Source organism: Paramormyrops kingsleyae, chromosome 20 (genome assembly GCF_048594095.1).
Source record: "Paramormyrops kingsleyae isolate MSU_618 chromosome 20, PKINGS_0.4, whole genome shotgun sequence".
In the NCBI taxonomy this organism is placed as follows: domain Eukaryota; kingdom Metazoa; phylum Chordata; class Actinopteri; order Osteoglossiformes; family Mormyridae; genus Paramormyrops; species Paramormyrops kingsleyae.
Genome location: NC_132816.1, coordinates 19282981 through 19491019, shown reverse-complemented (window position 1 = coordinate 19491019; position 208039 = coordinate 19282981). Strand labels below are relative to the sequence as shown.

General features: G+C 47.1%; 16 protein-coding genes and 1 long non-coding RNA gene across 28 annotated transcripts in view; 8 read left to right on the top strand and 9 right to left on the bottom strand.

Moving 5' to 3' along the window:
- Positions 1-39278: 39278 nt before the first annotated feature.
- Positions 39279-43434, bottom strand: LOC111848357 (MARVEL domain-containing protein 1). 2 transcript variants are annotated; one of them, XM_023820267.2, is made up of 2 exons: positions 41682-43434; positions 39279-40127 (listed from the first exon to the last, which is right to left on the bottom strand). In XM_023820267.2, exons 1-2 carry the CDS (start codon positions 42148-42150, stop codon positions 39997-39999), a joined length of 600 nt encoding a protein of 199 aa, XP_023676035.2. In that variant the 5' UTR covers positions 42151-43434; the 3' UTR covers positions 39279-39996. The 2 variants fall into 2 exon arrangements, with proteins under 2 accessions (XP_023676035.2, XP_023676036.2); XM_023820268.2 differs by lacking the exon at positions 39279-40127 and having other exon boundaries at positions 41602-43430.
- Positions 43435-44775: 1341 nt separating this feature from the next.
- avpi1 (arginine vasopressin induced 1) lies at positions 44776-47805 on the top strand. The gene is made up of 3 exons (XM_023820219.2): positions 44776-45008; positions 45874-46209; positions 46317-47805. Exons 2-3 carry the CDS (start codon positions 45917-45919, stop codon positions 46609-46611), a joined length of 588 nt encoding a protein of 195 aa, XP_023675987.2. The 5' UTR covers positions 44776-45008; positions 45874-45916; the 3' UTR covers positions 46612-47805.
- Positions 47806-49102: 1297 nt separating this feature from the next.
- pi4k2a (phosphatidylinositol 4-kinase type 2 alpha) lies at positions 49103-55163 on the bottom strand. 2 transcript variants are annotated; one of them, XM_023820537.2, is made up of 9 exons: positions 54819-55163; positions 52914-53114; positions 52257-52388; positions 51935-52088; positions 51648-51709; positions 51307-51406; positions 50685-50818; positions 50419-50478; positions 49103-49886 (listed from the first exon to the last, which is right to left on the bottom strand). In XM_023820537.2, the coding sequence occupies exons 1-9, from the start codon at positions 55161-55163 to the stop codon at positions 49725-49727; spliced, it is 1350 nt and encodes a 449-aa protein (XP_023676305.2). In that variant the 3' UTR covers positions 49103-49724. The 2 variants fall into 2 exon arrangements, 1 of the variants encoding a protein (XP_023676305.2); XR_002839311.2 differs by having other exon boundaries at positions 49799-49886; positions 50419-50540.
- Positions 49830-64329, top strand: cdc25d (cell division cycle 25 homolog d). Of its 5 annotated transcripts, XM_023820539.2 has the most exons (14): positions 49830-49962; positions 52734-52824; positions 55691-55950; positions 56284-56421; positions 56606-56703; positions 59865-59886; positions 60133-60163; positions 60672-60815; positions 61216-61323; positions 61735-61797; positions 61920-62018; positions 63007-63275; positions 63803-63914; positions 64015-64329. In XM_023820539.2, the coding sequence occupies exons 4-14, from the start codon at positions 56288-56290 to the stop codon at positions 64147-64149; spliced, it is 1215 nt and encodes a 404-aa protein (XP_023676307.2). In that variant the 5' UTR covers positions 49830-49962; positions 52734-52824; positions 55691-55950; positions 56284-56287; the 3' UTR covers positions 64150-64329. The 5 variants fall into 5 exon arrangements, with proteins under 5 accessions (XP_023676307.2, XP_023676308.2, XP_023676309.2 ...); XM_023820540.2 differs by lacking the exon at positions 52734-52824; XM_023820541.2 differs by lacking the exon at positions 52734-52824 and having other exon boundaries at positions 49854-49962; positions 55686-55950.
- A 211-nt stretch (positions 64330-64540) lies between these two features.
- On the top strand, positions 64541-69074 carry LOC111848316 (phosphoglycerate mutase 1). Its single transcript, XM_023820207.2, has 4 exons — positions 64541-64848; positions 66107-66381; positions 67268-67448; positions 67886-69074. Exons 1-4 carry the CDS (start codon positions 64710-64712, stop codon positions 68053-68055), a joined length of 765 nt encoding a protein of 254 aa, XP_023675975.1. The 5' UTR covers positions 64541-64709; the 3' UTR covers positions 68056-69074.
- A 613-nt stretch (positions 69075-69687) lies between these two features.
- On the top strand, positions 69688-73621 carry exosc1 (exosome component 1). The gene is made up of 8 exons (XM_023820208.2): positions 69688-69786; positions 70647-70762; positions 70850-70924; positions 71019-71107; positions 72197-72230; positions 72361-72411; positions 72724-72808; positions 73146-73621. The coding sequence occupies exons 1-8, from the start codon at positions 69759-69761 to the stop codon at positions 73250-73252; spliced, it is 585 nt and encodes a 194-aa protein (XP_023675976.1). The 5' UTR covers positions 69688-69758; the 3' UTR covers positions 73253-73621.
- Positions 73519-74924, bottom strand: mettl18 (methyltransferase 18, RPL3 N3-histidine). Its single transcript, XM_023820206.2, has 2 exons — positions 74748-74924; positions 73519-74552 (listed from the first exon to the last, which is right to left on the bottom strand). The coding sequence occupies exons 1-2, from the start codon at positions 74856-74858 to the stop codon at positions 73686-73688; spliced, it is 978 nt and encodes a 325-aa protein (XP_023675974.1). The 5' UTR covers positions 74859-74924; the 3' UTR covers positions 73519-73685.
- Positions 74925-75129: 205 nt separating this feature from the next.
- zdhhc16b (zDHHC palmitoyltransferase 16b) lies at positions 75130-84032 on the top strand. Of its 3 annotated transcripts, XM_023820203.2 has the most exons (12): positions 75133-75289; positions 76356-76401; positions 76825-78867; positions 79099-79359; positions 80082-80276; positions 80794-80882; positions 81051-81079; positions 81529-81662; positions 82659-82744; positions 82874-82997; positions 83134-83204; positions 83409-84032. In XM_023820203.2, exons 4-12 carry the CDS (start codon positions 79108-79110, stop codon positions 83509-83511), a joined length of 1083 nt encoding a protein of 360 aa, XP_023675971.1. In that variant the 5' UTR covers positions 75133-75289; positions 76356-76401; positions 76825-78867; positions 79099-79107; the 3' UTR covers positions 83512-84032. The 3 variants fall into 3 exon arrangements, with proteins under 3 accessions (XP_023675970.1, XP_023675971.1, XP_023675972.1); XM_023820204.2 differs by lacking the exon at positions 76356-76401; XM_023820202.2 differs by lacking the exons at positions 76356-76401; positions 76825-78867 and having other exon boundaries at positions 75130-75289.
- Positions 84033-84093: 61 nt separating this feature from the next.
- On the bottom strand, positions 84094-98296 carry mms19 (MMS19 homolog, cytosolic iron-sulfur assembly component). Its single transcript, XM_072703502.1, has 31 exons — positions 98147-98296; positions 97282-97330; positions 96746-96846; positions 95861-95946; positions 95112-95186; positions 94532-94601; positions 94298-94426; positions 94148-94209; positions 93954-94040; positions 93773-93847; positions 92970-93047; positions 92538-92676; positions 92298-92452; positions 92137-92215; positions 91293-91418; positions 90699-90780; positions 90498-90595; positions 89934-90077; positions 89648-89803; positions 89428-89527; positions 89241-89343; positions 88828-88899; positions 88508-88634; positions 88195-88301; positions 87778-87834; positions 87491-87677; positions 86475-86557; positions 86066-86236; positions 85874-85933; positions 85189-85289; positions 84094-84675 (listed from the first exon to the last, which is right to left on the bottom strand). The coding sequence occupies exons 1-31, from the start codon at positions 98277-98279 to the stop codon at positions 84648-84650; spliced, it is 3120 nt and encodes a 1039-aa protein (XP_072559603.1). The 5' UTR covers positions 98280-98296; the 3' UTR covers positions 84094-84647.
- Positions 98297-99386: 1090 nt separating this feature from the next.
- Positions 99387-112934, top strand: ubtd1b (ubiquitin domain containing 1b). Of its 2 annotated transcripts, none has more exons than XM_023820269.2 (3): positions 99387-100359; positions 108033-108260; positions 109772-112934. In XM_023820269.2, exons 1-3 carry the CDS (start codon positions 100272-100274, stop codon positions 110152-110154), a joined length of 699 nt encoding a protein of 232 aa, XP_023676037.1. In that variant the 5' UTR covers positions 99387-100271; the 3' UTR covers positions 110155-112934. The 2 variants fall into 2 exon arrangements, with proteins under 2 accessions (XP_023676037.1, XP_023676038.1); XM_023820270.2 differs by lacking the exon at positions 99387-100359 and adding an exon at positions 101651-102025.
- Positions 112935-113226: 292 nt separating this feature from the next.
- On the top strand, positions 113227-126573 carry LOC111848361 (uncharacterized). The gene is made up of 3 exons (XR_002839284.2): positions 113227-113395; positions 126048-126154; positions 126288-126573. It is a non-coding gene; the product is annotated as an uncharacterized lncRNA (long non-coding RNA).
- On the bottom strand, positions 122983-148332 carry antxr1c (ANTXR cell adhesion molecule 1c). 2 transcript variants are annotated; one of them, XM_072703828.1, is made up of 19 exons: positions 148270-148332; positions 147330-147414; positions 138832-138903; positions 138434-138505; positions 138147-138228; positions 137971-138001; positions 137765-137842; positions 137614-137678; positions 137014-137094; positions 136745-136805; positions 134457-134555; positions 134285-134354; positions 131823-131901; positions 130775-130870; positions 130505-130543; positions 129451-129549; positions 129093-129260; positions 128924-129004; positions 122983-125226 (listed from the first exon to the last, which is right to left on the bottom strand). In XM_072703828.1, exons 3-19 carry the CDS (start codon positions 138876-138878, stop codon positions 124978-124980), a joined length of 1497 nt encoding a protein of 498 aa, XP_072559929.1. In that variant the 5' UTR covers positions 138879-138903; positions 147330-147414; positions 148270-148332; the 3' UTR covers positions 122983-124977. The 2 variants fall into 2 exon arrangements, with proteins under 2 accessions (XP_072559929.1, XP_072559928.1); XM_072703827.1 differs by lacking the exon at positions 148270-148332 and having other exon boundaries at positions 147330-148120.
- A 4345-nt stretch (positions 148333-152677) lies between these two features.
- Positions 152678-155683, bottom strand: rbp3 (retinol binding protein 3). Its single transcript, XM_023820222.2, has 4 exons — positions 154367-155683; positions 154020-154210; positions 153387-153529; positions 152678-153214 (listed from the first exon to the last, which is right to left on the bottom strand). The coding sequence occupies exons 1-4, from the start codon at positions 155549-155551 to the stop codon at positions 152889-152891; spliced, it is 1845 nt and encodes a 614-aa protein (XP_023675990.2). The 5' UTR covers positions 155552-155683; the 3' UTR covers positions 152678-152888.
- Positions 155684-157367: 1684 nt separating this feature from the next.
- irbpl (interphotoreceptor retinoid-binding protein like) lies at positions 157368-160017 on the bottom strand. The gene is given in 6 exon segments (XM_072703975.1): positions 157368-157427; positions 157429-158515; positions 158517-158598; positions 158601-159153; positions 159155-159804; positions 159807-160017. Coding segments are annotated over 6 exon segments (2640 nt in total). The 5' UTR covers positions 160015-160017.
- A 4123-nt stretch (positions 160018-164140) lies between these two features.
- On the bottom strand, positions 164141-166598 carry gdf2 (growth differentiation factor 2). The gene is made up of 2 exons (XM_023820582.2): positions 166117-166598; positions 164141-165133 (listed from the first exon to the last, which is right to left on the bottom strand). The coding sequence occupies exons 1-2, from the start codon at positions 166493-166495 to the stop codon at positions 164262-164264; spliced, it is 1251 nt and encodes a 416-aa protein (XP_023676350.1). The 5' UTR covers positions 166496-166598; the 3' UTR covers positions 164141-164261.
- A 1049-nt stretch (positions 166599-167647) lies between these two features.
- Positions 167648-179033, bottom strand: LOC111848353 (growth/differentiation factor 10-like). 2 transcript variants are annotated; one of them, XM_023820262.2, is made up of 3 exons: positions 178965-179033; positions 172141-173042; positions 167648-170682 (listed from the first exon to the last, which is right to left on the bottom strand). In XM_023820262.2, the coding sequence occupies exons 1-3, from the start codon at positions 179014-179016 to the stop codon at positions 170491-170493; spliced, it is 1146 nt and encodes a 381-aa protein (XP_023676030.1). In that variant the 5' UTR covers positions 179017-179033; the 3' UTR covers positions 167648-170490. The 2 variants fall into 2 exon arrangements, with proteins under 2 accessions (XP_023676030.1, XP_023676029.1); XM_023820261.2 differs by lacking the exon at positions 178965-179033 and adding an exon at positions 174533-175258.
- A 15909-nt stretch (positions 179034-194942) lies between these two features.
- LOC111848368 (mitogen-activated protein kinase 8) overlaps positions 194943-208039 on the top strand; it is a 38698-nt gene continuing 25601 nt past the window's right edge. The window contains exons 1-4 of the mRNA XM_023820284.2: positions 194943-195044; positions 196592-196700; positions 197124-197231; positions 204284-204364. The gene's annotated coding sequence lies outside the window, so the exon portion shown is untranslated. The remainder of the gene's footprint in view (positions 195045-196591; positions 196701-197123; positions 197232-204283; positions 204365-208039) is intronic.

Below are 208039 nucleotides of genomic sequence, written 5' to 3'. Positions count from 1 at the left end.
CTGTGACAGACACCTTCATATATGTATATATATATATATCTGAACGTTGACACATATTGGGTACAGAAACAGCTGGCTGAGGACGGAATCTGCTGTTAAGGTCCTCCAGAAAAACAGCAGAGATACGCGCGGTAAGGCTTCCTGTAAGTGTCATATTTAATAAAAACAGTTTTTATTCACCAGGGAGCTGAATCTGATGCTCAGTGACAGATTTAATTTTATATGTCACCGATGTATTTAGGCAGCTGTCTGGTGGACGCTTCAGTAATCTCTCCGAAATACGAATCAGCTTCCCATGAAGTATTTCAATCCCATGTTTTGACGACATATGACAACTATGAGAGTAACACTTCTCTTTAGCAATATGAACGCATCCCATTATAAAAATATAATTTTTTGGTTTCCTGGTCTGTGCTGTATAGGGAAAAGGACTTGAATGCAGGATGGAAAAATGGGGGAATCCATCCTGCCTCCTGGTCCCTGGCCGCCTGGGCCGACAGCGCCGAGCTCCGACGTTATAACCCGTGAAATGTCTCGTTTCACAATTAATTTCCCCCGCCTCCGTTTTCACCTATGAAATTGAAAACGTTCCCTTTTGATGCAAATCAAATTGAAACCAGGCGCGGGGAGCCGGTCCATCAAGTGTATTGTCCCCGGAGACGACACATCACCCCCCAGCTATGTGCGTGCGTGTTTTAATTAGGCAAACGCCTCCAGTCCCTGAGCAAATGCAGAGGTAAATCCAGCTGGGTCTTTGTAGGTATGTACATCCAGGGGCTAGTTTCTGGCGTTCCACTTGAAAAGACCCCCTTAGTGTAATGACAGTTTGTGGCCAATAGGGGGCCCCCATGCATGGTTTGAGTGATGTTAAACACCACTGCTCAGTACAATTATCCAGGCAACAAGGTCCCCATGTAACACCCCCCCCCCCAAGGGCCTCTTTATTGGAATTCTTCTGTTGTTTGATTGGAGAACCATGGAGATCAGCCAGCAAGTGGGCTATTCCCCTTGCTCATAGGAGTTTTACTTACACAAAAAATGTTCTGGGGGGCAGAACGAAAAAATTATCGGTTCAGTGAGATAACCAGTCAGATTGACTGTGGAGGAGGTGGAACCAACCAATCAGATGCCTTGGCTCCACCTCCTCTAGTTGCTTGGAAACAACTGCCCTACAATCTGATTGGTTATCTCTCTGAACATTTTTCATTCTGCCCTCAGAACATAGTAAAACTCCCACGGGCATTCTGGCCACTTGAGCCCTATTTCGAACCCAGAGCAGGGATTCTTTCAGAGTGAGTCTTGCTTCGACCTCTAGGGGGGTTTGCCTGATGGCTGTCCGTATGTCGTGAGCTGTTGTCGCCATAGCAATGAGAGAAAGGAGCTCTGCAATCCTGGGAGATGAAGACCACCGATCAGCTCCCTGGAACCACAGCCTGCTTCTCCTCCCAGCTGGCAATACGAGCGGCATCGCGGCCCGGGATCGGCAACAGGAAGCGCCGCAAACGATCCGGGGGGGTGCATCCCATTTCATACCCCCAATCCTTTTGACAGTGGGAGCGAAGGAAGCCGAAGGAGGGAGAAAGCATGCAGCTGGGGAGACAAATGCCTCTGTTTCGTTTCACCCCCGGCACACCAGACGTGTGAGCATAACCTAGTTACGCAAAAAAAAAAAACATACCAGCGACAGGATAAAATAGGTCTGCATGTGATTGTGCCAGTTAGATAAGTCTGCAGACAGCGAGGGTGTTTGTGTTAAAACTTAACAATGACCACTATCTCCTGTTTGTCTGAAAAGGAGGGTGATGAAAAGGACATGGCTGTAGGCTCGTCTGAAACTCCACCACTGGTCTCCTCAACAAAGAGGTCCTGTCTTCGGCGCTGAGCTTGAGCCGCTGCCAGCAATCCCAGCTTCGGCCAGCCAAGGCCGGTTCCACACAGTGTATTCAAGGGACACTATTTACCCAAAGTCATTATGGGTAATGTTATGGAATTCCAAAATTCAGTCCGAGAGTCTGCACCTCCAGGTCCTGGGGAACTGCTGTCCCGATTTATGGGTGTCATTACCTGCTTTTTGGTGGGAGGGGGGCTAGCTGGTTTACGGGTTGCGAGTAAGTGTGGAGTATACACGTTCTCCTCATGTTCTGAGTATTCCAGTTTCCTCTCACAGAGGTGGGGCACTTACGTCTAAATTCCATGTCGTGTGTGATCAGGGGCGTGTTTGGCGAGAGGGACACTTGCCCCAAAAGAAAGCTGATTGGTCTCCTGAGTGGCCCCTCCCCTGTCATTCAAAGACTCAAAACATTTCATTGCCTAATAGTAAGGTTGGCCCCTTGGTTTGAATTATGGCCTCTCTTCTGATAAAGATCCTAGAATTGCCCCTGTGTACCCCTGTGTATGACTACATGTAATGGACCAGAACCCCATGCGGGGTAGAGGCTCTGTCTCATACATAGGATTCCCGTGACCCAGCACAGAAATAGCATTTATGGTGAAATACACAGTTCTGCTTTAAGCACCGGGAGAGGAGATTTACTATTTCCATGCGGATAAATAGTTCAGTCAGGAAGTGAAGAGCTGAAGTTGAGCGAAAGCTTCCAAACCCCTCAGCTCCTCATCTCTGAAGTCTGCCTGGGGCCATATCCTGCGTGAAAGCCAACATCACATGCCCTTAATTCCAATCAGCGACGACATAATTGAGCATCAAATTCGCCCTCATAGAGGCCCCAGCTTTGCACACTAAGGGCACCTTGTGACTATTTTTTTTTGTTGAATTTTTATTTAATCGGTGGGCTGTTTCCCCGCTCAGAGCAGCCCCAGGATTCCAGTGATGTCACGCAGCGCCGGTGGTGGGTCCAACCCAATTTAGACCCGAGCCCAGGAACGCTTGACTTTCACACGGAGCGGCCCGTATGCGGACAGACGGGGTCGCGGGTCGCCGACGGGCAGCAGCTGGCGGTGGAAGTCGTCCAGAGGAGCGTACGGCCAGGGGGACAGAACAGAACCTCCTGAATATCTCTCTGTAAATAAGCAGTGAAAGAGAACGTTGTTTGGGGTAGATGTTCCCTCAGAAGGCAGCTTGGAGTCTGAACATAACCCAGAACCCCATGAGATCCTGGCATGCAGATTCCCAGCGTCTCAGATGGTCCAACCACAACTTCTCAGTTGCTGCGTAACGTCAGCGAGTCGAGCGTTTATGGCCAGATTCCCTCCTCAGTATCTCCTGGCAATCGCATAGCAGTGCTGCTTGGGAAAATCTGTCAGGCAACTCTCAGAAGTCTCACGATGTCCTTCCATCTGTGTGCTAAATTATGATTTAGGACAGGGCAGGAAAAGATGTGCTTTATTTGCTTTAATTTACCACTATGCAGGGTGCCCCCCCGTGCCCTGTGGTCCTCAGATAGGCTGTAATGTCACCACAACCCCGTGTTGGATGAGCTATTGGATGAATAGATGGTTTTATTCATTATTTATTTTCTCTACATTAAAGCAACATTCAGAATAAAAGACAGACAGGAAGTGAATGGAAACTATGTAAGTCTGTCTGAAATACTGTAGGGGGCGCCACAGCACACGCCACTCTGTTTGATCGCTCTGTTTTGTGTCGTGCTCTAATTAGTTTCAGTTTCAGTTTAAAATGCATTCTATTAATCCAGTGTTTCCCAACCCGGTCCGTAGGGACCCACAGACGGTCCACGTTTTTGCTCCCTCCCAGCTCCCTGCCAGACGGTCTACATACCAGGAGCTGGGAGGGAGCAAAAACGTGGACTGTCTGGGGTCCCGAGGATTGGATTGGGAAAAATGTATTAATTGATTGTGTCAATCAACCTTTCTCACTATTTGTTCATCTCGGTTTCAGGTCAAGTGAGCTTTATTGTCATACTAGCCCTATACTTGAGGTAATGTTGCCCCAGGACCACAGTGTGAAACAGGGGTTGGGTGCAAGGATATGTACATAATACAATGTGATTTGATATGTTATCTTCGTTCTACACTGCCCGGCCAAAACAAAAAGTCGCCTTTTGAATTTTTCATTGGACGCCTTTAGCTTTGATTATGGGGCACATTTGTCATGGCATTGTAATTTGTTTCCATAAGTCAATGCAACATCTCCCCCTTTATTTTCATCCAGATTTGCATTCATTTCTCACCGAGATCTTGTATTGACAAGTGAGTTGAACCACTCCGTAAAGCCTCCTTCAGCACATCCCAGAGACCTTCAATGAGGTTAAGGTCACAACTCTGTGGTGACCAAGTCACGCGTGAAAATGATTCCTCATGCTCACTGAACCACTCTTTGACAGTTCGAACCCAAAGAATCTTGGCATTCTTGTCCTGGAATATGCCCATGCCAACAGAACCACGCATTCTCTTGCCCTCTCTCTCGCCTGCTTCTTGCCTACACGAATCAGCTGCCCCCCTCCCCCCCAGGAGGATCACAAACCCTGCCCGGCATCACCATCGCTCTGGGTGTCAGCGGCACACCAGCTCGGGGGGGTGGATTTGCTTAAAGGTGGCTGCTGATTGCAGCATTTCCCCGAGCGAAGCTCCTCTCCGCTGCTCCCATCGAAAGGAAGCAGCTTTTTTTAATTCGTCAGGCAGCGATGACCTCGTCTCCCAGCCACATTCCCCGGCACAAACTGTCCATTTTGCACTCTGCTTTATTAATCTGCCACACTCAAAGATTTACCCTCTCAGCTTCAACCGACACCAGCATTACCGGCATATTTTCATACGAATCTGTTTTCGCCACTTTAAATTAAGTCGTACTTTTCAATCTGCAGCACTTTCTGGGCAGGAGCTGTTAGGGGACCAATTTAGCCATTGATACTGATGATATATTCACTGCATATAAGCTGCAATCTGCAGTGTGTGCAGTGTATCTGAGCACTGCTCTCTTAGCTGATGTTATCTGTTTTCTCAAAAGGCATCTTCATCTAAAGCAGGTTACGAGGCTTAGAAATGCTGCATTTCTTCCAGGGCAAACGGATATATTTGGTGAAACTGTCCCTTTCAGGAATCATGCTGGACCACAATGCCTGTGGCGTTCATACATGTCTCAGGTCCATATCTGCCACGTGCCTCGGGTCTGCAGAGATTAATATAAACTTTGCTGGCCACATTCTTGGCCTGAAAAAATATTAATGGTGGATTGCAAGCAAAATTCTGGAAGGTTCCATCGCTGCAGGTGCTGCTGGAGCCACCATGCCATTCTGCCCCAATTTCTTGCACTCGCTAGCCAGTTAATTGGTTGTGCAGGGGTCAAATGTTACCCGCAGATGATGGGATGTCATTTACTTCTGGCCTGTTTCTCATCCTCTGTCTCGACCTTTTCCCCCCCAAGTCTGCCTGACTACGCCCACGTCCCCCCCTGGCTTGGTGTTCTGTTACCGGGACAGCATCCCTGACTCTGGCCACTTACCTCACTGGCTCAGTGTTCTGTTACCGGGACGACGTACCTGACTCCGCCCACTTCCCTCCCTGGCTCGGTGGTCTGTTACCGGGACGACGTGCCTGACTCCCCTCACAGGCTGCGGGGGATGTATCCTGGGCTGTCCTTCATCTCATCCAGGATGTCAGTCCAGCGGCTGATCACCCCCACCCCCGCCTCCAAACACCATCACTGCTCCGGTCCTCAGGGTCCAGCTTTCTCAAACGACCTTTTCCAGGCATGAGTTTCTGGTGACAGCTTTTCACTGAGTGTAACCCCCGTGAAAAAATAATAATCACACAACAATCTTTTGCCCTTCTTCTAACATCCTTGTATGGTCTGGGCAAGGAGCATCAGTCACGGCATTTGCCTTGCTCTGTCCCAGAATCCCCCAGGCCTCCGCAGCTTACTGACTCACAGTAACCCTGAGACTCCATGCGCCTCTGTCCATCTCATGACCCCCTGGGCCACCACGGTTCAACGAACTTGCCTGAGCCTGACAACAATGATGCCAAATGACAGTGGAGAGTACACCCCCCCTGGCTCAGCAGCGCCTTCTGCTGGACCACCCTGCAGGCTGGTATCGCAGCCGGGTACGTGTCCGGTCTGCCAGCTATGCGTTTGGAGGTGTTGTCTTTGCTATGACTCATGACAAATTACACAGGGGACCATAACTAGTTTAGCCGTAATCGAATTGTTTGTTCCGTTGCATTGGGCGTGAATTAAACATGACTGATCGAATTAGCTGGGAATTTTGATTAATTATGTCTCAGCAGCGAGCCAAGCGTGGGGAGGGGTGTGGTGGGGGTATAGGTCTGTGCCCTCTGTAATTATATCCTCACAACTGTGACAGGAGGCCCGGGACGGGGACGGGGACGGGGGAATCTCTGCCGGACGCCTTGGGGGGACGCGACACTGCGCTTCTCCACCGTGCGGAATCCAATTTGAGGTGCGATGACTTTGGATAATTTGTGACAGTGTGGAAACGCCACAGCTGTCAATCAGTGAGGCTGCCAAGCCCCCCCCTCACCCCCCCCTCCCCAGCACCATTCCTCCATCTTATGAGGACAGCCGGGCTAAAATTGTCCCTTCAGCCGCTGGACGTCCTTCCACACTGAGCCGAGATGCTGAATGTGCAGCTGGATGTGCAGCCTTCAGAATGACTACAGTGAGCCCCTCAACCCAAAATAAATGCCCCCACCCCAAAAAAAAAAAAACACACGCATGGCATCTGCGAAAAAAACAAACTGCTCTACACTTCGTAAACACCCCCCCCCCCCACTCTGATTCTGTTGTAACCTCCCCCCACCGATTTTAGCCCATATCCCTGAGTCATCAGCCGTTAAGCGTGCTCATATTTTTCCAGAAAATCGAGACGAGTAAATTGAGTTTGCCCCTGAAAAGTGCGGCTGAAGCAGACGTGCCCGGCATCGCAGAAAATTGCACTTTCGAACAGGGTACAATTTATACTAAACCATGTCACGCGTAATGTTTTGATTGCGCTTAATTTATCAACGCTAAAAGGACCATTATCAACATAATCATTGGCCGTGACACGATCAGTGACCCTGACGTATCAGATTGCTGATGCCAGGGTGCGTGACTCAGCCACCAGTCATGATTACACGCTTTGACTCCCTGCATATGAACCACAAACGGTCTGTAACGCTCTAATCATGCTAATTCCTGGACTCCACCAATCCCTGTTTTTCCTCGACCCACAATGAATTTACCTAACTGGGGGGTGCAGGTGGAGGGGGGGGGGGGGTGTGACACACACATAAAAAGGCCTCATAACACAAAGACTGTTGATTTAGATCCCAGAGGGGCCGGCTGTAGTACCTTTCAGCGAGGCACTTAACCTGAATTACCCTGATAAAATATCCCCATGTCTATATGAGCAGAGATACGCTCCTTTGGATTTAATGACAAATAATTCAGATGTATCATCCTGCATAACACCACAGGAATGCAAATAGATAATACGATTTATTGTCGTTAGACTGCACCAAGGGCACCTCCTGGCACAAACCCACAACCCTCTGGCCAGAAATTGCATCGGGAGCTTAACAGTCACCCTATTGGCCAGCGGAAGACCCAGCATGGTTCGGGGGGGGGGGGGGGTAATTGAACTGTATTAGACCGACAGCATTGACGAAAACATGGGGCTGGCATCAGAATACAGGCACCTCAAGGGCAAACAGCGGGGTCCTCCTTCTTGCTCAGGGCAGACCCGCATTTCGCAGCTTTCCCATATACCCAGAGCCACAGCGCCTCCCATGGCTATCTGGGGAATTGCAATTTCACAGGAGCGTGTGAGGAAAGAAGGATAAATTTCAGGTGTGTATGTGGGGGGGGGGGGCAGATATGCATTTGGGGACCAAATAATGCGATAAAGACCTGTTAGAATCAGTCAGTGCAATAAAAAACCTAAAAATGACTAAAGTCTTGCATTTTGTTTGGCTGCTTATGGTTAAGGTTAGGGCTGGGTAGCGGTTAAGGTCGTCATTTGGTCACAGAAATGAATGGATGGTCCCCACAAAGACATGAGCACAGGCCTCTCCCTCTCTCACCCTCTCTGTGAGTGACTGGGCTCGGTGGATGCAGCCGCTGTGGACCCAGGTGATGCTGCAGCCGTGAGCCCAAGCATGGCCGTGTTGAGGCATGCAGCCTCCTTGCTGGATACGAGCCCTCGCCAGTTCACGGTCAGGTGACGCGGGAAAGGAGGTCGTCGCCATGGCGGCCGACCCCGCCCTCAAAGGTAGGATGGGGCCCTGCTCGCTTCAGTCCGACTGACTCACCACCGCTCCGTGTCAGCGTCCCGTCCGATGGCTGCTTATTCAGCGCCTCTCTGATTCACCAAAGCCCAGTTTGGGGTGATCGGCGTGACAATGCCTCACAGCCTCACAGCCCCCGCCTGCCAAACTCACAGGCACCCAGCTGCTCGCTGAAGCTGCTTTACGTCCCAACGCCCCCGTCTGGAACAACTGGGTAACGGTTTTCTTTTGGTTGCTCGCTAACAGGGCGCTCTGGGTTATGGTTTAGCAACGAAAACAGCTAGGATCCCCCCCCTACCCCGGACACAGCTGACCGGTGTAAAACCGGCCACTGGGACGCCATGGATAATTGGCCCCGTTGAGAGGTGGGGGGGGAAATGGGGGGGGGGGGGGCATCGGCTTTTAGCAGGTGCATTTTGCCAGCGGATGCAGCAGATCGAAGCTCAGCTGGGCGAGGAGGGGGGCACTGCTGAGGGGGGGGGGAGTTAGCAAACTGCAGCGTGGAGTGGAGAAAGCGCAGGCCGTCTGGCAGGACACGTCAAACCGCAGCGAAGCGCAGCCTGTATCAGGGCTCCGGGGCGGGGGGAAGCAGCGGCAGCGCAGGCCGTGAATTATTAAGCGGCGTAGGGGGAGGCTGCTCTGCCGCCGTGACAGCGCCTCCCACAGGTGACAAGCTCACGTCAAAGTGCGGAAACGCCCGGGCTCTCCAGAGCAAGCCGCCGTCACGCTGAACAGAATGCATTTCTTTATATACGGCCCTAGTACTTCTGGGGTCCATGTGACCCACGTTCCTGCTTATAATCACTGTAAATAAGGGACAGGGCTTTAGATTCGACACCATTTAATCTACAGCAGTGACATTCTCAACATTTTTCAGTGCTTCTGGTTTGGGGAGGCTCAGAGGTCAGGGGTCATAGGTCCAATAGGTCATCTGTCCCCCTCGACGTCTGGATGATGGAGCTATAGAAGAAGTGGAGTTTGTGACAGATTTTCCTGTATGTGTGTGCGTATCTGTGTGCATGTGTGTGTGTGTGTCTGTGTCTGTGAGTCTGTGTGTGTGTGTGTCTGTGTTTGTCAGTCTGTGTGTGTCTGTGTTTGTGAGTCTGTGTGTGTGTGTGTGTGTCTGTGCTTGTCAGTCTGTGTGTGTGTGTGTCTGTGTTTGTGAGTCTGTGTGTGTGTGTGTGTGTGTGTGTGTCTGTGTTTGTGAGTCTGTGTGCGTGTGTCTGTGTTTGTGAGTCTGTGTGTGTGTGTGTGTGTGTGTTTGTGAGTCTGTGTGCGTGTGTGTGTGTGTCTGTGTTTGTGAGTCTGTGTGCGTGTGTGTGTGTGTCTGTCAGTCTGTGTGCGTGTGTGTGTGTGTCTGTGTTTGTCAGTCTGTGTGTGTCTGTGTGTGTGTGTCTGTGTTTGTGAGTCTGTGTGTGTGTCCCTCTCTGTTACGCCAGGTCAACCAGAGGGTGCCGTTCAATAAAATCAAACCCGGCCGACCCGGGACGGCTGCGGGACGCGGGGTACCGGGGGAATCGCGGTGCTGAACCTGCGGATAACGAAGCCCATTAGCGGGGCCTGTCAGCACTCAGACTTACGAAAGTGGAAGAGTCTTCCTGCACATAATGAACTGGCGCCTGCTCTGCCTTACATTTTAAAAAGTCCATTCAGTGAAGAACTGGCTTTCTGCTAATGGGAACCATCAATGATACTTCATACTGAATCCTGTTTTATACGACCCCGAACCGTCCTTCTCCAGTCATGGGGACTGAATAACTTTCCCCTCTATGTTACTGAACTTTCCCCTCTATGTTACTGATGTCAGACCCAGAATTTTCGTTGCAGTCATATGTTGGCGCTGGACGCGGGCCGGAATGTTCCACGTCGCCACCAGTGCGAGCCGCCAGTTCGAGCCGCCAATCGGCACAGTCCGCCTCCTCACCTGACGTGAGTGAATTCCATTCAGAGGAAATTGCTTATCTGTCAAAGCAAAGTGCAATGACATCCGAGGCGGGAACGGCTCTGGTACAGAAACGTACCGTGTTTACATCAGCATAGCTACTCTTTGTCAGCGATCAGATGAAGGATAAGCCCCCCAGCCCCCCCTGAGCTGTGCTTGCTTTTTCCGTCATACGTTTGAAGTGAAACAGAGGTCAAAGGTCAAAGCGACTCAGCTTTCCTGAGGCTCCTTTGGAACCTCGTTAACACCGTTTTTACACCCTCGGGCCAATAGGGGGCTACGGAACTGGATGTACCGCATTCTCTGTTACACGTAACAAACTAGACAGTAGCACTGATCGTGAATCGGTGACATTCATAAGGCATAACGAAAGGACTAGTTAGCCTAATATATTATTATCTGAAGTGCTAATCGGTGCAGGTACGTGATTTTGTCGATATACAAAATTATCTCGGTTTTCTAAAACCTATTTGGTCACGTGACTAACGACACACTCCCTGGTACCAGTGGACTCGCACACTGAAGGTTTAGAGGGCGTTATCCAGGTCAGATGGCGGCCTGTAAACTTAACCTTATGTCCAAAAGATACACTGAGAAAACAACAACAAAAATGGCGGCATTCCGACAGCTCAGATCGGCAGAGCAGAATTGAGCAAAGAGCATCCGCTGCACTAAAGATGAGCAGTGCATCGTTAATCTGTTATGTAAACGGCCCTAACAAGCTGGCTGATTAGACTTGACTAAAGGCAAGTGCTGGTCATTCCGTTTTTAGCAGATTGGGGGTGTAATCACACAGGAATTTGTGGCAGCTACCAGGATTCAGATGCATGCCGGAATCTCGCGCATTCACGTCTCGAATTCCGGGGGGGGGCGGAGCCACGGAGGGTCGGGGAACGCAAACGGAGGCTCCGGTTCCATCGTTCCCTGGAATGGGTGCATGATGCAAGGGATGAGCAACCTTCCCCGCTCGCTGGTGCGGAGCCAGATGCCATCAGGCTGTCAGAGTCGGCCAGCAGGTGGCGTGGCAGTTAAGGAGCTCTAACATGACGGCTGCAGGTAGGGTTCTTCTGTTGCACCTTGGAGGAGGTTGTTAGCTTGGGCTTTTGCCGGACGGCTAAAACTCTTTGCTTAAAGAAAAGTACATTTTCAAACGAGAGCGGCAAGAACTCGACATCCTCCATGCAACCCTCGCTCCTGACAACCCGAGATGCCCTGGAAATAGCTTGACATGTTTTGCGGCATCCTGGTCGGCGGTCCCGTCCCCTTGCAGCTCAGTCCAAAGCCAATGCCAGGATGCTATTCCCACCCCGGTCTTATCTAACAAAGTCCCGCCTTTGACGCACACGCGGGCCGGTTGAGGACACCTCCATCTGGCAGATAAGGCTCTGCCGCCCCAGAGGACGCCGATTTTTGGGTCATGAACCCGTGCGCGTGTGACGAGGTCACGGGACTGTAGGCAGGGGACAGTTGAATCATTGCAGTGCTGATTACAGCCGTGCCAGAAATAGACGATTTTAAAACGCTGTGCTTCTCCTGTGCGATTTGGAGATGCCGAACGCGGAGGTCACAGAAAAGGTCCGTTTGTGTTACAGATTAATGGACGTGACCCGGTTCAGTCTCACGAGGGGGCATTGACCTTTGGCACTTTAAAAGTAAACAGGTAAAATGATAAGTTTCTTTGGCCAGAAAAGGTGACATCAGGGGCCTTAAAATCAAATCCCCTCGCATACTTCAGTGGCATCTTTGCTTAATGGGACTGTGGTGGTGAGTCAGGCAGCCATTAGTGTTCTAACACTTCATTAATTTTCTTGTCCCACCGGATCCCTGTTGTTCCATAGTGTGCATATACACCCAGTGGCCACTTTATTAGGCACACCTGCTCGTCAGCGCAAACAGCCTGCTCCTCCAAACAGCCAATCACGTGGCTGCAGCGATATAGCACACCGACAGGGTCGGGATGCCCAGCTCCTGGCTGGCTAAGCATTACAATCACTAAGACGTGTGATCTAAGTGATTTTAAACGCAGCATGATTGTTGGTGCCAGATATCCAACCTGGGATTTTCACACACTGGTGTGCTGTGTTTTACATAGAATGGTGCATTAAGCAGACTAAACACCGTCAATGACACAGGTCAGGTACAGGATGGGCAGATTCCTTAAAGCTATCAGGCCATAAGGAGAACCACAAACGCAAACAGCTCAGTACACAAAGTGCAGAAAGGCGTCTGCAAAGACAGGTCGTCAGTACTAGGTAGGTATCCCTAATAAAATGGCCACAGCTTGCATACACATTCATAGACCCAAATGCCTATTTTGACTTCCTGCTTGTCTGTTGTCTTCCTTCCTGATGCTGTTTCGCTACTTTTACTCAACCAGTCTTAGCGTTTTCTAGGCCCCTTCTAACATGGTCATAAACAGAGCATTACACCTCCGTCACGGCATGCACTGCACGCACGGCACACACTGCATAAACACAGCTGGCCACGTCCCTGACCGTATGAGCCTCCCCAGCCTGGGACGCAATACTCTGAAACTTTCTCCAATCCGAGCCGTCTTGCGTGTTATTTATGACGCTTTGTGCCAAACGCGCACGCGTGAGAGTATCAGCGGGAATCTCCGGGCTGTCAGGCTCCCAGCACTGCAGACGAATTGCTACGGTGGAGGCTCTTAAACTTCCCGTCCGTCTGCCACTTAAATCCATCGCAAGCCTTCAAAGCTGCTATAAGCCAGAAGCGACTCAACTTAAAGGAGCCGATGAAATGAATCACTTGCCTACAGGAAATGTTGTTTTTTTTTAGGTTAGGGCTAACGGCGGCGTACAGCTTCTAAAGTAGCTGAATGAATACATTAATGTCGGGATCTGCCGACACCAGGGGAACGAGGCAGAGATGGACAGGAGGCTCATCAGCGCCCCCAGCAGCGTGATCCGAGCGTGACGGTGCACCGCACACCTCAAGCTAATCGCCAGCTTAGCGTCTTTTATCTGTTGTTTTTTTCTGACTGCCGTGAAATTATGGGATTTATTATAGCTCTCCTGGTTTTTTTTTCTTTCAAATTGAACACTCTGGGGGGGGGGGGGGTCCCTAGGATATTTAAACACTTTTTTTTGTTATTGGTCATGTATTTAAAGAGTTGGGCTGGTGATTTTTGGTAGTTACGTGACGTTACTTGGCTTGGCCCCTGCTCAAGGCATCCACCCCCCCCCCCCACATCTTAAACATGTACATCAGTGTTCTTCTACTTTTGGTGTTAAAGTAGCTCATGGGATTTTTACTTACACAAAAAAATGTTCTGAGGGCAGAACGAAAAATGGTTGCTTCAGAGAGAGATGACCAATCAGATATTGGTCAGATGTCAGACCGACCAATCAGATGTCTTGGTCTCACCTCCTCCAGTTGCTTGGACCCGCCTCCTCTACAATGTGATTGGTTATCTCTTTGAACCAATCATTTTTCATTTTGCCCTCAGAACATTTTTGTGTAAGTAAAACTTCCACAAGCGTTATAATGGCCCTTCTTTCCGGAGGGTGAGCACAGATCAGGAAAGGGGAGTCCGCGGGAGCAGAGTGAAGGGACCATGCTATCCTAACAAAGGTGGAGAGCGTCTGTCAGACCCTTGAGCTGTTGTGTCTGGGCACTGGGGCCCGGCTGCAGGCGATCGCGGTGCACAGAGCCCCGCCCCTTGCTTCTCTTTTCACGTGGCTGGTTGCTCACCAACGCGACACAGATCCTGTTCCTGCTCGAGGGGCCGACAGCCGTTCTCCCTCTCTGCCTGAAAAGTGCCACTTTCCTTGGCACCGGGAGACTGTCGGATCACTGTCTCAGTACAAGCATGAAAAAGGGGAACGTTTTCACGAGTACGACGTACAGCTTTCATGCTGCATATTTCAGACCCCCGCCGCCTGCTGTAGGGCATGCTGGGTATAAAGTCTGCTGTTCCTTTCAGCGTTTATAGTGTTGCAAATTAAACGCCAGACGGGGTCTCTCTGTTTCGCTAGCGAGTTCCCATTCCCAGGGTAGCTAAGGTTCTCCATCATCCAGCATCCCCCCAAATACCCTGTACCCTGCTGTCACGCCCTCCCTTCTTTCCTTAAACCCTCACGCAGCCCGGCTCTGAGTACATGGTGGCGGGGAAGTACGAACATGCGCTTGACCCGCTGACCTTGGTCAGCGAAACCACCATGTTCTGGAACATGATCCGTCTGCGTTCGCCCTGTTAATTAATTGTTTCTACAACAATAATTCCCTCAACTCTGAGTAATTAGCAGCAGGAGCTCGATTTTCTTGATTTTAAAAAAAAAAGGTAAATGTTCATTCAAAGGGGATGAATTTCAGAGCATATTGTTCCTGTAATCACTGCTTTGCTGTCCCTGAGCCAACACACATTCCTTTATGAGGTTTCAAAAATGTTAACAAAACGATCTTTAATTAAAACTTACGATCGTTTGGTCTTTTGGCTGACCTGCAGCGCTGCGTCACGTAATGATTTTGCACCTTCAAACGGCCTCTTATTACACGGTCCGTAAGTGGACCGCCACACTTCTCAATGCGAGTCATAAATTAGCGTAATATCTCAGAAAAAGTGTAAAATGAGGCGCGGGACTTTATTAAATGCCAGTGCAGTTTAGTAAGTTCTTCTTGAAAAAGCAGCTGCTACAGTGTCATTGGGCTTCAGGCGTAGTGGGATTTGGGTGCAGGCGGGGGGGCGTGTACTGGGGCGGGGCCAGGGCAGGCCCGAGCTGAAAGCTGATTGGCCTCCAGAATGCCCCTCCCCCCATCACTCACCAATTCAAGACATGGGTGGAGTGTTTCATTGAGGGAGGTGGGAAGGGAGTGCCTCATGGAGGGGGGTGCTGAGAATCACATGTATTCAAAGTGGGGGCAAGGACAGCGATTGAAGCACAGGGGTTGGAGGGTGGGGGGGCAGACTCCCACCCTTCTCATTTCACACACACACACACACACACGCACACGCACACGCACACACACACACACACGCACACACACACACACTCACACACACACACACACAACAGACAGCGCTCTCAGTGTCATAAATATTTCATTTTGCACTTCTGAAGCTGGTTCCTCTGCATGTTAACTAGGATGTTCTGCCCCCTTTGAAAAATGGGCCCCTGTGAAGTTAATGGATTCTGCCTAAAAAAAAATTAAAAATAAGAAAAATAAGGAAAGGATGATCTAAGTTGGATGACTCCCTGGGAGACTGTGGGGAGAAGGGGGGGGGGGGGAGGGGGTTGCTGTGTTTTTCATGTTTACAATTCAGCTTCCATTTTTTAAGCCTCATCCGGACTTAGGGCGCCGCCCTGCTGTCCAGAAGGGGTAGCTGGCCGTTTTCCACACAGATGTGTGTTCCGTTACGCACCTAGCTGTCTAATTTGGGCCTTTGGTCTGTTTATGCATTTCGTTCAGGTGGTTTTCTCATGAGCTGCCTGTAGCACAGCTTCAGAAGTGCACAGTGACTGACCGTCAAGGTGCCGTGAGCACGAGGCACGGGAAATACCACCCGGTCAGTCGCTTCCACAAATTAACGCGATCTCTCACCCGCCATTCCGAATTCGTGTCACCGTGCCAGAGAAAGTTATTGCATTTCCCAAACCCACATTCCGCCCTGTCTTTGTGCGCCATCCTCCAACAACGTGGAGATGCTGCGGGTAAACACGCCCCCCCCCCCCCCCCCCCCACCAGCTACGCGGGTCGCTGCTAATTTTCTGTGGCTTCTTGCAGACACACCGCATAATCCGGAGAGCACATCTCGTCCCGTCCTGCCTGAAGGAGCCCCAGGCTACTGTGATATATTGCAATGGTTTCCTCCGGCACAAAACAGTTACAGCCAGGTGATGCAGCAAAACAAGCCCCTGATTGCCGGGATAAAAAATAAAATGAAACATTAATGGTAATACTTTGACAGGCTAAGATGGGTGCTGAGTGGATTGTTTGACAAACTAAGCCAAGAGCGTACGAGCATACAGCTAAGTGTCCAGGCACTTCTGAAACTTTTCTGCAAGCCTATTTATTCCAAGTCATTCCGGACTCTTCTGGACGAGCCCAGTCACACCACAGATGCTCCAGGATTCAGCTTGGTGACGGTGTTTACTGCCACTAAAAGCATGGATTTCTGCAGGCCCCTTATTTAGTAGATCCTGACGCAGCATGTTCTACTAACCAATTAGCTGGCTACGATATTCAGACCACTTGCTAGCTAGTTATTTAGTTTTGGAACATTTGAGGGGGTGGAGCCTCTCTGCCTCCCCCCGCATATATTAACTGACTAGGTCACATCCTGCCACATCTGGACCACATCTATCAGCTGGACCACACGCGACTGCAAACAGGAAAACAAGCAAACGCGTTTTTTCTTTAATACCTGTCTGCTAACACTTTACTAACTTTGGAGATATCAAAGTCTCTTTCCCTGTTGACGTGGTTGTGGGCGTTAAGGCACAAAGTAAAAAAATTTCATAATAGCAAACACCACAAAAAATACAAGTAAAAAAGCAGGTGAAGGATTTGTGCATGGTGCTTTCCAGAAGGTTCCAGTTTCAATTGGAATCCACAAGGGGCTGAACGGGGTGAAATGGCTGACAGAGGCGACCTGGCTCTGTGGGTTTTAACGGGCTGGTCCGCCCAGCGCGAGAGACGGTAAGCCGATACCTTTCTCGCGACACCTCATTTTGAAAAATAAATTGCTTTTTTTTTTGTCTGGAAGGGCAAGCTGGCCTGCTTTGGAGCGGAAAGCAAGCTCAGGCACGCCAGCACGGCCTACAGTCGCTCCGTCCGAATATGTGACCGGACGACTCGTCACTGACAGGTCTCTCACGGGAGGTGGCACACGGTTGTTTACCCACTTAATAGGATTGCTGGGCTTTATTAGGGCGGCCGTTAATCAAACGTCATCGCTAAAGGAGAAAATGAACGTAGTATCCTGCCATCTTGCTTTGCCCCTCCTTTAGGGAGACGCTACGGGGCAAACCTGAGGTCCAGCAAGCAAATAAATAACAGCAGTCGCTGTTTCTGTAACATGATGTCAGGGTCTCATTTGCAGTGCCCCCCCCCCCCCCCACACACACACACACACACACACACAATTTAACACCATTTGCTGATGCACAGCTGCAGATCTGTAAGTCATCAAAAATGACTCCGTGCTGTTGCTGTTGTCTCCGGAGCACCATGTAGATTGTAATTAAACCTGGGGAGTTTGTCAGCATGGGGCTGTAAGGGGGTCAGCAGGGAGGAAGATGGCGAGGCCTCCGGAGACTGTCATTGGTGGATCTGGGTCAGAGTCCCGCCCACACAGGAAGTGGCTGCCCCTTCATAGTCGTGGTGGTGCAGAACATGTGACGGGACTGTGGGTTTACATCCAAATCGTGGAACGAGGCTACCTTCGAGTTAGCATCTTCGGCACTGCCAAGGTTCGAGTAGCTGTCACGCATCACGTAGAAATGAGAGCTGTCGTTATGGGGGGGACGCATCACGTAGAAATGAGAAAATATTTGGCTGAGACAGCAAGGAGTGATGGGAATTTCGAGGGATTATACAGTGCGTATAAAGTCGGAAAGCAAGCTGGGATGCAGCCGCAAACATTTCGATCTTCTGTATGATCATTTCCACACCCCGGGAAATGAAGTGGGGGAAAAAAACTCCACAGGAAAATGTCTCAAGGTGTCAGTGTACTGGGCTGATCTTCATCTCATACCTGGCCCGTGAAAGACACTTTGAGAGTCAAGAAACGTTTTCCGACAAGCTGGCCGTCACACTGAGCGAGCTGGAAATAGGTCACAAAGCTCCCGAATGGCAGAGACACCTATACGTGCTCGTTCACCGTGGAAACACTGCTGAAAAAAAAAAAACAACAAAGAAGATAAAACAAAAGAGCGGCAGACCAGGATAGCCGCTGTCAGATCTCACAAACGTGACCGAGGGGCTGAATTTGTGTTATTACTACACTATGAACTGCGTAAATCCCACTGACAGGATCAAGAGGCCGACTTAACGCCCTGGAAACTCAGAAATCAAAGCTTAGTTCCTTTCATCATTTCTCTGTCTACCATTTGCTTAAAAGAAATGCAACCTTTTTTTCTATAAATATATAATCTTTTATGTTGATGCCAAGCATATCAGACAAAGGATTAATATCCCTGACATTCAATTTTATCAATGAAGCAAATGAGCGTTAGTTTTAAAATGAGTTTGACCTGCAGGGGTGGAGATCACACTCCTCATTTACATAGGTCGACGCCCCCTTCTGGTCAAGGACAAATCGGTTGGTTCATTATGCAGACATTCTGCCTGTCAAATGGCCCCAACATTAATGAAGAATCCTACTCGATAAAGGACTATGGTGAACTTACAGCATATCCCAGAAACCCGAGGGACAAGGGAACACCCTAGATGGGATGGCAGGCCATCACAGGGCTCATACTTCTGTGCCACTGGCAGTTTGGTTGGCACCAATTCACCTAACTGTATGTGTTTTGGACTGGTCCCTTCAGTATATTATTCCTAATAAAAACAATAATAATAATGCAGTAAATGAGCATTTTGCAGAAACTGCATGGGGGGATCATATATAAACATGAACAGAGAATCCGCAGCTCCCGAAATGAGCAATAAAACTGCAGTTATCATGCTTTTGAGCAATTCACCAGCAGCGGGCTCCTGAGGGCCATGAATGTCAAGCAGGAAGTAAGGGGGGGGGGGGGGGGGGGGCTGCAGGAGGAGCCGCACATAGAGTATGACCGATGTCGGCAGGGGGGAGGCCGGGGGCCAGCTGCAAACGAAACACCATCACTGCTCTGCTCCCGTAAAACACACTGCCGTCCCCGTTTGTCATCTCTGCTGCTGGAAGGGGGCGTGGGGGGGGGTTTACGCCTCACCTCTCCACTTAAGAAGTTCCCCTAGTGTCAGGAACTCGATTTATACCCTTCGACACCCCCTCCCACAAACGGAGAAGCTACGTACTGAAGAGATATAGGCACCTCGCTCACCCCATGGCGGATAATTGTTGCCATTGACCGGATACACTGGAAGTGTCTGACAGGTTTCTTGCGCCTCTATCTTCTGGCAAATGTCACGGAATGATAGGACAGCCCCCAGTGCCACCCCCCCCCCCCCAGAAAATTCACCCCTCCCCCATAAAAATACTCTTTTTTAACTCCACCCTCAAAAAACAGCAGCATTACCAAAGGAGTGGTTTAGCTCACTGTAAGCACAGGGCCCGTAGGGTGGCGTAACTTAATGAAGCCATTAACCTGACAAATGTATAAATTCTGCAGCTCAGTTTCTCAAAACAAATGTTAATTGCGAACCTGTAGCAGCAGAGGAGATTTTAATTAAAAAAAAAAAAAGAGGAAGAATACGAACGAAAAAAACAGCCACCCGTGCAAAGAAAGTCCAAAAATATCCCGGCCGCTTCTCAGTTCCTTGACATTTGAGTGCGTGAGGTGGCGCAGCGGGGAGACAGCAGGGAGTAATGAGGGTGACAGAAATTACCCAGCAGGCCTTGCTGTCATGGCGGAGTCGCCCACAAAGTGGCACAAAAAATGAGAGGAAGCCAGGAAGCCTAAAGCCGAGTGACGCTGTCCGGCGTGGAGATGAGATCCAGAGCGGAGAGGCGCTGCAGGCTCGACTTAATGACCAGAGGCCATGATTCCCGCGGAAGGGAAATTGTTTTAGTGAATTATTGCAGCTTGTTAGACCTGGAGCCCAAGATAAGACCCTAAGGGGAGACTCTGGTGCTGCAGCTGACGATATCGCCCCTCTTTCTGCTTGATTGTAATGTATGTGTCTGTCCAAGCCAATGCACGGCGATATCCCTCCTCAGCTGTCAGCGCCTCCCTGCCTCTGCCTCCGATCCGGACGGCCACCGCATCAAGGCTGTCGCGCCGGGGGCCGAGGGGGAGGCGAGGCGGGCCCCCGATTTGCGCTGTAGGGAAGGGGCCCTTGAGACTGGCTTCTCAGGTATTGTGCCAATCAGTCATGATTATGCCGTCCCAGTCCTGTTGTTCCTCAGTTCCAGCTCATTCAACCTGCAGGTATAATGGATGGTGCTTTGAAGCTGGAGCCAACGTATCTCCAGGAAGGTGCTTCTAACATCTGAACTTAACTCTCGCCCTCTCTGCTGGCATCTGGAACCACCCGGACTCTGTGACTCGGGTCTTCCACTCTTGTTCCAGTCTTAATTATTAATCCCTGGGCTACAATCTGACCACCAACTGGCCTCGGGGCCTCAGATGGGAACTGTCCTCCCAGGAGGGGGTGAGCCCTCACAGCCCTGGAAGGAGCCGCGTACCACCCTCTCGTTTAAGACTCTAACGAAGGACAGAATCCCCAAAAAACCCTGTGGCATTAAAAGGAAGATAGAAGCGACCAGTTACGTAACGCTTCTTCGGTTTGCCGAAGGTCGACAGCCGTTACCTCACATGCTTTGTCATTTTGAGGTTCCTTTACATCCACCACCCTCTGATTCTCTTCCATCCCCCAAACCCTGAGCTGATCACCCGTGTGTGAGACCGGCAAGCATTCACAGCCGGCCGAGCTCCACGGCCGGCCCCACTAACGTACTGCACCCCTACCAAACAGAAAGTTTCGGGTTATGAGGCTTCATACTTCCCAGAGAGGCTGGAGATATTTTTGCTTGTTCGTTCTAGCTTTTCTATCTCCTGTATCTCACGTTATATATATCTAGTTGACCTTTACAGTTGTACCGCATTATTGGTTTTGGTTTCTGTGATGTTATTACAAAGTTGAGATGTTTTAGGCCTATTTGTTAAGTTACAGCTTCAGCCCATGTTAAGAGCTTGAGGGTGGGATGAAGAAGCTGGACCTTCCTGTTCCAGAAGGGGCCTCTGCTGAATCTGGCACCTTTCTCCTCCACCTGTCCGCTCGTGGGCTTCAGCTTCTCTGAGATTGTGTCTTTACTTGTCATGACTTGGCGTTGCTGGCACAGTCACGTGGAAAGAATCCCGGCGCCTCACTACCTCGCGGCCCAGCGGTGCCACCCGACCAACGATCTGTACTTACACGTGCCAGCCGGTGTTTGGTGGCCTGCAGTCCGGAGGTGTCTGCAGTAATCTGACGGGGATTTGTGCTGCTGCTGCTGCTCATGAGCAGGCGATGAGACGGACGCGCCCAACGCTTAATGCGTCCGGAGAAGCTTTTCACGCTCTCCGTCATGAACTCCGGAATCAGCGCCCACGCGGCGCTCAAGGCCCCAATGACGGATCCTTCATAAATTCTTACAATGGGATTGCATCCTCATCTTTTGTCGGATCAGAAAGAATCCCTAAATTAGAACGGCTTTTACGGCTCAGCCCTCGCCTGAGCCCACTGCGTGGAAAGCAGATCAGCAAAATGTCAGGTAGCTCGAGGTGCCGTCCAATGAAAACACGGCATCTCATCTGCACCTCAGTGGCATGGCGTAAACACAAACAAATAGCATGGTACTCTCATGGTACTCTCATGGTACTCTCATGGTACTTTCCAGGAATCCATGCGATTGCATAAATTGATCTTGAGGTTTTCACCTCCCATCAGTCATACACATCCACTGAAGTGTCCCTGTACTCTCTCTCTCACTCTCTTTCTCCCTCTCTTTTTCACTCTCTCCTTACTTGTACGTGGAATATTCCCAGGGATGGACTCGAGCCAGGATAGATGCTGAGAGTCCCTGCCCCCGTGGATGCGTCACCTTCAGAAGGTCTTTTTGGCTAAAGGGGATTAATGGAGTCATAGACACATGCTGAGAGTCCACCACGTGCCCCCCCCCCCCCCCCCCAAAAAAAACCCCCCCACACCCTACTCAGATCTGCCTCCACTCCTCTGAGAGCAGACGCTGCTCTCAGCTCAGCCAACGCACTGAATTACACCATAGGATGGGGGCGAGGAGAGTTTCGACCTTCATGAATATTTACCAACAGCCCTCTTCTGCCCACATCATCGGGGCTCCACACCGACCTACTGCTCTATACCTGCCCAGGCATCATGAGGTTAAATTACGTGGCTTGAAGAAGAAGAAGGCCATGTTGTGTTGATGAGAGTCACATGATTCTTGGATTTTTGCACTAGAGGCAGAAAGCAGCAGTTACACACTTCCCAGTTATGTTTTTAACTCTTAAACAATGCGCAGTCACACAAAAGGCCCTGTGCGTGCAAGTCACAGAGAAAGAGCTGTTTTACAGTCGGCCTTGCAGAAATATGTGTGGTGGAAAGCTGAAGGTCGTTTGTCAACGTCTCACAGTTGCTGCGGTCAACTAATTTGCGGGCATTCAGCAAAATCGTTTCCCCACTGAGACGACTTATGCTTCCAACCAACACCGTCTGTTCACCAGCAGCCGTTCGGTTCACACTGAGCGCAGGCACCTGAAACTTCTCGCAAGTTAACTTTCTCCTTTCTCAACCTCCATGAAAACATCTCTTTATGCAATCCTGGTTGGGGAATCATACGATGTTCTCATCAAAAGTCCTAGACAAGCACAGCAGATGAGGAACCGAGAGTACTTAGTCCATCTCCATGGGAATTAATCATCAGTCTGTATATGCGTGGCCAAACTGTCCTGAAGGGTCATGGAAGATCTCTCCTGAAGGGGGCACCAAACTGTGGGATATCCACTCAAAGCCGGATTAGGGCTTCCCACCCATGGTCCGTGGTAGGCAATACACCGAGTTTTGCAGAGGGGTTGGGTATTAAACTGGAAGCAGTTAACCTAATAAAATTGCTGAGCTCTCAAGTTCTGGCTCCTTGAGGAACTTCAGTGTAGAGCTCTCAAGTTCTGGGTCCTTCAGGAACATCAGTGTAGAACTCTCAAATTCTGAGGCCTTTAGGAGCCTCAGTGCTGAGCTCTCAAGTTCTGGGTCCTTCAGGAACATCAGTGTAGAACTCTCAAATTCTGGCTCCTGCAGGAACTTCAGTTTAGGGATCTCAAGTTCTGGATAAGCCAAGTTAAATTAGTTTATCTATGCAGAATGGATTTTCAGACTCCTTTTACGATACTGTATGATGATACCAAATATGCTTTTTTACGAGGCTTTGGTCTGCCAGCTCTCTCTAATTGGCACGTTATCCCCAAGAGCGACGCTCACCCTAAAACTTCAACTAACAGGTGCGATTAAGCAGTGCGTAAACCCAACAAACTGTTAATCACTGTGCCAGGACGAGGCTAACGGGCTAATTAATTAAACAGGCTGCACGCGGTGCTCCGTTCCCCCGGGAGATGGGGCCGTTCGGTTGCCGTAGAGACACAGCTGGCACTGGGGAGCAGCACCGGCGCGTCACTGGGTCTCCAGCTGAAGGAACGGTGGGTCAAAACAAATCATTTAGAGGAGAATTCAATCAGACCATTTATTGATAATGAGAGGTAAAGGAGGATGTGTGTGGTCTTCCCTTTGCAGTCTCCCTTTACATTTGTCCGTTGTCCTTAAAGCTGTCCATCACTATCGACTGCGTGTTACACGCATGTCCCAGGATGGTGGAGGAGAACAATAACACAGTAATGAAACATATTCCTACGTGAGCTAATGTCCTTCTCACCGGCCCTTTGCCCCACCGTTAGACATCCAGCATCTTACACTTTTCAGTAATGAGATTAATATTGACTAGATATGAAACTGAAGTGAAAAAACAGCAACCTTTAGCGATTTGTTAGGCACAATCCAGTGGTTCTCAGTCCTGCTCCTGGTGCCCCACTACCAACCCTTGCCAGAATGTTGTCATTCCAACCCCCCCTTAATCAGGCTGATATGGTCCTTAATAGCCTAATAATGAATGTGGCAGGTTGGAAGCAGTGTGGGCTGGAATGAAAACATTCTGGCCGGGGGGGGGAAGAAACAGGATTGAGAATCACTGGCAAAGTCATTCTTGTGAAGTGTGCCTGACTGTCAGTTGAACTGAGCTGACTACGCTTGATCAATGTTAAATCATTTTTCTGCTGATAATGACCCACAACCTCCTGGGAAGAGAGGTTTGCTGATGTTCCTGGCATCCAGTCCCGCTCGGTGTGCCTAAAACACGATACACATTAAAGGGGGGGGTGCTGGTGGCCCACTATGACGCAACACTACGTCCTGTGGTCACAATTTGTCTTCAGTTCCCCTTTGGGGCGAAGAAGTAAGAATTCACACTACATCTACCGTTTAAACATCTGTTTACCCTACAGCGACACCTACAGGGCCACAGAGTAAATACACAGCAAGCAAATCAGGGAGGAATTATGCAAATCGGCATGGAAACTATACATCGGAAGGGGGTTAGCAAGAAATTGAATAAATGATTATTTATTCCACAGTGTCAGAAATAGGAGCTGAATAAACAGTGAGCATCACTGCCAGGGACAGCCCCCCCCCCCCCCCCCCAGCCAGCAGCCCCTGTTCTGAGCTATCAGAGCTCTGGGGCGCTTGACATAATGGCTGTGATTTATGGTGTTCAAAGATGGAGGCGAGGAACAAATCTCTTTGCTGGGGAGAGATATGGCGTAAAGGAGTCACCGCTGAAGAGGAGTGCCCAGGTTGAATCTCGTGACCTTTACGATTATTGATGGTCTTTTCGCAGCATCTCACCACCCCAGGAGAACAGCGGGGGGTGGAAGGGGGACCTTTCGCTGCAGGCGGAGAGGCACAAAGCTTTACTTCACGCATGGGGTGAAGATTTATATGGAGAAATACTATATGCTTCATTTTCACCGGTGACCTTTAAAGAGCTGGACTGCGCTGACTCTTATTCCTGTCCTTTGTGCATTCAAACAAGTTACCAAAATGGCAACACTAATTACTCTATGACAGCTTTATTTTTTTAAGGTTTCATATTAGTGTATAAAACGGAAAGGGCTAAATGATAAGTGGGGCTAAATGACAGACACCCAGAGGTCCCTGTAGGAATTAACAAAGCATTGTTTTGTCCGAGAAAGTGCTCTCCATATGTATGGGACTGATCATGTGTGAAGGAACAAGAAATCACCCAGTTCCTGAAATAAAACATATTATTTCACACAAATGCCTTCCCCATGGATGTGTGAATGAGTACGGACAAGTAGCAGGACACATGTAACCTGTGAAGGCTTTTTGAGCCCCAATGGTAATTACAGTATGAGCCAGTTAATAGAGAATGTAGCAGATATTCTAGATTTTATCCAAACAGGAAGAGGTCTTTAATTGTTGCTTTGGCAGCAAACCTCCCCAGCATATTTTTATTTTTTGTCTAATTGCTGAAAGACGTACGTTCCTCTAAACGTTGGTGCCAAATACAACACATCAACTTCTGTCCTTGAGCAGTGTATCTGCATCAACCCATGTGTGGACTTATGATCCTTGACATATATGTGGAGAGACACTGACCTCTGGCTGTTTTTGTAATGAGGACTTTGGACGGCTGAAATGGTCCATTTGGATACGGACACCATCGCATTAAAATAGACGCGATGTAATTAATACGAGACTGGGAGCGATTCTGAAACACGACGGCTTCTCCATTTTAACAGAAATAATAAAAAAAACGACTCATTCAGTGAATGCCTTGTAATAAAACATTATTTAGAGAGCAAATCAATAATCTCTTTTGTTCAATTAAACGGAAAAGTCATGGTCACTTTTGAAATCATAATGTAGTTCTAGCCCTTAAAGACCATAAATCGCCTTGGACATCAATGCATAAATGCACTTCTAAAGTACCTGACTGTCTCATATGTTTCAAATTAAGCTTGTTGTTGTTGTATTATTGCTACTTTTATGGTTATGGTTATTTGGGAATACTTGTCTTCTAATGAGAACCTTCCTAGCTTCCAAGACGGCGCCCATTTTAAAGTTCGTTTTTACCCATTTACTCGAGTTTACGATCCGAACAGCATACTCCGCATTTACTCCGACAAACTTTGCCGTATCTCTAAACAAGACGCAAGCTAGTTGACTAGTGAGAGTCATAACATCTGGACCAAATCGAGGTCGGTCCCACAGAATCTCCCGGCTGATCCTGAAACGTCTTCAGAAATCGTTTTCTGTGGTTGAACTTGAGACAGGTGTCATGTATTGGACAAAAAAAACCTGAAATGAATTCCTATCTTCCCCGCATGAGTAATGCATTTCTAAGTCAGTCTCTGCGCCCGAGGCTCCTTTTTTCATTAGGAGTTTTTCGCATGAGACGTACACGCGGAGCTCTCTGGTACATCAAAGCGGCTCTTTTAAGCGCGTGAGCGGGGGTCCTGAATCCGTGCGTCGCTCACGCATCACTCGCGAGCTCCGCGCCGCTCCGCCGCTTCCCCACACGCTCCATTCTACCGCCTGCATCTTCTCCAAATCCTGCGAGTGACTATAGACTAACTATACGCGTAGACTCAGGGAAATAGATTACGAAGAAAATGCAAAAATATAAAATAATACTACTCAGTGTTCATTTTTGGAATGTGGCTATGAAATGGTACTAATTGAAACTTCCAGTTTACTTCATCTTTGAGGTTATTTTTTTTAATATGTGCAGTTCTATACTGTTGCAAATCATATTCTGCTACTTTTCCTCACAACTCGTCCTGCATGAAATGGACCTTGGTAGCTGGCGATCAGGTGATATTTTTCAAACGTGAAAACAGCTCTCATCCATTTTAAATTACACCATGTCCACAGCTTGTCAATATTATTTTAGCTTTATAATCCAGTGTTTTCTTCTTTTATCCTTTTAGCACAGAATTCATATAAGCAGAAAAATGTACGGCCTTGAAGACTCTTCTCCTTCACAAACGAGAAGTTCAGTGCCAAGCGGCAACAGGAAATGATGTAACAAGGTATGCAGGATATAGAAATATAAAAACACACTGACAGCAAGACCTGACGGGCCGGTACCCAGCAGTCAGCCACCTGCAGTTTGCCTGTTACCGGTCTACATTCTGAATGACGTTTCACAGCTTCCAGAACCTCGGCCGTCTGGGTTAAAGGGCGGCTGTGTCATCGCCCACCTGGCCTGTAAAAAAGCCTCTTTGAACTACGTTAGAAACGGAAGCATTCGCCACTGATCATGGTGAAAGTCACCCGCCATCATTACAGAAGCCCTTTCCTGTAAAATCGGTGTGAAGGACATTAACAGGGCTCTTCATGTGTCACGTACCTCGACACACTCAGCCACGCTAACAAAAGCTATTCCATTAGCTCAGAATGGCGTCCAGCTCCTGCAGCCTTCCTCATAATTCCTGGTGCTTCTTTCTGCCGAATGTTTCCTTTTTTTTTGTTTTTTTGCACGCGCTCCCTCTGTTGAGAACCCCAGTGCCTAATTACTCTCATTCCCTTTCTCTTGTTTGTTTTCTGTCTGTTTTTGGAACATCTCTCCTGCGGGATTACAATCCCATCGGCAAAGCTCACTCGATTCTACACTCTTTCCATTTTTTTCTTCTCTCACAGCCGCAATAAGGTCATTCCTCTACCTGCGTGCAGCAGGCTGGGCTTGACGGTTCTGATATTTGCTTATTTTTTTTTGCTTGGTAAATAACATTTTTGTATTAGAGATTGACCTGCCTTCTATTACCTCTCACACAAACGCCACCCCACTCCTAGCTGACATCTAAAAGTCCATTATTTAGTGTCAGTTTTTTGACAGTGCCTAACCTCACCCTGTTTTAATTCGGCATTTCCATAATTATCTCTCATCACTTACTATTTTAGATTTATGTTATAATTCTTCTTATGCTGCTTTGCAGGTTGGATTTTCTAATTAAATCAGTTCAGCGCCTTTCATAATGACAGGACAAGGCTGCTCTTGTCTTTTGGGGGGGGGGGGGCAGCAGAGAAGGAGGGGGTGGTTCTGCGGATTTTCGGACTAATTTTCAATGTGTGACTGATTTACACCAGACTGTGTCTGGGAGGCGGCTCCTTGTCCAAAAGAGAATAATATAGAGCCTTCGCACCCGGGTCCTTGGGGTCAGGGACGGCCCACTCGTCCTCAGCTGACCTCTAAGCCACTTTCTGTAATGAATTAAATCTTTTCTCCTCTTCACGGTGACCTCCCTCACATCTGCGAGGCCCAGCCCCTTTCGCCATGCCGAATTACAGTGATCCACCTCTGCGGCACCTCTCAGTTACAGCGACGCCCCATAAAACGTACCTCTAAGCCGACAAGGGCCTGCTAACATCAAGTAGCCATGACTACATTTCACTGGGAAAGAGAGACTGACAAGCAGAGTCGGGGGCGGAGCTAAACGGCAGTGTGTGGGCTGTGGGCCAATCGGGCGACACAGTCAGGTGACGGCCGAACTCTCTGAAAACCAGCCTGCAGTTGAGAAGCAGCCGAAGGAGCTGGGCTTGCGTGCGGCTCTGTATCTCGGGAAAAGCACAGAGCCTCACTATCATTAGATTAATTACTTTTTTTTGCTTCATAATTATAGCGCAGTTACGACTGTGTGCCTCACGACCGGATGGTGATGGATCACCATTACTGCCAGTGTTTTTGCTCCAGTAATCTGGAGCCTTCCATAAGGAGCTGGAAGAAGAGGTGGGGGAAGGTAGAAGGTACGGTAAACCGTGGTGTGGGGCACTGGACGGACAGTCGTGTTGCAATCATCATTACCACACAGCGCTCAGGTAGAACCTTCTGAAGGAGAAAACATCACAGGGAGGATCACAGATCAGAACTTACACGTGTATTGATAGCAGTGGAATACACTGTCAGAAAGAAATGTTCATCCCTGGTATAGTTTTGTACTCAAGGAACAAACAGCATTAATGTACCTCAACGGTACAAAAATGTTCCTCAGGTTTCTGTACCGTTAAGGGTTCCGTTACCTACAGCTAGGGTACGATTCGCAGACCCTTGAGGGTACAGCCTCAGTGATCGTACCCACAAAGGTACAAACTGGTACTCTTTTTCTGACAGTATTTGGAGTCAGTTCAGTTCCAGGCAGCAACAGGAAATGATGTAACCAGAAGGCGTGTAAGATACAGGAACACATTGACGGCGTGACTCGATCAATGGGCCTGAACCCAGAAACCAGGGACCTGCAGTTTGCCTGTTACCGATGAGCGTCATCAGTGATGCTTCCAGGTCCTGTTCTGCGCTCAGGTACAGCTTAGCCTGCTGTTGGTGCAGCTCTAACATCACTGCACTGACACTGTGTCTCTCTGGGGGTACAGAACCGACGCACGCCTGAATCTAAGCCGAATCAGATTCGGGTCAGAACAGCACTGGGAACACATGCATGGAAAGCCGCCCAGTCTTGCACATTAACAGAGACGTGCTGGAAGCAGTTTGTGTAACTTCGTTGGGTCGCTGCAACATCTGTCCTCGATTACCAGCCACATCTGGGCGCAGTTCCCACTGCATCTGGCCAGGTGCCCCGTTGTATAGTTTGTGAATTAGCCGCATTTTTCATTCCGTCTCAAGCCGAACAATCCTTCAGCTTTTCTTTGTCGAATTGTCATTCCTTGTCTCTCTTGGTTTTCCGGGAAACCTTCGCAAATCCATCTCGGCATCGTACGGACATTCCCGTCAGCGGCATTAAACCCAGGAGCATGTCTCCTTGCCAATAAGTTGGCTCCGATGTCCTTGCAGGGATTACCAGCCGTTAAACGGATGGGAAAATATCGAGTCCGCACTGCCCCGTCCCGCGTGCGGCGATTTTCATTAAGCCTCACTGGCATCTCTGTCAGGGGGGAATGTAAAATGTCAGGCCAATCTGCCACACCGGAGGAATGAGCGATAAGGCGGTAATTAGGAAAGAGGCCGACCGTGAGAGGCATTAACGGCTCGTTCCGGCTCCGAGTCAGCGCCTCCAGTCAGAGGCAGAGTCCAGAGGGAGTCAGGGGTCCCGGAGCTTTGCCCGGCAGCCTTGCTGCTGTCGCAGTGGACGGTCACCAGGGGCACGGATATGACACGTGAGGAGCAGAAATGAGGGAGAAGCATAGCACTGGAGACCAGGACAGGTTTAAGGACCCCCCCCCCCCCCAAAAAAAAAAACTTGATCCCTGGCCCTTTTAGGAACAGCTGCCCCATCGGTTTCTGATTCAATCTGAAACGTTAGCTTGTCGGAAATGCCCATAGCCAAAAGCAGTGTTTGCTTAATTGCTACTGTGGCTAATAGCATAAGAGCAGATGTTACTGTTAACCAATCCTAGTGCAGTTATGCAAATTTTATTCATTTTGGGAAAACCACACATCACCCTCATTTGTGGGAAACTGTTAACACCTTCTGTTAATATTTTCCAGTTCATTATTAGCTGCCCATTGTTAAATATTTAGGTTGTTCTCCTGAGTTATCTGGAAGAATGCCAGTGTTCATCTAAAAAAATGATGGAATTTTCAATTCTATTTTGCAGCCAGGAGTTGGATCCCATTATGGGTTGCTTTCTGATTTATCATTGTGTTTTGCTACGGCACTGCAAAGCTCAGCTGCATACTGCAAACCTTGGTCGCTAAGCTCAAAGCATCCATGTCTCTGATAATGGCGAAGGTTACATGGAGGAACGAGATCATGTCAGACTAGGCTTTTATAGTCGGGTATAAAGTCTGATCCTGACTTAACACTGATAATGAAAATAGTTGAAATTTCATACAGAGAAAATCGGATTGTGATCTCGCTGTGCAGTGGATCTGTTTATTATTGAAAATGAGTTTAGGAGTAATTACAATCTAGAGATCCAGGGTAAGGAGTTATCGAATGCACAAGCCTTAGCCCACATAAAACAATGGACACAGATTTCCCTTTACAGCCACAGGGGGCCTTTTTTGGGACAATCCAGTGCTTCAGTGGCCTTTGAATGTCACCTCTGCCCTGCCTGGGTGCTACATGCTCTTCACTGTATTGCTGCCCTGCAAATTTACTCTTGCCGTCCAAAGATGGGATGAACTGGTTTCTCTGAATTGCCCGTAGCCTGTGTGTGTGTGTGTGTGTGTGTGTGTATGTGGTGGGTATGTGTTTGTGTGTGTCTGTATGTGTATGTGTGTGTATGTATATGTATGTGTGTCTGTATGTATATATATGTGTGTGTGTGAGCGGGTTTATCTATCACAATGTCCCCATAACGTGATAAATATCCGTTTTTTTTCCCTTATGGGGACCGGTTTCCTGGTCCCCATAAGGGAAAACTCTATTTTATAAAAACTGGTGACTGCTATGAAAAAACTAAAAATGCAGAAACTCTTGTATTTTGTTAGGTTACTTATGGTTATGGTTAGGGCAGGGTAGGGGTTAAGGTTGTCATAGTTAGCGTTAGCATTTTTCCCATTGAAATGAATGAGCGGTCCCCATAAGGATATGTTTACCCTACATGTGCGTACGTGTGTGTGTGTGTGTGTATGTGTATGTGTGTCTGTATGTATAAATATATGTGTGTGTGTGTGTGTGTACATCCCATCCTGTATGTACTTCTGAGGTGCTCATGGTGGCCAGCTCCCCCCAAACCCTTAGCAGAACAAGCAGTTAGAAGATGGATGGGTGCTTCTTGTATGTGGTGACTACAGTGCCTGGTGATACCAGACCTGGCCATTTTCTCACTGACAGTGAACCGCCCAAGCAGAGCTCACGGTGATCGATTAATGCGAAACCCCAGGCTTAGATGTACTGTTCCGGCACGTTCCTCACCTGGGAAAGTGATCGTGCTGACGGATGGCAGCTCCTGGGATTCTGCAGATAATACACATTTCTAACATGACATTAGATCTAATGATACGAGCAGGCGAGAGCTGCTACCTGGAGAAGAGACGCACGCGGGTTTTTGACAAACGGGAAGCACCATCACCTGGAGCAGACTTTATTAGAATTAATGTACCACGCTTTTACCTCATTCCTTTCTGTGGCATTTCAGTCGGAATAACGAAATTCAGGTGTCGGGGGTCTTAGTGTTTAAGCGATGGTGTTTGGTGCTCTTCACATTGCCTGTATCCTGCAGCAAGCATATGTAGTTCTATAAATGGATTTTGAAAAAACTGCACAGCAAAGTAGTGTGAAAATAATGAAACTAGTTTATTTGTTAATTGCTCCTGGAATGGGAGCAATTGCTGATGGCATTTTGGTTAGGGGTGGGTACAGGTTCCCATGAACTTTCCACGTGCTTTATTTTCCTTTTTTTTTAGAAAGGTAAGCCCAGTCAATGATTGCTAAAGAGGATCGGTTCAACACTGACTATACACATTTAAATGAAGTATTTTTAAACACCAGTTCTACACTGAGGTTCTAGGTTATGAATGTGCATGGCATGTGTGAGGTCAAAGTTGGTCAGGGATTCCATTCTAGGAGTCAATTCGGGAGCCTTCGAGAGTCAATACGGGGGTATTCGAGAGTCAATACGGGGGGTATTCAAGAGTCAATACGGGGGTATTCAAGAGTCAATATGGGGGTCTTCAAGAATCAATACAGAGCCCTTCAACAAGAATTAGGGACCCCTAAAGTTGTGACTGACCTTATGCTTACATTTCGTCCCATTGTCGTTTAGTGGGTCATCATGTGACAAATTTCGGGCTAAGTGGATGCTGAGAGCTGGTTCTGGGGAGGACAGCCTAAGGTTTAAGCAGGTATATAACTGTGGTTGACAGTGATGAAGAGCTAACCCATGTCTTTGAATAGACAAGAATAAGTACACAGTCATTATGATTTTAATATGGTCTCTAAATTATTCTTTATATAATATTTTTGAGGGAAATGTAGCAGTTTCTTACCATTTTTGTTTCATTATGTGGTTAACCTCCACAGACCATGATTTTCCAGTTCATTTTATTCACTTTGACATCTTAAGTTTTTCCGTGTGAGTAATCAGGTCTTTTCCATGAGACCATCTAGCATATTGTCACCATGCATTAAATACGTTACTGTATGTACCGCTATAGTCCATCACTTTTGAAGGCTGTACTTGGGCATCTTTTGTAATATTTCACCAGTTGTCTCCAAATGTCACGTCTGACGGAGAGCTGGTGAGGTGTGAAAGATGGGGCATCTCCTGGTACAATCTGCGGAGATAGACTGACACCTGGTGGACAGATAGTGGTATTGTTTTTTTGGGTGAGCATGTTCCCTGCAATGGACTGACATAGGGTCTGTGGTGACCCCTGCAGTCAAGGGCATGGGTTTAGTTTCAACAGCAGTAAGGACCAAATCAGATCCTGAGTGATTGAAAGGTTGCAGGTTCCCTTCCCTGACTGCCACTCGCACTTTTTTATGATTATCTTGAATGGATACATAGTGCATTGTCCTTGGCTGCACCATTATGTTAATCTCATGCATGACGCATGTCCAGAAACCTAGTAAATTGTCCTGCAAGCTTTTGTCCAATTCTGTTAGAGCAATTTAAACTTTCACAAATGACAGATTCAAAACCACACACATTTACAGGAGATCTTTTAGTGCCGCTACACTCTCAGAAAAATCTGTAAAAAACTGTACCTTTGCTTATTGCTAGGACTGTACCCTCAAGTGTCACGACCTGCTCGTCCGATCCTCCTGTGTGCCATGCCCCCCTCGTTACCTCGCGTTAATTCCGGATTGTGATCACCTGTTGCCTGTTATTTTTGGCTTGTCCTGTGTATTTAGCCCGCGTCTGAGTCCGTTTCCCCCAGATCCGTCATTAATGTTAGTCCATCGCTGTCCTGTGGATTCCCCAATAAACCCTCGTATCCCGCATCCTCGCCTACCCCATCCTTCCCCGCTTCCTGCCTGCCCGTCTACCGCGATCGTTACATCAAGTGTCTGCCCATTGTAACCTTGGGAGTATTTCTGTACCATTGATGGTACAATAATGCTGCTTATGCCTTTGTGATTCTCTTCAGAGACAATTTCTGTACCTTAAAAGGTTCAATTACCTACAGTTAGGGTAGAATTGGCAGACCCTTGAGGGTACAGCCCTAGTGTCAAGCAAAGGTACACATTTTCCCCTTTTTATGGGAGTGTACACCACCCACATTTGCCAAGAAAGAGAAAAAGGTCAATACAACATAGGATGTACATTCAGAAAATTAAGGAAGGACTCCCCTAATGTCACCATCTCCATGTAACATCTGGAGAAGGATGTTGCGACTGACCAATAGACTCGTAGCTACTATGAATGTAATATAAATACAGGTGTAAAGTTCAGGTCAGTAAAGTAAAATATACAGACCAAGTTTTTGTTTCAACCAATCAGTTGAGTACTCTGTGAACGTGACTCTTTATGTTCAGCTGGTTGGTTGAAACAAAATGTTGGACTGGATTGTTACTTTCTGGACCTGAACTTTCCGCTTCTGAATAGGCCTAATATTAAATGCATTACTGCATGTCCAAGTGCTGATTCACATTCAGACGGTCACTTCCCATCATTCCTGAAGCCCTGTCACATGAAGTCCACAAAACATTCCCAGCCACTGCAGTGTTTAATCCACATAAGTGATATTTTTAACGATCCATCAGAATAATGTGTACGAACTGGCTTTCGTAGGAGAAAATAAGTTACATTAAAGCACATTGATTTCTTCAGCGTTTTCCCTCTTTATAGGAATTTGACAGAGCTCTCAAATCTCTGTTAATCCCTCAACATAATTACGCGATGTCAGTGCTCAGACTAGAAAAAAAAACGCTTAGCGAGACAGATTTGCTGTCACTTTTAACTGAACCAGTTTCACAGCTGATTATAAATGATTGTAGGTTTTTTTTATTATTATTTTAGACAGTTTGACGGGTTTAAATGCATGTATTAAACAACTGGACGTTAGGCCTACACATTTACCCATGACAAGAAGAAGGATCTGTGGACTCACAGAGCTTTTAACTGGACCCGGACCTCGATTAAATATTTCGGTTAGAAATGTTTTTTTTTTTTTTGTCGTAGTGCTAATACTGAGATCTGTGCAGCTAATGCTGCAGCCAAGGACAATGGACCATGTATCCATTCAATTTGCAACTCCTTCCCAGTGCAGGACTACAGAGGTCTGTATCACAAAGTTGGATTTCTGGGTTATTGGATAACTTGTCGGGTTTAAGGTAGTCTGGGAAAAATGTAAGTCAACAAAGATAAAGTCCATTTAGGCCAGACTACCTTAAATCCGACAAGTTAGCCGGCTAAGTGAGAAATCCAGCTTCATGATACAGGCCCTTAGCCTCTGTTGCTTAAGTGTTGGTATTTTCAGTGTTGTCATCAGGAGTGTCACTAGAGCAGGGTTTCCAACTTTGGTCAGCTAGCTGGTGTGAGATTTTTGGTTCGAGACAAGTCTGCACACGCACTTACATGTATATAGCAGTTTTATTACCTTGTAAATAGACTATAGCCTTTGCAAACTACCCCAATGCTTTTGATGTAGCTAATTTTAGGTTTATAATGAAGGGGGTATGGTGTAGGGGGTACGCTTTGGGACAACTCTGTTGTGAAAGGCGCTATATAAAAATAAATTGAATTGAATTGTATTTTAATGAAAATGAATGAGAGCACACTATTTAAACTAATTAGTGTACATTTATTTTTTTTGGGGGGGGGGGGAGACTAAAGAACATTTAAGGTTGGGGGGAGTAATGCCCCCTCAACACAGCCCTAGTGACACCCCTGACCATCACAGCTTCTGTTATGATAGCTGAGCTGTGCACAGGCAGGACGATCACCTCCCAGGATCTTCGGTACTGGGCAAAGATTTCCATCCCCACATGCGAGCCGTGGTTTTACTGGCCTATCTACAAAGTCCTATAGTCCCGCAGGCAGCTGATTATCCACAGTGTATTAATGGGAAGCATAATTCTTCTCTAAAAATGACCTACATTGCACAAGATCTCCCCCATGTCTCCACTTACTGGAACGGTGCATGAACTTAAACAATAGCTGGAAGTTATGCAACTTGATGATGTATTTACATAATCTGAAAACTATAGGACTTCCAAATACCAGTAAAGCGAGCCTGTTCATACTGGTTAGAGTTATACAAACAGTTGTACTGACATATGCCCACACAATGGCTCTAATAGGACACACATGTATTCCTGTGTAATTTAGGGTTTAACGTCAATGGCCCAAGTGATGCAATGCCTGATCAGGAACAGGCTGCATGCCTATATGAACAGTCCCTGAATAAAGCAAGCAAGCTGGGATTGGATGCTTATGGAGAAGTAATGTAACGCTCCGGACCAAAGATAGAGGCGAACATCCTGGTCCGGATCTGCTGCTGATTAGGGTGATTGTGAAACTGGGGAGTTAGCAGCCATTCCCGGACACCAGTACCCGCCCCTCCCCCCACCCACTCCATCCTGCTCACATGGAACTGGGAGCTGACTGGGAGAAGGAGATGGAAGAACAGTGGAAACTTTATTCCGCTGAGCACCATAGCACCATGAGCTCTTCACCCAGAGAGCCCTGTTCCCTGCCTAGCTGCCCAAATATGTAGATACAGAGCCAGATTTTCTGCTGCTGGTCAGTTATCGTCTACAGCACAAACAGAGGGTGGTCTTTGTTTTAGTTCCCCATCTGGCAAATATATATGAGATCCAGGCTGGGTACATATATCCACCTAAATTGCAGAATATGTATATGTGTGTGTGTGTGTGTGTGTGGGGGGGGGGGGGGGGGTCTCCTGTAGTATTTTTCATTTATCCCTCCTTTTCTCCTTTTCTCCTTTTATCGACTTCCCTCGCACCACGACTGCGTACTTGGTGTCTGCACACTGGCTGTGGTTTCTGGGAGAATGACAGCCTTTGTTTCTGGATGCCAGTCCTTGGTTGGCTCGGTACGTTTGGTAGCTCTCCGGGTTCTCGGGTTCCGTAGGTTCCGTCGCGTGAGGTTATCTGCCTGCACGGCTGACGCACTGTTTCCCTCACCTCTCCCTAGGGGATTCTAGGGGTTTTTTTAAGATGGAAGGGCATAAGGCAGACCATAATTCAATAGCCAATGATATGTTATGAATCGGTGAGTGACAGGGCAGGCGGTATTCAGGAGGGCCAATCAGCTTTTAGCTGGGGTCAGTGCCCCTGTGGCCCCACCCATGTACACATTCCTGTCTCTCCATCTTTCTACCTATTTTGCTTCCACATTTCCATGTTTCTCTTTTATTCTCTCCTCTTTCTTTCTTTTTCCATTCTTAGTTTTTCTCTCTTCTCCCCTCTCCCACCTGTCCCATGTCACCTCCCTTATCCCTCCCTTTCCTTCACCCTTCCCTCTCCTTCTGCCCCCCCCCCCCCCAGGGAATGTACTCTTTGGCATGGGGAGTCAGTGGTCAGCACCCCATCTACAGGGCATGTGTGAAACAGCAGCCCAATCCATGCAAAATATCTGCCACAGGAAGACTCCTAACCTGGAAAAGGGAAATGGAAGATGGAATATGGGATTGGTCTTGTTCAGCGAGGATCCAACTGACTGATCCTTGATATTTGGAACGGGGCAAGACCAACATCTGCCAATTTTTACCATCCTCTGCTCTTCTGTTCTTAGTATTGGAACTGGTCTTCGGCAATAGAAGATGATGGAAAAACACAAGTACGGTCAAGCATGCATATTGGGAGACACCCATGGATACTTCTGAGCTCACCGTCGGGGCGGGGCTTACTCAGGTGAGTTATCTGGAGTTCTCCAGCTTTTGTGTACAAAAGAAATCACCATAGACACAGAGAGTTATGCTTGGTCGCCACCACATTTAGGGTTAATGCTGAGTGACCCCTCTGCTGCTTATATAAGCTGATATTCACTACAAAATAGAATTCAGAATGAGCTTTTACAACTCAGTTGAGCATATTCTATACAGAACCCTTATAAACAGCGCTTTGCAAAGCTTTTACTTCCTGGATTGACATAATAGCATAATAGCTAATGGATTATAAATCCAACTGAACTATGAATGAATATTCTTAACCCTTTCAACATCCCACGCCTATTGAGTTCTGTCATTGCTTCTGATAGATCGAAATTCAAAACGAGTTGCCAGAATTTACTGGTGTCTCTCTCAAATACCGTGATTTACGCTGCTCAGCGCTGGAATGGTCCCAAAGGTGGCGAGATACAGTGAAGTTATGTTGGACGTCGTACAAGGACTTGTGTAAAAGCAAAAAAACGCACAGTGATTGAATTGGGATTGAAATGTGGTTCACAGACTCTGAATACCATCGATTATGAGCCATTTTGTGCTTGGAAACACAAAACGCTAGATATATTGTACAAACATCATCTAGGGAATATTTTAACATGACATTTTCCAGAACTCTCTTGCTAACTGGACTGATTCCTGACTTTTATATTTACGCACAGTAGACAAAATATATATATAATTCTGACGCTTGGATTATGCTGCAGAGCTTTATTTATAGGAAAGAGATCGAATGCATTTACATTTACAAGTCCTGTTATTCAGGAGTTTTTGAGGTTTTAATGTTCTTTTTTTGTGCCCGATGCCATGGCATCCAGGACAGGTTTCCATGGCAACGGGCTCACTCAGGTGTCACATGGCACGAGCGTGGACCTGTCCCCTACTGCAATTCGCTTCTTTTGCATGGAGCTTAACCAGAATCGCTCCAGTAGAAAATGCAGCCATGTTACTGGCCAGGTTGATACCTCAAATAAAAGCATCATTCAAGCAATCGGGTGAAACTGTCTCTGCCGGCAGAAGTTTCCTCCCCTTAAAACACCAGCCTCACCCCCCAAAGTCATGTGTAAAGTGGAAAAAAAGGATAAAAGAGATTGTTGGCTGTAAATTTCAGACGATCTCTCATCAGATGGATGCCGTGGGGATTCAGACGCCAGATGGATCTCAGGGGAGGCTGCAAATTGCTGTGTGTGTCTGTAAAGCTGCTGATGATGTCACTGAGGAATCCCGAGACCTTAGAAATGTATCCACCAAGAGCACTGACCCCCAGCTCTTCCAGAGTGAGGCATTCCCTGAGGAAGGGCCCACAGTCACCAGTGGCGTTCCTCTAGGTGATACATACTCGTCTGGTCCCATTCCCTCTGAGCGAGGACCCTGCAATGCAGTGTATCTCTGAAGAAACTCACATGAGCAGTCGCACGCTGGAATGCTGCTGTACCCACTTTCCGCGGCTTTAACCCGTGTTCCGCTATGAGTTTTCACCGTTGGGCCCCTGAACGAGGCCCTCAACCCCAATCCCTCCAAGCACTGATTGACTAGGTAACGCCGCTATGGCCTGATTCAGCAGACAGGTGAGGGGTCTGTTTCCAACAGCGGGGGGGGGGGGGGGGGGGGCTACACTGCTACAGTAAACCTTGGAAAGGGGGGGGGGCAGCTTCTCTGGCACTTTAAAGGGAGCGGGGGGAGGGTCAGGGTCTGCGTTTACATGCCTCTTTCTCCACCATCTGCTTTCCATCACCTCTGTGATGTCGCTCTACCCTCCCACAGCTGGGTGTTGGTGTGTTCCTGTTGGCTTTCACTTCCACATGTGTGTCAGTGTGTATTTGAGTCACATGGGACTTTGCAGGACAGATGGGAGGGGTGGGGGGGGGGGAGATGGATAGGGCTCTGCCCCTGGGGTGCTCAGTCATTAAATAGAAATAACCGGTTCTCCTTCAGACCACTTCCTCCAGAGATCCAGCTCTCCCTATCCACCAATCACATCGCAAATGTTACCAGCAGATGACGGGTGCCAGAAAGCAATGTCGGCCGTGTTTCCGGGGGTTGTTCCATATTGATGGTGCTTATCTGACCGACAGGCACCTCTGTGAAAATGATCAAACAGCACATGCTCTTCAGCCTGTTTCTGAAATACTCATCCTCACTTTAAGTCAAAGCTGATTAACATCTTAGCAATTTCTAGTCATCAGAAGAAGCAAAGAATATTGTTAATAATTTAAAAAATTATCATTTTTATAAATTATGTTATAATTCACGATTCCTTCAGATAAATTTGCCCTGGGTTCTGTGTGTCTCTGTTTATGTCGACCCAAACACGCTCCAGATGTTACGGCGGTAGGCTTTCAGAACGTTACATAAATCTCACAACGGTGCTTCTTGCTGAATGCGTAGAAACCTCCACGGAAAATTCTTTACACGACGGTAGCAAAGCATTCCCGAAAGACTTTACTTGAAACGGGAGCTGTCTGGTACATTTTGTCCCTGGGGGAAAAAAAATGCTTTCAATACATGTATAAAACGTTCTGTTGTGACCTTAAGCAGAAAGCCAGCGGCGTCCTGTGAGTGAGGCACCTGAAAAGTCTGTAAAGATGCTATTAGCTTAAACATCTCTGACGTCAGCAGTTAGGCTACTGTGGTAGGCCTTAGTTCAAGTCTTGGGTAACGCTTGACATTAATTGCACCTTCATAATGCCTTCATAATGCATTCATAAGCAGCACACAAGTATACCTTAACATTCTAACACACCCCATCAGCTTTAATATACATTAATAACAAACAATGTATGATTATGCAACATTAATGATTGTTATTATTATATAGTGTTTGTTATTAATGTATATTAAAGCTGTTAAAGTATATTAGGGTGTACTTGTAATCATACAGTCGCCGGTTCAAACCCAGCCTCAGCACGTCTGTGGGTCCTTGAGCAAGGCCCTTAACCCCCAGCTCCCTGGGCGCTGCTACAAGTGGCTGCTCTTCACAGCCAGCTTACTCTACAGAGAGCAAGTTGAGGGAGGCATAAAGACAATTTCCCCAAGGGGATCAATAAAGTATCGATTATTGTTTATTATTACTACATACCGCAGTTGAATGTTCTACAAATGCATTTTGAAGGTGCAGTTATTGTAAAGCATTACCAGAGTATTTCCAGAGGAGTGTTCTGCAGCTCTCTCTGTGTTTGTTCTGCTCAAGGTTCAAGCAAAGTAAATTTCTGGTGCAGAATGGCAAGCTTTGCCTCAGCCTGACGCCTCAGTGTTCTCCACAGGACGGGACAGAATGCATCACTCTAGTACTTCCTTGCAGATCTGCATCTTTTTTTCTGGATCCACGACATTTGTTCATGTACATTGGGGAGGTACTCAATCCTTCCACATCCACACCAATTCATCTCGCAGAAAGTATGATGACAACAATGTTAAACATACAGAATGTCAGATATGAAGCACGGCCTGTCGGCTCTTACTGACACTGAGATTCATTTGGCATTCATATTTTTTGTAAGAAAAAGAGTTTGTTGTGACAAAATTACACTTGAAAAAGTATCTTCTGCCAGTGGTCCATCTGTACTGTCCATTCAGCTTCTCTGTTTCCACTTCATCAGATACCGTGATGTATTATTCAACATTTCAACAAGCGCACTGATCATTCTGTGCTATTAAGTTCTTTACGAAGTATTTTTATGAAGTTTTTTTTTTTTTTGCAATTTAGCTCAAACACCTGTTATTCATTCCAGGGGCGCATGTTGGACACACACAAACACAGAGACCAGCTACCAGAAACGTTCTTTCATGAACATTCTTAAATTACTGAAACAAACGGCAACCAGGACAAGCAATGAAGGTTCAGCGTGATGGAAAGAAGACGTCTATCTCCAGAGGCCAGGCATGCAGCCGTGCGTCACCAGCACCCCCCCCCCCCCCCCCACTCCCCAGAGCTTTCAACAACACACCATGTATCCCCCCCTCCCCTCCCCCCCTGATACCATGGTCTTCTGGGACTTGTCACCTCCACCCCTCAAAACAGAGTCTGCTCACCGCGACATTTCCTGCAGGAGCCGTAAACGGCAGAGGCAAAGTAGGCGCAGGTGGTGAAGCCGGAGAGGGCCGTGGCGGCGAGGTAGGCGCGGTACGGACACGGGGGACCGTAGTGCTCCAGGTTGCAGTAGGTGCTCTTCGCCGTCTTGTAGGCCAGGATGCCGATGGTGGGCAGGTAGAGTGCCACCGCTGCCGCGTCGTGCACCACGTTGCTTAGCAACCAGTGCTCGCCCCCTGCCACTGGCACCACATCCTGCTTGCCCAGCAGCGTGAGGAGAAACAGCGCCAGCGTGAGGAGCCAGAAGAGGACGGCCACCAGCAGCGCGAAGTGCACCGGCCCGTCGTACTTGTTAGCAGCGATGGTGGCCCACAGCCCGGCACCCATCAGCACCTGAAGGACCCTCGCTATTCCCATGAAGCTCTTCAGAAATTCCCGGTAGTTTGCGCCGGTCAGCCGCTGGGGGGGCATCCTCTCTGGGAGGGGGAGGCTGCAACCTTTCGCGGTGCTCCAGATGCAAGAAGTGGAGAAGAAGGTCCAATTAGGAGATGGCCGTCAGGGTCTGCCTTTTTTATCGTCTGTTCTGCACCCCCCCTCCGTTCCTTTTCCTAGAGCCTTCCGTGCCTCTGTGCTTTCTCTCCTTTTTTTCTGGAGGAGCAGGATTGGGTGGAGGAATTGGGGGAGACTTGAAATTCGAGTCCTTCAACTCCTTTGGAAGTGCAGCATCTGGAGAGAGAGCACCCCCCCAACGCTCGGAAGAGGGGCTGGAATGGAGGAATGTATGTTTGTGCGCATACTTGGTGATTTTGTTATCGTTTTTGGTTCTTTCCATTGGTTGCCTTTCAGCAAACTTCGGCTCCCCCCAAGAACTCTCTGCTTTTCCTAAAGTTACTTCATATTTAAAATATTATTTTGGGATGTACTTAAGCGCATTCCGTCACGCTGGCGTTTAGCAGCCCAGATGAGCTGTAAATAGCCGTTTCTGCTTCACACTTACCATGGGCCCTTTGCTAACACCGCTTCCCCTGCGAGGAGGTCCTCCCCAGAGCTCAGCTCCGGTGAAGACCACCCGGCCCACGCATCCAGCACCATGGTGCTGCTTTGTGATGACACGCACATGGGAAGCGTCCCCAAGGGGAATAAATCCGGACAGCAATTAAGCGTCCGTGTCGAGCGGGTTGTCTGATTCCGACAAAAAGAAGCAGGCGTCCTGCTTCTGTAAAATACCCAACTCTGTAACTGTGGAAACTAGGGTCATGTTTTATGTAAACTTTGTGACAACATAGCGTCCGCGGCCAGTCTCCATGTCCCCTACGGTCTGCATTACGGTCTGCATGCAGAAACACACAAACACGCGTCAGGGATCTTCTGTACCTCACTTTTGTACATATTCACGTCGCTTATGAATCACTTCTTTTCATTACCCTTAATTCTTGAGAATTCACAATATGCCTTTAAGTGGTTTTCTATCATTGCTATCCAAATTCACATTTTTCATTTTATAACGGAAGAATAATGTATTTTCCAAAGTATTAATAAGACACTGAAGTTGGACTTAAGTTTACACTGTAGCGGTGTATTAGTTACATTTGGTGGTAAATTACGACGATAGATGAATCATTATCCAGTACTTTTGTCTTCGACGCCTTGCAAGACGAGCTAAGCATTTTCATAGAGGGTAGTCTGCATCTGTTATATGGACCGCTGCATGTGAACAGACCTTTCAGTGTGCCAGGAAATGTTGTATTCTATGGCTCTAAGATGAATGAGGTAAGTCATGTTCTTACAAATTGCACGTATTTTGTCAGATTTAAGAAATCACAAGATACTTGGTAAAAAAATAAATAAAAAAGGTGCTGTAAAATGATATCTTTCTGGGTTCAGTATTAGTTTTTTTTATAATTATGACACTGCGTGTTAATATTAACATGTATTTAGGATACACCTTATTACATTCGGCACGAAGATTGACGCACGTACGTAATTGTTAGTGCGCAGTTATAGTTTACATAGCGTGAGCTGAACAATTAAGATGGCAAAATTACAGTAATCGGTATACGTATCCAGAAAAGCAGGCTTCAACGTGAAAGATAAACAGTGTCACTGCTTGCATTTCCTGTGACCCACGGCATAATAAATTAACTGCTTGAGTGCATTTGAGGTAGGCCTGACATGATCAACTAAGCAAACAGGAAACCCAGTTTAAATAAAGTCGGTTATACGCTGCGATAAGAACCACCACAATCCGACCAGTATAAAGCCGAACTGCTGATTTATCTTTATCATCAAAGCATATTCGTTGTTACATAGGCATTGAATAACCGAGGTCCTCATCGCAAACTGGAAATCATTATACAGCATTTGTATCAGTAATTAACAAGCTTGCATTAAAACTGTTTGCCACAGTAACCGGGATAAGCGGTTTGAATATAATGGACGAATATTGAATCTGTTTCCTGTCTGTTTTAATTGAAATTCTGTATAATTCATAAGTCAATTACTCTCTCAAATATACAGATTAAATATGCTTTAACGTTGTGTTTTAAATAGTAGGAATGGCGTTAGTTTCTGGTTTCTTCCGATTGTAAAGCACATCTCCTCTCAAAAAGAAACAGCACGTTTGTACACATTTGCGTGAATGTTATCATTTCAGATTTTTCTGTACAAACCCTGGCGCCCTTAGTTTGCTTTTCCACTCCAGGGTTTGGGATCGACGTTGCATTTCAGCTGCGACTTGAGGTCGCCACTGCAGCAAAAAGAACTCAAACACCCATATAAACATATTTTTCCTGGCATCCAAGGAATCTGAATGTCAGACTCCAGGCACGGTTGCCTACGGCTTTTGCCGTGTGCTCTGTGATCCCAGGACATTACATTCGAGGCTGGTTAGTCTAAGAGGTTTTAAATTATTATTAGCTTGATCTAAATCTTTCCCTACTGAGCTCAGAGACTGGGGCATTGACGTCAATGGAGGATTACACCTATAAAGTACGTAGCTGGGGTACGTAAACGCCGGGACCACGCCCTTTGCGGATACGATTGGTCAGATAAAAGCCCCGCTCAATCTCATAGGGTGCTCTGTTTTCAGATGGCTCCTCCCCCTGACCACGAAGGCACAGTATCGCAGCTTTTGTAAATTAAAATTTCAAGCGAAACGGTGGCGCTGGTCACTTTTGGGGGAGGAAAAACAGGCGGCGGGATTATGGCGTAGAGGTGTAATCTGGCGGCCGACGCGGGACCCGGCGTGAGTCGATGCACTTTGACACAGCGAAGCCGCTTTCTCGTTTACTAGCGTCTGAAGAGGCACCGTCACGCTGCAGCGAGCCTCGGTAAGTATAAGGACGTGCGGTTTGCTGGCGATCCGGTCGGGGGAAAATGGCTACAGCGTGACGGTGCCTCTTTTGGCTACTGCTGGTGCGGCACCTACCATGCAGCACGTCGCCTTACGGCTGGTCGCTTTGCTGTCCCCTGTAACTCAAACGTGGATAAAGCGGATAAGGATTATAGCTGGCGCGCCCCAGATGAGCCATAAACTGAATGACTTTCTGTTGCCTGCAGCGCCCGAAAGTGAGACATTTTTCTCTTTATATCTTAATATTTCGCCAGTCTTGTTAAAGGACATTAAGTCTAAACGATGCATCGTACATAGTTGTCTCGTTACGTCTGCAGCAGTACCCTACTTCCAAACCATCTGTCAGTCTGTTTTTTTTTTTACATAACAGCTGTCGCTATTGAGTTTCAGTATTAAACGTAAATACACGCTTTGCCTTTTTGTGCGTTGCAGCCCTTGTAGCTGGTGGTTAGTACGGTATCTGAGAACGACTGCGTTCCGCAATTTTGCACCTTTCATGTGGCGAGTGAGTAATGCGCTATGTGTTGCGGTGCCGAGGCGCGGCGTTGCGCGAAAGGTCACAGCAGTCATGCCGGGGACGGATGATGGCAGCGTTTCGGTTTCGGGTGGCACCGTCACGAAGCGGAGATGCTAGAGATGCAATCTGCGTGTAGGTTGCGGATTTCGTTGAGGGTCTTTTTTAGGTCGTGTTATTTGTGACCGAGCCGAGCGGCGCCCCCGTTTACTGCCCGGGACCGGCGTTACACGGACAGTTTTACACCTCATGTGAAACTTGCACGTGGTTTGAAATGCAGGAACCTCGTGTTTGCTTGCAGGGTGTTTCACAACCTTTTTGGTTTCAGGTGCCGCCAGTGAAGTGTGAAGCGTTTCTGTAGCAGGCGTGGCATGGAGGACCCCCCTCCCCCGTCCGCCGTGGTTGCGCCCCCCGAGCCCTGGCAGTTGCCCGAGTGCCGGCGTCGCAGGTGCGGCTCTGCTAATATCTTCCATGGCCTGGGGCTGCGGCAGCTGCAGCGTCTCTTCCGCCGATCTGGGGATCACAATGCCGAACACCGGGCACAGCTGGTCTGGCGGCGCAGCGATGGGGAGGAGTTGGCCCGGGCCCTGATCGGCCTCAGGACGGGCAGCCGACGAGGATGTCCCAGGGGGCCGCGGTGGCTCAGGGAGTTTCACCATCTCAGGTAAGGAAGACTGAATCACCATTCTCCTGTCAATGACCCGTCCCCCCACAACCCCATGCTTCCATCATGTGCCTGCTCTCATGGTCACATGTCCGCTGTTTTTCCAGCATCGGTGAGGTTTCCCCAGATAGCACCGAGGAGAACACAGAAGTCCATTTAGACTCCTCGGAGTCTGACGGGCCCGGAACCTCCGAATCAGCTGGAAACAGGTGGACGGATACAGAGCAGCCCCAGAGCACCCCCATCTGTGACGTCCGTGTTCGACACAGGATGCCGAGGGAAGGGGGGCAAGACAGGAACCCGGAGCGGTACCTTCACCGTGTCCTGCAGCGGCCGGGTCGAGCTGCACAGGGACGGGCAAGCGATGGGTCAGCCAAGGTTGACACATCTCAGATCAGCTGACTGAACCCACTGACTGACTCACTGCAATACTACTACATAAGCTTTAGGGGGCAGTGTGGAGAAGACAGATCTACCCATCCTTGAACCCACTGTGTGTGCCCTGCAGTGAACTGGCATCCCACACAGGGATTTTTTCTGTGCTGTTTGGCTCACTGGAACTCAGAACTGGATATTGAGTTGTGGCGTAACATGTGGAAGTACACTGTCAGATCACATGTCGCTCAGTCACATGAGACCTTTCCTGAGGAGAAGGACTGACCACCGCTGAAGCGGCATCGAGCCGTGCTGCTAGCATGATGCTGCGATATATACTCGCACTAAAAGTCGGGGTGGTCTGGAGTATGAGCTCAGAGCAGGGCTGTGGGTGAAGACTGGTTTTAGTGGTGGAGCAGTAGCCTTGTTTGGTCGCCATGGTGCTTGGAGGGTGAAGGTTAAATTTCTGTTGCGTAAAATGTTGGCGGAGTGATGAGATAGTGCCATAGGTTACAAAGGGTTATCTCCCATAATGCCTTAAGGTCATATTAGCATGCTAAGCATATGGTTTTGACCTTTAACCCTATGGTCACGAGTCCTACAGATCGATCGTGGCCAACTGCATGCCTTCCTTCCAGCAAACACTCTGACACGGGGAGTTTGTTTCTTGGTAGGACGCCTCAAAACTAATATCAGAAAATACACACTTGGATCAGAACTGCAAGACTGTGTTGGAGCTTGGGAAATGTGGCGTTCGTCCAGACACTGCTGGCCTGTAACCTTAGGCTACAAGCACATGAAGATCAGTCGGATAAATGGAACGTCCTCCGTGTCCATGTCACTGTTAGACAGCGTTGTGATGCACATTAGTTTGTTGATTTCCTTCTGTGAAATTTTCCATGATCCTCCTTTCAGTTTGAACCCAATATTTGTGTTACACTACACAGGAATGGCCTTTGTCTTAACGAAATCTTACTGTGAGCTAAATTTTGAGAGTGACATTGCCAATGCTTGACTGACACTATATGGGAAAATGTTTCTTCTCCCCACAGATAGTCATGGACACTACAGTTTTTTTTATATATAAACATTAAAAATGTTAAAGTACAACTTCCATGTTCTGTGAAGGTCTATGTCCACTAACTATGCATGATTAAAAAAAATGTTGAAATCCAGTGGAATTTTGGTTCACAGAGAATTAAAGCTGAGATGAATAATTTAGTCAGTTATGATTGTCTTCAACCTACAGGAAAATAATGAACTATTTTCAGCAGGATAGTGGTGAATCTCTCGCCATACTTTCCTGGCTTCTGTCAAGCAGGCAGGCATGATGAACTGAGCACAATAAGTGAGAAAGAGATTCATTCTCCCAAAACATATCCCCTATTTCAGTGTTTCCCAACCCAGTCCTCGGGGGATCCCCAGACAGTCCACGTTTTTGCTCCCTCCCAGCTCCCAGCCAATCAGGAACACCGAATACCTGGTACAGATGTGCTGGGAGCTGAGGAGAATCAAAGACGTGGGCTGTCCGGGGTTCCCCGAGGACTGGGTTGGGAAACACTGCCCTAATTGCAGCCCCTTTGCAGATTGATTTGTTTTGAAAAATGTGTTTAATACTTACTGCTAATTTAATTGCATTTTCATTTTTAGTTACTGAGCAGATGCTTATGTCCAAAGCAGCGTACATTTGCGAAAACAGGGTCAGCCCATGCTTGGAGCAGGTGGGGCTCTCAGGCCTTATCCAAAGGCCCGATGGTAAAATCACTGGCAACTTCCCAATCACAGGGACAACAGCCTGACCCTCTGAGGCACACGGACAGCCTGACCCTCTGAGGCACACGCTGAACCTCACTGCCTGGAACAAAGAATCCTCACAAAACTAGATTTATTATTGACTCACCATCATCAGGCGATCACAACTCCTACACGATGCTGGATAGTGTCTGCTAAGTGTCTTCAGGGCCCTGACCTTGAGTGAACTCTTTCCCCATTTCGCACAAGACAAAACTAAGGTATCTGGTCTCCCTCGCTTTACTGAGTTTAGTGAAGCCTAGCTAGACAAATGCAGGCTATGGAAATCAGGCTGGAGCAAGCTGTCATTGTGTTGAGTCTTTATAGTTTATATAAAAGCATACACAGGCACTTTTAAAATGATTAAAACATCCCGCTCATGCCGCACAAGGGCTCCACCTGGTGGACTGGCTGTGAATTTTGCCTAGTGGACACATTTCAGAACTCTGAGGTTTCTGCGGGACAGCTTCAGATAAAACAGAAACTGAAAGGGGAGCTTCTGTGGAGCAAGTAAACAACTAGCTGAAAAACAAGTCGGTTAGCTTCAGTCCTTCATAAACGTGATACGTGCATTTGGCAGGCCGACATGAGCGAGGGGGATTATGGGAAATCACTCGGTAGCAGGGGAATGTCATTATTTTATCCGTTAGTAGTCGACCATGTTTTTTACTCTCAAAAAGGTATGTAATAAAAGATGAGACAAAAATGAGATGATATCACAACTGAATTTTGTTAAACGCTTTTCTTTCATTAAATATATTATACAAATTTTACAGAATCAACATATCTGGTGACAGTGGAGGGAGGGGGAGGGTAAGAGCCCCTTCCACGCAGGTTACTATCGCAGATTAACGCAGCTCTGCGGGTAAACATACACAAGGCGGCATTACATAGCGAGAACCTCAAAATAGCGTCTCTCATATCTGCCCTCCTCGGGGGCCAACCAACAGCAGCGTTTGGCATTTAGAAATAGATTCCGGACATCTTTATATGCCACTAAAAAGGGGAATCGCCACAAGAGCAGCGTCACTGTCAGGCTCCTATAACCAGTGGGATTTAATCAAGCATCCAGCAATTTAGCCAACCAGTGCATGGCAGGATATGATATGCAAATCGGGGAGGTGGGTCACAAAGAGACCATGTCTGGACAGTGGACCACTGAAAAGGGTCAGAGGCGGAGCTAAACTGTTCATGGGAGTGGCTTATTCCTAGCTAGGGCACCATTTAAGGCAACATGAACGGGGCCTTCAGAAAAAAGCAGGTAGATACTGGAAGGGACCCACCCCCACCCCATGACCTGCTGCAGGCCATCACTGCCCCCCCCCTCCCCTCCCTGCCAGCCCCCAGCTCTACCACCAGGTGAAGAAGGGCCGGCGGCTCTGAAAGCTCTGCGTGTAGGACTCGCTGTTGGACCGCTGAGTGTTCCGCACCGTCTCCACCAGCACCGGGGGCATCTGGATCAGCTCCAGTGGCGTCTTCCTGTACTTCAGCGCCTGGCTGAGGTTGAGGATCTGAAACGCAGGGCACGGCGTTCGCTGCGAGACCCACAGCCGGCTCACATGCTCCAAGCGGAATACAGCATAGCAGGTAAACGCATGCTGTGAAAGTTAGCAGGGGTCCCTGCTGTTGTACCAATAAGAAAAGTACCAATTTAAAATTAATGTGTAAAACAGGGGTATTCAGGGCTATGGGGGCAGTTTGTGTTGCTCGGCAAGTCAGGATGCTGTGCCTATAACCAGAAGGTCACTGGTTCGAATCCCAGGCTTGGCAGAGTTATTATACTGTTAAGCAAGGCCTGATTGCTCCAGGGACTGTGACCCTGCCTTCTCCAGAAAAATAAAACACATGTTGCTTTAGATAAACAAAAGCACTAAATAAAATATATTCAATTTGTCCTGAGCTTTGCAGATATAGCCCTCCAACAGAATGGCTTTGATTTATAGAATGTATGTATGATAGTTATATTATATATAGTTACATATATAAATAAATTATATTATTCATATGATCTATAAATGGATTCAAGAGGACGAACTGGCTCACCTGTCCTCTCATCACTGCCCCCTGTCTGTGGAACTGCCCCCTGTCGAACCCAGGGTCCCGCTGGGAAAAAGACATCAATGCTATTTTCATAGCTCGCTTCCCAGAAGCCATCCCAAAGTGACCTTTAACGTATCAGACAAGCCAAGCTTTTTATAAACACCAGATCAATAGTAATCTAATTTTAAAAAGTAATTATAAATATTCGGCCAAACACCAACAATAAAAAAACTGGACTTCCCTTACAAAGAGCTTGTGGTCTCTCATACCTTAAACAATTCATACAAGTCCTCCTCGAGGTCTTTGACAAACTTTGGGTCAGAAAGCTTGGGCAAGACCAAGTCCTTAATCTCCTGCGAGAAGGAAACGTTGGCCTGTGGCAGCCAAGCCCAGTAAAATGGATCTGAGTGTGACAGACAGACAACGGAGAGAATGAGCTAGAAGCTGAGCAGGCGAGGAAAGCGCACACACAGCAAGATTAAAATGATGCAGGACTGAATCAAGCTGGGTCCTTAGCAAACACCGACTATCAGTTCTACAATAATCTCTTATCCAGATCCTCACAGCTCTTAGAGAACCACACCACCTAATATTAAATATGCAGCCTGCATACATAGGAGGAAAGTTCTGGTCCAGAAAGTAAAAATCCAGACCAAGATTTTGTTTCAACCAACCAGTTGAGTATAACAAACAAAATCTTGGTCTGGATTTTTACTTTCTGGAACTGAACCTTCCACCTATGTATGCGGCAAGTGAAACACAAATAACTGCCTATTTGTTCTGGCCATAGCCAGAAACCATGGAACGTTCTGGAAGCCCAGCCCATCCCCCCATAGTCTGTGCCTCCCAGTGCGGCCTGTGGGAATCCGCTCCGGTTTTTAGGGCACTCACAGGCTCTCCAGGAGTCTGGGTGTTTGAGGGGGAAAGCCAGGCCGTTGTCTATGGCGGCCAGCTTGATGATGGGTTCCTTCACCATCACCCAGTCTGCATCCTAAATGGAAAGAAGAGAATGCTATGAAAGGAAGGTGCCCTCAATGGGTAATGGCGTCCTGGAAAAGCTGAGAGGCTAAATAACCCTATCCCATCACCACACCCGGTTTTCACCACGGAAAATGTATTTTGCTTATAGAACAACGATAATAGATCTCAAACATTTGTGGTTTTATGGTGCGAGTTTCATACTTTTGGAACTGCAGATGTGCAAATCTGACAAATAAAATCAGTCCACTTACCCTGCTTGCTCCGGCGTCCGTAGGGCAGTCATATTTTATAAGCCAATTGTCGTTCCCTCGATCTATGAGCACAACCCAAGTCAGCAAAAATTCTCTTCCCGTAAGCCGTAAAATAATTCATGACTGCAGGATTTTGTCTACATCAGTCTATATTGTGTTATAGGGTTTACAGCTTTACCCACCCATGGAACATAGTACTGCAGATGTAGAAACAAGGAACTAGTCTGAGTTCTTCTTTAAAAGGTGCAAAGTTTCTGAATTCCACTAGAGGGTGATGTTGTGCATACCTGTATTTCTGATGATGTAATCCAAGACCACAAGCCTCTCAAACTGCATCTGCAGCTGTCGATTAGTGTTTTCTGGTAGTGGTTCTGCCTCGAATCGTCGAAGCCAAAAGTCTGCATCTTTGTAGCCTTCTACAAACAACTGGAATGATCCCACCTGTACAAAAACAATAACCATTATGTGCCCGTCAGTATACATCCATTCAAGTACCACGTTTCAACCCAACTGTCAGACTAGTACTTGAGTGGATGGTAGCCTGTGGAAAGTGAGACGGTCGCTGCCATTGGCTACATCGTCGTCATGGAGATCACAGCAGAGGCCCACCTTGGGAGGAAGCCCGATTCTGTGAAAACGCTGGCCCACTTTCGGCACTTTTTCCAGGGCGAGTTTCTTTCCGCGGGATTTGACCCGGTCAATGGCGCTGTAGTTGAAGGTTTCACTGGCCAAGTAGACAACCTGTCGGAGGCAAGGGTCAGTGAAGAGGGGAGGGGGCAGAATCAGTAGGGGGGTACGTTTCCCAAAAACATAGTTGCTAATTGTTAGTTAGTAATTATGTTAGCAACTTACGTAGTAGAAACCATGCGACTGAATGGGTACAACTATGTAGGCTGCTAACAAGATCATTTTGGGAAACGTGCCCAGGGTCAGATGGAGCACCACGGTGCCAGCAGATCATAAAAGCCTTAAATAACTGCACGACTCGTGGCTTCTGCAAGTCAGACGGTGCAGTGGTGTAAACATAACACCCATGTTTGAGGTTAGCTATAAGAGGTTGATGGGAACGATCTGAAATATCCACAGTTTCCCAATACCTTAAGGCAAGGGTGAAGAACCATCGGGAACTCAAGAACTTCAGACCAGTATGGATTGAGAGAATGCATGACTACCTCAGGTAAGGTGATTGACCTTCCTAATACTGCAAACATATCAGAGAAGAGAGTGAAGACGCCAGATACAGTCTTACTCCACCCAAGACCGTACCTTGGTCTTGGGAACAATGTTGAGCTCCAGCTTCTGGTCCACCAGGCCGGCTCCGGCCTCCGACAGGTAGCCCTGGTTCAGCACCAGGCAATCCCGGCCGAAACAGCAGGGACAGCACAGCTTCTGCAACCACTTGGTCCACTTGGGGTTCAGTTGGCCGTACGGCTCCTCGTTCTTGGGCTTGAACACCCCGACGATCCTCTGAGTAGTTACAGATGGAGGAATATTACTTTCAGAGGATAGAAAACACCCAGATGTGGCCCTCACACAAACCTCACATCACCTTGTGGCAGTTTTTCAGTCAGTCAGTCTCTCCCTAGATGTTTCTAAGGCAGCATTACTTTCTTCTCTCATCCCCCATGACTTCCACCTTACACACTATATATCCTAATTTGTTTGTAGCCAACCCAGGCATTTAAAACATTCATCAGGAAGAGCTCACAATATTTGAATTATGCAACATAACAGGTTTCATGGAAGAACCTGGATTTGTTTAGGCTACCACTATGCACAAGGGTAAAGAGTTTTCTTTTAGGACACAGGCCATGTTTAATGTGAGATAACAAGGTAATGTAAAGCGGCTGGCAGGTCATTAAGTGAATAAGATAAGCCCCATTTCCATCACATGACCAGGTATGACACGCCAGGAGAACAGTCTGCTACTGTGAATACGATAATCCGCCGTGGGTCTATCTGTTCCCCGCGTCCCACGTGACTGATAGCCGGCATCAAGGATCATCTGCATCTTCCTGAAAAAGTGTTGATTGTGACTCACTTACGGATTCTCCCTACGCATTGTTCGGAAATTGGGATTAGAGATGTAAAGAGAACAAGAAAAAGCGAAAGAAACAGAGTTTAGCAACGCGGTTTTAGAGCCCCATCTCCGATCCGGGCAGATAAGGATCCCGCCGCAAAGGAGCAGCTTCAGCTTCCCGCTCTGCCACCTGTCAGAACAACTGCATATGTTATATACACATTCAAAACAAAAAGCCCGTGTGCAAATATACCATATGCCTATAATAATGCGGGACTCCCAAACAGAGGAAAAACAACATCATTCATATATAAGTTTTCGTTTTCTCCAAAATGAAACTAGATTTACAAGCCGAGGTTTATTTATACAAATTAAAACCGAAAATGGCTCACATGCGCTTTTTAAACCTCAAAAACAAGGGGAAAGCGAAGACCTCAGCTCCGCAGTCTGATGCATTTCCTCTTTTTGGAGAAAAGCCCCGCTAATTGGAGTAAATTAAGACTTTTAAGTCCCCACATTTAAGATTCGGGTATCGCTCGATTTACGAGTTGTCGCGTATGAGATTTAAATTACTTAATGACATTTACAGAGGTGCGTCCAAGTATGAGGATTATTTAGATCTTACGTGCAAATTGAGCCCAGTGTGGGAGATTAGAGCCAGAATCCAGCCGTCTATCGCCAAGCATTTATTTCAACTTCTGCTCCATATGCTTGTCCTGTCCGAGCTTGTGATCTCGTCTCAGTTTATCCAGTGTTTCCCCCCCCACTTAAATTAACGGTAATTACTTTAATCTAATTAACTTAATATACTTTATGAACCGATTTCCATGAACGCGTTAGGGCGTATTAATATGCATAGTGAAAAAACCAAAGTCACATTCCGGGTGCGAGAAGCATCGTTTAAAGCTGCAGGTGACGGCGGTAACTTTTTATAAAAACAGAGACAATTATATGTCAATTCAAATAAATTATTCAATTTATAATTATTAAATATTATTAACGTAGAAAGATTTCTTAATACGTGATTGCTGTTATTTAAAAATTATTATAACAGACAGTTTAGTAGTCCATGTCACGGATCAGGGTCAAAGCAAGCGACACGTCACTGCCCTCTAACCAATGCACTTAAACGTCAAACATAAACTTCTCACCCCCTGTAAATCTTTAACGAAATAGCTGCCGCTGGATCCCTGGTAGATCCTTTCTGGGAAAACCCCTTCCTCGATTGCTCGTTCTGCCTTTCTAACGATCTCCCTGAACTCCGGATCGTCCAGGAACTCGTCGCTATTGAAGTCCCGCTGAGCGCTCCCCCTACCCCGCTCCAGCCCCGGCTGTCGCCCCTGGCTGCATCCCGGGCTCCCGGGAGGAATTCGTACCGCCGACCCTGGCAGTGGCAGTCCTCTCAGCGCGCCCTGGTGAATCGCAGGGTCGGCCGGGGGCTGGCTATAATTAGGCGAATCCTGATGGGGAGAGAGAAGGGGGCTCGTTTCATCCATGCCAAAACCAAACACAGTAAGTAGCAAGTAGGCCGGTCAGACACTGCAAGGCATCAACCACACATCATCCCGATGCTGATTCAGCTCGAACGCACCTTAAAACATGTGACGTTGCTGACTTACTTCCGGGGAAGGGGACGGGCCCATCCCACCCACCACGGAATCCACCAATCAGAGACGGAGCGGCGCTAAACTCCGCTGTTTGTAATGCAGCGTGGTCAATCTTGATGCGCTAGACCCTCTGCCAGCCGGGACTGCTTTTCTTGAGCACCGGCATCTGCTAAAAACGTATGGTATTTGAAGTAGTCGTTGAAAGTCACGTCCAAAACACGAAATTAAATGACAAAACGTTGTTTTTGCATCATGCCATGCGACTTGAAAGGCGTGGATATGCGGCTGGTGTATCATAAACAATATGAGCTCGGATAGTCTGGCTTGTTTATCACTAGTGGTCATTATGGCACCTGTGCTGATAATGTAATACATAAGGTTTTGTCATTTACAGTATAGACTATCGCCCAGTACAGGTCTCGGCCGATTTGGCGCCCTAGGCGAGCATCACCACCGGCGCCCCCTGGTCCGAGACAAAGTGAAACTGGCTGGCGAGCGCCTACAGGATTGACCGGCCCTAACATCGCCATATGAAGGTTTCTGTAGAATGACGTTTGAGCTGATTGGATCCTAGAGCTATAGCTTGTTGTAGCAACAGTGGTTTCCAAGGGGAGGAGGTACAGAGTCAGGCATGGGGTACCGAGTGGATGAAGGAGGAGAACATTATTTACTGAAGGTAAGACGACACCGCAATTTTCCTTTCTCACACCGTAATATTACTCATTATTCATGGGGTATACATATGCAGTTCGTGTTTTTTTTATTGTGTAATGCATTAATTGCTTATGTATAATAACGCTATGGCAAGGGGGAATACAGGTGCAATATTTTTGACATTTAAATATCTGAAATATATCATGTTTTAGGCTATTTATGCATCTTGTAAACAAGTCGCAATTTATATTGTGAAACATTGCATGTTTTTAATGTTTTTCCACAGTAAATAACATTTAATATGTTGTTTTGTAGTGCAAGTTTCCCCCTAAACTGATGTACGTTTTCGATAAAGTTGAATGGAGGCAGACTGGAAAGGTGCGCGTTCCGGGGAAGATGGTGTTTCCCCGCAGTGGATCCCGTCTCCAGACTGCCGTTCCTCACCCGTCGCCGAGCTGTCGTGCAATCTAAAGAAACTTCACTGCCATGACAGGTATGGGCGAAATCTGCGGTAGGCTATAAAAGGAAAAAATACATAAACAACCAGAAATCATAAACTATACATAAAAATTGCCTGAGAAATATATGTATCGAATATCAAAAAACATACGAAGTAAATCATGTTAATCAATTTGGTGAAGATTTAATGTTTTTTGTTTTGTTTTTTTACTCTACAGCGCCACCCCACGGAGAAAACTTCAACTGACGCCGGAGCTTAAAACACCCAGTCCTTTGTCAAGCCGAAGCGTTTCCCGAGAGATCAAGACGCCGGCAGGTTTGGGCTAGTCGCTTATGGCAAGCCGTTTTAACATTTAATCGCTAGACTGGATATGCATTGCAGATATCTCTAATTCAATTCTTCCTAGTCAAAAAGAGCATTTCAGATATCCACAATGACATTCTTCCTATCCACAATTGTCATTTCAGATATCCACAACGTCATTCTTCCTAGGAGAAACTACGTCACTTTTGCCATTCATGTCTATTGGGCTTTCAATTTCAGATATCCACAATTACATTTCAGATATCTAGAATTAACATTCTGGATATCCGAAATTGAATTCTTACTAGGAAAAACTCCCATTTCAGATATCTACAATCCAATTGTTACTAGTCATAATTTTAATTTCAGATATCCGAAAGGATACCACCATTTTAGATATCCAGAATGCAATTTCGAATATCCGAAATACATTGTGACTAGTAAAAATGTCTTTACGGATATCCAGAATTCATATTATGACTAGTAAAAATGCAATTTCAGATATCTACAATTAGAATTACGCCTAGGAACAATGCAATTGCAGATATCTACAATTGTATTGTGGATATCTGTTGAAGAGTAGATAAGACGCCGTTTTAACATAAAAACGATCCATTTACTATCCACAATTACATTTTAGATATACAGAATATCATTTCTCCTAGTCAAAATTATATTCTTACTGGTCAGAATGGCAGTTGCAGATATCCACAATTACATTCTTACTATTAGAAAATGTATTTCAAGATATCTAAAACTTTATTTCTCCTAGTCACAATTCCGTTTAAGATATCTTTAAACATTTAATCGCTAGACTGGATATGTATTGCAGATATCCGTAATTCAATTCTTCCTAGTCAAAAAGAACATTTCAGATATCCACAATGACATTCTTCCTATCCACAATTGTCATTTCAGATATCCACAACGTCATTCTTCCTAGGAGAAATAACGTCACTTTTGCCATTCATGTCTATTGGGCTTTCAATTTCAGATATCCGCAATTACATTTCAGATATCCAGAATGTTCATTCTGGATATCCGAAATTGAATTCCTGATAGTAAAAACTCCCATTTCAGATATCTACAATCCAATTGTTACTAGTCATAATTGTAATTTCAGACATCCGAAAGGAAAAAAACATTCCAGATATATATAATGTAATTTTGAATATCCAAAAATACATTGTGAATAGTAAAAATGTCATTACATATATCCACAATTCGCATTATGACTAGTAAAAATGCAATTGCAGATATCTACAATTAGAATTACGCCTAGGAACAATGCAATTGCAGATTTCTACAATTGTATTGTGGATATCTATTAACGAGTAGATAGGACGCCGTTTTAACATATAATGGGTCCATTGACTATCCACAATTAGCGTCACCTCGCTCCACTTTCGTATACCGGAACTGTCCCAGACCAGCTCACACGCTGTGTATGAAGCAGGACTGACCTAGAAATAAACCATTTCTACTTGAATGTGGATTTGACTGCTCATTTACTTTGATGACAGGCTAAAGTTAAGGCTAAAACGTTCGTTCTTGGAGACAGCGGTGAGCGATTTCCTTGGAGCGGGATTAAAATTGGCCCGAGAGGGGGGCGATAATGAGCGAAGTGGCTGTGAGTGGGGGGAGCTGGAAGAGCGTACAGGTCCGTGAGCGATAAGCTCCACTTACATGCTCTGGTCAAAATTATGCATTTTGTGAATGAATGACCTGGGACGGTCATTCATTCACAAAATGCATTATTTTGGTCTGCATGGGACTGCTCTGACTGCGAACAGCTGACAGCCCCTCAACACGCCACTTGTGCTATACTGTATATATCTGTGTCTATCAGCAGACCCTCTAGGTGACCAAATCAAAAATGAAACTGGAGCAAAACTAGTAAATCCAGCTAATACTGATTTAATTCCACTGGAGTCTGTATTTGTGCTGAACAGTGCAGATCAGCTAAACGTATCATGCTGATCACTTTCTGTTCTGCTGCATTAACAGCAAAAACTATATAGGCTATTCAGCAACGTGAAACAAAGAACGTTTTATATTTTACCGTGCAAGTTATTAGCTTTCTATTAAAACGTATGTAGTTATTAATTTATTTGTAATAAGGAGTTTTATAGAGAACTGTCATAGCGACAGTATGGATGACATCAATTATTTAGCTGGCTTATATTTTTATATATTTTTACCGGATGTACGTCGCACCGCCATTCTAGATATCTGAAATGACGACGACAGGGAAACATACTGGCGGAATACACGTCATTTTTCCTAGTAAGAATTCAATTTCGGATATCCAGAATGTTAATTCTAGATATCTAAAATGTAATTGTGGATATCTGAAATTGAAATTATGACTAGTAACAATTGGATTGTAGATATCTGAAATGGGAGTTTTTCCTAGTAAGAATTCAATTTCGGATATCCAGAATGTTAATTCTAGATATCTGAAATGTAATTGTGGATATCTGAAATTGAAAGCCCAATAGACATGAATGGCAAAAGTGACGTAATTTCTCCTAGGAAGAATGACGTTGTGGATATCTGAAATGACAATTGTGGATAGGAAAAATGTCATTGTGGATATCTGAAATGCTCTTTTTGACTAGGAAGAATTGAATTACGGATATCTGCAATGCGTATCCAGTCTAGCGATTAAATGTCAAAACGGCCACTTATACTTTGTAAAGATTTAAAGATATCTTAAATAGCATTATGACTAGGAGAAATAAAGTTTTAGATATCTTGAAATACATTTTCTACTAGTAAGAATGCAATTGTGGATATCTGTAATTGCCATTCTGACTAGTACGAATATAATTTTGACTAGGAGAAATTATATTATGTATATCTAAAATGTAATTACGGATAGGAGTGTGACTTGATTAAATGTTAAAACGGCTTGCCATAGTCGCTTAGCTTTTTCAAATTAACCACAGGCTTTTCTCTCAGCTTGATGACGCGCTGGGATAATTAAAATCTCACTAAAGTAACCATTCAATGTCGGCAATGAGACCAGTATTGCCAACAGGCCTATATTATGAATCCTTGTTAGACATTTCCACGTGTAATTATTATTTTTTTTTATTTATTAAACCTGATCATCTGAAATGTGTGTTGGGGGGGGGGCATTGATGTATTTTTCAACTTTTTTTCTACAGTCACAAAGAGGAAAGCGGAGAGGTAAGAGAAAATCATATAAGTCACTGGGCTTCATTAAAGCACAAATGAATTTGTTTATGAAAAATGTAAAACACACTTTATTTGCTATGAAACAGCTATGATTTGCCATGATTTAATCTGCACTGTTTTGAAGAAGCTCTGCTGCACAGTCGTCTGTAATGACTGTGACTGAGACATCATGCTGTATGAAGATATACAGAAAACTTAACATAATTTTACTCACTTTCCACATGTCATTTCTTTTAGATTCAGGTCTTCGTGCACACTTTCTAAGATGGTAAGGTTTACACCTGACTCTCCTCAGTGGATATTAATGCAGATTCATAATTAAAATTTCAAAAAGGCTTAAAATGATCTTAATATTTCTTTAGTAAACTGGCTTAGATATGATTAATCAAATTTTGAGTAGTGAGGACAGTCAGGACTGGTTAAGAGAAATAAAGACAAAATCTATCAAGCACATAAAGAAATGTAAAACTTATATGAACATAAAAATATGACACTGAATCCTATTTTATGACCTTGATAATTGCATTCACAAATATTAATTAATACAATCTGTTTATATTGATTTGCTTTCCTTTGCGAAACCCCAGTCATCACTGTGTGTTGATGTAACTGCCAAAGCATCTGTGCACTGCCATTACACTGCAGTGCTCTGTGTATACAGACAGCATTTCTTTTTGCTTATTGAGTAGGATTATTACAGTTGGAGGGTTATTGACTCCCCAGAGAATTATGGGATCTCTGACCCCGATGTTCATGCTCGCTGCTCCGTCATGTAGAGGCGACTGCGTGTCAAGCTTTCCAGTAGGTTTGTGGGCCCAGAACCAGAGCGAGAGTTGGCCCACCTGGAGGAGCCGCAGGGCGGGACATCCCAGAGAGAGGGCGTGGGTTGCCTTGGAGACGAAGACATCCGAGATGTAGTGGTAAGGCACGCGGGAATTCGCCATGCCGTTAATTACCGTACAGGGAGCAGACACAAGTTCAGGCACTCCAAGCTCCAAAGGAACAAAGATGGTGCTTTGCGTTTTTTTGAATGAAGAGTCATGACCAACTGGCATACAGTTAGAGATGTAATTCTCTATTATAATCATATAACAGCACTCAACTGCGTTTATTTGACGGCAACACTTAAACTGATTTAATTAGTCATTACGTGTTTAATTTAATAAACATTGTAGGCCTAACTGGCATTTTTAACTCTATTTCACTGGAACTTGTAAACTGGTTTAAGTAGTTATAAAGTGTTTAATCGTGTGTTCAGCATGACGTAAATGAAGAGCTATTTTGTTTATTGGTAACTCCGGTACCGTCGTTACTTCCCAGGATCACCGCCGCCAGCTTTGGGAGACGCGCTGTAGGCTCAGGCGCCCTCTACTGGACATCCCGCTCTCTGTCCTAGAGGACAGAAATCTGATTGGAGACTTCAGCAAGGTGTGGCTGTAATGAGCTGCCTCTGAACACAATACAGAGATGGAAAAACTGTATGGAACACTCCTTAGAAAATAATGATTTATAATACAAAACCTTTCCATTTAAATTAGTTTTTTTTTTCTTTGCAGTTCAGATTTTTAGTGTAACTTCATTCAGGCCACAACAACGTTTCTGTCTGTAAGGCTATTATGTAAAAGTTCAGTTATAACACCGTTGATTTTTGTCATCCTGACACATTTTAGAAATTGACACTTGCAATTACGTGTTAAATGCATTGACACATTGTGACTGTTTTATAAAAGTGTGTCCGACATCACCTGCAGCATCCGGACACGTTTGGGAATAAAAAGGCGGCTTTTCTGTGAAATGTGAGACAGATGGTGCTTATTAACAGTCTGCATGTTTCACCAGCCACATCTGTTCATGGAGGGGGGGGCAGACCACCAGGACCTCAGGGGTATATCGGCTCAGACGGTGAGCGGCCGCCCTGCCAGACCGACCGGGAAGCGTGGCAGGCAACACACCTCCTTCAAATCTTCTGAAAGCGCCTCAGAACCGCCTCAGACGTGCAGCTGCATCTAATGTTTGTCCTGCAGATGGCGTCTCTCCTGCTGGGACAGTACAGCGCCGTGGTGGGGGGCTACCTCATAATAGACTGCCGATACCCATACGAGTACCTCGGGGGTCACGTCACGGTAATGATCCTGAGCAGATGTGGTGTGACTGGTGTTAACTGAGCAAAGCCACATGGTGTGGCACCATACACCAAGCCAGACGGCGATTCTGGAAAGAAACGGGAAGAACAGCGAAGTATGATGGAGATTCCAGCAGGTCGTCATATTTATATCTTGTTAGTCTTACAATGATCTTGAATCCTTGCAGCCTCTACAAACTAAGTCAGAATATCCGCACCGCATCTCCACGATATTCCTACAAAGGCAGCTGATTAAAAAATGCGAGCATGTAATGCTTATGGTGAGTTCATGGGCCAGTGGGTCGCGAACCAAATTTGGGTTGCACTAAGTTCTGAAAGGGTCACGAGGCAGAGTTGGAAATGTAAGCATTTTAAAAGCAGCAAGCTCCTATGCTGATCCAGGATCAGATTTCCCATCCCCAGTCCTAGAATTAACTTATATAAGCGGGTCTTGGGTCAGCAACTGCTTAGAGCAAAACTAGTGAACATTCAAGCAATCCAAGAAGTCAAACCACAGATGCTTAATTTGAAATTCACTGGCACATCCAATCAGATTTGTGCGATAGGCTAAAGAACCTACAGACTCAGCCTTTCTCAGCATGTCAATAGAGGGATACCGTGGGTAAAACAGAAAGGGGGCGCTACTGAGTCCTGCAGATCAGGCAGGTTTAAACAGCATCGCTTGTGTCTCGTACTGAGCCATTATGCAGTGATGGCGGCGCTCAGCAGATAAGGGAAGTCTCCAGGGTGTCTCTGTGTCTTATATTCCGCACCTAAGAGACGGTGGTTGGTAGTTTGGTGCTGAGAAATACAACTAGTGTGACACTGTCCATGATGCCAAAAATGGGTTTTATTACATTGGTTTAGAACCCCCAGGTCAGGATTAAGATGGTGGACAAACTCCCTTAGGTCCAGAATGTTAAAATGAATGACATGGGTATTAAATGGAGCAGGAGATGCGTGTTGTTAAGCTCCGGGCGTCTACGCAGGGGGCTGTGAACCTCCACTCTGAGGATCAGCTGCAGGAGGCGCTGTTCCTGAACCCGGCACCGTTCCTGGGAAGGCAGGACTGCTGCCACACAGGCTGCGCGGTATCAGCTATTCCCCCAATCACCTGGAGTCCTGGCACCAGGGGAGGCCAATCAGAGAAGCCCTTGCGGGACCTCCCCCTGGATGGAGCGCAGCCTTCAGACGCCTCCTCCCCCCGGAAGCTTGTTATCTTCCATTGCGAGTTCTCTTCCCAGCGAGGGCCGCGGTTGTAAGTGTGACCACAATAAAAGCCCTCACACACTGACACGCACAAGGGCGCACAGAATTTTCAGCTACATCTCCTAAATATAAATGTAAACTTACATGTCAGTATGTTGTTTATTGTTTTTACACACATCAGCGCTCATAAGAAGTCTGTAATCAAGCATGAAAAGAAACAGCAGTCTTCTACACTAGCACAACAGCAAAAGGTGTGGTGAGAATACACAACAACGCAGAATAATGCAGGACTGAATGCTGCAAAAACAAAATACCACATAAAGGGCAGAATAGCATATACAACACGAAGGCTACAAAAAAGGAATGCGTGTTAAAATAACACATCAAAAAGGACGCCGTCTGAAGTATAAAGACTCTGTATGTCTGCTTTTAGTTGTCGTCACTTGGAGCCAAAGTACCAACCTGAAATATCTTAGCTGAGCACAATTTTAACAGAAATGTGAAGTTTGCTTTTATTAGAGGACTGGAACGCCTGTTTTCACAAGGCAGTATTTACTTCAGTCCCTCTTTCTCCAGGTGTCGGTACTTGCGAGAACTGGACAGGTGTATCAACGTTTACCCAGAGCTTTTTTATCCTGAACTCTACATCCTAGAAGGAGGCTACAAGGAATTCCATTCACACTTCACGGTAAAACACACCTGAAGTACTGATGGGATATGGAGGGCGGGAGCTTATACAAAATAAGGAACATGCAGACGATTGCCCAGAGCTGAGTGTCTCTTCACAGGGCCTGTGTGACCCCCCTGGATACGTGCCGATGCGCCACAGGGACTTCAAAGACCAACTGCGCAGATTCCAGAAGAAACGAAGGACAAAGACAGTTCTTGGACAAGAGGCTCTGATGTCCGTCCATACGCATTAAATCCCATCAGATGTATTCAAATGAATGATTTAGAAATGCAATATGCTAGTTGATTTTTTTTTATTTAAGTGTTTTATGTAAATGAAATAAAGGACACCGTATTTATGGACTGTAATGTCAGAATTGTGATGTAAATGTTTTACTTTGTGTTGTTTTAATAAAACACATACCTCATATGAATCTGTATTACAAATGGTCAATTTAAAACATGTAACTTTACCCGCAACAACATAGAATACAAGAAGTCAGTCACCACTCCTCAGGTGAAGGTCACATTACCAGCAGCCCGGGACGGACGTACCGGAAGCCGCTATACGCTTCCGGAGCCTCGTTCAACTCTGATTGGTTGCATTTTACCGGAAGTACCCAGACGTCACAATATAGCCGGGGATCAAAGACGTAGGGACTGCCCACAGTGCGGCGCAGTGGTGTTCCATTACGGTTAGGGGAGAAGCAGTGGATTGGTCGACCTTAGCAGGATTCTTTTTCCCTTATTATTTCAAAAGACGCGATTTTTCTTTTATTTCTGGGAATACCACAAATTAGGTTGAACAGTAGATATGGCTGCGTATAAATTGGTACTTATCCGTCACGGAGAGAGCTCCTGGAATCAGGAGAACCGCTTCTGTGGCTGGTTCGACGCCGATTTAAGCGAGACCGGGACAGAGGAGGCGAGGAGAGGCGGGGAGGCCCTCAAAGGTGATGCTGCGACGCTTCTTAAAACTCTACTAGCATCCCTTTCCCGTTAGGGGCTGTCTGATTCTTTTTTCCCCAGCGAGTATCCAGTGTTTGACGCGCTGGCTGTAATTTATTAGATAGCCAACTAGTAACTGGATACTGCTAGTTCGTAACTGGAAGGGAAATAGCTTAACAAGATACATATAATTGCTCTCATTTGAAACTCAAAGTTGTCCCTTTTAGCGTTAGGTACATCAGTTTTCAAGTGGCTGTCAGGGATTCATTTGAGACTGGATGAAATATGCACATATACGGATGTCATAAATAGTTTTGTATAAGTTGCCGGTTTAATATTTAGCAGTACTCTTAATAAAGTGGTTGCATGTCAAGGAAAATTAATTGTCTGCTAGTTGTAAATGGCGTAAAGCATTTCTTCCTATAGGAAAGCGCTTTGACTAAAGGTCAAGGCAGCTTGACACGCAGTAGTCGGTTTGCCCCTGTGGGATTTCCTTCGTTGCTCCCTCATTTAGTACCGTAGTACTGCAAGTATACGTTAAGGTAAGTCCGGGTGGTTCAGAGCCGCTCTTATAGCACATGGCCGATTGCCGGCCGCCGTATGACTCATGACGGCGCAGCCCGCGTGCCACTTCCTGCAGGGAGACGCCGAGTGCCGCACGTCCTCCGAACCGCGCGTGAGGCGCGTGGAAATCCGTAAGAGGAGTCTATAAATTTGTTTCCAGGTTTTGTTTTGTGTGTTCATCGTCATTTGTCTTTCTTTTCTTCTCCCCTTTTGTATGCTCAGGGTTTTGTGATGCTGCAACTAGTGTGTTGTTACCTTGATGTTTGCACATTTATAAATTAATTTATTTTATTTTTTTTAAGTTTGATTTGAGAAGTTAGGTGACATGTTCGGTTGTCTCCTTATGAAAATTTCTGGCAGTATGGCTGTATTCTCCATTTTTTGTTATATTAATCCTCTATATGGATTCTTTGTATGGAAATGTGTTTAATTCAATACAAATAAAGATTCTTAAAAAAAAAAAAAAGTTCATATCAATAATGGCGAGGAACCAAGAAATGTTTCCACGGTACTAAATGAGGGAGGAACGAAGGAAATCCCGCTGGGGCAAACCAACTACTGTGTGTCAAACTGCCTTGACCTTTTTGAACTCTCTTACATTTTCCTTAATGTATTGGAAATCAAAGTGGTGTGTTTCACTTGGTCAGATGTGCCTTTTCTTCATATGTAAACACGCTGCTCCCGCATGCCCCCTTTCAGAGGCAGGTTATGAGTTCGACATCTGCTACACGTCGGTGCTGAAGAGGGCCATCCGCACGCTGTGGGTCGTGCTGGGCTCCATCGACCAGATGTGGCTGCCGGTGCACCGGACGTGGCGGCTGAACGAGCGGCACTACGGCGGCCTGACGGGACTCAACAAGGCCGAGACGGCCGCCAAACACGGCGAGGCCCAGGTCAAGATTTGGAGGAGGTCATTTGACATCCCCCCTCCTCCCATGGACGAGGCACATGACTACTACAGCAGCATCAGCAAGGCAAGAGAGACGTGCATTCAAACTCTATACAGCTGTTAATCCCACGCTGACTGAATGGTGCATTCGAGATGTGTACTGTAATGTAGGTGGAGGGATTAGAGGAGATCACAGCCGTGCCATCTTCATTGTGGGGCAATTTCTGCACTGTGCCATTGGACAGGCATTAAGGTCATTGCCATAGCAACTGGTGAGTCAGCATATGGGCGGAGCCCCTGTGGCTTTGGATGCAGAATCATTATGGGATTCGCAGCTCAGAACTAGACCTGATGAAGATGGTGAAAGTCCTCAAATGTGCCTCAAGTAAAGGGAATGTTTGGGAATGTGCGGCACTGCAGCAGGATACTGTCACCAGAATGCCATGCATTTGGTGAAACGTGCTTTCCGTTAATCAGCATAATTTCAGTCCGTTCTTTTCAAATTGTAGCCAGACTGTAATTCCTTTACCTGTAGGCATTTTTGGTGGCGTATTTAGTTGTTCCAGATTTCAGCTCAGCATGGTTGTACATGCACTTAAGTCACCTGGGGTCCCCTTCTCTCTCTCTCACTACCTAATGACCCCCAGCCCTCACCATGAATATCCAGAATGTATTTGTTCTTGGTAAATGTGGATTTAAGGTCCCTCAGCATCACAGCCCTCGGTTAATGTGTTGCAGCCATAGTATGTCTTCTGTGTACAGAACGTGTCCAGTCCCAAAGGTCACCAGCCTTGACGATCACATCAGGCTTTGGTGGTATTTAGCGAAGCAGTGTGTTAACGGCTCTGTGTACCGAATTCCACAGCTTGTTCAGCGTGTTTCTGCGTGAATCGTGCCTAGTACGGCCACGTTGGGACCGGGCCCTTCGCAAACAGTCCGCAATCGTGAACGTGCTGCGATGCTCCCTGCAGGACCGCCGCTACGCCGACCTGACTGAAGACCAGCTGCCCACCTGCGAGAGCCTGAAGGACACCATCGCCCGCGCCCTGCCCTACTGGAACGAGGAGATCGTGCCGCAGATCAAGGAGGGCAAGCGGGTGCTGATCGCTGCCCACGGCAACAGCCTCAGGGGCATCGTCAAGCATCTGGAGGGTGTGTGTCCCTCCGCTCTGTAGTGTCGGTTGCTACCTCTCGGGAAATGGCTGTCCTGGGCATTATGCGCCATGCTGCATCTTAGTCCTGTTTTCTGGGGTGAAATGCATTGTTGCAGCAGCTGTATGATGCAATGAAATTCTGCCACATGCGGCCTTTCCGCGCCTTCACTTCCTTCCTGCTTTTGTGACACTTCCTTCAGTGAAACTGTTCCTGTTCTGTCTGAGCCCTGCTCCATGAATATGCGCCTGTGTAAAATGCCACATCGTTACATCCATCAGGAGGTTTGCAGTTGCAGTGCAGCTCTTTCCTGTCAGCTCTGCCTGCTGAGAAGCAGCCACATTATTGCGGTTTGATATAGACTGGAAGGTGACGGCTGTAGCCTCTCGCTCCTGCCCCGCCCTGACCCCCCCCCCGTGCTTCTGTCCCGTCAACAGGCATGTCGGAGGAGGCCATCATGGAGCTGAACCTGCCCACCGGGATCCCCATCCTCTACGAGCTGGACAAGAACCTGAAACCCGTGGGCCCCATGCAGTTCCTGGGTGACGAGGAGACCGTCCGCAAGGCCATGGAGGCCGTGGCCGCCCAGGGCAAGGCCAAGAAGTAGACTGCTGCTCTGGCTGAGCGACCACCGGAGCGAGGGCTTTGGGTGGGGAGGGCGGGGCTAATCAGAGCGACTGTAGACCACCGTGTGTAGACCACGGACGACAACGTCATGGCACATACTGCTACTTCATTAGGAACCACTTATCAGCACATGGAAGTCTATCAGTATTATGGGATGGGGATGAACTTCTACACTATAGATACTCTAGGGACCAGATGACTGAATCCACCTGACTGTCCACCTGTGTGAAGTGTGTTTAATGACCACTTATACTCCCATTTCAAATTTGCGTGTGTTTTACGGTTAAAAATCCCACTTTTGTTTATAGATCATTTCTTATTTATTTCAGTCATTGAGCAGATAGCCTATTCTGAGGATGCTTTGGATAAATGCATCTAGTGTTTATTTCCCCGCCCCACTGTTGTCATGGTAACTGTTGCCTAGCCTACAAAGCAACTTGCTTTTCCATGTTCGATTATGCAGGAGTAGAATTGCGCTGCACACGGTTGTCTCACTCTTGACTGGACGTTTGCTTCTCTGATCTTGCAACACACACGCCAATGTTAAAGTAAGCTGATAGAAAGTGCTGCTTCCTCCTCCCTTTCCTTATTGGCCGTGTCGGGGGAGAGGCAGGGGACCCGCTTCCCTGAGTAGTGTGGTGCATCAGTCTGTAAATGTGATGTATGTGTCTAGTCGTCTTCCTATGGTGTGGCTCTGTAATACTGTTTGTTCCTGTAAGCGCTGAAGGCTGCGAACCTGCATGAATCTACACCATGTTAAAATCGGCCGGGCACCCAGAAAATATATGAATATATGGAAATCTAGTGTAATTCGTGTATATGGTTTTTGCCCCAGCTTGTGTTCTCTAACCTGTGTCTGGGGTGTCCTGTTCCGGCACTTATGAAACCCGCGCTTCGCTTCACTTTGTTGATGTTTAGAGGAAAAGAAGAAAACTTCACTTTGGGCTTTTTAGATGTACACTGGATCTGTGCAACTAATAAATGTCTGGAATCATCTTGCATGTGTCTCTGTGTTTTTCAGATTGATTCCCCTTTTCTGTTTTGTTTTTGGCGCCTGCAAATTAAATGTAGCCTGAAAGCAAGAATTACACCAGTAAAGCATTTCTAGGGAGAAACAGGCAGGTCACTTTATAAGTTTAAAGCACAACATCTGTGACAAACACAAGGTTATTAGCTTGCGCCATTCCTGGTAATGTCTCGAAAGGTACAATAACGGTGACAGTCCAATCCCTAGCCTAAAGGCAACTTATTGCTCTTGGCTAGTGGTTTCCAGGCCATATTCTATTGAACACCTCAGCATTACAAACAATGGCTTTGAGGTGACTGGTATAATAAGGTATGAAAGTGGCTAAAAAATGTTAAAAACATGAACTGGTTAAGAACGGTTTACGTCTGGTTTCATAACCACAACCTATAACAATGAAATCTACACTTTCCAAGTGCTACCGCTACTAGTTAGTACATACATTTTATGACATACAACAACCCCTGCCTCGGAGTTTGATAATATTATTTTTTTTAAAAAGAGGGAAATTAGTTGAGTTTGAATGTTGTCGTAATTATATGCCACAATCAACATGGCGGTAGAGGGATACCGGCACGTGTGTATAAACTATCCAATCAGCGTCCACCATTTCTAAGCAGTAATACCCAATCAGCGCATGTTATTCCCTTCTTGGAAACATGTCGCCGAGAAAGCTATGTGTTCCAGGTAGGTCTGCGAAAGAGTTTCTTCGGTTTATGTGTGGCGATGTATGATTGTGTATTCTTGTTTAAAAATAAATCCAAGAAGGGCAGTAGATTGAATTTGCTTTGTTTAGTGCCTCCTCGGGTCCCGCACACGTGGGGACGCCGAGATGACCGGGGCGTGACGCTGGCCCTTGGCACTCAGTGTCCGTCACGTGCCTGCGTTTATACGAAATACTGAAATACAGTTATCTGAAGACTTCATACAAACAGTAATCGCACTGCGTGTTGTTTCTTATCTATGAGGCGCCATCGTAATCCTACAGGTTTAGGCGTTTAACGTGAAATTGGCTTGCCTGCAAGTAACGAGCAGTGCCGCTGATAGGCGTAAACAGCGAGCTCTGGCTGACAGATACCACCTCCCTCTGCCTGGGGCGCGTTACGTTCCAGTCATCCCTCTGTTTCGTGCTTTTTTATTCCGACTTGCACGTTGAGTTACATAATCAATGCAGCAGGGTGTGCCCACTTCAATAGCATATAACATTTACTGCTTTTGTCTGTGTTCTTTCGACTTGTTTATTTGTTTATTTATCAATAGCACCTTTTCTTTATTCTATTGTTTTGTGTATTTTTGTCTTGACAGTATGTTTGTTTTAAGATACAAACTGATTCCCTGTTCTTTTTCTATATGGACATTCTCATTTTAACATAATTTGTTCTTAAAGGCTTTTTCGTGCCTTTTCCCTTTAAACATAATTTGCTCTGAAAAGCTTTATCTTTATACGGTGAAATATTTGATCATGTTAATCATGTAATTAATCTGGGCGCAGTTAAGGTTTTAAAACATCTTTGGAGATCATTTTGAAGTAATTTTTTGGCCTACAGGTGAAAAGCTTTGCAGCACAGAAGACTGTATACCCGGGACAGGCACTTACTTGCGGCACGGATACATTTTCGCTGCCCTCGCCGGCTATGTCTTCAGGAAAAACGAGGGCGAAGAGGTGCGTGCAAAGGCGAGCTAAGAAAGATTAATTTCGCATAATTTTGTACGCATTGTGACCTGAAATAATGATTTCTCCCCCTTCCAGCTGCCTGTCATTTCGGTTGTTAAAGAAACAGAAGCTCAGCTGCTGCCGGATGTAGGCGCTATTGTTACGTGCAAGGTAACACAACAAAATCGCCTCCTGTAATACTGCATGTCGTGATACTGCAGTGGCTGGGTTGGTTGTACTAACTGTCAGAATTTCTCTTATGTAGGTCACTAGCATCAATCCAAGGTTTGCAAAAGTCCACATCCTTTACGTTGGTTCAACGCCACTAAAAGACAGATTCAGAGGAACAATCAGGTAAAATTTACACACAAACCCCCCTTTTTTAACTTTTCTTTAACTTTTTTAAGTTAGCCACAGTCTTCTCTCTGTTCTACTCTGGATTTTTAATGTAGATGTACATATTTGACACTGTGCAGTGTGTGTGTGTATATAAACACCAAAGGATATTTAACTCTGTGTGAGGTTCCTTCCTCCGTGTGTGTATTCAGGGCTCCTCGGTGCAAAGGGCATTTTTAGAAATCTTTGAACAAAATGCCACATGTCTGTTGGAGACTACCCCTGTGGTATTTCAGACACAGATGTGGTCATGACCTTTTATCACATTTATTGTACCTAGACAGCTGATATTTATAACTTATTTTGCATTTAAAACCTTACCGTAGTACTTCATTCCATCAAGGATATTCTAAGGTGGCTCTATACTTCAAACAAAGTCTGAACAAAACGAGATTGAACACATCGGTCGGAACAATCTGTCGCACGCTAAAAGCCATACTGCCACCTTGATTGTTCTGTGTCACGCCAAAACCCTAGAGAGCACAGAATGTTTTCCATGCAGCAGACCCACAAACAGACTGCAAAATAAATGTATTGCTGCAAGAGTGTGAGTCATTTTATAAGGGAGATGACAGTTCTGTTACAGTGGGAGTTGGTCTCTTTATTAACAGCCACTATTGGGTTAATTCTAGAAGCAGCACAGAGAGGGAAGCCAACAATTTACATAACTCTGATGGTTACACACTAAGGAAACACGCGTATTGCACAGCTATGATATTTGCTATTGGCAAATACACATTAATTTACAGTACTTCAACTGTGGTGTGGTGCAAAGCATGTTTGTAGTTGCATAATTAGTTTTGCTGACCAGCCACGCGGTTTCACATTTATGTCGGCCAATCATGGGCAGTGGGTGGGATCAGACCATGAGAAAAGTTCACCTCAAGGACCCGGCACAGGCGGTGTACCTACATGGCGATCGCCATGGTGATTACGGCTCATATAATGACGTATTGCTAAAGCGTCAATTCCGAAGATTTCGTTCAAAGTATGCTGCCACCTTATCATTAAAATAAATTTTAATTGTCTTCAAATATACTTCTACAGGAAAGAGGATGTAAGAGCAACAGAAAAAGACAAGGTATGTATGCAAGTGACATTCAGTACCTGAACTGCAGTTTCTAATGACAATATTAGCATTAGCTAGTCGTTTGTGTTTTGTTTTAAATTTAGTCTGCAGATTTGGTAAAGATTTTATTTCCTCATTGTAGGTAGAAATATACAAAAGCTTCCGGCCTGGAGATATCGTCCTTGCAAAAGTGGTATCCTTTTGAAAGGAGATTTGAAAATGCTGTGGGGGAAAAAAGGCAGAAATGTGTCATGCAGGTTGAATTCCAGCCCCCCGTCACCCAGCAAGGCGGCTCCGCAGTGGGTGTTTACTCTCCCCAGCTCACGGCCTCATGATTCCGCTGACGTTCTTCCTGGTAATCAGTGCTCTTGTGTTTCTTGCCTCACCTGGTCTGTATACCCAGCGGCAGGTTACACTTGGCCTGTATGAATTCCATAGACACAGCATGGTCAGTCTTGGCCTGCATGTTTACTGTTTGCTAGTACCATCCTTGACCGGGGCTCATATCTCTTTGGGCGACGTCCAATCAAACTACCTGCTGACCACGGCAGAGAACGAGCTGGGTGTGGTGGTGGCACACAGTGAAGCAGGTGGGGCCCGTCGAGTCAGGAGGAAGGTCACCTTTCCACTTAGACACTCTAAGAACTTTTGTTTTTAATTGCATATGCTGTCTGCTAATTTATTATGAGTATTATTACAATTACTTTAATTTCCTTAATATTCCAGAATTGATAATTTCTTTTGCACTATGTGGATTGTCGCTGCACTTTGATTTTGCACTACTGCATGCATCTTAGCCTGTGTGATGCACAAGAATTCTCCCCTGAGCTCAGCAACGTTTATCTTAATCTTATTTGATTCGGAGAGAAGTAGATCCAGTCTATGCATTTACTCCTAACTTTGCACTTGCCACCATCCCAACAATAGGAGTACAGATGATCCCCATCAGCTGGTGTGAGATGCAGTGCCCCAGGACTCATGGAAAGGAGTTCCGGAAGGTGGCCAGGGTGCAGCCAGAGTTCCTGCAGGCGTGACCTTCCAGCCACCGATGTGGCAGCCCCCCCCTCTCCGTCTTATACGATTAGCCAGTCTTCCAGGGGCACCCAGCTTCTTCCAGTGTGCAGTGAAACAGCACTAACCTGTTCACAGACGCCGGGGGCACAGAATCGGTGATGGCTACAGTGGGAAAAGTCAGGGGTGGTTTGGTCTTCAACTGCAGATGATTTTGCTGTTGCTTTTGAGAATGGAAGGAATGTGAGGTTTTGATGTAAAAGTGAGGAAATAACTCAAGAAATCGATGTTCTGTCAGAATCATTTATGCATATGGTCATTGGTCTTTGTACATATTTCAGAGGTTGTTTTACAAATATTTTACAAAAATAAACTGGTTACTGAAAATAAAATGTGTCCTGGTTATGTTGTGATATTAAAGCATTCCGCTAAAGATCTCAGATTCTCTGAAATCTCTCATTTCTTGAAGCTCAGGGCCACCACATGTCTCTGGAGGCCCTGCTCCACGTTCCTCACACACCTCATCCCGAAAACGGCCCTCTCTCCCACAAACTTCTGGAAGAGGAGAAGTCCACCCCCAACCCCGAAGTAGTGTGACTTTGTGGCTAGATAAATGACACCATCCGGGTCCAGGAGTCTGTGAAAGACCTGGTGGAGTGTAGCATAGTAAGCTGTGTTATAGATTGTCTCTGATGTCAGTATGATGTCATATTTAGGCGCCGTGTCGCTGTTAACCATCAGTGGGAGGAACGCTGCCCAGTCACCGGAAAAAAACCTGCACTTGACAAACTGAGGGTGCTGTGATAGATCTGTGGCTCTCTTCTTTGACGAAGGGCTACCGTCATCCTCCTCCACACTGCTGTCCTCACAGTTCAGAAGAACAGTGGGTATGGTCAGTCGGTCGACCACCGTGCTGTTGTAATCCTGGAAGTGCACATCACTGGCCCCCATCTTCAGCGCCGCGATGCCCAGCAATCCTGCCCCGCAGCCCAAGTCCAGCACCTTCTTCCCAACAAAGCTCACTCCTTCAGCCTCAATGTACTCCAAAAGGTCATAAGTGCACTCCCAAATTTTGAGTCCGCCCTCATATACACCAGAGATGAGGTCAGAATTCAGGGCTGCAGTCTGGGACAGGATCTTCTCGCTATCTGCCTCTACTGAGGTTGTTGTTTCAAACACAGTTTCATTTAGGTAGTGGAGGGGGGGCAGTGACCCCACGCAGAAGGTCTCAAACACGCTGTCTTCAAAGAGGGACGGATGACTCTTAGGATTGTGCTCTACGGCCTGTTTTACCCTTAATCCCGCGTCATTTACAGCATCCTCCTGAAATTATATTGAGAAGAACAAAACACCATTCACTTACAGAGCACGAACAGTCGACGCTTCAAAGTTTTACAACCGTATCGCTATGCGGCGTTGCAAATCATCAAAAAAACTCATAACATGAAAGCACGTGGCTGCACAGCCCGAGAGGTGAAGCGACATTTCAGCTGTTTAACAAACTAGTCGCATACATACGGCGTCAGTCGAACGATCCGGCTGTATTTGGATACGATTCTTCTCACGCGAGTCCGCATCGCTCGGTTCCTTGGTGTTTATCTGAACATCGAAATTAAAACTGAAGGCCATTTTAATGTACGCATATGCCTCGGAGTGTAGATAGAACTGTAGTTTTTACCGTATGCATGACGTCAACACGAGGTGACAAGCGGGAATGGACTACATCTCCCAGCATCCCTTGTAGAAAACAATTAATTTTTCTGTACTATTTTATTTAAAGCTTCTATATCACGATATTTCTACTTTATACATAATTTATACTTTATATACGATTGTGCAAAGTAGGCGATACTGCTGCAACTTGAGATTTTCATCACGTCCAAACGGGAACGTATCTCCACCCATCGCTACCTTGTCATCATTAACTTGCGCAATATGGTTAGAGTTGGGAGGGAAAAGGAGGCTCTGCAGTTTGAAATTCCGTATCGCTGCGTGTGGGTGCAAGACCTTGCGTTTCTTAGGCAGTAACATGACTTGAGAACCGCGGGAGGAAGTCAAAGGTAAGGAAAGCCCAGTGCAATTGGTGGTGATATGCGGGTTAGGGGGAACTCGGCTGCCTGCCTCATTCGTTAGCGTGGACTGCGTCTCTTATAATGATTTTTAAACACTGTTCCAATGAACTTCTGTATTGATAAGATGATGGTGACGAGACTGCGGTAGACAGTGGAGATTTTACACTATCGGGCAGCTGGAGGAGTTGATTCTGCAAGCCAGTCATATGTCACCGTCGCAGGGCACAGAGAATCTTTTCATATGATATGTGTAAAACTGGTAATGTCATTAGCGAAATAAAGCATATAAATTAATGGAAATTCAGCGTGAACCGCCTGAATATGTCACCGTTCTGTTACAATGTAAATTTGTTGTTAGACTCTCTGTAGCTTTGCAAACTGTTAACATTCACCTTGTTTATTGTCCTCCTTTGTTTCGGAAACATCGTTACAATTAACGATATTGCAACACGCCACTTGTCCATAAATGGGAAAGATGTGAACGTGAGAGAGCCGAGCACCGTCTGCCGTGAAGTGTCGGGTAGCTGTTTAGTAAAGCTGTAATTTAATTTTATTATGCTTGGTACAACAGTTGTACCGAAGTATGGCAAAATGCAGAAATTCTTTTGTAACCGAATGTATTTATTTATTTTTATTTATTTAAGTAGTTGCAGATATTTAAAAATGATCGAGTAGGAAAAATTGGCACTGACCGTGGCCTGCATTTCGCAGGATTTCCGTGCCAGGTGGATTAAACAAACTGAATTGTTGTTTTTAAACTGGTTGTACCGGACTGAATTGGATATGCAGATTACTGGACGGCTGCATCACGGTCGGACTGATATTTATTAAAAGATGTTTGTTAGATAACTGCAAGGGCTTCACCCTGTGTGCGTCTTCTGTGAGATCATATATGAGGGAGGCGATCAAACCATGTGATTATAACACGACACGCCATATAATCAGACGTGACTCATAGTCATAACCGCACAGTTTCCTTAACTTATTGCCCTGTTGAAAATGTCTATTCACTGCTACCTTCTTAAACGGCAGTTTTTGTTTTGTTTTTTTTTAGCAGAAGCAATATTTGGATAATCTATGCCGCATGTCAAGGATGTGAGGTCAGCGATCAATACGCATCTTGCAAAGTTAATCTAAAAGCTTTAAAGTTTCTTAATTAGATCACATGCTGTACTATCTTTCTCGCAATCGAATCGAATTGCAAGATCGAATTATCAAAACAAACAGCAATTTTAAAACCTGCAGTGATGAGCATGTAAATATGCGTTCCATATGACTTCCTGTACTTGTTTTTAATTTTCACTTTTAAGAGTTCTCGCAGCAAAGGTGATCATCCTCATTCACTTGTGGTGTTTATTTTATTTTATTTTATTTATAAAGACTACCCAGTCAGTATGTCCTAAAAAGCATGTGATGGATGTGAAGGAGATCACTCTGGTGCATTGTGTGAATGTGTGCGTGCATGTGCGTGCACACATGCATTAAGATTTCAGCATTGTTGTCTGTAATTTCATTCATTCTAGGCATCTTCCTGCTAAAGATCACCACAGAATCTGAAAGATGGAAAGAACACAACCCGAGCAATCAAACTTTATGGGTGTATAGGCCGTATGCAGAGTCAGCTTCGGGTTCTACACTGGACCAGAACCTCCCCATGAGGGGAATCGCTGATAGGACCATGAGAAAGTATTTAATCTCTCTTTCCTCAGTGAAAACTTGGAGGGCTGAGATTTATTTTTACATTTGATTTGTTCATTCCATTTTTGGCTGCTTCATATTCACACTGTGTTATGTAAACCCATCATATTAGTACGCCTTGTCCTTATGATAGGTCTTTTTTAATGGTGTGCTTGTTCTCCATGTGCTTCTGGTCTCTCGCCTGGGATACAGGCCCTGTTCCACGTGCTCCGATCCCTCATGGACACACTGATGCGTGCCTCAGTCCAGCACAACTTGAGTTTGTTTGTGGTTAAAGTAACACCAACCAGTACTTTTCTGTTACACAAATAAATGCTTTTATTTGCACAAACACATTGGAATGCTTCACTTCACCTACCCAATCTTGCTCTTCATAGCTTGGGGGGGTGGTCAAGGGTCAGGTCACGGTCACAGCACACGGTTAGCCAGTGTGCAGCACCCCTGGAGCTGGGGGTTAAGGGCCTTGCTCAAGGGCCCACAGAAATTTGACTGTTCTACCAAGGCTGGGACTCAAACCAGCGATCTTCTGATCATGGGCATAGGGACTTAGCCCACTGAGCCACTCGCCACCCGTAATGTTGAGTTGCAGTGACACCTAGGTGACTCTGAACAACGAGCATGGCTAAGAATTGGGGCAATCTGCACCAAAGCACTCTGGCATCCGCTCGCTCGCCTGGATTGACAGCTCTGCAGTGAGGCGTGGAAGGGGGCCCCGTTGGGCTGGTGGGGGAGCAGTCGAGTCATTAATTAAGATGATGAAAATGTGCCGGCTTGAATTACGGTAACACCAAGCTCACCATTCCTACCTGGAGGTTTAGCCAGACCTGGCGGAACACTGAATTCCCTGTGTGATGGAACGTCAGCCGGTCGCCATGGTGACAGCGCCATCTGCTCATTTTGAACATTGATCCGTCCCGCCGGGGGCTCCGGCAGCCATTAGTGGGCCTCATAAAAGGGTCACGATCAAGAGTAAGGAGACGTCTAACAAATGGCATCCGACAGGAGGCTGGGCGACGGCACAGGGCTCACGTTTAGGCCATGTTGTGTTGCCATGGTGACTGGTCACCAGCCCCATGCCCGAAAACATCTTGGTCATTGAAACCCAGCTGGTCCTGATTAGAATGAGTAGCTTGTTAAGGATAAACTGGGTCAGCCGGCTGGATTGAGTGGGAGCAGGCGGCAATCGGATACCTCCTGACCTCCGTCATCCTCCGCTGGTCATGCTTTGGTGATCTGGTGGTCCATCTCGTCCAACGTTGCATGGTGCATTATTGCATTCCTATCATTCCATCTAAATGAGGTGCAGTAGTGTTCTCCTGCAGCGGAGTCATCTTATACCCCTGTGATTAGTTGGGGAGGAGGGGGTCAATTATCTGCCAGCCGTCACATTAAAAATGAACCGCAAGAGTTTGGCAAAAGCAGATACGTAATTAATACCACGCAGGTTTTTTTTGTGTGTGTGGTGAGATGCCGGACAGCCCTGGGTCGTTACGGATGGGGCCCCCGCTGACCATGTGCCGGTCGGATTGGGGGTCCTCGGCATTCTTCTGTAACGGATACCCTCTTATCAGAAATATCGCTCGTCTCCGGTGTCCCAGCTCCGTCTCCGCAGGAGAAATTCACCCTCGGCTGCGTCTGTGCCGTCACCAGAGGCGCGGGCTGGCACATGGGGAAGTGTATTTCTCATGAAATTTTCACAAGCGTCAGGAATAGCAGTTGCGTTCCTGGTTTTTGGCCACGCCCCCTTTCCACACGCCGGTATAAATAGTGTTGCCCCGCGCTAGTGCAGGAAGGTGTTGGGGATAATCAGACGATAGAGGGTGGGGGCAACACAGTCACGGTACATCACAGCACAACCTCTTCCTGAGGTGCGAGGACTATTTATGACTTATTGCTAATTAATTTGCGATTTAGCCAATGTTAGACAAGGTGTATTGTGTCAGGGTACAACAGCCTTCTTTTGCTGAGTTTTTTTTTTTATATAAAGTCAGCGCTGGTGATGTGTACTGCCATTGCAGCTGGGAGGTGCAGGCGTGAAGGTCAGTGATCATGCGCCCTTTGGGCCAACGTCTCATGGTGTCCCTGTTGGTGCCCCGCAGGGTGGGGCGATGAGCCGCTGGAGGCGCCTGAGCCCCACAGCCGCCCGCCTCTTCCTGCGCTGCCTACACCTGCGCCCGTGTTCCGCGTGGGGGGGCCGCGGGGGGCGCATGACCGGCCGCCTGAAGGAGCTCTGGAGTTATGGCCGGCTCCTCCTCAAGTCGCTCTGCTTCAACGCCCTCTGCAACTTCGACGTGTTCCTGGACTCCATCTTCGAGCCTGTCTACTGGCTGGTGGACCACCTGACCCGGTGGTTTGGGGTGGTAAGTCCAGTTCGCGTCCTCCATCTGCACGTTATCCTAGCGGGACTGTGAGAGGGAGCTGGTCTCCATGATATGTGACATATAAAAATACTTCGAGGGTATGAGTGTGCGCAGTCCAGGCCGGGACTCGGGGCAGACTGGCGTTTAGTGCAAGAAACCTAGAGAAGCAAAAGGCGTTTCTCATGTGGTTCTCCAACAGTGGAATAAGTGATCATCAGATTGCTTCTCTGGCTCCAGACCCATCAGTTCCAGGAATTCCTTTACTAGCCTGATGCCCCTTTGTTCCTGGGATTTTCTCAGTGCCACACTTCTGGTTGTGTAATAGGTTCATTAGGTTCTTGCTCTGCTAAATGATCCTTCTTTTGCTCCAATGCTGCTCACACTTGTACTTGGCCTTTCATTGGAAGCTCAGCCTGGCCTCACTTGTGCTTATTCGCCTCCATCACAGCTGATTGTGTGTAACGTGCTATTTGCCTCACTTTCAACAATTTAGCCTCTACTAAATAAAAATAAGCACATATAAAGATGAACATGGTAGATCTGCATGATATCAGCGGGATTTAACACTTGGTAAAATATGATTAACTCCTTGTTATTATTATTATTTATTGTTGTTGTTGTTGTTGTTTCATGCTGCTTACCCGCTAACTTGTCTGCTCCTGACCTATATCATCATCTCGTCACCGGCTTGTCCCCGCCCCCTCCTCCCTGCCGCTACCCAGGTGTTTGTCTGCCTGGTCATCCTGCTCACCAGCTCGGTCCTGGTCATCGTCTACTACTTTGTCCTGCCACTGATCATCAGCACCTATCCGGCGCACTGGGTGACATGGCACCTCTGCTACGGCCACTGGAACCTGCTGATGATCGTCTTCCACTACTATAAGGCCATCAGGACGTCCCCGGGGCACCCTCTGCAGGTACGCGCCCCGCCCGAGGGGCACCGCGGGTTCCGGGAGGAGAGAGGAGGAGAGGGGGGGTTTGGGTGCAGAAAGGAATCATGGGGAAGGGCTGGGGTAGAGATGTGATGTTGTTGAGTGGTTTAAGCCACAATCCCCTGTCTCCCACGGCAAGAAACGCGGCATCAGAGGTGGAGAGTTCAGGTCCAGAAAGTACAAATCCAGACCAAGGTTTTGTTTCAACCAACCAGTTGAGTGCTCTGTGAATGTGACTCTTCGTAGTAAACAAACAAAACCTTGCTCAGGATTTATACTTTCCAGACCTGAACGTTCCGCCTCTGCCCGCCATGGTAATCGCAGTCACCCTGGCTTCTGCTCCTGATCTCCACTACCCAGAAGCCACTGCGGCTGTTTATGCAAGAAAAAGACTAACCTGTCAGTTTACTCCACATGGCATCATTTTCTGTTAAAAAGCTTCTCATTCATATTAGAATTTTATGTGCTTATTCTAAGCAAGTAATATTTATTTCCTTTGTAGATGAAGACTGACATACCATCAGTGTCCATTTGTAAGAAGTGTATATTCCCCAAACCGGCCAGAACTCACCACTGTAGCATCTGCAACCGGTAAGGAGACTGCAGATCTTGCTGGGTACTGCATTTCTGTGCTGTGGGCCATCTGTGATCCTGGGTTGATTTCAAAGCACTTAAAATCCCCTCTGGTTGCTCTCAGATGGGTGTCGTGATCTAGGATGAGCGTGATTGCGGTGCCCTTCTTAACTTTGTCTCTTACAGGTGTGTGCTGAAGATGGATCACCACTGCCGTATCCTTTGTGATTTAAACATGAAATTTGGTGCATTTGGCCTGTTTGTGGATCCAGGAGTCTGCATATACACCTCGACACATTTACATTTGAGAAGGTGGGACCAGTCAGTTCCTGGGGCGTTCACGGGCACAGAACCATTTGACCCCCACACCAACCCCACACAGCAGTGGGAGATGCTGGTCCTTACTGGGTGTGCTGGTTTTTAGTTGCACCTATGCTCTTAATGGCTTTTCAAAGCACAGTTGGACTCTGATGCCTCACCTGAGGTACCTTTGAAGATGCTGCTTCTTAAGGACGAGCAGGTCTGTGGTCCTTGGGGGCTGAATAGCTTGAAGAGGCTTGGTATCTTCTCCCTTTCTCACTGATATAAAAGTGTGGTATAACATGAAGGCCCCATCCCTGTGCTGATTGTCCTCCACATTGTCCTTGACTGGCTTCTCCCTCAGCCTGGCTGAATAACTGTGTGGGACACCTCAACCACCGCTACTTCTTCTCCTTTTGCCTCTTCATGACCATGGGCTGCATCTACTGCAGCGTGAGCTGCTGGGACATGTTCGTCGGGGCCTACAACGCCGTGGAGGTGAGTGTGGTGTTGACTGGTGTATCACGGGACCATAAGCTCTGAGTAGCTGTGCTGTTAATCTCTTTTGTTTGCCTCACATTGACGTCCCATAAGGCCAACAATACTGCCCGCCCGGGACTTGGTGTTAATGAATGTGTGGGGTGGGGCGGGACATGAGTAACCATGGCAGCCTGTGTTTATGTTACCATGGTAGCACCATAGGAATTGGGCCAAGGAGAAATTAAGTGGGTGGGGCTGTGGTAGGACACTATTGAAGGTCCAGTATTTAGGATCTTTGTTCCACCCACCCCAGAGGGTGCATGTGCATGTAGGAGTTCCCTGCATCCGTCTGTATTCCACCTGCTCACGCTGGTCACGCCCCAGGGGGTGTGGCATCTCTCCCAAGCAGAATAGGTACACCCTGGGGTGATGTCCTACAACAGCTTCTCTGAATTATTAATGCAAACCAAATGAAACATCTGAAGATTTTTCTATTGTTTTGCCATTCATCAGAGGTCTGGCCCTTTGCATTTTTGCAGTGACAAACCGACATAAGGTCTTTTCCTCTGTGCCCACCATAATAATCTCCACCATGGACCTTATCCTTCCCCGGAGACGTGCTGTGTGTCCCTCAGCCCTGCCTCCTTTCAGCTGCCGCCTCCGTCGCGGCTGTGCCGCTCTTCAGCATAATCACACACAGCTCCTGTCAGCTAGAGTGCCGCTGGACTTTTCCTTTTGTGTCGGCGAGAATGTAGAAGGGCTACCATCTTATGGGGGCTGCACTACACCCAGAAAACACAAAAAAGGGTCCATAGACCTGTAGGTTTTACATGTTAAATATGGAGAATGGTGACTTTGTCATTCCATGCCGCAACGTGGGTGCAAGTCTGGTTCATAGATATTTGCCTTGTGTGGATGCACGTCTAGTTTATAGATAAATGCTTTCCTCTGTGATGGATGAGTATTCGACTAATGGGATGCGAGTGTTTAAATCATTGTTCTGTGTCGTTCAAGAGCTACTATCAGACCCCTGAGCCTTTGTTCACCTTTACGGAGAAGCTGTTTCACAAGTGTATGATCTACTTATGGGTGCTTACCAGGTGAGGCCTCTCAGAATTTCAGCTTGATTCAATGTACAGCAGGCCTGCATGACATTCTTACAGTCCACTGCATTACACATGCAGAGCCCGACAGTCCGCTACAGTCGCTGTCATTCCTCCTCCCCGCAGCTCGGTGGCAGTAGCCCTGACAGGGCTGACGCTGTGGCATGCGGCTCTCATTACCCGGGGAGAGACGAGCGTGGAGAGGCACATCAACCGCAAGGAGGCTCGACGGCTGCGGGACAGCGGCAAGGTGAGCCTCCCCCCCCCTAGTGGTCCCTGTATGCACTGACCTTGTTCAGTCCAACGGCTTATTAACGCTGTGAAAATATTTGAAAGTATATTAGCATGGTGGCAATGGAGAGTGTCTGGCCATGATATTTATGCAGGTCTTCCGGAACCCGTACAACTACGGAAAGGTGGAGAACTGGAGAATATTCTTTGGTGTGAAGAAAAGAAGGTGAGACTGCAGCTTACTCAGCCGGACAAACCGTTCCACCGTAGCGTGAGAGGCCATGACTGAACTAAAGTAACACATATTTCCAGCACCCAAGTTATGAGCCATAAATGTACTGATGGGGGGGGAGGGGAAGTAATCTGTAAATGTCAGGATTAATATGCCTAAAGGCAGCCAGAGCATTTAATCTTACTCTTTCCTCCACAGCCATTGGCTGACTCATGTCCTCCTGCCCTCTGACCACGCCCCCTTTGGGGAGGGGCTAACATGGGACCGCTCTGTATACAGAAGAGATCCAACTGCTATATAACCACACGTGTCTTCTGGTGCTGGCCTGGAGACAGACATTTGGCCTGTGAAGGTTACCGATTCCCTGGGACTGGGGATGGAGGACCTGAAAGAGGACAGGACAGTCCAGCACAGCCCAGCCCAGCCCACCTAAGCAGTGCATCCCAGCAGGCTGCCCTGTTGCCCCTTCTGTACACGACGGGCCCATTTGTGTGTGTGTGTGTGTGTGTTTGAATGTGAAACGTCCTGGTGTTGTCGTGCCATAAACTAAAAGGGCTGATGGGCTTTTCCCAGAAAGACGTCGGCAAATGCGATTGGTCAGTCGGGCAGGAAGTGGAGGTGGGATGAGGTAATGACTGTGTCACCACGGCAACCTGAGGATGGCATGGAAGCAATACAAAGAGCCCAGACTGAACTCCATGCAGCGGTAACCAAAAGGAGCGGAGCTCCACTGCAGACTGTGCAAATTTGTACCTGTGAAATGGATTGGTTTTTTTTTTTTTTTTTTTGCTTAAATGTTTTTAATAAATGTTTGTCATAGTATAGTGTTCGAAACCCATCCCTTAAGGCACAGATGAATTACTTAGGAAATCTCAGACTCAAATGCATTTATAAAAATCTGACATTTATTTATAGAAACTTAAATCATGTCCACAATAGCCCTGACTTTCGTTGTGTGAGGTTTAATGTTAGTTGGCTAACAGGGACAGACAGCTGGTGACCAGTTCGCTGTCTGAAAGGATTAGCACACATTTTTACGAACTAAAAATAGGTGCCAGTACTAACTAATGTCAGTGAAACCCACGTGAAACCTATATCCCTGCATGTTCCATGTCAGCGGTTGTTGGTTCATTTTTTTGTTTCCTCCTTGTCTGGTTAGAGAGTGTAGGTGGGAATACTGTAGTTTTGTATTATAGTTTTGTCTCCCACCATTCGCTGGGTAAGAGTCCATTTGATCTAGGACACGTTTCCGGTGTGGTTTGGGTTCTAGGTCCCCACTTTCCCTTGCCTCACTTTGTGCGCTCTAGGGCCAGAAGCAGTGCGATAGAGTGTGTGCTACGCTGAGTATACAAGGCTGTGGCGGCAGGTTGGAGTCCGGGGCCGTCTGCTGTGGACACGCTCTCCCCTCCCCAGAGACACAGCGAGGTGGGGGAGGGCTCACCTTCCTGGGCTTCCCAGGAGGAACCTGCAAACCAGCAAAAACTCCTCGTTACCTGGAGTTTTAATTACCTTGTAGGGAATTATTATATTATCCTCATGTTGGGACTGATTATTTTGTTAGTTCCAACTAAAAAGCACTCAGTAGTTTTTACTAAAACTCAACTTAGGGGGTTAATATAAAGTGCAGTTAGTTTATTTGCTAATCATGCTCAAATCATACAATGTTCCAAATATTGATTGGATTCTAATCTGGACCTTTAGTAAATGAAAATCCTTTCCAGGATCTGCTGACTTGCGCTCTTAGGTTGATGTTTTCGGATTATCGTTTAGTAAGCATTGCTGCGTGAGCCTGCTGCCTGCGCAGCCACTTCCAAACCCGTGACACATCTGTTTGCTGAATTTTCCGTTTCGCTGCTGAACTGCTGCTTTGGCTCCTCAAACAGCTCACATTGTATCCCATGCTTTGTCTGTTCATGCACAACCAAGTGCTCCTAGGCGGGATGAAACAGGGTTGCCATATTGTTTAAGCGTGACTCACCACTCTCCCCGCGCTGCTACCGCCTCCTTCCTCACCAGCCTCTTCTTGTCATCCAGGGGAGGGGCCAGTGCTCGCAGAACCCTATCGCGGAACGGGAGGACCTATGGGGGGAGGGGGCAGCGCACACAAAATCTTATCATTGGGTAGAGGGGCAGGTACAAAACTGCTAACAAATACTTAATCCCAAAACCACCAATGCAACGGATTCTATTTATTGATTTAGCTTGATTGATTTAGCTTTGATGCTTTAAACCAAAATGATGTACAACCAGTTCCTAGAGCCATTGGGATTAAGGGCCTTGTTTAGGGCTGCAGCGGGATATGAACCAGCGACCTTCCGGTCACAGTCACAACGCCCTGACACACTACACACTAGCACAGATTATTTGAAAGGATGGGTATGGTGGTCACTCCTGGGGGGTGATGGTTAAAATGATGCCCCCTTTATTTCTGAATGAGCCAGACTGACCAGCGACTGAAACCACAGGCAGGACACCAGCAGTGTGTTAGACGGAGATTATTGACACAGTCTGAGGTCCGCGGTCAGATGCTGCGCATCAATGCCGTGGCGACCACAGTGGTATGCACCTGCCCCCCCCCCCCCCCGAGCGGTGCTTCAGCAGGCCGCTGGTCATGTGATCCACGTTTAGCAGGATACGACAGGGACGGCGGCGTGCATACGTACTCCGTGATCGGGGAAGTGGGACACGGCGTTAAGGCATTGCAGGGAAGTGATGCGTACTTTCTGGGGGGGGGACGACACAGAAATCAGTCAGACATATGCACTGTACAAGTACTCCTGTTATAGAAATAGCTGGGGTGATGGGGGTGGAGGAATGGAGCAATATGATGGGGGGGGGGGGAACGCGGTGAGTACCATGGCAGGGCTGCTGGTGAGGCCGAGCAGGCGTGATATGAGCCCTTCAAGCTGGGGGCAGAGGGTCGACACCGGCGAGGAGTCCATCAGCACGGGGTACAGGCAGGAGAGGGTGGACAGCTGCACCGCTTGGTCCGGGCACGAGAGCGCCTCCCGCAGGAGGGGGAGCAGCTGCACACACACAGAGAGACCCTCCAGCTCGCGGCTGACAGCCCGGCGTCTGAATCCCGAGCACCGCTAATTAAATACTGTTCTCTGCTTGCTTCTGTTGTGACCTCAGGGTCTTTAATTTCAGCACCTGGTGTAATTATCTCTGCACTATGTTCAAAGACATTTACAAAAAGTCTGGCATTCTTCTCGGTTCAAAATCTTCACTCCCCCCACCCACCCACCCAGGCAGGCAACTCACCGCTGGAAGCTCAGACAGCTGGACCTGCCTCGGAAGGTTGTTCACAATGTGTGAGAGCGCTTTGAGGTAGCTGGGCTTCATCTCTGTGCCGGAGGGAGGGGGAGAAGAGAGAGAGGGAGGCAGGTATCAAGGGCGAGGTCACTCCCCCCATAAGCCGCCGACGGAATCTCTGGGCCTCGGGAATTCCTTGACAGAATGCCTGATTGTTCCATCTCCATGGAAACCACCTTCTGAGCAAAAAAGCCTTCTGCTTATGCAGTGAACTGGGACAGTGAAGGCAAGACGATGTAAGGAAGTGTTCTGTGTGGTCAGAATAGCAATGAAGACCGTGCTGACTGTCTACAAGGGTGCAGACTTGAAAATCTCATATAATGAATTGCTACATGCACATGAACACCTTCATACGTCACTGGAATTACACTTTCATTTTAAATATCTCGATATGATACAGAGTGTTCTGCTCTTTCAGGACAGGACATTCATACTGGCTCTCAGGTTAATGAATATTCATTAGCTGAGTGGTTAGCAGGAACAGAATCTGGACCCCTGGTGATTAAATCCCCGGTGACGTTCCGAGCTGCTCCTGTGACTCGCAGTCTGACCTACTTTCTGCACGTCTGGTGCTTCCGGGGACGTATTGGGATGTGAGCCCGGTGACAGGTTCGAGGACAGTGCAGCCCATGTTCAGCAACGTGGAGCTGGGTTGCTGGTTCACACCCCGTATGCACGACCTCGTGGTGGGGGGGGGTGCTGCATCTCTAACTTCACACCAATAGGGACAGCAATGCTCTGCTGGCAACTGAACCGCACAGAGGCAGGTTGCCAGTTCACAGCCCAAAAATGCACCACTGATGGGGATCTTTCCAGTCTGATTAACAGCCACAAAAGTTTAAACTAGTTGTGAAATTGCTTGGTAATGTTCTGGTTTTCAGCCGAGCCTCGATGAAGTCCCTTCATAAGCCCCGCCCCCTCCCTCCCTAGCCCCGCCCCCTCACAGGCCCCACCCCTCTCAGTACCTTTCTCCGCTGAGTTGAACCCTTGCACCAGCTTGGCCGAGTTCTCCGTGAAGAAGCGTTGTCGGTACATGATGCGCACTTCAGCGTGGCCCGCCCGGGTCAGCACGTCCACCGGGTCGCTCATCAGCACGGAAAAGCCGTCAGCCACTAGGGGGCCCAGCTCATGGTCCGTCAAGAGAGAGAACATCTGAAGCGGAATAGCGGAGCGGGCAGCTTAAACACGCTGGTGTTGCAGGTTCGAGCCCCAGAAGGGCTCAGTTAACCCACTCATGACCCGAACGCGTTACCTTATCCGTCAGCACGGAGGCCCGGGGATGATATCGGATCAGAAGGGCCTTGGTCACCTGAAAAACAGGGGATCACGGTCCTGAGCAGAGTGCGGAGGCAGAGAGGGGCCATGCTGGCTATAAAACCTGACCTCGCAGATCAGAGCAGAGAGACGGGGCTTAACGCTGAACCACTCCAAAGAAAAACACCTCCAGCTGTCAGAATTTCTAACGTCAGAGTTGCCGAGAGGAATTATTGGAGAGGCTGTTGGCACCTTAGAGGTAAGAGTAGGGCTACGGGCTAAAGGTTCAGCAGCCAAACTAAATACAGCAATGCTATATAACAAGACACACCGCAAAGCGGTACCTGGAGGTCCAGTTTGAGGGCTGAGGGTGGTACATAACATGGACACGGTTCTGGTAGGCGGCCCATCTCACCCAGAGCAGCAGGGTGAAGGCCTGCAGGCGGAGGGAAGAGGAGGCGCGGTCCAGCTCCGAGCAGATCCTCCCCATCACTCTGTCCAGCAGCAAGTCCAGCGCCTCCCCTAAAAGCGGGAGATCCGCAGCTGAGCCTCTCCGTCGGGTCCGACCCCTGTTCACCCTAAAAGCTCCAGTACCTCATAACCCTCACTGGATGGACACAGACCTGCGTCGGGTCCACAGTCAAACGGGTTAACCTACTCAGGCAACCCCTCTTTTGTACGTGACTAGTTCTGTGACTCAGAGGGAGGGATTCTGGGTAAACTCCCACCTGCAGGCCTCTTGTTCACCAGGCCGGCGAAGCACTTGGAGGCACTGATGTAGGAGAAGGGGTGCGTGGACGTACAGGAGAGCTCCTCCAACTCCGCCATCAACCGCTCCACCTGGGGCAGCTCCACCTGCAGGGCAGAGCATCACATTACCTGCCTCTGTTCTGAGGATTGTTCTTTGAGACAGTGCCCCCTACAGGATACATGCCGTTACTACATGACATGAGCAGCATCATTTAAAAAAAAAAACAAAAAAAAAAAACCCACAAAAACAAAGGCCGAAGCAGGGTGAAGATGGGCCAGCGTGGTGGGCGGGGCTTACACTCTGCGGCACGGAGCACACGCAGGCCATGAGAAGGCATGTCAGCTGCGACAGGCTCCCGGAGTGCGGCACCTGGAAGATGGGCACTGTTAGCAGGGCCTACGGCCTTCCCAGCATGCACCTCTTCAGAAGCAGATACTGTGACCCGCTACACAGGGACTTGCATCTGTATTCTTGTACAAATGTCTCCACCGGTTCTCAAACTCCTGGAAATAGATGTTTTAGAGACACAAAGCACCTTTTCTTCACCCTCTACAGCGTCATATCGCTTATGTTATATTCATCATTTTTTTTGGATCTTCTCGCAGTGGCTTTTGAAATTAAGCAGCTTGAGATGCAGTGAGAAGTCCCCCTGCTGGACAGACATGGAAGCGCGCGTCTGTTGGACCATGTGTGTCTGTCGTCAGACTCACTCTCAGCAGCTGCAGTCCTGCGGGAAGCCCGTCTTCCTGCAGGAAACTCACGTCCCCGTCCAGGAAGAGGGACACCGCCCGCGCTGCAGTGACAGCAGACAGCCTGCCAGCAGAAATGCAGCTGTTACCACCACAGAGACGCATTTTGCCCCCGACAGGAAGCTCGACGTATTTGCAGTGGACTCACTGTGGCTGCAGCCGGGCACAGGCTGTACCCATCACCGGTACCAAGGCCAGCAACACCGGCTCCTCCGTCAGGGGGCTTTCCCGGGGTGGGGATACCCCACCTGGACACAGAGAGACGGTTCCTGAAACTCCCTCTAAAATCGACCCAATGGCAGCCCAGTGGAATACCCCAGTAAGACAGGCTCTATGCACCCCCTCCCCCACCACGCGTCTGTACTTACGCCACAGGCCAGCCTGCAACGCCAAGCCCAGAAGGCGCGGGATGATGATGTCATGGAAGAATCTCCCAGTGTCCTCCACGTCTGGGGCCTGCTCCACTATCCGCTGCAGACTGCGGCACGCTGCCAATGCATCATCCGCCGCGAACGATCCTGTTCCTGGTGGGGGAGGGGAATCGCCGTGACCCAGAATGCACCCCAGGAGGCACAGAGCAGAAGCCTGCCCCACCGCAGGGACCGTCTGTTGTACCCTTGAATGCAAACCCATATTCACACCCGGATTCATTACCTGTGTGAGAAGACGCCAGGACCTCCAGCAGCACGGGGGCGCTCTCCCGTATCACCGCGGGCTGAGTCGACACGGCGGCCAGCGCGGTCATGCACCGCTCCCGCAAAGCTTTCGGGGGGGGCCCGTCACCCTGGGTCATGGGCTCTATGGGGGTCACGCACAGCACCTCCTCAGTGACGTCCCCCCCCCCAATTCATCCATAACATCAACCAGCCAGTGGCCTTCACACTTTTACTCACGTTTCACAATATCTGATTTAGCTTTAACCAAAGAGGGGGCGCAATAATCTCACCCCCTGCTGCGTTTCCTGCCTATTTTTGACTAAGAGGAGTTTTTTGGTGACTCCTCTCGTCTCCTGGCTTTTCCCAGCATGACATCATCACTGTAAAGTCTGTTAACTTGCTGTAAAGCGTCCCGTTAGACGGCCGTGTCAGCGCTGCCATGCCAGCGAGCCTGCAGTGGCCATCGTGCACAGCAGGAGCAGCGTGTGGGTCCCAGCTGTCACGCACGGCCTCTCCCATGACCTCTGACCTCCCACCCGCCTTTCACCCCCATCCCAGGCACCTGTGAAGATCTCTTCTTTGAGCCGAGGGACAATGGTGGCAGCGAAGGTGCCGGGGTGCAGGAGGGACAGGCAGCGGGAACATTCCAGAACAGCCGTGCTGGAGGCAGAGAAATCACAATCGTGACGGGGGTGGCGGCTCGACGGGACTGATGTGACGCGTGTCAGGTCGCCTAGGGGACACTGAGGGGCGGCCTGCTCACCTGACTTGGAGCTCCTCGTCCTCCAAGACCAGCCGAGTCAGGTGACTGATGGCCAGCTCCACATCGGACGCCAACAAAAGGTCTGGGGGCCGAAACGGGTGTCACCCTTCCTGACGGTGATCATCACCACCACAACCACTACTGCTACTGCCCGACAAAGCGAGAGGCTTACAATAGTGGATTTTAATTTCAGTATCACTGGCTGAGTCCCAGCTTGAGGTCACATGTTCTCTGAAGCAGGAGAATCATCAGCTTACACAAGCGTGACCTTCACTCAAACCGCTGACCTTGCATCAGTGAACCACCACTGGGTGGCGCACTGATATTCCTTTACAATATTCAGCACGGAGGGGGTAACTATGGCATGGGGGGGGGGGGTGGTGCTATACTTTTTGGCAGGTTTTAATTGCAGGGGAGTTTGAATAAGGATGAGGGCTTGAGACCCATTGATCACCCTGAAGGATGTTGACGACTGCGGACTTGAAACTGGTGACTAACTGGGAAACGGTGCCACGGATCAAGACGGGAAGTAGTAAAGAGAGGGGTGCTATGGTGGAGCGGTGGGCGGAGCAAGGAGGAGACGGGACCACCCACCTGGCTGTTGGCCCAGTGAGACCAGGACTCTGCAGGCTGCCACCTGCAGTCCCGAGTTGGACTCCGAAAGGGCATCAAAGACGACGGTGCACAGGGACTCGCGGAATGTGCTGAACACATTCTCATCTGGTGGGGAGGAGGCCGAGTGTCATTACTATGCTCATAAGCAGCCGACCACCGTAATTCACAATAAGCACCTTCCTGATAGCAGAAAACATACGGCCAGAAGCACACGGGCACCCCTATTAATCAGAGTATTTGCCCATTGCTGACACAGGTGAATAATTAGGCACACAGTCACATGATCTCCTGCAGCGAACAGCAGCAGAGTGAGTGCTCGTACTGGAGACGTTAGTGACTTTCCACTTAGAACCATCGTAGGACGCCGTCATGGGACACCTCATCTTTCCAACAAGTCAGTTCTCCACATTTCTGTCCTGCTAGAGCTGCCCCGGTCAGCCGCAACTGATGTGAAGGTCAAAGTGACCGGGACCAGGATCAGCTGCACAGTGGTCAGCCACACAAGCTCCCAGGAAGGGACCTGATCACCCAACGTCAACACCCAACCTGAATGGCAGCAAATCCCACCAGCGATGTCCCAATATCTAATGGAAAGGCTTCCCAGAAGAGAAGAGGCTATTACAGCAACCGTGGGCTGATTAACTTTATATTAATACCCTTGGTTTCAGAATGAGATGGACAAGCTGGTGTCCATGTACATTCAGCCATATAGTGTATCTAATGCGTAACTAGTGAATTCTATTGCTTTACTTCTACATCCAAAAACAGAGGGCGAAAAACATCCGAACGTGGGGTTTGGGAGCATGTTAAGAGGAAGCCTTACCTCCCTCTAAGGGGACACTACACTGGACTGGCTGCAGGAATCCCTGGAGGACCTCCAGCAGGGTGCGCCGGTGAGCACACTGAAAGAGACAGCATATTGGACTTTGAGGCTCAACTGAAAAAGACAAACATATATGTGGAAAAAAATAAAGCCAGGCTTGCCTGTGTTTGGCTGATGTACTGCTGCATCAGTTTTGGCATGACCACGCTCGTAATTCTGTGGCTTGCCCTATAGGAGGCGCCACCGGCCGCCTGCAGCAGCTTGGCACTGGGCCACACGAGCTTGAGGTCGGGCTCACAGAGGTGATGCTGACAGTCTGCGGAGATGAGCACAAGTGAGCATTTTTAAAAGTAAATAAAAAAATGCCAGTGTGACACTCTCGAATGTTGGCATTTTAGTACCTTGGATAACAAGATCCAGGAAAACATGCAGACCGTCGTCACCCTGCGAGTCAAGGACAGAGCGGGACAGGCAGGCCGAGAGGGCACTCAGGGCAGAAAGGCCTGCAGCCTCGATCTTCTCGCTGGCCGTCTGGAAGACCTGGGGGGGGCAAAGCGGGGCAGGGTGGGGCAGTGCTCTTTAGGACTGTTTTTCCACTACATCATCTGCTACCTGACACTTATCTAAAGTTACCCAATTACATATTGTTTCCTGCAACAACTGACTGCGAGCATTTTGTTCAAAGGTACAACAGACACTCACTTCCAGCACTGAGATGGTAACTGATACAGCGCTGAGGGGCACGTCACTTAACCCTAACGGGGGCTTTAACCTGTAACCCGGCCCTGGAAGTAACGAGACAGCGGTGGACCAGGTTGTCCGTGGAGGCCTACCTCTCTGCGCAGCGAGGCCCAGAGGCCCGACAGGAACCCCTTCAGCTCACTGTAGGAGTACACGGAAGCGCAGGCCTCCTGCCAACAGGGGGAGCCATGCACAGCCGTCACATATGATGCATGAGTGCAGCAGTGTGGACAGAAGGAGGGAAAATAGGAAGTTATACTGTAGGACTTATCACTACAGGATCTGAGTTAATCGTGGGTGTGAGTCCACTTGCGCCAGCGTTGAAAGCAACTAAAAACTAACCCAAAACCTAAAAAAATTACTAAAACTGAATACTAAAAGCAAGTGTAAAAAATGTATATGTCCAGTTCTTGAGAGGGGCTTTGCCAGTGTCAATACAGACAATTTAAGATAATCAGCCATTTTATAAAAATTTATGCTAATATATGAGATGGGCCTTCACTTTCTAAGACTGGTCAGGGTGCAGCTTTGGCAGATGGTCTGAAGCGTTTTATTACTTGAATACTTTAATAGTTTAACATTGGGTGACTCAGACCGGCAGCTGACTCTGTTCTTGTAGTAACAGACAGGACTAATTACTGAATTAAGAAAGTGACAATAAAGAAGAACAATAATTAAGGGGAAATTAGACAGACCATAATTAAATATTAACATTAATACAAGGAATCGTGACCCTCCACTTCTGTAGCAGATGCTGGAGCCTGTTTGGACATTAGTAAACTGACAGGGTTATGTGGGACATGTTAAAATGAGAAGTGGAGCGAACACGGGTTCGAGCTGGAGGCGTCGGCTCTGAGCAGTGGGCCGACGCGGAGGGGCGTGGCCCATCCCTCACCAGTGTCTGCAGGCAGTCCAGCTTGGCGTTCTGGACGTCCGAGTCCAGCTTCTCGATGATCAGCGGCAGCAGGAACTGGGGGGGGGGGGGGCGGGATAGAGATGGGCCGTGGGTAATGTGCCTGTAGGGGGTGCCGATACCCCCACCACAAACCCCATCAGGTCTTTGCTCCCCTCCTCACCTGCGCAAAGCGGGCCGTCCCAGAGAGAACGCCTCTCAGAGCCACGATCAGATCCTCCTGCGTGATCCCATGGGGGTTGTTAGGGGGCTACAGAGGAAGAAGACAAGGAATTCAGACCCTGGGCATCACGGGATGCTACTAAATATGAATAAATAATAAACTGCCAGGCCTGGTTTACAGGGACAGTCACTTACGGGCGTGAAGTCTAAGGGGAAGTAGCCGGACGTCACTTCAAACAGCTCCTCTGTGAATTTACCTGCGACACGAGCAGAATGGCGTCATTTCCAGGGGCGAAACCTCACTCACGCCCGGCAAGCGAGCCCACCCTCAGGCACGGCCCTCACCCAGCTCATAGCCTCGGAGGAGAATATTCCGGGCGATCTGGAAGGCTAGCAGGAGATTCCGGGGGTCGCGTTCGCTGTCCATCGCCTGGACAAACCCGAAGACGAAGTCTGCGCCCAGCCCCTTCAGCTCTGACGGGGGGGGGGGGGGACGGGGGGTGGTTGGTGCATGTGAATATGACCCGAAGACATTCAGAAAAGCGAACATTTCCAACACTCTGCCAGGAGACATCTTACCCTCCTCCTTGAACTCCATCAGGTTGATGAGAATGCTGTAGACACATGACCGCTCCACCAACATTAAAGACTTGCAGTGGGGGTGGTGGGGAGGGGCGAGAGAGAGAGAGAGAGAGAGAGAGCAGTCATTCATCTGGGCACATCCATGGTGCAGAATCACAGTCGATATCCCTCAGAGCTAACGGATCTGCCTGAGACCCCATCCGTCTGTGTGCCTGAAGTGAAATTGCTTCCTAAATGAAAAAGTGCACTTGGATCCAATTATTCTAAAGGATAATCAGTGTAAGATTAAAAACCAGTCCTATTACTGTTAATTTAATACAATAAGACAGAACACGGCATAACTGTGAAGCTGGAGAAGCCCACGTTGGTGAAAATTCAACGTACGATAAATACAGGGTTTACTGAGCAAGACTCATGACTGCTCAAACAGGAATGCTCCTTACCTAAACTCTTATTGGACAATCACGACATCTAGCTTAAGTTACCCCAGCTAACTGAGAAATCCTGCTTCATGGAACATCTCCCCTGGTAGAAGCTGTTTAAAATCCCTGATCGCCTTCCCTGACCTCGGGTTTACCTGCACATGAATATCTCGGAAGAGTGACCTCAGGACTGAAACAGCCAATCCGGGGGGCCACAATGGAGTCTTGGTCTGACAGAGATACAAGGCGGGATATACAGCATAAGGAACACCACGCTCCCTCACTGGATTTTCAACATAAACACAGAAAAGCAACAGGGAACAAACTCTGGAGTTAATTTACAGACACGATATTTCTTAACAATAACTTAAATGTTTAAAATTACATGACTCATGTACAACTCTGATCACGAGGCTGGCCTGAGCGTGTCCCCCGCTGCAGGTTCGAGATGAAAGGGAGAATTCTGCCACAGGAAATCAGAGAGTGGAGCCACTGCGATACAAATCGCTTGTGGGGGCCCACAAGACGCTGCAGGGCTACAGCGGCGCTAATACGCTACGAGCAGGTGATGCAAAGTTTGTCTTAAACCATAAGAGACTTCAGGGTGTCTGGGCTTTAAAGTTTCCATGGTTACAGAGAAAGAACAGCAGCGCCGGAACAGAAAACCCACATGTGAAGAAAAGATGGCAGATGTGTGAAACTGATCGGCTGAGCATCATTTGGATGGGTCAATGGTATTAGGAAAATAATTTTTAAAAAAAATCACTTTCAGTCACACACACACACACAAAAACTCTGAGTATCTAAATCAAACACGCCAATATCATATAGCATTAAAATACGTCCCAGGTATATAAATCTCCAAATATGTTTTTTTTTTGTTAAAAAGCAAACAAAAACTCACCAAGGCCTTGATCCCCTGCAAAACATGGGGCAGGATGACATAGTGGTCCTTCAGTCTGTTTTCATAAAAAACTACAAGGACCTCGACTGCAATTAAAAAAAGAAAAAGAAAATAAACAGAGCAGTGAAAAGCAGGTGGTGAAACCAACAGCCAATCACATTTCTGACAGTTCCAAACACAGTAAGGCATGACGATTAAGAGCCACTGCTAAATAACTGATAACAGCTTTCCGAACAATAACAGTGACATGAGGACAATCAGAATTCCAAACGGGGGACTGCAGCCATGGTAACAGAGTTAAGGACTGTAATTTCTCTGTTCAGCTGACACAGAGCCGTGTATTCAACACCTCTCTTTCTATCATTATTAGATTTATTGTCGTGTGTATTTTTCTCTTGACATTGTGTATAAATTGCATACTCGTGCCATCACCGAAACAAAATTCATTGTTCTTTTTGCACACGGTGAATAAAAGGATTCTGATTGTAATCCTACAGTAAGACTTAGGGGGCTGGATAACATTCAATCAGACAAAAACCTTTAATGGTCTAATGCTGGACACAAGGACCGTGTCCAAAGGCTCCATAATCAATGTTCCAACAGCCCACACAGCACAATCACGTAAACACAGTTTACATATGTAAATATCACCTCATTCATCTGACTCTCTGCTCCACCATCTGTCACCTTACTGCTAACTGCACACCGTTTATGGATATTTATTAAGTTTGTCTAAAACTTCAGACTTACTTCTCTTGTCTCATAATCCCAATCAAGCCGATCACATTGTACCGGGTATAACTGTGTATGTGGCACATAAATCCTGAATGAACGTGATTAACAGCAGCCCCTGATGCGCTGTGCCGGGTCAGAGGAAGGCCTCACCTTCCTTCTCGGAGAGACTGCTGTTACACTCGTGTAGGACCTCAGACAGCAGCTGCACTCCACGTGCCCTAGTCTGCGGCTGGGAGCTCGTCAGGCTCAGGCTGCATAGAGAAACACAGGGCACTGAACAGCCAGTCCTGGGGGCGGCCATTATGTTTCTAACACACGCAGTTCGGGTCCCTAAGGCTGCCGTACCGCAGCCCCGAAAGCTGCATCTGTGGCCATTTTGTTTCAAACAGTTACACGTGAGCATTCAGCAGCCAGACCGTAGGCCTTTGCAAACACTGTGCCCCTTATAAAAACAGGCACGGTCTGGCACTCTGAAGTTAGCCAGCAAAGTCTCAATCTGACACTCTGATGAACAGATTTTTATACTTTCCACATCTTGCAAAAACTGTAAACCCATAAATAATGAGAACTCTTTGGTGAAATAACAGACACAGCAACTGGCTTATATTAACTTACATTACTCAATCATGATATAATTACATGATACATGAAAACATACATTTTACATATAAAAACTGATACTTTACCCCAAAGCTTCAACCAGTTCTAATATTTTAAACTGTCCAGTCTTCACACCTTGCAAAGAAAATAAAGGGTTTAATACAATGTCATTGAGGAACTAGTGGCCCATTTAAATAGAGGGCAGCATACAACACATAACCCTTGATTGTCAGAATTATCCAGGTAGTGTGGCCTACCACAACAGTCAACATCAGATTTTCATAATCAAAACCTCCAAAGGTCAGGCTCTGAAAAGAACCACGATGTTCCTTTCCAAACGGGAAATGTAAATCTTGTGTGGCACTATGCAACAGATAATACTGTGGAGGTGGTTATGTGTATCTCTGACGACATCTATGGTGTATCTAACCTATATCAGACAGCATTACGAACATTGCAACATTTAGGGTACTAACATTTAGGCTCATTCTTGCCATCTGTAAGTGTCAGACACGTGTTCTTTTTATTCTAAAAATGACGTGGCCCGAAACAAACTCCATCTCCACAGTTAACATTATTAATTTCAACTGGTCTGGCCCTGAAACCCCTCCCGGACAATTCAGTGAACTCTGGGTGCCAAATGGTCCCTCGGTGCACTTTGTGAACAAACTCAGCTGTAACATTCTTTTCAGATAGTAAACATTACGGAAGACTGCACTGATTTAGAGGCTCGTTTCTGTGAGTTGACTTAAATAAATCATACATTTGACACAATTTGTGTTGTTGCTAAGCATAGAAGAGCGAAAAACCAGCGAAGCTGGGAAGCCGAAACGCAACTCCGGGGGCATCGTGTACGCGCATGGCAGATCGCTGCTTCGCCCCCAGGCCCTTCAGCACGCCGGTGCCCCTTAAGCACGCGCCTTCAGCACCGATCAAAATCCCACTCGCTACCTCTTGCCGTGTCCGCGGCCTTGCTGTCCTGTTGTCCTGAGACGAACTCCTCCACCAAGCCCAGCAGTACAGCACCATCAGTAGCCATCGTGCGCGAAAGCAAACTGCGCGTGCGCAAATGTTGACAAATCATAGAAATAGGAGTGTAAATCATAGAAATAGAAATACTAGAGCTCACGCAACACAGGTTTTGCGGACTTATAAATATACGTATGTATGAAACATGAGCAGACAATTATATGGGGTAGAACGAAATCACAGACAGGGGAAGTGACAAATACTATACCGGTGGTGCTGTCAGTAAGGACTTTGGTGATTTAAGTTATTCAGAGATAATAAATGTGAGCATGTAAATATAGCATTTATTGATGTGAAACATGTTCACGTGTTTATACCATTAAGAGATTATGAAAAAGAACACTGATTTAACTTTTACTTAATGCTTAGCTTTTATAACGTATCCGTATGCCTTTACATTCAGTTTTTTTAGTTTAGCTTTGTTTCTTTTAGTTCTGTTTATGTGGACCGAATAAACAATATATATGTCTGTTTCTTTGTACGCATGCATATTTGGTTAATAAAACTGATTCTGACTTTAGAAACTCAAGCAAAGTGTCGTAAATATCAGCTGCCAAAATTTGATGATTGAATGATTTTTATGAACAATAAACTATGATGAAATTTGCAATGCAACATTATGAAATTGAGCTTAATTGTCACGGAAATGTGATTCGCCATGTCAGCGCACAGACTAGTAAACAATGACTTTTAACCAATGCATTTCAGAACTGGGAGTAATTGTACTGTACTCTCATCAAGATACTTTGACCGAACTGTTCCACTACATGTTCCGTCGCATACATCACGGAATGCAGGGTTCTAGAGATAAAGAATCATATATTGTAAATGTCAGGGATAAATATGTTTAACATTCCCTGTTAAGGGTCTTTTTGATTAAACTAGTGCGATAAGGTGCAAGAAATTCCTTGTACTTCTCTGTAATTGGCAAATAAAATATCTGATTCTGAAGAAGTAGTGGGTTCTTCTTCCACGGTATCGCTGACTTTTAGCTATAAGGCCGGAAACACCAGCGAGGAGCATAACAAAAGCAAGCCACACGCGCACACGTGCGTGTCTCACGGGCTGGACTTCTTCGGTACGTGACGCCACCTCGTGCAAGGGCACGCCTCCTCGCGAACGCGCCTGCGCGTCGAACCGCTTTTTAAACACCCCCCCCAGTCAAATACCCATCCGTCTCCCACCCCACCAGGAAGAGAGGGATTTAAACCTGTGAAGAAATGGAAGGAGGGGGGTAAAAAAAAAAAAAATCAACAAATAAAAGGCAGGAAAGGGGGGAACACTTAGCTGAAGGGTTAAACTGTATGGGAGATGACAACCTGGGAGTGGGGGATGCGCGTTTAAAATACCGCCTGAATGTGACCGGCTGGCTGGAAGAGGCGCCGGGCGCTTTGCAAACTTGTCTAGTTAGTAGTCCGGCTAACTAGCCTAGCCGCGGGCATGCTGTAGCCTGCCAGATAGATCGGGAAGCGGCCGACCGGGGTGTACGGCGGGCCCGCCGCCAGAAAGACGGTGTCAAAGTGCCGCGCTCGCCTCCAGCACCGTTTGATATACATAGTTTTGCCGAGACTGTGCGGGTATCCGCGCCGCTCGCCGGGGGGGCTGTGCCGGACTGCGCCGCGTCCTGCTTCTCAGAGGACAGTTGACACCCAAGTTTCTGTTTTAATTGAAATTATTATTATTTTCATTTTAAATCCTGCGGACGGCCAGCCTGCCTGAGTCCGGAGTCCCCCCCCCCCGGAGCGCCGGCACCTCCCCGGACGCGAAGCGGCCGCTTTGGGAAAAGTCGCCTGAAGTTTGCTGGCCGGCCGGGAGGGCGCCGCGACCGCTCGGTTACTAGCGGCTGACCCGTAATTAGCAAAGAGTTTAATCCGGGTTCCCCTTTTTATTTCTGTGCTTTATGCGGCACTGCTACTCGGAGGCTTTCCACGGCACGCTGACTGCTACATAATTATTTTTAAAATCTCAAGAATTTTTTTTTGGGCTTCTTGCACCGGCGGCACCCCGTCTCCGCCGCCTCATGGGGCTCTTTTCCTAACCGAGAGCCATGGGAGGATGCGTCGGACGGCAGCGTGGCGACACGCCGGCCCGGGGCTCGTCCAGGAGCGGCGGACGGAACCGTCGGAAACGCGGAGGTAGGGCTTCGTCCCGGAGCCGCAGGGGTTTGCGCACGGCGCTCACGTTTATCCGGCTGGATGATTTAACTGCGGGGATTGGGGTCAAGCGCGGGTGTAACGGGGGACTGAGCGCTAACGGGCCTGTATATGAAGCCGCACAAACGCAGGACGGCCGAATGTGTAGTTTAGTTTGTGTCCTGATTCTCACGTAGCCCGTTATCTGTAGGCGCCCAGGTGGTGCCACCCTTTATTATCGCTTATCTGGCTGCGGACCTCTGCGTCCCAAACTGCGGCCAGGAGTTTCCTCTTATGGGAGGCACTGCTGAATCGATCATGTTTATTCTGAATGTCACGGATGGAAAAGCAATATAACTTGTATGTTTCGTTTCCAAATTCTTTCCCTAGCCGAGACTTTATCTACAGTCTGCTTATGATAAAACCCTGCTCTGTTTCATTCTAGGTAAATTGTTTGGAATACTTATTTGGCTTATGACTTTCGAAAAAGGGTTTTTATATACATTGCGGGTGACAGAGGGCGGGGGAAGAAAAACTAAATCCGTATTACGTTTCGAGACTTCGTTTAATGTGTAGATGTCAGTTTGTTCTTTGGTTATATGTTGGTATGTCTTTCAGTTCGTAATCTGGCCTCTTAAGTTTTGTCTATCTTGCTTTTGTGGGGAGGACATCAGTCTTCTGCTTTGTCAGTGAACAGGATTTACGATCATTAATTTTAAAATCATGTTGTGATACTTTAGCTTACTTCACAGCTGGTGACCATGACACCGCATGCGTCATACTGGCACAGAGATTCCTTCCTGACAACATTTTTATGCACCTTTTCAATATCGGCACTCAGACTTTACTGCACAAATGTTCCTCCTTGTTTTATTTCACCCTTATTTAGATCACTGTGCTTTCCATGAATAGAAGGAAAGTACATCCAGCGCAGCCATTTTTAAAGTGTGCACTGGTACCTTCTGTTGTGATCACAACAAACTTCACTAAAAGTGAGCACATTTCAGTGTAATCTTAATCACTTTCAGTCTGCTTGCTGCTGTGTATTATCACTACGCAACACAACAACAGTACCTGTCAACTATTAACCAGACCCGAGTCTTAGACCTCTTTGGACCAGCTGCATAGAAATGGTTGCTGACATATTTCTGTTTGATGGTTCCTTTGCCATCTCCTGTTGTGGGAAGTGGCCTTTGGTGTAATTTTTTGTGTGAAATATCCCTGTCGTGTCAGTTTTTAACATGGGAGCTTAGACTTTTTGAGTTGGTGGAACGTCACTGCGATGGCTTCTCATCTCCTTGTTCAGAGAAACTGCAGATTGATGATAGGTTTCTTTTTCTTGATACTTTTCTGTGCAGTTGGAGTCGTAACCGTGTGAGTAATGTCTCGTTATTAGGAGAATGGAGGCTCGACTCGACACCGCTGCTCCGAGATAATCTGGCCCTGCCTCAGGCAAGCGGACAGTTACTGCTGAGGTTTATTTTTGACTCTTGGCTTTAAATGGGACTGATGGAATCAGGATTGCTGCTGAAGCACTTGGTAGTATTGCAAATATAGACATTGGCTGGGTAGTTGCAGATACAGTGGCTGCTTGCGACTGAACAGTGATGGTTTCAATTAATCTGACATGAAGTGTATGGGCCCTTACTGGGCAGGATGCATGTGCCAGGTGAGTCTGAGGTCATGACCTTGCAACCTGTAGTCTACTCTCATGAGTCCCAAGTGGAGTCCTACTGTTGTAGCCTTCAGTAAACTATCAATGTAGATGGATATGGTCACCATGCCTATTAAATACAGCCTCCCATCTTTGCCTGCTCTTTTGAGAGGCTGTCAGTATGGATGTCTCCTCCTTGCGCAAGTTTTTCCAGTTTTAATTTCTAAATTATTTGGCATAATTGTTCTCGCTGCTGCAGATTTTTTTTTTTTTTTTGGGGGGGGGGGTGGTTGGAATAATGTAGGTTTTTATTTTACCCATTTTATACAGTTCAATGTTTAACCAGTGTTTTAGGGATATGTGACCATTCACGTTGTCCTAGTTCCTCTTAGTGCCTCATCAGTTTGTCCATTCTATCTAGCTGTGTACTGGCTTGCGTTTCTCAGTGCTGTTTAAGTCCTGAAAATAGGATAGGGTTAGCTTGCTGGGATGTGACAACAGGCATGAAAAAGCTGCCTTAATATTAGCTTGGGTTCTCTTTTAAAGACATTTCTAAACTGACCTTCAGTCTTTGAGCTCTGACAAATGGGTTCACAGTCTGAATATTGATATTCTTGTTCGCTGCGTTTGAGTCGTCTGATCTGTCATCTGATTTGAGGATAAATTCAGAGTGTTTTTGTCCTTGCTATAAATATGGTAATTTCAGTGTAACTGTAAACCATTTGGCTTGGTGATATTCTTTACGATTTTAGCTCTTAACCAACTCTGGTGGATCTTGGCAGTTCCAGCCTGGTCTCATTCCAGGTGACTTCTTTAATGTGTCTTCATTGAGCAGTTGGCTGACTGAATCTGTAAATCACACTAAACAAGCCTTTTGTCAGAAAAAAGAAAGTGAAAACCTTTTTTCCCCCAGTTGATCAGCCAGTTTTAGGGAAAAGCCCATAATAGGATAGTTGGTTATGGGTGGTGAGTTATTGTTTGGTGCATGAATGAGATTTAATACCTTAAATAACCATTAAAGTTCGCTACTAATTTCTGTTTTTCTTCAGGTCTTTTAAAGAATCGTGATTCGCACATGAGCAAACGTACTTCAGCCGGTTCTCTGACCTGCATGATAACTAATTTGATTTAATGCTTCCTCATTGAGCGTATTCGTTTTATATGACTTGATGAGATGGCACAAAATCCAGTGTGTTCAGCGACCTTTAGGATTATGGTTCCCATGTGCTGCTCTGGCCCTGTTTCTCCTCATTTTGGCCTTTGAACTGCAGTGTTTACAGCTGCCAGGTCCTCATGGCCAGTAGGCCAACAACTGGGTTGACTGTTTAACTCACTGCCTCAGTACTCAGCGAGGCTATGGTTACAGCAGTGTTTCTCAGCCTGCTGTTTAGGGACCTGCAGGCGGTCCACGTTTTTGCCCCCATCCCAGTTGGGAGCTGGGAGGGACCAAAAGCATGGACCGTCTGGGGGGGGGGTCCCCGAGGACTGGGTTGAGAGACGCTGTGTTCGGTGATCAAACTGCCTGCATCAGCTGTCTGTTAGTGCTTGTTCTTCCTTTGTTCTTCCCTTGTCATCTGATACAAAAACCATATCCTGTGGGGGTTGATGCAGCTAGCGTCACGCCTGCGATATCCTGATTGCAGGCCTGCCCTGGAAATTATCTAAAAAGCTAATTTAGTCCCTTTTTTCTGACACTAATCCTCACTCATTTGTCACTTTTGTCTCCATTCAGAGACTTATTCGTAGAGAGATGCTGAACCTAGTGCGCTTACTCATCTGCAGTACAAATAACCTTTATGAAGGTGGCGCTTTCCTGCTCGTACTTTTCATACTTAGTGGATGGTAATCTTGGACAGTTTTTCAGGATGGGGTCTGTTTGGAAGGTGGGTCTTCCTGCCTTGCCTCTTATCTGTACAGAAACGCTATCAGGTCTGCCTTTACCATTTGCCTGTTCCTTAAGTTATATGTTGCATCATGGCATGTTTGATATTCTGCAGGGTTAGAAGGTATGTTTCAGCATATTTCCACTTGACTAGTCTTGTCCAAAGATAATTAGTACAAAATTGAGTAAGAAGTTCTCTCCTTCATTCATAACTTAGCTCTTTTTTTTTTTTGTCTGAATAAATGTGCTTGGAATCACATTACTGGTCGTCTTTTGTAATTTGAGGTTGTCTTGTAGGTCCGAGTTGTATTTAAGTGTATTTAGGCATTGAAAGTTAATTTAAGACTAATAGAGAACGAAAAAATTAAGCTGTCTCTGTTTTATGCCCTAAATGTCCCTGACCCTGTCATAACTGTGGAATTTGTTTATGAAATCCATTCTTTAATTTTTTTTATAGCATTTTTTGATTGTCACTTAAACAGGAATCAGCACGTTTAATTGCCCCATTCCCCCCCCCCTTTACGCTTGTTCTTTTTTTCGGAAGTTGTTGAAGAATGTGTGTAATTCTCCGTGGGCTTTCATTCAGCTTTATGAAAGTGACAGTTTTAGGTGGGCTTTTTCACGGCCTCCACCTCATGGTCTTCTCCCACCCAGGCTGGTGTTTGCTGTTGGACAGGTGACAGGTGACCGGTGTCCTTGCTCTGTACTCCTTCTGAGACTTTGCAGTGTGGGTCTGCAAGGCATACTATGTAGTCTTGTGAAGTGCCTTAAGCAAAGCCAGCTCTGGTTGGTCACTGTCCATCCAAATGTCCAGTAAGGTTAGCGATGATTGGCCCATGACACACCGATTTGCTTTCTCGTCTTGGAGCAAAAAGCCTGCGTTACTGCCCACACATGAACACAGGATGTGGGGGCACGGTACAAGATGGGGCTCATCTCCGCCTCACAACCACAGCGAACCCGCACTGGCCCCCTTCCCCTCTCTTGTGAGACTGCTTTCTGCCATGCCCCCCCCCCCCCCCCCCCAACTTCCCGGGACCATGTGCAGCCGTTTCTTACACCCACTACGCGCCCCCTCTCCGGATGCTCTTCCTGAATGGGGGCCCGCTTCTGCCACGACCCCCTTCCCCTCCCCCAGGAAAGCCACATGTACTCCGTGACTCGGCTGAGATGCCGTGGCACCGTGCCATCGGTCTCTGATGCCAAGTTAAATCTGCTGGCTGCGAAATTCAGAGCGAGAGCATCGCCAGGTTACTCAGGAGTGACACTAGCGTGCCGAAAGATGCCGGAGTGGATGGGGAAATATCTGAAAGGGTTTTTGAGAACCACGCTTTCAGGGGGAGCTTCCGCTTCCTTTCAAACCTCATTGCATTGTCCAGGAAATGGCACCCCCACCCCCGTCACATTGCTAGAGGTCATGCCTCTGCTTTTCATGTGACTTCCTTGAAGACAAGCACCCCCCCCCCCCCCCTGTTATGTGTGGGTGCATGACTTTCCACAGGAAGCAGAAGCACTTCACCACGCATCTCCAGCCTCGGCGAGACCACCGGCGCAGACGTCACGTGCCGTTATCTGGCAACCGGGAGGGACACTCTGGAGTTGTGCCCCCCCAACCCCCCTGGGTTATCTGCAGCTGCAGAAATGCGTGGTTGCAAAACTTTGTTGTGAAGCCACGGGCGGTATCTTTCTGTTGGGGGGTGGCGACATCAGCCCTCTTTGGCTCCTTTCTGACTGTTGACGTGGTTGCGATGGAATCCGCTTGTTGGGGGGGGGGGGGGCTGTAAGCTCACAGATGTTCAGACATGCTCCATTCTGTTGCCGCTCCGGGGTAAGAGCGTTTAATTTATGGGCAGGTGCTGGTTTTGGCGCCGTTTGGGATGTTCATAGTGGAAGAGTTCTTGCTGTTTCTTGGTGATTTGTGGAGTTTCGACGCTCCTAAGGCTCCCCCTCCCTCTCCAGTATATGATTGTCCCTGTTTTCTATGTTTAGCTTCAGGCTGTGTAGGATTGTTTTCGATCCTGAGATGCCTTTTAAAATTTTGTGTCTCGTATCTCTATCACCTGACAGTAGCACAGTGTCCCCAATCTGTACTCATCAGGGAATGATTGAACACGAGTACAGCTCAGCCTGCTGTTTTTTTTTTTTTGCTGCGCTTGTAAAGAATCAGCCTTTCAGGGGTTGATTCCTGCTTAAGCAGCTTTACGTGGCATCGCAGCTGCTGTGAGGCTCTCGTCGAGGTGCCTGTCCGAGACTGTTTTCCTACATCCTGAAGGTTGCCTGAATCGGCACGCTCACTCTCAGCCGGCAAGCTAATGTTTCCATTCGCCAGTCCTGCGCAAATGCGATTGCCATGCGAGGTTTTGAAATACAACAATTGCTTAATTTTTAATGCGTTTCAAAGTGCACGCCACTCTTGCTTTTCCAGTCTGCTGGCGCGTCTTGTTGGAGTGGGACATCTCTGGCACGGTCTGCTGTGTCAGGAAGCCCCAGACACAGAGGGGTGTCCAACACCTTTGTTTCTACTGTTAAGCAGTGACCTTGTATTCCTAACACAAACCCTGGCAAAAGCAAAACCGAGTCCCTGTGCAGATTTCAGATCCCAAAAAAGCTGTGTGTCTGCTTCGCAGCTGTGGTGGTGTTTTGGGGGAGGAGGTTTAACTCTAAATCCTGCTCTCTGCTCATTGATTAGAATGTAATCTTTTTATATATATTTATATCTCTCAAAGTCAGCATTGGGTGCTTGACAGATGGGAGTCGGGGTTATGATTGAATCAGGTTAGCACAGGATAGCGTGTACTGCCCCCTGCTGGTAGGCAGAGTAAGAATACACAGTATGTCCTTTTGACCGTAGGGGTAGCATTTTTCCAGGGACCATGTGGTACGTGTGATGTGCCACAAACCCCCCCCCCCCCCCCCCCCCAAGAGATGATGCTGAATAACGCAAACAAGGGTTTAGTGTGTGAGAACCTGTGTCAGTCAGGAGGTGTGAGATCGACCCTGAATGGCAGCTAGTAACATACAGGCCCAAACACACAATCACTGCAGCTGTAATCCTATGATGTCAAAAAGTCTGCTTTCTGTCTGTGGTTTTCATCCTGCGGCTGCTGTTGTGATTGCTGGGCCACATTTTCACTACAGGCCTAACAGCTTTCTGGGGGGGGGGGGGGGAGGTTTAGCATGTATACAGGCAGAAGCCAGAGAGCAGCATGTACAAACTAAACCCTTGACTGTGTGTCTTCACTTTCTTTGAATCTGCATGGTTTTTAATGGTTTCCAAAAAGCAGCTAATTTCATGAGTTATCTGTCCATTATTAAAAAAGAAAATAAATAAAAAAATCAGAATGGGAGTCTTGTGTTACCAAAAACCTTACCTGCCCATTATTATCATTTACTAATCACCGGTTTGTGAAACATCTCTTTCTGATCCACTGATTTTGCCTAAGTACGGCCTCACACTTTGTGTAAAGATCTCTGTGTAATCCTTGCGCTCTCTCATCAGGGCAGCCTGCTGCTTGTCAGACCCGTAAGTCCGCTTCGGCTGGGGAACTCCCAGCTTTGGTTTGCTGTCGGTGTAGTAGGTAACAATCGGATCCTCTATTCTGCTGGTCGTCACCCTATTCGCTGTTTGCCCTGGCTCGGGCCTGGCCCTTGCCCTTGACCGGTATGGTGAGCACACTGTTTCTCCATGCCTGTGACCCTTCTTAATAAAAAAGGAACTTTTATATCCTGCATTCATTGATGAACTTTGTCTTTATAAAGCACATTCTGAACCTGTCAGAGGTTACTCTGGTGCTCCACTGGCTGGGCTCCTGACCACAAAGTGTTGGATTTCCCCGGATGTGTCTGTTCGCGTTTGATGGTTGAGGAAGTGTTACTCGGTGTGGGATTTTGGGAGATTTAGGGTTTTAGATTTTCTTGCTGTTTTCAGGTAGTTTTGTGGCTCAGCAGGTTAGCATGCTGTGTCCATGATCAGAAGGTTGCCGGTTCAAGTCCAATCGTCAGCAGTTTGGTTTCACTGCTAAGCCCTTAACCCCCCAATTGTTCCAAGGAGTGTCTTGTACATTTCAGAAGGCGGGGTCATCACTTTGGATAAGACCGTCTGCTACATATGTAAAATGTAATTTGGTCTACTGTCCGCAGGCCGCAATGAGCCCCTGAAGAAGGACAAGCCCAAGTGGAAGAGCGACTACCCCATGACGGAGGGCCAACTGCGCAGCAAGCGTGACGAGTTCTGGGATACAGCGCCGGCCTTCGAGGGCCGCAAGGAGATCTGGGACGCGCTGAAGGCTGCAGCAGTGGCCATAGAGTGCAACGACCACGAGCTCGCCCAGGCCATCGTGGACGGGGCCAGCATCACTCTGCCCCACGGTACGCGCACGGCATGTGCACGGGCATCTGGCAGGGGGGGGTTTTATTTAAACGTCCAGTGTGGATTGGATGACGTGGGTGGGGATTCTAGGAGCTCCGTGATTGGCTACATCTGAGTAACATCATCACAGTGTAGCGGGTGTAGTTTTCACTAGGCAAGAAGTTGCAATGTCAAGCAGAACTGTCACCCGGCACCTACTAGGAAGGGGTGAGGATATGGAGGGATAAAGCCCGATTGTGTTTGGCACTTGCGTAAGCAGATCCTCCCATAAATTTTAGCTGACGTGGCTCCAGTTACAGTAGTATGGAAATCTGTGTTAGATTGTTACATTAATTATGCAATACTGTGCAAAAGTCAGAGGAAATGTTTAAAGCTATTTGTGCACATTTGCTCAGAACAAAAGCATGATTTAACATTGGAACACATGCAATTAAGATTAACATGATGAACACTGGGGAAAAAGGTGGGGATGTGTTACTACCTCCAGCGGAGGAGTTCAAGTATCTTGGGGTCTAGTTCACGAGTAAGGGGGGGGGGGGGGAGTGAGAGGTCTGCAGACAGATTGATGCAGCGTCTGCAGTAATGTGAACGCCGTACCGTTCTGTTTTGGTGAAGAGGGAGCTGAGCCAGACGGCAGAGCTCTGAATTTACTGGTCGATCTACCTTCGCCTAAGGTCATGAGCTCTGGGTAGTTACCGGAAGAATGAGATCGTGGATACAAGCGGCCGAAATGAGTTTCCTTCGCAGGGTGGCTGGGCTCAGCCTTAGAGGGTGAGGAGCTCAGACACTCGAGAGGGGCTCAAAGTAGAGCCGCTGCTCCTCCACATCAAAAGGAGCCAGTTAAGGTGGGTTGGGCATCTATCTAGGATGCCTCCAGGACGGCTCCCTGGGGAGGTGTTTCGGGCATGTCAAACCGGGAGGCTCCGGGGCAGATCCAGGACACGCCGGGGAGATTATATCTCTCAGCCGGCCTGGGAACGCCTTGGTATTCCCCTGGTGGAGCTGGAGGAGGTGGCTGGGGAGAGGGAGGTGTGGCTATCCCTTAGACTACTGCCCCAGCAACCCGACCCCAGATAAGTAGCAGAAAATGGATGGATTGGCAATAAAAACAATCGGGTATTTCTTCTGTTCTCCAAAAAGTTACTGGTATCTAGCTGGATGGCTAGATGAACAGCGCTTCAGTTCCCAAACCTCTCCTCAGGGGCACATTAGCCATTTTATCTATGTATTAAATGTCATTTCTGGCTTAAACTAAATTAGTATTATAATATCTCTCTGACACACTGTGACAGGCATACTAACGTAGTTTTACACCAATATGAAGATCAGTTAAACTTGATTATCTTTGGCTGCCTAAGAGTTCTGCACAGTACTGAATATGAGCAGTCGTTGGTATCCCTAAGCATCGTGCTGGGTGTGTGAGGCCTTTTGCTCCCACTGGGAACCAGTTGGGTGAGGGGGGTGGCATCATTTAGCACTCAAAGGTAAGAAGTCTTTGTGCCCGGCGCAGGCTCTCTGACGGAGTGTTATGACGAGTTGGGCAACCGATACCAGCTGCCAGTCTACTGCCTGGCCCCGCCCGTCAACCTGGTGTCGGAGCGCAGCGAGGAGGACGTGTCGGAGAACCCCGAGCCGCAGACCGCACCCAAGAAGGAGTTCCAGCTGAAGGTACGCCTCTCCACCGGCCGGGACCTGCGGCTCAGCGCCAGCATGACGGACTCCATCGGGCAGCTCAAGAAGCAGCTGCAAGTCCAGGAGGACATCGACGCTGCCCACCAGCGTTGGTTCTTCTCGGGGAAGCTCCTGACTGACAAGACGCGGCTGCAGGATACCAAGATCCAGAAGGATTTCGTCATCCAGGTCATCGTTAACCAGCCCACCATTCCTAACTAAGGCCCGGGACTCCCTCTGCGATCATCTCACCTAACATCTGAGCTATTAAACTGAGAAGATCTTGGTCGGTGGTCCTCTCTCATACCCACCCTTGTGTTTTTATTCCTGTCGCCTTCCCTGCTCCATCGAGCTGAACTTCCAAAGAGCCTGCTGGTCTTTGATAGCCTGTGAAAGTTTTTTGTTCTGACTTGGTCGTTGTTTAATAGACTGGTTGATACCAGGAACAAACCGAAGGTCTGGACAGGGTACTGCACTGTTGAAGGGTGTTTGGGCAGTCCATGGGGAGATCTTCCCATACTGCTCTTCATCTGCACTGTGGAGCCACCCAACATCTCGGACCCAAACGTCCCAGTGAACGTTGTGCTGGCCGAACCGCACCTCAATCCCGCTGCAAATGTGACTTGACACTTCTAATCTAAGTGGCAAGCTCCTTTTACTCACTTAATATGGTAGCTGTGTGCCTTTTTCTTTTTTTTTTTTTTTTTTTTGAGGATTTAAAAATACACTAGTGTTACTGGTAAGCCTAGCCGCGGTCTGTCAGATCAGCATTCAGGAGATGGGTTCATGCATTTCTGTAGTTGCCTTTAAGCAACCTTTTGATCCTGCAACCAGTGATACCAGGTCCTAAGTGGGTATCGATCCTGTGGTCTGGCCCAGTGCTGTAGGCCTTTACTTTAGTTAGGCTCTATAAGGTTAATAGGGCCTCTCGGACTTTTACCCCAGCATGAACTATTGAGCTGGGGACAGCACTTGCTAACAGTCCTTGATAAGAGTTGTTAAGGTCATACTTGAACACATTTCAACATCACTATGGTCTTTTAATGTAGATGAGGTGTTGTAAATATCCAGCGGAAGGTCAGTTTAATCTGATCGTACTCTGTCTTGCCTGGGTCTCTCTGTCTGGCAGGAGAGTGACTCCTATGGTACCCGCTACCTGGACTGGGCCTTGTGAGTGGGGGGGGGGTGCCTGGAGGTCTCCGGTAGTGTTCTTGACTCCCCCCCCCTACCCCCCCCCCCCCCCCCGGTGTTCCCTTGATGCTTTCAGCCTTTTAGACGCTTGGGCCGGATATGGCGGAGACGGAGCGCTCGATGGAACCGGTTGTTCTGGGAGACTTCCTGCTCTCCGCACGCTCTGTCCTTTTCGGCCGGCCTCGCGGCGGCTCAGGTATGCCGACGGGCTTGGATTTCTCAAGCCGAGGCTCTGAGAAACTGCATGTTGAACGGACGTGCCGTTTCACGTAACCCGAGGCGGGGGGGGGTTGGGGGAGGAGGAGGAGGATGGTTCCCTCGCCCTTGTGGAGCAGTGCCCGGATCTTTCCGACATTATGAAAATGTCAGAGGGGAGAAGTGTCCTGAATGCACATGCCGTCGTACATCCCAGGGCACAGTGAAAGTCTTAAATGACGACCTAAATATGACAAGTCTCGACACCCAATTAGATTTTTAGCACACTTTTATAGCTGTAGTGAGCGTATGGCACAAAACTGCATAGTTTGCATCGTTTTCCAAAGACTTTCCTTTCATTAAATGCAGTAAATTCTGATGCAGGACTTTTTCGTATTTAAAAATAATAATAATAATAATAATAATAATAATAATAATAAAAAAATAACTTGTAGAGTTGATGTAATGTGCGCAGGGGCTGCTCCTGGGGCATGCAACCCCCACATTCTGGGGTTAAATAATTATAGTGCAATATAGCTTAGTCCATATGCAGTTGCTAACTTGCTGAGATTTGAGACCGTGTGTCCAGTTGGGGTTGGGCCCTAAAGCCATACTTAAAGTACGCTGGCAAAGAAAGACATGGGCAGTCTGATATGTGTTCTCACAAGGTTTTTGGATCCGTTACTTTTATTAAAAAAAATAAATAAAAAAAAAGACGACTGGTAAATGCTGACAATCTTATTTTGTTGGTTCTAAAGCAGTTTGTGGAACGAATCAGTTAATCAACCTTCAAGTAGAAGTAAACGAACGGGCATGTGAGTTGTTTCCAGACAGTACGTGAGATGCAGGGGAGACTGTTCTCAACCTGCCAGGTCCTGATCCTCCTGGTGGCTTGATTTATTTAATTTTTTGATGATCTAAGGTATTTCTCACAGGTACTAACGTGAGGGATTAGTGTATCACTGCCAATATTCGGGAGATACTATCACAGAATTCCCATCCATGAGACTGTCCAGGTTTTCAGGTGATGACAGCAAGTTTCTCCCAACCGAAACCTGTCAGTCTGTTCTAATTTTGTTTCTCTGTGGAAATTTGTGATTTGACTTTGTGTGTGTGTGTGTGTGTGTGTGTGTGTGTGTGTGTGTGTGTGTGTGTTTGTCATCTGAAGTACGTTTTGTGTTGGGGAAACTTGACTGTGTGATAGTCTCTGTACCGCTCGCAGAGGGCAGGTGTGTATGTGCTCACAAACACTGTGAAAGCAGGTACTCTCAAGATAAAAGCCACGAATGACTCTCTCTGTCTGGGGATTTGCTCCACAGACCTGACAAATCAAGAAGCCATCCAGTAATGTCTAGTTTTGGGTGTATATCAATAAGATACCCCAAGTTCATATTAAAAGATGCAAGCATTCAAGTGTTATGTCCAAAAGGATGTAAATGTATAGAAATCTGTATATTTAGTCATTTGGAAATGTATGTGATTATAAAATACCATAGGATTCCACATAATTTAATATGCCCACAACTCATTGTACGAGTGATGTACATTTATAAGCTGATTTCTTTTCATTCTTGTTTTTTAAGCTGTCAATTAAAATTGTGATCTGTTTATTTTGACCCTTGCCCTTCCTGTCCATTTCTAACGTGCCCGCTATTCGCTGGTAATTGTCCCCGGATCGGGATGCCACTGTGTTTACTCTCGGTCCTTGGTGACCTACAGTAATCCCTGAAACATGAAACCTGTGTTTCTATGACTGCAAGCTTTTTGGTCCAGAGAAGCCGCTCGGAAGTTAAATATGTAAAAATGTTTATCAAAATCTTTGAGGGGATAAAGCAGCGTAACTATTTCTCGGCTGGGTAAACTTAGCTCTCCAGCTGGTTATCTCGCACAAAGCCGCCTGCCCTTGGACGCACACCAGACTCTCTGCATCACTGTTTTGTCCGCAGACTAAGGAATCCTATTTTCGGCCGATTCTGTGGTCCGTTTTGCAGTGAGGAGGGTTCCGATGGGCCCCCCGCTTCTCTCTCTCACTGGCCGGCATCACTGTCCCCTTGAATCACGTCACCATTTACTCCAGGTAACATTCTTTCGCCCGTCCTGCATGCATTACCTGCACTGCGGGGCAGATTACTCACTCCGACTGAACCTCACTTGTAGCCCCTTCTAACATCTTGTGTCTTGACTAATAAGCTGCCCTCTCCACCCATAAAGGTATATATGCGTGTTTGTAAAGCCACTCTATCTAGGGGTGGGACCACTGGGCACTGGGTCCAGCTGAAAGCTGATTGGCTCCTGGCATGCCGCCTCCTGTTACTCATTTCGAAACGTATCATAGGCTAATGATAATACTGGCCCTTTTTTAAGCCCCTCACCTTAAAGAAATAAAATCCTAGAATCACCCCTTCACTGTAGGTATGTGCCCCCTCCCTCAGTCTGTTTTAGGTAAATACTGCCTTAATTCTCTGCTGTGAAAATTGCCCAGGGCCATTTTTTGTTCTAGTAGTGCATGATCACATACTATGAGAATGCTGGTTGGGGCATCTCCTGGCAGTCTCAGATGGGCAATGGCAGTCCCTGCCTCTGCTTCATATGGCTATGATGTATCAGCCAGCACCCCCCATGCCTCACAGGTGGGGTGCTAACAGCGGTGGATGGTTGTGACATGGGCACACCGGAGTGGGGAAGGTGGAGGTAAACATGCGCCATGTGGCTGGCAGGTGGCTTTGATAGATGGCCTGGAACCTTCCATTAGCCTGAGATGCCGTCTTCGACTGTGTCCTGGCCTCGAGAGCCTTAAGTACGGGTGAATGCTAATCTCAGGCGTTCCCTGTGTGCGCTGCTCCTGCTTGGGGCGCCTGGTTTTTACTGAACACTATGTGCGATGTCGCGGCCCGCAGGCGGACGTCTGGGACCAGAGCCTCTTGTCGGTTTGCTAAGAAAATGCGTGTGAAACACCGGCGGTTTATTATGGCAGCAGGCCCTCAAAACCAAGGAGAGGCTCCTCAGGGGCAAGGAAGGGAAACCAGTGTGCAGTGCCCCCTTTTACAGGATTGTTGACTATGCATCAGTTATCTCCTTGGATATTAAGACAGTGTCTAAATCCTGTCTTTAGGACTCCTGCACCACAAATAGGTGTGTGAATGTTTTCATTTGAGTAAAAGTATACTTTAAATTATGTGTTGTATAATAGTTTGAGGTAAAACATATGACTTCTGGAAAGTAGACCAAAAAAAGTACTTGTGAAAGCAGCCTACGCTGCCCCCTATTGGTGTGGAAGAGTAAATGCATGATATTTTTCAAACTGGCCTTTCTGCACTTGGCCACCTGGCTCTTCTGGGTTTGTTTTGTGTGGTGGGTGTCTGTCACTGACAGCTTGGCTGAAGGCTCTGCGAGGCGTCCAGTTCTTCTGAAACACTCTCCACTCTCACCAAGATAAAACTTATTGTCATTATGCACAAAACAAAGTGTGACCAAAAACTGTAGTCTTTCACAGCTATGAGACTAAGCTACGTTTCAGGTTTGGTATTATGTAACGTCATTCCTTCAGCATGATGCACTGAATACCCCTGGCATTTATTGTGGAGAGTCAGTGCAATAGATTTTGCTGTCAGTCCAAGATCTGGAAGAAAGAATTAAATATGACCCATGTGCTGTAAGACAAGTTGCCCCCAGCAGCCACAGGGTAAGTTGCCCATAATGTGTCAGTGGGCCGCCCCCCCCCATCCCGTGATCCTGACCAGTGTAAGTTGTTAAAATATAGATGGATGGATCCTTAAGAGAGCTTGACTTCTGTCTGACTGACTTCCAGTTAATCCTGAGCTTCCTGGATTGACTGTAACCTGGCAACAGCACAAGCATGTGACATTTCATGGGTCAGAAGAGTCTCTGCGACTTTCCACAATCAGCAGATTATCATGAGTAAATAATCAGCAGTTTACATGGCTGAAATATGATTCACACCAGTCAAATGACATTTAAAGGAACCGCATTAAGATGTGCAGTGCCAGTCCTTAAACTGATCTCTAACAGATATAAGAAACAAACGGGTTGTGACACAGAGAAGACGCCCCCTGAGCTGGAGTCCCAAGTCCTGCTGTTTTAGAACATTCTCTCAGCTTGCTTACGGGCGAACTGAGCACTCTTCCGCAGACCGATGCCGACGTCTTGGCCATTGTGTCTGACTCATCCTGTGTCGCAGGGCAGCTGGCTTCCAGTTTAGACAAGTTCAGTGTTTTTTATTTTATTTTTTATGGGATATGCATGTCCCATCTCTCTCCACCAACCCATAATTCTAACTCATTTGCAGTTTGTTTGCTAAAAATGTCACAGGTAGTGGATCCCATTGAACTGGCCCAGAGGTACACCCCAGTATGGCTGCGCTGATTCAAAGTGGTAAATCAATCAAAGATGTGGTGGTTGAGGCTGGTGGATAAGAAGACCCCTAACACTTTCTGTTGGTAGTCCTTGGATCAGTGGAAATACTGCTCTTTTTCATGATTACGACTTCCGTAACTTCAAATATTGTCGATATCTGTTGGCACGAGCGACCCTTTTTTGTGTTCTGGAAAACATTTCCCACCTCTTACCTGCAGATGGCGACAAATACACAAACTTCAGCTTGTTCCGTGAAGACAACGCTGGATTTGCAAAAACAATCGTTCCCGATACGTTGTTTTATTGAGGACGTAAAAGCGGTTAAACACTAAGAGTTATAAATAATAAATGCTATGCCGCTATGCTGTTAACAAAAGGTTTACTTAGCCATATAAGATGGTGGAGTTTACAAAACAAAACAAAGGTCAAGGAACAAGCTTTATAAACACGTTTAGTCTTCCCTACCACAGGAACGCTTTACCAGAACTGTGAGTCGGCCTGCTGTTGTGATAAATGCACCACACGAAGGTGGGTGTCTCTCTTATCTTGGCTAATTAAACACGGCTGTTCCTTTTGATGTTCAATGTGTTTCCGGGGGGTCTGATGTGGAAGTAATCTTGAAAGGCTTCAAGAGCTGCAAAATGAGCACTTGGTGCGCCCACCCCCCCTCAAACTGAACAGGCTCACAATTATTTCGTCTCGTCTGCAGGAAACCATGTTCAACAGATAACCACTTATTTTCTGTTTGTTTATACCGTATATCGATTGAAAGGCGCCTTCAGGAATTCAGCGTCCTTGCGCCAACTACCTGTTGTTATGCAGTTGTTCGCTCCCCCCCCGAGTTTTTGACTGAGTCACTGGATGGTCTCCTCTTGACATTCATAAGAGCTCCGGAAATAGTGGAAAATCCCAAGTTTCCATGCCAACGCATTGAATGTGAATCTGGGATTGGGTTTAGGTTGTCCAGCTGTCTTCTGGAGGTACGTATTCCCGCTACTCGGTGAGAACCAGTGGTGGTTCTTGTGGGGGGGGGTCAGCACTAGTGACTTAGTGAACCATGCACTGGTGGTAAAGTGGCACAGCTATGCTTCCTACTGCATGTGGGGTGTGATGGGAAACAACTGGGTTTCTGTTACTGCATCTGCCCCCTACCCCCCGCCCCCCGGGCTGCCTCCTGTCTGCCCTGGGGCATAGGGCCACCTTATAGCACTTTGCTGGAATTGCACGGGTGAGGGGGGGGGGACTGCTGGCTTCTAGAAGCTTCCATGGAGCCTGAATGAGACATTCATGGGCCACCAGCGCTCGTCAAACATGAGCTTCAGGTCTACAGCCATATCGAAGGGGCAAAAAGGCCTCCATTTATGACTTTGTACAAGTAGCGGAGTGTTTCCCAGTGCCAGGGAGCAGATCTAATGAAAGCGGCCTGTTCTCCGGAGTTTTTTGGGGTTGGGGGATTTCCACTCCAAGGTCCGGTTTTGCCTTGTTTCTCCTTCATTTTGGGGTTTATCCCGAGAACTATCCTTTGCCGCAAATGTCATGCTCTCGATTCTACTCACCCATCTTCCATAACTACTTATCCAGGTCATGGTGAGTCTGGCTGGGGGCCCAGGAGGCAGAGGACACGGGGCCGCGGACACCCCAAACGCCATAACATTGTTTTCTCACAGACGACCTTGTTATGATCGCTGTTGAAACACTGCTGGCTTCTGTGTTTTGTGTTTAACATTGAGAGGATTGGCAACTGGAACAGTGCTGTAAACTCACAGCAAAGCTCATGGGTATTAAAAAAAAAAAAAACCCTGAAATATTTATTGCATATATAAAATGTTCAAGAGGTAATGAAACAGCATACCATAACAATCATATTTATTGTCCCCCCTGATCCCACATCAGGGTGTTTCCTCCTTTCAAGCCTGAATGCAGGCAGACTTGTGATGGACGTTGTCGTGGCGACAGGTAGAGGATTGGCCAGAAGGAGCTGTCAGCTGACGGCCCCCAGCCAATCATGAAGGCAGGACGCAGAAGCAGGGCAAGCAGGGTCCCTGGTAGCAGAGTGTCCGGCCAGGAATAGAAAGAGCAATCCCATAATGCCCGGACCTACTGTGGGACAGGGCTTTAACACTCAGCCGGTGTCCCAGCACAGTCTCTCTGGGGACAGGAAACCCCCCCCCCCCATACACACACACACAAAAAAAAGGGGGGGGTGTAGATGGATGGATGGATGGATGGATGATCTGGCTCCTTGAACATAGAGCAACACACGTGCTGCGGTCGTTAATTCGGAACGCAGTTTGAAGCTCTACCGCGCCGTCGTCCAAAACGCTAACAGCGCGAGACTTTTCGGCCGCCCGCCGATAATTTGTCTCTAAGCTATTAAACACGGCTTTCGAGTTCGGGCTTCGAGAAAAAGTGCTCTGCAGTTTTAAAGGGTAACATACACGAAGTGGTACATTAATATGTTTCCAGGACATCGTAAAACACATTCCATGTGGTGAGCGGGGGCTTTGCAGAGTGACGTGCTCTGAAAAGAGAAGACCAGCATAATTACATCTTCTAGAACGTTCCACCCAACCACATATCGGAGGTCCATGGAAAATATACATTTTCATCCTTTTTTTTTGTATCTTGCCCCACTTTCTTTTTGTGTCCAAGTTTGGGGGGGTGGATGAGGTCATTGCTTTTACCAGAAGTCGGGTCATGGGGTTGGTTATATCGTACTTCCGGCCTTTGAACAGCCACCCCTATCCGCACCTGGGACTGCTTAAAACTGGAAGCGAGGAATGGGCGTGTCGATCGAAACGCATGTTTTGTCCACACCGACCAGTAACGTGTTTCCCCGCGTCCTATTGTGGTGCTCCTGTGCAGTCTGGTAGATCCTTCCGGAAAAAGTCCTCGCTTTCAGGGCCTAAAAATTTTTTCCCACCGGAAATGAACTCAGACCCATCTCATCTTGCACTGGCCAGTAACCACAGCTGTGTGTGTGTGTGTGCGTGTGTGCGTGTGTGTGTGTGCGTGCGTGTGTGTGTGTGTGTGTCTGTGTGTGTTATGATCATACCAACCTAAATTCCTTTGGTCCCCATGCATTCTGCGGTCAGTTGCTTCACAGAAAAAGAGGGAAAAAAAGGAAGAAAAAAAAAGAACGACATGATTCATGGATGCTGTCGGCCCCAGAGAAGCTTCCGGAACCATGTTGAGGGGGTGTGTTTTTGGAGGCTGCTTCTCTCCTCTTTGTCTGGAATATGGACCCCCCCCTCCCGCCCCCAGCCTTTGCCCCACAGCCATTCTTCAGAAGGTTTGCCATCTCGCTGCGCATGCGTGTGTTCAGCTCGCTGAACCTCAGTACCTGCAGCTGTGGCTCAGCGCCGTTTGGCCCAGTGGTTTCTGAATCGTAGCATCACTCGGTTACATATGAAGGCGATGCCTGGCTTTTAGGATGCCGAAGTCCCATCCCTAACGAGGAAGCATTGTGACGGCTATTTTTGGTCGTCTGTTTACTGCCTCTGCAGCCACACAGAATATTTATCTTCCTGTGTATATATCCAGAAATGCTCTTCCTGCACCCCAAACACCAGCCCCCTCCTTTAAGATCTACGAGGCCGGTTCAGCCGAGGTGGCGTTTGTGAGGGTGGTTAAAGCCGTCCTGAGACACCGCCCCCCCCCCCCCCCTGCTTAGGGGCGGGTGGTACGACCCCGCAGGTTGCGCTGTGGCACATTGGACTGTGCTGGCCCTGCTAGTCCGAGGCCCAAAATTCTGTGTGCCCCTCCCAGCCGGTTTCCTGTACGTACCACATGGGATCGTTAAACCCTGGCATGATGTTGTGCCCTCTTTTATAGGAACGCTGGTACTCTCGCCGTGCTGCGTAACACCCAGTGCCATGTTATTGATTCACACTGTTGTCTGTGGGTGTTTTAAAATGAGCCGTGTTTCTAATTTATGACGTGCCAAGGTCAATAATCCAGGAAACCATTAAACAGATGCTGCCTGTGAGCGGTTTCTTGTGCATGACGTCTTCTGGCGACAATAGCCACCCTGCATTAGTAACTGACCCCGGAGTGCAGAAGGTGTGTGCTGTATATTTGCCTGCAGGGGGCACTGTAATCACCATCGTCCTTGGTTGCTGTATCCAGGTAGTGAAAGCAACGGGATGATGGGGGGGGGGGCGCGATTCTGTAAAATTTATATGATGGGCACAGCTGACCTCAGGGAACAGGCTGGTCCATCCCTCTGATTGGCTGTTTCAGTTTTTACCATGTGACCTCTTGTTGTTTCCTCTGGCTTGATGTCATGCCACATTCCAGTGGCAAGAGGAACATGGTGGCTTCCGTCCCTCCTGGGGGGGACCTTGGTGCCCCTGTCCATGGGGGATTGGCATCATGCCGGTGGGCTATAAGGTCCCGACTTGCACACATGCCTACCCGGGTGGCGCGCAGCTCCGCAGGGCTAAGCCTCTGTGCCTGTGGTCACAGCATGCTGCTGGTTCATGCCTGGTCTTAGGCAGACTAATGAAATGTCTGTGGCCCTTGACCAAGGCCCTTAACCCCCAGGGCGCCACTAGGTGGCGACACCTTCATTATGACCCCAAGCCTGTTTCCCTGCATTTGTGTTTTTGACAGAAATGTTATATATCACAGCATAAGCTGTTTTAATGGAGATCTGATTTGCTTTTTTGTCTCTTTTTATACTATTATCTAAGCATAATAATAATTAGACCTGCTGTCATCACATTCAGAATATAGTAAAGTTACATTATGTGAAAGTACAGTTAAGGTAAAGATTGAGATCAGTGCTCCAAGGCTGTAGTTTTGGTCGGATTGGAGGTGAGTTTCAGTCCAGCTTATAATCGTATAGGTGATGTTTTTTTTCCGAGGCAGCTTGTGCTTTTACAGCTGTGTACTCTCGCTGTCTCCAGTAAAACGTAAAATTGTCAGTGAATTTAGGCATCATTCTGTTATTTGTGTGCGTCATGTTGGGCTGATGTCCCATCCTGGACGTCCCCTGCCCTGTGCCCTGTGCTGCCTGAGATGTGCTCCAGTTTCTGGATGGCTGCTTATGAAGATGGATGGTCTTTACTGGCCAAGTATCTCACTCAGTTGTACTATAGCATGACTTAGTTTGGGATTTGAACCTACAACCTTCAGGTACTTATTTGACCACTTGGCTTGTAAAATGTTTCACATTGGTAGTTCACAGTTCTTACTACATACAGAGCTGGAGAGTAAGTAATCTGGTCAAAGGTACAATAGCACAAACCTTCCCAGGGATTTGCGTTAGAAATGGGCTCACTTCCCTTACCACTACGTTCCCACTGCCCTGAATATAAAGTGTCTGCGTTTCCATTTTGTACTTGAAGCAGTTAATCTCTTTGGTAATTACGCCGCTGTATAAATGGCATGTGAAATGTATAAACATTTGGTCAGGTGACGCATTAACGCGTGAACGTCTGTGCAAAAGGCCGTGAAGCATGATTAAGCTGCCCAGACTTGGGAGGGGGGGGGGGAATGCCAGGCTGTGGTAAAGAGGAAAAGCAGGGAAGTTGAGCCAAACTGAGCAGAAACATGAGTGGAGGGAATTCTGTGACCCGGTGAGAGCCGACCCATCTGATTGGTCGATTGGCACCGTTAACTAAGAGCAGTACGCAGATGCTGTTTTGTTCCATCCTCATGCTTTTAGATGCAGTGGAGAGCTGACAGGAAACGCCCACGCTCCGCTCCAACCTGAGGCCCAGTGCAGGGGTACTTAGGGTGAGAACTTCCTTGTTGTCATTCCAAAAAACGCCAGTCCTCTCCAGCCTGGATCTTTCTGAAATAGAGCTCTGAGGTTCTGCATTGGTGACGCTCATGACCAGTACTTCCAGTCAGTGTCACCCAGTATCATTAGTCCCAAAATTTGCCTAATTTCTTGCCGGTCAATTTGGGGCATCTCGACCCACGTTTCCCCTGCCAAGTTTTACCTGGGATGGGATCTAGATTACCCAGTACTTATTAAGCAGTTTTGAAAAGTGGATGAATAGTGATTATGGTTTTTATTTTTATTGTTTTTTTTTTACAGTGTGAAGATTTTTCAACACAACCAAACAAAGCTGAGCCTGCTTCATGCGGTTTGTGTTTTTTATGGTTCAGACCCCTGTGTGGTCACACTGTGGTTAACAGGAGACATGGTCATAAAGACTGAGTACGCAGGTTCCTGGCCGTGAGAGGTGGAGTCCAGCATTTGACTGAACTTTATTTAGACAACCACGACGGTAGTGGGGAGGTGAGAGTGTGCAGCTCAACTGTGCACTGGGGAGTGGGTTTAGCTGGCCCCCCCACACCCTGTCCCACCCCACCAGTGCAGTAGACTGACAGGAGGTCTGGGTCAGGGGTGGGGGAGAAGAAGCTCTTGCGTGCTGAGACAGAGCTGGGTGTGTGCAAGAAAATGGGGGGGAGGAAGGTGCGAGTCACTGCGCGATGCGAAGGGATGCCAGTGAACAAAAAAAAGACAAGACAGTGGAGGAAGGCGCGAGCCACTGCGCGATGCGAAGGGATGCCAGTGAACAAAAAAAAGACAAGACAGTGGAGGAAGGCGCGAGCCACTGCGCGATGCGAAGGGATGCCAGTGAACAAAAAAAAGACAAGACAGTGGAGGAAGGCGCGAGCCACTGCGCGATGCGAAGGGATGCCAGTGAACAAAAAAAAGACAAGACAGTGGAGGAAGGCGCGAGCCACTGCGCGATGCGAAGGGATGCCAGTGAACAAAAAAAAGACAAGACAGTGGAGGAAGGCGCGAGCCACTGCGCGATGCGAAGGGATGCCAGTGAACAAAAAAAAGACAAGACAGTGGAGGAAGGCGCGAGCCACTGCGCGATGCGAAGGGATGCCAGTGAACAAAAAAAAGACAAGACAGTGGAGGAAGGCGCGAGCCACTGCGCGATGCGAAGGGATGCCAGTGAACAAAAAAAAGACAAGACAGTGGAGGAAGGCGCGAGCCACTGCGCGATGCGAAGGGATGCCAGTGAAGGAAAAAAGTCAACATAGCTGTGAAAGGTGCGAGCAGCTGCCAGTGAATGAAAAAAGACAAGACAGCAGAGGAATGTGCAGACTGCTGTGTGTTGCGAAGGGATGCCAGTGAAGGAAAGAAGACAAGACAGTGGAGGAATGCGCGAGCCGCTGTACGATGTGAAGGGACGCCAGTGAATGAAAGAAGACAAGGTGGAGACTCTTGTTCCTGTGTCTACAGTACGGACAAACTCACGACCAAAAAGCAAGATGCTGCATTTTCCTGCCCACAAAAGAAATTAGAACATAGAAAAGGAAGCTTGGAAATTAAACTTTATTAGTACCGTGAAAGGAAATTCAATCATAAAGAGTATTTCTTGCAGTACTTAATATGTGTAGAATAATAGCTAACATTTACGTAGCCTTACACATCAGAGTCTGTTCCGGGATACAGATGCCTTGATTTCTTTGTAGTCATTCCGAAGCAATAGGAACTAAATTGGGTACAAAGGACTACTAAATACACAACGTTTAGATAAATTCACTGTGCCTGTAACTACACCGTCGCATTGCACTTTCAGCCTGGAAGCTGTATTTAACATGTCAACAAATTCACCACTGACACCAAGCAGAATTCATATATGGTTTAATATACCAATGAGTTCTAAGTGTGTGTGCATGTGTGTCTTGTACCAGTTAGGACAGCGTGTTAAAAAAAATAATGTATACATGCAAACCCTTTCCCACCTGACAGTGTAACATTTAAAAGATTTAAGAAAGTAATATCACAAAAAAGTAAACTGCATAATTGAAATCAGCCGCCAAATAAGGTGTAGAGGAAAAATGGAAACGTAGAAGGTAGTGATGGACAAACGAAGCTTCATGAACCATTTGCTGTACTTTCTGACCCCACCAGATGGTGCTCTTTGTTCATAAAAGGGCTCAAAGCATGCCCCAAAGCAAGCCAAGAGCACCATCTAGTGGGGTAAAAAAATACAGCAAATGGTTCATGAAGCTTCAATTGTCCATCACTAGTAGAAGGCACTTGTGTTAAATGAGGTTAACTGATTTATTTTTTTTACATTTATTTTAATCACATGCATAGTGCCCTGACTTAACACCGGACACCTTGTCGTATTCAAGTACCTTCCTATTAGATTCTGGGTTTTATAAATTAGAAGCTGAAAACTGCCCTGCAGTTGCAATGAGTCTGCTGAGAAAAACTGATAAAAACACATTAATATACAGTACAGTTATGGAATATATATACCATAGACTTTATACGACTGATTTGTGTTTGTGTGTTAGCAAAATGATCGTTTGTACAACGGGTGAATTTTAACAACGCATCAGATCTGTTTCGGCTCCCCAAATCTGCTTCAAAATCTCTTACTAAATCTCTTCCAAGGACAGGCTTCATATTCACTGTAAACCCGCTTTCCTATTTATGACAGAAAGCCACTTCCAGACGTACGAAAAGCTTTCCAGATTCTACCTGGCATTTGCACAGTCGCCGTAACGTAACTTCTCTGCATCCGCTTTACTCGCATGGACGTTTGTCCGCATATAACCAGCGATAACTAGTAAAGGCTTTGGTGCTTCTGCCCGATTAAGGCATGAAGGCAGATGCTAACCTGAGTGCGCATAAAAATAAAATCAACCAAACGTCTCTGAGTTATGTGTCCCTGCACATTGCGGTTGTCTGTCTGTGGGGAAAAGGCATTAGATTAGGACTGGCTGGCTGGCTGTAGGCTGTACGAAGCCAAATCACTGTCCCAGACACCTTTTATAGGCCTGTTTTTGGCTGCGATCAGGTAGTTGGTTGGACATCTCTTACATTTTAAACCTTTGGCATCTGATAATTCAGTTTTGCTGGAGAAAAGGGGTCTTGGCAATTTTTGGTTTTGCCCTCCTCCGGCTAACTGTGAAATACGGGGATCATAATTTTTAACGGGGTTCGATCATCCCACGGCCAAGTTCCGACTTCCCGTTCATCAATGTCATCACGCGGCACGAGCTACATCAAGAAAAATAACAATCGGATCGCGATCTGCGGTTATCTGGACTGGAACATTTTCCTGGATTCTCAGTAGTTAATATTTTTTCCTCAAATTACATTTTTATTCCTTATATATATTTTTTTGCTGTCCTGCAACAAACGACAACTCATACACGGATCCCCAGCCCCTGAACAGACACTGAATATTTTGCGGTCAAGAGAGATTTTTTTTTTTTTTATTATTATTATTATTATTATTATTTTTTTTAAAAAGCTTAGGCTGCATGGGGGGGCGGGGTCCTTTGCCGGTCTCATGGGCGGTCCAGAGAAGGGGGCGGCCGTGTGGGTGGGGGACCGTGGAGGCCTGGAGGTGCGCGGGAAGGTGGGGGCCTCGGTGGCAGCTGACTTTGGGGGGCGGGACTGTAGGTCGGGCAGCTGGAGGGAGGCGGAGTGCTGGGCTGGATCAGGGGCCGATAGTCAGGTGGGGGAGGCGTATGCTGCGTCCGGGGGGGTGCCCGGGCTGCCTCCTCCTTCACCCGGGTAAAGTTGATACATCGACCCTGAAAAAAGGGAAAAATAACCATTAAAAAAACATGATAAACTTCCAGCCATCCAGTTTAGGGTGGTGACCCCCCCGGCACTTCAGCCAGCTGCTGGATTGACAGTTAGTAGGTGCCGACACCCTCCCCTCACCCTAATACCCCCATGTGTCTTCCCCCCACCCCAGCATCAAAAGTATGGCTAATCTACCTTGTGTCCCCACTTCTACCAAAAAGCTGGTGAGGAATTTAAAGTGTTCTACTATGTTTGAATGACAGTCCCCCCCAGGCAAAAAGCAGCATGGCGACCGGTTTGTCGTCCCCGTTGTATGGTTGCTCTCGCAGTGTCTGCCAAATCCTCTCTGCCCGCTGGACCCGCTAGGATCTGGCCAGGCTCCCATAATGACGCGCCCATAGCCCCTGATGCTAAACAGCTTCAGATACCATTCAGAAAAGGCTCTCATTGCTACTGTCCTCACATTTCCCATAATTCAGAGTGGCTGGCATCAATGAAAACATTTGTGTTCTGCCTGTCTGGACTTTTTGGGGGAGAAGGAGACCACGCTTTGTGAGTGAGGGTGACATTTTTAAAAATGCTGCCCTATGTGTCTGTTCAAAAGTACAGAATTTAAGTCCTTATGTCTGTCCAAAACAGGGAGAAAAGTGCTTTTAAAAACCCTGTTAGTAGCTGCAGTTCGGTCTCCTGGCCACCCCAGCAGCAAAAGTTAAAAGCCCATCTAGTCAGCTGGGGTACCTTTAAGGGAGGAGAGATAGGGGCCCTAAAAAAAATGGAACGTAACTGGACTGGTTTGCGGCAGGAGTCCAATATGATGTTTTCCTAGGGCCCAACGGTGACATCACTCTGCCGACCAAGGGATTTGAACCTAAACACCTTACGATCACAGGCACATCAGCCTAATCCGCTGAGCCCCACCCCCGCAAACAACAGGTAAAATAAAAACGTAACGGGGAAAAAGACACAAATTCACATGGTGTCACAGTGAGTCAAAATGCTGATGTATATCTATTTTCGTTAAACGGTGGGGTGCGCCAAGGTGAATGCCATCTGTTTCCTTTGGCAGGTGACAGAAATGAGAACGGCAGCTCAGCAGATAGCGAAGTCCAGTGGGCACCCGCCCTTGACCACACGTTGGCTGGCATCTCCAAAAGCCAAGCGGGCTCTGGAAAAACATTGGCGAACTCGGGAGAGTTCATCACCGCCACTCTGCTGCTTGTTTGGGGCTTGTTTATTCGACGCTTCCTAACTGATCTCTGGTTTCCTGGCGTTTTCTGTGCCAGTGCACAGAGTTTTGGTAACACGGACGGCGAGAGGATGCCTGTTTCGGTGAATTTTGGGCGTGATGGAATGATGTGGCCATTGTTGGGGGGGGGGGGGAATTGTTTGGGAGAAAGATCTGCTTGAATAGACTCTGTTGTAAGAAGCGGGAAAAAGAAGCAGATTGACAGAGTGACAGAAATGGCGAGAGAGGGAGGGAGATAGAGGAGAGAACTTGGTGAAAACAACCAATCAACTGTATCTGGGGTCATGGTGTAATTTTAAGGTCTTAGAGGAGCCTGGAAGCAGGGTGGTTCTAGGGTGGGACAAGCCCATTCATGAACTGCACCAAGTCCTTCACCTAAGATACATTCTTCCCCTGCACAGGAACCCCCCCCAGACCCTGCTGCCGCAGCATCTCTCCCCCACCCAACAGCCATTCCCCTGAGCGCTGCCATTAGTCTTTGTTCCTCTCCTTCGTTCAGTTAAACCTGTCCCAGCATCCTCAAGCTGCCGTCTTCATGTCTCGTTCCCTTTCTATCCGCTGAGCTGCGTCGCCGTGGCTAACATACGGCCCAGCCCGGCAGCCCATCTTTCCATGTATGGAGATCGTCCTGGATTAGCTAACCTGCTGAATACTCCCTGTGTGCTGCTACGCCGTGCCCTGCCACTAGGGGCAGCCCTACTCCAGTCCCAGAAATGTGAGATTAGGTACTGCACTACTGTCCTGTATCGCAGTGCCGCTCGTCCTTTTAACCGGTGTCCTACACTGTAACTGTAGCATAAGAATCTAAGTGTCCCTTGGAACACTTGACAATGAAAACTTGAAATGAGACGACAGGCCAGCTGCTATGGTGGGTAAGGATCTCATTTATCTGTAGACTAAAGGTCGCATGTGGCCAGCCCCCCCCCCCCCCCCCAACTGTGAACAAAATCAAGAACTGTGTCAGTGCAGCAGCTTGTCCCCTTATGGAGTAACTCCCAATTCTAATGGGGGTGCAGCTGGGGCCACATGGTCTGGCTGAATAGCGGCATTGAGTGGCGGCAGATGAGTTGCCATGACGAACTGCCTGTTGGGTCAGTGATGCGGAGCTGTGGGGTCCATTCGGGTCACGCTGGTAGCGCCGTGAAAGCCCAAGCCAAGTCACCGCACACGGAATGCAGAATTACCACCAAAGTGCTCTGCAGTGTTATTTCTCACACTGTTCCATACCCCCCAGGCTTGCATTCATTAGTTATGGATTTCTGATGAAGGATCATCTTTAAACCCCCCCCCCCCCTGCCCCCCCAAATGGGGAGTCAGCCCTCATCGTCAGAGAGGAATGTCACAGACAGCAATTCTTTCACATTTACAGGATAATTGCACCCAGCTGAGGATTATCCTGTTACATATTCCGCGGCTAAATGTCCGGCTCCAAGACGGCGTCATCGCTGCACGTAGCCAAAGAGAAGGAAATGATTCCTGGGCAATAAAACGAGGGAATAAAGAGGGGGAGAAAATGTGACCTTTCGCATATGCGAAAGTTTTCTGGGATTAAAACTCGGATGGGACCCATACGGCCATGCGTGAGACTGAAGAAGCAGAAGACATGTTTTTCTCAGTTTGGGACCCTTTCGGTTGCATTCCCTCACTCCCCAACCGACCTGAGCCATTTATGGCAGACACCGCTACTTCTCGAGGAATTCCAGTAAAACATTATGCTGTCACAATGATATTAACAGGTCCCTGCAGACCATGGTGCCAAAGACTCAAGCAACCTGAGAAAAACTGGTTAGACATGGAAATATCTGTGGTGAAAAAATCAGGCGAAAGGTGTTGAACCTGCAACCAAAACATCCATCTGTTTTCCCCTTGTCCTAGTCAGGGATGCGGGGCCCTGGATCCCATAAGTACAAGGCAACCCTTCGCAGGGCACACTCACACACCATTCACTCACACTCACACACCATTCACTCACACTCACACACCATTCACTCACACTCACACACCATTCACTCACACTCACGCACCATTCACTCACATGCGCACACCTATGGGCAATTTGGTAACTGCAATTAGCCTCAGCATGTTTTTGGGCTGTGGAAGGAAACCAGAGTATCCAGAGGAAACCCAATGATGACACGGGAGAACATGCAAACTCCACACACATGGAGCCACGGCAGACACTCGAACATGGTCCCAGAGCTGTAAGTCAGCAGTTCCAACTGCTGCACCATCATGCCACCTCCCTCAACCAAAACAACCTTGTTTAAACTAGTTACCACGTGACCGCAGAATCTACTTACAGGTGGGTGACCTGTAAGCAAATTGACGTAGGAAACCTGTGACCAAACCAAGTTCAATATCCAAAGGAACCCAGGGAACAGGGTTGTACACATGAGTTTCAATCTCCAGGAGACTGTGACAGTGGCCACGGCGCGCAGCACGAGGCTGATACCCACCTGATCGCCAGGCTGGGGCCTCATGAGTGACACCTGGTCGTAACCTCGCCGGAACAGGGCCCACAGCGCATCCAGTTTACCCTGCAGAAGGGAGATACGGGGGAGGTGAGCCTGAGATGGAGAGCAGACGGCCGGAAGGGGGTGGGGCCAGAAAGTGATGGCTACTCACCCGGATTGGCGAGTACCACTTCCTGTCCTGGGCTGGCTTCCTGTTGTTTGCCTTCTTCGGTTTGGGCTCGAAGGGCTCATACTCCTGCTCCGGCATCTTGACCACGGCGTTCTTGGGTTTCTCCAGCTTGGCCCCCTCCTCGGTAGAACCCTTCCCCCCCCAGCGCACCTGCAGAGATACACGGAAACAATTCAACAATGTTTAAGGAAGTACCATCATTGATACCGATGTGTCGCTAATGGTTTTGTGTATCACTCCAATCTTCTGGTCTTCCAATCTGCCTTGATGAAAGCTTGGCCATATTTGACCAAATGGGGATTAGGGTTAGGGTTAGGATTAGGGTTAGGGTTAGGGTTACCTCCATCCTCTTGATGCCACCGACTCCCCGGCCCCCGTAGTACGAGGCGTCCACAGTGGGCCACTTCTTCTTGGGCAGCCCGTCTTCATCGTCTGACTCCTGGGTAAGACCACATGGACAGAGTCACCCTCCGCTAGCAGCTGAGGAGGTGCCTAGCCCGGTGATGGTTACACGGACTGGGAATGCTGCCGATGATTGGACCGTTATGGCAAGCAGGCATGAGTGTCTACGATTTACAGGAAGGAGTTTGTGGGAAGGTGGCTGGCTAAGAGTGGGGAGTCAAGGAGGAGGGGGCTGGCAATGGCTGTTCTGGGCTGTTAGCTACTGAGGAAACCAAAACATGTCAATGTTACAAGAAAGATCTTAGATCTTGAGCACGGCCAAAAGCATGACCAAGCAAGCTGGCTGTGTCACCACCATCTGATTGGTCAGAATGCACGGAGATACTGGTTTTCTGCTCTGATTATAGGAAAAAGCATTTTATATATTATTCATTATTAGTAGTATCACAAATTGTGATGAATTCATGAATTCCCAAACTCGGAACTTGGAAAATTTCATCTTAAAAAAGTACTATAGAACAAAAATGTATTTCTAATGCAAATTTACGCAAGCAAATGCTAATTCCGCTAGCCTTTGATGCTAACATAACACAACGATTCAAACAGATTATCGGAAATTAGCGCATAGTAAATCATGAACGGTAAGTAAGTGTTTTTACATCACTGTCGCTCTCCAAACCCAACAAAGCCAGTCCTCCTGCAGTGGAAAACCAAGGCGACCTGTAGCCATGCTGTAACTAGCCTCTATTTGTTGTACGGCTCAGTTACAGGTCAGTTCCTGTATGCCAGTGGAAATGCGCAACTAAAGGAGCTACTAACTGTCTTTGGACTTGCAGATCAAAACAACGGCTTTGAAAACAGCTGTTTCCTTACTGCCGGCATACATACAGGCAAGTATGTTGAGGTGAAAAAAGGGCCCTGTCTGTAATGACAGCCAGATGAGATATCAGAAAGGTTCTGGGAAATGGTGGGGGGGGGGGGGGGGCACTTACGGGCTCTGGAGGGGGGGGTGGTGGCGGCTCCTTGATGACCTATAGAAAAAGTAACAGGAGAAGAAAACTAAAAATGAATGCACCAAAACTTGATAAAAACCATCACCATTTGAGTGGAAGGTGAACAGTCCATGTTTCTTTCTATGATTTGATACATTAGCGATTACTACAGTCTTAGTAATGAGGCACATGGGTAAATTCAGGTTAGATCTATGATAATCTAAAGAAACCTTAATGGGAGCTCCAGGGACGTGGAGGGGAAGGACTCACCACGGTGCAGCAGAGAGGCCAGAACCACCACATGAAGAGAAGGGCCAGCAGCAGGAAGAGAACTAGCAGCGTGATGAGGAGGATGGTGCCGTCAAACTGCAGGGGCGCGGGGATGGAAACAGGGACATGAGTGAGGGCCTCGGAGCCCAAACCGTGTGGAGGAGGTGCACCCCCACAAGAGGGAGCTGGGGCAGAGCTCCTCAAATGTTATATTTAAGCTGTTTTCATATGCAGCCCCTTTTGAGGGGCTGCTATCCTGAATGTCCCTAAAAGGGCAGTTCACCCCAAAATAAAACAAGCATATGTTTCAGTGTGCAGTTTAATTTAAGAACTATTTTCCTTCCCCCGAACGCCACGCACCAACCGTATCACTGTGAAGCTCATGATCAAAGGCGTCTTCCTCAGCTGAGCTCTGACGTTAGCTAGCACTAGGTGAGCTTACAGTATCTGTTAGCATCAGCTACCAACACTATCAAATAGCAACAATACTTAGTTAATAATAGCTCGATACTGTTAGCTACTGTTAGTCAGTCTTCTCTCCTTTCTACGCCCGATATCTCCGTCGCTAGGCAACTCTCGCTACAATAATCTAGATGGATAAATAGCCAAACAGCATATCTAAAACATATATTTTTTTATTTTGGGGCGAACTGCCCTTTTGATGTGTTTTAAGATAAGATTATAATGATCATTATAAGAGCATCACAGGTCAGCAGTTAAACACCAGCAGCAAAGGTGACATTCTGGTGCAGCTAAAGCCATGATGGCGATTTCACAGCCGGGACCTCGACAGGGAACTTCAGAAAGCTGACCGCCTGTCAAGCAAAAATGCGGCGTGGAAAAAAAACGAAAGCGGAGGACGTCCTGAAAGCAGGGGGGCGGGAAGGAATGAGGAAAAGGTGGAAGAGTTAAACAGCATGATAGGAGGGAGCCAGAATATCCTCTAGATCTGATGTTTATGGAAAAAGGAAAGAAAGGATCGAAGCAGAGGTAAGATCAGAGAGATCGGAGACTGCGTAAGCGTGAGGTGCACGCGCACGATACTCACACACTCGGTGGTGGTGATGTGCACGGAGCTGGTGATGAACGACAAGCCGTTGTTCATGCTCACCTGCAGATAGACCACCCTGAAAACAGAACTTCAATTCATATGGAGAAAATGAACCACCAGCGTCTCCTTACTCTGCAAACAGTACGACTGACACGACACCTGGTAAGATGACCAAAGTGCTAGTCGATGACAACATCTGATTTCAGAGGCCTTGTCTGAGTTCTACTGACCTCAATCTTTCACACATCTTTCACAATATTTCACACATTTCACACTTGTCTCCTTGGATGGTCCCTACATAGAGGTATGTGTTCCATGTGTAAAACATTATTATTATGCTTGGGGCAGCTCTAATCATGCTGTATTTTGTGCAGAAGTTCTCATTTCTCAAACTGAATAAAGTAACGAATAAATAAACACCGATTTGGCCACATTCGTCCCCATCAGAGGCGAAGATTGCGGTCTGGGAGCAGCCTTCATGTGACGCATAAGTCTTATCTGCTTGGGGGAGATGCAAGAATTTGGGAAAAGTGGGTTAAGTTCGCGGCTGGGAGTCTGCTAGCTGGCAGCCCAGACTCCTAAAAATAATTCGTTCCAGAAAAAAAGCCCATGGACGGGAAACAGGAGCTGAGGGACACAGTGAGAGTAACAAAGCAGCCCGAGAGGAGGAGTCAGGCAGGATGCTGCTCCCCGACCTCCGAGCGCCGGGCTGAACCCGCGGTAAGTGAAACAAGCTGCACCAATTGCCCTGGTGGGGAACAATGGGCCGCTGGTTACTCGGTCAAATGCGGGGATGAACAGGTTATCGGAGAGGTGTCAGGCATGTGATGCAAGGAGATGAAGGGAGACGGCAGCTTTGATGGGGGGTGGGGGGGGGGCTGGCGCCTGGGAGGACCCTGCTGCGGTTTCCCCCGCTGTTGCACTGCTCTGAGAGTGGCTATTGTGCCAGATTGAGCTGGGGGGCCAGTTTGGGGGGGGGGGCAAGGGGTGGGGAGGAGTGAATTTCCTGTCTTCGGCCTCTCAAGCAGCAGCTCAGCCTAATGAGTTCACCAAGTGGACCCCCCCCCCCCAGCATACACACACACTCGTATACAAACACCCGCTTGCCATTGGGCCAATTGCTGTCGGCTTTTCTCCCCGCGGTCGTCTGCCAGCCGGCTTCTGTGCGAACCTCGTTGGGAGAGGAACACGCTTGGGTCAGCCGGGCTGTGACTGGAAACGCGTCCGACGGGGTGACAGGGGCGCAGAGGCCCCTCATCAGTGTGGGGACTCCGCCTCCTTCTACATCATAATTACAGGACTCCCAAAGTGGGATTCTGCTGGCTTCACGTTGCAGTTATCAAGCAGGCTGTACAGTAATATCCTGGGATGCACTATTCGCACAGGAAGTCTCTGTGGGGGGGGGGGTTGCTGTCCACACAGGAAGTCCCTGGGGTGGGCGCATTGCTGACAGCCTTGGGCCGCAGGTATTTTATTATTTTATCATTCCACATAAACCAAGCAGGAAAAATGCTGGGGCGGGGGGGGGGGGGCTTCTCTAGGTCTCAGTTTACACTGGGGCCATTTGTGGTGTTTGGTGAGAGGCTCTGAGTGGGGAAACAGACCAGTCAGTTCTTTACAGTCCCTGGAGACAGAGCGGGAAGCGATGGAGGGGGGAGTGACAGATGGGACATTGTGATAGGGCACTGTCTGTCACATGGCAATCTAACCCCGCCCTTTTTTCAGCCATGTTGTGTGACCGGCCCATCGCAGCGACAGAAGCCGCAGGAGCGCGAACCTTCGGGATGCATTTCTGGGATGCTCCGGATCTCTCTCCGCAGACGATGCTGGTTCCGCTTCGGTTTTGCGAAGGCTATAATTAGGAAAAGCTCAGCTATGTGCGCATTGTAGGGTTCTGTCACCCGATCTGTCCGTGACCCCCCCCCCCCCCCGCTTTCTGATGGTGGGGGAATGTGCCCTCATTTCACTGGAGAACTCAAGCCGTAACTCCCTTTTCCTCAATTTTCCCCCTTGTGCCCTAAACGTCACTGCAATCTCATACAGGATTTCGTCCCAGAAAACTGGATGTATGTCACAGAGACCTGAAGCCCAACCAGGACAGCCTGGGGTCTGACGCTCCACCTCGCACCCGTGTCGATGTGTTTCAGGCCTGATGCCCCCTGTCACACTGCCTGTTTGTTTTTTCTGACACCTCCCACCACGGAGACAATATGGCACTCAAATGGTTGACAATGCTTATTTTACCCAAAAATAACTAAAAATTCTGCTGACTAGCTAGTTAGTAATAATTTTTTTAATAGATCCTACACTTCTGCATTTTGTTTATAAAAAAACACACCATTTCCATGGAACGTAACCAGACGTTGTGATGATGTAACATCAGGGGACGTACGGGGAATTACAAGGGCTGCACACAACATAAAGACAAAAGTACCGCAGTGTGCAAACGTCTGACTTACTTCCCAACTTCATGGATCACTGGCGCAGGACATAGGAGATACGTGTCTTCGATTTTTGCCGGCTTTTCGTCTAGATGCAAAAGAAGACACTGAATCAGGTGCCATGGCTCCGCCCAGGCTGGAGCATTATGGGTAAAGCCCCCAGTTGCCCCCCCCCGCCGCCCCCACTTACTAAGGGTGATGGTGTCGTTAACCTTGAAGCTGCACAGCACCTGCTCCGTGTCCCTGGCGTGTGAGAATCCGTTGCCTCTGAGCACCACCTGGAAGGACTCTGAAAACAGCACGGGAAATGGCATCATTCTGCCTATAGGGGGCGCAGGATGCACACCAGGGGCAGAGTGTAATACGAGATCCATGCATCCGCTACACGGGCAGTCTGAGTCTGCAGACTCCTATCAGCAGCCGCAGATTAACTTATCTGGGGGCCCCGGGCTGACATCTGCATGGACACTCAGATGTTGCCGATTGAATTAATGTTCCATTTTTCCCAAAGCCGTCAGGGAGGGTCCTGGTGTCTTCCAGGCCCAAGCCTAAAGCTTAGCACAGCTATGCGTTAATTCGCCCCTGCTAATCGGGATTTTGGAAAGAGAACAGAAGAAAGAGGCTGGAGAGCGTATAAGGGGACCACGGCGACCGCAGATGCCGATGCGCTGATTTGGAACACGTTCACCCGTCTCTCTACATCGCCCTCTCTGGGGAAAGGGGAAACTGCACTGTGTCGTACGAATCCCACCACTGGTGCCGCTCCGCAAAAGTATTTTTATTGCTGTGATAAAACAAGTGGAGGGTCACATCTCATGCGAGTCGGGCAGAGCCGAGGGCAGCCCTGGGTTCTGGGGTCTGTGAGCTCATCGGCATTCGTATCGCCCCTCCCTTTGACCTCTTGCTAAATTAACCGCGAGTGGTCACTCCTTCGCAGACCTTCGCCTTAACTGGGCAGTTTTATGGATCTGTTGCGCGTTCATCAAAGGCAAAGGAGACCCGTGTGAGGTGTGACAGGGCCTTCTGGCTGCCGGGGGGGGGGGGGGGGGGGGGGGGGCGCATCAGCCCCCGCGAACCCGTGTGTTGTGCACATGCCGGAGGAGTCGGTGTGGACAGCCGGCAGGAAGGCATTTTACCCTGTGGAACACAGTGTGTGGTTTTTTAACGACTTCCTTTCGATCTACATCATCTTGTGGACCTTCGTACAGCCGTGGAGATTCACCTCGATATACTGTGAATTTTACCACATTAAAACCGTTTCTGCACAATGAGCGGAACCAGCCTCACCCTGTAGCAATCAGCAAACTGTAGGTCACTCCCCATAAGATCAGAGCAAAATTCACCTACAGGGCACTAACACTGAGTGATTTGCAGGGCGGGTAGATCTGGTTTTTATTGTCTGGTGAGTCGTGACAACTGGGATGGCAACTGAGGGGGGGAGGGGCATGACCACCCCTGTTCATTAGAAGGTATTTCAGTGAAAATGTATCAGCATTTTGGGCCCTAAGATACAGATTCTCGTATCACAATCAGCCCTGGTAAAGTCATTTTCCGCTGTGTAATCATATCGTCTGACTGTGTCTGGTAATGATGCTTAAAGCCAACAGCCCTCAGAGCATCACTGGTCCTTCCTCTTACTCTCCATCTGTTCCTCTCATGACCAAATGTGACCCCCCCCCCTCTAGGACCTGTCACAACCCTGTAATTGAATCTGCTCCATCAGGGCTTTGTGATCACCATGGCACCTGCTCCCCTCCCTGTTACCACCAAGAAGTGCAGAGAGGTCAATTTTGACATTGAAGCCAGCCTGATAGAGGTCAGCAGGGAAGGGTCAAAGGTCAACTTGAGATGGCAGCCCACTGGACCAAAGACCGGTGGCAATGTTTTATCTGAGACTCATCATCCCAGCCTGGCCCACACACACACACACACACACACACACACACACACACACACATGCACTCCCAGCCTGGCCATCACATACACAAACACATACACACACACACACACATACACACACACATACACACACACACATACACACACACATACACACACACACACATACACACACACACACACACACACGCACTCCCAGCCTGGCCATCACATACACAAACACATACACACACACACACACACACACACACACATACTCCCGGCCCGGCCCTTCGAGCTGCGTGTGCTGATTAAGCTCCGAGTTTCCGCTATCGGTCCATCTCACTAATAAGCTTGGCTTTTGGGTCCCAGGAAGGTCGTGACCTCTGGACCCTGCCTAACAGCACTGCACTCTCAGCATTACTGTCCTTCTGAAGGCTCTCTGCATCCAGCTGAGCCGCAGTGAGCACCCCCTACCCGCTTAACCACAATCCCTCAGAGAGCCGAGCAGAACGGCAGTACAACCCGGGCCTCTTTAGCTGTATTACAACATGATCCTGCTTTGTTTTTGCTCATCGGCTTGGGAGTCGGGCTCCTCACCTCCAGCACAAACACTCGAGGGCTCAGCTGCCAGGATCTCGATGCACGACTTCTTGATGATCTAGGAAAACGGCAGGGAAAGCCGAGATAAGCCGAGCTGCTGACACAGCGCGAGCTCAAAAACACGTCCCTGACACTGCGATGGTCGTGGATAAACCCCATGTGTGATGTCACTGCCTGGCATTAGCATAGCAGGCCGTGCAGCCATACGGGTCATACTATCCATTATAATCCATCCTTTGTGAGAAATGGTAGGAATGGCCGCTTACCGAGTCTATCATCCCCCTCAGGGCCTGGAAGCCGCCCACCACAGGAAATACGTGGTCCAGGGTGTCTGCTATGGTGGCCAACTGGAGCGACAGAAGCGAGGGAGAGGCGGGGCTTGTTAATGCAGAGAAAGCGTGCGACAGTTTCCAGACAACGTTCGGTCTCCCCAGCACAGGTCTGGGCCTTGGTTTACGGGGACAGCAGGTCAATTACAAAGAATCCGGAAATGTTTCGGTTGGAAATCTGATTCCGGGTCAGTCATGCACACGGCAAAGGGAAGCGGTGCATTTTTGTCATCGTGCACATTTCTCATTCAAGATTTTTTTAAAAAACAAATTCACAAATTTCTCATAATACCCACAATCCCCAGCTGTTACGAAAGGAAAAACTGGGGCATGAAACATGCATTAGATGGGATCATCGTCTCCTGTCAATCAATGCTGATTCCGGCCAATGGGAGTCAATTAACCATTACTGGCAAACTAACCAATGGGAGTCCAGGTTATTGACAGAACACATAAATCCTACCCACCACTGGACAATAGGCCTCATTTCTATTATCACTCCCTTGTAGCATGTGTGGTGTGATGTTTGCCTGGTACCTGTGTCTCATTGAAGTCCTTGACGCCCACACAGTAGACGATTGCCCCCAGGGATCGCGCCTTATCTGCCTGCAGGGGGCGGAAATAGCCTGGTCAGATCAAACCGCAAGCGAGCCCCAACATGGGGGGGGGGGGGTGCATGCAGTTGTACTGGCCTCCTGCTGGGCGCTGACTAGCTGCTGCTCGCTGAGTTCCCCGTCCGTCAGTGCGATGATGACACTCGCGGTCCCTAAACACAACACGGGGCAACGTGATGCCAATGTCTGCTGAACACACAAGATATTGCTCATCTAATGTTTAGTATAATGTTCACTGAACACACAATGCATCATTGATCAGGCTGACAGCCACACTTACCATAGTTTTGACGCTCTATCTGTTCATTAGCCTGTAATTGTGGGAAAAAACTGAGTTGAGAAACCAACAAGTCAGTGGTACTCATTACATCCATCCATCCATACATCCATCCATCCACCTATCTACCCATCCATCCATCCATAAGAAACCATAGTAGCTGGTTGAAAACGTCTTACCCTCTTCAGACCTAGATCCATGAGCGTGTCGCCACCTGGTATCTCGTTTTTCAAAATGTTCAGTCCTTTGCCTATTTTATTTCTTAGCGAAAATTAAAGAAAAAAAACATGCCAATATTATGTATGGCCAGCCTGAACGTTTAGAGGAAAACCAGGCCCAGCTGAGCATCACTGGGCACCACTTAGCATCACTGAGCACCACTTAGCATCACTGAGCACCACTTAGCATCACTGAGCACCACTGAGCATCACTTAGCATCACTGAGCACCACTGAGCATCACTGTACCTGTTTTCAGTCAGTTCCATCAAAGTGCTTCCCCGAGAGGAGAACACGATGAAGGACATCCTCAGCAGGGGGCTGCGGGGCGAGAATCAACCAGCCGCTCATTTCAATGTGTCAGGAGAGTAAACAGCTGCTGTCTCTGACTGCTGTTAAGTAACAGTGAGTGATTCATTATGAGCTCTGAATAAGTCTGTTTTGGGAAGCAGTGCGGGAAATCCCAGTTTCAGGCGAACCCAGAATCACTATTTTCCAAATACTGTGCAGTAATTTAATCTACAACTGGGCAAGACCACGGATTTCATCATATTCCCGCTTATTCATCTCACCAAAACAGTCCAGCAAAGTCACGCTCTGACCCCCCCATCCCCCCCCCCACCCCCCCCGTTCTAGGGATTGCTTGCCTCCTGAATTTTTCTGCCAGGTGCTCGACAAACGAGTAGATCTCCATCCAGTGGTTTTTGACACTTCCGGATCTGGAAGACAGAGAGACAGAAAACAACAATGTTCAGGCGCGTGTAAGGATTACATTTTACATTTGAAAAACATGATGCTGCCCGTTTCTTATGCGGCTGCGTCCGGCGACGCCCCCCCCCCGGGATCTTGGATGCCCCGGCCCCCTAATCAGATAATCAGATGCAGGCCCACAGGCTGCACTTCAGCTAATTGCTTTGATCCAGACGCATCCGTCTGATGCCAACGAGGCTGCAGCACCCCCCCCCCCCGAGGGTGGGCTGCCTGAACATTAGCAGATGGCAGCACTGGAATTTACAGGTCGGACAGCCTATAAATAACACGTGAGTTATTGGAGCCAGGAGCCACGGGTGACGGTGACGCCTCGGGGGAGGGGGACTGCTGACTGTTTACGGGCCACGACGTCTCATTTCACACCGAGTCGCGATCCTTCGGGGTGTATGGCAGGAGGAAGGTGCTTTCAACCAGGGCTCACACCCCCTTCCTGTTGGGGGGGGGGGTGCTAAATGACTCAGCGGGTGGTGGGTGGACACAGAGGAAATGAAGTAGCTTCCCTCCTCAAAAGAGACCAGTTTAAATAGCCAGTGTACTGGTAACGCTCAAGTATTTTAGCCTGAATATCGGCAATAATACCCACTAGAATATTATAGATCTAGAAATGATCACACTGTCGGTTCATGCTCTTGTCCTTATGTCCTTTGCTTTAACAGAAACAAATACAATTCGAATTTCAGGCACCTGCACAAAACTATGTCTTTTGGACTGTGTTTAGCTTTTGTTTGATTTTGTTAGTATTTTTATTCTTATCCATCCATCCATCCATCCATCCATCCACCCGTCTAATACATTACAGTGTTGCATTCTTATTATCGCTGTTGTTGTTATTGTCATTTGTCCTGATTTATGACACTTCCTGTGATTCTCTTGTCCCTTCCTGAGGAAGGTCACACGTTTGCCGCTGAGTCCTTAAAGTGAGAGCCCGGCCCGGCCCGGCCCGGCCCGCAGAGGCTGTGGTTCTGTCCGTGTGGACGGCTGACGTGCTGAGGCAGCCATTTCGGGCCGGAGAGGGGGCACAGCGCAGAGGCGGGGGGGGGGCTGGAAAGGCGAAGCTGGGTGTCTTCCATGACTAACCCAGACAGCTCCTTTGATGTGCTGCGCTGGCAGCTCTGCATCCCAGCTCCGCAGGTTAATTCAGGCACGGCGGCGCTTTTCAAACTTACAAGATCACAATGCATTATATTGCTTTTGGAAAATCATTCTTTTGAGGTTGCTCCTGCCCCTGCTTGTGGGATAAGAGCCACGGCTGCGCTTTCCTCACCTGTCCAAACAGCACCAAGAAGGATACGGGCTCATTTTTTGGTGAAATCCCCAATGAAAGTAGTAAAAATACACTTAGGGGATTTTTGTGGTGAGGTTTATTTGATGTATCTTTGATAGTCTGTGCTTAAGTGAACAATACTGCCCTACTTTCCTGTGCTAAAGACAAGAAGACCTGCGATGACCCGTTCAAATAGAGCGTTACATCGTAGTGAAATAAGATGCGTCACGCCAGTGTGGGATGGTGACAGCCTCATCCTTAAAGGGGATGTTTAAGAGGTGGTCAAACCAGCAGGCCGCACGTACAGAGACACAGGGAACTTGCTTTAGTGTGGTGCCTTGTGGCCCAGACTTCTGGGTTCGTTTCAGAAACATTCGGGAAGCACAAACGATTAGTTGAGCGTGCAGCTTCTTGCTGTGAATATCCTGTAGAAAGCAGCAGCTGTCTTGCATTACTCTGCCACAGAAGGGCTTCAAGGACCTTCCCCTGTGCCGTCTTCATTTAACCCTGACCCTTAAATTACAAACGGAATCTAACAGTGTCATTCCATTCAAGAGGGTATCCCCAGTAATGAGATTATCTAGCAAATCTGTATTTTATACGGCTGCACATAGCCTGAAAGGGGAGTACCTTTAATACAGCAAATTCACAGCATAAACTGATACCATCTGAGTCACCTCCCAGCCAAAGAGCCAAACAGCCATTAGCTGCAAGAACCGGAACCACTGGAAATTCAGAAATGATCTGCGTGAATACTGCCAGGTTCTGAACCACGCTACTGTCTCCAGTAAGGCCGAACCCTGAGTCACCGGTGATGAAGGCCGCAAATGTGTGCATCTGCTCTAGGCTTCGTCATTGATTCTGGGCCTAATCGGTCTGCAATACAACAATAAATGTTCCCTCTGTGGATTTACTCCGGAAAGCCGTGCCAGCTTAACACTTGCTGGGTGTTATTATCGTGTACGAGTTCATCTGTGCTTGCTGCTGTTTTTCATTTTTCTTACTAATACTGACATAGCACTTTGATAAATGACATCATGACAGTCATTCCCTGGGGCAGGCTTATTGTTTCCTGGAGGTCCAATCAAAAAGTGACTTTGGGGCTCAGTGTAGTAACTGTTTGTGGCCAACAGGGGGCCCCCAAAGCTCAGGGGCCCCACACAAATGTGTGGTTTGACTGGTGGTAAACACCTCTTCTGGGTACCCCACCCTGGACTTGCAAAGCCACGGTTCCCATATCCAGGGTTCATGGTCTTTTGTGGTTTTTTTGTTTTTTTTTGTGACTAACTCATTTCTGAGCTGGCGGGCTGGGGAGCTGATCCTCTGGTGCTGGGCAAACCGCTTGCTGCTTTTAAACATTTTGGGCGCCACGCAACAAGGGAGTTCAACTAAATAAATAAAAGGTTTTATGCTGAAGAGGACAGAATAAAGAAAACAAAGGGATATGTAAAAATAATGTGTGAAAACCAGGAGGAGTGCTACTAGGGGGCGATTCAGGACTGGAAACCCGCTTCCATGCCCTGGTACCACTGCAGCACTCAGTCCTTCCAGCAGAGCCTGGGAAGAATGACCCGAGTCAGCAACCTAGTACTGGCTTAGAGTCTGCAGATGCATGCTGGGACAGGCTCAGAAACCAGTGACCCACGTCACCCAGTCAGTCTGTGTGTTTTCCTGCCATGCACCACTGAAAACACTGCTTTTCACCATCTATCCAACCTGTGCCTTTAAAATCTGACGGGCATCCAGTGAGCAGAGCATTTTGAGCCTTTGGGAAAATTGTGGAAATAGGTCACATGGGGGGGGGGCTCTCCCTCATAACGACGTGTGTCCGCACAAGAGTGTGTTCCAGCTCTGGAGTGAACATCGGGACAGGAGGCTTGGAAAAAGAGATTCCATCGTGAGCCCGTTTCGGCACGTTCTGGCAGCTCGAGGCGAGGTGGTCTGTCCCGGCGGCTCGAGGCGAGGCGGTCTGTCCCGGCGGCTCGAGGCGAGGCGCTCTGTCCCGGCGGCTCCAGGCGAGGCACTCTGTCCCGGCGGCTCGTGGCGAGGCGCTCTGTCCCGGCGGCTCGAGGCGAGGCGCTCTGTCCCGGCGGCTCCATAGCGAGGCGCTCTGTCCCGGCGGCTCGCTGCGAGGCGCTCTGTCCCGGCGGCTCCATAGCGAGGCGCTCTGTCCCGGCGGCTCCATAGCGAGGCGCTCTGTCCCGGCGGCTCGCGGCGAAGCGCTCTGTCCCGGCGGCTCCAGGCGAGGCGCTCTGTCCCGGCGGCTCGAGGCGAAGCGCCCTGTCCCGGTGGCTCGAGGCGAAGCGCCCTGTCCCGGTGGCTCGAGGCGAGGCGCTCTATTACAGGCTCCTGCCCTCCTTAAAGATGATGACACGGCATCTTGTCCCCAGCTAGTCTTACAATGACTTCAGCATCTACGTCATTAACCTTCTTCTTCGGCTGGCTTCGTAAAACGGCCAGGCAGTTCATAAGAACACAAGAAATTTACAAACAAGAGGAGACCATTAGGCCCACCAAGCTTGTTTGGGGAGAACTCAACTAATAGCTCAGAGATGTTAAAATCTTATCTAGCTCTGATTTAAAGGAACCCAGGGTTTTAGCTTGCGCTACACTAACAGGGAGACTATTCCATACTCTAAGTACACGCTGTGCAAAGAAAAGAACATAAGAAAGAAGTGACTCTGAGAAGGTATCGATGGAAATCAACGTATTAGTCTTGTTTCAGTTTAGATTTTGGGCATTCTTGCTGATCAGACACCCTGCAGCAGATTGCCCCCCCCCCCCCCTTGTACGGGGTTCCCCAGACACAGTCCCTGGTCCCCTGGGGCACTTGCTACACTCACTGTTGCCCCGTCTTGGATAAAGTCCCATGTAAGGTGGATAGATGCTTTAACAGAGGAACCAAAAGGTCAAGCAGAGGGGAATTAGATGGTAGAGTTTCAATGTGATCAAGGCCCCCTGAGTGGGGGGGCCGCCCTGACTCAGGCAGCCGGTGTACAGAAGACTGGCCAGTGACCAGCACGTCTGCACAGACCATTATGAGCAGCTGCCTGTTTACTTCGGCCCACTATAATCACCTACACTTGTCCATGGCGGAGCACTTTGCCAGGAAGGAAAGAACGCCAAGGAATTTCACGTGACGGTATGAGGTTCTCCAAACAACATCTATCCTGCATTCATGTTAAATTACTGATACAAGAAGGCGTCTGCAGGCAGGGGGGCTACTGACAAGCAGACCAATATCATTCTAATACCGGCGGATTTCACTTTGCGAGGTTGGGGGGGGGGGCACTGCTGGAGGTAAACGACGGACAATCAAAGAGCCTTAATGGCAGACTGCTGGGCCTCCAGGTTCTGTCGACCAGTCGGTAGACAGACATACGCTCTATCTGGCTGAAATGCCCCCCCCTGGATTGCTTACCAAAGGTGCTCTCTCTCTCCTGGTAGGTGCCTTAAATATCTTCTCTTGGCTGATGGCCTGCCCCCTTGCTCACCTCTAGAAAACACATTCTGTGGAATTCTAGGAAATCATCCAAGAGATGTTTTGCTGATGCCTTAGAAATCTATTTACAATTTGAAAAGTGGAATTTTCCATGATTTTTTCCAGTGTTTTTTTTTTCTCTTTTTTTTCATTCCATTACCGCATGCCATTATTCTTAGACCATGTCTAAGCTTTTCTCTTGCTACCACGGTGGCTTTTCATGATTTATCAAAGGCCGTGCAGCTCCCAGAAAGCCCGACTGAGACCAAGCCCTATTGGTCGGCTGAGTGGTGACAGCGAATGGGTGAAGAGATTATCCCTCTGTTTAGCGAGGCTTGTTAAACAGCGGGGCTGGGATCACCAGCCTGAATCAGCTACTTTGGTCTGTCTAAGAATTCCTACACCGAATGGAGTGGCCCACCATTTAAAGGCACAGATCCCCAAAATTGTTTACAGATTGATATCTTCTTGGTTGTGAAGCTGGCTGCTTACTTGGTCGATTAGCACCAAAGCATGCTCACTTGGGTCATCCATTAAACAGCGATTATGATGGCTCCATTAGAAACTCACAGGGGACAGAGATCATTGTCAACACAGCCAGCTGGACAGAGAAGGTTCCAAGCGAGCATTTACTGTGGATTTACAGCTGCCTGGGGACACAAGGATAAAACTGTAATATTACATTATTGCCCTTTTACTGAGCTTTGAGCCAAGCGGACCCTTGCTTCGACGGATACAGTTTACAGCAGCCTTTAAAATATCGAGGCAGGAATGAATGGAACGGCAGTCAAATCACATCACCTTGCATGACACCAAAGCACAACATTTACTCCGCATATACATAACCCAGCGATGCTACCATCGCTCAGCTGCAGGGCAACATTTAGACATAACATCCCTTATCTGTTATTATGGGCACAGATCTTCCACATGTAAACAATCAAAACAAGCCATCGGCTACTGGGAAAAGAAACTGGTGAAATAAGCTTTTTTTTGCTGCATTCACTCTTTTGACAATGAGGACTGTTTTCCAAAAGGCTCATTTTCTGTAGACGGGACTTTCCAAGGAAATGCTAGAGTTAGATTGTGGCAATGAAAGGACAACAAAAACACAGCTAATCTATGGAAGCACAAATAATAATGAATAAACCAAGAATTTGGTGTTTCCTTAATCGAAGTTATAACAGATTGAACGTTTTGACTCAATTAGCCGCCTCTCAGTTAAGAACATATGACAAAAGCATAATGAGCTTTTAACATTTTTAATTATCGCCCCATGTTTTCACGCTATGCCTTATGAAGCAGTGTGTCTAGGAGATGCAGCAGACATAATGAGGTATTTTTCCTTGGACTTCGGCCTGCGTCACGTGTTTCCTGCCCTTAATGTGAACACCTCCATCGTCTGCCCTGCGGTGACATCATAGCACAGCAGCGCCTGGAGTCTGGCTCATGGACGAGAGCGGGAGCCACAGACGAGCCCATCACTCTGCACGCTCCTGCCCTGCAAAGTCTAGGCAGTGCTGCAGAGCAAACAATGCTGTCAGACTTAATACCAAAACACTAAAAACAGCAGCGCTCTACTAAAATGACTAGTCAAAGTATTAGAAAGCACTTTTAATAGCACCATGTCCCAGTACTACACAAGTGATGTGAAGATGGATGGATGGATGTTTTAACCAGTATCTATTTACTGACTGATTCATATGCATATGCATTCATACTTACTCAAATAACATTGGGACATAAAATATAACAGGCTGTTATTATAGGGAAATTGGTCAGTTTCTTTTAGTAATAAAACAAAACAATAGGCTTTTCTGCATCTCGTCAGCCAGATATGATTACGGCCCCCCGAAATGGTGTGTTTGCGTTGCGTGAGGCACTTAAATATGGGTGTAGCGCAGCAGGACTCAGTGTAATAAGCTCCTCGCTGCAGCTGTTTATTCGTCTCTAACAAGTCATAATTCATACAGGCACAAACAGGACTCATTTGGCTTCACTGGGACTTGTGGCCTCCTTGCATCTGATGTACTGGGAGGTCCACACCGGTCTTATTACTTAGTGTGCAAACCTATCCAATAAATAACCTTTTCTTTTTTTAAAACTATTAATTATTTATGAGGCAAACGTCCTGGAATGTCCCAAAAGGCATCTATATAGTATACTAAAGCATGCTATAATTTCAGTTAATTTATTTAATGAAATCCATTTCTGTCTTCTGGAAGTAATAAACAGCATTTTTTTTCTTACTACTGAAGAAGGGAGAGTTTTGAATTTATAAAATAAAGAAACCGATTGGACGGGAACTTTGACAGAACAGTAGCGGAGCCCCGCGCTGCGCTCGTGACAGCAGGCGAATCTCGCGAATTATTGCATTTCCCTTTCCGTTCCGTTGTATTGTATTTTTGGGATCCCCATACCCAAGTTAGGGCAACAAGTCCCGTCCACCGTGACTTTATACAGGTCGACCTGACAGCTGTTTTTCTTTGTAGACCTTCACTAATGATTGTGACAGCTGCCTCGAAAAAAATATGGAACTACAAATAACATTAATTTCTTAATAGTCGACTCCGTTGCTTAAAAGGGCAGAAAATTACAAACCGTAGGCCTAAAAGAAGCATGAATTAAACTGGAAAGTGATGATTTTGATTTCGCATATATCTACAGGCTAACAATAACAATAACAAAAATTATTATTATTGTTGTTGTTGTTACCGGGGGGTGGGTGTGGGGGGCTGCTTAACAGCATTGTGTCGTTTGTGAAAAGGTAAATAACTCGGAGCAGTTTGCTTCTAACTGGCTGTTTAACTGTGAGACAGGAAACGCTTCCTCTTCAGACGTGGTAACATGAATTCCCATTAGTCTCCAAGGGGGGACAAGCAAACCACAGAAGGAGCTGTGCAGCGATTTCTGAAAGGGCGAAGTCAGCTAACCGCGCTCAGAACCGCACACTTACGCCTATTATTATTATTATGCTTAAGATATCTCACTAAATAGCGATAATACCCGCGTTCAGCCGTCACCTCATCTCCATATCTTTACTGCCGCTCTGACAGTGATAAGTACAGTTTTCCAACTTGTTGCAAAGTTTACAAGTTTAATAAAACCGCAAACTGACGATAAGGATAACTAGTGCTTTTGCCCGATAGGTTAAAAACCATCGCAGCTATAGCCGGTAAAGTCTTTACATGCTCTTTTTGTTAAAGGCGGCGACACGTTTCTTTCCAGGGGAAAACATCTGGAATCGCCTAACCCAGATCTGCGCGCTCACCGCGGCTGCGCCGATCTCTTTGTTTTCGGGGACAGTGACTGGATGTGGCGATGAATCGAAAACACCTGGTTTGTCCACTTGCACAAAACATACACAAAGAACGGTTCGTTTTAGTTTTAAATATGAATCCAGCAATGAAGGAAAGTTTTCTTTGATAAAATAACGAATTTGTAATAGGCCCATAAAGCTTCGTAAATGTGTTATTTTCTACTTTCCTTAAGGTTTTTTTTTTTCAAGTTGCACAACTTAAACTGAAGTACAAAATGCGTAATGGTCCAAAACGACTAAACTACCCTTCTTGGCACCTTCCATCATATTTTAATTGGAAGCGATATTTTTCAATGTAAGGATGACTTACTTGTCGAGGACAAAGTACAAGTCGAAAACACCTTGACAAGAACTTTCATCTTCCTCTTCTTGTTCCCCCTGCTCTCCCGTGACAGCTGGAAAAGTGCAGAGAAATCCGAAGAAAACCAAGGCAAGAGACACGTTAATCAAAGAGCTCGCCATCTTTTTTTCCTACACGGATCCTCCAAAAAACACAGCAAAGAAACACAATCAGTGCTTCACATTATCATTTCAGTCCCCAGAAAGTATTCTCCTGGCAATGCAGGGAAGCTTAGTCCTAGCGAATAGTCCGGGTTACTGCTGACGTCGCTTTTCGGGCATCAGCTAAGAGGTGAAACGTACAAACATTAGTCAGACAATCTCTCAGCCATCCTAATGCTGCTGCGTTGGGTTAGATGACCATGTTAATGCCCGAAGAACTGAAAACTACTTCCCCTTTCCGGAGGATAAAAAACTCTTCACCTCCGTTAAAGAATTTTCCCAAATCAAATTTTTTCTGTTCCTTCATTCAAAAATATGTACTTTCGGTTTCCAGTTATTCTAAATATGAAATCCAAGACGGCGATGGAAAAGAATGGACTCGAAATGATTTATCCTTGAGCAGAGTGAGAAGTAGAGATCTTGCTTAAGAATCAGCTATCTGAATACTTTACAGCTGTAGTTTTACAAACTGTATGGCAACAAGCACAAAGAAAATGCAAAGATTTGCACTTTGCGAAAAGACATCAGACTCAAGCTGCTCATAAGCACGAAGGCAAATCGGGTTTCATATTTCTGCTTGGGGCAAAAAAAGACTCCAGTTCAGAAACTTCCTGTACTGCCCCAAATGCCCTTGCCAGCACTACAGTATGGGTGGATGTAACTTAACATATAATTGCTAACCATCGCAGTTAGAAATCCGCAAATTATACAAATTTGACGCACAGTCTTAATTACGCGTTCCTTCTCACCTAATAAAATATTTTATGTCCACTTCATCACTTCCTTCCTTGCTGACTCCACTTCAGATAAATTGCGTTTCATAATTTATTTTATGATTAATAATGTGTTGTTTGTGGAGATTCAGAATATCGTAGCAATCAACCAATCCGGTGCTGGCCTGAGTCGGGGGTTTGCCGAAGGCAGGAAGTCGAAGGTCTCTGCTCTCGACCAAGAGTATATGTGTATAGCGGGCCAGATTCTGCTACTCAGCGGGACATTATTTTGTTTTGGATTATGACACTAGCACCGCATTTTAAACTAACTACATGAGCCATTGTAAAGAGTATTTTATTTATATGCTTGTTTAGCCTTACTGACCAGCCCTGCAACTCACATTGCCCCCAGTTGAGGGCGCAGCTGTCCTCAGTGACCCCCAAGTCCAATACTAAATCCCGCAAGTGCTATGGAAGCCAGCGATGTTGCCGCGACTGGCATCACACAGTCTCCAGGGCCCCAGGTGTACCTTTATCTCCAGGTAACGTCAGGCCAGGGGGTGATACGGGGGTCAAATAATCCCTTTGCAGGTGTATGGCTGCAGGTGGTCTACGACAGCAGAGAGGTCCTTGAGGATCTTCCCCAGCCCTCTCCAATGGCTGTCCTGCTTCGACAGCCGGCCTGTCTTACGAGGAGGACAGTATACCCAAAGTGGGTCACCGATACTGAGGTGCTGTCGGTGGCTGCGTGTACTGTGGGCGTGTCCCAGCAGGACAGTCACTGTGCCTTGGGGCTGTCGCGCCAGCTTGTAGACGCCACTCAGACCCCTCAGAGATATCACAGGAACTCCAAACCTGGCTCTTTCAGTACCTCCAGCTCTGGGGGCGGCCTGAACACCAAGTACACTGTGCAGCTCCCACCCAAACACCCACGGAGGCAGCGTGCACCGAGTGCTCTCCTGACCCGACACTCGGTATGCCCCCAGGACCCGGGGCAGGTGGCTGTCCGATCGGGCTGCTGGTGGAGACTGCCAGGGCTGGTACAACTATCATATTATACCTCGTTAAGGGCTCCTCACTGTGTATAGAGGGCCTTGATACTCTTGGTCGAGAGCAGAGACCTTCGACTTCCTGCCTTCAGCAAACCCCCGACTCAGGCCAGCACCGGATTGGTTGATTGCTACACTGGCCACCGCTGGCGATCGATGGCTGCCAGTCCCTCGCCACCAATGTCGAGCTGGTGGACCTCGAAATCGTACCCCTGAAGGGCCCCCAGCCACCACTGCAGCTGTCCCTTGGGGTGGCAGAAAGTTAGCAACCAGCTGAAGGACGTATGGTCAGTGCACAGCTGGAAACACCATCTACAGAACTATGGGTGGAAATGACAACAGGAACGGATGGCTATTTATAGCATGAATAGATGAACACACACATGAAAAAACATGAACAGCTACATGCATGTCATGCAGGAAGTATGCGTGATCAGCCTTACTGGGCGGTCCCACGGCGGGGAATGCGTGTGATCAGCCTTACCGGGCAGCCCCACGGCGGGGAGTGTGCGTGATCAGCGTTACCGGGCGGCCCCACGGCGGGGAGTGTGCGTGATCAGCCTTACCGGGCGGCCCCACGCCAGGAAGCGTGCGTGATCAGCCTTACCGGGCGGCCCCACGGCGGGGAGTGTGAGTGATCAGCCTTGCCGGGTGGCGCCACGGTGGGGAGCGTGCGTGATCAGCCTTACTGGGCGGCCCCACGGCGGGAAGCACATGTGATCAGCCTTACCGGGCGGCCCCACGGTGGGGAGCATGCGTGATCAGCCTTACCGGGCGGCCCCACGGTGGGGAGCATGCGTGATCAGCCTTACCGGCTGGACCCATGGTGCCGCAATATTTTATTGGTGTATTGGCAAAATAGTTAAAGGCCTTAATCTTAAACAAAGAGAGTCTCATTACATTATGTGACACATTGCAATGGTTCATCTTTAATATTGTTTTTCTGCTGTTAGCTTATAAGAGTTTTCCAACCACTTGGAACTGTATACAGAATTCAAGGTCGTGGCTTTGAAGATGCTGGGTGGGACTGAATCCTATTGGCCCTAAGCAGGCTCCGCCCATCTCCTGTCTGCCAACCTAATACAGGCCATCAGTACTACCTCTACTCACGTAATATGCTTCAAACATCTTCAAACATTACATTTTCATAATGAAGTACAAACAATCGGAGCTGAAGCCTGGATTTTTTAAATATCGAGGTCATAAGAGTTAGCCCTTCTTAGGTGTGCCCTGTAATGGATTGTGGTTATTGGAGGTACAGGCATGCAAACAATACAGATTGTAATAATCAGGAATAATAAATTGATATAATAACTGAATAATAAAGAAGGAGGAAAACCAGCAAAATAAAGACCAACAGCCAAATTGCACATGATGTCAAATGCCTAAGAAAAACAACTTGAACACAATACGACACATTTCAGCTATTTTCATGAATTAAATGTTCTAACCATAGCCCTATAGCTGTAGCACAGAGCCTAATAGCGTCCTAACCCAAGCTCTAACACTAGTATTATCCTGCACTCTAACCCTATTGGCCACACAAATGATCCCATGTCTCCAGAACATCTGTCAATGGTGGTTTTCTGTGTCTGAATTGGGCCAGACAGATTTCTGAGCCTTGATGTCATGCCAGACGGCACGTCCGTCTCTCTCAGGACAGTCCTTTATGACTCAGTCCGCTGTGGCTCTGCGGTGAAAATCTGCTAGATCAGGTGCCACCTGACTTCCTGGATGACATTCAGACGTCTGGATTCTTCACTGCCGGAAGACAGAGGAATCTCTCCGGCTTCGTGTGCAGAGGACATTTCCAAGAAGGCCGTATTTTTTCATGATTTTAGCTGTAACTGTAGTGCAGTCTGTGTATTTTCCAGATGACTGTGAAATCACAGCTCTTCTCATCCATACCGATACCTCCGCAGTAATGTTTTCATTTGAACAGTGTTATCGTACAGTGCTACATATTGCCTGACAAAAACAAATGGGTTGACCTGGCACTGTGAAATCTAATTGGTGCCAATGTTCGTTATTGCTTTGTTTGTCCAATGTAATGTTAAATGTGCAAATACTTCTTCTGTAGCATAATGACAGAACAACTCATTTGCACCCCAGGAGATGCTTTGGTTTGTTTTCCTAGGTACTTTGTAACTTTCCTTGCCAACAGAGCCGAGGATATTGGCTTCCTTTTCATTCCAGTGAAAAAAGGAGTATACTGCCACCTACTGGATGGGAAATTAAACTGCACTTGGTTGCCCATATGCACATCTTACCATAGAGAGATTTATTTTGATTTTTCTCTGTGGCAGCATTTGGTTTCCTCATTTTTACTTAATTTTTAATCTGCACATGATGAAGGGATGGGCATTATTAAGAACCTCTGGCAATAGAAATGCAGTCTGAATAACCAAAACTAGCTAATGGGTTGGCTTGATAGTGTGTTCATGGAGGCCTGGAATACCGAATGAACTCATTTAGTTGGAAAATTTTCACATTTCCTTTTTGTTTGGGGAAAGGCCAATGCATAACGAAAATGCCCGAGGGTCCTTTACATTGTGTTGCGTCACGTTTCGGGTTTATACGCTCTGCTGGTTTGTGTCTTGGCAGCCATTTTGTTTTGATGTATGCCGGTGCGCGGCGCGTGTCAGTGACACCTTTGAATACAGTTACATAGCTACCCCAGTCCACAAGTCCAGAGCTTCTCAAGAGACTCCGCTGGATCAACTTTAGGTGTTGGAATTTTTAATTGGCGTCTCAAAAATACACCCCTTCCCCATTGGCTCAATTCGTCGCCATTACGTAGCTAAAGCAGGAATGTACCCTCAGTTCTTTGACCAGGGGTTATTTAAGGGGGTGCTGCTCTCCATTATCCTTTTGAAGCCTTAAAAAACAGCACACCACATTTCATAGTTCAGATCACTTTGAACTTACAGGGTCTAAACTGCTTACCTTAACAGAACCCTCGGGCAGAATGCTGGATAAACGTTCCGTCTGCAGAGTTTTTTTTTGTGCATATGGACACTTTCAGAACCGTTTCCTTTAATGATTGTGTGATGATAACACCGGAGGAACAGGAATGACCTCATTAAATGGATGCATGTGACAAAGTGTGTCATGATACAATAACGATATATGACAGTAGCTACAAGCTGTGATGAATAGCAGAGACCATGTGTTTTTTCTTTCTCTTCGGTGTTTTTAAAAGCATCTTTCCCTGCCTTGTGGCCACAGCCTCAGGGATAGGCTCCGGACCCCCCCCCCCCGACCTTGAATAGGATAATGCATGGATGGATGGATGGATGAATGTATGAAAAAAATACTCTAGAGAAAACCAAAATGTCTAATTTCATCATTGCTTAGCATCACCAAAACCCTGCTAATCATTATTTGCTCGCTGTCGCACACCCAAGCACAGGCTAAGAGAGTATAATCAGGCTCCGGTCTTTGCCGGATCTTTCCAGGTGACTACAAAGGGGCACCAGAAGATAGTGGGAAAGACATAAGTACCTGGATTCTATGCCCGAATGAACACACTGCCCTAATTTTGCTAAGTGGGGGCTTGTTTGGCTCCGTCGCCATCCCTCCCCCCTCCAGGCCCAATTCTGGGACTTATTTTTGACCACCGAAGTGCTCGTTCAGGAGCTCTTTAGCCGTGTCCAGTGCAGCGTCAGCAGACGCGGGGATATGAGGGCTGATGCCGACCCCCTCCCAGCCGTGGTCCTGCAGTGCGTCCGATCGGGTAACGGGAACACTCAGGTACACGTCACTGTCAGCCACGCGGAAGGTCTCGGGCGGATGGCAGCCACCGCGGGTGACCTCGCCGATGACGGTGGCCCGGCCCAGTTTCTTCATGATGTAGACAAACTCCTCAGCTGCGCCCATCGTCGCGGCACTTGTCAGGATGATCAGACCTTTCTTCTCGCCGTACCGTTCACCTGCGGAAGGCACACGCCCGTCAGACGGTGCTCTGTTGTGGCCAAGAAGCTGAACTATTCAGTGATGTGCGACGAATCAATTTATACTTTAAGTGAAATACATCAAGACAACGAACAACTGATCTAGCTGTCAGGCTTTCAAACTTGTGTGATTGTCGTTACGGTTCGTTACCGGTCAGCCGGGACAAGGTCCACATTTCCTTCAGAGTTTCACTGGGGCGGTTGTACAGGGTGTCCAAGAGAATTTGTTTATTTCCATCAAAGAAATAGGAGCAGAAGCCCGATATAGTGCTGGTATATCCGCCCACGTTATTCCTGTAAAACAAATCTGAGACGTCTATGATTTTGCTAGTATTTTTTCAACATTTTTTAATTAAAATGAAAGTTTTGTAATCTTAAGTTTTGTGTTATTTTAGGAAATCTAGACTAGTTTAGATGTTTCTGTTCTGTGGTTTTTAAAACGAGATCGATGCGAGATCGACTGAGACAAAAAATAAGTCAAAAGTAATGAATTTTCACGAGGTGCTGCTTTAGTAAATATTATGATGTCAGCAATGTTTCACTTAACCGATTAATGGACACCCCTAAAATATGACGTACTTAGTCGTTTGAGATATATCATTTCGCTTGAAATGTATATACAGCAATGTCTGGTTTCATGGGAGCAAATTAGCCAGAGACACTTAAGTGATAAGTGTATAATTCAGCCGATTGCATATACTCCTGCAAACTCTGAAGATTAAGCTGGAATATTCACATACAGAGCAGAAATTTAGATGTTGAGTTAATGAAGCTCAGGCCTCACCTTAGGTCAATGACCAGTGCTGTGGTGTTCACCACTTTGTTCCAGACGTTCTCCACAATGATCTTGGCGATGGGGGCGACTTGCTCGAAATCCCCGAACATGTCGAAGCGAAGGAGCCCAACGTTGTTTTCCAGGATGTCTGTTTGGAAGGAAGCCCTGACCATCTCAGCCAGCGCCTCCGGGGCGAGTTTCTGGGGGGTAAAAGAATCAGGCAGTTGTTTTCATGGGAGAAAAACGTCAAAGGATTTTGATTTAACACGTATTACCAGAAATATGAAAAGTATGACTGAATAAAATTTTAAAGTCAAATGCGAATGCAGTTGTGCAGAGAAGGAAAGAAATTTTACCGGCATGGGGTCCTGAGTGGTGATGTGTGTTGTCGTCAGGCATTTGTCTCCAGAAAGTTCCTTCAGATCAGCGGACAGCCGGGCTTCCAGCTCGGTCTCAGAATTGATCATGCTGTAGGTGCCATTCTCCAGGAGATCCAGCAGTTTCTGTGACACATCCTCGGCGATCTGAGTGAATGCGTACTTTTCAGCCACAAGGACACTAGCCTCCTGGACGATGACGGGGATTGTAGACCTCAGGTTAATGATTTTCACTGCGGTTTCCAGTGCGTCTCCTGCATCGACCTCAATGCAGGGGGTCACACCCTTTACTTCCCAGCTCTCTCCTGTGATGGGGCTTCTAACACTAGCAGTGGGCATTGTGAAGTAAAAGCCAGTCTCCCCCACCCTCAGCTTCTCAATCTTTAAGGATCCCCCTGCAGTTCTCTCCCCAACGATGGTGGCCCTTTTCATGTTTTTCATTGCGTAGGCCACATCCTCAGCGACACCTCTGGTGTTCTTGCTCGTCAGGATGATCAAGTCTTTGCTCACTCCGTACCTCTTCCCCAGAAGCTCTGGCAAGGACCTAAACTCCACGGTGGTGTTTGAGGGCCGATCGTACACGGTGCTGATGCAAGTCGGGGGCTCGGCGTTTGAGAAGTAGGACACGATATAAGGGACCCCCGACAGCTCCCCAGAAGCTGTGTGACGAAGGTCTAAAATCATCGCGGAGGTTAGGAGCACTTTGTTCCAGATGTTCTCCACGAGCAGGGGGCCGATTTTCTCTGCTATATCTTCCCCGATTATGTGGTCGATCCTGAAGTAGCCGATGTTGTTCTCCAGGACCTCAACCTGGACCGATTTCTTGATGATGCTGATCAGATATTCCGGGGGCACAGATGACAGCACGGGGGTCGCCTTGGGAATAAAATCGGGCTCGTAGGTGATGAGCAGCCGGGAATCCCCAATGGTGGACGCCATGCCGGCACTGAGCGCCATCGCCACGGCGTTTGGATCCGGGATGTTGAGGATGTCTGTGTTGCTTCTGGCCGCCTCTATGGCCTCTATGATGCCCTCCAAACGCTCGGGGTAGCAGTAATTCTGTGCAAGTATTTTAGCCATATCCATAACCAGAGTAGGAGGGTAGGAGGAGTGAACCAGACAAACACTGCCAACGATCACCAGCAAGGCCAGGGTGAGAATCATTTTCGCCTTCCCTGAAATGACTTGTAGCTCCTGTCTGACTCAGCTCCGTTCTGCAGAAAGGCTCCTCACTGAGACCGTTCCCCTGTCATGGGCCTGTTACCACACTCATAAGAAGCTTTTCCTCATTACAAACCTCTAATCCAGGGGTAGCCAATCTTATCCGCAAAGGGCCGGTGTGTATGCAGGTTTTTGGGATAACCTGTAGGTCAGCTGTTCAAACTCGGGTGTGAGGACTCTTCAGCCAATCAATCCTCTAATTAGTAATCTAATTAGGGAGTTGCAGCGAAAACCCGCATACAGACCGGCCCTTTGCGGATAAGATTGGCCACCCCTGTTCTAATCGTATTATCGCAACTGCAACAGTAAGACAGGTAATGCAGCCACACTGTGTCACCTCAAAACGTATATGACAGAAATGTGATATAATGAGTGTTAGTGATGATGGACCAGATTGTTATCAAGATTCTGTGTTTATCGGAAAGTTTTGGAAGTCTTCATGAAGATAAGGTGCTACTGCATTATCAAGGTGACATGACAGATAAACAGGAATGACCCTCTTGATACTTTCATGAATTCTGTTTTTGGAGTGTTATTATGGGCTTGTTATAAAGATATTAATGATGACATGGGACACATTTTTGGGAATATTTAAGTCACTGAAGGATAGTCTGAAGTCTGTGAGCAGATTTGTTGGTGACACATCCAGTCTCCTTCGGTCCTGTCGTGCACCCATTTGGCCAGCAGAGGTCTCCCCTGCTGTCCATCCCATACCACCAGTTATTCACACCTGTCCCTCATGTAGCCCTCATTAGTGGTAATTACGACCCTCACCTGTGTATAATTGTATCTAGTCCATCGTGACGTCTTACACCTGTCTGTCCTCAGTGTATACATAGTGCTCCCCAGCCCCGTCCTTGTATCCCAGTTCCTGTTTGTACTTCCTGTAGGTCTGTGTAAGGATAGGACCATCATCAAAGCTGCCTTTGGGGTTTCTTTACACCCCCCGGTGCCTCCCGACATGACAGCTGATCTCCTTAGTGGGCATCCTGTAACCTGCTAGATCTTCTGCTTCACTCCAGTTCATAGACGACAAAATCCTTTCTTAATATCTCCCTGAGATTAATTTATATTTAACAACTGCGCAAACAGAAAGCTTTTAGTACAGCTTTAATTATCGGAGCGGTGAAAGATTGTATGAGGAACACATACTTCGTGAATAAGTGGTGGACTGTGTTCAACGTAGAAGCAGCGAGAAGAGTCAGGTGCTTTGGAATCGTATTTGTATGATATAAAATAAGGAGTAAAACTTTATATCTCAGGTGACTAATTCAGCATGTGCTAAGGTGAAACACAACAGCTTTCGATCTTAGTATATGTCCTGACTGGAAGTAACTGTGTCAGGAGCTTAAGTTATTGCTCCCAGCAGGAAACATTAACAACAGCAAGATTATCTGTTTTCATATTTTTTATTATAGTGTACAAAAATCACCATGAAAAAAAAGAGGATTCAAAAGCTCAAACCAGGACACATTTTCATTAATCCGTAAATTTAATAAAAATCAGAAGGATTTATACAGCCATTAAATTATCTGTGAGGAAGAAGTTGATATTGAAAGCTGTCAGTTTGCTGGTGTTGTGTTCCATGTGTAAGAAGCTCCACCTCTGTCTTTATCTCATGTCTTCATAATGTTTGGCTTGAAGGTCAAAGACACTGACTGTAGATGATTTTGCAAAATCCCAAAACACCAACAATCACACACATATATGCTTTACTGTATCATCCCATCATGACCCATCATGATTCATAGGTATCTATCTATTTTCCAGGGTCTTGTTTGAGAATGGTTCTTTCAATGGATTTTTGGGCGACAGTCTGGTGCATCTTTTGCTTGAGTTAAAATGTGAGGCTCGACACCAGAGATACTCCAGACCTTGCCGGTGACTGCACTCAGGATGACCTGGTTGGGTATGGATGCATACAGGATGTTGCCCCCAATCTGGTAGGTGCCGCTGCACAGAGAGCCCCCAGTGGTTGGCTCGCCGATGACCGTGGCCCTCTTCAGCTCCTTCATTGTCCTTGTGAACGCTTCTGCTGCTGGCCCTGTAACGTGACTGGTGAGGATGTAAACATCTTTCTTCGATCCATACCTCTGGCCCAAAACTTCAGGCAAGGTCGTGACCTCTGTCATTGTTGTGGTGGAGCGTTCGAAAATGGTGTATAGGTGGCGAAGTGGCTCTACGTCAAAGAAGTATGTGCACAGCAATGGAATGGCTGTGGAAAATCCACCAGTGTTGAACCTCAGGTCGATGATCAAGGCGTCCGTGTTGACTAGTTGGTTCCATACTAGATTTAAGAGCTTGGTGGCGATGATCTTCACTATCTCAATGTCTAACATCATGTCGACCCTCAAGTGACCTACATTTCCAGGCAGGAAATCTACTTTAAACAGGGCTTGGATGAGATACTGCGCCTCCTCAGCTGTGGGGAATCATGGCACGTCTTGAATTGTCTCAGGTTCACCGTCACAGTAGAATATGTGTAGTCGGTGATCTCCTGAGGTCTCTTGAAGATCTGCTGTTAGCTGAGAGGCCAGAGATTCATAGTCAACCACTGATCGATATGATCCCTCTGTCCATTTGGACCTAAGGACTTTCTTGAACTTTATGGCAATCTCTGCAATGGCGTAGTGATCTTCCAGGAGATCCCCTGCCACCAATATCAAAGCTTGGACCTCCTGGTGGAATGCAATGATCTTGTGAGCCTGCTCTATCGCTTCCTCAGCTAGCACAATGGCATCTGGTACCACTCCACCCCCGAGCCAGGTTTCTCCAGTACAGTCTATGAAGTTTATGACTGGTACTGTGATGACAATGTTGGTGTCCTCCACTGGGAAAAACTTGGAGTGCATCAGAGTGCCAGAGGTGATCTCGCCAATGATGGTGGCCCTGTGTGGGGACTGCACACTCCTCACCAGCCTCAGCGGTGTGGTAGCTGGTCAGAACATAAACCCCTCATTTCGATCCGTACAGTGTGCCTAGAAGGCCGGGTAGGTGTGGAACTCAGTGGTGGTGTTGCCGATTCTACTGTAGATGGTGAAGATGTGCACCAGCGGCGATGTGTCGTGGAGGTACGAGAGCAGGATGGGCAGAGCTGATGTTGAACCCCCGGTGTTAAAACGAAGGTCGACGATGAGGTTGTCTGTGTCTTTCAAAAGGTCCCACACCTTTTTTGCAATCTGCTCACCTAATTTTATGAGCAGGCTGCCTTCACCAAACACATCAAACTGCAGGTACCCGGTGTTTCCTGGCAGTACACTCACATTGAAAAGAGTCTCCACCAAAGCCTCGAGAGCAGATGGGTCTTCTGGCACCTGGCCCAGCTCTCAGGTCGCTTGAGTTATTACCGGAGACTCCTGCATCGTTTTGACATTCAAGCGAGGGTCTTCGGCAACTGACTGGAGCTCATAGCTTAGCTTAGCGGCAAGGTCTTCCTCGGAAAAGACGGGGAAGAAATCCATAGATGACAGATGGTAGATCAAAGCTGGGACTTTTTCTGTGAATGAATAGGAGTTCTGTATAATATCAGAGACCCTCTGGACCTTCTGTTTTTGGAATAGCACTTCTGACTGCCAGAAGGGTCTTGGCTTCCACAAGAGCATCTTCAGCATCAACACTTAGGCAGGGTGACAGGCTACTGACTTCCCAGCTCTGCCCCGTAATGGGGCTTATAGCTCTGGCAACAGGCACTGTGATGAAGAAATCTGACTTGCCCAGACGTAGCTTCTTGATTTTCACCGACCCTCTGGCAGATCGCTCCCCTACAATGACAGCCCTCTTTAGGTGCTTCAGGGCTACTCCCTCAGCGGCACCTATGGTGCGTCCACTTGTTAAAACAACCAGGTCCTTTCTTTTTCCATACCTCAGTCCTGGAAGCCAGGGCTTAGTCCACGGTTCGCTCGTGGCGTTAGAGGGTCTGTCATACACAGAGTCAATGTGGAGTAGCATTCCTGGGTCAGAGAAATAGGACATAATGAAAGGGATTCCAGACATGTCCCCAGAGGTCGAATAACGAAGGTCAAAAATCAAACAGGAGGTGTGGGCCACCTTGCTCAAGACACTGTCTAAGAAAAATTGTCTGGCTCCCTCCGCCATTTCCTCCCCAATGATGTAGTCGACCCTCAGATAGCCCACGCTGTGATCTATGACTTCTGCCTTGATCAGACTCTGGAGCACCCTCATTAGCTGCTCCTGGTCGGAGTCATGGGAACGTGACCCGGCTCGTAGGAGACGACCAGCCGGGGGTCACTGAGCGCACCCTGCACGCCGGCACTCAGGACGGTCGCCAAAGTCCTCCGGTCAGAAATGTGGAGGATTTCTCCGCTGCTGATAGCCTGCTCTGTGGCTTCTTGCATTCCAACCAAGTTTTCAGGGAAGCAGTAGTTATCCAGAAGAATCTGAGCCATATCCAATAGCGGGGTGGGCTGGATGGAGGGGGCAGTGCCCAAAAGACGGCAGCAGGTGACCAACGATGCCAGCAGGAACCCAGCCTTTGCCATTTTCGTGGGTTGTCTTCCTCTCTCTCTTCCTTAAACAATTATCCCTTCGATTTACTCCTGTTTTCCTCTCACCTCAGTTTGTTTTTCACGAGTAGCCCCTGCTGTTGGCGACAAGCAAGGTTTTACATAATAACAACATAAGAAGCTTTTGCTCCAAGAACCCTTAAAGCGCATCTATCTTTGGTGCATCACTGACAAAATGGGAGATCATTGAAACACATCCTGCTGCTTGAAATATGACGCCTCCTGTTGGTAATGTCATGTAGGTGCTATGGATTTCTTATCTTCATTGAAAAAAATTCATTGAATTTATTCGTTGTGAAGATAATGTTTAAATGTTGCAAATATAAATTCATTCATCGGCATTAACCTTAATATTGCACAAGAAAAAAATCAGAGTGGCTGGCAAGCTGGCAGTCTGACGTCTGAGCCAGTCTGAGGCATGATTACGCAGTTTGGGCCCTGGTGTTAAGACCTCTCAACAAATTCACTTAAGGTACAAATCTGAATCAAAAAACTATATCTGCATCTTTGCTTCCGATGAAAAGTTTCGTGGACTTTATCCCTGAACAATCAAAGACGAAATTACAAATTACTAGGTAAGACTTAAAGCTGAAATTAGCCTACCAGTTCAATCCTTCTAAAATGGCTTGTGGTGCAATGCAATACAACGAAAGATCCAGCCCAGAATAAAAATAAAAGCCAATCCAACAAACTGAAATGAGTTAGGAATGAGTGAAGGCTTTCAAGGTGACGACACTGTGATATACGTCTGCATTGCGTAAGCATGTCTCCTGTATGCTAATCGTTGCAGTATAACATTAATCTGTGCTGTTAATGCCAAGCTTAGCTTTTAATGCCATCGGGCTTACATAAGGCTGTCTGCCCACAGCTTCCAGCCAATCGGGAACCATTCTCTGAGTGGCCATACATGGCTCACTGCGTCAGTCGGGCGGCCATTAGCACTGCCGGCTGAAACGGGATCACCAGGCGGAGTCCAGGAGCTGGTGCTCTAAGCTGGTTTACCAGAAGTAGGCCATTCCTCTCTGCTCCCCACCTGCCCCCTCCTGAACCATGCCCTTAAGACACCCCCCCTCACCCCCCAATTACAGACACTGGTTACAGACACAAATGTCACACTATTTCCTATACTAGCCTATGGATGCATCCAAAATTGCATACTTTACATACTGAAGCCTACTAATTGACCATTAATGTAGTACATACTTTTTGTATGCATGAGAACAGTTTGCATGGACTCCGACATACTCATGTTCGCTATCTTGCATACTGCCTGTCCAATAATGTAGCTTGGAAAAAAAACTATCAACAAAAAGAAACATACTTGAGTCAACATGTGTAACTAGGTAGTGTTTTCAACTTAAACTTGATGACACTTCTTCCACCATCCTGACAAAATGATCAAGGAAGAGTTCTTCGTCTGTGGCTGCAGTTCCAGTGGCCTTGTGGGACAGCATAGCGTTCATCGGATGCACGCTTTGCAATTTCTAAGTATGTACTATGTCATCTGGGTACCAGTCGCTTACTGTCTCATCCATACTGAGGATTCGGACATACTGCTCTCCTCGCATACTATATTCGCCTGCTACAGTACATAGCAAATAAGTACAAGTTTCAGATGCATCCTATTTCTTGGAGTGAGGTGCTATTTCTTCAGTCTTATAAATGTTTTTTCATTTAAATTCTACTTCCTGTTTACTGTTTCCCTTTCTGGGAAAATATTCAGTGCAAGTTTTCTCTCCATTGTGTAAAAGAGGAAGTGAGGTAAATTGCAATTGGTTAATACGAGTAACGTAAGCTAATTTGCAGTTAATACCCTGTGGGTCTGCGATTAAAGCGCCCTGATTTGTATAGTGCTTCTTTGTATGTTGCTAAAACAGCTTCGGTCATAACAAAAACAGGGCAGATCCGTACCCCCGATCACCTGAAGAGGGCGGTCTTTCCGCAGGATTTAACAACCATGTGTTAAAGCAACTGCTGGCATTTGTTGGGGAAATCTGAAGTCACGTATGTGAATGTTATTCGCATTCATGCTTAATATTTTGTACTTATAGATAACACAAAGTGCATACATCCCAAAATGGCGGCATTTGCAGAGAACGGAACACACATTGATCATCCTGTGTACCCATCCAGTAAAGGGGCGGTGATCCAGACATCCTACAATGCTATTATAAATGGTGGTTTAGAGAATAACGGCCATATATGGCTTTATATTACAAAGTTTACATATTACTGCTTTAGTCGCGGATGAAAAGAGGAAAATGAATGTATAGCGGTAATAAAAGACATGGTCTCATGAAGCTAAAAGCTGTTGATTCGAGTCCCAGATTGTCGGGGGGTTAACAGTGCTTTGCGTGATTATGTCACGCCGTTCGGATCCAATCTGCTCGTCACTCTGCTGTTCTGTTGCCGGGGTGTCGTTCTGGGTTGGGGGCCCTTGTTAGCACTAAGTAAAGAGACATTACGTGACTTGATATCCGGTGTGGGAAATAAATCCAGCGACAGAAGAATCTTGGACGGCGACACCTGGCTGGTTGGCTGGCAGCACTTCCAAAGTGCCGCTGGCAGAGGGAACCTGGCGTTCTGACGAGCTGAGCTACCTATCGAGACATGCTATCGAACCTTTCTTCACCTGTGCAGTTCCACCATCTTGGGATTAGGGTTAGGGTTTAGGGGTTAGGGTTAGGTTTTAGGGGTTAGGGTTAGGTTTTAGGTTTTTTTGGGGGGGGTTAGGGTTAGGGTTAGGGTGAGGGTTAGGGCTATCGATTACCACTACGGTAGCCTAACTTGACAAAGTAGCTCAACTCATCAGAAACCGGAAAAAAATTCAGATCTAGATCAGTGGGATTTATGATGGGAAATGCAGATGATTCCCTAACTGCCTGAGCAGAACTCAAGCCAGTAATTGCCCGTAATCAAGTGGTTATTTATTAATGTCATTCAATTAATCGTGTTCGTCGTACATATAAATATCACAAAGACAAAGCACAAATACTGATGTTGAGGCTTTAAGGTATTTAATGATCATTTACTGATTGTTACTTTTTAAATTTCAACCTATAAAATGTATCAATACAGGACATCTTAAACAAATATCGATAATCAATCCATTATATTCCATCCGATATTCCATATCGATTAAATAAATATTATGTACACAATTTATTCAATTTGAAAAATATGAAAACATTAACTTGTCACAGTTGTTTGCTAAGACTCAGCTTTGGTTTGCTTAGCTGATTTTAACCAGAGGTTTGTGCACCTTGTATTCTACAGCTTGCTGATGCGTCTCCACTTACAGCTTCCTTTCCATTGTCACACATTAATCAATCTCGCCGCTGTGGCTGACAAGAGTATTGAGAAAATGATGAGCACTTACTGTAAGAAAAGGTTATACAAATGATTTTTTTTTTTTTTGAGAAATTTGATGATATTTCAGTGTGTTGGGCTATAAATGTATATTAGAGTTATGCAGTGTTAGAAAAAACATATAATGCATTTAAATGTGATAATCAAACAAAAGACTGAATATTGAATACATGTTGTGGTTTGTGTTATTATGAGGTGGAATTAAGGGGATTTCTACCATCACTCAGTCATGATTGTTTTTATTTATTTTATCATTACTTATCTTTGGGAAAAGGACCCATCTGCTCCTCAATAACCGGGATATGGTTAAAGCCTTGTTTCTCAACCCAACCGTTGAGAACCGCAGACAGTCCACATTTTCGCTCCTTCCCCTCTCCCAACACACCTGTACCAGATACTTGGTGTTCCTGATTGGTTGGAAGCTGGGAGGGAGCAAAAATGTGGACTGTCAGGGGTTCCCTGAGGATCGGGTAGAGAAACACAAAGGAATGTTGGGAGAAACTGGGTCTTTGCGGCACTTTCTTACACTGCATGTTGCTGGCTGGTTTACCCCATCAGTGACTGCTAATCCCCCAGTACTGTAGGTTTTGAAATCCCATTGGCAGCAAAGGTCATGACATCATTATCATGACGGGGGTGATAGTGTCACTCCCAGTGTTTATTATGGATTAGACTGTAGTGAGGCAGCCTCTTGGGGGTGGAGTGGAAGCAGCATGAAGACCACCCCCCCCCCACCCCCGAGTATCCATGTTTTTCTTCTACTATCTGCATCCACACTCAGCGACTTTCATCTCCTCGTAGAAGTGTTTCATGGTAAGTATGCCGTTCTCCTTGTACAAGACTGTGATGGGGTCCAGTTTGGTTGGGACGCAACACGCCATGTTGGCCTTTTTGGGGTTTCCCAGGTTGACGAGTGTCTGAATCACAGCATGCTTGGACGGGGTGACATCGTCCGTCAGCGGGAAGTAGCACATGCCCCGACACTCAAAGGCATCGTATTCCGGTGGGGCGATGATCCAGGAATCCCAGCCGATCTCTTTGAAGTTCACCTTGAGGGAGGTTCTCCGGCAATAGTCGTGCTCAGCTCGCTTCCTCCTCCTTGGATGGATGTCAATAGGGATCTCGTTGTTGTCGATTAGCACCTTGGTCTTGGGTGGATGCCTATCCTCTACATGCACGACTGTAGGCTTCAGGTCGTTCCAGCCATCTTTCCTTCTGCTCCTGGGATCATTGGAGAAGACGATCAGGATGGCGGAGCTGTTGTCCTTCAGGCTGAGGCTGACGTCAAGGACAGCGCATTCTCCCTGCTGGATGTGGACCTTGAACTCTTTGGTGCTCTGGCCGGGTGTGATCCAGCCCAACTTCGGTCCAGTCACGTCAAACACCTCCCAGGCGCCGTGGCTGCCTTTCACTCTCCTGCTGGTGAGAAAGTGGAGCCCGTGTCCTTTCGAGCCGCGCTCCATGTTATACACGCTGATGGTCGCCTGGCAACCCGTGCACTCTGGCGGGGCACCGTTGGGCAGCGTGAAGAGCCGCAGCTCTGCGGCGGTGACCTCCTCATGGCAGGGGATGGAGACATTGAAGAGCAGCCGGTGCTCTGAGGTGTTGCCACGTTTTACAGACCGGATGACATCTGTGTCAGATGGAGACGTGTCGGTAACAGGTTACCGATAGAGTCAATGACAACAGGCAAGCTTAAGATAGGTGCATTCTCAGAATAAAGGGTACCAGTTTGTACCCTTGCTTGTCACTGGGGCTGTACCTTACAATTCTGTACCTTTTGAGGTACAGAAATGGACTCCCCAAGGTACAAACAACACTAATGTTCCCCAATGGTACAAAAATGTTCCTCAGAGTCCGTTTCTGTACCTTAAAAGGTACAATTACCTACAGCTAAGGGTACAATTGACAGACCCTTGAGGGTACAGCCCCAGTGACAAGCAAATGTACAAACTGGTACTCTTTTTTCTAGAGTGTAGAGCTCAGTGCTTTCGAGAAACACACAATGTGGTTATGATTTTATTTTTACAATTAGAGCCGTTATCCTCAAAATGCACACCACCATCTGCAGATGTAAAATCAAACACATGCCTGGCATTTATGAAGCAAACCAGCTGAATGTGTCCATAAACCGAACCAGCGTACCAGTCTAAAGCGCAGTGCTCAGGCAATCAAACAAGTACTTTCACATATTGGCATTTCCAGAGGACCAGCCACACGGCACCTGGTGGGTTTGCATCAGGGTACGATTACTTCCAGAGTTTAACACACCAGGTACGTGAAATCCAGCCAGTTTGCATTTCAGGTTCAGCAAGTAAAAATCCAGACCATGACTTAGTTTCAACCAACCAGTTGAGTATAAAGAGTCACATTCACACAGTACTCAACTGGTTGGCTGAGACAAAATCTTCTGGATCTTGTCTGGATTTTTCCCTTCTGAACCTGAACTTGCCACCTCTGCCTGAAATCCAAAGTCAGTGTAAGTTTATGACACTTTAAACATGTACTGAGTCTTTTTTTCCCCCAGAGTGTCTCAAACTGAACATCAAGATCCCTTCCCCAGCAGTTCAAACTATAGCCATGGCCCCCCCCCCCCACTGCACCCCCAGTACGCACCTAGCACTCCGAAGCTGCGGATCACGTCCGAGAGCGGGGCGGAGGACCCGTCAGCAGCGTGTCTGTTGTAGAGCTCCATCATAAATGGCGGCGGGTCGACCCTGCCCTGCTCCTGCGGCACGGAGGTCAGGTTCAGCTTGCGGAGGATCTTCTGCTTCATGTTGCCCAGGAAACTCTCCAGCCTCGCTCGGGCAGCCTGCTCCTCCTCCTCCTCGGCCAGGTCCCCCAGCGCCGGCCGGAGAAACCCCGCAGCTCCGTCGACCTGCGGGACGCTCAACGCCGGCTTGCACCGGCAAGACCCGATGGACATCATCAAGCTGAGGCACACCGATAAGAACGGGCTCATCCGGACCTGCATCTTCAGAATTCGCCGTCCCATGATTATTACCACTGCGTTCCCGTTCCGCGATCTGTGAGAAATGGGAGCTTCCTAGGCGATAGGACCTCCCAGGCTCCCATGGTCAACAGTAAACATCTCACTCGCATCCAGCACAAGCAGCAACGCACATGGCCTTATCGGGGCCGCTCGTGTCCGGTTTTAGTCGCTGTTATCACCGAAGACCTCCAACTAATGAGGATCATGTAAACATTAGGCTCACAGATGAGGATAATGAGGCGGGATAAGGAAATTCTGCCATGAGAGGTCATTCTGTTCTGCTCTCCTGCTTCCAGGGGGTCAGTGTCAATGAAGTTTGGAATTCAGTACCAGTGCTCGAAATTATGAATGGATTGTACTATCAGTTTTTGGACCATTTAGCACTTAAAAAGTGTGTGTAGCTCCTCTCTCAGAAAATCAATTCTTATTCAATGGCTTGGCAAGCATCTTCATTCATTTTATGATGATTTTGATAATTTTTCTGCACCCCCAATGCGTACTGGGGGTGCAGAAATGGGTTATTGCTAAAAAAAAAAAATCCATAAAACCCTATTATTATGGAATATCATCAGTGACCCAAAGACCATATATTAACAAAATAAGTGTCATTTCTTGTCAGTACACAACCACAAATTCCATCAGCGCTAAAAAAAAACCCTTCCATCTAGGAATTTCACTGTTTATAATGGCCTTTTGGACAGCTAACGCCGCCACAGTCAGAGGTCATCCAAAGATCCTTCAAGCCCCCGGTTCACGGAGAGGATGCCGCAGACGACAGCGCGCGAGATGGATGCAGCCGCCCATTATCTCAGCATGTGTTTCAAATTCGCACGAAAGCCAGAAGCCAGTGCTTCATATCGTTAATTTCCAAAGACGCGCCAGGCGAAAAAAACACGCGTCGACAGTCATTACAGCAGAGCTTTTCTGTTTAAAAGAGAAATTACTTCTGGGCATCTTTTTGCATGAACCATGCATTATTTTCCTCGAAAGGAACAGCATAACGACTTTAATAAACTGTTGGCGAACCAACGCAAGTAGGATAACCAGTAATGACCACAAACAGGCGTTTCCACAATGCATTGTTAAGAAAAAAAAAAACGAACAAAGAAAAGCAGAGCTCTTGAATTCATAACAATGAAAAACAATTTTGGGCCATTGGGGATTATTTACCAATTATCTTTGTTTATTTTGTTCTAACACTTACGAAGGCTACTGCTGTATAATTTACAAGAACATAAATGCAGAAAACAGCTACTAATTTTTCAGGAACGAAGATATTTAAACAAACACATAAAATATACAGAAATAATAAACATTTTATGGAGATAACAAAACACACAATTCACAGCCCGGGGGAATCTTCTGAATTATAGTCCTATGTCGGGTGATTTTATAAGTGGAACAAGACACTTTTGTAAACAAAAACACAAACCCAGCCAGTAATAAATAGACGTGTTGTACAATGCTGTGCAGTCTAACCCTTATAAAACGCACTAAATAACAAGAACCACCTACAAATGATAAAGACTACCACTGTGCCCTTCAGGAAGCAAAAGAAAAGCCTTGAATGACACAAAACCTTTTCAGAACATTGCTTTCAGGCTGCAGTATCTCCACAGTATTATTAATATTCATATTGAAACACTGTAGCAATATTGTGTGTTAAGTGTGCGTTTTTCTGCCTGTTGTTTCCTTACGTAGTGATTCACCAAGACATCTGGAATTACGTAATGGTAGGAGAAATGAGGCTTGAAAACACACGGTGGGCGGGATTATCATGCATCATCAATCACTGATTGGTGTAATCTACGTCTCAGTTGGTTAAATTGTTAGCAGCGATTTGCTGCGCAGGGCAATCCCACCCGCCACGCGTTATGTCCAATGAGTTTACCTCACATGTCACCCCCTCATGCCGATGGTTCAAAACACTCCCCTGTCCGCATTCTGTTAACAGACTGCGGAAGCCTCAAATACCAGATAAGCCCCTTATTAACGGTGGCCAGAATGTGCTGTCCGGAAAGGACCCGAACGGCTTGTTCGCGTTTTCGAACACTTTTTGGTGTATCATGCTTTATTTCATCTGTAACATTTGAAGGCACTCTGCTCTACATCTAATTCTGAGCTATGGATGAAAGATAAAACATACAGATATACTTTTTCCTTTTATGCTGGGTAGTAAGTTTGTATAATGCCATTATAATGTGATCTCTTTCTGTTTAAATATCGTTAGCCTGTTAATCTTTATTCTTACGTTTAGTTTGCTACCTAAATACTCATAGCTAACGTCATCTATGCATAGCGGCTGCAATTACATCAACACTGGGATTTCTTTTTTTTTTCAGTTACTTGAATAGAGAGAGACAGCTCGGGATGAATAAAAACGATCTTGAAAAATATTGAGTACTGTACATCAATGGATGATAGAAACAAAAATAACCAAAATGCTGTGTCACTGGTTATACATTGAGCTTTTGTAGATGTGGAGCCAGTTAAATATTGTCCACTGACATGTCCATATGCTGCTAGGACGTCACTGAAACAGGAAGTGAGTGACTGTATAGAACATGGCACAGGAAGTGAGTGACTGTATAGAACATGGCACAGGAAGTGAGTGACTGCATAGAACATGGCACAGGAAGTGAAGTTAGTTTGCGTACTTGACCATACTTGTTTTCTTGTGTGCCTCTTTTACGTCATCTTCCATTGCTGAAGACCAGTTCCGATACTAAGAATGTAAGTACATAGGATGGTAAAAATCCCGGGATGTTGTTCTTTTCCCACCCAAAATACCAATGACATATTATTTGCATCCTTGAAGAATGAAACCAATCCCCTAATTTATTGCGCCCCAAGTTCGTTCTTGGAAGGAAAGTTCATAAGACTGGTCTTGCCAAGACCACAAGTAGGGTGTTTGCGTTCTTGGTATTGAGATTCACCCATTGATTGTATAACACAAGACAGGAAGTGAGTGACTGTGTACAACACGGCACAGGAAGTGAGTGACTGTATAACACAAGAGAGGAAGTGAGTGACTGTGTACAACACGGCACAGGAAGTGAGTGACTGTATAACACAAGAGAGGAAGTGAGTGACTGTGTACAACACGGCACAGGAAGTGAGTGACTGTATAACACAAGAGAGGAAGTGAGTGACTGTGTACAACACGGCACAGGAAGTGAGTGACTGTATAACACAAGAGAGGAAGTGAGTGACTGTGTACAACAGGGCACAGGAAGTGAGTGACTGTATAACACAAGAGAGGAAGTGAGTGACTGTGTACAACACGGCACAGGAAGTGAGTGACTGTATAACACAAGAGAGGAAGTGAGTGACTGTGTACAACACGGCACAGGAAGTGACTGACTGTATAACACAAGAGAGGAAGTGAGTGACTGTGTACAACACGGCACAGGAAGTGAGTGACTGTATAACACAAGAGAGGAAGTGAGTGACTGTGTACAACACGGCACAGGAAGTGAGTGACTGTATAACACAAGAGAGGAAGTGAGTGACTGTGTACAACACGGCACAGGAAGTGAGTGACTGTGTACAGCACCAGATATAGTGTGACTGGGCACAATATGCACTGAGTAACTATATATAAGAAATGATAAAATGTGAGTGACTGTGTGGAACAGTGTGTAGGAAGTCAATGGCTGTGTACCAAATGGAATATCAAGTGAGATCCTACAAACAACACAAGACGGGAAGTGTGTGTGCATTATGCTGACGTGGGAGCAAAGAGCCACTGCAGCACTGCAATCACATGTGGCAGGGAAAGTTGTACAGTTTGATTTTAGAGAAGGTAACGGTGATGATCTGAGCATGTGAGAATAGTCACGACCCAGGATGCACTGGCTAATGTTCAGGGAGCCACCCCTGGTGCTGCCAGTGACAACACACTCTGTCTCTCTCATACCCACCTCCCCCCCCCCCCCCAGCTGTGGCCAGTGGTCCATGAGCCTGTCATCCTGGCTGCCCTGTCCCAGAGCCCCCGCCTATCGGCAGCTGCAGGTCTCCACAGACATGCTGGGGTAAACCTTCAGGATCATGTTCCTGCTCTCGTCCAGGAACAGGACACTCAGGGCGCCCATCTGCTCAGGGACACAGCAGGGCTCAGGCACCCCCGGGGTGATCCCCACTGCCCTCACGATGCTCTGGATGGTGGCGTGGTTGGAAGGACGAACAACCTGGGTGCAAGAGGGGTGAGAGGCTTTGTCAGTCGTCTACCTTCACATCAACCCACCGCATGCCTCCAGAGAAGGTTTATAACAGTGAATTCAGTTAGATATGTCCCCTTATAGAAAACTGAGTCTGACTGTCTGAGGGCCGCCCCTAAAGGGGGAGAAAAGGGCAGGCCTTCAAGGGCCCAGACACTAGGGGGAGCCGATGAGTATGGAAGCAAGGATAATTTGGCCAGTTATAATTTAGCTTTGGTTTTGGGGGAGGGGTTGCCAGCAGGTATCGCTATTGGTTTGTTGTTTAGCTTATATAATTCTGTATAGATTGTCACAGGGCAAACTCATCACATTGCTTATTATTATAATGCCCTTGCTTGTATTGGAACTGTTTTTGCACAGTACAAGGACCATGCTCGAGATCGAAATTATAGTCAGCTGCATTAAATAGGGTGTTAAGAACATTCAATGGGGTGTTAAGTAAGTGTTAAATAAGAACTGCGACCAGCAGTGAATTGCAGTAAATGCCAGCTTTAAATGATGCTCGTCTGAAATAGTGGAAAACTGAGTTTTACACTCAATCACCCTTGTTGAAGAAACAGCTAAAAACCACTTTATGCTGGTAACTGGTTATAGCTGGTTTTAGCTGGTCTAAAATGGTCTAAGACGGTCGTGTTTCAGGTTTTGTTGCTCTATGATGGTTTAGCTGGATGGCCCACCAGTTGGTCATTCTAGTGTGGCCAGCTAAACCAGCTAGAATGACCATTACAAGCTGGTATGACTGGCTAGGACATCAAACCATCATGTGAAAGCATACCTTCAGCTGGTCAACTTTCATAAGTTGGTCAACCAGCTTAAGGTGGTGATTTTTGCAGCAGGGATATTGGAACAAGGTCATGGGCATGCAGTGGTAAGCCCGGCAGTAAGCCCAGCGGTAAACCCAGCAGTAAGCCCAGTGGTAAGCCCAGCAGTAAACTCAGTAGTAACCCTGGTGGTAAGCTCAGCATTAAGTTCAGCGGTAAGCTCGGCGGTAAGCCCAGCAGTAAACTCAGTAGTAACCCTGGTGGTAAGCTCAGCATTAAGTTCAGCGGTAAGCTCGGCGGTAAGCCCAGCAGTAAATTCAGCGGTAAGCCCAGCAGTAAGCTCGGTAGTAACCCTGGTGGTAAACTCAGCATTAAGTTCAGCGGTAAGCTCGGCGGTAAGCCCAGCAGTAAATTCAGCGGTAAGCCCAGCAGTAAGCTCGGTAGTAACCCTGGTGGTAAACTCAGCATTAAGTTCAGTGGTAAGCCCGGTGGTAAGCCCAGCAGTAAGCCCGACAGTAAGTCCGGCGGTAAGCTCGGTGGTAAGCCCAGCAGTAAGCTCGGTAGTAACCCTGGCGGTAAGCTCAGCATTAAGTTCAGTGGTAAGCCCGGTGGTAAGCCCAGCAGTAAGCCCGACAGTAAGTCCGGCGGTAAGCTCGGCAGCTCAGACCTTGGGCATGGGGAACCCGCAGGTCCCAGCGCAGTAGTAGGCGTCGAAGGCCTTGGGGGCAAGAATCCATTCACTCCAGCCAATGTCAGTGAAGTCAACCCTCAGGTAGCGCCTGGCGCAGACCCGCGGCTCGCTCCACTGCCGCCGCCGGGCCTTCCGCATGGTTTCCTCGTCAAAGCTGAGCACCTGGGGTGCCCCCGGGTCCAGGCCACCTTCAGGATCCCTTCTCCTGTGCTCCTTCTGTGGGACCTTGGGCTTTGGAGCCAGGTAGGAGCTCTCCCACATCTTGTGATTCTTCCAGGTGCCGTGCTCCACTTCGGGGAGCTCGTTGTTGCGGATGGGGTCTGAGGACCGTGCATCCCTCCTGACTCGTGATTTGGGGTAGGCATTGGGGGAACGAGCCGGCTCCTCAGCACCTGGGAACGGGCCATAGCGCTGCAAGCTGGAGGCCACGCTGTTGGGCTCTGAAATGGATAGGTCTTCAGCAAAGACCAACAAGTAGGGAAGGGCCAATGAGGACAGCCGCTCAGTACGCCTCAGATACTTCCTACTGAAATCAAACTCCACCATGATTAATGGCTCCTCTGTGGCCTGGGCCTGCTTGACAATGTCCGATATGTCCCTTGTAAGCCACGCTCCCCTCCTGGGCGGCATGAAGGTGACATTTCCCAGAAGCATGCCGTCAGCACCATCTCGGGATTGGCTCCAGAAAAGGACTCGGACTGGCGCCATCTGCTGGAGGACTGGGACATGGCAGGCCGGGCTCTGGGAGCGCTTACAGAGCCAGGACCTCTGCCAGGGACGATAGTCGAAGAAGAAGTGGAAAGCAGCAGAGAGTATCACCTCTGAGTCTTGGACGAAGGTCATGTTAAAGTGGAACAAATCCTTCTCCTTCCCGCCGTCTGTGAACACAGAAAAGTAACATGATTCTGAACTTGAAAGCTGAATGATGAATACTCAGCCTTTGGCTCTGAGCAACAGTGATATTTTTTGTCTATGTTTGACTCCTGGGGAGTTATGAAGGGATATTGCAGAGATATATATTACCTCTGTCATATGGAAATGCTTACTCAAGCAGCCCTCAAAACACTTTTTTTCCCCCTCCTTCAGCCACTGGTGTCTAACTGCATTAACAGCCTAATCACGTCCTCTCACATACATCAAAACTACGGAGGAAACTCGATAGCATTGCCGCGCAGCCATCATTAATGAAAATTCAAGGCGCCGTTGCTAGGAGATACTTAGCGCGTAGTACAAGCTGGAGCGGAGGGTAAACGGCGGCCGATCTCAGCAGAGACGCCAGCTTGTGTGAACGGTATGAGTCACTTCCCCTGAGACGACCGAGTCCCTGCCGTGAGCAAGTGCTAATGAAGTTTATAACTGCCACCATGCTTTGATCAGTACATCGCACGTCAGCGTGAGATGGAAGAATGATCCACCTGCACATTGCTGCGTCGTATTTTCGTTACACTGATATCCTATAATTAATTTTTCTCTCGGACTTCGATTTCAATTGCAGTCTGTTCTCTAGTGGATTGGCAGCTTGATCGATTCAGTTCTACCCCAAAAGCAGAGATTATGTTTACCACATTTCACCTTATGTATTGTTTTATTGCGGAAACGTACACCATGCCGTGTAATGTTATCTACACATTTAGCAAAACTTAGCATTCCGAAAACGATGAAGGATAATCATTAAAATCACTGTATAGGGTTTTTGCCCCTATGCGCAGTGACTGGACGGACTATTTGCAAATAGTCCACACGCTGTTACGTACATCGTGCATGGGCTTCAGTAATATACACTAACAATTAATTTTCTAAAACTGCAATTTGCGAGTCAATTGTTTGGACATAAATTACATTTAAGACATAATATCCCTAGATGGCGCCAGAATTCTCGAACATTCCCCCGTAGAACCGTTGATGCTGAAGCCCCAGTATAGCTACAATTACGGTGATGTTGAGTCCAAGCATTTCATTATTATTACATTGGGAAATTTATATATGCAAATTTATATATTTAGGATATAAGTACACACACACATTTATATATTATGTATAATATACATTACACACACACACACACACACACACACACACTATATATATATATATATATATATATATATATATATATATATATATATATATATATATATATATATATATATAATGAGCTCGGCATATTGAAATATCAACACACATTAGAATGAATATTGATAGGCCGACGACATTTTACAAAAAATATATAGAAATATGCTACGTAAAATATTAATGTACAGCACGAAAGTCGCTAATTGATATCATTATTATCCATTCATTTATTTATTTCGTCATGGTTATTGACCATATCGGACCAGCAATGTATGATGGGTGGAAACGCGCTCACCTGGAGTCGCCCTGAAACTTCGCACTGTATTTCCGTCTCTCGGACGGTTAAGTTCTCGGCTGTATTTGTCGTACAGTTTGAACATACGGCTCGTCAGCGTGTCCCGGGTAAAGCTGTCCGGCGCCGGTACGTCATGTCCAGCCGCGGAACCGCTGTCCTGGGTACCTCGGGGGGGCTCCTCGGTTGCCACAATCCCAAAGTGATAACTCAAGCACACGGACAACTGCAGGACTAATACCAATTTAGCGGCCATTCTTTAAAAATGCAGCATGGATTGAAAACCGTACACAACTTATTGGGAAGACAAAAAGCACAGGCAAAGGTGCTCGGTAATCTGTTTCCTTTCTGCGTCGGTAGCACTCTGAGGTTCCCCTCGATAACTTTTCCCTCCTCGGATACCTAAGCGTCTAATGACATGATCTTTTCTCCCACGCGCTTATGCACTTGTTGCTCCTTGCAGCCGGAATCCAGCGAGCGATTCGTACAAACAGAAAGATCCTGGCTCTCCGGCAACAAGCCAGCGAGGGGTTTTGCTGGTGCTCCACATATCCGCTGGAATGAGGTGCCAGCTACGATTGCTGGGCTGCCGATGTGCGAAGCCAGCCCACAACGCGCATACATGGGATTATTAACTCTGGGTGTATCGCGGGTCACCATCGCTTTTAGCACGTATTCTTGAAGTGTATACATTCAGGAGTATCATTGTCAAATATCCGTCTGTTTTACTTCAAGTTGGTGCTTCTGTACGAGCAGCCTTGTGTTTTGTGAAAAGAATAGTTAGAATGTCCTTATATACAACTCGTTTAAATGTCGAATCTTATTTGGAATAGATGTGTAATCGTTGGTATTCGCGTACACGTGTATACGGCATTAATCATCTGGGTCTGTCACGTGCCCAAAAAAAATGTTTTATTGAAACTTTTAGTAAGATGGAAAACAGTAGCATATAAAAGTTATGACAAGTAGAAAACACATGTTCACAGCTACACAAAAACTTCCATCTGCTTATCCAATACAGGATAACACATAAAACACGGCGATGTTCCTACGTAATTAGATATTTAACAACGCAAGATAATTTTAGAGTAACTATTCCTGCGATTTGAAAATCATCCTCCTGACCATCACGTATTTTCTACTACATTTGTTACATTTTCGTATTCGTGAACCCGTTTAAACATTTTGGGAAATAAGTACAACAAAACGTTTTTTGTTTTATGATTGAATTATTCAGTGCATGAATGCTGGATTGGCACATAAAACAAGCCTTTTCAATTCTAGCCTATTAAACGCTGCCGACTATTCAGTGAGTTGACTGTTTTTGTCAGCGTCGGATTACCATGATCAATTCTGTTGACTTTCTGACCTACTTGATATGTATTGCGCCAGTCCGGTAAAACAAAACTCGGAGTATCACTTAATTTCTTTAGCGTAATTTATCATGGGTGGATGGATGCTTCTGCATGTTTATTTAGATAAACGACTGCGCTGATCCAAGTAATGAATGAAGAAGTGCTTATTTGCGAAGCCTTCACAAGCTTCATAGCATATACGAGTTAATGACATATTATGAGGTTATTAACACTGTAAACACAAGCAGTACCAAAGACAGAAATGAACAAAATCAACTCGACTTTTTCCATTTCCAGACATTTCCTGTAAATTCTCTTTTTGGGCTCTTTGCGGGAATGCCTGCAAACATGATTCTTATTTCATGTAGGGCATAATGTGCATTCAGCCGTTGGGCTGTTAGATCAATTGTCGGAGTTCTTTGATTTTTTTTCCTTAAGGCGCTCTGTACATGACCTCTGCGGGGGGTGAATCACCTTTGCTGTTGTGTGTTGCCGTCTAGAAACCGCTGCACAATGCCGCCCTATGAAAGCAGGCGGGTCCAACAAACAGGGCTGTTTGGATCAGTGTGCCATTAAAATACCTTCCCCCGAGCCCGCAGTGCTCATTGGGGACCTCTTTTCACTTCAAGATTGTAAGTGTTTTAAATCTACATTAAAACTCCCCAGACCTTTCCACCCTGACACTTACTACCTAATCAAAATATAAATCAGGCGCCTGGTGATGACCGTTTCCCGGTGAACTACCTATATTGTAAATCCGGTAACCTGGCGTAGCCATTGAAGGCGTTTTGCTCCGCATTGCGTTTAAATGGAAAAGTTTCAGGCCAAGGAATTCAAATTAACTCCGGGTCACATAATTCCCCTTATTGAATCTAATCAACGGCGAGTCAAAAGCACCGTGGAAAACTAGCGGCGCAGCTTCTGCGCATGCGCCGGAGCCGCCGTGGTGTGACAGTTTTGTTAATTAAGCTTCTTGCCAAGAGAAGATGTTACTGAAAGTCCCGACTTAGAGCCACGTCTCTGTGGGGACTCACTCAATGTTTTCGTCCCCGATTGCCAAACAGTCAGTGGTCCAAAGATCCCAAGCCAGACAGTTACTCGCATTCGGCGTCGCGCCCCACCCCCTCATTCCGGCAAGGGAGTCGGTAACAGCCAAGTAAAATGAAATATGCGATATTACATATTCCAACGCGTGAAATATAGATTTATATACTGCAGTAATCACAACGGTCAATACAGTTGTGATAAATGAAAACCACAAATGAAATCTAACCAGAACAAAAAAAAATACAGAGAAATATTAAAATTTCAATATCCAATTCGTGCACAGAGGTGAAATCCACGCTCTTTTTCAGACGTGTCGTTGTTGGTTGGTTCTCCGGTTTACTGAGCGTAAAGAAGAGAACGACAGAAGCAGCCTTTCACTGACTAAAGTGGTTGAGACTACATTACTGTATAAATCTGGCCTATTTTTGACTGCGATTAAAGCGCCCACCTGCAGAGCGACGGTAAACTTTGGATGAACAATCTCACACTGCGACTTTTTCACGTGAATAATTTCTAATTAATTTAAGTGTAAACGAGTCGCCATGTCCTATGACAACGGGAAGAAAAAGTAACACAAATCCACTTACCTACATGCTAAGTGCTTCCTCAATGTTACACTTATTTTTTATTTTTCGTTTAGGTATTATGAAGTTTATTATTAAATGCCAGCTTTGCTTCGGATTTACAGGCCAATTACAGAAATGGTAAATGATTCTCTCTAAGACTCGAAAAATGTGAAGAAAATTCATTTAAACCTAGTTAAAAGAACTCTTTACAAATCATGTGCCTTGATTCGTTCTTCATTCAAAATAAAACAGACTGCTTGTCCTAATTTTTGTATCCATTCACAGTTATTAACGTCTACATCGAATGAAACAACCCCTTTGGCCAAGTCCGTGGAAGTGATGAATTCATGTGTGAAATTGAGGAGCAGATAAGTGTCCAGATGTGAAATCCGTAACAAAGGCTGATCGCATCCGTCCCTGCTTTATGTCCTCAGTCGCAATAGAGTTATAATTCGCATGACTGAGCTTCTTTATCACACTGTGAAGCACCTTAAAGCTATATCCTCATGCCACTCCTTCCACCTGTAGCATCCCCAGGTGATTACGTGCCGAATGCGATTTACAAACAAATTTTAAAAAAACTTCCACAATAATTAATCACTACTATAGAATCATCCCAAAACTCCGCGTTTATTTTTAAATCTTCTTTTTGCTCGCACCTGGTAACCAATTACTCCTCCAAGACTAACTTAACTTTATACTTTTTAAAACAGTATAAAATGGTGAGTTTAAAATAAGCTCAATAAATGTACTCAACGTAGGAAGCTACCGGTAAGGATCCAGTCAGATATCGGTGCACTTTGGCCTCATTTGACCGGACTGGTTAATATGTTTTCCACAGGGGTGTGGAATATGCACAGAGAGAGCCCCGAATCTCTGGACAATGTGGTTTGTGTTTAATGCTATCAAGAACACACGTCATGCCTCCTCTAGTGATTCGACTATTTGCGGGCATACAGCAGAACAGTGAAGCAATTCTAAATTCGAACTAACAACCCATACATCAGGATACTATGGTACACTCAGTTAAAACTGCATCTGTTTTCCAGACAGTTCCAAAATCCGTTTTATTTTGCAAGTTATTTAACCTTTCAAGATCCCTGGAACAATTCAGGCGTAATTAAGATAAGTATCGGGTCGACAAAGTGGGATTTCAAAGATACAATTGAAATTAATGAGCTTCTTATATAGGCTTCATTAGTAAATCAAATTATGTGCTACTGACAAACGAGCTTATTGTAATTGTCACTTTCTGTTTATTATTATTATTATTATTATTATTATTATTATTATTATTATATAGCGATAATTTATAATGTTGATTTAAAAACCTACATCGGAACAAAAGGTTAGAGACAAAAAATGTCGACAAATGCGTCTGTCATCCACAGACTTTTTTCATTAACGGAAAAAAACCCTGGTTAAAATCTGTCTTCGGCTTCACTTCTGACATTCGTCAACACTTACGCGACGCCGTACTGGGTCCAGTATGCCGAAGCCTCAACCGTGAAATAACCATGATTTTTCTGCGTTTTCTATGCCTCCACATCGCGCGTCCAAGGAAAAACCAGTCCCTGAAAAATGTAGCCTATATAAATTACCTGTTAAAAAGAATTAGTTCTATCATAAAATATAAATGATAACATTTCAGTTAAAGCAGTTAATCGTATTTGCTTGTTTTTTCATTTAATGTTCGCCGAGTACAAGTTTCAGGGAAGAATGAGGAAATTTAGCTGTTTCACACACACTGTAAGAGAGTCGGTAATTTCAATGATTTAACTGCAAAAAGGCGAGATTTGGAAAAGGGTGTAACGACTGGCTGGCTTTTATGAGAATTTTTAACTTTATAACATAATGACACTGAATCTCTGCTTTTACTCTTTAACAAGCCACTAAAAACGTGGGGACAAGCATCACAGCACCCGAGGAACGGCAACATTCAGTGTTACCAGAAATCTCGTGGTTTTACATTAAATTGGTTCGTGTACTTTTGAGTTGATAAGTCCCAAAAGCAATACACCGCTAGTAAAAAGAACTTCATAGAACGTTTACCGGCAGATCATTACATAATAGCCGTAACAATGGCGATAACCCTAATGTGACCTTACAGACGGGCACAACAGCAGTGGCTCCCGCAGAGATGGGGGGAAGCGAGAGCGATCCGGCCCAGGAGCCGCTACCGGACAGCGACCGCTGCGAGACCGCCACTGCTCCTCTTATGAGGAGAATTTAAGCGAGGAGGTCTGCACACCGTAAGTCATCGATTTCACAGCTAACAGCCTTCTGCTCTCTGAGACTAATTTAAGGTGAAAGAAGTATAAAAAAAACGGCTGTAGTGGTTTCTTTACTCCTGTATCTTTGAGGGCTTGTTGTTATTGTTCACCAGAGTCTCCAAGATAAAATCACATTTAATCTGGGAAAATTTCAACCCACACTGAACTAGGAAATTCACATATCACGCAATCCGAAGGATACGTTTCCCCTTTTTCATTTTAACAATGTTTTCTAACATTTTTTTACCGCTGGCCTGCCTCTCAGCAGGCAGATTGCAAACCGGCTCTTTTCAGTTCAGAGAGACATCTCTGGCTTTACACATTCATTTTTCTTGGCTGCAGAAAGGCCGCAGCAAATATGAGCACTGTTTACCTTTATGGAAAGGTCTTAGCAGTGACACCTTGTTAAGTTCCGGCTTAAGGGACATTCATTTAGGCGTGATTTGGTGCAAAGCCAGAAGCCATTGAAAATATCGAGTGCCCAAAGGATTCGTCTCTGTCATTTGACGGATGCGTTCCTATAGGCCTACCTTATATTTAGACTATATCAAATTGCCGAATTGTTTTTAACAGATGTGCAGAAAAGCCATGGGAAAAGAGACGTATGCTGAAATTCGAGCAGGAGAACGATATCTGGTCTCCGGTGAGATCACCTAGGACGTCATGAGGAATTGAGGGCCCCGGTTGTGGTTAGTGTTAGGAGACGGGCCCTTTGACATGTTCGGACTGATCGGGAGAAATGCTGTTTCAGCGAATGAGCGCCTTGCAGTTGAAAACATATATTACATCATATAAGTAGCAGCACGTCCCGTACAAAGGACAGTCCGCCTCGCCCGCAGGTCCCGTACAAAGGACAGCCCGCCTCGCCCGCAGGTCCCCTACAAAGGACAGCCCGCCTCGCCCGCAGGTCCCGTACAAAGGACAGCCCGCCTCGGCCGCAGGTCCCGTACAAAGGACAGACCGCCTCGCCCGCAGGTCCCGTACAAAGGACAGCCCGCCTCGGCCGCAGGTCCCGTACAAAGGACAGCCCGCCTCGCCCGCAGGTCCCGTACAAAGGACAGCCCGCCTCGGCCGCAGGTCCCGTACAAAGGACAGCCCGCCTCGCCCGCAGGTCCCGTACAAAGGACAGCCCGCCTCGGCCGCAGGTCCCGTACAAAGGACAGTCCGCCTCGGCCGCAGGTCCCGTACAAAGGACAGCCCGCCTCGCCCGCAGGTCCCGTACAAAGGACAGTCCGCCTCGGCCGCAGGTCCCGTACAAAGGACAGCCCGCCTCGGCCGCAGGTCCCGTACAAAGGACAGACCGCCTCGCCCGCAGGTCCCGTACAAAGGACAGCCCGCCTCGCCCGCAGGTCCCGTACAAAGGACAGCCCACCTCGGCCGCAGGTCCCGTACAAAGGACAGTCCGCCTCGGCCGCAGGTCCCGTACAAAGGACAGCCCGCCTCGGCCGCAGGTCCCGTACAAAGGACAGCCCGCCTCGCCCGCAGGTCCCGTACAAAGGACAGCCCGCCTCGGCCGCAGGTCCCGTACAAAGGACAGACCGCCTCGCCCGCAGGTCCCGTACAAAGGACAGCCCGCCTCGGCCGCAGGTCCCCTACAAAGGACAGCCCGCCTCGCCCGCAGGTCCCGTACAAAGGACAGTCCGCCTCGGCCGCAGGTCCCGTACAAAGGACAGCCCGCCTCGCCCGCAGGTCCCGTACAAAGGACAGCCCGCCTCGGCCGCAGGTCCCCTACAAAGGACAGCCCGCCTCGGCCGCAGGTCCCGTACAAAGGACAGCCCGCCTCGCCCGCAGGTCCCGTACAAAGGACAGCCCGCCTCGCCCGCAGGTCCCCTACAAAGGACAGCCCGCCTCGCCCGCAGGTCCCGTACAAAGGACAGCCCGCCTCGCCCGCAGGTCCCCTACAAAGGACAGCCCGCCTCGCCCGCAGGTCCCCTACAAAGGACAGCCCGCCTCGCCCGCAGGTCCCCTACAAAGGACAGCCCGCCTCGGCCGCAGGTCCCGTACAAAGGACAGCCCGCCTCGCCCGCAGGTCCCCTACAAAGGACAGCCCGCCTCGGCCGCAGGTCCCGTACAAAAGACAGCCCGCCTCGCCCGCAGGTCCCGTACAAAGGACAGCCCGCCTCGGCCGCAGGTGCACTTTCCCCTCCGTAAAACTGACAATCTCTCTCGTATATGAAGGTCCTGTTTGTTCCTTAGCTGACTTTCCGGTAACAGAAGCGGATCAGGGGGGCCGTGGGAGTTTGGGGGGGGGGGATGTGTGGTGTGGGCTGATGATATAATTTGGTCGCGAAGGGGGACGCGGGGATGCTATTGTCCCGGCTCGGGGGGGCAGAACACACCCACGGCGATCGACTGGGTGGGCGGGGCCTTTATTACCGACGCGACTTTACCCCTCAGCCGGCCTCTGGGACCCGGCGCCTTTCATCTTTGGCTCCCTGTCACTCAAAATTAGTTACCCTCTGAAATGGAAGCTGCCTGGTACAGCAGACCGGTGCAGGTTCTGGGGAATATGCCTGCGGGTCTGTATGAGTGTTTATGTTTGTGGGCGGCGGGACATTCTGTCCAACGAAAGATATACATTTTGAGAAATATCTGCTGAAAAAGGCGTCTCCTCGTGAAATGGGTTCAAGTCAGGACTGATGTTTTTGTGGATGGGATTAGGATTTAGGTCTGTGTGTGTGTGTGTGTGTCTGTGTGTGTGTCTTGTATATATTACATTATGGGGACCAAAAAAACTCATTTTGACTCTGTGGAGACAATTTTTCTCCAGTTTTATAAAAATCTATGAATGCAATCAAAAAAAGTAAAAATGCCAAAAGTCTCATATTTTGTTTGGTTACTTATGGTTAAGGTCGTCATGTTGGGATTAGAGTTTTGCCCATAGAAATTAATGGAGAGTCCCCACAAAGATACAATTACAAACCTTCTGGATTATAGGGTATGAAAAAGTCACACTTTCTCCACATGTTCCCAGGTGCTGTAAACTCCAGGTTTACACCAGCTAGTAGGGGGAATGTAGCACCTGAGCCATGAGACAGGCACCGCGATAAACGATTCACCGCTATAAAGTTAGAAAGCGCAAAATGGAGCCACGCTAATGTGAATTGGAACGGACACATTTCAGCAATGCAGTCCACCCTTATATTGCTGTATGAGGTTTGATATAAAAAAAGATGTTGGTTATAGAGCCATATAATCCAAAGTATGTTGTGTGTTCCTTCCGATTGCACAGTACCCATCAGGAACAGATAAACTGAGTCACCCGCGACATGACCGAACCTTGTGATGTTTCTATGACATTTCATTTGCTCCCTTTCTAACGGATAACACAGAGCCCCATTTGGGTAGAATTACATCTATATCCTATCTGAGAGACTAATTTTTCAACATCCAGGTTCTTTTTTGTTTTGTTTGAAAATACTATTCCAACCTCAGCGGGTGCCTTTCATTATTTTTTTTCTGGAATTACGGCGGAAGACTGTTAAGTAACAGGCTCCGCGATCAGTTTGTGCTTCATGTATCCAGACATCATTTGATCAGAAACGTGCAAAAAGGAGAATGCTTCATTAGTCAAATATTACAGCAGGTCCTTCAGCAGACCACAGACATTATGAAGTTTCCTATCAAGTTGCCTTGGCTCTCAGTTGTTTTGAAGAGTGATAAATGACGGAGCCAGCCACACTCACTGAAATATTTGATACCGCTTCCCCCATGACTTGGGGGGAAATTAATTCATTTTAACATGGAACCCAACAGCAAGAAAAGCAAAGAAAGGAAGTTCAGGGTTCAAGAAGGTTGGCTTGTATCTTACGGTGCACAAATAGCACATTTAACAATCGATACATATATTATGAGCAGTCGAGCATCAGTGTAAATTGCGGATTGATAAATAGCGTTTATTAAAAGTGTTGGAATGTGTCTGGATGTGTACGGAGCGGAAATGGCGGTCACCTGAAAAAGGCCGCAGATATACTCTCCGTTGTTTCACGTGCCACACGGTTTGTCAGCCACCGTTCATGCACTTTGCCCTCATCGCTACATCCCCTTTGGTTTGCTTTGACGTTTCCGGATTACAGTGCATGTATTCTGTGTAACGGTAATATACCATGTAATTCGCCCAGGACTCAAAATTTAAACTCAGAGGCACCCTTCAGTCGAGACGCTAACCTGAGGCATTTCATGTGGCGGGTCATCACAGGACGCGGTCCTCTATAAAGGATCGGGTCTCCTTTACCGCGGCCAGATCAGCTGTCTGCATGTCTGTCACACTTGTGTTCACCTGTTGAAGGAAGCATTTTGATCAAGTGGCCAATAACAGTAGACAGACTGCCAGGTCACTGGACGGGGGGGGGGGGTCGTTGCTGCCTGCACTGATTTTGATGAGTCCAGCCTTTAAAATAAAGTTTGTCTCGGAGTGAGCGACCCAAATTGGTACATGAGGTAAAGCTCTCACGTCTATTTTAGGAGTTATCCCATTGATGGTCACGCGAAATGCATATTCATTTTAAGGTCTTACCTGAAACATTAACTGTCAAAATTATTGGAGTTCAGCTTCACCAAATCCATCATCTTTCAAATGAGCTACTAATAGCCCCCCTTAAATCCAATTTCTAAGCATTCATTTCAAGAACGAAAAGTAAAGGCCTTCAGATGGTATTAAGTAGGCTAAATGTTACGTTGCAATTTGGTGACTGTTACATAAAGAGGAAAGAATGAGAAATATTTGTCTTAGGTTTAGTATAATTGCTTGCTTATTATAAAACCGAATAATAATCTGAGTTCAGGGTGGTCAATAACATAGGCGACCGCCTAGGGCGCCAATCTCGCTTTGTCTCAGTCAGGGGGCGCCGGTGGTGATGCTCGCCTAGGGCGCCACACTAGTTGCATACAGTCGATCCTTTGTGAAGTTTTATTGCGCTCATTTTGAACCAATGGATTGATAAATTAGGTGCTAGTGCACTACGAGAAAATATCAGAATCTCCTTTCCGCAGTCTGTTCCTCCAGTTGAATTTCCGAATGAAAGCGACTTAATGACAAACTTCGTTCAGGGGTACTGACAGAAAACAACGCCTGGCGGCTCCGGGAAAAGTGCCGTATGAAGCCGAGCGGAGATTAGAAACAGGTTGCGTAACTGGAAGGAGGCTTTTAGCCTCGGATAAATGCCTTGCCGAGCTTGGTGTGACATGCCGATGACAGAGCTGTGATGGACCTCATATCGCCCCGGTGAAAAATGCAGCAGATCATTTTTACCAGAGACAGTTTCCCTCAGAAGCGCAGCACTCAAATGAACATGGTTACAGCTTTAAATCCTGGGTAATAGCAGGACAGGCCCACAGAGGCCGCCTGGCGCTGGCATTTTTAAGTTTATATGAGGCTATTGACTATGTACGTATTATTTCTGCACGGCTGCCTCGTATTAATGCTTTTATAGTGTCATTAGGCTACTATTCATTTGTAATAGATAACATGACCTCTTCTTAGCTGCGGTCTAACCCAGGAGTGCGGTACAATAATGGTAAATGAAGTAGAGCTGTTTGTAAACTTTTCCATTACAAAGTTGTTTTGCAAAAATTTGAGCCCCTTAGAAACTGCTAATAAAAGTAACACACACACACAGTTCGGGCTACACGTTTAATAAGATAACGAGGACACGGGTGAGAAAATTATACGGACTGGGCTGTCAGTCGGTGGCTAGAGCCTTTCACAACACTTCTTAGGAAGGAAACCAAACTGCCCGTTTTCCCACAGCCATGCAGACCTTCACAGACGAAATGCAAAATGGAACGATAATTGGTTGAAATGTTATTGAAATACGTAAAGTCACTTAAGGTAAACTCACAAGTAATTTAAGTTAAACTCACAAGCAATTTAAAATACAAATAACTAGTTGGCAGGTCTTAAATGGGAAATAAATGAACACTGAAATGATGTAAAAAGAATTCTTTCCCAGATCCGATCTTTCAGGTTGCATTAATTTAATGAGGTAGATTCGAAGGCAGTTTAAAATGATCCAGATTGCAAAAATCGCCAAATTTACTTCCAGCACATAAATGTTAAGAAAAAAATACTTATCCGATATACACACTTCCAGGCTAAACCTCGTAAGAATATGTACTTTTCTTTGAGAAATACAAAATAAGGAAAGCAATTTCGAACAAGGAAGCTGAACATGGGTTTTATGTGACCTGCCATCTGGAATTGTATAAAACTTTCTTTAAAAAAAGTAACGAGCTCTAATTTAGGTAAATATAAGCTATGCATATTTCCAAAAACCCTGACAGGATAATGTTACAGAGTAATGATTTTTTTAAAAACCGTTTTAAAAAACCTTTTTATGAGTGATTGGTTGCTGAACAGCGTTTTCTTTGTTTGCTTAAATATAAATTGTGCTGCGCAGAGCGGACTTCGACGCTGTAAAGTTAAAATAATTAAAGGAGTTGGCTATCAGCTTAAGAATGGAGTTTCCTCCCTGCTTGACATCTACAGAGGTCCGGAGGCCTCGCTCCGAAGGGGAAGGTCGCACACCTCGGGGCTCAGTCAGGAAACGCTTGTTTATATACAACTTCGCTTTAAATGAGCATAACTGTTTCCTTGTTAATGTGACAACGTGATGCCGTCAGTCTTATCCGATTTTGGAAAACCTAGAAGGTCCCCCCTCCAAGGGTGGTAACTTCACACGACCTGGGTAGCAAACGGCTCAGAAAACAGTAACTGCCCAGTGATTCGTAATATCGCGTGTGGAAGTAAAATCAGCTTTCACGCCGGGCCGTTTTTGCTTCGGGCGCTGTTCGTAGGCTAGATCATGACCACTCTCTAATTCCACTTTGAGCTTAAGGACATTATTCTTAAAACCTGGAAAATCAATCAACGGATTTTCCAAAGGATTCCTATTTTGTTAATTTTTTTGTGCAAGAAATCTCATAAACGGGAATACACCCAGATATTTAGGTTTCGTAAACACGCTGGTCAAATAATAGTTCTTGAATATGCTAATACAGAGGAAAACTGTATAAAAACAAGATGCTAATATTGGATAAACAATATGAACGATATGCATTTATGACGTTTTTATTAAGCTCTTAAATGCAATATGAAACTAATGAAGCAATGAGGAGAAGGTTTTCAGCACATTATAGACCACAAGGTCGGAGCTGAATCTCTGTAGGTCATTCCTCCCCATTGGCAGCATTGATAGTATCTTTTACTCTCGTTTCCCCCAGAATTGCCAAGGAGTTTTGTAAGGCAATTGCCTGAATTAGTCATGGTAGCCAGTTTGCCCGATGAGCCCAGCTTCTTCTGCGCCGCATGCTAATTGGTAATACTATACCTATAGCAGTGATTCCCAACCCGGTCCTCTGAGACCTGCAGACAGTCCACGTTTTTGCTCCCTCCCAGCTCCCAATGGCCAGCAAAAATGTGGTCTGTCTGGCAGGGAGCTGGGAGGGAGCAAAAACGTGGACCGTCTATGGGTCCCTAAGGACCGGGTTGGTAAACACTGGTCTATAATGATCCATTATATTATATAATATAATCTATATTCACTGTAAATATCAACATATTGTGTTACTTATCAAAGTAAAGCCTTGTTTTAGAGAATAGAAATGCTATAATTAGTATAGTTTGAATATACTTACTTATTGTCTTGCATAGACAAATTAGAATTCTATGGACAACTTCAGTACATACAGGTAAACGATCCCCTCTGTCTCCCAAAAGATCTCTGTCAGTTAGACAAGGCAGCGCACATGTTGGGAATTATTGTTGGCTTTGAGGATCATTTGCATGCACATTACAGTGCGCTCCTTTGGCTGCAAAAACAGGAAAAATGGAAAAAACATGGAGGCGTCCTGTCTGCTGACTGCCGGCGTCTAATTACAGATGGGCCTTACGCCTCAGACGTCAAGACGACACGGGAAGAAAAGGCCTCGCAGCTCACCAGCACCTTGTGCTGTTACTTCAGGTCCACATCCAAAGTCTTACCTCCCTATTACTAGACTCCATCCCGCAGTCGGGGTGAAAAGAGCAGATACCTTGTCTGTTTTGGGACATCAGTATGAGATACTCAGCAACCTCCTAACTTGGACTGGACTTCCGAGCACCAAGTCCAAAGCAAGCAGGAGGATCAGCCCACTTCAGCTGCCCCCGTGTCAGGGGAGCACATAACGATCTCTGACAGCGCTTGGGTTGCTTTTATAGCTTTTCTACATGCATGTTTTTATGCTGATCTACCTACAGCTGCGTGTTTGTCAGCCATACCTACCTTCAGCCGGATATCTATGGGCGAACTTTCGATACCGACCCACGTGAACGCTGTCGGTTCCCCTGTTAGCAGTCATGGTGATCTGAACAATGATACGGAGTTACGTACACAAGGGGGGGTCACTACAGTGAGCAGTGTTTTCTACTCATCAAAATCTTGTACGTCACTTCTACCCATTGAACAGAGTTGCATAGTTCAGGTCCAGTAAAAAGAAAAAAAACAGTCCATGAATTTGTTTCAACCAATCAGCTGTGTATAAAGAGTCACAGTCATAGAGTACTCGACTGGTTGGTTGAAACAAAATCTTGGTCTGGATTTTTTCTTCCTGGACCTGGACTATCCACCTCTGCCACCAACCTAACAGGAATAAGTCTAGACAGGATATGTACTGGTAGCTGCAAAGTGTGGAGGTCTGTGTCACTGATAAGGATGCTTCTCCATGCAGTGTGGTCGTCTGGACACTGCGATCTCTGTAGTGGAGACAAAGGCGTATCTCGCCTGCTGAGGAGTTGTCTAGGCAAGAGCAAGAATTCGTGCCGGATCACTGCCCCAAGCTGTCAGACATCGCCTGGGATCTGGCTAAAGACAACATGGCTACTGTACTCGCTTTGGGTGAAACAAGAAGTACTTTCTACCCATAGATCAGTCCCATTTTTGTTTTTGCCCCACAGAAAAACATACAGCGTACATACCTGCATAATTTGCATAAGTGTTTATAATATGCAAGAGAATCATTATTAGTTTTGCTGGAAGATATGGGATGTTTATAAGTCAGCATGTAGGATGAGTTACCCGTAAGAATGAAAATTTATGATGTCAGGCACTAATATGAAAGTCATTTAGGAGGGATTATAAAGAATAAGGTCATAAATTACTGCTGCTTAGTGGTACTTTCATGAGATTAAAGTTTAATGTTGTTGTAGTGGACTGCATGATGTATTTATGAAGTAACCTATGGAGACACTTTTTGTTTGTCTTCAGTATTAGATTGATACATTTATTAATGTCAAAGGAGATATTGGGAGACATTCCAATCCCAGGATCTTCTGTTCAGTAGTTAGCTACTTTAACCAAGTAAACCATAGCACCACTACAGCAGGCTGCCCCCCCCCCCCCCCCCCCCCCCGAAGGAAGCAGCTGAACTGCGCAGACTGCCTGCATAGGAAGGTCACAGCAAAGTCAAAATCATGGCGGCATGAAGGCGTTTTCATTTGAATGTTCAGAATATCATAAAACCAGACTATCCTGTTATAAACAGCAGCTCCTGTGCAGGTAGACGCCGGCTTAGGCACAAGTTAATCCTTCATTACTCTCCTGACGCTGTAACACGCATTTTAAAGCTCAAGTCATTTGGGGAATCTCTTTCACAGTTCCATTTCCTGGTTGTGTTTCGGTTTATAGATACTGTCAGTGATAGGGGGTCCCGCTGCTGTGTCCGGTAAGAGGACACCAAGTGGGGGGGGGGGGGGTGCGAGGACCGCAAATGGAGCCAAGGAGGATTACAGCTGGAGAGGCATGGTGGCAGAGAACAAGAATAATAAAAAAAGGCTTAAAATTCCTAAGAGTTTTCAAGCAAAACTTGAAAAAAAAGAAAAGCCGTGTGGTCTTCAGTTGCTCATTGCTCTCACTGACACAGCTGGCTCTTATATGTTTGTCGCTTTCATCACAGAGAACTGGATCAGCTGGGCAGGCGAAGCCAGTGTGAACTGGAGGCTGCCCCCCCCCCCATTTACAGTTACACTCCACCACCAAAAGACTTTTCAGCTAAAATGATAATGACAGTATCAAACGAGACAAAATTCCGGAAGAACCTGGATTTTCTTTGGCAAACTGAGGGCTGCCCCCCGCATGCCCCCCGCCCAGCATCTTGGCTCTCCATCCCCCACAATCCTCTGCTTCTACCGCCGCCCATTAGGACTGTGGCTTCCACACAGCAGTGGCACCCAGTCCATGGTCAGTGCTGGCAGTTAGGGCCTTTCTCAGCCTTTGTGGAAAGAAGGCATTGAGATTTCCCAGAAACCCACTGGGCTCGCATAAAGGATGCCCTTACATCAGTGCAGGCATATTTAAAAAAACAAACAAATAGACAAACAGGAAAAAGTCCAGAGCAGGCAAAAAGCACCATTAACACACAAGATGATGTCAAGAGCCTTAGTTTAGATTCACAGTTTGTTTTGGGCTATTTTCAACAAGTAGCTGTTTGGGTGGAATTGCCAGCATGCTTCCCTAGAGAGGAAAAAAACCCAAAAACCTTTTCATTACTCAAAGTCCCACAAAATCACAAATACTATAGTTTCGTCCGAGTTACTGTTTAGTTAACATTTTTAATTGTTAGAATCCTACTGAAAAAAATCCCATATTCAGGAGCATCATGTCAAGGAGAAACGAAGAAGGAGATGCTGACCAGCAGGTTGAGTACTAGTTAAGGGATTTCTGATCAGAAGACTAAAGGATTTAGTTGACTTTCATCAGTACATAACCAGTCACACATATTGGCAAAATAATAAGGTATGAGTATGGTGTGTCCCCTGGCCTGCCTTAGGGTAGACTCGGGTTTGATTCTTAAGAAAAGCATGTGCATTTGAGTTATGCCATAAAACAAAATCCCAGATGAAGACTAGTCTTTGAGCTCTTGAGTCAGGTTCAGTAGCGCAGGCTGGAACCTGTGGAGATACATGCTATAGGCTGTAGGCTGCGTAACGCAGTTATCAGAGCTGACCCAGGTGAACGGCGCTGCGGTCGACCCGCTGACGGTGGCTTTACGAGGTCATTAAACACCTCGGACATGTCTGGCAGTGAGCGGAGCTGGAAACGCGGTCACAGGAGAAACGGGAGTTTCCTATTCTTCAGAAAGCTTTCTGAAACAAATTCAGCATCAATATGCATTTGATTAACCCAAAGTGTGTGTGTGTGTGTGTGTGTGTATATATACACATATATACATAAAGGCATGATGGAGGACTTTTTAACTTGTTCAAACACAAATCCGAAGTTTCCCACCATCACACTTTTTCGCAGTGGAGGCACCTTCCCACAAAAAGGGGTAAAAATCAGAAGTTGAAACTCTGCCCCCCCGAGGAGCAGCGGCCTTTCGGGACCCTCCGAAATGGGGGCCGGGTCGTACCAGTCACTAGCATCAACAGCCCCTCTCTGCCCCGGGCAGCGTGTGGCCCGCAGGCCCAGGCTGGGCTACGTACCAGGGCCTCTCCGGGGTTTATCTTGGAGCGTGCCAGTATTTTTACACCTTTCATAACAGCCCCACGTCTCCCGTGTGCCTCCCACCCGCCCCCCCCATCCTGCGCCCGCGTCTCCCTCACCTGGATCGCGGCCTCACTTCTACCTGCACATCCCTGCTGGGGGCCCACGGCCCCGGGGAGCTGTCCAGTTTGTCGGGAACACATCACCATCGCCCCGCGGAGACGACCGGGGAGATGAACTGAGGTCACTTGACTCCCCAGGCTCCAGCTTTTACAATTCAGACAATTCATTTATAAAAACCACAGTACAGAAACTCTCAGAAAACCTGCAGCCGAGCCCCAGGACTGGAAAATAAGTTTTGCAAAATTTCTAAAGTTGAACGTGAAACAAACACGACCCCCATATCATTGATGAGCGTATGATCCGTGCACGGTGAATGAAAAAGAGCATCACAAGTCAGAGAGGAAGGGAAACAGACCGCGCTTTCTGTAAGGGCAAGACCTCAAACAAGACTGAAGTGTAACTCAACTAAGCCACTTAATATAAATATACTGGCCTTAAATGGACTGGGGTGATGCTTTACGCTCATAACCCATAAAGTACAGAATTTCCTAACGACACTTTATTGATGTCTTGGGCGTTCGCCTACCCCATCTTGCTGTCTATGACACACAGATACATATATAGGTGAGAGCGAGCTTGTCAGCTGGGCTAATGGCACTGGGGGGGGGGGGGGGGAGGTCAGTGTTTAGGGCCTCACTCAAGGGCCCACAGGTGTGACTGTTCTGCTGAAACCAAGCTGAAACCCACAACCTTCTGATCACAAACACAGGCTTGTGGGAGTTTTACTTAAAGAAAAATGTTCTGAGGGCAGAAGGAAAAATGATTGGTTCAGAAAGATTACCAATCACACTGTAGAGGAGGTGGGTCCTGGAAACTAGAGGAGGTGGGACCAATACATCTGATTGGTTGATCCCACCTCTATAAACTGATTGGTTAGCTTTCTGAAACAATCATTTTTCTTGCTGCCCTGAGCACATTTTTATGCAAGTAAAACTCCCATGAGCCAAGCACAAAGGCTAAGACTGCTGAGCCGCAAGCTGCCCCCCCCGCCAATGAATAATTAACACATATGAAGAGGTGCAATAAATGCAGTTTCATGTGGGGAGCAGAAGCTATAGAAAGTCTTTACTTGTCATAGAGCAGAGAGAATTATTTTCTCCATTAGTACAACACACAACCGACAGCTGAACAGTCCACTTTTATGTGTGATTTAATACTCTATACTAGAAAGTGCGACACTAAATTAGTGTGCAGAAGGACAAGTCACTCACACTTTAGCTGCCAGCAGAATGGACCTGAAACACATGCGCCAGAATGTCGCAGGCAGAAGTCAAAACACTTATTCTGAGTGCCTCTTTATTTTGTAGAATATCAGGAAGATGTCGTTCAATGACAGTAACGTTCCTTCGTGTGAATGACATGTTCCAGAAATAAGTCGAGACAAAGTGAAAACGGTTCGCTAAGTTTGCCAGAAGTTGGTGCCCTAGGCAGTCGCCTATGTCACCTAATTGGTTGACCGGCACTGGAAATAAATAATTCACATGTTGATTTTATAGAGAATAGAGAACCTTGTTGAGGCTCCTACTTTTCTTTTATCAGAGATCTTTTATAGAGAGTTATGGTAAATGGAAATTAAATCAATATTTATGGCAGGTTGGTAGGACTTGGCTTTTTGGGCATGTTGTACACAGGCTGAAATGGTGGAACTCTTTGGGGTGTCTCTGTAGTCAGAGTGGATGCCTTGCCGAGGTGCTGCATATAGCTGCTGGGGAGTGGAGGGTCCCTCCCATTCAGAGGTGATGGAAATGCCATTGACTGCAATTTCCCCAACAGCCTCCAGTATCATGACGTCGTCTGGGTGTTTACATCAAAGGAGGCCCCACTGGGCTCGGCCCGAACGCAGAGAAAAGACCGAAAGGCGATCGGAGCCTGAGGGAGGTGCACATGACAGTCAGGTGCCAGAAAAGGGTTCGTCGGAGTGGGAACGCGGGGGCTCGGAAAAGCCGCCTTCTCCACTCCCGCGTCAGGAAATGGAAGTGAGGTCAGAGGAATACGAGGACACATTAATAAGAAAAATACATGAAGGCGATCCCGGCACCTGGTGATGGCAGAGAATCCATCACGGGGGGGGCGGACCCTGCGCATTTACGCTGAAATACTACTCATTTCATTGCATCCAGCTGCTTCGGTATTTTTGCCAGGAAGTATCATTTTAAGAGAGAAAAAGCGTGTCTGTCAGGCTCCCCGGTAGGAAGAATATTGCTCTTGTTATTTCGGAGCATGTCTGCAGGAGCCCAGGGCCAGATTCGCTGCCTCTGGAAAGAGCATTCCCTTGGTTCAGCTCCCCACGGTTGCTGTCATCTCGACTCGACGGGGAAACTTAATATTTTAATTTAGTTTTCAATTTGTGAGCTCCACACTTAGAACAAAGGGGGCGGGGGGGTGGGGGAGGGGGGTGTTGTGGTGGAGCATCAATCAGACCCTTTGAATTCCCAGTAATCAAACAGAGCCATGACCTCATAAAGAGGCCATGAAGAACCCCAACCAGGAAGCTTTCATTCCTCCCCCCCCCCATCAAGAACTATGGGGGCTGGTTTCAGCTCCAAGCAGCTAAAAGAACTTGCGGTCCTTGCCCTTTGTGGTTATGAATGGAGTGCGGAGGCTGATAAGCTGCCCGCTTTGTCGGTATCTAGGCAGGACATCTGTGCTTCTTGGCCGTCTTATTCAGTCAAAGATTTTACACACATCGATGTTTAAACTCTTGGACTGTCCGAGTCTGCAGTCTTTCTCAGAACCAGGGGTAAAAACAACTGGAAATGAAAGACAGATTGCTTGTTTCAGCTTGACCTCATTTTATTTTTAATTGGTTAATCAAAAAATTTTAAAAGCAAACATTTATCGAAAACTGGCGTTAAACGGCCTGGTTAATCTCCCCGACACGCAGGTTGTGCCCAGTCATGTGTGGAAGTGGACACAATGCACACAGACACTAATTCTGGCCACACGGTGCCCGGCGTTGGCAGAACCAGAAAGAAAACCAAATCTTGGGAATAGAAATTGGCTGATTTAGAAGGAGAGGGAAAAAACGAAGTGCGTTTCAATGGCTTGCTTGTGGGATAGCAGCCTCACAGAAGCAAGCAGAGATCCCCAAACACTAATACCACCCTATAAGCATGAAAACCTGGCAGCAATTTTTTTTTTTAAATTCACATCTAAAAACAAATCACCTGCCCCTTCATTGAGGGCTATCTTGGCCTTCATTTACCACCCGGGCGTCGTACCTTCATACGTGTTATTAGGACCTTTTGCGCACAAAAGAGAGCTCCTGGGAGAAAAGAGGATAAACATTTTCTTTGGAAGCGACTGCTGTCATACGCGTAGGTTCAGGCTTTCTCAAAAATGCCGCGCGCATGGATGCAAATTCCCAGTTTTTAAAATATTTTCCCAGTGCAGGCGCAGGAAAAAGGGAGCGATTGTCTCCAATATCCTTGATTAATGACTCATATCTGGATGAGATGTTGATGAGCGGACTGGGGCGACAGCGCTGCCTTTTCATTTCGACTTGCTGATGAATCATGTGCGTGCGTGTAATTTTAGCCCCAGTTCCGGGGCATCGCCGGAGGACGCCGGTTCCGTCACGTCGCTGTACCATTCAGCAGCACCGGCGCACCGAGCTACTGTTACTGCACCGCGCTAACGGTCCGGTCGGCTGGCTGCCAGACCCCGGGGTCCGAACGGGAGAAGATTCATTGGTGGGTGTGAGGAACGGGTCGTGTTTTGTATATTTTTATCTCTGCAGGAGACACCCGCGTGGTTTTCCCATCTGAAAAAGCAAGTCGAGGAGGGCGCAAGACAGACAGATATACACCTGGCAAATAAAAGTAGATGATACTTACATACTACCCCCTGACGCACTGGGAAGTTCAGGTTTTAAGATAATTAATCATTATGTTAATGCATATCAGCTTTCATTTTATACCTGTATTAATTTCGCCATTGGTTAGTATAGGCCTGATGTTCCTACATCAGATATCACTGTTTATCAAAATTGGTAGGCCTATATTTACTGAAAGAGACTGGAATATCTCATGTGACGCAAATGTACGTATTATTCTTGCTGGTTATTTAAACAATGGGACACAGTATATTAAAAATAACAGTAACAGTAGCTGTTGGAGAGGCACCTTGAATACAGAGGAAACGCTGCATATGAGCGATCGCTCGCCCAGTACTGTTTGAAGGTGCAACTGGAAAGTGCACTGCAAGGCTGCAAGTTAGACTACATGAAAGGATAAAGATCATAAACACAGCACTGTAGTATTATGCCATAGTACGTAATGCATCCTTACGTGTATCTAACATTGGAGTCTTTTACAATTTTACAAAGATTTATGGTGTAAAACCTGGTTAAGTCCAGGTTAAGGCTGATTTGCGCCATCTACCGGTCAAGTTTATTAGTGAAAATCGTTGCGCGCTCGTTTTGCACGTTTTTCTGCACTACAAAACAAAACAGAGCATTAGAAGTGACTTGCTGTCAGTGCAGCTCGGCGTACCGGGCACTTTACGGCCGTTTCGGGGTTGCGACAGATCCGTGTCATGCATTTAGCGTGGATCATCCCTGACAGTTGAGAGCCGCAGGTGTGCCGTTGCGTCTCCGTTATGCAGACGGTCTGCTTTCCCGGTGCTGACAGCAGTTTCCCTTTCAGGCTCTCTTCGTGTCACCGCAATCAATCAGTCGCCTGGAGTTCAGACAAGGGCCCTTTGTGCTCCCCGCGTCACGTCGCCGTGATCAGGGCGGTTTCCGTGCTCCGTACCCGGACGGCACTGCCAGGCGCTCCGGCCCGTGCCCGCCCTGGCTCCAACCCCGCAACTCCCAGTTAAAACTAACATCCCAGGACCAGTTAAGCGCCAGGAACCGGGGTCTGCCGTGCTGCTGGGCGACGCTGCTGACAGATACCCTGGGATTTTTTACATAACATCCGTAACAGCATACAGCACACTGTTTATGCTAAAAAAAATCCATAGCAAAAATATTGTAAAGCTGCACAAAGCGTATTTCAACTGAATTGGACGGTATTCCTAATGTTAAGTCTTTCCATTAACCGAACCAATCCGTCCCCCTTTCTATACAACCGTGTTTATACGCTCCATTTATCCTACAATCCATACTCTGTTAATTTTTGGTTTATATAGCTAGCTGCCTTATTCTCGAAAGTATAGGTCCTTCCTATAGCCTAGAAATATACGTGTATATAAAACGATAGTTTATATGAAATTTGGCAATGCATGTGTTTTACAGTTATTTCTGCAGCATGATTTTTTCTGGATCTGAACTCCCAAGACGCGTGTTGTTACCGCCGGTGCCACACAGTCACTCACCCTACAGCGCACCTACGCAGGAGCACCAGGTAAGGGGAAGGCAGATCTTAAAATAACGTAGTTTATTTTAACGGCAGTAACATGCAAGATACCACAATGGATGACGGATCGTACACCCCTCTAAGTCTCACACATATAATTTACCAAAACCGTTATCCAGCTAAACCAAATGATTAACAGGTGCAGACATTAATCACCATCCAGCTCACACAATTAAACAGTCAGTTGGGAATAATATTCTGGTATTAAATATGATAATAAAGTAATCCATCCATCTTCCAGTTGCTTATTCTGGACAGACTTGCAGGGAATTAAATAATTTGTCTAGGTGAAAAAGTGAATAGTACTCTATGTGAAATATTCCTATTTACCATGATTAGCGATCCCAATGATATCTAGCCAAGGAATGACAGCCTGGATAAAGATAATGGATTCTTATAACCATACTGTAGGTTAAGGAACCTGGCGTGTGACCCATGAGGCTGAAGGTTCGAATCCCAACAGAGCCTTCACTGTTGCACCCAGCAAGCAAGTCCCTCAGCCTGATCGTCTTATAGAAGGTGAAGCTCTGGCTATTCACACTACCCGCACCTACAGATGCTTAAGCACTGTAAAGACATTCTGCTTGTTATTTCTGTCACATCATGTGGTGTGATGATGTCGTGGCGTTCCAGGTGCATCATGGGAGTGCAGACTCATGAATGCTCATCACCTTACAAAATAATTAACTATCTCAGTAGACAGTTTTAACCACTGAAACTCAAATATGCATATCTGAATGTATTAATATTAACAGCAGTGCAGATATGTGTCTCACACAAGGGTTACATTTTACTTATTGTCTGAAAACATACCATTGAGAAAGCTGGAATGACTAAGGACCCAAAGGTGTAACCACTCTGCCAACTATGGGACTTGACCCAGCAACCTTCCAATCACAGACACAATGTCCTAATCCACTGAGCCACCCCCACTACCCCCAGCTTACAACCCCCTCAGTCCAGGGACTTGGACTGGGTATGCTTTTGTCTGGGTCCACAGTGAAGGTCCTTACCTGCCGTGCTGTGATGATTATAGCTGATGATAAAATCACATGCTGCTTTTCCTTGACTCCACTCATGCTGCTTAGACGACCACACTCAGTTTTATGAGATATTGCAGTGTTAAGAGTTTCCTGAGAGTAGTTCTGAGGCATTCGGCATCCACGTTTCACTTTGTCAGCCCACTGTTTTGTAATCATGCGTATCGTGGTTGAATGTTGCTTGAGAATAATGTGCTAGTGTATTTATTTAAAAAATGAACCCAGGGAAACAACATTGTTGGACTCAGCAGGAACGTTTCAAATTCGGGGTCCTCTCTCATTTAGCTAGCAGATATTTTCTGTAAGAGCATGCACTGGCCTATAGTGAAGTCCCAGACTGCTTTTCTTTTGACATCAAACAGAGCCTTGGGGTACACCAAGTTTTAAAAACGCACCTTGAGCCCTTCTCATTGGTAGTTTATTTTCCCTTGAGTTTCTTTAGTTTTTATTTATTTTTTGTGCTCTTTCTTTAATAAAACAGGGGGTTTCTGCATAACTGTTAATGAAGCTACACACCCAGAATTGCTCATTTTCAAATGGGACCCATTTCTTTTTAGCTGCTCACCAGCAAAAGGCGACCGGGCAGCCACCGCATAACCGCTGGCCTGGGAGAGCAGGTGCGTCACTGAATCTCCGCTATACGATAAAAGCTGTCGAGCAAAAAAAAAATAAAAATTACGATGAAACAGGGGGATTTCACAGAACTCGGGGCGGTTAGGATGAAAGCTTAGCGCGTTAGCCTGCGGGCGATGTTGGCATGAGTCGGTGCATGTCGGCTCATTACAGCAGTGTTAATTTGGGCTCTCCTGCAGGATAGCCCTCCAATGGAGGGGGGTGGGGGGTGGGGGGGTCTAGAGACACGGTGCCAAGTGTGACTTTTTAATTGGAGCGCGGCGTTCCACCCGGGGACGCTCCCATCAGCTACCGTACGCAATTAGCATCCGACGTGCGCATGAAACGTTCGACTCGCGGCGTGAAACATCAATCAGTCAAGCCAGAAGAAAAAAGGGACGTTTGCTTCTCTTGACCTCACTTGCTCCCTCGAACAGGGCCCAGTACTTGACACCTCACGCACGCTTTGAAGAATCTTCTGGAACTGACGCGGTGCTGCTGGCAATTACTTCATTACCTGAACGTATCCTCCGCTCCCAGAAAAAACGGGGGCACGATTACCTCATACCTCCCCCCTGAGATAAACGGCTCTACGTGATAATTGACTTCTCTTGACTTTTTTTGGTGGGGTGTAGTGGGAGGGGGCACGAAGGGCTGGGGGGGGGGGGGTGAATGGTTCCTTTGTACATTACCGGTGGCTGCCTTCAGTGTGGAGCTCGGGGTGGGGGGGGCACCTCCCACGACGAACAACAGCACAAAACAAACATACCAGCCGCATCCCCAGCTGCTGCTCCACGGGACAGACGCCGCATTCCGGACCCACATTCAGCAGAAGAGCCATTTCAGGCACTAAAGCCATTGTGTTTTTACTAGGGTTCTGCGGCCAACACGCAGGACAAAGGCCTCATTCTTCACACGCTGCCTCCTTTCTCCGACTTCTTCAAAGAGTGAAAAACGCCGAGATTAACTGGGCAGAAATGACTGGTACTGAAACTACGCAGCATACTGGTCGTGCTGGTAGTTTACACAGGGGCTTTGAAGCCACGAAGTCAAAAAACAACAGTGAAATGTATATTTTTCATGATTTACTGAGGTGACACTATATAAAAACATAATATTTTCTGATTCTGTTTAGGTTATGAAGCTTAACTGTAATACTGGAAACTTCCTCTGAGTGATTTTTATCTATTTAGTAGGTGCTGTTATCCAAAGCAGCACAGATTCAGGACAGTAGGTCAGACAGTCCCTGGTGCAATTGGGGCTTGAGGGCGTTCTAACCCATTGAACCACACCCCCTGTGCCTGAATCCCCCACCTTAAGTGCCATGATGCTTACTGCTCCACCTAATTTTAACTCGAAACTTCTGCACTGAAGAACACAGGGTGGGGACGCAGGTTAGACCCAGATCTGTTCAGGATCATTACAGCTCGTAGGTTCTACTTATTCTGTAACCACAGCCTTTTTTTCCAGGAATTATGACAGGGAATTGGCACAGCTATGTCAGGTCGGCGCCAGCCAAGTCTAAATGAGAGCCGTGAGAGATTTGAAGATTCCTGCACTGTTTTTTTTCTGTAATCACACTCAGAAGTTTGCGCGTCAGATCTTTGGTTGTTTGGGTCATGGATGAACAATCAGTGGGTTTGGTCTGATCGTCCAAGCTGGGATTTTACACGATGGTGTTACAGCAGTGGGTGTACTGACAGTGCCAGTAACTCGCCCATAAAGGCCTCCACTGGTCATGGGACCTGCCCTGGTTCTTTGTTTTTCTATGCGCAATCAGATGGTTCTTAACAACAGTTACTGTTTTATCTAGTGATTAGAAATGGTTTTGCATCCAAGTTGAACAAACATCAGCCCAAAACTAGCAAAATGCACTAAGTCTTAAAATCAACATGATTCGCTCCTGAAAGTTCTTCTTAAGAAGATGCTACTTAAGAATTTGGATACTAAACATTGTCACTTTAATTTTGTTTATTATATATTACAAAATACACAATTACAACCTGCACATATAGAATGCATTTATTTCTGCGTTTAAATAACAATGTTATTTCCCCGTTTCTTACCATTGTAAACCTTGTGATCCTTTTCAGTGTCCATTGTGGGTGACTATACTATAGGTGTAACAGTTTTACGCAGTTTAACTTTTACAAGGGTAAGGGTGTGAAATATAAACTTGTCAGCTCTGAAAATACATCTGCATTTTTATATTGTGTGTAGCTGCGTTGGAAAGCCAGTCAGCGGTTGTTAATCACAGAGAGCCCCTTGTAACAAACTTTCGATGAAAACTGGGACAGTCACCATGTAACTTTTTTACATTATATAATTTATTTCACATCTGCATGCTTCTGGGAGCTCAGCTCGTCTGATTCATGAGGAAGCAGTGAGATCACTTTCCGCAGATTTGGGTATCACCACGTCTGACTCAAATGACTTTTCCAATCGACCCGAGACTCTCGTAAGTGCTTTAAACGGCCGTAAAATGTTTTTGGTTTTACGATACCGTCCCAGTTAGCCATCACCCGCCGCGACCTCGGCGCATTGCAGCTCAGGCACCCGCAAACGCACGTTAGAACGCCTGTCACGTCTGCCGCTTTTACCTCTCCTTTCTTCACTATCACCAGTTCCTCCTGTGCCTGAACTGCGCTTAGATCCCTCAACTGTTACTTATCGGGCGATTGAGGCCGACTCGTAGCTGAGCCACGGCGGCGATACTGTGAGCAGAGTAATAATAATAATAAAAAAAAATTGGGAACAAGGTTCCTTTTGAGGCAACAATGTGGCATTATTGGTACTGGCTAATTGAAAACACCTGCGCACATCTGTAAAAGAACAGCAGCCCAAATGTAGACCAGATGGATTTCTGAAAAATATAGGAGGCGTTATTTAGAGAGGTCCAAGGGTGGGGACCATGTGTCGCATTAGGGTTTGTCTCTATCACTAGTATTATGTTCTAAGCTGGTCTATGGGAAATTATGTTATACTGCATATAGCCTGATAGCACAGCACAGACCCTGTGTAAATGCTGGATACAGAGGTTGCAAGTGCATTGCTTTATAAATATACACTCTATCTGTCTGTCTGTCTGTCTATCTGTCTGTCTGTCTGTCAACTATCAACTTATGTCATATATATATATGTATACACACACACGCGCACACACACACACAAACACACAACACCCCGTTTCCGAAAATGTTTCGTAAAATGTTAATTAAAACATAATGCAATGATTTGGAAATCATATAAACCCGTATTTAATTGAAAATAGAACAAAGACAACATATCAGATGTTGAAACTGAGATTTTTTTATTGTTTTAAATAGAAATACATGCTTAGTTTGAATTTAATGCCAGCAACACTTTTTTTTTTTTTTTAAAGCGGGGACAATAAAAGACTAGAAAAGTTGTGATGCTAAAACAAAACACCTGCTTAATCTAACTAATTAGGTTAATAGGCACAGGTCAGTAGGATTACTGGGTATAAAGAGAGTCCCCCTTAGACGCAGAGTCTCTGTGCAGTGATGATGGGGAGAGGTTCTGCACTCTGTGCAGTGATGATGGGGTGAGGTTCTGCACTCTGTGCAGTGAGGATGGGGAGAGGTTCTGCACTCTGTGCAGTGAGGATGGGAGAGGTTCAGCACTCTGTGCAGTGAAGATGGGGAGAGGTTCTGCACTCTGTGCAGTGAGGATGGGGAGAGGTTCAGCACTCTGTGCAGTGATGATGGGGAGAGGTTCAGCACTCTGTGCAGTGATGATGGGGAGAGGTTCTGCACTCTGTGCAGTGATGATGGGGAGAGGTTCAGCACTCTGTGCAGTGATGATGGGGAGAGGTTCAGCACTCTGTGCAGTGATGATGGGGAGAGGTTCTGCACTCTGTGCAGTGAGGATGGGAGAGGTTCAGCACTCTGTGCAGTGAGGATGGGGAGAGGTTCTGCACTCTGTGCAGTGAGGATGGGGAGAGGTTCAGCACTCTGTGCAGTGAGGATGGGGAGAGGTTCAGCACTCTGTGCAGTGAAGATGGGGAGAGGTTCTGCACTCTGTGCAGTGAGGATGGGAGAGGTTCTGCACTCTGTGCAGTGAGGATGGGGAGAGGTTCTGCACTCTGTGCAGTGAGGATGGGAGAGGTTCAGCACTCTGTGCAGTGAGGATGGGAGAGGTTCTGCACTCTGTGCAGTGAGGATGGGGAGAGGTTCTGCGCTCTGTGCAGTGAAGATGGGGAGAGGTTCTGCACTCTGTGCAGTGAGGATGGGGAGAGGTTCTGCGATCTGTGCAGTGAGGATGGGAGAGGTTCAGCACTCTGTGCAGTGAGGATGGGAGAGGTTCTGCACTCTGTGCAGTGAGGATGGGGAGAGGTTCTGCACTCTGTGCAGTGAGGATGGGAGAGGTTCAGCACTCTGTGCAGTGAAGATGGTGAGAGGTTCTGCACTCTGTGCAGTGAAGATGGGGAGAGGTTCAGCACTCTGTGCAGTGATGATGGGGAGAGGTTCAGCACTCTGTGCAGTGAAGATGGTGAGAGGTTCTGCACTCTGTGCAGTGATGATGGGGAGAGGTTCTGCACTCTGTGCAGTGAAGATGGGGAGAGGTTCAGCACTCTGTGCAGTGATGATGGGGAGAGGTTCTGCACTCTGTGAATGACTGCAGGGCAAATAATGCAACAATTTCAGAATAATGTTCCTCAACGTAATATTGCAAAGAATTTGGAAATTTCATCATCTATGGTACATAATATCATTAAAAGATTCAGAGGATCGGGAGAAATCTCAGTACCCAAAGGATAAGGCTGAAAACCTTAGCTGTGATCTTTGGGTCCTCAGGCAGCACTGCATTAAAAACAGACACGAATCTACAGTGGGAATCACTGCGTGGGCTCAGGAACGTTTCCGAAAACCACTGTCTGTGAACACAGTTCGTCGCTGTATCCACAAATGCAGGATGGAACTATACCATGCAAAGAAGAAACCAGATCTAAACAGGATCCAGAAACACCGCTGACTTCTCTGGGCCTGAGCTCATTTAAGATGGACTGAGGCAAAATGGAAAACTGCCCTGTGGTCTGACAAATCGAAATTTCAAATTCTTTTTGGAAATCATGGACGCCGCGTCCCCCAGGCTAAAGAGGAGAGGGACCCTCCAACTTGTTATCAGTAAACAGTTCAAAAGCCGGCATCCGTGATGGTGTGGGGGTGCATTAGTGCCCATGGCTTGGGTAGCTGGCACAGCTGGGGAGGCACCATTAATGCTGAATGATATATACAGGATGTGGAGCATCATATGCTGCCATCCAGACAACGTCTTTGTCAGAGAAGCCCTTGTATCTTTCAGCATGACAATGTGAAGCCACATTCTGTGCATTACAACAGCAAGGCTCCGTAGGGGGAGAGTCCGGGTACGAGACTGGCCTGCCTGCAGTCCAGACCTGTCGCCCATCGAAAACATTTAGTGCATCATGGAATGAAAAATACAACCCAGGACACCCTGAACTGCTGAGCAGTTGAAATCATTTATCAGCCAAGAAAGGAACAACATTTTAGCTTCAAAACTCCAGCAAACTGGTCTCCTCAGTCGCCAGACGTTTACAGAGTGTTATTAAAAGAAGAGGTGATGCAAGACTGTGGTAAACACGCCCTAGGCTCAAGGTTTTGGAACTTGTTTCTGACATCAAACTCAAACTGAGCGTATACTTGTCATATAACAACATTTCTCAGGTTAAACATTTGCTCTATTTTCAATTAAATATGGATTTTTATTATTTGCAAATCGTTGCATTTTGTGTGTGTGTGTGTAATTCAACATTCATATATTAAAGTGAAAATGTGAAAAGTGGACCGGTGTAGCTTCGAAAGATGCCCACATGTTCACACATTATGGGCAATTTAGTTGCCGTTATCCCTTAACTGTGTTTCTACACTGTGGCAGGAAACCCGAGCAGCTGGAAGAAAACACAAGACAGGCAGAGCCATGCAGATGGTTCGACAGAATGGGGACAGGATTTAAATCGTAAGTATCACTTTAAAAAAATGCAGCTCAAGCTGTATTTCGGTCTGGACATGAAAACAGGCCTAAGGATCAAATCGCGAACCAAATCGGTTCAGAACAAGACAGCATTGTGTTTTTCAACGCAGGATGACCCTATATAATGGGTGTGTGGCAACTCTGATTTTAAAATATCATTAAACAGGGCTAGTTGAAGCACAAACAGTATTTAGCGGAGGCCCCAGTTCCTCAGCCCGGGTAAACCCGTGCATTAACCTGCCCCTGCGGATACACGCGATACAGCCCCCACTACTGGCCATTAGAAATCTGCAGGTGATTTTCCGTGCAGCGGACCGTAGACACAACCTTTCCAGTGCAAAACTCCGTGTAGGAAATATGCCAAGCAAAGGACACACCTCGGATTCTAACTAAATCATAACTTGAACATAAAATTCATGTGTCTTTAATAAACCTTACATGAAGCTCTTTTGTCGACTGTTTAACTGAACCAAAATTAAATCAGATCAGTATGAAAATAAACAAGCATGACGTACACTGACATAAAACAAATATAGCCTTGCACTGAATATGAACTAGTGCAATACGTGATTTTGCATAGATGAACCATCTGTTCTTTTTCGAACAGCTTATCCGTATGATGTTGCAGAGTTATGTAAATTAAGCTTATACAACTTCCATGAATCACATGACCTCAATTTCATTTGCACCTATGAAACCGCTTGTAATGTAAACAGTAAGCTAATATTTCAGTGGTAATAAACCTAGAATATTGAACTATTCCTGTAAAAGATAATGATAGTGACATTTAAAGTTTTTTAACTGCCCTTAAAAGGGAATTTGATGTAGAATTATTCAATTTAGTTCATAACCAGGGATTGTTTTCATTCCGCAACCGTGTACTGGATGATTGGATGGAATATACCGTAGATGGATGGACTGATGTTTTTGATATGCAGGGTTTCATGTTCCTCATAAAGATTTTGTGCTGTGGGAAGGTAATGCGATACAACCAAACGAAGCAATACAAGCGTTATTGGGTTAAAATCATTATAATTTAGTCAATCTGGAGCGTGTTACACATTTTTATAGAACAAATGCAATGTGCACGTAAAAACAAGCAAAATTTCAGCGTTTGTAAACAAAGGAAATAATTATTAGAGAAATAACTTTTTTAAAAGGGGGGAAAATGTTGGACAGTAAAAATAAGTCCCAAAAGATTATGTATAGCGTACTCCAGGTCAGATACGGTATTCTGCACAGTAAATCAGGAGACACACAGCTGGAACAGTAGGCGAGTAAAGCCTTCCCTCCTGTAGTACATGTAAAACGATAGCATATGTACGACATATTTCACTGCACATGTGTGCTCTATGAACTCTGCGTAATTGCGGAGCGTTTGCCGAAATGAGAAAAGCACATGAATATTTATGAAACGCAGGAGCATCTCTGCCATTTAAATTCCCTTTGATGGGTGTTGAAAACATGAAGCTCCTGCAAAAACCTTGTGATTCAGGTTATTTTTTTTCCCTTGTTGCCATGACAAACATTCTGTAGTATCACACCCGGCTTGATTCTGATTGGTGGCGGACGGAAATTCCATGAATTAACATTCCATGTCGATGATCCTCTGACATATATATTAGTCATCATAACTGGCCCCTGGAAGATGCACATTAATTTGAAAGATGGCTAAAAATGTTTAAATACGGAATCGGGAGTTTAAATAGCAATTAGCAGGAAAATTACCTTGTGCTGGCTTCAAAGTGGCCTGAAATGACTGATTAGGGGGCAGAGGATGAGGTGGAGCTCATTAAGTTTATTTCAGTCATTCGGAAGCCTGCCAGGGCTGCGTACGGATGGGCCTGGAACTCACACACTGCTGTTCTGTGATTCAGTCTGGATGACAGCTTCAGGGTACGAGGGGGGAATGGAGAGTATGACAGCACAGTCTGCTGGCTTTCAGAATTATACCATCATCTCCATTATGCCTCCCTGCGGCCTCCCAATGAGCACGCGGCAGTCTGCGGGAACAGCCGGGGGGGGCAGTGTGTGTTGTGGGTGAATCCCTCCCCACCATCTCGGGGTGGGGGGGGTGAGGTCACCCCTCGGACGTGGCATACACTGCGTTGGGGCAGATAGGAGGAAAATGACCGTGGTCCTGGGGGGGGGGAGAGGAAGGACAGGCTGGGTGAGGCAGTCTGGTGGGGGGGGGGGGGGGGGGGGTCAGGATGAATGAATGGATGGAGGAGTAACAGAATAGAAGTGGAGAAAGCAGAGGACTCACCAGACAGGGCCTGTGGCCTGGAGCACATTCAGCTTCTTTCTGGAGGGGGGGTGGAGGAGAGACCCCCGGAGAGCACAGCCCACGTGGAGTGAGTCAGGTTTGGGTCAGTGCAGTTTGTGGGGGGACACGGGGTGGGGGGGGGGGCGTGTATCCTGTGGTTAACTTCATGAGGTGTGAGTTTGCGTTCTGCAGTAAGGTGTGGAGACTCCAGAACAACACAGCACAAGACCTCTTTTCAGTGCAAAGCCCCCCCCCCCCCAGCCGCCCCCCCCAAAAAAAACCATGTCTCCTGAAATGGGACCCTGAACAGAGCCCAGAAGCATCACATCAAAGCCCGGGACAGAACTACTTTGAACCTCCATGTCTTTGACACACTGCAAAAAAAAAATCACCATCTATTTTTAAATGCTTAGAAAGCTGTTTTAATGTCCTCTCTTGTCGTGTCGGTGCCTGTCGGGGCAGCAGCGCGATCCGGCTCCCAGCAGTGACCTCTCCCTCACCTGAGTGCGATTCAACAAAAACACAGTGCGAGTGTGAACACGACGGGCCACAGCGCCAGGCAGGGGGCCGCCCAGCAGCGCGGAGGTGCGACTCCCCTGAGGCTCCCCGGCGCCCCGGCGCCCCCTCCGCCCCCACGGCGGATGCCGCGTCCGATGGCTGCTCCTTTTCTTCCTGATCTGCATTCCCGCCGATCCGGAGCCGTTCCCAACTCCTCTAACCAAATATCCAGTGCATGTCGTGTAGGGGCCTGGAACTTATGTCAGGAAGCAAAGCAGGGGTGCAATAATAATAATCATAATAATCATAATAATAATCATCATCATCATCATCATAATAATAATATTAATCATAATAATAATAATAATAATGTGGATTCTTCAAAGGCAGAATAATGTGGGAGTTGCCTATTTCCGCCATCGCAGATCACATGGGTTTGTGAAAAAGGCACGGGGGGCAGGATGTCCCGATAACCGTCTGCGTGCCCCGCGCTTTCGCGCCCCCCGTCCATGGGGCGGCCGTTGGGAAGGGGTCCGGCGCTCGCAGGCCCAAGGAAAAGAATAAGATATTCATTCATCAAATCGCTAAAAGTCTCCTTTTCGGGTAATTGATTTCATATGGTCTGGCATCCACCGGCGCTTTTGTCTCTCGCCTTGTCGGCTAAAGGGAAAAAAACGTGTTGGGATTTTTGTGTATTGGCTTAAAACGCAGCAGAATTCGGACATGTGAAAGGAATTACCGCGGCGGCCGTAAGAATAGGCTGACCCCCATCACCGGTTTTCCACAATAAAGACCCCCACACCCAGCGCGAGTGGGCTGCCGTCCAGCGGGTACATACTTTCAACGTTGCTCCGACATTGCACAACAAGGCGACGTGGGCTGGGGGGATCACTAAT

What these genes read in the sequence shown, in the direction of transcription:
- LOC111848316 (XM_023820207.2), top strand. Translation starts at nt 64,710, where the DNA reads ATGGCTGCGTATAAATTGGTACTTATCCGTCACGGAGAGAGCTCCTGG. An exon ending in AGGCGGGGAGGCCCTCAAAG is followed by an intron (nt 64,849 to 66,106) that starts GTGATGCTGCGA and finishes GCCCCCTTTCAG; the next exon opens with AGGCAGGTTATGAGTTCGAC. An exon ending in ACTACAGCAGCATCAGCAAG is followed by an intron (nt 66,382 to 67,267) that starts GCAAGAGAGACG and finishes TGCTCCCTGCAG; the next exon opens with GACCGCCGCTACGCCGACCT.
- LOC111848357 (XM_023820267.2), bottom strand. Translation starts at nt 42,150, where the DNA reads ATGCCCCCCCAGCGGCTGACCGGCGCAAACTACCGGGAATTTCTGAAG. An exon ending in CTCCTGCAGGAAATGTCGCG is followed by an intron (nt 40,128 to 41,681) that starts GTGAGCAGACTC and finishes TTTTTCCCCCAG; the next exon opens with GGACAAAATGTACCAGACAG.
- zdhhc16b (XM_023820202.2), top strand. Translation starts at nt 79,108, where the DNA reads ATGAGCCGCTGGAGGCGCCTGAGCCCCACAGCCGCCCGCCTCTTCCTG. An exon ending in GAAGATGGATCACCACTGCC is followed by an intron (nt 81,080 to 81,528) that starts GTATCCTTTGTG and finishes CTTCTCCCTCAG; the next exon opens with CCTGGCTGAATAACTGTGTG. An exon ending in GGCTGCGGGACAGCGGCAAG is followed by an intron (nt 82,998 to 83,133) that starts GTGAGCCTCCCC and finishes ATATTTATGCAG; the next exon opens with GTCTTCCGGAACCCGTACAA.
- rbp3 (XM_023820222.2), bottom strand. Translation starts at nt 155,551, where the DNA reads ATGATTCTCACCCTGGCCTTGCTGGTGATCGTTGGCAGTGTTTGTCTG. An exon ending in CCACTCAGGACCCCATGCCG is followed by an intron (nt 154,211 to 154,366) that starts GTAAAATTTCTT and finishes TTTACCCCCCAG; the next exon opens with AAACTCGCCCCGGAGGCGCT. An exon ending in GCACTGGTCATTGACCTAAG is followed by an intron (nt 153,530 to 154,019) that starts GTGAGGCCTGAG and finishes TTTGTTTTACAG; the next exon opens with GAATAACGTGGGCGGATATA.
- pi4k2a (XM_023820537.2), bottom strand. Translation starts at nt 55,163, where the DNA reads ATGGATGAAACGAGCCCCCTTCTCTCTCCCCATCAGGATTCGCCTAAT. An exon ending in CGGACGCCGGAGCAAGCAGG is followed by an intron (nt 51,407 to 51,647) that starts GTAAGTGGACTG and finishes CTTTCCATTTAG; the next exon opens with GATGCAGACTGGGTGATGGT. An exon ending in CCCAGACTCCTGGAGAGCCT is followed by an intron (nt 50,819 to 51,306) that starts GTGAGTGCCCTA and finishes TGTCACACTCAG; the next exon opens with ATCCATTTTACTGGGCTTGG.
- cdc25d (XM_023820540.2), top strand. Translation starts at nt 56,288, where the DNA reads ATGGAGGCAGACTGGAAAGGTGCGCGTTCCGGGGAAGATGGTGTTTCC. An exon ending in ACAAAGAGGAAAGCGGAGAG is followed by an intron (nt 59,887 to 60,132) that starts GTAAGAGAAAAT and finishes CATTTCTTTTAG; the next exon opens with ATTCAGGTCTTCGTGCACAC. An exon ending in CGTGCACACTTTCTAAGATG is followed by an intron (nt 60,164 to 60,671) that starts GTAAGGTTTACA and finishes TCCGTCATGTAG; the next exon opens with AGGCGACTGCGTGTCAAGCT.
- mms19 (XM_072703502.1), bottom strand. Translation starts at nt 98,279, where the DNA reads ATGATTTGTCAACATTTGCGCACGCGCAGTTTGCTTTCGCGCACGATG. An exon ending in TGGACTGCCTGCAGACACTG is followed by an intron (nt 93,048 to 93,772) that starts GTGAGGGATGGG and finishes CCCTGTTGGCAG; the next exon opens with GAGGCCTGCGCTTCCGTGTA. An exon ending in GGGCCTCGCTGCGCAGAGAG is followed by an intron (nt 92,677 to 92,969) that starts GTAGGCCTCCAC and finishes TGCCCCCCCCAG; the next exon opens with GTCTTCCAGACGGCCAGCGA.
- antxr1c (XM_072703827.1), bottom strand. Translation starts at nt 147,481, where the DNA reads ATGGCGAGCTCTTTGATTAACGTGTCTCTTGCCTTGGTTTTCTTCGGA. An exon ending in AGGACTTCAATGAGACACAG is followed by an intron (nt 137,095 to 137,613) that starts GTACCAGGCAAA and finishes CTGTCGCTCCAG; the next exon opens with TTGGCCACCATAGCAGACAC. An exon ending in CACCCCCCCCTCCAGAGCCC is followed by an intron (nt 129,550 to 130,504) that starts GTAAGTGCCCCC and finishes GGTCTTACCCAG; the next exon opens with GAGTCAGACGATGAAGACGG.
- gdf2 (XM_023820582.2), bottom strand. Translation starts at nt 166,495, where the DNA reads ATGGGACGGCGAATTCTGAAGATGCAGGTCCGGATGAGCCCGTTCTTA. An exon ending in CCGCAGCTTCGGAGTGCTAG is followed by an intron (nt 165,134 to 166,116) that starts GTGCGTACTGGG and finishes CATCTGACACAG; the next exon opens with ATGTCATCCGGTCTGTAAAA.
- mettl18 (XM_023820206.2), bottom strand. Translation starts at nt 74,858, where the DNA reads ATGGCCTTCAGTTTTAATTTCGATGTTCAGATAAACACCAAGGAACCG. An exon ending in CGGATCGTTCGACTGACGCC is followed by an intron (nt 74,553 to 74,747) that starts GTATGTATGCGA and finishes ATATAATTTCAG; the next exon opens with GAGGATGCTGTAAATGACGC.
- avpi1 (XM_023820219.2), top strand. Translation starts at nt 45,917, where the DNA reads ATGGAGGACCCCCCTCCCCCGTCCGCCGTGGTTGCGCCCCCCGAGCCC. An exon ending in AGGGAGTTTCACCATCTCAG is followed by an intron (nt 46,210 to 46,316) that starts GTAAGGAAGACT and finishes CTGTTTTTCCAG; the next exon opens with CATCGGTGAGGTTTCCCCAG.
- ubtd1b (XM_023820269.2), top strand. Translation starts at nt 100,272, where the DNA reads ATGGGAGGATGCGTCGGACGGCAGCGTGGCGACACGCCGGCCCGGGGC. An exon ending in GAACCGTCGGAAACGCGGAG is followed by an intron (nt 100,360 to 108,032) that starts GTAGGGCTTCGT and finishes TACTGTCCGCAG; the next exon opens with GCCGCAATGAGCCCCTGAAG. An exon ending in CAGCATCACTCTGCCCCACG is followed by an intron (nt 108,261 to 109,771) that starts GTACGCGCACGG and finishes TGCCCGGCGCAG; the next exon opens with GCTCTCTGACGGAGTGTTAT.
- LOC111848353 (XM_023820261.2), bottom strand. Translation starts at nt 174,785, where the DNA reads ATGGCCGCTAAATTGGTATTAGTCCTGCAGTTGTCCGTGTGCTTGAGT. An exon ending in AAGTTTCAGGGCGACTCCAG is followed by an intron (nt 173,043 to 174,532) that starts GTGAGCGCGTTT and finishes CTGTGTTCACAG; the next exon opens with ACGGCGGGAAGGAGAAGGAT. An exon ending in GCGGGTTCCCCATGCCCAAG is followed by an intron (nt 170,683 to 172,140) that starts GTCTGAGCTGCC and finishes TCTTGCACCCAG; the next exon opens with GTTGTTCGTCCTTCCAACCA.
- exosc1 (XM_023820208.2), top strand. Translation starts at nt 69,759, where the DNA reads ATGTCGCCGAGAAAGCTATGTGTTCCAG. An exon ending in GGAAAAACGAGGGCGAAGAG is followed by an intron (nt 70,763 to 70,849) that starts GTGCGTGCAAAG and finishes TCCCCCTTCCAG; the next exon opens with CTGCCTGTCATTTCGGTTGT. An exon ending in ATATCGTCCTTGCAAAAGTG is followed by an intron (nt 72,412 to 72,723) that starts GTATCCTTTTGA and finishes ACCGGGGCTCAT; the next exon opens with ATCTCTTTGGGCGACGTCCA.